The following is a 263124-nucleotide window of genomic DNA, read 5'->3' on the forward strand; positions in this document are numbered from 1 at the left end:
TTGTGGTGTCCCCAAATCATTTTTAGTAACCCTCCCTCCCCCCCAACTGCTAAGTCAGCTGATCCCAATTCTCTATCTATCCTCAATCATCTATCTGCTGACTTTGCCAAACCCATACACACTACACCCATCTCTTTTGTGGTCAGATTTATGGCTGAATTCCCCAAAGCATGTAGTGCAAGGGCCTGCCTGTATACTTTCCAATGGTAGTGTTTAAAGTTTTTGTATTCTATTATTATCTTGATAGGTAATATCATAATGTCCAAATGTCCTCAAATGTGTACAGTGTGTATTTATATCCTTGTATTCTGACACTTCTTACCTGTCCAGTGGTCTGCCAATAGTGTAACTAAGGAGGGGCTGTTCCAAGTAATACCCTGTATTTAGGCATTCATCTCTCAATGAAGTGGAGAGGGTTACCTGTCCAAGATTCCACCCCCCCCCCCTATAATGTTAGAAATGGCCCATGAGAGGGGGGGAGGGGGAATATGATAGGTGTACCTTATACTTTGGTGTTAATTTTCCCTTAATAAATGCTATCTGGAGGTTGGCCAAGAATGTTTGTGCCTAATCTGCTTGCCATGTTTATGTGCAAAAATAGTAATTTATTTTTGTTTTCCTCAACAGTTTCCTTCCACGCCACAGAAATGGCAGACTGTGGCCTCCCACTTTGTCCAGTGGTGGGACTTTCCTAACTGCGGAGGGGCAATTTATGGGAAACACGTCCACATCATCCCACCACCCAACTTGGGGTCGTACTATTTCAACTATAAGGGGTTCAATAGTATTGTGATGTTGGCAGTGGTGTCGGCTAATTACGACTTCTTGTATGTGGACGTGGGGAAGAATGGCCGGATGTCCGATGGTGGAGTCATCGCCCAGACGGAGTTCTACAGGCGTCTCCAGAATGGCAGCTTGGACTTGCCACCTCCAGAGGACAATGTGAAAGGACTCCCATTCGTCTTCGTTGCGGATGAAGCGTTTGCGCTGGGGGACCATCTTATGCGGCCATTCCCGATGAGGACCCTCACCCCGGAACAGAGGGTTTTTAATTACCGGCTGGCCAGAAGAGTGGTTGAGAACACATTTGGAATCATGGCCAGCCGGTTCCGCCTATTTCTGACACCCATCCATATGGCGGAGTATAAACTTAATCATCTAATCCTGGCGTGCTGTGTTCTCCATAACTTTTTACGCCAACATTCTGCCAACTATGCTGGCTCAGTTGGGCCTGAGGCTGGAAATCTACATGATACAACCCTGACGGCGCTTGAAAGTGGCCGTCCTGGCTTGCCCTCCCTGAGTGCCTGTGATGTCCGGTTAAGATACCTTGAGTTCTTTGCGGGTAGGGGGGCCATCAATATGCCAGACAATTTGTGAAGCATTTATCAAATAAAAAAATAAATAATCTTTGGTGACATTTACTGCTTGTGTTTGCTTTAGCTGGCAGTAATGTGTGGAGTCGTGAAAATGGTGTGATTGTGTAACCTTATACAAAGCACTGTTGGCTGTTATTTACTAAAGGCGTAGACACTTTTTATACTACAAGTGCACTTGAAACTGCACTGAAACTGCATTTGTAGTGCAAAGAGGATTTGCCCTTAGTAAATAAACACCATTTTCTCAGAAAACAGCAATTACATCACCACAAAAGTGTTGTAGCGTTGAGACAATAATGCACACATTCTTGATTAACAAACTTTTTAATACCTGCACAATCACATGTGCATTTAGAAACGGTTTTTAAAACAAACCAACATGTTTGTTGTATAACAATTTTTGGGGTGGCATTATCAAAAATAGAAATGTCCATTTACGATAAAACAGGCCTGTGTAAAACCAAAAAGAAACACAAAAAACTTGAACTTACAAAGTTCACATATGGTAAAACTTGAACGCAATATCAGACATGAGTATTTAGGAACTGTGTTTGATATTGCGTTCAGATGGGGTGAAGTCACCCCTTGAAAAGCAAAATTTGGAAGATGCACTCCAATTTACGAATGTCAACATGTGCTAGCTGCCATCAGGGGGGATCAAGGGACGTGTTTTGAGGGAGCAACCCCTTCCTCACAGCTACTTTATTATTGAGGAAGGGGTTGCACCCCCAAAACGCGTCCATTGATCTCCCGTGATGGCAGATAGCACATGTTGGCACACTGTGTGCATCCTCCAAATTTGGCTTTTCGAAACATCGCTCAAAAATTTAAAAGATTGGAGCACACAAAAAAAGATATTGATTTTGTGGGGTTTTAAATTCGCCCCAAAACACCAATGATGTTATTATTTTTTTGAATTACATCATTGATTTTTTTCTTGAGGTTTTCCAATTCTAAATTACACCCCATGATCTCCCCGATCAGGATCTGGGCACTTTCTGATGTGAAAGGATCTCGATCCACAACATCACGATCACCTAAAAAGAGAGAAACCAAACAAAAACAGGTATCAAAAAACTGCCAGCATCCATGTCTTACCTGAGTCTGTGGTCACAGACACTCACCTGTTGTGGTGCCAATTTCCACAACATCTTCTTCCTCCTCCTGCTCAGCTTGGGTTGGGGGTATTTCACCTTCTTCCAGAGGTTGGGGGTCTCTGGTCTCCTCAGATGAGGGGTGTCCTCCGAGTCTTTTCTCCCCTATGTAAAACAAAAATGGTATAATTAGCACACAGATATTTGATGGCAGAACTATAAATAGGAAACATTGCTTGGAAGTGGGGTACAATTGTCAATTTTTGCAGAGTTCCAAGATGTAGGTTTTTTAGTGTCCTTTGTCAACCTGCAATACTTTACCTGTTTTGTACAAGCTTCACAGATGGAGACCCCCCTATAGTATACACTGGAGCACCTGTGTGCCCCCCCTAATAAAAAGGGTGTTCTTGTGTCCCACACTAGTGCTCCAGTGTCCAGATGTGAAAACAGCTGCTGAGTGTCCTCTCCTTACACAGGATCTAGTTTGCATTTCATTCTAGTAACAAACCCATCTACACAACCAAATATTTTGCATCCAAGTAGGCCCTAAAAAATGTAGGAAAATGCATATGGCCTAAACAATGGTGTTTTATAGGCCGAAAGAAAAATGTTTGATACGAACGAATAATGGACTCATGAACATTAAAATTGACATTTTAACCACTTGAGCCCCGAACCATTATGCTGCCTAAGGACCAGAGGTCTTTTTCCAATTTGGCACTGCGTCGCTTTAACTGCTAATTGCGCAGTCATGCAATGCTGTACCCAAACGAAATTTGCGTCCTTTTCTTCCCACAAATAGAGCTTTCTTTTGATGGTATTTGATCACCTCTGCAGTTTTTATTTTTTGCGCTATAAACGGAAAAAGACCGAAAATTTTGAAAAAAAATGATATTTTCTACTTTTTGTTATAAAAAAAATCCAATAAACTAAATTTTAGTCATACATTTAGGCCAAAATGTATTCGGCCACATGTCTTTGGTAAAAAAAATGTCAATAAGCATATATTTATTGGTTTGAGCAAAAGTTATAGCGTCTACAAACTAGGGTACATTTTCTGTAATTTACACAGCTTTTAGTTTATGACTGCCTATGTCATTTCTTGAGGTGCTAAAATGGCAGGGCAGTACAAAACCCCCCCAAATGACCCCATTTTGGAAAGTAGACACCCCAAGGAAATTGCTGAGAGGCATGTTGAACCCATTGAATAGTTATTTTTTTTGTCCCAAGTGATTGAATAATGACAAAAAAAAATAATAATATTTACAAAAAGTTGTCACTAAATGATATATTGCTCACACAGGCCATGGGCACCCCAAAATACATTCAGCTGCTTCTCCTGAGTATGGGGATACCACATGTGTGGGACTTTTTGGGAGCTTAGCCGCGTACGGGGCCCCGAAAACCAAGCACCTCCTTCAGGATTTCTAAGGGTGTAAATTTTTAATTTCACTCTTCACTGCCTATCACAGTTTCGGAGGCCATGGAATGCCCAGGTGGCACAAAACCCCCCCAAATGACCCCATTTTGGAAAGTAGACACCCCAAGCTATTTGCTGAGAGGCATATTGAGTCCATGGAATATTTTATATTTTGACACAAGTTGCGGGAAAGTGACACTTTTTTTTTTTTTTTGCACAAAGTTGTCACTAAATGATATATTGCTCACACAGGCCATGGGCATATGTGGAATTGCACCCCAAAATACATTTAGCTGCTTCTCTGAGTATGGGGATACCACATGTGTGGGACTTTTTGGGAGCCTAGCCGCGTACGGGGCCCCGAAAACCAAGCACCGCCTTCAGGATTTCTAAGGGTGAAAATTTTTGATTTCACTCTTCACTGCCTATCACAGTTTCGGAGGCCATGGAATGCCCAGGTGGCACAAAACCCCCCCAAATGACCCCATTTTGGAAAGTAGACACCCCAAGCTATTTGCTGAGAGGCATGGTGAGTATTTTGCAGCTCTCATTTGTTTTTGAAAATGAAGAAAGACAAGAAAAAACTTTTTTTTTTTCTTTTTTCAATTTTCAAAACTTTGTGACAAAAAGTGAGGTCACAATATAAAATATTCCATGGACTCGACATGCCTCTCAGCAAATAGCTTGGGGTGTCTACTTTCCAAAATGGGGTCATTTGGGGGGGGTTTGAACTGTCCTGGCATTTTATGCACAACATTTAGAAGCTTATGTCACACATCACCAACTCTTCTAACCACTTGAAGACAAAGCCCTTTCTGACACTCATTGTTTACATGAAAAAGTTATTTTTTTTTGCAAAAAAATTACTTTGAACCCCCAAACATTATATATTTTTTTAAAGAAAATGCCCTACAGATTAAAATGGTGGGTGTTTATTTTTTTTTTTTCACACAGTATTTGCGCAGCGATTTTTCAAACGCATTTTTTGGGGAAAAAACACACTTTTTTAAATTTTAATGCACTAAAACACACTATATTGCCCAAATGTTTGATGAAATAAAAAAGATGATCTTAGGCCGAGTACATGGATACCAAACATGACATGCTTTAAAATTGCGCACAAACGTGCAGTGGCAACAAAATAAATACATTTTTAAAAGCCTTTAAAAGCCTTTACAGGTTACCACTTTAGATTTACAGAGGAGGTCTACTGCAAAAATTACTGCCCTCGATCTGACCTTCGCGGCGATACCTCACATGCATGGTGCAATTGCTGTTTACGTTTGACGACAGACCGCCGCTTGCGTTCGCCTTAGCGCGAGAGCAGGGGGCGACAGGGGTGCTTTTTTTTTTTTTTTTTTTCTTTATTATTTTTTTGCTTTTTTATCTTATTTTTAAACTGTTCCTTTCATTTTTTTTTTTTTAATCATTTTTATTGTTATCTCGGGGAATGTAAATATCCCCTATGATAGCAATAGGTAGTGACAGGTACTCTTTTTTGAAAAAATTGGGGTCTATTAGACCCTAGATCTCTCCTCTGCCCTCAAAGCATCTGATGACACCAAGATCGGTGTGATAAAATGCTTCCCCAATTTCCCAATGGCGCTATTTACATCCGGCGAAATCTAAGTCATAAAATGCTCGTAGCTTCCGGTTTCTTAGGCCATAGAGATGTTTGGAGCCACTCTGGTCTCTGATCAGCTCTATGGTCAGCTGGCTGAATCACCGGCTGCATTCTCAGGTTCCCTGTTGAGACAGGAGAGCCAGAGAAAAACACGGAAGATGGTGGGGGGGAGGGCATTCCCTCCCACGGCTTGTAAAAGCAGTCTAGAGGCTAATTAGCCACTAGGATTGCTTTTACATGAAAGCCGACCGCTGGCTGAAAAGAATGATACCAAGATGATACCTAAACCTGCAGGCATCATTCTGGTATAACCATTCAAAGTCGTGAATGGCGTACCTGAAGACAAAAAAATGGTTAACAATAAAGCACAGTAAACGGTAAAGTATAAAAAATTGCATACCTGAAAAGCAAACATGATAAAACATAATAACAATAAAACATTGCAGAATAGAATACAGTAAAAAAGAGCAGAACAAGAGAGAGAGAATAGAGAGAGAGAGAACAATAAAACGACAACTATTTTTTTTAATTTTATATATATATATATATTTTTTTTTACACTTTTTTTGTAACTAACTTTTATAACGGTAACCGGTTCCAGGTTCGGGTCTCTCAAAATGCGATGGCATCTTGGGAGACCCTGTGAAAGTGTGCCTAGTCTGTGCAATGCTGTACCCTACGCTAATACTCAACTAATGAATGGTAGCGTTCAAAACATTCACCAATGCAAAGACCAGGATTGTTAGGACAGGAGGGACAATAAAAGAGGGTGTCACGCCTATATTCGCGCTTGCTGCAGACACGACATCTTTTTTGGGGGTTCGTTGGGTAGGGGTACTCGGGAGGACATAAAAAAAATGCCTCTCATGCAGCCGACTGCATTTGGTTGGGGATGTGAATGGGGGAAGTACGGGCGCTGCAGAAGCGGTGGGTTCCCAATTAGGATTGGCGAATGCAGCAGGAAGGGCACTATGGGCACGACGGGCCTGTGTTTGTCTTCTTGGTGGCAGCGGGACACTACTTGTGCTTGCCACCTCACCAGCTTGAACTGCACTTATGGGACTCGCCACGTCACCAAGTGTTACTGCAGTGCTGGTTTGACTACGACCGGGGTGTACTAGGCCGCTGGCGCTTGCCAGTTCAATAAAAAGCTACCAAAAAAACTGTTAGCGATCGCAGGGATCAGGCCTGACTCTGCGAATGCTGCAGTTATGCGTTAAGTGTTTTGTAAGTGACAGTGATCGATCGATACTGCACTTGGGTGGGCTGGGCCGGGCGGAGGGGCAAAATGCAGGTGCTAGCAGGTATCTGGGCTGATCCCGCTAACACTGCGTTTTTGGGAACCCTAAACTGCTGGGGACGCCAGTATAGATCTGATCGGATCAGATATTGATCCGTTCAGATACTATACCACTAAGGGAGGTGTACGGTGCGTTCGTGGGTGTTAGCGGTACTGGCGCTAATCTGACGCTGCTTGGGGCTGGTGCTTGCCAGTTCACCAAAATACTACCAAAAAAACTGTTAGCGATCGCAGGGATCAGGCCTGACTCTGCGAACGCTGCAGTTATGCATTTAGTGTTTTGTAAGTGTCAGTGATCGATCGATACTGCACTTGGGTGGGCTGGGCTGGGCCGGGCGGAGGGGCAAAACGCAGGTGCTAGCAGGTATCTGGGCTGATCCCGCTAACACTGCGTTTTTGGGAACCCTAAACTGCTGGGGACGCTAGTATAGATCTGATCGGATCAGATATTGATCCGATCAGATACTATACAACTAAGGGAGCTGTACGGTGCGTGCGTGGGTGTTAGCGCTACTGGCGCTAACCTGACGCTGCTTGGGGCTAGTGCTTGCCAGTTCACCAAAATGCTACCAAAAAAACTGTTAGCGATCGCAGGGATCAGGCCTGACTCTGCGAACGCTGCAGTTATGCGTTTAGTGTTTTGTAAGTGACAGTGATCGATCGATACTGCACTTGGGCTGGGCCGGGCGGAGGGGCAAAACGCAGGTGCTAGCAGGTATCTGGGCTGATCCCGCTAACACTGTGTTTTTGGGAACCCTAAACTGCTGGGGACGCTAGTATAGATCTGATCGGATCAGATATTGATCCGATCAGATACTATACCACTAAGGGAGGCGTATGCTGCGTGCGTGGGTGTTAGCGGTACTGGCGCTAATCTGACGCTGCCTGGGGCGACGCATATCACCGCCGGGCGATCAGGGGGCTAAACCTTTATTCGGTAATAAACGGCGGGTGCCCTGACACTATAAAAAATAAACAAACTAACCAGCGTCACCCGTAACAGTTATACGGTGATCAGTGGTGAAAGGGTTAACTAGGGGGCCATCAAGGGGTTAAAACATTTATTCGGTAGTATATGGGGGTCCCTGTCGCTATAAAACGCTGACGGCGAACCTAAATATTTAGGTCCCTAACTAGCGTCACCAGCGACACTAATACAGCGATCAGAAAAATGATCGCTTAGCGACACTGGTGACAGGGGGTGATCAAGGGGTTAAAACTTTATTAGGGGGGGTTAGGGGGGTATCGTAGACCTACAGGGGGGTAATACTAACTGTCCCAACACTGTAACTGTCACAAACTGACACCAATGCAGTAATCAGAAAAAAAAACAAAAAAAAACAAAAAAACTGCTGGTGTCAGTTTGTGACGGGGGGGGGGTGATTGGGGGGGGATCGGGGGGCGATCGGGGGGGGATCGGGGTGTTTTGTGTGCCTGGCATGTTCTACTGTGTGTGTGTAGTGTTGTGCACTCACATACCTGTCTTCTCTCCTCGGGCCGGAACGGAAATTACCGTGCCGAGGAGAGATGACATCATTTCCTTTGCTGCTGTTTAGCATACAGCAGCAAAGGAATGATGTGATTGGCCAGCGGCGATCGCGAGGGGGGGGCCACGAACGGATGGCCTCCCCCTCATCTCCGATCGCTGTGGGACAAAAGACGACCGCCTCGGGCACCGGGGGGGGGTCCGATCGGACCCCCCACCCGCGGAAGGCAAATCACGTATATGTACGTGATTTTGCCTGTTCGTGCCACCTTGCCGACGTAAATCGGCGTGAGGCAGTCGTCAAGTGGTTAAACTGTACAACACTTAAGAAAAGCATATGGAGCAGCACAAACGTAATAAAGACAAAAAGAATAGGAACACAGCACAACTACTTACTTTTTTGCAGCACTCTCCGGATCTTTCTGTACTGCTCGGGCTCTCTTAATTTCAGGTCCGACCATCGCTTCCTGAGCTGATCTTTCGATCGTCGTACCCCGAAATTCCTGTGCAGACTTTTGACCACTTTCGCAATGATCTTGGCCTTTCTGATATTGGGGTTGGGGTAAGGTCCATACTTTCCATCATAGTCGGCCTTCTTCAGGATGTCGACCATCTCCAACATCTCCCCAAAGGACATATTTGTGGCCTTAAATCTTCTCCTTCTGGATCGGGACGTGTCCGGATCCGGGCTTTCCTCTTCCTCCTCCTCCTTGTTCCTGTAATTAGCAGGCACCTGCTGTGTATCCGCCATGTGCTCTTCACCCACTGTGCCGAATGAAAAGGGGCGGGGAATAGACTAGAAAGAATGTCGGGGCGGGCGGAGTTACACGCATGCGCAGTGTGTATAAAGCGTACCACACGTGCATATTATGTACGATCTGTGAGTGGAGGAAGGAGCATTGGAGGCGCCGATCGTAAGAACGAAGGTAAGAGACATACTTGTGCCTATACTGCTTCTACATTGAGGCCTACATTGTAACAAGATTAGTAGAGTTTGGCCTGACATTAGGGTTTGTCTTGTGTTGTGTCTTGCAGTGAAAATGGATATCTTACAAGATAGTGACTTCATGGCAATATTCATTGACATGTTCAGGGAGCTGCCTTGTCTGTGGGAGATAAACCACCCACATTACAGGAACCAAACAAAGAGGAAGGCAGCGCTGGATCAATTGTTGGAAATTGTGAAGCAGGTGATTCCCACGGCAGACATCACATATTTGAAGATCTTAATTGGTGGCCTGAGGAGCACATATGTAAGGGAGCGCCAGAAAGTGCAGGATTCGCAGAGATCCGGAGAAGCAGATGACATCTATGTCCCCAGGATGTGCTACTATGACAGGCTGCATTTTCTGGCAGGCCAGACTGAACCCGGGCCATCACTCTCCAGTCTTCCTTCCACGCTTCCTTCCCCCCAGCTGAGGCTTCTGACGCCCAACCTGGGCCTTCCAGGCAACAACATGTGGAGGAGCCCAGCTTAAGCCAGGTATAACATTCCTCTAAATATTGCTGGTTGTCCAATCAATGATGTTAACTAGATGTTAGTTTGGAGTACTAATTTCTGATTGTGATTGATGATGCAAAAACTAAAACCATGTCCCTTTTTCATACACAGGGAAGTCTCAGCCAGGAGGTGGCCGGGCCGAGCCGGCTGCCTGATCTGCAGGTCCCTCCCCTACACCTGGAAAGAGAAAGTGGCAGGAGGAGGAGTGCCCTAGAGGAGGCTGCCATAGGCCTCTTTTGGAGGGCTACAGAGGCCCTGGGAGCACCACAGACCGTGGAGGATGACTTCGCTGCCATCATTGCCTCTAAAATGCAGAGGATGGAGGAGGGACAACAACTCATGTGTGAGTCGTTAATATTGGAGGCTCTTAATAAAGGTATGAGGGCCCAAATTGCATCTGATACACACCTTTGTGAACTCACACATGGTCCTCCTCCTCCTCCTGCAGGTCCTCCTCCTCCTCCTTCTCCTTCAGGTCCTCCTAGTCCTCCTAGTCCTCCTCCTCCTCCAGGTCCTACTCCTCCTCCTGCCACATCTCCAACAGCAGAGCCACAGCGTGGAAGGAAGCGTGGAAGGAAGACCAGAAAGTGAGGACCCTGGATCCAGTCTGGTCGGCCAAAAGATGCAGCCTCTTGTGGTACCACAGCCTGGGGACACAGATGTCATCTGCTGCTTTCCGGATCTCTGGGACTTCTGGACCAGACTGCCCTCCCGTACATATGGACTCCTCAGGCCAAAATTTTGATGTTCAAGAATTGATGTCTGCCCTGGGGGTCCCAGGCTTTGCTAATTTCTCCTGTTGATCCAGCGTTGCCTCCCTCTTTGTTTGGTTCTGAGCCCTTAATAAAGGATTTTTGGTTTGAATTATACTTGCCTATGTGTGTTTTACTTCAAAAAGGACAGTTTGTTTGTGAGGATTCAGGTACATTTCAAAAATACAATGTGAAATTAACAAGGGACACCAACACCAAACAATCTCCTTGAGATTAAATAATAAAAGATATCAATGGTGTTGTGGTAATTTGACACACAAAACACACACAAAAATAGTCTGGAGTAAAACTAAAAATAACATTAAACAAAGATCAGCCTTTGAAAAACTACAAACATAAAATCGAAAAGAAAAATGGCTATAAATAAAAAAAAAAAAAAAATTTTTGTACGATGTGACAAATAACAATATATTCAGGGAATCCCAAGGAAAAAAAAATAACTTTGTGAGAAGTGTGTGTGAATATGAGCAGCAAAACTACCTAATTCTTGTCACATTATAAAGAAGAAGAGAGTGCGCTGTATTAAACCATTTTTAACATTGCAGCGTGACGAAAGTGCTGTATCCATTGCGAACGCTAAGTTTACCAGACCAAGCTGTTCCATGTCGGAATTTCTTCTGAGCATGCGTGGCACTTTGTGCGTCGGAACAGGCCACACACAGTTGGAATTGACGCGATCGGACTTTGTTGTCGGAAAATTTTATATCCTGCTCTCAAACTTTGTGTGTCGGAAAATCCGATGGAAAATGTCCGACCGTGTGTACGGGGCATAAGTGTTCATTATTCGAATTTTGTGGATTAAATAGCGACTTGTTCCTTAATTTACTATGAAGAATTCTTCCAGGTGTGTCAACTTTATCTTGTTGGATATTCGGACTTTGGTTCATCAAGTATTTTTGAATATTCAATCTTCTCTTAAACTTTTGAATATCCACATACAACTCAAATTTATTCAAATTACATTTAGGTGCGTATTTTAGTCCTTTGTCAAGAGTTAATAATTTAGTCCTTGATAATTCCGTTCCACTGAGATTATAGATACCTTCCCCAATTACTCTCTTTTTCTTTTGTGTTTTACGTCCTCCTCTACATCCCCTCTTGCGTTGGGGCTCCTTGCATTTATTTTTTGCTCGTATCGCGGTGGAGTTCTCGCATCCCTGCGATAATCTAAAAAAGGTCTTGTTTGATCCTGATCCTTGTATAATCCCTTAGAGGTTCGTACCTATTGTAGGTACTCACCGGACTCCTTCTGATATCATATTGATGATAATCAACTATATCATCCCTAGCCTGATACTGATCCTGACGATTATCTCTGTTATACTGCTGGTTTTCACGATAATAAGCATAATAATTATCCCTTTTATTTTGTGGGTATAGGGAGTTATAGTGATACATATCTCCTCTATTCCCATTTGAATGCTGACGTCCATATTGATCATATTCCCTCCTTTCAGAATGATTGTATGTTTGGTAATTGTACTTATTGCCACTTCTATTGTCCCTATTCTTCCAGTAGGGCTGTCTTGGAGATTTATTTTTATTGTTTTTAACTCTCCACCATGGCTTAGGAGTTCTCGGTCCATTTTCTTCATCTCTTGAGGTTTTTCCTTGCATATTATGGCCTCTATCATCTCTACGTGGCTCCGGTGTACTATGTCTATAGTCCAGAGTCCTTCGTCTGACTTCCCTACTAGTTGAGGTATTCCTGGCATCATTCTCATATCTATTTGATCTTCCTTCCCTTGCCGGGGATACAATCCTCACTTCCCTATCCAGGGATGAGGCCATTGATCCCACTCTCCCTTGTTGGAGCTGAATTTGCCATTTGAACGTTTGTTGTGATTGATAATCGTGGGTATCTCTCAAATATTTCCTCTTTTTCCTCTGCTTAATTTCCATATCTTTTTGTTCAAGAACTTTATTGAGTTGTCTAGTTAGAGTAACAAAGGATGCCGATTCTTTAAAAGGTTCCAGCACTCCTTTGCATTCATCTATTTGCTGATTAATTAATGCTAATTTTCTTTGTTTCCTTTTAGTTATAAAATCCATTAAGTCCGCCCCTTTATCATTAAAAAATTTGTACCATTCTTCTATGGACTCCTGGTCTAATAGACCATCATTGATGGGAATATCCCATCTGAGTCTTCTGGGGACTATATTTTCTTTTATGTATTGCTCATGTGAAGCAATGTCCCACCAGAGACTCACTTTTTTTCCATTAAATGACCGAATTTCCGGAATTTTGTGTCCAAATCTCTGGTATCAGGTGACTGCTTATTAGAAAAAACATCTTTAAGATCAATATTCCGATTATCCATAAAATTAAATATATCCATATCTGCTGCTTCAGTGTGAATAAATCAGAAAAAATAGGTGCAAATATATATTACAGTTACTGAAGCGCTGATATGTTAAAAAATCGTTACCCAGTGTTAAAATATACAATACATAGTGCATACAGTGATATATGATAAAATCAAATATAAATGTGAAAAAAAATTAATTCAAATATGTATCAAAAAACCAACATTACAAAGACCGTAGGCAATAACCAAAAAAGCTGCTCTTATGGGTAAGTGCTCTGTTAATCACTCTAAAAACAGTATATAATAAATATATTATAAGTGCACTAATAATCAACTACCTACTGAAAAAATAGCCGTGAAAGTAAATATAAAAGATCCTTATTCAATATAGAAAATATGGAAATAAAATACACTGCCCAAAAAAATTGAATTGTAAATGTCCAATGTGAACAAAATTAATTTTAAACGTGAGAACAAAATATTGTGTTTTTTTATATACCAACATAAAAACACTTATCAGTAAAAACATTTGTTGTCACCTAAAAAATGGAAAAGATTGATATCAATAGTCATAAAAAAGTTGCTGCACAGATCAGCGCAGTATCACGCAGGCTGAACTTTAATATTGAGGAAAAATAAACATAAAAAAACAACTAGGCTCTTCGGTAAAACCACTTGTTTGTCTAATCATCAGATGAATTTGAAAACGATTATCTTCAGTTCATCACAAAGACAAGCGTTTTGCGTTATATCATAATAAGGATCCATCCTCACTTAAATTTTGGGCAATTGACAAATATAAGCCTCACTGGAGAGGAAGCAAAAAAGTGAGAGAACTGAGCAAAAGTGAGTCTCATTGGATATTTGAGATTAACACTTTTGCTCCCAGAGGCCTAAACATTGAATTTGATTTGAATTGTTTTATCTCTCTGTTTTTAATAATGCAAATCTATTCAATACATTTTAAATATTTTTTAAGAAATAAATAATAAACTTTTTAATATTTTTTATTTATTTTAAATATTTGATTATATTACAAAATTCTCCATCCTGTTTTTTATTCATATTTTTCCTTATCCATGTGATAGATATTTTAGGTGACAACAAATGTTTTTACTGATAAGTGTTTTTATGTTGGTATATAAAAAACACAATATTTTGTTCTCACGTTTAAAATTAATTTTGTTCACATTGGACATTTACAATTCAATTTTTTTGGGCAGTGTATTTTATTTCCATATTTTCTATATCGAATATAGATCTTTTATATTTACTTTCACGGCTATTTTTTCAGTAGGTAGTTGATTATTAGCGCACTTATAATATATCTATTATATACTGTTTTTAGAGTGATTAACAGAGCACTTACCCATAAGAGCAGCTTTTTCAATCATTTGGTTATTGCCTACGGTCTTTGTAATGTTGGTTTTTTGATACATATTTGAATTAATTTTTTTTCACGTTTATATTTGATTTTATCATATATCACTGTATGCACTATGTATTGTATATTTTAACACTGGGTACCGATTTTTTAACATATCAGCGCTTCAGTAACTGTAATATATATTTGCACCTACTTTTTCTGATTTATTCACACTGAAGCAGCAGATATGGATATATTTAATTTTATGGATAATCGGAATATTGATCTTAAAGATGTTTTTTCTAATAAGCAGTCACCTGATACCGGAGATTTGGACACAAAATTCCGGAAATTCGGTCATTTAATGGAAAAAAAGTGAGTCTCTGGTGGGACATTGCTTCACATGAGCAATACATAAAAGAAAATATAGTCCCCAGAAGACTCAGATGGGATATTCCCATCAATGATGGTCTATTAAACCAGGAGTCCATAGAAGAATGGTACAAATTTTTTAATGATAAAGGGGCGGACTTAATGGATTTTATAACTAAAAGGAAACAAAGAAAATTAGCATTAATTAATCAGCAAATAGATGAATGCAAAGGAGTGCTGGAACCTTTTAAAGAATCGGCATCCTTTGTTACTCTAACTAAACAACTCAATAAAGTTCTTAAACAAAAAGATATGGAAATTAAGCAGAGGAAAAAGAGGAAATATTTGAGAGATACCCATGATTATCAATCACAACAAACGTTCAAATGGCAAATTCAGCTCCAACAAGGGAGAGTGGGATCAATGGCCTCATCCCCGGATAGGGAAGTGAGGATTGTATCCCCGGCAAGGGAAGGAAGATCAAATAGATATGAGAATGATGCCAGGAATACTTCACCTAGTAGGGAAGTCAGGCGAAGGACTCCGGACTATAGACATAGTACACCGGAGTCACGTAGAGATGATAGAGGCCATAATATGCAAGGAAAAACCTCAAGAGAAGAAGAAAATGGACCGAGAACTCCTAAGCCATAGTGGAGAGTTAAAAACAATAAAAATAAATCTCCAAGACAGCCCTACTGGAAGAATAGGGACAATAGAAGTGGCAATAAGTACAATTACCAAACATACAATCATTCTGAAAGGAGGGAATATGATCAAAATGGACGTCAGCATTCAAATGGGAATAGAGGAGATATGTATCACTATAACTCCCTATACCCACAAAATAAAAGGGATAATTATCATGCTGATTATCGTGAAAACCAGCAGTATAACAGAGATAATCGTCAGGATCAGTATCAGGCTAGGGATGATATAGTTGATTATCATCAATATGATATCAGAAGGAGTCCGGTGAGTACCTACAATAGGTATGAACCTCTAAGGGATTACAGGGATCAGGATCAAACAAGACCTTTTTTAGATTATCGCAGGGATGCGAGAACTCCACCGCGATACGAGCAAAAAATAAATGCAAGGAGCCCCAACGCAAGAGGGGATGTAGAGGAGGACGTAAAACGCAAAAGAAAAAGAGAGTAATTGGGGAAGGTATCTATAATCTCAGTAGAACGGAATTATCAAGGACTGAATTATTAACTCTTGACAAAGGACTGAAATACCCACCTAAACGTAATTTGAATAAATTTGAGGTGTATGTGGATATTCAAAAGTTTAAGAGAAGATTGAATATTCAAAAATACTTGTTGAACCAAAGTCCGAATATCCAACAGGATAAAGTTGACACACCTGGAAGAATTCTTCATAGTAAATTAAGGAACAAGTCGCTATTTAATCCACAAAATTCGAATAATGAACACTTAGAGGTGTTCAACCGGATGGTTATACAGGATCTGGAAAAACTAAACGTCAAAAGGAAAAGTGATCCACAGAGTATAAAAAGAGGGATTAGAGAACTGGAGAAGAATAAAGAAATAATAAATAGACCAGCCGACAAAGGGGGTGCAATTGTTGTTCTGTCAAAGGAGTATTATCAGAAAGAATTACAGGATCAATTAAATGATACGAATACATATATCAGATTAAGGGGGAACCCAACAAAGGAATACAAGAAAGAACTGTCAGAACTAATATTAAGAGGAACCCAAAAAAATATTCTTACTGTAAAAGAGGCAAAATATTTGGTACCTGATACATGCAGGATCCCGATAATATATACCATACCAAAAATTCATAAAAATCAAACACACCCTCCAGGATGTCCCATTATAAATGGTATACAGTCCATTAATTCGAGAATAGGCCAATACGTGGACAATTTTATGCAACCTTTGGTGTTGGAAACAAGATCCTTTTTGAAGGATACTAAGCATTTAATACAAGTTTTGAGTAATGTACATTTGGGATCAGAAGATAATTACCTCCTAGCCACGGCAGATGTAGCATCTTTGTACACCATAATTGACCATGAAGAGGCTATTTCTGCTTCTAAATGGGCGATGGATTGTTTCAGTAAACTTATTTCAAAACAAAAACGTTTCATTCTACGATGTCTGGCTTATGGTATTCAACACAATTATTTTTGGCATAACGGTGAATATTATAGACAACTCAACGGCATAGGAATGGGGGCCAAATTTTCACCGAGTGTTGCCAATATATTTATGGCCAAATGGGAGGAGCAAACGATTTTTGAGGACATACCGGAGGAATTGGTCATTTATAGGAGATTCATAGATGACTGTTTCTTGATATGGAAGGGTGACGAAAAGAGTTTGATAGCTTTCTTTGAAAAATTAAATAATAATCAAAAAAATATACACTTGACCTATGAGATTAATAATAGCCAGATAAATTTTTTGGATTTAACAATAAAACTGGATAAAGGCACTATCAGCACTCAAACCTATTTCAAACCAGTGGAGAGAAATAGTTATATTCCAGTTGATAGTTGTCATTTTGAACCGTGGCTAATAAATATTCCAAAAGGCCAGTTGGTACGCCTCAGAAGAAACTGTACTGATGATAATATTTTTTTGGAACAAGCCAAACAAATTGGAACAAAGTTTATTGGGAAAGGCTATAATCAGGAATTCATTGAACAGAAGATAAAAGAGATGTTTCAGATTCCAAGGCAAGAACTAATTCAGGATAAAAATAGGACATCAAATAAGACTCCGGAAATCCCCATGATAATGAATTACAGCATTCAACACAAGGAGATTGAAAAGATTTTTGTGAGATATTGGCCACTTCTTATGGCAGATAAACAACTACAATCAATTCTACCTGAGAAACCCTGTTTCCTTTACAGGAGGGCCCCCACCCTCAGAGATCTGGTTGCCAAGAACGTGAAAGACCCTCCAATTAAAACAAATCAGATAACCTTTTTTCAGGGGAAGGGGTTCTTCCCCTGTAAGAGGTGTTATGCGTGCACTAACACAAATTATAATGGTCAGAAATGTACTAGTTTGTATCCACCAGTACTAAAAAGGAACATATGATTAGAGAGTTCATTTCCTGTAGGACAGAAGGAGTAGTCTATATCCTTCAATGCTCTTGCCAATTACAGTACATAGGGTGAACAAAACGCCCCCTATGGAAGCGTTTAAGAGAGCACATAAAAAACATAAAAAGTGGGTTCCCCAAACACAGCGTATCTCGACATTTTACATTATATCATAATAAGGATCCATCCTCACTTTTGGGCAATTGACAAATATAAGCCTCACTGGAGAGGAAGCAAACAAAGTGAGAGAACTGAGCAAAAGTGAGTCTCGTTGAATATTCGGGATTGACACTTTTGCTCCCAGAGGCCTAAACATTGAATTTGATTTGAATTGTTTTATCTCTGATTTTTTAATAATGCAAATCTATTCAATAAATTTTAAATATTTTTTAAGAAATAAATAATAAACTTTTTAATATTTTTTATTTATTTTAAATATTTGATTATATTACAAAATTCTCTGTCCTGTTTTTTATTCATATTTTTCCTTATCCATGTGATAGATTATCTATACATAATTGGGATTTTGTTCATGTATACATGACAATTTGTGATGTTGTTTATTATACCCAACGCCATGATTTGGAATGTCATTTAATGTTTATGATGAGCTATACATGTATCCGACCACTGGAGGGAGTCATTCTAGGAAATTAATAGATATATTAGAATCGGATTCCTATTTGTTTTTTAGTGCTATGCAGCTTGTTTTTTTTATGTATTATTTTTATATTATTTTTTGTGAATGATATACCTGTGAAAAAAATCTTTTAATACGTGTAATGAAGTGTATGTAATAAAGTTTGTTAAGGAGCGCTGAATCAATATGATGATACCGCTGATCACCGCAGGTTACCCTGGCAACCGGCACGCTTCAATGAGCATATAAATGGAAACTGGGTGATCACATGGCTACCCTTGATAAAGTCACGTGACATGTGATGCAACGCGTCGGGAGGAGCCAGTGACGTCACCTGACACAGTATGTGAATGGTGATCGGAACCACATACAGCGGTCTGATTGTTTCTAAAGCACCTGTTTTAAACCTGTAATAAGTGAGTATTTGGTGATTCGGATGCGGACTGTGTACAAAATTATGGTCATTGCGCAATGATTTTCTCTTTCCTTTTGTCTTTGCACGACATATTTTGAACTGGGAGTATTTTTGCCTGACTATCGAGCTAGCCTGAGAGACATGTGGCTGATGTGTGCAGCAGCTTGTCTTTGTGATGAACTGAAGATAATCGTTTTCAAATTCATCTGATGATTAGACAAACAAGTGGTTTTACTAAAGAGCCTGGTTGTTTTTTTATGTTTATTTTTCCTCAATATTAAAGTTCAGCCTGGGTGATACTGCGCTGATCTGTGCAGCAACTTTTTTATGACTATTGATATCAATCGTTTCCATTTTTTAGGTGACAACAAATGTTTTTACTGATAAGTGTTTTTATGTTGGTATATAAAAAACACAATATTTTGTTCTCACGTTTAAAATTAATTTTGTTCACATTGGACATTTACAATTCAATTTTTTGGGCAGTGTATTTTATTTCCATATTTTCTATATTGAATAAGGATCTTTTATATTTACTTTCACGGCTATTTTTTCAGTAGGTAGTTGATTATTAGCGCACTTATAATATATTTATTATAACATGAGTCTCCATCTCACCATCCCCTAGAGTAGCCTTACTAAGTGAACCGATAGAGCAGGTTTCACGGGTGACTGAACAATTAATATTTTTTATTTTCTTAGCAGCTAAGCTTACCATCGATAGATGTTGGAAAAAGACTTATGTCCCTGCATCTCAGTTATGGCAAAAGGTCTCATGGATCATGACCCATGAGAAACTTGCTAGCATTGTACAGGACTCTCAGAAGTCTTGAGGCCATAGGCCGACTATATGCACATTGATTTATGATTTTGGTGGCAATTTGGATACTCTAGTCCTTTTCAGGTACCGCCCCTGGATCCTCTCTACCCTTTTCTTTCTTTTTGCTTTCTCGTTCTTCTCTGGACATTTCCCCTTTTCTTTTTCATTTTCTTCTTTTGTCTCTGAACTTACTTTATTGAGGTCGATACTGTGCCTTAGTTTTATGTCGGCCTTTGGGTGATGTTCCTGTCAAACTGTTAGTGGCCTTTAGGCTTAGGAGAACTCCCTGGGCTCTTAGGTGCTCTGTAACCTTCAGTAGTGTAGTTTCTTTACAAATGCCCTGTGTTTCATCTCTGTTGGATTTATGTACAGATCTTTTTGATTCTCTGTATTATCTCTTCTAAAATTCAATAAACATATTGCAATTAAGAATACATACTTGAATAAATATATATTTTTAAACAAGAGTTTAGTGTCCCTTTAGGATAGAAAGTAAATTACATTGTTTCCTTGTTGCAAGAACTAGGTAGCACAACTGCTAGTTCATGTGTAAAACGAGAATTGATTTTAAACTTCTCAAGAGCTGTACAGTTCACTGAAAGAAAGGTTTTTCGAGCAGCATGAAAAACTATGAAAAGCTTCAGCAGCACATACAGAGGAGAAATTACACTGTCATAGAGTGACCTCCTCAGCAGCCAACAATTCACTTATTCCAGTTGTATATTTTAAGTGGAATGAGGGGGCGTGGAGACCCTGGAAATGCCAGCGGGTGGATGGGAGCTAAGCCAGAGCAGGGGTACATTAATAAGTGTGCACCTGTTTTTGTGTGACTCTCACTGCAAAGCAAAGTTATAGTATATGTAAGCCCTCACCTTGCAAAACAACCCTTTCAGTTTAAAATAGAAATGAAAGGCAAAACATTTTGTGCACATATACATATAAAAAAATATTGTTCTCAGCTGTATAAGGAGCTCAGAGAGGTGGGGGAGGAGAAAAAGCAGCCCACTGATCTTCCTAGTGAATGGCTGTGCCAGGGGCCATGTGATTTGCTCTCATGCTTAGTGTGGTTAACCTTTTAATAGGAAAGCAGAGGGATTGGCAAATATGTTTTTTTTCCGCCATTCCTGTCTGAAGTTGGTCCAGTCAAGTATCCTCAGGGCTCAATCTTGGGTCCCTTACTTTTAGTATTAACATGTTTCTACTTCTTCAACTGCTTAGATCTCATGGGCTCAATTAGCACTTCTATGCTGACGGCACATTGACGACACTCATATATACATCCACACTAAACTGGATTCTACTTTGGCTGCTTGCTGTATTTGTGATATAAAAAATTGGATGTCCCATAATTTCCTTCAAATAAACTGTGACAAGACTGCAGTCATGCTTATTGGCACCCCAAATCAATTATGTAAGGTCAGTCCTGATAGCCTATCATAGATGGTGCTATACTTGAGCTTCAGTCTAAATTGAAAAATCTTTTTCTCACTTGAGAAACACTGCTCGGTTGCGTCCTATGCTATCATACACTGTAGCTGAAAATTGTATCCATACATTTGTGTTCTCCCAACTTGACTACTGCAATGCTCTACTCGCGAGTGTAAATCTACTATTAATCTACTACAATATTTACAAAATTCTGCAGCCAGAATCCTGAATAGGTCTAGTACAAGTGATTATATTACCCCTATCCTGGAGTCCTTACACTGGCAACCTGTCAGGTTTCACATAGACTTTAAGATCCTCTTGCTCACCTATAAGGCTCTTCATGGCTTGGCACCCCATTATCTCTCTAAACTTTTATCAACTTACTCCCCCTCCTCCTAACCTCCTCAAACTCTGGTCTTCTGTGTGTCCCTTCTACTCATCTATACTTGATGGGAGACAGAGCCTTCCCCTGCTATGCTTCAAAACTCATTGAAGTTAAATCTAAAAACTTTTTTCTTTAGATGAGCTTTCACATAATTGTCCCCTTATCCTTTGTTTTATCCTATGTATTTCATATGTTTTCTTTGTAAAGTGCTTTGAGAAGCTACTCTTACCCAGTTTTGGACCGCCCCACGTATATTTACTGCAGCAGGACAGCCTCTCTGTGTGAAATCAGGTACCTGTACCTGATTCGTGCCCGCAGGTAGGGGGCATATACACGTCAGATAGCGTCAGATTTCCCGCCACATATTTACTAATAAATTTTAACCCTTTTATTGCCAGTAACACTAACACACATACACACTATACATCTCCATTACTAGTATAGTCTGAACGGATCAATATTTATAATCAGAGCAGTACAATAGTATAGTGTTCCCAAAAACGGAGCGTTAGCAGGATCAGCCCGACACCTGCCAGCACCTGCATTTAACCCCTCCAGCATTTAGCCCCCCCCAACAAGTGCAGTGTCAATAGATCACTGTCACTTCCAAAATGTCAAATGAAAGGTACACTAGTGAAGAGGCCTGCAGGATACTAAGCAATACCGATGAGAGCGATGGGGAGTCCTCACTGTCAGAATCAGGCTCAGTATTCAAACCTGTAGAGAGCAGCGGTACCCTGACAGATAGCTCTGATGACGGAGTAGAGGTCCCTGCTAAGGCCAGGTGTAGGGATGGGCCAAACACCAGAACATGTGAAGGAAAAAATGTTATTTAAACTTGCTCGCAAATTTAACACACCTGCTCGCCATTCACACCTGAGCCCTTGTAACACTAATGAGTCACATGACACCGGGGAGGGAAAATGGCTAATTGGGCCCAATTTATACATTTTCACTTAGGGGTGTACGCACTTTTGTTGCCAGCGGTTTAGACATTAATGGCTGTGTGTTAAGTTATTTTAAGGGGACAGCAAATTTACACTGTTATACAATCTGTACACTCACTACTTTACATTGTAGCAAAGTATAATTTCTTCAGTGTTGTCACATGAAAAGATATAATAAAATATTTACAAAAATGTGAGGGGTGTACTCACTTTTGTGAGATACTGTATATAGGCAAGGGTGGCGCCACCCGCTGACATAACTGGATGACCCTGCTCCCTCTGACGTCACATAACGTCAGAAGGAGCGCAGTCACTCGGTTACATCACCGGTTGGCCCTGCCCTTGCCTATATAGCAGTCAGCGGAAGCCCCCATCGAGGCAGAGCTTTTTTTTTTCTATTTTTTGGGTCCGTCGGGCAGCGTGATTGAAGGTGGATGGACACTTTTTTTTCTTCTTTTTTAATAAAGGAATTGTCAAAAACTGTTTATTGTGGTTTTTACTTTTTGACACTTTTTTTGGTGAATGATCCCAAAGCACCCTCCCCATGTTGAGGGCAAGCGGCCGGGTATGGTTCAGGAGGGGGGCACTCGCTCATCCCCCCCCCCATCCTGGCCTGCCAGGCTGCTTGCTTGGATAAGGGTCTGGTATGGATTTTTGAGGGGGACTCCACGACAATTTTTTTTTACATTTTGCCGTGGAGTTCCCCTTAAAATCTATGCCAGACTGAAGGTTTCCTTGCTCTCAGCTCTGTCTCACCCACTGTCTCAGCTAGTCTCTGCTTGCTCTGCTCACTGCATCTGGTGTTACAGAATGTCCCACGATGACACAGGCAATGTTAGCCAGCACCTGGCTATTAACACATTTTGGTCACACCCACTGTTCACTGTAACGCGCTATGCGCTCCACATTACTCTTCTACTTGATTTGTCCAAAGATTTCCAATGTCTTTTACAGTGCTAGCAATGTCCCTGGCACAATGAAAACCATGCCCACTCTTTACTGTGGCGCACTAAGCATAACAAGATTTTTTATTTAATCAAGCAATGGGGCCCAACTTATGATCTTGCACACAGGCCCACTGATTTCATAAATTGAATCTGCCCTCCAGTACACCCCAGCACCCTTTACCTGTACATACATTCAGTGCCGGAGGTGGCGGAACTGTGTACTGCTGTGTTCCCAGTGAAAAAAAAAATCCAAGTGTTTGTACTTTGATATACACCAAAGCTTCTGTGCATTGGCATAAACATGTGCATGTATGTAAAATGTATTCACCTGAATGTGAAAATTCTGTGTTTGGGGAATCCGTCCTACATGCATGTGTGTGTGTTTACTTTGATGCACAAAAGCATTGGCATATATCCAAGTTTTTTCTACTTCAAACCATTGGTGTGCCTGAGGCCTAAAAGATGTAAACTGACAGAGAAAGCTGGGTATATATAGCAATATGCACAATCATTTGTCAAACAGGAAGTGCAGTGACATGGCTTAAATCTGGAATGTCATTGGAGAAGCAAAATGTTCACCAGAAACAAGGTACAAGGCAAGAATGTCCAAGGGATCAGAGAGTGAGCTGTCCATCATCGCAGGTGGCACAGCAAGAAGAGCTACATCCAGACATTGCAGAGGTCCCAGGTTCAGATCTGGACCCTGACACACAGAAAAGATAACATCAGAGAGGATTTTGGTGCGCCCCCTCAGGGGAGGATCTGGAAAGGACTCCAACACTAGGCTCAGATGGGAAATAGGGAAAGACTAAGCATGTTAGCGAGTACCACAGTGCTCTCCTCTTGGTCAAAATCGTTCAAGATTTACTATTTGAGCTGATCCAGTTGGCCCAGGCCCCCTGTGTTTCATGCACCCCAGGTGGTCAGTTGGGCTTCTAGAGCTTCCATATGGACCAATCCTAGACCAGAAGCCTATGTGTAATTACTCCAGGTAGGAAGGGGTTAATGTGGACAGTGACCAGCAGGATATGGAGGAGAGGTCAAGGACCATAATCCATGCACATGAACACTATGTGAGTTTGAGCAGAACATCAGAATCATGCCCTGCAATCCTGTACGTATAGGTGGAGCCCAGCTGCGCATGTCAGCCATATGGAAATAAGCTGGGCCTCCCCCCTTACACATGCATTATACAAATCATACATTATTACAGCCAGCTTCCACTGAAAATATTTCTTTAAAAAAAAAAAAAAAAATAGAAGGGCATTGCTTTTTTAATTTTGAATTCCAATAGAAAAAAAATATGTTTGATGTTATACTGTATACTGTACATAATGTATCATTTCATTACCATGGTCTCAGCCTGAGATGGCTTATATTCTACTGTAAACATATCTTTTTGAAGGGGTTTTTTTTTCTCCAGGAAGCTGTTTCTTAAATTGCATCTCTTTGAAGGGATTAAGCATCCATGTAATTTATGGGGTTACTTGGTTATTTGATTCTGTATAAGATATCTATGTCCTATTTCATAAAACCTTGGCTTTATACCTTAAATATAACTGCCAGCTAGGGCTTAAATTCAGCCAGCAATAATTCTGTAGGGAATAGAGAAAAAAAGATAAAATGATGCCACTGTCCTGATTTAGTTTCCTATCAAAGCATAGTTTCACAATCTTGGAGATGACTTCAGCATAGTCAGGAAATGACTTCATAAACTCTCTTGTTAGAACTGTATTGTCTACTGTTTAATCCATGATTATCTGCACCATACACTTCTCTCTAAATTTTAAGGCCCTTAACTTGTATGTGATTACAGACATGCATATGTTACTTGTAATTTTTCTGTATTGTTTGATCTGATTTTTTTAAATCTCTCCCGGGGCTATGAAAGGACAGACATGCTCTCATACAGGCTTTTCACTGCTTTGTATGGAAATTGCATGCAAACTGATGCATGCAGAAAGGATTTAGTGGTGCAATGCAAACAGAACCTGAAAGGAGAACTCCAGGCAAACAGCGAAGTACACATATGAAATACATACTGTATATGAGAGCCTTTTTTTACCTTCCAAAGAATCTGTATTTCTGTCCATCCTGTCCGGAGATTTACACAGGTCTGCCACATAGAACAGTCTTGTGTGACAGGGCAGGAGAGCTTTCTTATTCCACTGTAGTTCAACAACACTTACAGCATAGCTCCCAACTGTTCCTCATTTATAGGGACTGTCCCTCTTTTGAGACCAAATCTCTCCCTCCCTTATGCAGCCTCAGTTGTCCCTCTTTATAAACTAATGTGTACATCTTTATACAAAAAGTACTGTTTTACTATCTAAATTGTTATGCTGCCCTAAACTTTATATTCAACCTCTATATTACTGCATTGTTTTTTCTGAAAAGCCAATATAAAGGAAAAATAGAGGTTTAAAAAAAGCAACTGTGTGGTTAGGCAATCATATTCTGCATATCACATCTACAGGTATGTGGTCCATCTAACCGGGGCTATAGCAGGGATGTGTCCTTTGTCTACATGCTGTGTGCTAAAAGGTACCCCTCTTTATCATTGCAGAAAGTTAGGAGGTATGCTTACAGGTCTACTTATCATCTAAGCTTCTGACTGGACACTGAAAGGGGGAGACTAAAGCTGGTCATACATTGATCTTTTTTTTTTTGCCGATCAGCCACTGGGCTGATCAAAATAAACTAAATGGATCCCTCCATCCACACATACAAATTGGACGTGGGAATCCACCCCGCTGAGCTATTGTATTCAGACAGTGGGATTCCTCTGCTGTCAGAATACACTGATCAGCACTGCAGCCAATTGGCTGCATGCACTAATCAAACAAAAATCTACCACCAGGCCAGTTCAAGAGGCGATCATTAAATCGGCCCCCTCTCAGGTGGGTTGAAATTAGTGGCGGCTCGTGGTTTTTTTGTTAGGGGGGGGGCTGGCGGCTAACAACCACCTCCCCTCCCGCAGCACCTCAAAGCCCCCCCCCCGCTCGCTGTCTGCCGGTCGGTCCACTTACCCCATCTAGGCAGTGAGCATCGGGCAGCAGAGGACATCAAGGAGCGGAGGGGATCGGGCATCAGCAGACATCAGGCTGCGACGGGCATCGGGTAGCGGCTCCTGTGTCTTCTCCTCCCTCCTCCTCGCTTCCGTTGTGCGTCTCCTCCACTCCTCCTAGACATCCAATAGGATCGCCTGTCCTTTCAGCCAATTGGGTGATGGGTATCAGACCCGCTTCCTTATTGGCCGGGAGAACGATCAGTGTTGCAACAGCGAATATTCATTCGCTGTTGTAACACCTGGGTGGACTCGTAGCGCAACGCTCTGCACCATGAGCTGACCCTATTTTGAAGCCTATTAGACCCTCTGGATTGAAACCCTATTTTTCATCCATCTAGAGAATCGGATCGAATAGGATCGGGTAAAAACAGACAGGCGGTCCGTTTTCATCCGATCTCCATAGAGGACAATGGGGCTTTGACAGATCCATCTCCGCACAGTGAGTGAAGATGGACCTGTCATCCGCCTGTTCAGCGGGGATCAGCAGATGGATCCCTGCTGAACAAAGCAGAGTCCATACACAGGCAAGCCTGTGTGAAAGGGGCCTAAAGCATTTTATACAGCACATTGCTTGTGCTGTGTCATTTGGCTCCCCGTAACACCCGAAACACCTGGCTGATCCTTCCAGTTTCTGCCCTCCCTCTTGTAAACTGACCAGGGTATATCATGGCTGCTGACAAGGCCGATCCTAGGGTCACAGACGCTTGGGTGCAGAAATATTGTTAGAGAGTCTGTTAGAAAGAGCCCCCACCAGGCCCCATTAGAAACTACAATGGAGTCAAATGGGACCTGCTAGTCTGTTAGAGCCCCCACTAATACTATTAGCTATGTGTTTAAGTTTAAGTAAGAGATTGAAGACATACTACAGGAGATGGTTAGAGACTCTTGTAATGTATGATAAAAGAGATGGTCAGAGACTGCAGACATGATACAAGAGATGGTCAGAGACTGCAGGCATGATACAAGAGATTTCAGAGACTGCGGGCATGATACAGGAGATAGTCAGAGACTTAGGGCATAATACAAGAGATGGTCAGAGACTGCAGGCATGATACAAGAGATGGTCAGAGAATGCAGACATGATACAAGAGATGGTCAGAGAATGCAGACATGATACAAGAGATGGTCAGAGAATGCAGACATGATACAAGAGATGATCAGAGAATGCAGACATGATACAGGAGATGGTCAGAGACTGCAGACATGATACAGGAGATGGTCAGAGACTGCGGACATTATACAAGAGATGGTCATAGACTGTGGACATGATACAAGAGATGGTCAGAGACTGCGGGCATGATACAGGAGATGGTCAGAGACTGCGGGCATGATACAGGAGATGGTCAGAGGCTGCAGCCATGATACAGGAGATGGTCAGAGACTGCAGACATGATATAGGAGATGGTCAGGGACTGCAGACATGATACAAGAGATGGTCAGATACTGCAGACATGATACAAGAGATGGTCAGAGACTGCGGACATGATCAAAGAGATGGTCAGAGATGGCAGACATGATACAAGAGATGGTCAGAGACTGCGGGCATGATACAAGAGATGGTCAGAGACTGCAGGCATGATACAGGAGATGGTCAGAGACTGTGGGCATGACACAAGAGATGGTCAGAGACTGCAGACATGATATAGGAGATGGTCAGGGACTGCAGACATGATACAAGAGATGGTCAGAGACTGCAGACATAATACAAGAGATGGTGAGAGACTGCAGACATGATACAGGAGATGATCAGAGACTGCAGACATAATACAAGAGATGGTGAGAGACTGTAGACATGATACAGGAGATGGTCAGAGACTGCGGGCATGATACAGGAGATGGTCAGAGACTGTGGACACGATACAAGAGATGGTCAGAGACTGCAGACATGATACAGGAGATGGTCAGAGACTGTGAAGGGATGGTCAGAGATTGCAACAAAATGTTTTGTTGAAAATAGAAAAAGACAATTTATTTTATTGCATTCAAGTGTAAATGTGAGATCTGAGGTCTTTTTGACCCCAAATCTCACATTAATGAGGTCCTGTCATAATTCTAGCAAAAGACCTCCTCTTTAACTCAAAACTGGTAACTAACCTGTAGAGGTTTTTAAACTTCGCCTATGGAGATTTTTAATGGTCAAAGTTTGTCACCATTCCACGAGCGGGTGCAATTTTGAATCATGACATGTTGGGTATCAATTTACTCAGCATAACATTATCTTTCACAATATAAAAAAAAAACTTTGGGCTAACTTAACTTTTTTCTTATTTTTTTAATTCCAGAATTGTATTTTTTCCCATAAAATTGCATTTGTTTGTACAGTGTGACATAAAATATTGCAACGATCGCCATTTTATTCTCTAGAGTGTCTAAAAAATATATATAATGTTTGGGTGTTCTAATTAGTTTTCTAGCAAAAAAAAATCTGATTTTAACTTGTAAATACCAAGTGTATAAAAAAGGCCTGGTCCCTAAGTGGTTTTAGATTTATTTGTGTTTTAGATTTATATTTGATTTATATTTGCATGATTTATATTTGCATGAGTATAGATAAAAAAAAATATTAAGGTAATCTTGTCCCATTGGGTATGCATCCAAAAAAATAAATTCAATTAAAAATTTACCTAAATAACAAAATGCATGGTATCAAGCAAACACTGTGAATGAAAAGTAAATGTATCTTTGAATAAAGAATCAACTTTCCTTTCTAAGTAGTAAAAAAAATCTAAAGCAGCTGGAAACTATAAGGGATGAGCCCTGGTTCTCTGAATCACTGTTTCTTTTTTAGCAATGTCATTCAAAGTTAAAATACCAGTTGGTTGCCTGATATTTCTGACAACTGTTAGATAACTAAAAATATGTTTGCATCATTTGGTATTGCCGGAATCCTAGATGTTTGACATTGCCTTTACACTTACTAGGCAGCTGGCAAGTCACACTCAATTTATGCATGTTAGGAAATAGACAAAACTGAATGAAAGTCATTGGTAGATGAATAGGGGTGAAGGGTGGGGTAAGCTGCTTCTAAATCAGAGCTGGATAGGCCCCCTCTAGATGTATTCATCTTGCTTCCTGCTGTCAGAGAGGTATTGGAGACATCAATGGTGTAAATGCTTCTGCATGTAGAACCAAGATGCCATGGCCTATTATTTACTCCATATTTGTTTACAAAAACAATTGTCTTCAAGTCAGTTATGAGTTTTACCAGTATTTCAGCAATCTTCCAGTCACATAAGCAGGAAGTGACATTTCTAGTGTCATTATGTAGACCAGGGATCCTCAAACTATGGCCCTCCAGCTGTTGCGGAACTACGCGTCCCATGAGGCATTGTAAAACTCTGACATTCACAGACATTACTAGGCATGATAGGAATTGTAGTTTCTGAACAACTGGAGGGCCATAGTTTGAAAACCCCTGATGTAGACAAACACTTGCAAATTCATTAAGGGTGCCATAGACCCCCCTTTAGAGTTTTGCTGGTGCACAGCACCAAAATTGACAGTGCTTGAGCCTGATTCATGTATCTCACCTGTTTTGAGTGGAACCTGTCCTGTTAAACTGCTGTATGGGCTTGGCCACCGTGCTGCAGCTCAGTTTCAGGGTCTTGGCAATCTTCTTATAGCCTAGGCCATCTTTATGCAGAGCAGCAATTTTTTTTTTCAGACCCTCAGAGAGAGTTCTTTGCCATGAGGTGCCATGTTGAACTTCCAGTGACCAGTATGAGAGAGTGAGAACGATAACACCAGATTTAACACACTTGCTTCCCATTCGCACCTGGGACCTTCTAAGACTAAGGAGTCACATGACACAGGAGAGGGAAAATGACTAATTGGTCCCAATTTGGACATTTTCACTTAGCAGTGTACTTACTTTTGTTGCCAGCAATTTAGACATTAATGGCTGTGTGTTGAGTTATTTTGAGGGTACAGCAAATGTACACTGTTATACAAGCTGTACACTCACTACTTCACATTGTAGCAAAGTGTCATTTCTTCAGTGTTGTCACATGAAAAGACATAATAAAATATTTACAAAAATGTGAGGGGTGTACTCACTTTTGTGAGATACTGTATTTGTCACCATCAGGTACAAGGACCTGTTGGTACCTGCACTGAGGTCAGAAGGTTCATACCTCCTTTCCCGACCACAAAATGCACCGGATTTGCATCCATTGAGAAAACAGGAAGCAAACTTTGAATGGTGCCCATTCCAAATGGCTGAGCCCCTGTGTTCAGAATGCAGCAGGGCAGCTGCTCAACACGGGACCTGGAAGCTAGTGGAGATCACTGTTGTAGACACTGCTGTTCCAGTGATCTCCACTAGCTTCCAGGTTCCGTTTTGAACAACTTTCAGAGGGATCCCATAGGTATAGTATATACATAGTTACATTGGTCCAAGCTGGACCAATAAAATTATATAAAAATGTCCATACCTGGAATTATTTGTAGCCATTACTGGAATTCTTCTAGTCTCAGACCAAGTATTATCTTTTGGTGTGACAAAATGGCATTTTGCCCTAAAGCTTGTGTCTTAATAATTAGCTCACTGCTTTTCTTTTTTCAGTCCCTGTTTGTCTATAACATAGAAGAGCATAGGGGGATGCAACACTACAAGCCAAATGTCATAGAGGGACACTCACTTTTTGGTAACGCCCCTATATGTCTGGCAGGTGGCTTACAACGCACTTCAATTTAATTTCTTATTTTGTTATGTCTGCTGGTATTATAACATGGGATTCAGGAGCTTCTTAACCTACTCTTTAACACTTAAATGTAACCACTAACCTCACCCTGATCATCAAAGCCTAACTTATAACTTAAAATTCACTCTTAAAGCTAACCTTTAGGCAAATTGCTACATATACTGTTAAAACACATATATGAGAATTTTTTTAAATGCAAAACGAATACTAATTCTGTTCAGTCAGTCTTGTGATCCAGACAGCACAACTAGGTCTTGAACCCCTCTGTAGTAGAGTTGGGCCAAACACCTCCTGGTTCCGTTCGGGCCAGAACTCTCGAAAAGCGTAAACGTTCAGACCCAAACTCCAAACCCTAAGGGACTTCAACTTGAAAAATGAAAAATGCCCATTTTGAAGCCTTATATGCAAGTTATTGGCCATAAAAATGGTATGGGGGCCCGGGTACTGCCCTGGGGAACATGTATCAATGCAAACATTTAAAAAAAAAGAAGATTTTTTACAGTAGCAGTGATTTTAATGATGCTTAAAGTGAAACAATAAAACATTCTTTAAATATAGTGTCTTTGGGAGGTCCCCTTAGTCTGCCTGTAAAGTGGCACATCTGTACCGTGTATAGAACCGGCTGCAGCATAACTGACATTTATAAAGAAAAAAAAAATGACATTTAAATTGCAATACAATACTATTGCCGGCAACAGAGAAATGTTAAAAAATATGGCATGGGATATAAATTTTGAGGGGAACCCCAATGCCAATTTAAAAAAAAAAAAACAGCGTGGGATACCCCCAAAATCCATACAGACCCATATCCGAGCATGCAGCCTGGCAGGCCAGGCCATACCAGGCCACATGCCCTCAACATGGGGGTTTTGAGCTGGGGGGGGCTCGGTCTCCATGTTGATGGGGACAAGGGCCTTTTCCCAACAACCCTGGGCTGTGGTTGTTGGGTTCTGCGGGCAGGGGGCATCAGAATCTGGAAGGTCCCGGACCCCTCCCCTATGTGAATGAGTATGGGGTACATACAGTATCTAACAAAAAGTGAGTACACCCTTCACATTCTTGTAAATATTTTATTATATCTTTTCATGTGACAACACTGAAGAAATTACACTTTGCTACAATGTAAATTAGTGAGTGTACAGCTTGTATAACAGTGTAAATTTGCTGTCCCCTCAAAATAATTCAACACACAGCCATTAATGTCTAAACCGCTGGCAACAAAAGTGAATACACCCCAAAGTAAAAAAATGTCCAAATTGGGTCCAAAGTGTCAATATTTTGTGTGGCCGCCATTATTTTCCAACCCTCTTGGGCATGGAGTTCACCAGAGCTTTATGGGTTGCCACTGGAGTCCTCTTCCACTCCTCCATGACAACATCACAGAGCTGGAGGATGTTAGAGACCTTGCGCTCCTCCACCTTCCGTTTGAGGATGCCCCACAGATGCTCAATAGGGTTTAGGTCTGGAGACATGCTTGGCCAGTCCATCACCTTTACCCTCATTTTCTTTAGCAAGCCAGTGGTCATCTTGGAGGTGTGTTTGGGGTAGTTGTCATGTTGGAATACTGCCCTGCGGCCCAGTCTCCGAAGGGAGGGGATCATGCTCTGCTTCAGTATGTCACTGCACATGTTGGCATTCATGGTTCCCTCAATAAACTGTAGCTCCCCTGTGCTGGCAGCACTCATGCAGCCCCAGACCATGACACTCCCACCACCATGCTTGACTGTAGACAAGACACTTGTGTTTGTACTCCTCACCTGGTTGCTGCCACACACGCTTGACACCATCTGAACCAAATAAGTTTATCTTGGTCTCATCAGACCACAGGACAGGGTTCCAGTAATCCATGTCCTTTGTCTGCTTGTCTTCAGCAAACTGTTTGCCAGCTTTCTTGTGCATCATCTTTAGAAGAGGCTTCCTTCTGGGACAACAGTCATACAGACCAATTTTATGCAGTGTGCGGCGTATGGTCTGAGCACCGAAAGGCTGACCCCCCACCCCTTCAACCTCTGCAGCAATTCTGGCAGCACTCATACATCTATTTCCCAAAGACAACCTCTGGATATGACGCTGATTATGTGCACTCAACTTCTTTGGCTGAAAATGGCGAGGCCTGTTCTGAGTGAAACCTGTCCTGTTAAACTGCTGTATGGTCTTGGCCACCGTGCTGCAGCTCTGTTTCAGGGTCTTGGCAATCTTCTTATAGCCTAGGCCATCTTTATGTAGAGCAACCATTCTTTTTTTCAGATTCTTAGAGAGTTTTTTGCCATGAGGTGCCATGTTGAACTTCCAGTGACTAGTATGAGAGAGTAAGAGCGATAACACCAAACTGAACACACCTGCTCCACATTCACACCTGAGATCTTGTAACTTTAACGAGTCACATGACAACGGGGAGGGAAACTGGCTAATTGGGCCCAATTTTAAAATTTTTACCTAGGGGTGTACTCACCTTTGTTGCTAGCGGTTTAGACATTAATGGCTGTGTGTTGAGTTATTTTGAGGAGACAGCAAATTTACACTGTTATACAAGCTGTACACTCACTACTTTACATTGTATCAAAGTGTCATTTCTTCAGTGTTGTCACATGAAAAGATATAAAAAAAATTTTAAAAAATGTAAAAACTTTTGTGAGATACTGTACTTCTCCTACCGATTCACCAAAAAAGTGTCAAAAAGAAATAAAAACTGACACATCGTTTTTGACAATTTCTTTATTAAAAAAAAAAAATGTCCCCTGATGTAGATCCATCATTAATCATGACGCCCACTGCCACTGCCGGACCCACAAAAAGAAGAAGAAAAAATCTCTGCCCGCAATGGAGGCTAAACCATCTATTGCAGGCTCTGCTGCTTGTCAGTTACTAAATAGGAAAGGGGCGGGGCCACCTGACGATGTCACCTGTTGGCACCACACCCATGTGACATCACAAGGAGGCGACATTTTTTTAAACATTTTTCTATTGCTGGCCATGTTTTTTTTAATTATTATTCAGCTGTCAGCAGGGAGGCCTTTTGACAGCTGATGACTCATCTGTTGTTAAAAACGTCACGACCAGCTTCCCAGCCTGCTCATTAACAACCAGCTTTCACTGTACCCTGATTGGGCAAAGCTTTGCCCAAACAGACATCAGTGGTCTGTTTAAACCCCTGATATTTCACCAAAGCCCCCCAATGGGGCTCCTAAAAAACTGTAAGAAAAAAAAATAACAAAAAAAAAAACTTACACCAGTGGCAGAACTACCAGGGTCACAAAGGTTGCACTTGCGACCGGGCCCTGGTGTTCTGTCACTGTGGGGAGGCCCTTTATGGTTTCTTGCACCGGGGGCCCTAAAGATTTTTGATATGCCTCTGACAATAATTATACTTAGCAAAATTTCAACTTTGCCTTATCTTTCCAGAGAATAGTGTTTCAGCAGCCCTGTAGAACTTTCAATTGGCCTTGTTCAAACTTGGGAGGGACAGTGATGCTTTTTAGAAAGAAGTGGTCTTCTCTGTGCTAATCCCCCATGAACACCACTTTTATTCAGTGATTTACTATTTGTCAATTCATATATGCCTTCAGACACCTAGCAGCCTCCCTACACTTCACAGTCAACCATCTAAGGATTGTAAGGTGTTCCCTTTCACTATAGTTTTTTTTTATAATGTACCTCTGGGAAAAGTAGTAATGTGCTCAATTGATTTATCTGTGGTCTTATGGAGGCCAAGTCTTTAAAAATCTTCTCTAACACTTTCCAGTCTTGTGAGCATCATCAGCTCTTCTTGTAAGGTCATATGAATTCTCTTTTGATTGTGCCATATTGCACTTTTGACAAGCCTGTTGGTGATGGGCAAGTAACTAAAACTGTGACCTGCAGTTTGCTTTCAAGACAACTGAAATGTAGTTCTTGAAAAAGTCAACATTTCTAAAACTTATCTGAACACGTTAACATGGGCAGTCTGGTGTAGACAAGCTCTTAAGTTGCCCCCTGTGATGTCTGGTGTGGACAAGCCCTTAAGGTGCCTCCTGTGGTGTCTGGTGTGGACAAGCCCTTAAGGTGCCTCCTGTGGTGTCTGGTGTGGACAAGCCCTTAAGGTGCCTCCTGTAGTGTCTGGTGTGGACAAGCCCTTAAGGTGTCCCCTGTGGTGTCTGGTGTGTACAAGCCCTTAAAGTGCCCCCTGTGGTGTCTGGTGTGGACAATCCCTTAAGGTGTAACTAAAGGCAAAACTTTTTGTTCGTTTTGGATAGAGTGGAGAGGGATTAGAACACCTGTCAGCTGTCTGTGTCTCCATTAGGGAGATTCACCCCCTCTGTTAGTCCTGTATTACCATTATCAACAAAAACAAAAAGTAAAGGAACATCCCCAATTTTTGGTTGATATCAGAACAGTAATAGGGGGAAATTTTCCAATGGGGACACTAGTTATGGAGACCCTGGTGACACTGCAGGATTCCCTCACTTTGGAGAAATTTCCTCTCACTTCCTGTTTTGGCTATAGGACAGGAAGTGAACAAAGATCTCCTCAGTGGGGACACTGATGGCAAAAAAAAAAAAACAGTCAAGGGTAATAATTCAAGGGTAATTCCTTACTTTTTTCCAACGTGAAAAAAAAGTTTTGCTTTTAGTTACACTTTAAAGTTCCAAATATTTGTGCATAAAGATATGATTAGATAAAATGTGTGTTGTCAGACTGTGTAGTATTCATGCAGAAAACTATACAGTTCCTAAAGCCTTGTACACACGATCAGATTTTCCGCAGACAAAACCTCGGACTTTTGTCTGAAGGCGTGTGCCTGGATTCTGTGTTGCATACAAACGGTACACAATTGTTGGCCAACAAACACGAACGTAGTGATGTACTAGACGTACTACGAGCCGAAAAATAGGAAGTTCAATTGTTAGGCACCACCCTTTGTGCTCCTTCTGCTAAATTTGTGTTAGTAGAAGTTTGGTGAGTGTTGATTTGCGCTTTTAATTTTGCGCTTTTCATTTCGCGCTTTTCAGTTCGTTTCTGAATGGCCGTTCGTCAACCAGCCATGTTGCGGAATTAGAGGAGATAACGTGTTATTTATTATTGGCCTTGGAGTTATTGCTTTGACCCAAGTCCAGTCCAGGAACAGGTGGAGGACGATTTCTTGGACCAGAAATTGGTTGCTTTACTAATGGTGATCAATTATGTCATATGCCTTTGCTGCGGGAGCTCCGAGAGAATAATCCAAATGATTTTCAGAATTATCTCCAGATGACGGACCCCTGCTTTCACCAACTCTTGGCATTGTTGCCCCCTATATTAAGAAGCAGGACATGCATGAAGCTTTTATTTTATTTTTTGGTTGAATAATGATTTTAATGGTATATTTTCCATATTTTTGAATGCATAGAATGCACTTTTTGGTTAAGTTCTTTTGGCAGATAGCATGTCTAATTTTATTTGTTTTCTTTTTTTAATGCACAATAAAAAATGGTGGAGAATAATATTTGGCTATGTGTTTTGCTTCAAATGACAGTTTGGACTTCGGGTAGTGTATTTAATTAGAACATTACGGTCCCTTTTTTTTTTTTTCTTTCTCCATTTACTTTTTTTTTTTTGTGTTGTGTCTATGTGTGTGTGTGATTAGAGCTAATATTACTGTGGGAGTTGAAGAAAGGGAGTAGGAAAATATATATCTTATTTTTCTAAATGGATGAAAGAAAATAAGACAGGGATATCCCTATTAGGGTTTAGGGATATATGGTCTTGGGCGGTGGTGGCGGAACTTGGTGCAGGGGATGTTTTGGGACCATGCCTCCCTTGAGTGTGGGGAGGGTAGGGGAGTGTCTGGGGTCCCGGGGTCCGCCATCACGGGTCTGGAGTATGATCAGGGGTCATCTCTCTCCCTTGTTTGTTTATGATTTTTTTTTTTTTTTTTTTGCTTCTCTTTTCAGACTCCTTCAGTGTGTTGGTATATCTTTGTTTTATGTTTTATATATATTATTGTAATGTGGTATTTATATATATATATATATGTGTGAATGTATTTATGTTTATATATGTGTATATATATGTATATATGTGTATGTGTGTATGTATATATATATATATATATATATGTATTTTTTTGTTTTGGCACTCATTGGATGAGATTAATGCTTGTCTTTTCTTTTTTTCTTCCTTTTTTGTTTTTTTTTTTTTGTTATGTAAATTTAAAATTTTCAATAAAAGATGGAATGATAAAAAAAAAAAAAAAAATGACAGTTTGGGAGTAGGCAGTTACATTTTAAAAAATACAATGTAAAATTAACAAGGGACACCAACAAAGTTGTATCTTTGATCTTAAAAACCACAGAATAATGGTGTTAAAAAATAACAAGCATAATAATATCATTCTTGATATCACTAGAAAAAAAAGCCTTTGAAAATTAGTTTCCAATAACTCCATTAGTATCACCAGCAAAGCAGCTTCATTATTATCCCATTAAAGAAGAAGAGAATGTGCGCTGCATTTCAAGATTTCATAATTTTGCCACGTCACAAATGTTAATTCTGCATTACGGACGCTAGTTTACAAGACCGACCGCTTCTGGCTCGTCCTTGCTTCTTTGCATGCGCGTTTGTACTTTGGACTTTTGACCGACGGACAAAATCCGACAACAGACATTTGTCCCGGAAAATTTTAAAGCCTGCCATCCAACATTTGTCCGCGGAAAATCCGACAACAATTGTCCGATGGAGCGTACAAACGGTCGGATTTTCCGCCAACAGCCTGTCATCACACATTTCCCGTCGGAAATTCCAATCGTGTGTATGCGGCTTAAGGGTCCAAAATTTTTTTTTCACAACCATTTGGCCCCTTTTATACAAGTGCCTCCAATCTATCACAGCAGGGGATCTGTAATCTAACAGGGAAATGAATGGCACATATTCCATTTTTTTCTCTTCATCTTGTGATGGAGGAAAAATGGACCCTATGGGCGACCAGATGTAAACTTGCATTTGTATATATTAGTTTTTATTCTTTCCGGTCCACAAAAGTAGACATGGATGCTAACTTATTGCATTCAGTCCAATGAACCTGAACATACCCAGATGTAAACGGAAGCAGTTCCTTTTTTATTTAGCCACTTACTTGGATGAATTGCAGTCTGTTTTTATCATCTGATCATGGGTCAAAAATGGATTGACAAAACACCTGTATGAAAGGGGCCTATCTGTTTTATTGCTTTGAAAGAAAATGAAAGAAATGTTTGCATTGTTTTAGAATGTGTTTCCCAGAAGCGGTAAGATGGTATACTAATAAGCAAAGAGAGAGAGATAACTCATGAATAAATAGCTCAAAGAGCTGAGTCATGCAGCAATACCACATTGTTTGTGAGACTTTATCAAGCTTTATTAAGACTGACCTTTTATATACTGCTGCTGTCTTTAATTTATGATTAGAAAGGTTTCTGGCTCACAAAATGCAAGTGTCCATTATTTTTCAAACTAAACCTCTGAGAGAGAGCAATTATGCAAATAATACAGCCACGCTGTGCACAGGACAATTAAGATATATAGACCGCTTCATCGCCTGGAAACCATATCAAGTAGACAAAAACAATTTAGAGAAAGGCACACAGATCTAATTTCGCTTTTAAATCAAGCTGTAAAAAAATGTAATAAAATAATATTAAAACAACATTTCTAAGACTTCAGTAAAAGTACAACATGTATGCTCCTCTACTAATCTATATGGCCAATAATTATCTCAGCATCTATGTTTGGTGCACTCAGATTTGTTATGTTTTAATCTACTCTGTGTGTTGTTATTGAAGGGGATAGGGGTAGGGCAGTGCAAAGACCAAAGTGCTAAATCAGCATTTCTCAACCTCTTTCAGTCGCAGCAGCCTTTAAAAGTATGCAAAATCTCGAGGCACTCCAATCTAAAATAAAAACATAAATGGTATGTTTATCCTAAGCCAGGGAAAATGAACCCAACCGCCTGGATAAAATTTTCTTCACATTAGAAGCCCCCCTTTACATCAGAGGTTCTTAATGACATCAGAGGCCCCCCATCACATCAGAGGTCCCCCACCATGTCAGAGTTTCCCCCATCATGTCAGAGGTACCCCATCCTGTCAGAGTTCCCACTTCACGTCAGAGGTCCACTATTGTAGTAGCTCCTATAAATGATTCCCCCATCACATCAGAGTCCCCTCATCACAGCAGAGCCTCTCAATTACATTAAAGTCCCCCAATCACAGAACCCCCATCACAGAACCCCCCCCATTACAGAGTCCTTTTGTCATATAGTCCCTTCATCACAGAGCCTACCAATCACACAGCGTCCTCTTCAATTCAGAGCTTTACCTTTTGGCTCCAGAAGGGAAGTGGAGCCAAAGTGGAGGGTGGGAAGTGGAGGATGTCTGGAGGAGGTAGACCTCTATTTTTTCCTGAATGTTGGGAGGTCCTGCATGCCGCCTTCCCTGTTTCAGAGTTATGCATTGCCATAGTGCGGACGAGTTGGCTGCCATCACCAAAGCAATGGATGACGCCATCTGTTCTGGCCCTAAAGTGTCATTGATTTTCTATGGTGCTGGTGGCCAGCCCACACACACCATTGCAACTTATGAAGCTGAACCAGGGCAAATTGGGTCTGGTGCTTGTGGCCCCCTGGGGGAACCCAGACATTACCCTGGTTAAGAAACACTGCACTAAGTGCAAAGTACTGCTCTTTGACTCTAAGGATAGAGGTTAGCACTTCCACCTAGCAGCACAAGGGTCACGGTTTGAATCCCAACCACGGCACTACCTGCCTGGAGTTTGCATGTTCTCCCAGTGCCTGCATGGGTTTCCCCCAACACTCCAAAGACATGCTGGTAGGTTAACTGGCTCCTGGCTAAATTGGCCCTAGTATGCACTGTATATGTATGAATTTGAGTTAGGGACCTTAGATTGTAAGTTCTTTGAGGGCAGGGACTGATGTGAATATACAGTGGGGACGGAAAGTATTCAGACCCACTTACATTTTTCACTCTTTGTTATATTGTCAGTACCCACGGCTGAGGCTCCTGGAAGTGGGGGCAGCATACCTGTGAAAGACAGGTATCCTGCTCCCCCTCCTCCCTGAAAGGTGCCAAATGTGGCACCGGAGGGGGGAAGGAGTACAATGAGCAGAAGTTCCACTTTTGGGTGGAACTCCGCTTTAAAGAATCTAAAATAATACATAATATAAACAGAGGGCCTTTGTACTAATTTCTGGATTAGCATTACAGCTTCCTGGGCCAGCAACCTGCTTACCGGAGACTGATGACGATGTGGATTGTTTTTCCGAATAGGAGACTTGATTCAGAGAGGTAACATAAGAACCTGAATTATTGAACCAGGAAGTCAAAGTGCTTATTTAGAAACTTTGTGAACTGTGGAAAATATGTGTAAATCACAAGACTCGTTGTGCATAACAACTAGTTTTGGTAGGTAAAACAGTAACCATATACAGTGGGGACAGAAAGTATTCAGACCCCCTTAAATGTTTCACTATTTGTTATATTGCAGCCATTTGCTAAAATAATTTAAGTTAATTTTTTCCTGATTAATGTACACACAGCACCCCATATTGACAGAAAAACACAGAATTGTTGACATTTTTGCAGATTTATTAAAAAAGAAAAACCACATGGTCCTAAGTATTCAGACCCTTTGCTCAGTATTTAGTAGAAGCACCCTTTTGATCTAATACAGCCATGAGTTTTTTGGGAAAGATGCAACAAGCTTTTCTCACCTGGTTTTGGGGATCCTCTGCCATTCCTCCTTGCAGATTCTCTCCAGTTCTGTCAGGTTGGATGGTAAACATTGGTGGACAGCCATTTTTAGGTCTCTCCAGAGATGCTCAATTGGGTTTAAGTCAGGGCTCTGGCTGAGCCATTCAAGAACAGTCACGGAGTTGTTGTGAAGCCACTCCTTCATTATTTTAGCAGCGTGCTTAGGGTCATTATCTTGTTTGAAGGTAAACCTTCAGCCCAGTCTGAGCTCCTGAGCACTCTCGAGAAGGTTTTCCAGGATATCCCTGTACTTGGCCGCATTCATCTTTCCCTCAATTGCAAGCAGTCGTCCTGTCCCTGCAGCTGAAAAACACCCCCCCACAGCATGATTCTGCCACCACCATGCTTCACTGTTGGGACTGTATTGGACAGGTGATGAGCAGTGCCCGGTTTTCTCCACACACACCGCTTAGAATTAAGGCCAAAAAGTTCTATCTTGGTCTCATCAGACCAGAGAATCTTATTTCTCACCATCTTTGAGTCCTTCAGGTGTTTTTTAGCAAACTCCATGCGGGCTCTCATGTGTCTTGCACTGAGGAGAGGCTACCTTCGGGCCACTCTGCCATAAAGCCCCGACTGGTGGAGGGCTGCAGTGATGGTTGACTTTCTACAACTTTCTCCCATCTCCCGACTGAATCTCTGGAGCTCAGCCACAGTGATATTTGGGTTCTTCTTTACCTCTCTCACCAAGGCTCCTCTCCCCCGATAGCTCAGTTTGGCCGGACGGACAGCTCTAGGAAGGGTTCTGGTCATCCCAAACGTCTTCCATTTAAGGATTATGGAGGGCACTGTGCTGTTAGGAACCTTAAATGCAACAGAATTTTTTTGTAACCTTGGCCAGATCTGTGCCTTGCCAAAATTCTGTCTCTGAGCTCTTCAGACAGTTCCTTTGACCTCATGATTCTCATTTGCTCTGACATGCACTGTGAGCTGTAAGGTCTTATATAGACAAGTGTGTGGCTTTCCTAATCAAGTCCAATCAGTATAATAAAACACAGCTGGATTCAAATGAAGGTGTAGAACCATCTCAAGGATGATCAGAAGAAATGGACAGCACCTGAGTTAAATATATGAGTGTCACAGCAAAGGGTCTGAATACTTAGGACCATGTGATATTTCAGTATTTCTTTTTTAATGAATCTGCAAAAATGTCAACAAAGCCAAATAAAGAGGCAGTTACAGAAGCCAATCCAAGGGACCTTAACAAGCTGCAGGAAGCTCTGGATACTCTGGAGTATGAAGTTCCAGCACAGAGCGGCCTCATAGCCTTGTATAGTGACTGAAACTACTAAGACCAGCATTCTCTGTGGGAGGAAAGTAAAAGACTCCATTTTATTTCCTGAAGAGATTCTCAGTCACAATGAGGCAGTAAAAGAGATCTGACTTGAAGGAGAGATGCTGTCTCTCAGATGATCTTCCCCCAACGTGATTCAAGCCTCCACCGCCAGTCGGGACATCCAGCCTGAGAGAGGGGCATTCCAGGTGCATATCGAGGTGCACCTGCATTGATGGCGAAGCATTCCAGTGTGAGGTGACTAGTTGGGTCACCAGGAAAGCCTGCTGTTCCAGGACGTTCGTTTGGGGCTTGACCACAGGATTTGGTGAGAAGGCATTTTGCACGGAAGAAAGACACTGCACCATAGAAGTAGTATGAACACTGTATACAGACATCGTTGCTGGTAGTCATTTTGCTGACACTTGTAGTGCCACAGGGATAAGAGAAAAAGGTTAAGGCTATCCATTTCTGGGACACTGTATACAGACATCATTGTCCTCTCACCTTGCTGAGGAGGATCCTGCCTGTTTCACTTGATAAGCTGAGCCAGTTGTGTTGTTTGGGCCCGCTATAGAGGAGTTTTTTTTAATCAAATAGTTTTTGTTTTTTTTTTGTTATTGCTTATTGCATAGAAAAATTTGAAAAGAATTGGTGATAAGGATATAAGTTATAAACATTTCATTTGGTTTCTATATATACATAGAAAGAGATTAGATCAATCAAGCACAATAATAGATATCTATTTTACAAAGAACATCTAACAAGACAAAACAACAACAGACATACACCTCTATATAGGATTCCATTTCCATTTATATTATACTATTCTCCGCTTCTTAATTTATTATAAGTCAATCTCCTCTCCCCCCCCCCCTCTCCTCCTCCTCCCCTTCCTCCCCACATAGGCCATCATAAAACAAATTACTAGAGTCAAGCCAATAGGACCATATTTTATTGAATTTTTGGGGAACTCCTCTGTGTTTATATGCTAGTAGTTCTCTTTTTAATATATAAGTTATTTTATTACACCATTGTTTATGGGTTGGTGGAGTTGTTGCTATCCACTTTTGTAATATGAGCTTATGGCAAGATAGAGGGATCTAGTCCACATTATATGCATCTCTACGGGTAAGGCTCCATCTGGAATTATTCCCAATATTGCTATTTTTGGGGTACTTATTATTTCTGTCCGACATATTGTGTTTGGGGTCAGAAACACTTTCTCCCAGTATCTGTGGAGCTTAGAACAGCGCCACAGCATATCAATAAGGGAGCCATTAGATATGGAGCATCGCGGACATAAGGGCAATGTATATTTTCCCCAGGCATATAATTTTTGCGGAGTATAGTGGCTTCTGTGTAGTATAAAAAGCTGGGTCAATTGCTGAGATGGTGAAATAGTTACCTCAGGTAGAATATGGATATGGAGCATCGCGGACATAAGGGCGATGTATATTTTCCCCAGGCATATAATTTTTGCGGAGTATAGTGGCTTCTGTGTAGTATAAAAAGCTGGGTCAATTGCTGAGATGGTGAAATAGTTACCTCAGGTAGAATCTCCATAGCCCTATTCCATTCCTCTTGACTAAGATCGGTCAGGTCTTTTTTGCCATTGGATAAGACTATTCACCTGGCCATCTACCTTCTCTGCATTTAGCAGAATCAGGTAGAGGTCCCCTATTATTAGTCCTCGTTTCATAGATCGTACTGAAGTTGCCTTCATCAGAATCTCTGATGGATTGTATTGTAGTTGGAATCTTAAGGTCTGGCTTTGTAAAGCATGTCGTATTTGTAAATACTTATAGAAATTACTATTTGACAACTGGAAGCGGTCTTTCTTTTTTTTTTTTTTTTCAAATATAATTTTTATTGAAATTTTTTAACAAAAAGAAGAAGAAACAAAAACAAATAAGGAAAAACATATCATAATCGATATAATACATCCGTGGTCTTTCTTGTACCGTTCTGACAAGTATAATCATCATATATCCTTTCCATTAAAATACTCCATTCTATCTGCAGAGAAGCTGGCCTATGACATCACTTATCCTCTTTAAATTCGCGAGTCCGTCTTTATAATCCATAGGTATATCAACAACCGTGCAATATTACTATACAACAGGAATAACATCTTCCACATAGTTGCTTACTTCTGCATAATTCTAACATAACTGGTGTGAATGGAAAGTTGTCTGTTACTGAAATATTAGACCACTGATTGCAAAGAAAAAAGAAATATATATATAAAACATATAGACAGAGTGGAATGATGCGTAATAGTACGTATCGTTTCCCATAATCTATGGATTAAGTGAAAGGTTGGAATCTTTCTCTTCTTATAAAATTGGTGTGAGACTATTTGCTGTACCAGTGGTGAGGGTTTAAATTGGGTCATTAGAATATTCTGTATAGGATCTTGCATATCTAACTCCTCCCATCGGCACCAGTGTTGAAGTTGTGCTGCCATGAAATATAATCTTGAATTAGGGACTGCTTTTAGCCCTCTATCTTTTGCTTGTTGCAGAGTTTCTAGTTTAATTCTTGGTTTTCCATATTTCCATATAAGATCTCTGAAGGTCGCGTCCATTGTCCTAAATAGTTTTAATGTCAACCAGACTGGGCAGTTGTGTAATAGATATAACAACTTGGGCAGCCATACCATTTTCACCAGGTTTGCTCTCCCTATCATAGTCAATGGAAATTTGCACTGGGTTTTACCTTATTGCCTAAATGTACCTACAAGGGGAAGTATATTTTTATCTATATATTCATTGACATTTGGTGTGATTATCACCCCTAAATACCTAAATGATGATATATACTTCATCTGGTGGTCCTGGTGTGGGAGTTCCAATTGTATCGGGTCAATAGGGATTTATCCCAGGTAATTTTAAATCCTGAGAATGTACCATAGGTATCGATAAGTGAAATAACTGAAGACACAGATGTATATGTGTCTCCTAGAAACACTAGGGCATCATCTGCGAAGAGAGCTATTTTTTCCTCTCCCCTACATCTCCGAAATCCCACAATATCTGGACACTCAAGAATAGCCTCCGCCAGGGGTTCTACGGCCATTGTGAAAAGGAGCAGAGACAGAGGTCAACCCTGTCTTGTTCCTCTTTTCAACAAAAATGGTAAGGACGTGGCTCCATTAATCTGCACAGTTGTATCCACTTTATAAAATTTGGTCCTATTCCAAATTCTTTTAGGCAGATCCATAGGAAGTCCCACTCTATACTATCAAATTCTTTGGTCGCATCCAAACACACAATAGCTCTATTTCCTGTATTATCTATGGGTAATTGTAGATTTGGAAATATTTGTCTAATATTGTTAGCTGTTGATCTGCTATGGATAAACCCTGACTGATCACGATGTATCCATTTCCCAATGTACTTTGAGAGTCTGGTTGCCATTACCTTTGCCAAAAGTTTAACATCTGCTGTCAAAAACGAGATTGGGCGATATAAATTGGGCCTAGCTGGATCTTTACCTGGATTCAGGATAGAGATAACCACAGTTTCATTCATCGAGGGGGGCAAAGACCCCACTGAAAGCGTGGTTAAAAACTGAAAGAAGACCAGGTAATATGATTTATAAATTTCACCTGGCAAACCATCCGATCCAGGAGAGTTATTATTGGATAGATTGGCTGCTTCATTTTTCAACTCTTCCAGTGTTAATGGTCTCTCTAATATCTCTTTCTCATCATCTAGAAACATTGGCAAATTAACAATCTGAAAAAACGTTTCCATACCCCCCTCCTGATCTCTCTTCCTACTTTTATATAGGTCCTAATAAAAAGCCCGAAACACCTCTAAGATCTCTGGGGTATTGTTAGTCTTTCCGTGTGCCGAAGATTGTATTTCAGTTATAAGGGATGAGGGATTCCCTTGTTAAAAAAAATAAGGGATGAGGGACGCTGCGTCTTTACCACAGAGGCCAATATATGTCCCGTCCCTTCTCCTTCCTCAAAATATGGTTGCTGCAAGAAAAACCTTTTATTTTCTGCTTTCTTAATGGCTACTTGTGCATATTTTTCTTGACTATGTGTCCATTGCATCTGAGTGTCTTTATTGGGGTTGGATACATAAGATGCTTCAGCCATGGGCGTCCGCAGGTAGGGGCAAGTGGGGTCAAGTGCCCCCCCTGGAATCAGGAATCTGATCTTAAATTCAGTACAGTTGCGTCGCTATCGGGGTGCGGCCAGCCCGCACCCGGGTGCCACCTGCCAGTGGGGTGACACCATCAAGGTGCTATCAAGCCCACCCATCAGTGTAATCTGACTTCGGGCTCTTTTCCCTGCTCAGTCCAGCAGAGAACTCGGCGGTGCTGTGACAGGAGAAAGGCGAGCTGCAGGCTATCAGGGGTTTCCCCTGCTTGCCCCCCCTTTCTCCTGTCAGGGAGAAGAGACGGCAGCTCTCACCAGGTTTCCCGCCCAGCTTCCTGCCCGCTCCGTTCCTTCCCTATTGGCCATAACTGAGAGCCAATCAAGGGAGACTAGTAGAGGAGAGCATCGTGGGACATGTAGTCCCAAAGATTGGCGGCCCCATTTTCCACAGGGAGGAGGCTACAGCTCGATCAAAAGAGAGATTGAGAGACTGCAGCCTGGAAAAAAGCTGAGAGAGAGAGTTCTACAGGACAAAGAACGAAGAGTGTGCTGGGCGGAAGCCAGAGATAGAGCCATGCTGCCCAGCACCACCAGAGAGAGAGCCACGCTGCCTAGCACCACCAGAGAGAGAAAGACTGAACCACTACCAGGGTACAGACATGCTACACTACTGACCAGAGTCGCCCCCGGGGAACCCAAAGTGGGCGATCGTCCAGCCGGAGGAATCACTGCTGTCGTTTTGCTGGGTCTGGTAAAAGGGCCTGTTGGCCATTATCCATTACTTATCCTAGGGACTGTACTACATCTGCAGTCTCTGACCATGATAATGTGATAATGACATTGCTGAAAAGGGGCGGTGCATGGGTGACCCTAAAATTATGCCCCCCCCTGAAAAAAGTTCTGCGGACGTCCATGGCTTCAGCTTGCATCATATTGTCAGCCAAGGTTTTTTCCCATTTTCTAAATTGTTTCTTTTTTTTTATATTTGTGAGATTAACAGACCTCTAAGGTAGGCTTTCTGTGTGTCTCAATAAATTAAGGGCGAGACTGTAAATTTATTTATTTGCTGAAAAGTGGTAATCTCTAATTTAATGTCCTAAAAGAAAAGATAAGAACAGGGTAGAGTGATCTGATATGCCTCTTGCCTCATATTTAGTCTCACAAAGATATGGCAATACAGAGTGGGATCCTAACGCCAGATTAATTCTGGATAAGGTTTTATGTGTGCCCGAGTAGCATGAGAATTGCCTACTTAATGGATTTTGCAGTCTCCACAAATCAAGCAGCCCCATCTCTGTTATATATTTAGCAAAGGCCATAGTCCCCTCTGAATGTTGCTTATCAGATGGATAAAATGTATCCATTGATGGAACCATACAATTATTAAAGTCACCTGTTATTAACCATAAGCTATCTGATTTATCAGATGCAAACACAATACATTCTTTCAGTATTTCCGGAGTATAGGGCGGAGGAATATAAATGTTGGCCAATCTTTGTCCAGCCAGTAAACAGTCTAAAAAAATATACCTTCCCCTACTATCCTTCTTAACCTGCCTACATTGGAAATCAATTGTATTAGCTATGAGTATAGATACTCCTCTGGAGTATGATGTATATGTCGAATGAAAACGAGTTTTAAAGTTTTTTTCCTTAAATAATGTAAAGTATGGGGAAGTAAATGAGTTTCCTGGAGGCAGATTATAGAAGGTGAGAATCCTGTCAATGACGTAAAGATAGCTTGTCGCTTGGGCGGAGTGCCCAGACCTCTAACATAAAATGAAACTATTACATCCTTTTGAGGGATCATAAGACAATATCCTCATACATTTTAACTTCAGTTATAATTAAGTCACAAGATATATCCATAGCACAAGTAGGGAGGTAAAGAGAGGAGAAGAGAGGGAGAAGAAAAAAGTGTACAGCTTGGAGACCGGACCAGAGGAAAAGGATTAATGAACCAACAGCTAATAGAAGGTGTATACTAACTAGCATGTAAGACATAGACATACACACATACTTCTGATCATAAAAATAATCATAGCCAAACAATGACAAACAAAACATCCACGAGATACAAAGGCACAAAAACCAATGCATATAAACCTTCAAAACAGACACACATAGAGACACACACACATAAAGACATTCACACAGAAACAAAGACAATAACATACACTCCAAAACATAGAAACAATCATAGGGGTTATATGATCAAAAAGGCCCCAAAAAATGGAGCTCACCCTGACCCCTTTATTTCTATACTTATACCTTTCCTCTTACCTACCTCCCCCCCTTTCCCTACTCATCAAAAAAGAGGAGAAAAAGAAGAAATTTCAATTCCTAAACGTCCCACCACAAAAAAGAGAGAAAAAAGGAGAAAATAAATAAATAAATAAATAAATAAATAAAAATAAATAAATAAATAAATAAATAAATAAAAGGAAATTGTCAGGTCATAGACAGAAAAACAAGTATCTTAAAAAAATTTATGTAACCGTTGATGGCTATCCAACCATTGAGATACTGAATCCGGTGATGTAAAAAATAAAGTCTTGTCCTGAGTCATTACTTTTAACTTAGCTGGAAATAACATAGCATAAGAGAAGTCCATCTGTCTCAGGCGTCGCTTTACATCCATAAATCCCGCCCTTTGGCGCTGTACATTTGCTGAAAAGTCAGGAAAAAAACGTATTTTTAAGCCATTCATCCTTATATCTGCGAGTTGTCTAGCTCTTTGCAATATCGTATTTCTGTCTTTGTAATTCAGCACCTTAAAAATAAAGGTTCTTGATCTTAGGTGCTCTCCTAGAGACGGGGAGCGTGCCGCTACTCTGTGTGCCTGTTCTACAGAAAAGAGAGGGGAAAAATATTCTGTTCCCATTGTATCCTTAAGCCATCTTTCAATGAATTCAACTGGCTTATTGCCTTCTGCCCGTTTGGGTAGACCCACCCCCCTAATATTATTTCTTCTGAGATGATTCTCCAAGTCCTCCAAACGAGAATCATAGAGGGACAGTTGTTGTGTGTTTTTTTTCTCAGACTTCATAATTGTTTGCATATCTTGTCTAAACGGATTTATATCTTCTCTCATACCCTCTAGGTTATGTGCTAGAATGTTCACAGAACTATTACATGTATTGATGGCCTTCGTAATGTTGGTTAGTGTAATTGTACGCTCTGTATTTGGGCTATTCGGGCTATTTGAGGTATTTAGTTTCTTAGCTGGTTTAACTCGTACATCATGCGAATCACTCTCTGAAGCGGCATGCTTTGCTATATCATCCGACTCTATTTCCATTACCCCTCCTCCAGTGCCCTGCGCTTCTTTAGCTGGGTCCAATGGACTTTGTGTTGAGTTAGAGATAGCAACTTGTATTTTATCCTTGGCCGTAGTAGTGGCCATAGTAGGAGTGTGGGCGAATTTTTCAGACCGGGCTGTTATCTCTTCTTGTTTATTTTGAGACTTATTTTGGTGCTTTTTATCAGCGCTGCTCTGTAAAGAGCATTTGCTAGTAACTTGCTCTTCACCCCCCCAGATCCTTCTTAGTTCTACGTGTCATTCTAAGAATCTAATAAGCTCACAGTTGGCTCTCAATAATCTCTCGCTGGCTGAATACCTCACAAGTCACGTCAATAAGCTTCAGCGTCTTTATTTGTCTAAATAACACATACCATATAATATATATAAAATGGAAATTAAATAAAGAACTAGCAGATGTCCCAGAGGTAGTGGTTCTAATATTACCTTCTGTTATTACCTCTAATTCATAGAGATATTGCACTGTCCCAAATAATAAAAAAAACACATATGGAAAAAAAGGCAAAGGTATATTGATATTTATAGTCAGGTAAAGTCAAAATGTAACAAGGCTCAGGGGTACTTAGCTGAATTATTACCAGTATAGTCAGAGCAAGGAAGTAAAGGTTTCAAAGTCCGGTGTCAATTTCAAAACTTACAGATTACGTCCAGATATATTTCGAGTCTATCCCACTTATTATTTTAGTGCTCTTCACCACCACCTCCTCCTCCTCCACATTATTCAGTAATATCCAGCATTGTATAATATAAAATGTTTTTATATATGATTTTCTAGCCACAAGTATTGTATATCAAATCAAAAAATATACCTGATATCGGAACAGTTTTGTCATCAGGACTGTATGTTTTAAGTCACAAATTACAAGCTGGAGGCTGAAAACCAGGAGCTGGAAGATGGGAAGCCATGAGCAGAGAGCGGGGTCGGTTACAGATCCACAGAACAGAGGAGAGCCATAGAGCGTGTGCTGAAGACTGAGTGGCGGGATCTGGGATCCATAGACTGGGAGCTGTGTGCTGTATGCACTATGTACCATGCACTATGTACCATGAGCTTCGTTTTTAACAGCCGGGAGCCATAAGCTAAGCAAGAAGCTGAGGGCCGTAGGTCGAAGGACTGAAGCCAAAAGCTTAGGACCGGATTCTGTGGACTATAAGCTACGAACCGTACACCATAAGCTGGGGCTTGGGAGCGTATAGCTGGAGTTGATCGTTGAGAGCCGGGAGCTGTAGATCGAGGGCTGGGAGCTGTTTGTCAGCTGGAAGCTAGTTGTAGTCAGATCCGTATCAGCCGTTTCAGCTGTATCTGTCGGAATTCTATGTCTGTCAGATGTTAGATGTCGGATGTGATATAAAAAAAAAAAAAAAATACCATCCGAACACCAGATAACTGCTGATACTACCAGCAAACAGTACCAGGAATGCGCATAAGTGTGCCAAGGGCATCGGCCGTACAAAGGGAAGGAATCCCGTCAAAGATAAGGGTAAAGAGACGGTCAGTGGTGGAGCTCCATCTCCTGTGTCTTCTCTCATCTCACGTTCTCTCACACAGACGTGCAGGGCCCGACTTACCATTGGGCTTGACTGGGCTCAAGCCCATGGACCCCATCCGATAGGGGGCCCCGCAGGCCCCAGCCGTGTGTACTCAGATATACTCGGCTAGTTCCGCTCACAGTCACACGCCTAGTCCCGCCCTATGATGGACATAACACAGGGACTGGGTGTGACTATGAGCGGAGCTAGCCGAGTACACTTGGCTATGTATGTATATCGGCGGCGCTCGGCCCTGCTCACAGTCAAGCCAAGTCCCACCATTGGACCTGTGTTATGTCCATCATAGGGCGGGACTGGGCGGGACTGCGAGAGGAGCAGAGAAAAGCCGACATGACCGAGATACACTGGACCGGCTCTGTGTATCTTGGCGGCGCCATATTTAAACTGTAGTCACACTGACAAGTCACTGCAGTTTAAATGCAGCCTGGGCAAGGCTGCAAATGACATGGACAAGGCTGCAGATGGACACTGATAAGGCTGCAGATGGAGGCTGCAAGGCTGCAAATGACACTGGCAAGGCTGCAAATGATACTGATAAGGCTGCAAGGCTGCAAATGACACTGATAAGGCTGCAATGTCACTGGGCAAGGCTACAAATGACACTGACAAGGCTGCAAATGACACTGGACAAGCATGCAGATGGATGCTGTGCAAGGCTGCATTGATGAGCATTTAAATGTAAGTTTTTTTCCTTAACCACTTCAATACCGGGCACTTAGACACCTTCCCGCCCAGGCCAATTTTCAGCTTTCAGCGCTGTCGCAATTAGAATGACAATTGCACGGTCATACTACACTGTACCTAAACAAATTTTTTATCATTTTGTTCCTACAAATAGAGCTTTCTTTTGGTGGTATTTGATCACCTCTGCAGTGTTTATTTTTTGCGCAACAAATAAAAAAAGACAGAAAACTTCGAAAAAAAAAACAAGTTTTTCTTTGTTTCTGTTAAAATATTTTGTAAATAAGTACGTTTTCTCCTTCAACGACGGGCACTGATATGGCTGCACTGACGGGCACTGATACGGCGGCACTGATGGGCACCAATGAAGTAGCACCAATGAGGTGGCACTGATGAGGTGGCACTGACGGGCACTGATGATGGCACTGATAGGTGGCACTGGTATGCGGCACTCATAGGTGGCACCGATGGGCACTCATAGGCGGCACTGATGGGCACTCGTAGGTGGCATTGATTGGTACATATGGGTGGCACTGATGGGTACTTATGGGTGGCACTGATGTGTGGCACTGATGGGCACTGATAGGTGGGCACTGATGGGCACTGACAGGTGGCACCGATGGGCAATGACAGGTGGCATCAATGGGCAATGACAGGTGGCACTGATCAAACATATTGGGGGCATTGCGGGGCAGATCTGGACCATTTGTGGGCACTGATTGGCACAGATTGGGCACATGTGGATGGCCATGGGGTACATACCTGGCCATCCACATGTTGCCCCTTCCCTGGTGGTCCTAGTGGCGATCCCTGGTGGTCCAGTGTGATGATCTGAGGGGGGGCTGCGCTGATAAACAATCAGCGCAGACCCCCCCCTGTCAGGAGAACCGCCGATCGGCTCTCCTCTACTCGCGTCTGTCAGACGCAAGTGAGGAAAAGCCGATCAACGGCTCTTCCCATTGACAGCGTGATCAGCCGTGATTGGACATGGCTGATCACATGGTAAAGAGCTCTTTACCAAGATCGGTGGCTGACAGGCCACACACCGCTGACACACCGCTTCAGCGATCGCCGCGATGCGTGCCCCCGGGGGCGCGCGGCAGCATGTTATCCTGCTGGACATCATATGACGCCCAGTCAGGATAACAGAACCACTTCCCGGACGTCAATCCGCTATAGGGCGGGCGGGAAGTGGTTAAATAGTTTTTTTCCTTAAAATTCCTTAAACTCTTATCTAGAGGTTTGCTGATTGGTTATTGGCAGTTAGTGTCTCTTTTACTGCCGTTGAGAAAACCTGTCTGCATTTGACAGTGATGTAATGGCGGACAAATGGTATCAGAGTGGCGCGCTTAAAAGAAAACTAAAGGTTTAAAGTAATGTATAGAAGGTAGGGCCCGAAAGTGACTCAAGCCCTGGGGCCCTCACCACCCTAAGTCCTGCCCTGCAAACGTGTCTCACCCCTGTATTTTCACCAATCCATGAATGTGTTTATACAGGAGTTTGTATACAGGAGTTTAAGTGCGCCAAGGAAAGTGACTAGCTGAAGACACCAAATCGTATCTTTTCTTCAAAAGGACTGAAGCTACTAGAGCCATACAGATCCACACACTCATATTCAGGGCTCTGTATATTCAGTGGGTGTGTGCGGGACAGTTTATCTAGAAAGTTAAGCCATTAATTGTTGACTTGAATAAGTGTTTAAAGTTGTGTCTGTGATGTCAGGGGACAGAAGAGAGAGGTCTGACACAAAGTCAGAGAGTAATTCCTCTGTTCTCCTCCTGCCAGGACTCATAGAGCCAACCTGAGTAAAGGTAACCAGTCCAATTTAAAGTGTCATATTGTGATTTATTTACCATATAAGTGTGCCTCTGCTCTTGGGGACATTCTATTGTTTGGAATCCCCTGAAAGCAGCTTGAACATAGGATTAAGAGCCATATTGCTTTTAAATCTCAGTTATGTTCTCTAGTTGATTACTTGAATATATATTTTTATTGTCCAAATATTGCAGTAAAGACAATTTCTGTGTTTTATCATAACGTGAGTGTTTCTCATTGGTCATTGCACTTGCACTATTGCCAAGTGTGCCAGAGGGGGCTGAGGCTGTTATTAGGGTTAAGAGGCAGAGTAACGGACTGAACATACAGAAGCAGCTCCTTCAGGGGTATCGCTACAAATACAAAAGCCAAAAGCACACTGGATTCTTAGGAAGTATCTAACCAAAACGTAAAGTGTTACTAAACCCACAACAGTAAAATCAGTCTGTATATGCAGTAAAGCATGCTGGTTATATTCATTGTGAAACCTAACGGGTTAATCCTCTGTGATTTTGTAAAAAGACTGATCCTGTTTTGTCTGATCCTCCCCTTCTTCCACAGTCCCCAATCCATCTCCCGATAGTACAGAGCTATGGGGGGCACTTTGCACATGCTCAGTTTGGTGTGTATTACTAGAGAGTTTTTTTTTTTTTTCTTGGGAGGGGGCATATGATCAGCACAGGGCCAATTAGCACTGTCCAGACAGAGACATCCAATCTAGTATTAGATCACAAAATCCAGCCTGTAAGTTTAGTTGAAAAAACTTAAAGAGGTCTCCTCTTGAAAACCAGAGAAACAATAAAAAGCACAAAAATGTTACTGTTGCCAATAGCAGCAAGTTTTCATCAGATGAAAAAAATAAACAAACATTATGAATGGCTGCAATTGGCTCCACTTTTGTACTCATTCTCTTTCCTCAGATTTTTATAAATCACTTTCAAGAGAGTAGCCAATGCTTGGTCTTGTAACCATACAATGCTCTCTGTTTAAACGCCACCCTTTTGCACCTACTTTATTACTGAAAAAAATCACGGTATCGACTCAAAGCTATTTACCAACCGTATCCTCCTGAAAGATAAACATTGTTTTGCAAACAGGGCCATAAAACTCTGCTAGGTATGTCAAGCTGTAGCAATACAACTATGACATTCAGTCATAAATTCCAGCCCAGCACATCTAAAGTCCACAGAATATAACTTAGAAGAGGGATAGACTTTTCACACTGTTTTGTAGCTCCCTGGTGTCATACACGTGGGCCACTGGGTCCTGTACGGCCTGCTCAGTGTCAGGCACCAGATAAACAAACACCTCAATTGGTCCTAGCAACAGGGAAGTTTTTTTTTAAAAATCAAGATAGGTTTTATTGATAGAAAAAAGGAATCCGACAGTCCAAAGCAGTTCAAACTACACAATCCACTTCCATTTCCGACAGTTAATTTATACAACAAACAAAGCATACATGTACCCTACAGTCTCAATAGAATGGCATCACTTCTCCAAATATGCTCTAAAACATTCTTATCCCCTGGGGCACTGCAACAGCCACATTGGATCTAGCTCTACTGGACTGAGACCTGGTGTATCTAACAACAGAGCCCATTACTTTTCATATTTATTACCAAAACCCCTAAGCTGAGAGTTGTATCTTCCAGGCGGAGGGTATCTTCCACTGAGTGAGTCCACTCCCTCAGAAAAGGGGGATTTGGGGATTTCAAATGTACTACAGTTTGTGAGCTAAAAATAAGGCTCAGGAGATGGCTTTTACGGGCAAATTCTCTAGACTCTTCCTTTCCCAGAATTCCCAACAGGCAGCCCTTAGGGTAGGTATAGTAGCCTGGAATACCTTGTTGAGCAAATCCACTACACCCTTCCAATTTTGATGTAGTTTGGGGCAACGCCAGAGTAAGTGGATAAGGTCATCATGATCCCATGTACATTTTATGCATAAAGAGTCTGGCTGGACACCCATTTTATATAATCTTAGAGGTGAATAATTAGCTCTGAGAAGAATATACAGTCGGGATACTTTTTGTGAAACATTAGGAGAACAGGAAACGCCGGGGCAGTTTATCTGTAAGTACTAGCAGTTGCCAGTATGCAGGCTTGCCGATCATTCCTGCACACTGGCTTCCTAAGTTCCGACTAGACATGTGCATTCTTTTTCGTCCGAATGCATTTTCATCCGAATTTCAGGTATTTTCGTTATCGTTTTAATAAACGATAACGAAAGTGCAGAATCCGAAAAACGAAAGATCCGACATAAACAAATGCTTTTCGTTTTCGTTGCTACAACGGTTCGATATAGATAAAAGATTCGAAATGATGACAATAACAATCTGTGTCCATCAAACCTGTGGTCGAATGTGCCTAACCTTAACTCTATTAGTCCAAGATTATTCTACATAGAGAGAAAAGATTCAACAGAGAGAAAAGATTTGACAGAGAGAAAAGATTCGATGTAGGGGAGAAAAGATTCGACGTAGGGGAGAAAAGATTCGACGTAGGGGAGAAAAGATTCGACGTAGGGGAGAAAAGATAAATAAAAATAATGATAATGATGAATGTTATTGGCTGATTGTAACCAAAGAGGAGGAGCAGTAAAATAGCTAGAACTAAGTACACACGTACTTTGGTCTATGGTGTCTGTTGAAAGTTCTAAGAAGATTCGACGGAGCAGGTAAACTATACGGCATTGTACAGTTTAGCTGCTCCGTCGAATCTTCTTTGAACATTCAACAGACACCATAAGCCTTCAATGACAGATTCAACCTTAATTTGGATTTTCGGACGAATGCAATTTTTAACGGAAAACAAAATAAAAGCGAATTTCGGGAGTAACTAAATAAATTTATTTTTAGGATGAAAACGAAATTCCGAAACGCAATATTTCAGTGTGCACATGTCTAGTTCCGACCACATCCCAGCAGTGGTGTCCACTTGTACTCGCCAATCAAATGTGCTGGAATAGTTCTGGAAAAGGTGAACTGCACCTGTAAAATTTATGTGGCTCATTGTCACCAATTGTGTCGGGCAACGTGCCTCAAAGCAAGAACAAGGCAATTTGCCATAATAAAATAAAAATAAATAAACAAGGCATGTTCCAATTTTGTTCAGCACGTTCTGACACGACGTAACGCATTGCAATATGCTGTAGCACATACGAATTACATACAAGATGTAAAATAAAGGAAAAAAAAGCCAGCAATGCAGTGAGTTTTAACAACGCATAAAACAGAAGAGCGCCCACATTAACATGTGTGTGCTCGTGTGATTTAGTACAAATTCCACTGTGCAGCACTTTGGACATGTCAGAGGCCACACTTGACATCCTCTATATTTATTAGGCTGACCGGCACAGATGTAGCTGCTTATTAACTAAACAAACTAACCAAATTAAAGTTTTACTAAACCAAGGACCCTGCATTCACTATATCTAGTCACCCACAGTACACAAAACATGGAAATGCAATCATTTTAGTAAATATAAACTGCTAAATACCTTTGCTCATCAGCAGTATATAGCAGCCTTGTGCCTTATATCAGTGCCTGGTTAAAGCTTGTAGGACGAGTTTTCATACTGCACTTGCTGTTCTATCAGGATGCCGGACCGCTGACCCTCTGTCTGGACAGTGATGATTGGCCCTGTGCTGATCACATGCACTCTCCCAAGAAAAAAAAAAACTCTCTCACAATACACACCAAACTAAGCATGTGTAGCCTGACTCCATTTACTCTGTCTTATCTGGACATGTTTTGGGGGCAATGCAAGAAGGGGAGGATCTGTGCATATAGGATCAAACAGTCTTTTTACACAATGCAGAGGATTAACCCCTTAGGTTCCACAGTGAGTAAAACAAGCATGCTTTACAGCATATACAGACTGATTTTACTGTTGTGGGTTTATGTAACACTTTAACTAACTAAAGGAGTTCAGAATGACAGAAACACATATAGAAATGCTGCCCCTAGGTGGAGCTGTCATCCATATTGTTAAATGTGAAAGATGAAAAAAGCATTCCCGCACTTACCATAATAAATCTTCTATTTTATTGATCCATCAGATCGTAAATATACTCCAACCATCAAATGGTTTCTCAGTGCTGCTGACCATTTCATGTCCCAGCTACTTTGTGCTGCAGATTATTCCTTTACTACTTGGCTATTCACAGACCCAGAACAAATACATATACTTTATTCACGTTTTAGCTCTTCTAACACACTTCTGTATGAATGTTTGTGACTCTTCAGGGATTTCCCAAGTATTAAAGCAAGGATGAGGATAACAACCCAAAACGTCACCTTTAAAAACAAGCCAGCAATGTCAACTTCCCTATTTTTTAACCCTGATATTCTCTATTTGAAGGAAGTGGATAGTATTTATATTTTTAGATAGATGATTGGACTATTGAGGAAGTGCTTAAAAATAAATAAATAAATAAAATAAATAGGCAATAGTGTAATATTAACCTTTGTAAAACATTTGCAATATCTTTGCTCTATTAAACAGCTATGTTTAGTTAGTATTACAATTTGAAGTTTTCATATGCTGTTTCAGTTTAATTTATTGTTTACTTATGGGAAGTGTAAATATTCAATCAGACTAAGTAGAGATAATTTGACAAAGAAATTGGAGGTATGACTGCACGTTCTGTATAATATACTGTACAATGCAAGTCTACAGGACTGCCTTTTCTTGCATTGCAACAAGACTAGTAATTCTGGTTCAACAGCCAGCAAGTCGTTGATGCCCTTATTTTTTTACCTACCACATACTTTCTAATCTTATTGTCAGTTTATGTTTTAATGGTATGACATTTGCTACATAATCTTAATTTGCTAATGAGAGTTTCCTTCTAATACAATTAAAGTGGACCCTCAGGCAAACAGCTAAATACACAGTTGTATATATGTCTGTCTGTATTTCAAGTCAACTCTTGTGTCTTGTGTAGGATTTGTAATCTTGGCCAACCACTTTTGCATACCTCCCAACATCTAAACTTGGAACAGAGGGACAATCTTAATATAGCAAAAATATGGGACACACATATTGAAAAATGGGTGCGGTCACATTCTGCTGCATATTGGACATGGCTTGAAAAAGCAGTGATTAGTAGCTAAAGCTGGCCATACACTATTTAAAATTCTGCCGGTTCTGCACAGGCCTGCTAAATTTTGAGCAGTGTATGGCGGTTCCGGCTCGATAAAAGTTGATCGCTTGATTGACCTCTATCGAATGGACATACAGCCGCTGATCAATGTATTCTGACAGTGGTGGGTCCCGCTGTCAGAGTACAAAGTCCTCGCCAGGAGATTTAGCATCCACCTCATATATGTGGATGAAGGAAATGGCCCACTGGCTGAATGAAACACCTATGGCCAGTTTCAGACCCCTTTCACATGGGGAGGGACTCCGCCACTGAGCAGGCAGATGACAGGTCTGTGTCCAGTAGATGGTAGATGTTCACAATTTGATTGGTTGGATACTCATATTATCATGTGACATTGTTCACATTTGATCATTTCCACCTACTTGTTATGTGAGATTGGATTATTTTTATTGTGTGCACTTTGCACTTTATATTTACACATCATTGTTGCACCTTGGTTTTGTTGGTCCTATTTTAGATTATTTTGACATTATATTTAGGTTTTGGATCATCCTTTGTATTTCTTTTATTTTATTTTTCACATTGAGACTGAGGTACGTCAGCGCTACATATTTTATTACATTTATCTACTAAGGTCTGTGTCCAGCCTACTTATGCAGAGTGCACACAGATACATCCCGCTCTCTATGGGTGATTGGATGTAAATGGACCGCCTGTCCGTTTACACCTGACTGCCATCTGACTCAGTCCGCTAGACGAAAGGTGAATGGATCCCCATCTGCCTGTTTTGGGTGGATTGGATTGGATGTAGGCAGGTGTAAACAGACACATGTCCATTTACACCCGCTACTCCATAGAGGAGAATGGAGGTTCTGATCAGGTCCGCCTGAAAATCGCCAGCTGAACCCGATCAGATCGTTCTTGTGAAAGGGGCATAAGACAACTTAAAGTACAGGCTGCATGCAGTCCTTGTAATTGAGTGAGAGTCTAATAAACACATAATTTAAAGCGGAGGTCCGGACACCGCTGCAAAAATTAAAAGCCAGCAGCTGCACATACTGCAGCTTCTGACTTTTAATAATCGGAGACATACCTGTCCTGGAGTCCATCAGCTGTCGGTTGCTGCCGCCTCCATTGCGAGTAAGGGAATCCGGCAGTGTAGCCTTACGGCTTCATGCCGGGAACTGCGCATGCGCGAGGTCACCGCGGTGGCGTCAGTACCCATGGCTGAGGCTCCTGGAAGTGGGGACAGCATACCTGTGAAAGAAAGGTATCCTGCTTCCCCCCCCCCCAAAAGGTGCCAAATGTGGCACCGGAAGGGGGGAAGGAGTACAATGAGCAGAAGTTCCACTTTTGGGTGGAACTCCGCTTTAAAGAATCAAAAATAATACAGAATATACACAGGGGGCCTTTGTACTAATTTCTGGATTAGCATTACAGCTTCCTGGGTCAGCAACCTGCTTACCAGAGAGTGATGACGATGCAGATTGTCTTTCCGAATAGGAGACTTGATTCAGAGAGGTAACATAAGAAGCTGAATTATTGAACCAGGAAGTCAAAGTGCTTATTTAGAAACTTTGTGAACTGTAGAAAATATGTGTAAATCACAAGACTGGCTGTGCATAACAACTAGTTTTGGTAGGTAAAACAGTAACCATATACAGTGGGGACGGAAAGTATTCAGACCCCCTTAAATTTTTCTCTCTTTGTTATATTGCTGCCATTTGCTAAAATCATTTAAGTTCATTTTTTTTCCTCATTAATGTACACACAACACCCCATATTGATAGAAAAACACAGAATTGTTGACATTTTTGCAGATTTATTAAAAAAGAAAAACTGAAATATCACATGGTCCTAAGTATTCAGACCCTTTGCTCAGTATTTAGTAGAAGCACCCTTTTGATCTAATACAGCCATAAGTCTTTTTGGGAAAGATGCAACAAGGATTTGGGGTTCCTCTGCCATTCCTCCTTGCAGATCCTCTCCAGTTCTGTCAGGTTGGATGGTAAACGTTGGTGAGCAGCCATTTTTAGGTCTCTCCAGAGATGCTCAATTGGGTTTAAGTCAGGGCTCTGGCTGGGCCATTCAAGAACAGTCACGGAGTTGTTGTGAAGCCACTCCTTCGTTATTTTAGCTGTGTGCTTAGGGTCATTCTCTTGTTGGAAGGTAAACCTTCGACCCAGCCTGAGGTCCTGAGCACTCCTGAGCACTCTTTTTCTCCAGGATATCCCTGTACTTGGCCGCATTCATCTTTCCCTCGATTGCAACCAGTCATCCTGTTCCTGCAGCTGAAAAACACCCCCACAGCATGATGCTGCCACCACCATGCTTCACTGTTGGGACTGTATTGGACAGGTGATGAGCAGTGCCTGGTTTTCTCCGCACATGCCGCTTAGAATTAAGGCCAAAAAGTTCTATCTTGGTCTCATCAGACCAGAGAATCTTATTTCTCACCATCTTGGAGTCCTTCAGGTGTTTTTTTTAGCAAACTCCATGCGGGCTTTCATGTGTCTTGCACTGAGGAGAGGCTTCCATCGGGCCACTCTGCCATAAAGCCCCGACTGTTGGAGGGCTGCAGTGATGGTTGACTTTCTACAACTTTCTCCCATCTCCCGACTGCATCTCTGGAGCTCAGCCACAGTGATCTTTGGGTTCTTCTTTACCTCTCTCACCAAGGCTCTTCTTCCTCTATAGCTCAGTTTGGTCGGACGGCCAGCTCTAGGAAGGGGTTCTGGTCCTCCCAAACGTCTTCCATTTAAGGATTATGGAGGCCACTGTGCTCTTAGGAACCTTAAGTGCAGCAGAATTTTTTTGTAACCTTGGCCAGATCTGTGCCTTGCCACAATTCTTTTTCTGAGCTCTTCAGGCAGTTCCTTTGACCTCATGATTCTCATTTGCTCTGACATGCACTGTGAGCTGTAAGGTCTTATATAGACAGGTGTGTGGCTTTCCTAATCAAGTCCAATCAGTATAATTGAACACAGCTGGACTCAAATGAAGGTGTAGAACCATCACAAGGATGATCAAAAGAAATGGACAGCACCTGAGTTAAATATATGAGTGTCAGAGCAAAGGGTCAGAATACTTAGGATTAAGGATGGGGTCGGGCGTGTTCGCACACACTCCACATGCAGAGCCAGCCAGGAATTCGGCACGGCGCTGCGCTAATCACAGGCAGTGAGACATTTTCAAAGGGTCTGAATACTTAGGACCATGTGATATTTCAGTTTTTCTTTTTTAATAAATCTGCAAAAATGTCAACAATTCTGTGTTTTTCTGTCAATATGGGGTGCTGTGTGTACATTAATGAGAAAAAAAAATGAACTTAAATGATTTTAGCAAATGGCTGCAATATAACAAAGAGTGAAAAATTTAAGGGGGTCTGAATACTTTCCGTCCCCAATGTATGTATTTAAACTTTATATTAACAGTTTGCCTTGAGTTTCACTTCATGGGCATTTTCTGGGTATTCAAAGCCCATTGATTCGAATAGAAGCATACAAGTCGGATCATGATGATCCAACTTGTGGTGCGACTTGTGCTCTAAGGCTCATGAAGGGGAAACCCACACCAAGATAAAAAAAAAAAGTGTGGGGTCCCCCCCTAAGATTCATACCAGGCCCTTATAATATATATTATAATATGCAGCTCAGCAGGAGAAGAACCAGAGGGAGAAGACACGTTGGATCTACTTAAATCGCTTTAGCTCCGGAAGGTTTTACTCCCTTCCTTACCAGGCCATTTTTTGTGATACGGACTTGCGTTACTTTAACTGACAATTGCGTGGTCGAGCGATACTGTACCCAAAGAAAATTGTCCTTTCTTTCCCACAAATAGAGCTTTCTTTAGGTGGTATTTGATCACCTCTGCGGTTTTTATTTTTTGCACTATAAACAAAAAAGACTGATAATTTTGAAAAAAAACAATATTTTTTACTTTCTGCTAAAAAACACATCCATAAAAGATATTTGATCTATATTATATAATATATATATATTTTATGTATATATTTTTTAAAGGGGCAGCTCTATATATAGGAGAATATATGAGATTATTCACTTAATCACAGTTATATATTTTTTACACATTGTTTGGTGGCGCAGTGGAGGTATTTTTTGATTGAGGGGAGGTGTAACTTTCAGGATACCTATACATTTTTAAAAAACACATCCAATAAAAAAATGTAAAAAACCTAATTCCTTCATCAGTTTAGGCCAATTTGTATTTTGCTACATATTTTTTCCAATAAGCGTATATTGATTGGCTTGCGCAAAAGATATAACATCTACAAACTATGGGATAGATTTATGGACTTTTTATTTTTTTATTGTTTTTTTCTAGTAATGGTGACATTGAGGCGGACAAATCTGACACTAAGTGACACTTATTGGAGACCAGTAACACCAATACAGTGATCAGTGCTAAAAAATTCACTGACACTGTATAGATGACACTGGCAGGTAAGGGGTTAACATCAGGGGCAATCAAAGGGTTAACGGTGTGCCCTGGGTGTGTTTTCTTACTGTTTTGGGGATGGACTGACTGGAGATAGAGACACATCTGTGTTCCTGATTAGCAGGAATCACAGATCTCTCTCTCCCTCGCTGACAGGACGGTCTGCCTTGTTTACCGCCATTTTGACATTCTCCCGAACGATCGCGGGTGGCCAGCGGCAATCGAGGCCCTGGCCCCGCTGATTGGCTCCCGCTGTGTCCAATGACAGCGAGAGCGGGGCTCCGGCAGCATGAGAGCTGGTCACGAGAATCACGTACAGGTAGGTGATTTTGCACTAAAGGGCCGCCCTGCCACAGTATATGCATGTGGGGCGGTCCTTAAGTGGTTAATAAAGGAATTGTCAAAAACCTGTGTACTATTTTTTAAAATTTTTGATACTTTTTTGGGTGAATGAGTATGGGTACAATGTACCCCATACTCCTTCACATAGGGTGGGGGGCTTCCAGATTCTGATAAGCCCCCTGCTTGCAGACCCCCATATCCACCACCCAGGGTTGTGAGAAAGAGGCCCTTGTCCCCATCAAAATAGGGACAAGGTGCATTTGGGTGGGGAAACTCCCCTGCCCCAAAGAACCCGCCCCCTTATATTGAGGGCTTGTGGCCTGGTATGGTCCAGGAGGGGTGTGGGCGCTCGCTCGCCCCCCTTTCCTGACTTGCAGAGATGCTTGCTCGGATAAGGGTCTGGTATGGATTTTGGGGGGGGACCCCACACCGTTTTTTTTATGGCGTGGGGGTTTACCTCAAAATACATACCAGACCAAAGGGACTGGTATGGATCTTGGGGGGGACCCCACGACGGTTTTTTTTTTTCATTTTGGCGTGGGGGTTCCCCTTCAAGATCCTCAGAGCACAAGTCGAACCACAAGTCGGATCATCATGATCCGAATTGGATGCGACTTCTTTTCAATCAATTCTATTCTAATTAATGGGCTGAAAGTCGGATCAGTTAAGATGGCTCACATAGGGAACCATTGATTTTGAATAGAGGCAGAGAAACGCTGCTAAAAGCTAACATGGCTAAACGCGCGTTTACGGCAATGCTAAAAGCTACTACAGCCGCTTTTTCTTGGCCTTGGTAGTGGCTTTGCAGCTCATTTTTTTCGAATGCCCCGTGTGCATGAGGTCTTAAAGCGGCTATTGACAAATTTGTTGACAAAACTACTGTCACAGTAGCCTATTGCTGAACCTTGCCAGATTCCTTCTCCATTTTACAGTTCTAAATATATTAAAGCTCTTCTTGCTTTTAAACTAATACTGAAACAATCACAAAACAATCACAAAATCCACATATAGATGCTCCCATATGGCCCCTAAACATCAGAGTTTTGCAGGTCTATCTGTCTGACCTGGCAAAGAGAACAGTATATTCATATAGGCCTCAGGCTTGGTTCTAAAAAATGATGACCCTTTTTAAATGTTTTAGCATCAATAATTTATTTGCTGAAGTTACCGAACAAATAATATACAGAAAGCATAATAGATATACATGTCCAGGGTAATGACTTTGCATTCCCTTAAATCCAGTGACTGAAAAGGTTACTTGCCAGTTGCCATCACTATTTAAAATAAGATATCGTTTTTGGAAAGTCACAATCAATCTGCATTAAAAAAAAATAGACAAGCTAAAATATAAATAATTCCTACACGTTTGAACTGTTTTTCAAATTAGTGAAAGATACTGTAACATGTGTTGTCAAGCACATTTTTATAATTAGCATTCACACTTTAATATGTGAAAATGCCAGGTATTATTTAGGATATTTTCATTAGTATAAAAAAGTGGATATTTGGCAAGCAAGAACATACAAGACACAAAGCTTTGGACCTAATTACGAACAGCCCTTTTATGGATCCTTCAGTTTATGTTTCTTGAAAACTAGTTCTAATAAAATCACAGTTGAATAATTAAAGGCAGACAGAATCTGATTTGAAATGCAGAAGAAAAATTAAATCATTTTAATATCAGGCCATGATCTACACTGCCACCACATCACAATAGTCCATTTTTAATTGCAGATCCCAAAATACGATTTTGTGGTCTTCATGTTCATTTATTATCTGTATGGGGTTCTGGTGAGAGCCGTACTCTTTGGGCCCCAAGCACTGCTTGGGGCCCAACCATAAAAGTTGAATATAACTAAACTAACACACATTATTTCTGTCTAGTGGAAATTAGTAATGTTGTGAAACAGATGCTTAGAATAGCTAACTATGGCAGTCTCTAAATCTGTCCCTGATTTAAAAGGCACATCGATGTAATACTTCTTAGTACAATACTTCCACAGTTCCACTTCTATAAACTATCAGTTTATAAAGGTGATTAATTGAATGAGAAAAATAATTCTTCAAAATGACAAAAGAGATAACAAAATTTACGCTAAACCATGATAACACAGAAACATCAAGAACTAAATGATAACTGCACCTTGGGCTAAAAAAGCAACAGTAAGCACATGTGGGTTATCTTGCAGGTAATAGTTGAGTTCCTCCCTTCCTCCAAAATTGTAAGGTGTCTAGCATTGTCATCTTTGCACTAGCGTTGAAATGTGCCAGCAGCCTAAAGAATAGTTGGGCTCAGCTTCTATGTCCCCGGCTTGCAAGCACAGCAAGGCGCAGTTACATGGGTCTAGCAGCACTGGAGGTTATGCGTAAGCCATGCACGGCACCCGTGAAGATGAAGGGTAAAAAGGTTACTTTATATCTCAAACAAAACCTTGCTCAACCATGAGGTGCCAATTTGTGAACCCCCCCAAAAAAAGGCAGATAAAAGAAGAGGAAGGGATGCAAAACAATGAGAAATGGTCATGGCCAACTATTATGTTGGATAGCAGAAAAGGAAATTCCATGATGAAGAGATGACTGGTGGAAGAACAGAGAAAAACCTTCACCTCTATGCCTTTGCTCCATTTGCTATATTTCCTAGGATAAACACCTTAAAAAGCTCTTTTGGCCCTACTTCTCCACTGTCAGTTGAAATCACTCAGTCGGTTCAGGCTCTGGAGCGATCCCGATTTTAATGTCGGGATCCACCCAAATGCCTGGACTGGCAACTGGCTCTGCCTCTCAGAGTCAGCCGCTTGCAAAGTGCCGTTGAGAGGCTGAGCCAGTCGCTTGCCCCCCCCCCCCCCCCAGCCTGGAACTCCAGTGAGTACTGGAGGGGCAGAGCTGTCGGTCAAGGCTGAGAACTGAGCGATTAGCAGGCATTGATAGCTCGGTTCTCAGTCTTAAAGTCGGCAGGGAAGAGATGCAGTGCAGCACTGGACTTATGCTGCATCCACCCAGGTGAGTTTGTATGTTTGTTTTTTTAAAGCCTGCACTTCTCTTTAAAGCAAATGCGTTCCTGTTTCAAGAATTACATAGCAAATGTGTTATAAACAACATATAACATTTACCCATCTATATTCAAACTTACAGTTTTGGCTGCTTTTTAAATGCTGATGCTTACATAAATAACTAAATAAATCAATATTTTTTTTGTGCAAAATTACACTTTAATAATAAAATATAGAATCATTACTTTCCTTCTTTATATCAGGCCTTTGTTTTTATCTTAACAGTGTGTACAATCATACTGTAGGTGAATGGGCACAGTTCAGGGGTTTAATGAAGAGTGGTGATTGATGATTAGGCTCAATGCATGCTTCTTATTTTGTTCAATGCACAGCAGACATACAATTCAGCAGGCCTGAGAGTTCAAAAGTAAAGCGTATTTGTTGGTGTGACCCAGCACAACAGTAAAACAGACAGCACATTTTTGTTCTTCTTCAGAATCAAATTCCTCCTTCAAGAGTCATCATACAATGGATTGTTATAATTTCCTAAAGAGCCATAGTCTGGTTCTTCCCGTAGTCTTCCATAGGATCCATGTCTAGAGAAAAGAACATTTACAAAATTAGATATGTTTACAAAGGAAAGGAAAGTAAAACATGCCAAACAATAAATTCAATGTCATTTCTCAGCACTTTCTAAGTTTTGCCAAAGCTTCCAAAATGTTCATCAATGCCTTGTTTTAATATTTATAATGTAAGCATTCATATCTGTATAAACAAAAACTTACAAGCATCACTTTGCGTTGATGAATAAGTTGGCACAAAGTTTTTTTTAAGCTCTTTGCTTGTATTGCCACTTCTAATACAAGTCAATAAGAAAGCTGAATGACCTGTTCATAAAATGCCTGCCAGGCAATTGTAAAGTGCTTATTCTGAATTAAGCTAATTATTTATTTTGCATGATATCCCAGTATGCTCCTGGGAAAACCAAAGAGCAGCTAGCTAGCCATATTATATGGTCAAAGCCAGTTGTAATGGCAAAATCATTGTGCCAGCATTGAGGCCAACGGTGGTGGAGAAGCCTTAAAATCTACAACGTACTTCTAAATTGGAGCAGAGCGTGCTGAAAATAGGTAAATGTATACATCTTTTTTACACAGGTTAGTCGGCATAGGTGTTAGGAGGGGGGAAGGAGCATTTTTAAGACTCGATAGGATTAGCCTGGGATTCTACTTTAATGCTATCCTAATGTCTGTATGAGCTATATAGGCATTGACAAAATCTGTAAGTATGAATTCTAAGAAATAACATAATTGACCTCCAATGTAATAAAATATGTATATGTAGATTGCTTTAAGGCTAGAACAAGAGCATGGCCACTCCATCTTCGATATGTCTTAGGTGAGCTATTCTGAACCTTGATGAACTCACTTCACTGAACATGAGACACTTTCAGCCAAAAGAGAAGTCCAGCCTGAGCTTTTTAGGCTGGGCTTCTCCTAAGGGTCACAGGAGTGCAATTTTTTTTGCACTCCTGTGACCCGTTTTCAGCAGAGAGCGGCCTGAAGTCTGCTCACCGCTGACGTCACTGCCATCAGTTGAGGCAGCACATCATCCTGAATTCCCAAGTCTGGATCTGCCAGCTGCCTTGACTGATGGCAGTCTCAGCGAGCCGCTGAGACGGCCCATCCCCACCCCTCCAAAGCTCAGCGCTCCAATGCGTGTGGAGAAGCAGGGAGGAGAGACGCTGCTGACAGTCTTGGGAGGTGAGAGAACCAAGCCACTGGCGATGTTTGGTGGCTCGGTTCTCAGTGAAGAGGCGGCGGGGGACAGATACAGCATCTGTCTGATGCTACATCCACCTAAGCATGAATCCAAAATAAAAAAACAAAACATACTTCTCTTTTAAATATCAGCTTTGGATTGTCTAGGCCATTTCTCGTGTGTGCATTCTTTTTTTTCTATAATGCGGCCTATCTACAGTAATTATTTCACTGATTATGTTCAGAAACCTTGTGTCCAAAACACAGAGTCAAGTCAGTCAATACATCTTCACACACTAAAGCCCATTCAGATAACTGGTAATATCTTTATTGTCTCTAACGCTCAGACAGCATAACAAGAAAGCTAAATGTTAGGTGTGCCAAGAGGAAAAAAGCATTGTACCAAAGTATTCTAGAGTAGAACAAAATCACCTTTTCCCTTTAACAGTACAGTATTAGATTTCAGTATGTTATCACACAAAAATCACACATCTATTACCCAGAATTCACATATTTTCAAACTGGACTTAATTAGAAACATGCGAATCCTGGGTGAAAGTTGTGTGAATTTTGTGTGATAACATATATATAGACCCTTTAGGGTAGGGGCTGCTCTGTTACCTTTTACAAACTCAATCTCTTGTCTTCTTTATAGCAGTATAAAGAAGCAGTATAGGTGTTAGCTGTTATTACTTTTTGAACAATGGGCTTTCTGAGAGATGAAGGAAATTCTGCGTACTCTGTAGTACAGATTTTCTACTTTTATATTTTCTGTCTCACAAAAACTATATCGTTTTTTATACCTAACATATAATAAAGAGACAGCGGTAAATGGAAAGTCTTAGAAGAGGGAAGGAAAAGTTTTACCAGTTCCTTTAAGTAGAAGATCTGAAATATTTTTGGTTTTTCTAAAAATGAACATCCTCCCTCCCCTTGAGTAACTGCATCAAACGTTGTCAGGGTATTACAAACTGTAGAAATGTTAGCTTAAAGGATTTATGAAGGTTCTTAAACCAGAAAAGTAAACCCGGTTGCATGCTTTCAGCTTGAAGACCTTGGACTACTCCACGTATGCACTAAGCATGTAGTGAAGTTGGCCTGGGAGAATCTCAGAGTTTTCCGGGCAGACATTAGTATTGCATGGGAAATGTGAAGCACTTCTATGATACTTAGGAATAAACAACTACAATATGTATGATGTATTTATAAGTCAAGAGTCTTACATGTAAAAAAAAAAGACTTTTTGCAGCTCCCAAAAAAATACTATAGATGCATTACTTTTGAACAAATGCACATTGTAATTATCATATTCCGATCAGGTCCGCCTGTCAGTTTTTTAGGCTGACCTGACTGGACGTCCATGCACCTCTACGGAGCGGAGGATGTCAGCGGTGACATGCCCACTGAAATCCACCGCTATCCGATCCTGTCCGTGAAATCCAGATGGATGGAAACCCTATTTTCCATCCGTCTGAAGAATCGGATCGGATGAAAACGGACAGACGGTCCATTTTCATCCGATCTCCATAGAGGACAGCGGGGCTTTGACAGGTCCGTCTCCGCACAGTGAGCGGAGACAGACCTATCATCTGCCTGCTTAGCGGGGATCAGCGGATTGATCCCTGCTGAGCAAAGCGGAGTCTGTCTGAAAGTGGCCTTAATGTTAAAAATAAACTCTTCTGCATGTATTGCTTTTCTCCTGATGTTCAAATGACTTTGAACTGTGGCAAAATGCAAAAACCTCTAGCTGCACCCACTCATGTGGACTTTGACAGCTACACTGTCTGCAAAGGTAGATGCTCCTAGTGATGACATAGTTCTCAACAAGGAAAGGTTTTAAAAATGAGCAGGGTTGGGAAGACATAGAGAAGACCTAAAACAGGTTAGAAAGGCAACATAAAGCAAATTTGTTACAGACAGAAAATGTTATAACAGCGAGCTTGTACAGAAAATGTTATAACAGCGAGTTTGTGGACCCCTGCTCAAATTTAATTTTAAACATCAAATTTAATTTTGAATATCAAATTTAATTTTGACTATCAAATTTAATTTAAGCTATGTTATGAAATGGATACATAAAGAGCAGCTGGGAGACCAAATGCTTAGCTTTCCTGGAAAAAAATGCTGTTGCGTTAAATGAAGCATGGAGCAGCATTTTCTTAGGGAAAGATAAGTGTTTTTTTTTCTGTGTTCATTTTATAAGAAATACAGTCATGTGAAACACCCCATGGAAATCATTTATTTTTTTAAACATATTTGAACAGGCCAACATTTAATCCTGCTTCAAATAGCACCTATAGATAAAGGTGGTATACTTGAACAATTGACACCTACAGCTGATATGGTAAAATCATTTTCATTATCTAAATTTAAGAAAATGTAGCTCTGTCATATGGAAAAAGAAAGTACAACTCAACATTTATGACCTCTTCAAATTAATGAAATTAAAATTGGGTGTTCCAGATTATGTGCCAATGATTATAACTTAATTAGGGAGTATGTAGGTGGAAACTGTACATTTTAATCCCTAGGGTTTGGTGTTCTCTCCACTATGGATATGTGCGGTGTCATCATGGTAAGTTCCATAGAGTTCTCTGAGACCCTCAAAAAGTAAGCTTTAAATGCGTATGAGTCTGGCAGGGGATTTAAAAAGATCACCAAATGATGTGGTGAATGAAGTGGAGTAGATTTGAAATGACTGCTAATATATTCCAGCTAAGTGAATTCATCCCAAAAGCTGTCTGATGCTAAAAAAAAAGTCTCCAAAGAACCAAAAATATCCCTGTGTGATGTTGAGGTAACTCTTGCAACAGTTGAAGTAAAAGTGCATGCATCCATGATCGAAATATTGCTCCATATCCCTACCTACGCATTTCGTCAGAATCAATTCGATTCCCGAGACTGACATTTACTGCATATATGCTTGTTTCAACTAACTTAATGTGAGAAGTTGGTGTTTTTTATCTACAATACATTTTACATACAGTATTCCACTATGGGGATGTTTTTATTTTTTACCCATGATATGCTGAATTAACTGTACACCATCCCATATAAGAGCATTTTCCACCCAAAGAGAAGCAAGGAATTAAGGACTTTCTCATTGTGGTATGTCTTTTCAGACTTCTTTCATGACTCCTATAACTTAGAGTGCACTCTCTCTGGTAAGGAGCCATTTTTTGTATATGGTGGTGGAGCACTGTGGTGATTCACTTGTTGATTTGATATTTATATCCACACTCACAACGCAAGTTGGATCCATATTTGGGCATGGAAATTTCTATAATGCTTCATCACTTTGAACTTTCACTGGAGGCGCCATCATTGGACTGTGATTATTTATGAGACTTTCCACATAATTCAAATTAAATTGTGTACTCTTTTATCACATCTTTTTTCACAGTGCGGCACATTTTTATTGCTGTCTGAATCCCTATTAGGGTGACCATGGTCATTGGAACAGAAATTGATGAAAAATGTAATCTTTAACTATTGTTACCAGAACAAGAAGAGACAGAATTTTTTTTCCAATGGGGACACCTGTTTCGGTGACAACTGTCTATGTGGGGATTTCCCATTACTTTGGAAATGTTTCCTACCACTTCCACGAAGAAAAGTGAAATCATCCCAAAGGGACACAGACAAAATTCTTTACTCTGCCGAAAACAAAAAACTTTGACCTTAGATATACTTAATTTTTTTTTAATGAGTTCATCAATGAGCTAAAGTATGTGTTTTTTTTTTTTTTAAATTTATATTTGCCTAGCGTTCCACTTCAAAAAGTGAATTTCTTAACATCCGCAGATAACAGTGTTGGCTTTCTTACAAAAAGTCAATTAATCCTTCTTTGTTTGACTGTGGATTCTGTCTATGTACTCTATGGCCTTTTGCTCATTTTGTAAATGTAATTACAAATGCAATATGCCTCATTCACATTTTCAGATCATCAGGCTGTCTGTTGAGATGCCATACTGATTATATGATACAGTTGAAATGCTTACTATAAGTAATCAGACCAGGCAAGCTGAGGTCTTGTTATAGATAACATACAGCTGTTCATAAACCATTTCACAGTGTAATATGTTCTGCCGGTCTGTGAGGATGAAAAGATTGACAGATGCATTTTGTAGAAAACATATCATCCAGCACTGTGAAAGGTAAAAGATGGGCTTCTTGCATACCTCATCATCAGAGGGAGCACAGGGGAACATGATTCATCCAATGATTAAATGTCATTTTTTTCAGATTTCAAAATAAAAAACAACTTTTAAAGGAACGTTATAGTTTTTCCAGTTAACTTTTTAAATGGTTGTATTCCTGTTGAGTAAAATTACCAGTCTGGGGTTATGAAGATATGTATCTTTATAAAACGTTTGACCTAAATAATGAACGGCAGGTGGTGTAATCTTATTGTAACTTTGTCCATAGGTAAAAGAGGGTCCAACATGCAGGCACAATTTGTGGTATTTTATCATCAAAAATTCTTGGTGTTCTAAAACTGTCTACACATTATACAATCTTTGTTTCTCAAAGTTTTTTTATTATAGGGAAAAAGAGCAAACGTAACAAACAGTGCATGTTCCAGATAAAGCACATTCAAAACCATATTGACAAGCGATCACATTCCACCATTGTAACTGTACATAATATACATGCAGAAGGCTACCTGCTGTTCAACAAATTAGGGCCAACATATCAATATACAATTAAGCATTTATACTTTCCCAAGCATATTAACCACTACATTGGAGAAGCAGCCTGTCCAGGACCAAATCCACTGGGGAAAGCCCAGGGGTATCTAGCCATGGGGACCACAATTTAGTAAATATTCCGGGGGTTCCTCTGTGTTGGTAAATATAATTTACCAAACGCAGATTATCTCCCATTTGGGTACTCCGTTCTTTCAACTTAGGGGGCTCAGCCGCCTTCCAGTGTCGGAGGATAAGCTTACGAGCCTGGAAGAGAGCTCTGGCAATGGCCTGTTTATGATCATCCTCAATTGGAAGGTCATCATGGTTTAGGCTCCACCTGGACAGGGAGCTGAAATACTTTATTAATGGTATTGAGGACACCCATCCAATAGAGATGTAGCTTGGGACACGGCCATAGAAAGTGGATAATGTCTTTGAGATCCCTAGAGCATCTAGTGCACTCAGAGCCCTCCTTTATTCCCATTTTATACAATCTGGCGGGTGTAAGATGCACCTGTAGGACAATATACAGTTGAGACAAACTTGTGTTGCATTGAGGAATCTGTACTGCCTGTAGAGCCTCCTCCCACTGTTCATCCTCAAATGTGCCGACATCACTCTCCCACCTGCTCACGACCCTGGATGGGAACCCTTTTAGAAAATTGGATAGCAGCATTGAATAACACCTGGATATGAATCCTTTGTTGTGGGATACCTCTGCCATATAATGGAAAATGGGGGTTGGGGATTGCAACCATAAAGCGCTTCCAGATTGTGCCTAACTGCGTGGTGTAGCTGCAGGTAGTCAAAATAAATCGACTGTGGAATTCTAAACTTAGTTTGCAACTCCTTAATGGAGTACAATTTACCATTGGAGAAAATATGCAGCAGATGCGTGATTCCATATCGTTTCTACCTAGCCCCACACTGCAGGGATGGTTTAAACAATCTTCTTGTACAATTTTCTTTAGATTTACCAACACCATATAATATGAGGTCAAACCTAAACACTTTGAAATTATATGAAATCAGGCAGGCCCTTGCACTACATCTACACCACAATCTAAATGAATTTGAACACAAAAAAATTGTATAATGCGTAGCCAGTTTAAAGTGGATGTAAACCGGGGGAGGAGGGAGGAGCCGGATGTGGGTGGCTAATTGGACCAGCTGCTGATCCCGGGATGCCGGACGTCTCCTCCCCTAGCTCCGGCGTGCGGCTGAGAACAACGAGGTCAACGCGGTCCCCTCGATAGATCCAACCACCTCCCCAGCGCTGGAACCAGGGAGATCCGGAGCTCGATGACCCTCGCCGTGCCGCCGCTATCCCCCCGCTAAACCCCCCCGCAGGATATCGGGCACGAACCCCCCAGACACACAAACCCTTTGGGCTAACGCTGTCACGCTGGGAGGAAAGGAAGCAGACAGCAGCGAAGCGGGGAGAGAATCGAACCGAAGGGCTGCACCGCTAGTAGAAGTTGCTGACACAAGGGAAAAAAAAAAAAAGCCTGGTAAGATCGTTTAAAGCTGACTGATCTGACTGAGGGGGTAAGTGCCTTCCTTTTTTCTCTTCTCCTCTGGAAAACAACTTGTGAGATCCCTCTACTCTGCAGGGGACATGGAACCACAGACTAAAACCATGAAAAAGAATATTTTAACTTGGTGAATATGCTAATGTATATTATTTCCTCTGCTGAAGGCTAGGATTTTTTATTTCTCTCCATGACTCTTAATTGATCTTTCTCAGCTAAAAAATATATGTACTCAATATCACAGTCACGTATATCTCTGATAGAAAGGGCCCTCACAAGCCGCAACTAAAAGCTAACCTGCCTTGGGCAGTTTAAAAGTGGACACATATTGCAATCTTTTGTGTATGTTAGTGCGGTCAGCCCATACATAAAACGCACTTTTCGATGATAATTGATGAACGGGACGTGCTGGGATTCTGTTGACCGGCAGGACTGGTAGACTCGCAGAAACTGCCTATTGGAGGGCCATCTAGTTGGAGGGCCTACCCCCCCTTCCCCCCCTGGTCGCTCCCCCCCCCCCATTCACCCATTCAGGGGACTACCATTCACTCCCAGGGGACTTAAAATTACAGCAAGGGGGTCGCCCCACCACAGGAAGTCAGAGCCACCCCCAGAAAGACAAAGACCAGGGCCACACGGGAAATATACCCGACCTAAAGGGGGAGGGACGACAGAAGAAAAAAACCCTTCGGTGACTGCACTGGAGAGGGGTGTAATAAAGACTGTATCACTACACAGGGACCACTCCGAAAGGACACGGATGTTTACCCCACAGGAGCCGTAGGGCTAGTAACATAATGAAGGGAAGGGGTGGGAAAGCGGCAACGACCAATACGGCTAGTAGTAACAGTAGTAACAGAACAAGTGCGAGCCCGGGTACTATAAGGAAATATATGGTCCAAGATGGGAGTAAAGGGAGCCCAGGGAAGGCTGGCGGCGCCAAATGTAAAACCCCTGAACCCTTACCCAAAGTCAGTACACGAAGACAGTTAGCAGAGATGGATGCCAATACTCTAAGTATGGAGACAAGGGCAGAGACTATAGAGGCCCCCCAGGAAGAGAACCAAGTGGCAACAAAAAGGGAGATGGCAGAAATGTTTGCAAGGCTAGAAGCAGTTATCAAAAGTGAGAACGGAGCAATCCGACAGGATATGGGCCATACACTAAAAAGAGTGGAAGAGCTGGAAACAACAACAGATACTCAGGGAACGGAGATAAAAGCCCTCAAACAGCAAATAGAAGAAATTCAAAGAGAACAAAGGAACCTCCGGTACAGATTGGAAGACCAGGAGAATCGTAATAGGAGGAAGAACTTAAGGATAAGAGGCCTGCCTGAAAAGGAAGGGGGGAAAGAAAACCTCCAAGAAATAATAGATCAAATTTTTGGAGATCGCCTGGATCCAACCGAAAATAGATCTAAGATTAAGCTAGATCGGGCTCATAGGATAAGGAAGCCAGCAGAGATCAGGGGAGATGCTCCGTGAGATGTAATCGTCCGATTTCATAATTTCCAAGACAAAGAAAAGATCAAAGCAAGTATAAGAGCAAACCAACAAGTGAAATACGGAGAGGAAAGCCTACAGATCTTCCCGGACTTATCCGCAGAGACACTAGCCAGGAGAAGAACCCTTAAGCCACTCCTAGCCCATCTCAAAGCAAACGACGTTCAATACTCATGGGGCTTCCCGGCATGTCTGACTGGACATAAGGAGGGCCGTTCGGCGACACTTAGGTTCCCAGAAGAGACACAAAAATTTTGCCAACGCTTGGAAGTGCCACTGGTGGAAATTCCTGGGTGGTGGGAAAAATCTGAATCACAGGAAAGTAGGGAAGGGATATCTGCCTGGAAACCAGTTATTAATGTGAGGCGATCGCAGCTGGGAGACACAGGATTGTAATATGTTCTTTTTCAAATAAAAAGGAAAAAGACAGAACAGAGAGAAAGATGGGACGAATAAAGAAAAGAGGGGGGAGGAAGGGAGGAAGAAGAAAGAAGAGGAAAAGGGGAGAAGAAAAGAAGAAGAAAAAGAAAAAGAAGAAGAAAAAGGAAAAGGAAAAGAGGGGGGGGGGGGAAAGGAAAAAAAAAAAAAAAAAAAAAAAAGAAAGAAAAAAGGGGGGAGCGAGAATGGCGGGAGGAGGGTTGTCGGGTGGGGGTTCCAGGGAAGGTAACGAGGGGGAGGGGGGAGGAGGGCGGGAGTCCGGTACTCAGGGGAAGGCAGGTAGATCCAAGGATGGCACCCCCGAGCTCAGCCTCTAGGGGGAGAACCGGGGGGCCAGGAGGAGTGAGTGGGGCCACGGTTAAAAGGGCCAGGCGAAGGTCCGTTACCCCAGGGGGGGGATGACGGGGGGAGGGGGGGGGAGGGATGGGGGGGTGGGAGGTGAGGGCAAGACCGGTGGGCATAGCACTGCTCCCCGCCCTCTAGACCCAAAAGGGAAGTCCAGTCAACGGGGGGGGGTGCCCCAATAGGATGGCCGGGATAAATTTAATTTCATATAACGTGAGGGGCATCAACTCTCCCGTGAAGTGTGGAAACATAGTAGGGGAGTTGGGGTTCCTCAAAGCGGAGGTAGTCTTCTTGCAGGAGACGCACTTCCTCGTGGGTAGGAATCAAAGAATATGCTCGAGGGACTTCCCAAATTGGGAATACGGGGACACCCCAGTCAAGGGCTCAAAGGGTATAGCGATAGGCTTTGCCAAAAATATTAGGTTTGGTGTAGATGAAAGAATGATTGACCCTGAGGGACGGTTTCTATTCCTCAGGGGCAAGCTGAATGAGGTGGAATGTACGCTGGCAAACATCTACTGTCCAAACACCAATCCTGGGGGGTACCTATTGGGCATCCTGTCAAAACTAGAAGGATTTAAAAGGGGGAGGACCATCATTGCAGGAGATTTTAATATATGCCTAGACCCAGGGAAAGATAGTACGTCGTGTGTCCGTGGGACAGGAGGGATATGGATGAACAAACTTAAAAGGAAGCTGTATCAGTATCAACTGGTAGATATCTGGAGGTTACAGCACCCAAATAAAAGAGATTACTCTTACTATTCCCACGTACACTCGACGTACTCTAGGCTAGACTTTTTTTTGGTGGAACATAGGCATGTGGATGAGGTAGAAGCAACAAGAATAGGGTCAATTACATTTTCCGACCATGCGCCAGTGAGCCTTCTGTGGAAAGCAACTAAAGGCGGCCAGCCCCCCAGCAGCTGGAGATTAAACGAGGATTTATTACATGATAGAGACATAGACCAGCGTATTAAAGAAGGATTAGAACTTTACTTCAAAACAAATTCGGTTGAGGAAACTTCAGAAGCCGTAGTTTGGGAGGCCCATAAAGCCTATATCAGAGGCATTTTAATAAAGGCGGGCTCAGAAAAGAAGAAAAAGGAGGCCAAGGAAAGACTAATCATACAGAAAAGTATACATGAGTTGGAACAACGACATAAGCAAAGGGGAGAAGTGGAGATACTGGTAGAATTACATAAAAAAAGAGAGGCTATGCGAGAGCTCATAGAAATAGATAACCGAAAGATATATAACCGGGTAAAGAAAGAAAGATATATAGGAGGCAATAGACCTGGGAGGCTCCTGGCGAGGGTCCTAAGTAAAAAGAGGAATAAGAACTATATCGATAAAATAAGAACTAAATCAGGCGAGACGGCTTATAAAGACAAAGACATTGCTAGGACCTTTCAGGAGTTCTATGGGGGATTGTACGCTATAAATAAAAAAATTAGCATGGAAGAGAGGGTAGAAAAGCAAGGGAAAATTAAAAAATACCTAGAAGATAGTGGCCTGGCTAAACTTTCAGAAAATGAACAAACCAACTTGGAAGCCCCATACACGGAACTTGAAGTGAAGAAAGCGCTCAAAGGGTTACAAACGGGAAAAAGCCCAGGTCCGGATGGACTGACGGTGCTCTACTATAAAAAATACCAGGATCTCCTAATACCAAGAATGTGCTCCTATATGAACGACGCCGGGGAAAAAGGGGAACTGAGAAAGGAAGCCTTAGAAGCTATAATAGCAGTTATCCCAAAGGAAGGCAAAGACAACACAGTATGCTCAAGCTACAGGCCGATTTCTCTCCTAAACGTCGATACGAAAATTTACGCTAAGGTAATCGCGGACCGATTAAAACCCGTAATAGAAAAGATAGTGCACCCAGATCAGGCTGGGTTCGTGTCAGGCCGACAAGGCAGAGATAATAGCATCAAGACCCTCCTAGCGGTGCAGCAGATGAAGAAAAATGGAGTCCCAAGTCTACTCTTGTCAATAGACGCTGAAAAAGCGTTTGATAGGGTAGACTGGGACTTCATGATGGGCACACTAGAGGAGATGGGCTTCGGGATCAAGATACGGAGAAGAATAGGGGCACTGTACTCGGGACCCACGGCTAGAGTAAGAACAAACGGAGTCCTCTCAGAGCCGTTTGAAATGTATAATGGGACAAGACAGGGGTGTCCGCTTTCCCCCGTCTTGTTCGTATTAGCCTTAGAGCCCCTACTAGAGACGATCAGGCGGTGTCCGGACATTAGCGGGGTAACAATAGGTAAAGAACAATATAAACTAGCCGCATTCGCGGATGATATCCTCTTATATATATCACGTCCAAGGATATCCCTTCCGAATATAATGTCAATCCTGTTAGAATATGGTAAGCTTTCCAATTTTAAAATAAATCCAAATAAATCGGAAACACTAACCTTTAACACCAGTAAACCCGGTGATCGTTCATATCAGAAGCACTTCCCCTTCTTATGGGGGCAAAAGGAGTTAAACTATTTAGGGATTAAGATCACAACCTCATATGAGACGCTTTTTCACGCCAACTTCATACCACTCCTTAATAAGATCAAGCAAGAACTTAGTAGAATCCACATAGGACAATTATCCTGGGGTGGGAGAATAAATATATATAAAATGGTTGTGTTACCAAAAATTACCTATGTAATGCAAATGCTGCCAGTGGCACTTCCGCCGACATATTTAAGAAAACTGCAATCAATTTTTTTAAGGTTTATCTGGAGAGGGAAAGCACCACGTTTAAAATTTACACAATTGACAAAAGTGAAGGGCCATGGGGGATGGGGAGCACCAGATGTGTGTAAGTACTATGAAGCTATAGCCTTAGCCAGAGTAATAGATTGGGTAAAAAATAAAGCAGATAAACACTGGGTGAAAATGGAGAGGGAGATTAGTAATGCAAGGTTGAATAAATTAATTTGGATACCCCCACATTTAAGAGAATTTAGTTCCGACACGCACGAGATCACTAAACATGCACTAAAGATATGGGACAAGGTTCACAAGAAGGAGCACTGGGGATACAACTCCCCTTTAATGTCACTTAAGGATTCAGCATACTTCGCACCAGGGAGGGGGGAGTGGTTTGGGAGTTGGTTACTAGACGAAAACATACAGTTAAAAGATGTTATGCAACAAAATAAAATATGCACATACCAAGAATTAAAGGAAAAAAGAGGCTTGCTGGTAATAAATTCCTGGCGGTACAACCAACTGAATCAGTTTATCAGATCCCTCCCAAAACCAATTAGATCAATGGGAAACCTACGCCCACTAGAGAAAATGTGCCTGGATAAGGACAGGAAGGGGGGGTTTTCCCAGACATATAGACTACTGATAGGGCTAGGGAACACGGAAACCCCCTCTTTTATAAAGAAGTGGGAGAAGGAGTTGGGGAGGGAGCTTACTACCCCAGAGGGGTCACTGATCCTAAAGAGAGCAACAGCTACGTCAGTTAATAGTAAAATTTTGGAGTTGAACTATAGATGCCTTACCAGGATGTGCCTGACCCCAGAACGTCTAAACAAATTCCACAACGGACCCCCACAACATTGTTGGAGGGGATGTGGAGAGGTGGGAACAATGACCCACATCTGGTGGCAATGCCCGACAATAAAAATATTTTGGAAAGAGGTGAGGGGATTTATTAAAGACATAACAGGGATTAACATTCTAGACGACCCTTGGGTTTGCCTATTTCACCTAAGCGAAATGCCCAATAAAGCCTACTTGAGAACCTTAATGCCGCATCTTCTGGATGCGGCCAAAAGTTTGATACCTAAATACTGGAGAAGAACAGAGAGACCAGCTATGAAGGAGTGGTTAGAGAAAGTCAATGAAATACACAACCTAGAATACTTAAGATACAGTGAGGGGATGAAAATGGGTGCCTTTGTGGAAAAATGGAAAAGGTGGGAAGAGTTTAAAGTCTCCCTGAGAGCGGCAGAAATATGGACAGCCGAGATAGGAGGATAAAGAGATAAAGAGACCCAGTGAGCAATAATTCAATGACCTCGGAAGCTGAAACAGAGGGAATGGATTAGGATGGGGAAAGAGGGGGGGAGCAGGAGGGGATCCACGGTCTTGGGGGGGGTAAGGGGGGGTAGGGGGGGGAAGGGGAGAAATATATAAAGATAAAACGTTTAAATACAATGTAAACAAACTTTGTAAGATCAATTTAAAAAAAAAAAAAAAAAAGTACAATCAGTATTACCACGATGATGAGAAGCAGGAATGGGATGAAGTTGGAAGTACTGATAACTGAAAAACGAGTCCCAGACAAATAATCTTGCTGAGTGGAAAAAAAAAAAAAAAAAAAAAAAAGTGGATGTAAACCCTCACATATACCCAGTGAAGTAAACAACCTCAGATGATACACAGAGATTAAATAAATCTCCCTATATAAGTTTTACATGCATATCTGCTGTCTTCACACGCCCCTTCTCCATATAGGCAGAGGAAGAAAGAAATGTGCATAGCTATGCTGTAAACAGACCAGCTTTCTGCTAATCTATTTCTATGCACCATCCCCGACACAAATTTCAGGCTGGTTTCATCTCGGTTGTCAGAGAGCTTGTCAGAAATTATCATGATGATAACAGAAGAACCGAGCAGCAGAAAGACATGGAACTTAGGGTTTTGGAAAGAGATAAGTAAACACTATAGATATATGTGCCCAGGTCAAATTTCATGAATGGGGTTTACATCCACTTTAAGGCCCAAGGTTCAGTTCTGAAAAAGAACACCAATGCATTGAGTTCACCCTGTCTATGTGTAAAATACAGGTAAAGTTTTAGGCATCCCCTGCAATAGGAATTTCATTTTTAGTGGTATAATGCCTAAGACTTATCTGCTAAAGAGATACCAACTGCAGCTTTCATTGTTTAAAAGTATACAAACATCCAAAGGTTGACCTTCTGTGAGTGTAGAGTTGTAGGTAGTGGTAGGAGTTTTAGGCAACTCACTTAGGAACAAAGATGGATGTAATTGGTTCAAAAAGTGTTATATAAAAAAATATATATACTGAATATTAGCAAATAATAATAGCATGCATGCTTGGAAATACAGCCAAGATGGGGGCAAGTCCATGCAGTACCTTCTTATCTCATCTCTATAACAATTAATTTTTCTCCTGAGATTGGTCAACCAGAGCTATTTAATACGTTCTAAAGGAATTTATAGAAATGAGGATTGTTGTACAATAATGCATTATGCATACTTATATTTTGGTAGCTCTATGGGTGAAAAGTGAATTCAACTGTATAATTAGTTAAAGTGGTTATAAAGGCTCAAGTTTTTTTACCTTCATGCATTCTATGCATGAAGGTAAAAGACCTGCTATGTTCAACAGCCCCCCTAATACTTACCTGAGCCCCATCTCAATTCAGCAATGTGCATGAGAGCAGCAGCTGTCCCGGGTTCTCTTCCACTTCATTGGCTGAGACAGCAGCAGGAGCCATTACTGTCAATCACAACCAATGAGGGGAGAGTGAGGGCGGGGCTGAGTTGCGCTCTGTGTGTGAATTGACACACAGAGCAGCAGCTCAGGAGTGAGCCTGCTCGATGCATCCATAGCAAGCTGCTTGGTATGGGGGCACTCGGCAGGAGGAAGGGGCCAGGAGCACTGGCAGGGGACCCAAGAAGAGGAAGATCAGGGGTGCTCAGTGCAAAACTACTGTAAGTATGACATGTTTGTTATTAAAAAAAAAAAAATAAATAAAAAAAATCTGCATTTAATATCACTTTAAATTTTTTTTCTTTTGGATAGTGAATGAAAGGCTTGGAATCTGTGCAACCCCCTTACTGCTGCCACTATTGAGAAACTTCTTGCTCTCTTGACCATTGGCGTTGTGAATTTTACCAACAGTGGCAAAATAATCCATAACAAGTCCAAACTTTTTCTTGCTCTATTAAAAAAAAGGGTATTTTTATTGCTTTGTCCCCATATTTTGCTGCCGAGATTACTCCAATAAGTTGGACATGAGGGGAAATCTTCCCTATGGGGACTTCAGTGTCACTGACAGAGGTGCTAACTTCTTTTAAGTCTAGCCAAAGCTAAGAAATGGTGTTTGGGATAGATCCCCACTTTAATTACAATGTAATTGTGCGGCAAAGCAGCAGCTACAAATGACAAGGTTTTCAAACGGAATGTCTGCCGACCGCAGGTTCAAGCCATATATTCAGTAACAGTTTCATTTCCTTGGTGAGAGCTGACTCATTTCTATTGTTCACATAATAAACAAAAAAATTCCTTTCTAATCTCTAGAGCAGCAGTGATATACACAGGGCCAGTGAGAGAGGAGTAGCCAGGAAGAATAAGAACATTTTTATCTAGTCCTCATCCTAATGATTATTGTTCCACAGAAGTTTTCTCATCTGCTTGAAAAAAAACGTATGCTTTGAAATTACAAAAGGAACTGCAGCCTGCTCACATAATTTGTAATAAAAACATCTTTGCCATTCTGAAGCTTCCCTCCAACCACTTTTTATATTATTTATTATATACTGTGATTCTGTACTTGCCAAAAATGCTGCAAAAATCTCCCTCCATTAAGTCTGGCTGCAACCATTTTAACTGTGGGCAGCTGAAGCTGCTGCCTGTTCACTTCCTGGATTTACACAGACACACAGAGGCACACACACACATACACATATATACAGACACACGTCCAAACACATTTATACAAAAGCACACACACACAAATGCCATAGACAGACAGACAGACACACTAACACCACTGCTTGCCTGCACGTTTCTCCTCTCTCTATGAATACACATGGATCTCTGCAGTCTCCTTCCATTTCCACCCTCACCCAGCCCCCTCCAGCTCTGCAGCTCTCCTTGGCTCTCCTATGACTCGTCCCTCCTCCACTCTCCTGCCCCCCCCCCCCCCGCCCTCCCTTGCTGGCAAACTCTCAGGAGAGTGAGAGAGAGCTGTGCATGATGTCATAAGCCTAGGCTAATGACCAGACAAGAAACAGGAAGTGGGCTGTATAAGGTATTTACTGGCAAAAAAAAATGTTTTACTATCAAAAGTTAAAACAACAAGGGCAGAAGATTTAATCGTTGGAAAGATGGAAAAATAATTGAAGGTGTCCATTGATAGCAATCCCATTAGGGAGAATACAATATTTTAACACCAAATCAGGTTACCCAAATTTGACTAGTCAGATGCCTCAATCATGCAGAGCAATCGCAGACAGCAAGGGAAGTCTTGTGACCATACAATTGTACCAGCAAACATTGTGCTAAAATGTAAAAAGCCCCTAAACACTCATGTTCCTGCACTATTTTTCACAATGCAGTGCACAGAGCATTTTCATGTGTGCATTGTGGTGTGCTATAGTGTGCTGTATATGCATGTTGAGTAGGGATGAGCCGAACATGCCCCAGTTTGGTTCGCAGCAGAAGAAGCGAACAGGCAAAAAATTTGTGCGAACACCGTTACAGTGTAAGGGACACAAATGTGAAAAATCATAAGTGCTAATTTTAAAGGCTTATATGCAAGTTATTGCCATAAAAAGTGTTTGGGGAGCCGAGTCCTGCCCCAGGGGACATGTATCAATGCAAAAAAAAGTTTTAAAAACAGCCGTTATTTCAGGAGCAGTGATTTTAATAATACTTAAAGTGAAACAGTAAAACTGAAATATCCTTTAAATATCGTGCCTGGGGGTCTCCTTAGTCTGCCTGTAAAGTAGCGCATCTTTCCCATGTTTATAACAGTACCACAGCAAAATGACATTTCTAAAGGAAAAAATTTAATTTAAAACTGCTCGCGGCTGTAATGTATTGTCGGATCCTGGCAATATAGATAATAATCAATGAAAAAAATGGCGTGAGTTCCCCCTCCCCCAGTCCATTACCAGGCCCTTTGGGGTTGGTATGAATATTAAGGGGAACTCCACTCCAAAAAAAAAAATAAATAATGGCGTGGGGGTCCCCCCCAAAATCCATAACAGGTCCTTCAGGTCTGGCGTGGGGGTCCTGAGCACGCAACCTGCCAGGCCGCAGGAAAAGGGGAGGAACGAGAGAGCGCCCTCCTCCTGAACCGTACCAGGCCACATGTCCTCAACATGGGGAGGGTGCTTTGGAGTCCCCCTCAAAACACCTTGTCCTCATGTTGATGGGGACAAGGGCCCCTTCCCCACATCTCTTGTGGGGGTCTGCGGGTGGGGGGCTTATCAGAATGTGGAAGCCCCCTTTAACAAGGGGGCCCCCAGATACCGCCCCCCCATGTGAATTGTACCCCTACTCTTTCAAGAAAAAAAGTGGTAAAAATGACAGGAGACAGTTTTGGACAAGTCCTTTATTAAAAAAAAAAAAAAAAAAGTGTCCCGCGATGTCCATCCATCTTCAATCACAGCGTCTGACGTTCCTGAGAAAAAAAAAAAAAAAATTGGAAAAACTCTGCATCAGTGTTAGATCTTCTCGCGTCTGCCGTCTTTTTGCTTTGACAGCTGTTATAAAGGCAAGGGCGGGGCCACCTGGTGACGTAACTGGGTGACTCCGTCCCTTCTGATGTCATGTGATGTCACCTGACGTTAGAGGGGGCGGGGTCACCCATCTACGTCACTGGGTGGCCCCGCCCTCAGCTATATAACAGCTGTCATCGTGAAAAGGCTGCAGTCACGGGGACGCCTCCCATGGAGGCGGAGTTTTTCCTTTTTTTTCTCTCTGGAACATCAGACGCTGTGATCGAAGATGAATGGACATCACAGAACACAAGTAAAGGACTTTCTTTCATCCATTGTTATACGATATTATATGTTTATATGTTCACTTTTTTATAAAGTCTTTTCTCATTTTAGTGAAACCCTCTTGTGTATTAACTGAAACCTGAATGTGTCCTGAAGAAGTTCTATAAGAAACACGTAGACACATCGGGGCTTGTATCATGTATATTTTTATATAGATGATTTTTTATTATCTTTTGTCAATGTCTTTGTACTGTATGTATTTATATATTTAATAAAATTGATTATATTGTTACTTTGATTATGCTTTCTCAGGTTTGTTGTGCCTCTAAAGTTAGCTCAGGGGGTCCTTGTTGAACCCCTTTTTTTTCTTTTCTATGACATACAATTTATACGGATGTGGCCATAGGAGTGTCCTTTTTTTCTATTTTTTTGTCCAAGGGTCTGGTATGGATTTTGGGGGGCCCCCACACCATTTTTTTTATTTTGGTGCGGGGTTTCCCTTAAAATCCATACCAGACCTGAAGGGCCTAGTATAGATTTTGGGGGGGACCCCCACGCTATTTTTTTATTTTGGCGCAGGATTCCCCTTAATATCCATATCAGACCTGAAGGGCCTGGATTATGTATAGATTTTTGGGGGGGGGGGGACCCCCACGCCATTTTAATTTTTAACTTTGGCATAGGGTCTGGTAATGGACTGGGGATGGGAACCCAAGCCATTTTTTCAATGATTTTTATGTATATTGCCGGAGTCCGGCAATACATTACAGCCACAAGCAGTTTTAAATAACATTTTTTCCTTTAGAAATATAATTTTGCTGCTCTCATTCATTACACTATGTACGGCTGCCTTGTAAGCAGCCTTACATAGTGTGGGGCATGGACTTAGCTCCCTGAGCCATGATTGGCCAAAGGCACCGTGCCTTTGGCCAATCATGGCTCTCATAGCAGCGTGCTGTGATTGGCCAAAGCAGGCAGGTCAGGTGCATGCTTTGGCCAATCAGCAGTCGTCAATGCACTGCGAGATCACGCGGTTCTTTATGGGGCGTTCCGTGGGCGCTCGAGTTTCCCGCGAACGCCCCATAATGTTCTAAATTTGGTGAACGGACGAACACCCGATGTTTGACTCGAACATCGGGCTCATCCCTAACGTTGAGGTACAAATTATTACTAATTGCTAGGCACTGCAATGCACATATACAGTGGTGTTTATTAACTAAAGCTGAAGAGTCCAAAATCAGGCTCACTTTTGCATCATAACCAATCAGCTTCCAGGTTTTATTGCTAAAGCTTAATTGAGCAAGCTGAGGTTAGAAGCTGATTGGTTTCTATGCAGAAGTTACAAAGTTACATAGTAGGTGAGGTTGAAAAAGGACACAAGTCCATCAAGTCCAACCTATGTGTGTGATTATATGTCAGTATTACATTGTATATCCCTGTATGTTGTTCCGCGTTTGCGCACCCCCTCTGACGGCGGACGTCTCACAGACGCCCATGCGTCACTGCCCCTACATGACGCTGGGGGTGTAGCCTTCGGGCCCTTGTGGGTATATCTGGATGTTCAGCATGGCTGGGATTCTGATTCACAACTCGACGGTTGGATGGAGCGGTCATATCTCTAAGAACAAACTGACAACCATTGGATATTTTTCACTCCATTGAGATATTTTCTAGACATGATTTTAAGGGGCTAAGTGAGAAATACCCCTATCCAGACCGTGCTGATCCTCCTGATGTTCCCCTATTGTGGTCTTTGTTTGCTCCGCCTCCTCAGCTCCCGAGCTGGATGCACTACACAGCCGCCATCTTGATATCCAGTGTTTGGCGATTTAACTCAGCCCTTCGATACAACATTCATGCATCCACCCCTGAAGAAGCGAAATGCGTAGGGATTTATTGATGCTTGTTTTATGCCAGTACATGCTGGGTATTATTGATGTCTGCATTATGTTTACATACTTTCCTATCCATATGTATGTACATTTTTATTTTTATTTTCTCATTGTGTATGTGTATTTACTGACCCAGCAACTTTCAAGTTTTATTGTTGCTCATTGATGTATAACATTTGTAATAAATCTTTATATATTAATTTTCATTTGTGTTGTGTACATTGGCTATTATGCCGGGTAACTCACAATGATTGTTGCTGCCCCTCCGTTACATAACATTTTGAAATGAATACATTGATTTTGTCTCATTGTTCGCTGTGAACATTGGCTAAACCTCTCTCACCTCATCTAAAGTCCCAGGGCTACTTCTTTTGCTTTTTTTTTGTATATCCCTGTATGTTGTGGTCGTTCAGGTGCTTATCTAATAGTTTCTTGAAACTATCGATGCCCCCCGCTGAGACCACCGCCTGTGGAAGGGAATTTCCACATCCTTGCCGCTCTTACAGTAAAGAACCCTCTACGTAGTTTAAGGTAAAACCTCTTTTCTTCTAATTTTAAGGAGTGGCCATGAGTCTTGTTAAACTCCCTTCTGCGAAAAAGTTTTATCCCTATTGTGGGGTCACCAGTATGGTATTTGTATATTGAAATCATATCCCCTCTCAAGTGTCTCTTTTCCAGAGAGAATAAGTTCAGTGCTCGCAACCTTTCCTCATAACTAATATCCTCCAGACCCTTTATTAGCTTTGTTGCCCTTCTTTGTACTCGCTCCATTTCCAGTACATCCTTCCTGAGGACTGGTGCCCAGAACTGTACAGCATACTCTAGGTGCGGCCGGACCAGAGTCTTGTAGAGGGGGAGGATTATTGTTTTATCTCTGGAATTAATCCCCTTTTTAATGCATGCCAATATTCTGTTTGCTTTGTTAGCAGCAGCCTGGTATTGCATGCCATTGCTGAGCCTATCATCTACTAGGACCCCCAGGTCCTTTTCCATCCTAGATTCCCCCAGAGGTTCCCCCAGTGTATAGATTGCATTCATATTTTTGCCACCCAAATGCATTATTTTACATTTTTCTACATTAAACCTCATTTGCCATGTAGTTGCCCACCCCATTCATTTGTTCAGATCTTTTTGCAAGGTTTCCACATCCTGCGGAGAAGTTATTGCCCTTCTAGGCTTAGTATTGTCCGCAAATACAGAGATTGAACTGTTTACCCCATCCTCCAGGTCGTTTATGAACAAAATAACATTGGATTTGTCCCAGCACAGAACCCTGGGGGACCCCACTACCCACCCCTGACCATTCTGAGTACTCCCAATTTATCACCACCCTCTGAACTCGCCCTTGTAGCCAGTTTTCAATCCATGTACTCACCCTATGGTCCATGCCAACGGACCTTATTTTGTACAGTAAACGTTTATGGGGAACTATGTCAAATTCTTTTGCAAAATCCAGATACACCACGTCTACGGGCCTTCCTTTATCTAGATGGCAACTCACCTCTTCATAGAAGGTTAATAGATTGGTTTGGCAAGAACGATTCTTCATGAATCCATGCTGATTACTGCTAATGATACCGTTCTCATTACTAAAATCTTGTATATAGTCCCTTATCATCCCCTCCAAGAGCTTGCATACTATTGATGTTAGGCTAACTGCTCTGTAATTCCAGGGATGTATTTTGGGCCCTTTTTAAATATTGGTGCTACATTGGCTTTTCTCCAATAGGCTGGTACCATTCCAGTCAGTAGACTGTCAGTAAAAATTAGGAACAATGGTCTGGCAAGTGAGACTGATTTTTCATTCTCATGCTCTAGTGAATAAACCCCAATGTGATACTGTGCAGTGTAACAGAGGCAGCCTGTAGTGGGTGGATCCTATCAGAGTTCTGATCTCAGACTATGTACAACACAGTGATGGTGAGACTGCTTCTTTTACAAAGTAATATCAGGGTTTGCAAAGGCATTTGGTGCACATTAAGTGTATCTATATCCTTTTGGCTATTAAAGTGGTTGTAAACCTCAGACATGAAATATGAACAAAGCATATCCCTCTCAAGAGCATTAAGTGTCATTTCTGTCTGCTGCTTTGTTCCTCTGCTATCAGCAGCAATCACTTCGGACAAGTTCCTCATTCTGCCTCTCCTCACCGCGATCGCGGGTCAGTGGCGAACATAGAGTTCGCCCAACCCACGGGCGCGCTCCCGCAGCGGGAGCAAGAGCATGCCACCGGCGGAGCGCGCCTGCCCGCAACTGCGCCTGCTGTCGTACAGGTACAGTGATTCGCGCAGCGCTGCCGACTTGCCACAGTATATCTGCGTGAGCTGCTCAGCAAGCAGTTAGATTAAAGTTTTTAGTCAGTTCAGCTTTAAGGAAACTACTGACCTCCAAGAAAAAAGAGAAGAAAAAACATGGAGCTGAGAGACAAATAGGGTTAAAGCAAAAGAAAGATAAACAGCCCTCATGGAGAGTTTTTTATGTGTATTTTGTCCCATATAACATTACTACTGCCTAATAATGTATATATGTACAGGAAAGGAGTGTGAATGATATGACAGTGAGCGGTATGTGCAGGAGAGGAGTGCGGCAGGCAGTATTAGCAGGAGAGGAGTGTGGCAGGTAGTATTAGCAGGAGAGGAGTGTGGCAGGTAGTATTAGCAGGAGAAGAGTGTGGCAGGTAGTTTGTGCAGGAGAGGAGTGTGGTAGGTGGTATGTGCAAGAGAGGAGTGCGGCAGGTGGTATGTGCAGGAGAGGAGTGTGGCAGGTGGTATGTGCAGGAGAGGAGTGTGGCAGGTGGTATGTGCAGGAGAGGAGTGTGGCAGGTGGTATGTGCAAGAGAGGAGTGTTGCAGGTAGTATGTGCAGGAGAGGAGTTTGGCAGGTGGTATGTGCAAGAGAGGAGTGTGGCAGGTGGTATGCGCACGAAAGGAGTGTGGCAGGTGGTATGCGCAGGAGAGGAGTGTGGCAGGTGATATGTGCAGGAGAGGAGTGTGGCAGGTGGTATGTGAAGGAGAGGAGTGTGGCAGGTGGTATGTGCAGGAGAGGAGTGTGGCAGGTGTTATGTGCAGGAGAAGAGTGTGGCAGATGGTATGTGCAGGAGAGGAGTGTGGCAGGTGGTATGTGCAGGAGAGGATTGTGGCAGGTGGTATGTGCAGGAGAGGAGTGTGGCAGGTGGTATGTGCAGGAGAGGAGTGTGGCAGGTGGTATGTGCAGGAGAGTGTGGCAGGTGGTATGTGCAGGAGAGGAGTGTGGCAGGTGGTATGTGCAGGAGAGGATTGTGGCAGGTGGTATGTGCAGGAGAGGAGTGTGGCAGGTGGTATGTGCAGGAGAAGAGTGTGGCAGGTGGTATGTGCAGGAGAGGAGTGTGGCAGGTGGTATGTGCAGGAGAGGAGTGTGGCAGGTGGTATGTGCAGGAGAAGAGTGTGGCAGGTGGTATGTGCGGGAGAGGAGTGTGGCAGGTGGTATGTTCAGGAGAAGAGTGTGGCAGGTGGTATGTGCAGGAGAGGAGTGTGGCAGGTGGTATGTGCAGGAGAGGAGTGTGGCAGGTGGTATGTGCAGGAGAGGAGTGCGGCAGGTAGTGTGTGCAGGAGAGGAGTGCGGCAGGCAGTATTAGCAGGAGAGGCGTGTGGCAGATAGTATGTGCAGGAGAGGAGTGTGGCAGGTGGTATGTGCAGGAGAGGAGTGTGGCAGGTGGTATGTGCAGGAGAGGAGTGTGGCAGGTGGTATGTGCAGGAGAGGATTGCAGAGTGTATGAAAGTGGGCAGTATGTACAGGAGTGAAGTGTGAAGGGTATGACAGTAAGTAGTATGAACAGAAGAGGAGTGGTAGGATGGCTTGTACTATGTACAGTAGAGGAGCATTGAGAGTATGATAGTGAGCAGTATATGAAAGAAATAAGTGTGGAGGGTAGCAGTGTGTGTACGAAAACGGCAGTATGTGCAGGACAGGGTTGATGCTGGTAACAATTACCTTTCAATTTTAGTCTGCATCCAGTCATAATTCTAATTTATTTTCTTTGCAACCATAGCAAGGGCAATTCAGCATGTAGACATGTTTTCCCAGAATCTCATCTCTCTGCTCCTATAATCCACTTACTGACTCCCCCAGATGTCTGCACATATCTCAAGACTAAATTACAGACAGCCCACTGCTTGGTATACGGCATCCCTGTAAGTTGCTTAAAGTTTACTACATTGAAAATGTCATCATTGATGAGTAAATGACAGAAAGCTGCATGTCTAATAAGATCTTGGGGCTGTGGGACTTACTATTTTGATCTTACTATCTCTAATAAAAAATAAAGACAGAAGATCCTACATACATACGCTCTTTTAACCGTTTTGTGTCAGAGCATGTATTTTTTTTTTCATTTTTGGCACACAAATTAAAATGTGCCTAAAAACTACTTTGGCCTAAAAAACAGAGAACCTGTAGAATACAAAGATGGTGGTTGCAGTTTTTTTATGTCACACAATATCTTTTGGACAGCTGTTTTTCAAACCTGTAATTTCAGAAATGGATACACTAAAATTAATTTTAGCACACACAAACCCAATAAAATTCCAATTGAAAAAAATGGAAAAATCAGATCATGTCCGATAAATATATACCAAATATGTCAAGCCTTAAAACTGTGTGTGCCCATGAAACGGAGAGAAAGTAGGATATTCAAATTTGTCCATAGGCGATGATTTAAAAACTTTACATCCTATCCAATTAGAGTTAACCATGAATTATGGAACTATTCCCCTCACTTGGGCGTGCGTGGCGATACCTCATATGTGTTACGCAATCACATCAAATTCTTTAGGAACAGGAATAGAAGAGAACAGGAAAAGAAGGGTAATGTGAATACTTGTTCTGGTGACAACTAATTTAGTGGGCATTTCCATCACAGTGGGGAGATTTCTTATTTCCTGTTGTGTCTACAGTGTGGAAAGTGAAAGGACATGGGACACATACAGTGGGGACGGAAAGTATTCAGACCCCCTTAAATTTTTGACTCTTTGTTGTATTGCAGCCATTTGCTAAAATCATTTAAGTTCATTTTTTTCCTCATTAATGTACACACAGCACCCCATGTTGACAGAAAAACACAGTATTGTTAACATTTTTGCAGATTTATTAAAAAGGAAAAACTGAAATATCACATGGTCCTAAGTAAGGATGAGCTCCGGCGTGTTCGCACACTCCACATGCAGAGCCCGCCAGGAAGTCGGCACTGCGCTGCGCTAATCACAGGCAGTGAGACATTTCCTGATCTCTGCAGCCGCATATTGGGAAAATGTCTCGCTGCCTGTGATTAGCGCAGCGCCGTGCCGAATTCCTGGCTGGCTCTGCATGTGGAGTGTGTGCGAACACGCCCGACCCCATCCTTAATCCTAAGTATTCTGACCCTTTGCTGTGACACTCATATATTTAACTCAGGTGCTGTCCATTTCTTCTGATCATCCTTAAGATGGTTCTACACCTTCATTTAAGTCCAGCTGTGTTTGATTATACTGATTGGACTTGATTAGGAAAGCCACACACCTGTCTATATAAGACCTTACAGCTCACAGTGCATGTCAGAGCAAATGAGAATCATGAGGTCAAAAGGAACTGCCTGAAGAGCTCAGAGACAGAATTGTGGCAAGGAACAGATCTGGCCAAGGTTACAAAAAAATTTTGCTGCACTTAAGGTTCCTAAGAGCACAGTGGCCTCCATAATCCTTAAATGGAAGACGTTTGGGATGACCAGAACCATTGAAATTGATGACCAGAACCCTTCCTAGAGCTGGCCGTCCGGCCAAACTGAGCTATCAGGGGAGAAGAGCCTTGGTGAGAGAGGTAAAAAAGAACCCAAAGATCACTGTGGCTGAGCTCCAGAGATGCAATCGGGAGATGGGAGAAAGTCAACCATCACTGCAGCCCTCCACCAGTCGGGGCTTTATGGCAGAGTGGCTCGACGGAAGCCTCTCCTTAGTGCAAGACACATGAAAGCCCGCATGGAGTTTGCTAAAAAAACACCTTAAGGACTCCAAGATGGTGAGAAATAAGATTCTCTGGTCTGATGAGACCAAGATAGAACTTTTTGGCCTTAATTCTAAGCAGTATGTGTGGAGAAAAACAGGCACTGCTTATCACCTGTCCAATACAGTCCCAACAGTGAAGCATGGTGGTGGCAGCATCATGATGTGGGAGTGTTTTTCAGCTGCAGGGACAGGACGACTGGTTGCAATTGAGAGAAAGATGAATGCGGCCAAGTACAGGGATATCCTGGACGAAAACCTTCTCCAGAGTGCTCAGGACCTCAGACTGAGCCGAAGGTTTACCTTCCAACAAGACAATGACCCTAAGCACCCTAAAATAACGAAGGAGTGGCTTCACAACAACTCCGTGACTGTTCTTGAATGGCCCAGCCAGAGCCCTGACTTAAACCCAATTGAGCATCTCTGGAGAGACCTAAAAATGGCTGTCCACCAACGTTACCATCCAATCTGACAGAACTGGAGAGGATCTGCAAGGAGGAATGGCAGAGGATCCTCAAATCCAGGTGTGAAAACTTGTTGCATCTTTCCCAAAAAGACTCATGGCTGTATTAGATCAAAAGGGTGCTTCTACTAAATACAGAGCAAAGGGTCTGAATACTTAGGACCATGTGATATTTCAGTTTTTCTTTTTTAATAAATCTTCAAAAATGTCAACAATTCTGTGTTTGTCTGTCAATATGGGGTGCTGTGTGTACATTAATGAGGAAAAAAAATGAACTTAAATGATTTTAGCAAATGGCTGCAATATAACAAAGAGTGAAAAATGTAAGGGGGTCTGAATACTTTCCGTCCCCACTGTATATGTGGGTCTAGGGAGGGAAGTGGCGGCAGACACACAGCATTCCGCTACACGGGTATATGAATTATGGTTTTTATATATACTTATTTGAGGGTGTTTTCACATATTCATTTGATTTTTGAGGATTTGAGGGACAGCGCAGCACTTGAGTTATTCATTTATTTTCTTTAGTCTGAGTACACTGGAAAAGGTACCATTGATGTTAGCTCATCGTTTAAAGTACTGTATTTAGAAAGCAAAAACTTTATTTTACAGAATGATAGTAACTCACACTGTGGAACACTACCGATTTCCACTTTCATTGGCTTCAAGCAGACAAGGCTTAGGAATACCTGTGTTTTTAACAGAACATTTTAAAAACATCCCCCAAAACACTACATGTACTTACCTAATTTTCCAGAAAGCTGCTCCTCCAAATATTATTAATACAATGGCAATGACAACTATCGTAATTGCTGCCACACTTCCTGTAGGAAAAAGAAAGAATTGAAAACTTTAAATATAATAGTTACTGTAAATAATGTTGAGAAAATCTTATAAAATATAGGCAAAATATCCAAAAAACACCAGGATTGACTAAAATAGCAGCCTATTCCCTGAGACAAAAGGGGTTATTTACAAAAGGCAAATCCACTTTGCACTACAAGTGCACTTGGAAGTGCAGTCGCTGTAGATCTGAGGGGGACATGCAAGGAAAATAAAAAACAGCATTTTAGCTTGCACATGATTGGATGACAAAATCAGTAGAGCTTCCCCTCATTTCAGATCTACCCCTCAGATTTAAAGCGACTGCAATTCCAAGTGCACTTGCAGTGCACTTGTAGTGCAAAGAGGATTTGCCTTTCGGAAATAACCCCCAAAGTGCTAAATGCAGTAATTCATAGAAGTCAATCAGAAACCATCTCAGGACTACTCCAAAGATGGTTTCTGATTGGCTTCTATGAATTACTGCATTAACACTTTTAATCAACAGGAAAAACAGATCTTTACACTTAAGATATTGTATAAGATGATGGTATAAGTACAAATTAAGTCACATGGTTAGCAGCTAGAAACAAAGAGGGGTCTTTATTATTATTATTAATATTATTATTATACAGGATTTATATACTGCCAACATTTGGCACAAGACTTTACATTATGAGGGCAGACAGTTACAATACAATTCAATACAGAAGGAATTAGAGGGCCCTGCTCATAGAGCTTACAATCTAAATTCCACTGCAATATACTCTACTCTGCTAAACTATATAATACAGCCAGCAAGCATGGATTTAAGGAAAGCACTTAGAGGGTTATTTACAAAAGGCAAATCCTTGTTGCACTACAAGTGCAAACTACAAGTGCAAAGTGCACTTGAAATTGCACTGAAAGTGCACTTGGAAGTGCAGTCGCTGTAAATCTGAGGGGTAGATCTGAAATGAGGGGAAGCTCTGCTGATTTTATTATCCAATCATGTGCAAGCTAAAATGCTGTTTTTTATTTTCCTTGCATGTACCCCTCGGATCTACAGCAACTGCACTTCCAAGTACACTTTCAGTAAATAACCCCCAATGTCTCCTGAGAACAAATGTCTTCTGTGCTCCTGATAGTTATGTGTCACTAACGCTATATTAAACTGTATCTACCCATCTGCAACTTTATGCTTCTCTAAAACTGGTAAGAAAGAAGGTGAATTATGCTACAAAACACTGATCTTTGAAGAGAACCTGTTCCAAAACTGGTCAATTCAAACTCACCATGTGATAAAAAACTTAAAGTGACACTAACCTCTGCTTTAAAAAAATTACATTCTTTTCAAGTATGTATTCCTAACTCAAACTTACCTTCTACTGCTCTCTGCCTCCTCCAAATATCCAAATTCTTTTTTTTTGCTGCTGTGATCTGACTTCTTGTTAGAGGGTGGCTGCCTTAGAGCCCTTTCACACTGGGGCGGTTTGCAGGCGCTATTGCGCTAATAATAGCGCCTGCAAACCGACCCGAAAGTGCAGCTACTTTCATTCCAGTGTGAAAGCCCCGAGGGCTTTCACACTTGAGCGATGTGCTGGCAGGACGGTAAAAAAAGTCCTGCCAGCAGCATCTTCGGAGCGCTGAAGGAACAGAGTATATACCGCACCTTCACCGCTCCTGCCCATTGAAATCAATGGGACGGCGTGGCTATACCGCCGGCAAAGAGCCTCTGCAGAGGCGCTTTACGGTGGTATTTAAACCCTTTCTCTGCCGCTAGCGGGGGTAAAACCGCCCTGCTAGCGGCCGCATACCGACGGTAAAACGCAGCTAATAATAGCGGAGTTTTACCGCCGACGCCGCCCCCGCCCCAGTGTGAAAGGGCTCTTACTATCCTATGGTCCCCCTGTATACACAAAAGTAATCACTCTCTTTTGCTTGCTACTGAGATGGACTGTGGACTATGATATTTGCAGTGTGCATAGAGCATTGCACGTGACCACAACTAATGCCAAACAAACAGAAGTGAGGGGGAAGAGGAGAGATTCAGGAGATCACAGAGGATGTTACAGGGAGGCAGAAAAACAGTAACCCATTCATGAAAAACAGATTACAGGATCTTTTTGTAGTGAGTGTATATCACATATTTTTGTAGAATTTAGTGTCACTTTAATGACAAAACAATCAGTAGATCCAGAAATACAAGCATTTAAATTCTGCTCCCGATGACGTCAGTTAAGACGAAACATGCTGGGCAGGGCCAATGAACATGACGTCTCCTCGTCTTGCTGCATTGTTTGTACTATCTGGAAGTCTTTTCTACATTGCTTGTATTATATTATGTATACAGCACTGTTTTTAACATTCATATGTGAGTAGTTTTAACCATATACTTTCAATAAAAGTTCCTTACGGATTCACACTATGTGGGCTTTTTCATGTTGATTTTATGGCAATCTTGCATCGGCGCCATTGTCATGTATACCTAATATGCTACTGGAGAATTTGATGCACCATGAGGATCTGATCAAACCATATGGGTCCAACATATTGTGACAGGATAATTGTTTCAGGCTAATTTGACTAATACAGTCAGTTGATTCTTGTCCATCTTGTATATAGGTGATGGTCCACGTGCTGAATCTGGAATCTCTTTGAAAACCTATATCCCCCCTGTGGTGCATGCATTACTGGATTGGGACTACTATTGCTATCGCATGCACTGTAATTGGACTTGTGTTTGTATACTTTTTTTATACTTTTATTATACTTTTTTGCAAATAAGGAATGAGCATTATTATCGCTGCAAAAATGTGTTTTTATACATTTAAATCCTGACCTTTGCTTTTGTAGATGTGCTGTACCAAGCTTACAGTATCTCACAAAAGTGAATACACCTGTCACAATTATGTAAATATTTTATTATATCTTTTCATATGACAACACTGAAGAAATGACACTTTGCTACAATGTAAAGTAGTGAGTGTACAGCTTGTATAACAGGGTAAATTTGCTGTCCCCTCAAAATAACACAACACACAGCCATTAATGTCGCTGGAAACTAAAGTGAGTACACCCCTAAGTGAAAATGTTCAAACTGGGCCCAAAGTTTCAATATTTTGTTTGGCCACCATTATTTTCCAGCACTGTCTTAACCCTCTTGGGCATGGAGTTGACCAGAGCTTCACAGGTTGCCACTGGACTCCTCTTCCACTCCTCCATGATGACATCATGGAGCTGGTGGATGTTAGAGACCTTGTGCTCCTCCACCTTTCATTTGAAGATGCCCCACAGCTGCTCAATACAGTTTAGGTCTGGAGACATGCTTGGCCAGTCCATCACCTTTACCCTCAGCTTCTTTGGCAAGGAAGTGGTCGTCTTGGAGGTGTGTTTGAGGTCGTTATCATGTTGGAATACTGCTCTGGGGCTCAGTCTCCGAAGGGAGGGGATCATGCTCTGCTTCAGTATGTCACAGTACATTATCTTTAGAAGAGGCTTCTTCCTGGGAGGACAACCGTACAGACCAATTTGATGCAGTATGCGACGTATGGTCTGAGCACTGACAGGCTGACCCCCTACTCCTTCAATATCTGCAGCAATGCTGGCAGCACTCATATGTCTATTTCCCAAAGACAACTTCAGGATATGACGCTGAGCATGTGCACTCAACTTCTTTGGTCGACCATGGCGAGGCCTGTTCTAAGTGGAACCTGTCCTGTTAAACCACTGCATGGTCTTGGCCACCATGCTGCAGCTCAGTTTCAGGGTCTTGGCAATCTTCTTATAGTCTAGGCCATCTTTAGGTAGAGCAGAAATTCTTTTTTTCAGATCCTCAGAGAGTTCTTTGCCATTAGGTGCCATGTTGAACTTAGTATGAGAGAGCGAGAGCTATAACACCAAATAACACACCTGCTCCCCATTTACACCTGAGACCTTGTAGCACTAATGAGTCACATGACACCGGGGAGGGAAAATGGCTAATTGGGCCCAATTTGGACATTTTCACTTAGGGGTGTACTCACTTTTGTTACCAGCAGTTTAGACCTTAATGGCTATGTGTTGAGTTACTTTGAGGGGACAGCAAATTTACACTGTTATACAAGCTGTACACTCACTACTTTACATTGTAGCAAAGTGTCATTTCTTCAGTGTTGTCACACGAAAAAGATATAATAAAATATTTACAAAAATGTGAGGGGTGTACTCACTTTTGTGAGATACTGCACCTATAGGCTTTTTAATGTGATAGGTATCGTCCTTGACCACCAGGGGAGCTCAGAGGCCAAACTTGTACAGGATTTACATATTATATCATTCCAGCTATTTGAATCTAGGTTTCTGACAGCTGTTTTCTTCCTAAACCACATACTCTTCCAAATTTCATCACTTGCGCAAGCCCTGAAAGCATTGTTAAAATAAGCTATTATTAAAGTGTTACTAAACCTAGGACCCAGCATTCACTATATCTGGTCTCCCACAGTACACAGAACATGGAAATGCAATTATTTTAGTAAATATAAACTGCTAGATACCTTTTCTCATCAGCAGTATATAGCAGTCTTGTGACTTCTATCATTGTCTGGTTAAAACTTGTAGGAGGAATGTTTATTCTACTTTGATGCCCCGTACACACAGTCGGACTTTGTTCGGACATTCCAACAACGAAATCCTAGGATTTTTTCCAACGGATGTTGGCTCAAACTTGTCTTGCATACACACGGTCACACAAAGTTGTTGGAAAATCCGATCGTTCTAAACGTGGTGACGTAAAACACGTACGTCAGGACTATAAACGGGGCAGTGGCCAATAGCTTTCATCTCTTTATTTATTCTGAGCATGCGTGGCACTTTGTCCGTCGGATTTGTGTACACACGATCGGAATTTCCGACAACGGATTTTGCATATACAGACTGATTTTACTGTTGTGGGTTAAGTAACACTTTAAAGGGGTTGTAAAGGCAGAAGGTTTTCATCTTAATGCATTCTATGCATTAAGATAAAAAGCCTTCTGTGTGCAGCAGCAACCCTCATACTTACCTGAGGTCCCTCTCTGTCCTGCGTTGTCCACGAGTGTCTCAGCTGTCAGAGATTCTCCCTTCCTGATTGGCTGAGGCACAGCAGCAGCGCCATTGCTGTCAATCAAAGTCAGCTACCAATCAGGAGAAAGATGGGATGAAGCTGGGTCGGGGCTCGGTGTCTGAATGGACACACGGAGCTGTGACTCGGCTCGGGTGCCCCCATAGCAAGCTGCTTGCTGTGGGGGCACTAAACAGGAGGGAGGGGTCAGGAGTACTGAAGAGGGACCCAAGGAGAGGAGGATCCGGGCTGCTCTGTGCAAATCCAGTGCAACAGAGCAGGTAAGTATAACATGTTTGTTATTTTTATAGGGAAAAAAAGGAGACTTTACAATCACTTTAAGTAAACTGAAAGCATAGTATAAAATGTACCTGAATGCATACTCAATATATCATACATTAGTAAACCTTCTCCAGGTTTTTCCTATACTTGCACTACTTTAGTATGCCCAAAGACCTACAATAGGCTATATGTATCTTTTAAAGCTGAACTCCAGCCTTACCTTCAGCCTTGACCATGTTTATAGGCTCTTCTCCTGTATTGAAATGGGTTATTCTGATTTCACTGCACACTGTGAGCTTCTTATAGTGTGCATTAGAAGCGGTAGTAAGTCAGATAAAGACAAGGAAACACCAGAGGGCATCCGACTAAGTGTAGCATAAAATTTTAATGTCCAGGCTGAAGGACGGCTTAGCATAATCTCATCTGTCTTTTTCCTCCCCAGCCTAACTGTCCCTGGCCCACCTCATTCATTTCACCCATAGTTTTTAAGATTATGGAGGCTCAGCATTTCATGTGAGTATTACATAGGGTGGTCTGCATGCAAATGCATCCTGCCTAGGAATGTCCACTCCTCCAGCCTGACATCCACCCATCAAGGAATTTTTATATATCTATAAGTCCTCACAGGAGCCATCCTACTGCTTGTATGAGGACTGAGGGTTCTTGAAAGGAGTACTGAGGCAGGATGTTATGATGTTTGCAGGAAGCCATGTACAGCACCAGTGGCGGCTGGTGCTCCATCGATTGGGGAGGGCGGCAGATGGACCTGAAACTCCCCCCCCCTCCAATATTGCTCCAGCCCGCACCACAACCTCACACCCCCACCCTGTCGCTAGCTCACTCGCCCTGTGCTAACAGACGGTGGCTTCTCCCCTCAGTCTCTCCGTGTCCCAGGATAAGTCTCCTCCGTGTCCCGGGATGCGTCTCCTCGGCCATACGTCTCCTCCTTGATGTCCTATTAGAGCCTCTGGCTCTAATCACGTGCTTAAAATAAAACATGAAACAACCATGGTCCAGCTTCCTGTATGCAGCTCAGGAGGACGGACAGATGGATGGGGAGGCGGTGCCTGTGCACTACTAATGGACGGGCCACCACTGTACAGCACCCTGTTTGCCCTGTCCACCAGCCATGATCTGCCTGTATTGAAGAGAGAAGCACAAAGACCCAAATGATGGTGTAATTGGGTCAAAAATAAGGTGTGTATTAAAAATGGAAGGGGTGGGGGGAGGAACCAGGAAAGGCAAATCTAAGCAGATTAAACGTCAGCTTTAAGCTCAATACTTCTGCTGACCTTATTTACCTGCTAATTCATACTTGTCATATGTTTGAATTGGGTGGCTTTAAAATTGTGGTCAGCCCCAGTACACTTATCAGCGATACATGACACATCTTAGTAACTACCATATTTACTTAATGACACATTTTCCTGAAAGATTAAATTGGCAGCCACTTCCTGAATTTTTTCCCCCACCGATATACTGTATACTGTATGGTTACTGTGTCATATATAACAGGCTGTGAACACACGTTCCCACGCAGCCAGAACAGTACTAAGTACAGCATGGTTCTTAAAACATACAGTTGTGCTCATAAGTTTACATACCCTGGCTGAATTTATGATTTCTTGGCCATTTTTAAGAGAATAACACAAAAACTTTTCTTTCACTCATGGTTAGTGTTTGGCTGAAGCCATTTATTATCAGTCAACGGTGTTTACTCTTTTTAAATCATAACGACAACAGAAACTACCCAAATGACCCTGATCAAAAGTTTACATACCCCAGTCCTTAATACCGTGCATTGCCCCCTTTAACATAAATGACAGCTTGAAGTCTTTTGTGGTATTTGTGGATGAGGCTCTTTATCTTCTTAGATGGTAAAGCTGCCCATTCCTCTTAGCAAAAAGCCTCCAGTTCCTGTAAATTCTTGGGCTGTCTTGCATGAACTGCACATTTGAGATCTCCCCAGAGTCGCTCAATGATATTGATACTGAGATGGCCACTCCAGAACCTTTACTTTATTCTGCTGTAGCCAATGACAGGTCGACTTGGCCTTGTGTTTTGGATCATTGTCATGTTGGAATGTCTAAGTACGTCCCATGCGCACCTACCCGGCTGATGAATGCAAATGTTCCTCCAGTATTTTTTGATAACATACTGCATTCATCTTGCCATCAATTTCAACCACATTTCCTGTGCCTTTTGTAGTTCACACATCCCCAAAACATCAGCGATCCACCTCCGTGTTTCACAGTAGGAATGGTGTACCTTTCATCATAGGCCTTGTTGACTCCTTTCCAAATGTAGCGTTTATGGCTGTGGCCAAAAAGCTAAATTTTGGCCTCATCACTCCAAATTACTTTGTGCCAGAAGGTTTGAGGCTTGTCTCTGTGCTGTTTGGCGTATTGTAAGCGGGATACTTTGTGGCATTTGCGTAGTAATGGCTTTCTTCTGGCGACTGTACCATGCAGCCCATCTTTCTTCAAATGCCTCCTTATTGTGCATCTTGGAACAGCCACACCTCATGTTTTCAGAGAGTCCTGTATTTCATTTGAAGGCATTTGTGGGTTTTTCTTTGTATCCCGAACAGTTTTTCTGGCAGTTGTGGCTGAAATTTTAGTTGGTCTACCTGACCCAGAACCCCTCATTCTCCACTTCTTCATTAGAGTTTGAACACTGCTGATTGGCATTCTCAATTCCTTGGATATCTTTTTATATTCCTTTCCTGTTTTATAAAGTTCAGCTACCTTTTCCAGCAGATCCTTAGACAATTCTTTTGCTTTCCCCATGACTCAGAATCCAGAAGCATCAGTGCAGCACTGGATGAAAGATGCAAGGGTCTGTCAGGAGTCCAGAAACTCATTGACCTTTTATACACACACACTAATTACAAGCAAACAGATCACAGGTGAGGATGGTTACATTCAATAGCCATTAAAACCCCTTTGTGTCAACTTGTGTGCATGTTATCAGGTCAAAATCATCAGGGTATGTAAACTTTTGATCAGGGTCATTTGGGTAGTTTCTGTTATTATGATTTAAAAACAGTTGATTGATAATAAATGGCTTTAGCCAAACACTAACCATGAGTGAAAGAAAAGTTTTTGTGTTATCATTCTCTGAAAAATGGCCAAGAAATCATAAATTCTGCCAGGGTATGTAAACTTATGAGCATGTCAGAAGCCATGATTCAGACCAAGACAGAAGTACAGTTAAATCACACTTGTTTAATAATAAAAGTAAATAGAACAAACATAGTCAAAACATAGCCAAAGTTCGGTAACCGTAACGGATAGTCAGACAAGCCAGAAAGTCAGGGATTAGAGTAGTGGAACACCAAGCAGGATCTGGAGCCAGAAGAAATGTCAGCCAAGCAAGTCTTTAACAGGAACGCAGGAGATAGTCTCTGTGATGTTGACCAAGGGGAAGGCAGAGATTGTCTGTGCTGGACGGCTTAAGTAGGCAGGACTGACAAGCAGGATATCATCAACAGGTGAGTCACTGTTGACTGGAGCTGGCAATTAGCCGACAACTGAGCGGCCAGCTCAGAGAAGGAAGGGCTGAGCCCAGCCCTAAACAGAGCACAACTGTTTCCCTTCCAGTGCAAAGTTAGTGGGCAGAGCCATGCAAAGCAATCTGGTATACCCTGTGGATAATGATACATCTATAATTGTTTGTCTATGTCACAGATATAGTCACTGTGGAAAGATAGGAGCTGGCAAATAGCCAACAGCTGAGCGACCAGCTCAGAGAAGAAAGAGCTGAGCCCAGCCCTGACAGTACCCCCTCCTCAACGACCCCTCCCTCTCAGAGGGCCACCAGACTTGAGGGAAAATGTCTATGGAAATCACAGAGGAGGACAGGGGCATGTACGTCCGAGGATGAGACCCAAGAGCGTTCGTCCGGACCGTACCCTTTCCAATGCACCAGGTACTGTATGCGCCCACGGAACCTGGACTGTACTTCATACTCCTCATGGTTCTCAACCTGTACAGGGTGAGGATGTGGCACCGAGGTGGTAAAGCGGCTGCAGACCAAAGGTTTTAATAAGGAGACATGAAATACATTTGAGATACGCATATCAGAAGGAAGGTCTAACGCGTAAGCTATTGGGTAAATCCCGTGAAGAATACGGAGAGGCCCAATAAACCGAGGTGCGAACTTCAGAGAGGGAAGACGAAGTCGGAGGTTGCGGGCTGACAGCCAGACCCTGTCCTCAACTTGGTAGGAAGGTGCAGGCAGGAGTCTGCCGTCAGCATGGAGTCTGTACCTATCATTAGCATGTCGCAAATCCTCCTGGACTTGCGCCCAAGTGGAGCAAAGACCACGGAGATGCTCCTCTAGCGCAGGAATACTCTGCGGAACAAATAAGTCAGGCAACATGGAAGGTTGGAAACCATAGTTCGCCATAAATGGGGACAAATCGGGAAGCAAAATTCAAGGCACTATTGTGAGCAAACTCTGCCTGCTCTAAGAGGTCTAACCAGTTGTTATGATGGTCAGAAATATAGCAATGTAGGAATTGCTCCAAGGACTGATTGGCTTGTTCTGCGACCCCATTAGACTGTGGGTGATACACAGAGGAGAAAGCAAGCTGAATTCCCAACTGTGCACAAAAGGCTCACCAGAACCGGGACACAAACTGACTACCCCTGTCCGAGACAATCATCTTGGGTAGCCCATGTAAGCGAAAGATCTCCCGAGCAAAAATGGAAGCCAGTTCCTTAGAAGTGGACAACGTCTTAAGTGGAATACAATGAGACATTTTTGAGAACAGGTCAACCACCATAAGGATAACTGTGTTGCCCTGGGAGTTGGGTAACTCCACAATGAAATCCATAGATGGGTGGGTCCAGGGCCTCTCTTCATTGGATATGGGTTGTAGAAGGCCCACTGGAAGGTGTCGTGGAGTCTGACTCTGAGCACACATGGAACAGGCAGCTACGAAGGCGGTTACATCAGCATGAAGACTAGGCCACCAGAATTGTTAGGAAATGGCCCAAAAAAGTTGATTCTTCCCAGGGTGGCCAGCAGCTTTGGGAAAATGGTAAGGCTGGAGCACGGCAATACGGAGACTCTCTGGGACAAAGCAGCAGTCACAAGGTTTCTCAGGAGGAGCATGGACCTGAGCAGCAACAATTTTGTCACCCAATGGAGAAGTGAGACTGGTGCAAACCATAGCCAGAAACGATCAGGAGGAATCACAGGAACCGGAACCGACTCCATCATGGAAGTGGAGGAAAATTGTTGTGACAAAGCGTCAGCCCTTATATTCTTAGTACCGGGTAAGAATAAGACAATGTGTTGAAACTTGACAAGAAAAGAGTCCATCACGCCGTTCTAGGAGAGAGGAGTTTAGCCTCAAACAAGAATGTGAGATTCTTATGGTCAGTAAGAATGAGAACCGGCACAGTGGTAGCTTCGAGGAGATGTCTCCATTCTTTCAGGGCTAAAATGATCGCTAACAGCTCTCTGTCACCAATCTCGTAATTGCACTCCGCAGGTGACAATTTCTTAGAAAAGTAGCCACAAGGATGCATAGCGCTCTCAGAGGTAGGATGATGAGACAGAAGGGCGCCAACTCCAGTCTCAGAAGCATCAACCTCAAGGATAAAAGGTAATGTAGGATCGGGATGTGCCAACACAGGAGCAGAAACAAAGGCAGTCTTGAGACTCTCAAAGGCCTTAATGGACTCCGGAGACCAACTCCGTGGTTTACCATCCTTTCTGGTCATATCAGTCAGAGGCTTGACCAGAGACGAGAAGTTACGAATAAACTTCCGATAATAGTTGGCGGAGCCAAGAAAACCCTGCAGAGGATGTAAACCCACAGGTCAGGGCCACTGTAGGACTGCTGAAAGTTTCTCTGGGTCCATCTAAAAACCAGCAGTGGAAATTACATAACCCAGGAATTTTACCTGTTCATGATGGAATTCGCACTTCTCCAATTTACAATAGAGATTGTTCTCTCTTGGTTTCTGAAGCACACGACAGACATCTGTGTGGTGGCTCTCCAGGGACTTGGAAAATACGAGGATATCGTCGAAATAAACCACCACACATAACTGCAACAAATCTCGGAGGACATCATTAATAAATTCCTGGAAAACTGCCGGAGCATTACAAAGGCCAAAAGGCATTACGAGGTACTCATAATAGCCTGTTCTGGTATTAAACGCAGTTTTCCACTCGTCGCCCTCCTTAATCTTCACAAGATTGTAGGCCCCTCTCAAATCAAGCTTTGTGAAAACCGTTGCTCCCTTGAGGCGGTCAAATAACTCCGTAATCAACGGAATCGGATAGCCATTCTTAATCGTGAAATGATTGAGACCCCTATAATCAATACAAGGTCTCAGTTCACTACTTTTTTTCTTCACAAAGAAGAAACCAGCACCAGCAGGAGACGAGGATTTGTGGATGAAAACTTGAGAAAGTGCATCTGCAACATACTCCTCCATGGCCTTATCCTCCAAGACCGACAAAGGGTAAACCCGGCCACGAGGGGGTATGGCACCAGATTGAAGGTCAATTGCGCAATCATACGACTGGTGTGGAGGCAAACTACTGGCTTGACCTTTGTCAAAGACATCGCTTAAATCACAGTACTCCTCTGGCAGGGAGAATGAAGAGGTGCACAGGACCTTGGCTACTTTCTGGATGCATGTCTTACTGCATTGTGGCGACCAGGAGAGAACCTTAGTACAGAGCCAATCAAAAGAGGGGGTTTTGCCTCTGTAACCAAGGATACCCAATAACCAGCGGAAACTTAGGTGAGGAAATAATTTGGAATTGGATTATCTCATGGTGAAGAGCCCCTACCGCCATAGACAATGGAACAGTCTCATGAATCACATGAGCAGGCTGTAGTGGTCTCCCTTTAAGAGCCTCAATGGCAAGTGGAGTGTCACGCTCTGTAGCGAGTGCTTCGATACAAAGGCAGCATCAATGAACAGGTCTGCAGCCCCAGAGTCGATTAGAGCCTGTATCTCGATGGACGACTCAGCTCAAGAAAGGGTAACCAAAACCAAGGGTTTATCCTTCTGGATAACTGGTTACGAAACAACGTCACCTAAGGTCTGTCCGTGACAGGACCTCAAGGTTCGGGTGTTCCCTGGATGGGTAGGACAAGACTTAAAAAAGTGACCTGCCTTGCCACAATAAAGGCACAATCTCTTCCTCCTCCTAAGGGCTCTCTCGTCCGCAGAGAGATGCATGAAGCCCAAGTGCATGGATTCACCTTCACTGACCGACTTGGTACCAAGAGGCATGGGAGGTGAGGGAGGCAAGGGTGGGACTGCAAAGCTCAAAAACAAATGTACAGGAGGCTTCTGCAAGCACTCCCTAAAAGAGAGTCTTTCTCGAAGTCTGGAGTCAATGAGGATGGCAAACGTGATCAACTTCTCCAGTTTAGTGGGTATATTTCGGGGCTGCAATTTCATCCTTGATGGTATCCGAGAGACCATGAGAAAAAGCAGCCACGAGGGCATCATTGTTCCAAGCAAGTATTCAGACCATTTGCTCAGTATTTAGTAGAAGCACCCTTTTGATCTAATACAGCCATGAGTCTTTTTGGGAAAGATGCAACAAGTTTTTAACACCTGGATTTGGGGATCCTCTGCCATTCCTCCTTGCAGATCCTCTCCAGTTCTGTCAGGTTGGATGGTAAACGTTGGTGGACAGCCATTTTTAGGTCTCTCCAGAGATGCTCAATTGGGTTTAAGTCAGAGCTCTGGCTGAGCCATTCAAGAACAGTCACAGAGTTTTAGTGAAGCCACTCCTTTTGTTATTTTAGCTGGGTGCTTAGGGTCATTGTCTTGTTGGAAGGTAAAACTTCAGCCCAGTCGTCCTGTCCCTGCAGCTGAAAAACACCCCCACAGCATGATTCTGTCACCACCATGCTTTACTGTTGGGACTGTATTGGACAGGTGATGAGCAGTGCCTGGTTTTCTCCACACATACCGCTTAGAATTAAGGCAAAAAGTTCTATCTTGGTCTCACCAGACCAGAGAATCTTATTTCTCACCATCTTGGAGTCCTTCAGGTGTTTTTTTAGCAAACTCCATTCGGGCTTTCATTTGTCTTGCACTGAGGAGAGGCTTCCTTGGGCCACTCTGCCATAAAGCCCTGACTGGTGGAGGGCTGCAGTGATGGTTGACTTTCCACAACTTTCTCCCATCTCCCGACTGCATCTATAGAGCTCAACCACAGTGATCTTTGGGTTCTTCTTTACCTCTCTCACCAAGGCTCAGTTTGGAAGGGTTCTGGTCGTCCCAAACATCTTCCATTTAAGGATTATGGAGGCCACTGTGCTCTTAGGAACCTTAAGTGCAGCAGAAATTTTTTTGTAACCTTGGCCAGATCTGTGCCTTGCCGCAATTCTGTCTCAGAGCTCCTCAGGCAGTTCCTTTGACCTCATGATTCTCATTTGCTCTGACATGCACTGTGAGCTGTAAGGTCTTATATAGACAGGTGTGTGGCTTTCCTAATCAAGTCCAATCAGTATAATCAAACACAGCTGGACTCAAATGAAGGTGTAGAACCATCTCAAGGATGATGAGAAGAAATGGACAGCACCTGAGTTAAATATATGAGTGTCACAGCAAAGGGTCTGAATACTTAGGACCATGTGATATTTCAGTTTTACTTTTTTTAATAAATCTGCAAAAATGTCAACAATTCTGTGTTTTTCTGTTAATATGGGGTGCTGTGTGTACATTAATGAGGAAAAAAATGAACTTAAATGATTTTAGCAAATGGCTGCAATATAACAAAGAGTAAAAAAATGTAAGGGGGTCTGAATACAGTATATAGATATACATATATACAGCATCTCACAAAAGTGAGTACACCCCTCACATTTTGTAAATATTTTATTAGGGTTTAGGTCTGGAAACATGCATGGCCAGTCCATCACCTTTACCCTCAGCTTCTTTAGCAAGGCAGTGGTTGTCTTGGAGGTGTGTTTGGGGTCATTATCATGTTGGAATACTGCCCTGCGGCCGAGTCTCCGAAGCGAGGGGATCATGCTCTGCTTCAGTATGTCACAGTACATCACCATTAGAAGAGGCTTCCTTCTGAGATGCCAGCCATGCAGATCAATTTGATGCAGTGTGCGGCGTATGGTCTGAGCACTGACAGCAATGCTGGCAACACTTATACATATATTTCCCAAAGACAACCCCTAGATATGATGCTGAGCATGTGCACGCAACTTCTTTGGTAGACCTTGGCCAGGCCTGTTCTGAGTGGAACCTGTCCTGTTAAACCGCTGCATGGTCTTGGCCACCATGCTGCAGCTCAATTTCAGGGTCTTGGCAATCTTCTTATAGCCTAGGCCATCTTTATGTAGAGCAACATTTTTTTTTCAGATCCCCATAGAGTTCTATGAGAGAGTGAGAATTTAACACACCTTCAGATTAATGGCTGTGTGTTGAGTTATTTTGAAGGGACGGAAAATTACACTGTTATACAATCTGTACCCTCACTACTTTACATTGTAGCAAAGTGTCATTTCTTCAGTGTTGTCACATGAAAAGATATAATAAAATATTTACAAAAATGTGAGGGGTGTACTCACTTTTGAGAGATACTGTATATGCCTTTACAACACAGAGCTCCCTTCCCTGAGCGACGGAGCCGAGCAGCGGGTCATGGCCATCAATCATTGGCCAGCACCCGCTGATCCGCTTGTGCTGTAACAAATCACAGCAGCGGGCACAAGGGCCCCCCACTCGGGAGCACTGATCACATACCAGATAAGTGATCCAGCAGAGAGTGGCCACCCTGCAGCAGTATATCTGCGTGGGGCAGTCGGAAAGTGGTTAATAATGTTATCTCCGGCCTGGGCGGCTGCAAGGTAATCTGTCTTAGCAGCTTTTCTGTAATTAGCCTGGAGCAGGAGGCGGGAGGGGAGGCATGTGTCTGCTCCCAGCTGTGTCCGGGATTCTTTATGATATCACATGCTGATATCAGTTGGTCTGCACAGTTCCTCCCATCTTGGCTTGTGTATTCATTTTTTGCGGGAGGTAAGGAAATGGATTAGAGCTGCACGATTCTGGCTAAAATGAGAATCACAATTTTTTTGCCTAGAATAAAGATCACGATTCTCGTGGTGTAACATCATCTTTTACATTGTACAAAAAAATTGGGCTAACCTACTGTTTCGGTTTTTGTTAATTCATTAAAGTGTATTTTTCCCAAAAAATTGCGTTTGAAAGACCGCTGCGCAAACGCAGTGTGACAAAATATTGCAACAACCGCCATTTTATTCTCTAGGGTCTCTGCTAAAAATATATATATAATGTTTGGACGTTCTGAGTAATTTTCTAGCAAAAAATAGTGATTTTAACTTGTAAGCAACAAATGTCAGAAAAAGGCTTAGACTTTAAGTGGTTAAACTGACCTCATTTACAGACCGAAGTTCATACCTTTGATCTGAAAGAACTAAATGACAATTTGTTTATAGATATCTCCCAGGGCTGACGATGTTGTGCTGTCAGCAGTCATTTTGTGACATTACTGTACTGAACTGGATTGTGACTGGAGAGCCTTCTGCAGGCAGCCACCTCAAAATGCAGCCTGTAACATGACATTTCACATGAGCATGTTGGTGAGAACCTGTGCAGAGAGGGGGGGGTGCTGGAGAGGTAACATGCTCCATCTGATTCCACAGACTCCTCTCCATGCTGCAAATGTGTAGTGCCTTCTGCAGATGTACCGGTGCTACCACCTACCACTAGAGATGAGGGGAAGGACCTTGCCAGGTGTGGTGAGTTCAATTTACGGAGCAGGGAATCTGTGCTGAAGGTGGTTTTGTCATGGACGGGGTGGGGGTTTGTATTGGAAGGAAGGAGGAATTTTTGTTTGGGAGGGACTCAGTGCTTGGCTTACTTTTGGCCTCTACACTCTGCGTGTTAGGTACTCTTGACCCAGAGAAGTAGGTGTTATTAACCCCTTGGCGCCAACACAAATATGTGGCCCCGCTGGACTGGGCTTTTTTCCGTGGGGCCACATATTTGCGTATCTCCCTTTGTGCTGGGAGCGCACCACATGGTGCACTCCCAACACAGAGTCCGGGGTCTCACCGAGAGCCCCGGGCCCCGTTTTAATGATCGGAACCCGGAACGTCAAATTTCAGGTCACCTGATCGCTGTGATAGCCTCTGATCAGTCACTGTGAAGCCCCCCCCACCCCCACCCCGTATTTTCTGGCTCTGTGAATGGATGCGAGAGATACATTGGGGGTTATTTACGAAAGTCAAATCCACTTTGCACTACAAGTGCAAACTACAAGTGCAAAGTGCACTTGAAATTGCACTAAAAGTGCCCTTGGAAGTGCAGTCGCTGTAAATCTGAGGGGTGGATCTGAAATGAGGGGAAGCTCTGCTGATTTTATTATCCAATCATGTGCAAGCTAAAATGCTGTTTTTTATTTTCCTTGTATGTCCCCCTCGGATCTACAGAGACTGCACATTCAAGTGCACTTTTAGTGCAATTTCAAGTGCACTTTGCACTTGTAGTTTGCACTTGTAGTGCAAATTGGATTTACCTTTTGTAAATGACCCCCTTTGCATCTTTTTCTGTCCTTGCAGAGACAGAAAAAAAAGTGTAGAAAAAATAAAATATAAATTCTAAGTAAAAAAAACACCTAGATCAAGTTTTGCTCTAGGTTAATGCCTCGTGTTTAGGTCAAGGTCAGGGTCAGTATTTTTTGGACAGGAGTTTTATTTTTATCAGTTAGAGCCCTTTCACACTGAGGCCGCCCGTGCGTTAGCGGTAAAGTCCTGCTCGTTTTAGCGCCGCTTTACAGCTGTTTAAGCGGCGCTTTACGCCCGCTAGCAGGGTTCTTTTAACCCCAGCTAGCGTATACACAGCTCCCAAACCGCCCAAAGATGCTGCTTGCAAGACTTTTTGCAACATCCCGCAAGCGCACCGCCCCAGTGTGAAAGCAATCAGACTATATTTTTTACTATTTTGGGCCAGTTTTCCTTTGATAAAAAAAAAAAAAAATAAAAATCAGGAGATATCCATTACCATTTACCACTAAGTGAAAGCCCAATTTCTCCTGAAAAAAACAAGGTGTAATCCACCTGGATGCACAAAGAAGTTGTAATGATATGTACAGTTTTACTAATACATGTTAAAGTTGCAAAATTGTGCTTAGGCATTACGATTTGCTTTACCCTTAGGCACAAAGGGGTTAAACCATACCCCCTTAAGCCCTCCCACTAATAGCACAACTTGGCCACACCAAACATGCAATGTAGCGTGCTTCATGTGCCGCTATTATCCCTGTCCCCCACTCCACCCCCAATAAACGTGGGCATGGTCAGAAGGGTGTCCCCATATTTAATCTTAAAAACCTGGTCTTTGCCCCTATTCGATTGTTTATTCTCACATTGATCAGTGTATACGGGAAGGGCTGGGCTCCAGACAGTACAACCAGCTGCTCTTGTTCTACCAGCAGTGTGAGCGCACTTATTGAAGTCTGTGAAGTCTGTGTGACTGGCTGACTGATATCATCTGTTAGTACAGCTGACCTTGTTTGCTTCTCATTTGTCATGTTTGCCTTTGTAGCGGCACACTACATCAGTCACTTCATGTTTCTTCATAAAGAATTTTAATAACCACAACACTTATCTGGAGACACAGCCAGGATTGAGAACAGTTCAATAAAATGGATTCTAGAATTCTATAGTGGGTCTAGGAAAAATCCGCAAATAAAGGAATATAGTATAGTGTCTGCACTTAGATTATTTAACTCTTTCGCTTCCAGAGCCATTTTTGCTTTTTTTTTTTTTTTGCACACGTTTAAAAATCAATTTAGGTCTGAAGATTAAAAAACAAAACAAAAAAAAAACACATCATATATTTTCAGAAAGCAGCAACCTTAGAGAATAAAATAGTGGTAGCTACTTTTTTTATGTCACTTGATATTTATTACCTCAAAGGTCTAGGACTCACAAAATTTCAGTAAAAAACACACTAAAGTTAATTTTAGGGCCAACAAACACAATAAACTACCCAAACTTTTGGTAAAATATAAAAGACAAGGTTGTACCGAGTAAATAGATACCTAAGATGTCAAGCTTTAAATTTGCATGTGCCCATAAAATAGCAACAAATTTTAGAACCCTATATTTTGTATAGGTGGCACTTTAAAAGCCCTTATAGCAGTGGTTCGTCAACTCCTGTCCTCGGGACCCACTAACAGGCCAGGTTTGCAAGATAACTGAAATACATCACAGGTGATATCATTTGCTGCTCAGTGATTGCAGTATTCTAGTCTGCATCTCCCCAAGGTAATACATAAATTCTGGCCTGTTAGTGGGCCCTGAGGACCGGAGCTGAGAACCTCTGACCTATAGATCAGTTTAGTATTATGGAAGATGTCTTGTGCTAGAATAATTACTCTCACTGAGGCGTGTGCAGTGATATGTAACATGTGTATCGCAGTCAAAGTTTTCACGCATAGGCACCCCCAACGCGTGCGTTTACCTTCGTATGTTTCTATATTTGGGGGGCCTCAAAATTTTTTTTTGGGGGGGGGGGTTTATGTACTTGGGTGTAACTTTGTTTTTCTTTGCTTAACTTTTTTTTTCTCATCACAAGTCCCCTATGTGATGATTTTTAGGTGACAGGTTCTCTTTACATCCCTTCCCGGCTGAGCTAGCTGGGGACACTGAGAGGCTGACCCGAAAGTGACATCATACATTTCACAGCAAGAAGGGAAGGAAAGCGTCCGCTCTTCTGCCTCCCCTCTACCCACCGCCACCTACCATGTTGGTCCCGGGCTCGCAGATGGGCAAGCGGAGCCCAGAATGCATGGCAGACGCATGTTGGCGGGCGCCAGTAACAAGGGGTGAATGGAGGCAATCAAAAGGCAACGCAGCTTTTGACTTCTGTCACTGACTTTGAAAATGAAAAAATAAAAAACATATTAGACAACTGACACCTCAGGGGGCCATTTAGGCATAGAGTTGAACTGTTTGATTGTAAAGGTAGAAGGTTTTTTTTATCCTAATGCATTCAATGCATTAAGATAAAAAGCCCTCCGTGTGGAGCAGCCTCCCTCAGCCCCCCCTAATACTTACATGAGCCCTATCTCTTTTCAGCGATGTTGCATGAGTGCCTCAGCCATCTGGGACTCTCCCTCCCGATTGGCTGAGACAGCAGCGGCACCATTGGTTCCTGCTGCTGTCAATCAAAGTCAATTAGCCAAGAGGAGCGAGAGGGGGCGGGGATGAACTGCGGCTCAGTGTCTGTATGCACAAACCGAGCTGACGCTCGGCTCGGGTGCCCCCATAGCAAGCTGCTTGTGGTGGGGTTACTCAACAGGAGGGAGGAGCCAGGAGTGCCGAAGAGGGACCCAAAAAGAGGAGGATCTGGGCTGTGCTGTGCAAAACCATTACACAGAGCAGGTAATTATATCATGTTTGTTATTTTTAAAGAAAAATACTAGACTTTATTATCACTTTAAAGAGGTTCTAAAAGGTAAAACATGTTCACCTTAATGCATTCCCCACCGCTGTTTCTCAGGTCCTGTTAGCAGAGAGCAGGCCAAGCTGTGTGTGTCAATGGATGCACACAACCCAGCTTGGGATCAGCTCCCCCCCCCCATAGAAAGCGCTTGCTATGGGGGCAGACACAGAACAGGAGGAGTCAAGATCGCTGGTGGGGGACCCCAAAAGAGGAGGTTCAGCGCTGCTCAGTGCAAAACCATTGCACAGAGCAGGTATTTATAACGTTTGTTATTTTATTAATAATAATAAAACAATAACAGCCTTTGCCATCACAAATGCAGCTTTGTAATCATTATTACAATTTGCATTAACTGTGGCCATTCTGTTGCTAAGAAAAATTAAATACTCTTGCACATTCATAAAGCACAGCGCTATCTTTTACTAATGTGCTTGCCACAATGAAAATGAATGAGAGATAAAGTGCTTGGGGGAGAAGGAAAGCTTTGACAGGTCATATGACAGTGTTCTCCTATCCTGGAGCAGCGCTATGCAGAGAACACACTAAGGACTGTGCAGGCCACACTCCGCACTTCCTAAATACACCATACAATGCAGGTACTATGTAGAGTAACTGCTGTGTTATAAATGGACCCAGAGGAACCCTGTTATAAAACAGTGTTATGGCTGCAGTAAAGTTATATAGAAAAAAAATACAAACAATACATAAACAAAGCACAGCGGTATATTTAAAAAATTGCACTGTACTTGCTTTGGCACAACAAAGACCATTCTTTTAAGGAAGGAAAAAAGGAAAATAAAAAATAGGTGCAGGAGAGTTCAATGACGTAACCTGTCAAATTCATGTGACCAACCTACGCCCATGAGACATCACCGGCTCCACACCCATGGCCTACATTTTATAAATAACTCACTTCTATAAATAGGCCTTTAGGCCGGTCATACACGGAACAAATTCCTTTGCTGCAACCGCAGGTTGAAGGAAAGAAATTCCCTTGGTCCCCCCATCAACACAGATAGAGCTGATGCGGGAATCCCTCCTGCCAGGCTACTGTCTTCTCCCGGCGGTGGGAAGGCGGGGGTAGCCGTCCCCACAGGGAGAAGACAGTGATTATTGCTAGCATCTATAGCAGCCACTAGCTATAATCGCAGGTAAAAACTGGCATGCTGGTTGTACCCAAGTTGATCGATCAACTTGGTACAGTCTGCCCATACACGGTTTGAATCTTGGCCAGTTCCTCCTGAACCAGCCAAGATTCGAACCGTGTATGGCCTGCCTTATTCAGCAAAGCATTACAAAAAACCAACAATATTGAGCTAAGTGTGGTAAACTGTCAGCTCAATAATCAGGTTTATTCTGATTGGCTGTCATGATTTTCTTGATTTTTTATGTTATAATGGCACTTTGCACTGCTTAAAGAGGAGTTCCAGCCTGGGGGGAAAAAAAAAAAAAAAGTCAGCAGCTACAAATGCTGTAGCTGATGACTTTTAATATAAGGACACTTACCTGTCCAGGCACCTGCGATGTTGGCACCCCTAGCCGCTCCGTCTATCAGCTCCGGGTGCAGGCCCCGGTATCTTCACTAAGGGAATGAGAAGTGAAGCCTTGCGGCTTCACAGCCTGCTTCCTACTGCGCATGCGCAAGTCATGCTACGCTTTATGAATGGTCCCGCTGTCTTCTGGGACCTTTGTGTCTCCCAGAAGGCAGCGAGTGGGAAGGAGGAGGGGCCAGACGTTTACAAGAAAGTGGGAGCGGATACCTGGTTTTGACAGGTATTTGCGCCCCTCCTCCCCGCCAAAAGGTGCCAAATGTGGCAGCGGAGGGGGGGAGGAAGCAAACAAGCAGAGCTTCCACTTTTGAATGGAGCTCCGCTTTAATTTCTGAATTAGTATGGAAAGAGAAGGCCTGTTCAATTGATTCACATGTAAAGTAGAAAATAATTGGGGCTAAAGCAGTTTAAAAAAGTACACAGACACTGTCGTTGTAGCATATGACCCTCTAGCTGGTAACTGACTTCCTTTATCAGCGTTTCGTCTACTCAGATCAGATTAACGTGATCTCGGTATCTAAAACTGCACCAAGGTTATTTCTGTAGTTAAGAATTTCACACACTGTGTGATGTCCTGGCAATAAAGGCATGTTTCTTAGGAAGGAAGATATTCTTTGGTACAGCTCACAGGAAGTGACAAGGACATGGCATTTCGCCAGAAATCAACATTTATTTTCTATAGCTTGCTAAAAATGGTCTCAGCTTGGAAAAAAAAAAAAAAGAAAACTAATGCAGCCACCATATTGAAGGACTGTAAGCTTCAATACAATATATTTTTGTTTGTCTGGGTTTTCGTTATCCTTTAAAATAGAAGCATCTTTTTCCCTCACCGCAGTCTTGGCAATGTTATAGCACGCATTACGAGGGAATATTTCTTAGTTATTTGCTAGTGTGTGCTCTCGGGGATTGTGTGCTCCTGTGTCTCACCATACTGATTCTCTTTTAATTTGCAGGTTGGTCATCACCGGAGCTGAACAGAAGCAGAGTAATAAAAGCCTTGGTGTTTGTTCTATGCGACAATAGAGGAAAGATTCAGTGAAAGTTGCACACTACGCAGTCACACTTTTATTGACTTTGGCACCAGTCCTAATCTACAATATCTACTCAGGAAGATGACAGTTATTAAAAATTAAATATGTCTTGTTTGCAGGTGAAGGGTGAAACTATTGTGCCATAAGTAAATATTCAACAGGGATTCAGAATCACGAATTCTATCTAATGTTATGAATTGTGGGCGCAAAGTTGTTTTTTTATGACTACTAAAGAAATGCCTAAAACTCAACAGGCAAAACATTTTTTTTATTTTAACCACTTGAAGACCAGGCCTTTCTTGTTTCAGTATTTTTTGTTAGAAAATTACCCCCAAACATGATATCTTTTTTTAGCAGAGGCCCTAGAGCAGTGATGGTGAACCTTGGCACCCCAGATGTTTGGGAACTGTATTCGCCATGATGCTCATGCACTCTGCAGTGTAGTTGAGCATCATGGGAAGTGTAGTTCCAAAACATCTGGGGTGACAAGGTTCACCATCACTACACTAATTGAAGAAAATGGTGGGTTTTGCAATTTTTTTCTTGCACACGGTATTTGATCAGAGGTTTTGGGAAGCAATTTTTAGGGAAGAAATACACTTTAATGAATTTTAATGCATACAAACACAATATAATACCCATTTTGATAAAATATAAAAGTTGGTGTTATGCTGAGTAAATAGCTAACGCTCTAAAAACAGGCATGGTATTTAAAAAAAAAATTAAAAAATCTCCATAGGCAACGTTTTAAAAGCCTTTACAGGTTATCCATTTAGGGTTACAGAGGAGGTCTGGTGCTAGAAGGATTGCTCTCGCTCTGATGCTTGTGGCAATATCTCACATGTGTGGTACAATTGCCACTTACGCATGCATGTGGCACCAACGCGTGCATTTGCCTTTGCGCGCAAGCATGAAAGAGGGGGCGCTTTACAACCTTTTTAATTTTTTTTTCTACACTGTTTCTTTAATTTTTGTAATTCCCTGTAAATAGGTGCTCTTTATGTGGAGATCTTTGGTCTATTGGACCCCGGATGTCTCCTGTGCCCTTAAAAACATCTGTTCACACCAACATCGGTGTGATCAGATACTTTCTTAATTAAAAAATGGCGCTGTTTGCATCTGGGGAAACCTGAAGTGACGAAAATACTTGTCACCTCTGGTTTCCTATACCATACAACTCATTGGGGACCTTGCGGTCCTTGATGAGCTGCATGGTAAGATGCCGGCTTTCGTCCCAGGCTCTCCAATGGGATGGTAGAGCCTAGAGAGTCACGGTTGACCCCTGCCACCTGCAAAAGCCATCCAGCTGCTAATTAGCTGCTAGGATGACTTTTACATAAAAGCCCATCGCCTGCAGAAAAAAATCAATACGGGGATGATTCCTGTAGCTGCAGACATCATTCCGGTATAACCACTTGAAGTCAATCATCTACATGTACGTGATTTGGCAGCAAGTGTAGGTAGACCTTGTTATGGTCCTAGTCTTGTTATTCTCTGATTGCAACAAAAGTAGAGTTCAGCACATAATAAACGTTTGGTGGATATTGAGGAGTGCCTAGTACAAAGGTTCATACTACTTTTTGAAATGTTTATTGGTTAAGAGCAGGTCATAGTGGCATTCAGATTTGACAATATTTATCAAGCCCTAACACAGGTCTCCTATTACATCTCAATGTGGTTCTAATAATATCCACTGCTTAAGCCCTGAGGAAGGGGTAGGGCTTTCCTCCAAAACACATTAGCTGTATTTGATGCTGTATTTGATGCTCCTAAACAATAAACATTTCAAATAGACCTCTGACAGATATGAACTTTTGTACTGGGCACTCTCCAATACACACCCCAGAGTTTACTGTCCTAACCAAGAAGAATTCCACTTACCTCAAGTCATCGTGACACCAAAAGAAGAAATAAGAACAGTTGTCACAGGGAAAAGAAGATGAAGATGGCATTAAGGTCCAAACTAGGTTCTAAACCCACTTGAGAGGCAGCCCCCCACTTTTTGTGCTTTTGACCCCCTGTCACTAGGATGGAAAATGAGGGGCATTTCCCCAACAGGGACACATCAATTAATAAAACATGACAGATGTACTTTCCCACTCTTTCCAAAACTATAAACAATAAGCATTCTCTGAATGGCACCTGTGCCAAGTGGCCAACCTTTTGTGTTCACAATGTCTACTTCAGTGATTTCAAGTTTCAGGGGCATGGGCCAGGTATAGTATCTACATAGGTAGATTGGTCCAAGCTGGACGAGTGTAACTATGCAAAAGTATATCATGCATAGAATTATTTAGTAGGGACAGCACAGTCTTCAGCAGCTATCAATCCGTTAGGGAGGCAGATGGAAAAGAAGGGAAGAAAAGAGAGGAGGGGAGTGGTTTGGCGTCTAGGATTCTGGGCCGTTTGTCTGTACTTATGCTTACAGTGCACTTGGCTCTAGTTCCATCTGGAAGTGCGCATGGAAGGATGGCTGCACAAGACCATGTATAGGCATTTAAATAGAAGTATGGATTTTTTTTTTTCATAATCATACTTACCTATGTGGATGCAACATTGATCCGATGCTGCATCTGTCCCCTGTCGGCTCTAAGAGCTCCCTGAGCAGAGAACTGGTGACTATCGGTCAGGCTCCGGCTCTCAGCAGCTCGCTGAGAGACTGAGACGGGTGGCGGTCCAGGCATGTGGGTGGATCCCATTGTTGCGATCTGGCCTGAGCCTGGTCCAGGGTTTAACCCCATCAGTACTGGCATGTTTCTTAATTTCTAAAATATTGTGACAAAAAATGACATCACCTTGAGGTGTCTACTTTCCAAGAAAAGGGACACTGTGGGGTTTTTTGTACTATTTTGGCATTTTCACAGAAAGTAAGGGGAAACTGTTTTTTTTTTTTTTCACAATGTGAAAGTCCGCTTTCTGCTAATGTCACAGAAGTCGGTCCAGGGTCTGTGTCATCATGACAATGGAAGTTGGGAAACCCCAGGTCAATGGACTGACACCCGGCTCAGCCTCTCAACGAGCCGCTGAGAGCCTAAGCCAGGCGCTCCACTCCCTCCACACCCCAGCATTCCAGTGAGGGAGGAGGGGGTAGAGAGCTGCTGACTGACAGACAACAGCTCTCTGCTCACGGAGCTGTCAGAACTGAGTGATCGACGGTGTTCAATTGCTCGGTTCTCAGTGTAGAGACACCGTACAATGCATAGTAAGCCAGTAATTGAAAAATCAGCAGGAGGGAGGGGGCAGGCAATACTAGTGACAAGTCTTTTGCCCTATGCTGACCTTTTTTTGGACACAGCTTTCAGAGTTCAGTTTCTCTTTATCACAACACTCACCTGAACTAAGTGCCTTGGCTTGTTCAGCGTTACTCTGGGTGGATGTTGGGTTTTCAGGAGCTTCTTTGTCACTCTTGGTGTTCGGAGAATCAGGTGTTTCATTTTTGACTGTTGCTGCAGAAGTTGTGCTACTTTTTGCAGTGGTGATAGCAGATTTGTCAGGTTCTTTTGTTGTTACTTTTGTTGATGCTGTAGATGCCATTGTCTGAGATTTGGTAACTGTATCCGTAGTTGTATTACCTGTTGTTATGGTAGACACTATTTTGGATGGTTTTGGAGTTGGCGTAATTGGCTTGGTTGTTGTTCCTGTATTAACTGTAGTAGTTACAGATTCTGTACCGATCTCTGTAGTTATTGTTGATGTCTCATTGGTAGTTTCTACAGATCCATCTGTATGATTAACTGACGTTGATGTTTCGGGTGTACTGGATGAAACAGTTGTTTCTGGTGTTTTCGACACAAGGAGTGATGTTGTGCTGGATGGGATATCTGTAGTCGTTTGGTCCTCTGAGGCACTTATACTTGTGTTTGTAGGTATTACTTGGTGTGTAGTTACAATACTGATATTGCTACTTGCTGTTGTAGTTTGCCCTGAAAGGTCTGACGTATTTCCTGCCAGTGTGGATGCTTCTGTCATATTTGTCTCTTCCACAGGTAAACTGACAGGTATCGAAACTGATGCAACAGTTGGTCCTGTTGGTCCTGTTGTTTGCAATTGAGACGTGGTTGAGACCAGCTCTGTGGTCTGTGTTGGTGTTGAAGTTGTTGTTTCTGTTCCATGGACAAGACCTGGTAAATAAGAATATTGCCAATTAACAACACAAAACAAATGTGGAGAAATACAATGACTAAGACAGCTTACTTACAGGAGGAAGTAAAGAGTATTTCTATTAATTAAAGGGGCTGCAAACCCTCGTGTTTTTTCACCTTAATGCATCCTATGCATTAAGGTGAAAAAACACCTGGCAGTGACCGCCCCCCTCCCCCCTGTTTTACTTACCTGAGCCCTGGAACTTTACCCGGCTGGGACGCGCTGTCTCTCTGCCCGGGTTTCTCGGCTCTTGATTGGATAGATTGATAGCAGCGCAGCCATTGGCTCCCGCTGCTGTCAATCAAATCCAATGACACGGGCGCCGGGGGGGCAGGGCCAAGTCCTACATTCGGCATCTATTGATGCCGAATGATAGACTCGGGAGTGCACCCGCAAGGTAAACCCCTGGGAGAGGTTCAATCAGCTTATATTTTGCCTTCACTGAACCCCCACGTCATGAACATGCTAATGACATTTTCAAATAAATAATTTTTAATTTCATATCTTAATTTAGACACAGTGACATAATCGTTCGGTCCCTATGCAGCACAGGGAGATCATGGTGGGTGGCCATACAGGGTGCTGTACATGGCTTCCTGAGAACATCACAGCATTCTTCCATGTTACTTCTCTCAAAAGCTCTCAACACTGATGTAGGCAGAGGGCTGGCTCTTGGGAGGAGTTATACAAATGAAATAAAATGCTATGCTGGGTGGAGGTCATTATGAATGTACAATGTACATATTTGCCAGCACACCAAGAATCTTCAGTTATCGTCCAAAGGTTTTTTAGTACAAAAAGATCACATGACAAAGACAAGTGCAACATTTCGGAGCCATGCAGGACCCCTTCGTCAGGCATGTGATGATAGATCACATGCCTGACGAAGGGGTCCTGCATGGCTCTGAAATGTTGCACTTGTCTTTGTGATGTGTTCTTTTTGCACTAAAAAACCTTTGGACGATAACTGAAGATTCTTGGTGTGCTGGCGAATATGTACATTGACTTTGTGTTTCCGGTATCCAGCTGGTTATCGCTGCAACACCCATTACTGATGAGCCTTGTTTCCAGAAATGTGTGCAATAAGAATATAGACAAGATTATGAATTTGCTGCCATTCCTAGGTATACTGCTAAAGAACTGAAACCCAGTGAATGAAAGGAGTGGACCAGGGCCAATAAGGCTAAAGAAGAAAGAGATAGATGATGCTGGATGTCATCCAGCCAGGACATGAGGCAGGCTATATCTGACCAGCGGCAGCTTCTAATGTATACTGTGAGAAACTCACAATGTGCAGCAAAATTGGAGTAAGCAATTTAACTTAAAAGAGAGGAGTCTGTACAGCTGTGCAAGACTATAGGTAAGGCTTTAAAGCAGAACTTCGGACATTATTTTTATAGTTTTAGAGAATTTGGGGGCAGAGTCACAAGACACAACTAAAAGTACAAAGAAATCTCTCCAAAGTAAGGGAAAAGCTCAGCTTTGACCGTTGTCACTATCATAAGCATCACAAATAGGGGACTTCCCTTCAGTGTCTGTATCAGTGACCACTGTAGAACTTTACATTCTCCCTTCCTATTCTGTATTGGTGACAAGGTATGATAACCATTCATCGCTGTTTCCTGGGGACAGTCCCCATTTTGAGAGGTTTGTCTCTGGGAAACAAACGTTTCGGTAAGGTCCATGGCAGTAATGAATGCAAGCCAAAAAAATAGGGACAGTCACTTCTCTGTTGTGTTTCTTTCTCTGCAGCTGCACCAGGGACATCACTGGGACCTCTATACTCTATGTTACATACTAATGACTTCTGCACTCTGCATTGTATACTACTGACCCTTGAACTCTATGTTACACACTCCTGTCCTTTATACTCTGCATTACTTACTCCTGACCCCGGAACTCTGCCTCACATACTGCTGACTCCTGCACTGCGCAACCCTTCTCTATGTCTCATTTTTTTTTTTAGTTAAAAATAACAAACATGTTATACTTACCTTCTATGTGCAGTGGATTTACACAGAGCATCCCAGATCCTTCTCTTCTCGGGTCCCTCTGCTGTGCTGCTGACCCCTTCCTGCTGTTAAGTGCCCCCACACCAAGCAGCTTGCTATGGGGGCACCCGAGCCGAGCTACAGCTCCCTGTGTCCATTCAGACATGGAGCCGCAGCCCGCCCCATCCCTTTCTCTCCTCATTGGCTCACTGACTTTGATTGACAGCAGCAGGAGCCAATGGCGCCGCTGTCTCAGCCAATGAGGAGGGGAGTCTCGGGCAGCTGAGTCTCTCGTGAAACATCACTGGATCTAGATGGCCCTCAGGTAAGTATTAGGGGGGCTGAGGGGGGCTGCTGCACACAGAAAGCTTTTTATCTTAATGCATAGAATGCATTAGGATAAAAAACCTTCTGCCTTTACAACCACTTTAAATACACTGTAATAAACTGACTCCACAATGATGGTTTACAACCCTTAAAGTGGTTGTAAACCTCAGAAATAAAATATGAACAAAGCATACTTGTGCTTGTCTCTCTCCAAAGCACTGAATGTTATTTCTCACTGCTGTCTCATTTCTCTGTTATCTGCATGAGTCACATCTGTGACTCCCAGAGATAACTGGTGACGGGGAAGAGAGCTCTAGCACATAGCCTGTGATTTACAGCCACAGCTGTGCGTGTTCGCATGTACTGTGAGGAGGGGCGTGTACTCTGCTCTGTGAGACATTGTATTCTCACCTCCTGCTTTTCAGAGCTGAGAGATTCTGTGTAAAATGTGTATTTTAGAACAGTGGTCATCAACCCTGTCCTCAGGGCCCACTAACAGGCCAGGTTTGCAAGATAACTGAAATACATTACAGGTGATATCATTTGCTGCTCAGTGATTGCAGCATTCTAGTCTGCATCTCCCCAAGGTAATACATAAAACCTGGCCTGTTGGTGGGCCCTGAGGACAGGGTTGATGACCACTGTTTTAGAAGACTGGTGAGAAAAGGTCTGTGAAAAATCCTTTTCATCTCTGAGTTTTACAAGGATGTAGAGGAAAAATGGCAGCAGATAAATAGGCACAACTTATGTATGATTCAGCTGAGGATAGTCACTTCACTGGGTATATGTAAGGGTTTACAAATACTTTAAAATATAAATATCCTGTACCCCTCCAAAATAGAAACAATAGTAAAACAATAGTAAACAATAGTAAAAACAAATACAGTGAAAAAGTTGTTCACATAACATATGAAAACAAATTAGTAAGCAGTAAAATGTAGTGCGAATTTCAAATGGCAGGGGACAGGACCTAAGACCTTATCTCATTTAAGAATTGGAAAGTATTTCAAGTAATTCTTAAAATAGATTTATATTGAGTATGCAATAAAAAAATCGGAATGTTCTCATTGTACAATAATCCTATCCTGCAGTATGTAATCTTTATTTAGCTATAGTGTTCCCTCAATACCCCTAACTCTATTCCTTATTATAATCCTTCTAAATAAGTTGAAAATGAGATAAGATAAGGAGAGGATACTGTTTCCTTTCGAAAGGATCAAGAAACCATTTATATGCTGACAAGAAGAGATGTTCAAAGTAGTCTTAAAAGTGAAGTTTGGGGTAAATAAAAATCAAACCCCCGCCTTCTCCAAGACTGAGAACTGAGCGATCACATGACTGCTGATTGCTCATTTCTCAATCTGCTCAGAGCGGACAGCAGAGACTGTCAGTCACCGCTCTCAGTACTGCTGCTCTAGCGCTTCACTTGCCGACCAGCTCACATACATTTACGTTTGCAAAGTGGCTCGTTCCCACGAATCGCCGTATCTGTACATTGCCTCCTTTAAGAGCCATAGCAGGCATGCACGTGCGCCCGCTGACCCGATGCGCATGGCCGGCGGCCACGAGAGCCAGAACGGGGATTTGTGCGTGTAAACACACAAATCCCCGTTCTGACAGGAGAGGAGAGACAGATCTGCTGTTCGTAGTAATTATGAACAGCGATATGTCTCCTCCTCCAGTCAGTCCCATCCCCCACAGTTAGAAACACTCACGAGGGAACACATTTAACCCCTTGATCACCCCCTAGTGTTAACCCCTTCCCTGCCAGTGACATTTAAACAGTAATCAGTGCATTTTTATAGCACTGATCGCTGTGTAAATGTCAATGGTCTCAAAAAAGTGTCAAAACTGTCCGAACTGTCTGCTGCAATATTGCAGTCCTGCCCAAAATCGCAGATCAATGCCATTACTAATAAAAATAAATAAATAATAAAAATGTCATAAAAATTCCATAAATCTATCCCCTATTTTGTAGACGCTATAACTTTTGCAGCAACCAATCAATATACGCTTATTGTGATTTTTTTAACCAAAAATATGTAGAAGAATACATATTGGCCTAAACTGATAAAGAAATTTGTTTTTTTTTTTTTTTTTGTTTTTTTTTTTGGATATTTATTATAGCAAAAAGTAAAAAAAAAATATTTTTTTTTTTTTTTAAATTGTCGATCTTTTTTTTGTTTATAGCGCAAAAGATAAAAACCACAGAGTGGATCAAATGCCACCAAAATAAAGCTCTATTTGTGGGGAAAAAAGGACGTCAATTTTGTTTGGGTACAATGTCGCACGACCACGCAATTGTCAGTTAAAGCGATGCAGTACCGTATCGCAAAAAATGGCCTGGTCATTAAGGGGTGAAATCTCCCAGGGCTGAAGTGGTTAAAAAGATAACTTCTTCTACCCATTTAAAGATAAAGGTCTCAGCTACACGGCATATTCATTCTCACAGCAGCTCCTATACATTGAATATAATTTGGCTGATTTACTCTAATATGTATATTTAGTTTAATTATCCAATCATGTGAAAAGCATTTACTTTTAAGAACCCATCAAGTGCAGAAATTTTGTTTTCACATGATTGGATAATTGAAGGGAATATTCGCAACTGTGTGAAGATGTTCAACTTTCTTAATAATTCAGCCTCAAACTGTATTGCATCATCAAACCAAAAATAACTTGCGCAAATCAAAGTTTAAATATTGTAAATTAAAACCTTTCTGATCCTATTTAAGTTCAGTGCATGGAGGCAGGTAAATAGAAAGACCCCTTTCACACTGGGGCGGGGGTCCGTTAGCGCTAAAGTGCCGCTAGTTTTAGCGGCGCTTTACCGCTGTTATAGCAGCGTTTTGCTGCTATTATAGCTGCGCTTTTCGGCCACTAGTGGGGCGCTTTTAACCCCCACTGGCTGCCAAGGAAAGGGTTAATAGCACCTGTTTTGCGGCGCTACCGAAGCGCTTCGCAGGTGCTTCCCATTCATTTCAATGGGCAGGGGCAGTGGAGGAGCAGTGTGTACTGGCTCCTGCACCGCCCCAAAGATGCTGCTTGCAGGACTTTTTTTCGGCTCTGCAAGCGCACCACTCCAGTATGAAAGCACTCGGGCTTTCACATTGGGGTGGCTTGAGATGCACTTTTCAGGTGCTTTACAGGCGCTATTTTTAGCGCTAAAATGCCTGAAAAGTGACTCGGTGTGAAAGGAGTCTAAGACTAGGATGGGAGGATGGTTTACATTTCATCGAGGAGTCTACAGCAATATTAGTAACAATGATAATATTATTTTTACTCATCAATTAATAAAAATCAAGCGACACATCATGTAAATTTAAAGCAAGGATTATATCCCTGACAAGTCTTTTATTCTAAAAGCACAAATGGCTCAAGGGGATACATCTTAGAGGTGCTGGGACTTCAATACGTATTGATACAGAGTGGTATCCTGTGGTGGTTCCTTATCTAGGAATTTGCGTTCGTATGTCGCAGCATTAGTGGGCTGCAGTAACAGCTGATTTTCGTGCGGCCATCGAATTCGCGTAATCGGACATGTTGGAAATTTTTTTTAAAACGAACAATTTTCTAATCAATGATGGGAGAATCGTGCGAGAACTGTAATTGAAAAATAAATGCGCCTGTGCAAGAAAAGAAAATTCCTAGCCACGAAAATTCTTTTCTGTAGCAACAGGAGGTGAAATTGATGGCTTAGTAGGCCGAATTTCGAAATTAATGGTGGCACCATCGGATCACAAAATGCACAAATTTTCTGATTTTCAAAAGAAAATTCTTTCAAAATTCGACCATGTATGGCCAGCCTAAGGGTAGAAGAAGATGCTAGAAAAATTGCTTGCCAAGGAATCAGCTACAGCAAACCAATATCTGCAAACATTACTGAGCCCTAAAGAAGGGGGTGTGTGTTTTGCCTCCCAAAATGTGTTGACTGTCTTAAAACTTTGGACTCCTTTATGAAAGGTCTAGCATTCCTTCTTTTAGTTTAAGTTCTAGTTTATTTTATTTTACTCAGTCAATGTCTCCGCTAGGTAGATTTACCGGTGACTATTGTCATAGAGACAAAGTTGTGGGAAATCAAAAATATTACATTTGTAACCAGAACAGGAGAAGAGATAAAATGTTCCAGTAGGGGAAACTAATTTTGTAGAGATTTCCTATCTCATCCTGTTGCATTGCAAGGGCAAGACATTACATAAAATCTCCTGTAAAGCTTCTGTCAGCCTTCCTCTCTATCCAAACCAAGACTTACAATCAAGGCTGGAAATGTATATACGGTACATTAATTGAAAAAAGTTATATATCGTTTTTGAAACCAAGGAGAGAGGGAGAGTTTTCCAATAAGGAAGTGACTGCTCTGGGCTTCAACAAAATGGCAGCCTCCAGCAAAAAGAAACAGGAGCAATGCTGGAGGCAATTTACAGCACACACTCATTTTGTGAATGTAGAGTTTTTCTATTCATGTGATGCCAAGACAGTTTGGCTTTTATACAGCATGTACTCATCTATGTATATGTATAATTATGTATCATCATTGTATACAGTGTATGTGTTCATGGTATATTTTTACCAATATGTCAGCCTTTGTATATGGTTATGTTTATGTTTTGAAAACATTATCATGCATTTCTAGACTATGGAATTGATAAAATAAAGGTTTTATCATATATTTATTCCATACACTAATCTTTGCAGCAATAAGCCTCATTTAAAGTCCCATTCTTTTCTTTTCTTTCTATAGCCAGGGATGGCGTCCTTTTACTGTGGACAGTATTTATATCAAGGCAGGCATGTTTCACACAGTATCATGTGTTTAATCCCTGCCGGCAATGATTGGAGGACAATCATTGGACAGTGGCCTGGTCCAATTAATCACTTTTGCCTTAACATCATGCGGATGGCCATGTGGGTGTGATGGCACCAGAATGCAGTATAGGATGAATGCAAGCCAGTGGAGGCAGCGTGATGCTTTGGGCAATGTTTGGCTGGGGCACCTTGGGTTCTGCCAATAATGTGCATGTTACTTTGACAGGTGCTACCTACTTAAACATTGTTGCTTACAAAGGTTTATGGAAACGATATTCCCTGAGGGTAGTGGCCTCTTTCAGCAGGATAATGCCCCCATACCTTCAGTGGTCTAGTGGCATCCATGCCTTGACGGGTCAGGGCTGTTTTGGCAGCAGAAGAGAGACTGCTATTGCTTGGCCTCCTTCTGATGCCAGGCTGTCCCTGCCTTCAATACATGTTACTGACCTGGAACAAGCATGCAGGTTAGAAAGTCAGAGTGGACTTCTAATCTGTAAACTTGTTCTGGATCGGTAACTCAGAAAGTAATGAAGATTTCGGATCAACATGACAACCAGCCATCTAGAATTTTCAGAATTGGCAGCTTTTATACCTCTCAAAGTACAGTTGATTAGTACATTGAAACCATACAGCCATTGCCACCATTAGTGTTAATAATTACTCTGAAGTAGCTACTTATGTAAGCAAATGCTATGACTGGAATGTCAGCCTAAAAAATAGAAAGAATTTGATGACTCAAAACCCGTCATAAGTACATTTGTTTATGCCACTATTACTAGAATTTAACAGTAAATTGTCAGATGGCCTTGTTCTGGGATCACTTGTAAGAATATTGAATTGTTTCTACCAGTACTAGTAACGGTACAGAAGTGATGCTGTATATTATTGAATATTCTTCTGCATATATATGTACATATACTGTACACACATATAAAACCTATGCAGCTTTAAATGACATAAACAATATAAGCCATAGAAGTGCAGAAATATTTACCAGATCAATGCAGAGAACATGGAGTTCTCTGCATGAATATCTTACTGACAGCACACTTTTCAAATTGCATTAATCAAAAGTCATGAAATTCTGCCAGCTTTCCTTTATCTTCCTGCCCATTGTAAAGATCCTGGGAATGGAGTGCTTTGCATCCATAGTCTCAGAAGAACACTGCATTCACTTCAGATAGCTATGAGAAAAATTGAAAGCAAGAATACGACCCTGTACATAATTCACATTCCATTAAGCACCATGTAGATGATGGTATTTAACGGAGTCAATGTTTAATATCATAAACAAATATGTTTATGTTGATTATCAAAAGGTTTCCTGTCTAAAGAGGTCATATGGTGTGTGGTGGTAGACAACATGATACCTAATCCACTGGATTCCTATAGATCAGGTATATGCAATTAGCAGACCTCCAGCTGTTGCAAAACTACAAGTCCCATCATGCCTCTGCCTCCGGGTGTCATGCTTGTGGCTGTCAGAGTCTTGCTATGCCTCATGGGACTTGTAGTTCTGCAACAGCTGGAGGTCCGCTAATTGCATATCCCTGCTATAGATGATAGATGCTCCCATCATGAATAAAATATTACTTAAAGGATATGTTCACTTAAAGCCCAACTCTAGGAAACATGATTTGTCCTTGCAGTGGGGCTGTGCCCACACAACAAAGATAAACTGCTTGTTTAGATTTAGAGGGCATAGAAAAAAAGATTAAATAAAATAATAAATGGGGCACTAACTCAAATCATTGAATAAATACTAGTCAATGAAGAAAAACAAATACATAAATGTTCAAAAATTTATATGGAATTACTGAACTATGGAGAGCTCCTTATTCTTGTATGACCCTTATATGGAGGAGAGTGGAGGAGTTTAAGGAGGAAGTAATTAACATATAACACAGTGGGAGAACACTGTATATTTCTATCCACCACCTCTGTCGTATACTTCTTCCTGGTTTGATGTTCTAATGCCCCGTACACACGGTCGGACATTGATCGGACATTCCGACAACAAAATTCATGGATTTTTTCCGACGGATGTTGGCTCAAACTTGTCTTGCATACACACGGTCACAAAAAGTTGTCGAAAAATCCGATCATTCTGAACACGGTGACGTAAAACACGTACGTCGGGACTATAAACGGGGCAGTAGCCATTAGCTTTTGTCTCTTTATTTATTCTGAGCATGCGTGGCACTTTGTGCGTCGGATTTGTGTACACACAATCAGAAATTCCGACAACGGATTTTGTTGTCGGAAAGTTTTATAGCCTGCTCTCAAACTTTGTGTGTCGGAAAATCCGATGGAAAATGTGTGATGGAGCCCACACACGGTCGGAATTTCCGACAACAAGATCCTATCACACATTTTCCGTCGGAAAATTTGACCGTGTGTACAGGGCATAAGGAGAAGAGTAAGTGGAGAGAGCCATCAAGGGTAACAATTACCAGAAGTGTCATTAGACCTTCATTTGAGGTGTGAGACTGGGGCACACCTTTGGTGGATTGCGGATGGTGGAAGCAAGTGTGACTACAGAATTAGATTTGATGTCCTTTCTACACTTGATTGCTGCACTTCTATCAATTATACATTTGTTGGCATATGCACGTTTTTTGTGAGACTTGGAGTTTTATTTATTCGCACATGCACTTTTTTTCACATATATGAATATTGAACTTTTTTATTGATCAATCTTAATTTTGAAATTAAAGTTTATTTGATTAAAATTGTAATTTGGAGACTTTTATGTATTTGCACTTGCACTTTTTGCACATTTGTGTATCAGGTTTTCTTAGTTGACTAGTATTTATTCATTGATTTGAGTTAGCACCACATTTATTATTTTATATAATTTGTTTCGTGGGGACACACTTTTCAATGTTGGCTTTTACTCCCTGAATTTTGGCATCTACCCTGGTTTGCATATTAGTTTTTTACTTTTATAGAAAAAAACATGTATTTACCCAGTCCTCTGTTTCTGGACTGATCCCCACAGCATCTTCTCCACCATACTCCAGCAGTCTAAGGTCCAGACTTCATCAAGGCCAACGCAGGGACCATAGCCCTACACAGGACATGATGACTTTGAAGGACAGTCGGCCGTTGAAGCATGGGAGAGTTGAGCACCAGGTAAGTAAGAGTTCATTTAAAGTGGTTGTAAACCCTTTACAACCACTTTATACTACAGGCAAGCCTATAATTAGGCTTACCTGTAGCTACACTGGATATCTCCTAAACCTGCACGGTTTAGGAGATATCCCTGTATTTGCATGTGCCGACGTCATTGGCACATGCGCACTTAAACAATCTAAAGCAATGGCACGTACGGCACTGCTTCAGTTATACTGTGCCGTAACCGGCGGCTCCTGTGCGCATGCGCCGGAGTGACCTCATCGCGGCTCCGGCCAATCACATCGCCGGAGCGGCGACACCCGGAATTAACCCCCGGGAGGGATGTCGGTCGCCAGAGCGGTGACCGAGGACTGCTGCAGGGGCTTCGATCTAAGGGAAGTAATTCATTCAAAATTATTAACCTTTTCCTGACCGTCCCACGCAGATATACTGCAGCAGTGATTTGGCACTTCCAGGTCTGGGGCCCGCAGTTCATTCAGGAGACAGGTAGATCAGCGCTATGCCGGTATGTAAACAAGGCAGACCGCCGTTCTGTGACAAGGGAAGGCAGTGATCTTCCGTTTCTTCTAAGCAGAAAGATGGATCTCTGCCATCCCACAGTACAACCACCCCCCACACAGTTAGAAAGCACTCCCAGGGAATACAGTTTACCCTTTGATCGCCCCTGATGTTAACCCCTTCCCAGCCAGTGTCATTAGTATAGTGACAGTGCATATTTTTCAGCACTGAGGGCTGTATTAGTGTCACTGGTCCCCAAAAAGTGTCAAAAATGTCAGTTGGGTGTCCGATTTGTCCGTCGCAATATCGCAGTTACGCTATTAATCGCTGAACGCTGCCATTACTACCAAAAAAATGAATAAAAATATCTCACAGTTTGTAGACGCTATAACTTTTGCGCAAACCAATCAATATACGCTTATTGAGATTTTTAATTACCAAAAATATGTAGCAGAATATATCTTGGCCTAAATTGATGAAGAAATTCAATTTTTTTATTTTTTTTTATTGGGTATGTTTTATAGCAGAAAGTAAAAAATATTGTTTTCTTTTTCAAAACTGTTGGTCTTTTTTTCTTTATAGTGCAAAAAATAAAAACACGCTTTTGTCAGTTAAAGTAACGCAGTGCCCTCTTCTGGCTTTGCCCGCACATCCGGCAGTTCTGCATGGGGGTCCTGGACTGTGTTAGGTCGGTCACTAAGATCACCATTACACCGTCTATAGAGGTCTGTCTGTTGGGCTTGGTGGACACATTAGCACACAAAAATGTGATCCGTACTTTGCTCACCTTGCTCCTGTACTATGCCCGCAAAGTGATTGTCTTATCGTGGAAGAAACCGTAGGCCCCTACCATTATGGCCTGGAAGGCATTGATTAATAAGGCTCTACCGATGTATGAAGCCATGTATCTCAATAGAGGGGTACCTAATAAGTTCAAAAAGGTGTGGGGTGGTTGGATAGAAAATAGCTCAACAGCATCAGATTAACTGCTTCCTGGTTGATGGTTATCATATGTGGCAAGCAGTGAGGTTTGTGTAAGCCTGGATGGGGGCACCTAATATAATTTCTCCTAGTACGGCAGGGAGGATATTGTACTGCATATTATGAATATGTATTGTGTGTACCCTTTTCTTTCCTTGCTATGATTTATCTCTGGAAGGATCTCTGACGTTTTCTTTTATCTGGTCTGGGAGCTGCATTGTACACTGGTGCTGTTAAATTGTAGTGCTGAATGTTTACTATGTTCCAAGTTTGTATTCTTTTTTCTCTATGTGAAAAACCTTTAATAAAAGGAATTAAAAAAAAGTAATGCAGTGCCATATCGCAAAAAATGGCCTGGTCATGAAGGGGGGTAAACCTTCCAGATCTGAAGTGGTTAATATGTATCTTGCAATCCAATGGAACCAAATATTTTTTCTCTTTTCTTGTCCAGAACACCAGAGGAATTACCTTTCCTGAGCAACTGAGCTGACTGTTTTTTGCATTCAAGTGTAGGACCCTTCCTGAGTATCTCACACGTATTTCTATCTGTGAGGAGGCAATTCATTTCCTTGAGGAGGAGGTTTGGAAAAAAAAATATTTTTTCAAATTCAACTTCCGAGTGTATCATTGTATGTCAAGATAAACTTATTTAAAGATTTCCTTGGGGCACATTTCAAGCCTTTATCTAATATATTAATCTTGTCTGGAGATAAGGGAGTCTTACTAAGGTTATAACTACCTTCCCCTTTTACACTCAATTCATTTTTGTTCTTCTTCCTCCCTCCCCCTTTGCAACCTCTCTTCCTCTTACAGTGCCTTGCAAAAGTATTCACCCCCTTTGGCTTTTTACCTATTTTGTTACATTACAGCCTTTAGGTACCTTTTGAGCACAGTGTGCAAAAAATATTTTCAAAGAAATTGAGAGTGCCGATTTAAAAAAAAAAAAAAATTATAAAGTAAATGCTGTAAACTACTACTATGAAAAATTTGATTAAAAAAAATTCTCACTAGTAAGTGAGAATTTTTTTTTCCTTTTATTATCAAATTTTATTTTTATTTAAAGTTCAACATATCAATTCATACAACTTTATATTCAATAGTTCAAAAAAGACTACACGAATACCAAACAATCCTATATATTCTATTATATTCCCCTATATTCCCGTGAAAAAAAAAAAGAAGAAAACCCCCCAGAAACAAAATGCCTTCCACTCTTATGCATGCCATACACGGTCCAATTTTCGAACTGATTTTCTTTTCAAAATTAGAAAGTTCGTTTTTTTTGTGATCTGATGATGCCACCGTTGATTTTCGAAATTCGGCCAACCAAGCCTTAAATCTCACCGCATGTTGCTACAGAAAAGAATTTTCGTGGCCCGGAATCTTCTTTTCTCTCCGTAAATTTTATTTTCTTATTACATTTCTCGCACGATTCTCCCATCATTGATTAGGAAATCGTTAATTTTTCTAAAAATTTCCAACATGTCCGATTCCTCAAATTTGATTGCCGCACGAAAATCAGCTGTTGTTGCAGCCCACTAATGGTGCGAAATTCATACGAAAATTCTTTCATACGATTTTCGAAAGAAAAAAATTCTTACGAAATTCGAACCGTGTATGGCCGGCATATTTCTTTATTCAGACTTAGTGGCCACATCATACATATCTTGTTGCATTATATATAAAAAATATATATTAACCCCGCTGACCCAAAACGTGTAGGAGGCCATTAGTGACCATACTATCACCCACCTCTTGTTGTATATAGAGAAAACAAAAACCCTCCCTAATCCCGCGTAAAAGAACACATAAGAGGCCCATAAACGGCCACGTTCTCACCCAAATCCTTTAAAAAAAAAAAAAAAAAAGGAACCCGACAATCCTAACCTTAAGTTACCGTGTCTTCCCTCCTATGTTCTTCTTCCTTCTAACTAAACCTTATCTTCTAACCCCCTCTCCTGTCCCCCTTCATTTAACCCTCCATCGGCACAGGTCCTGCCCCCACACGTGTGGGTAGGCTTCTACGCTCTAGGAGGGTGGGAATAGAGGGAGACCAAAATAGGAGGGGGAGAAGAAAAAAAAAGGATTAATATTCAAATTTTAACTTCTCTGACCGTTTCCAAGGCTACTTATGCAGGGGGCCCTGGGGAATGCAACACACTTCATACCCGCCTGCTTCATGGCACCTCCTTCTTAACCTATCTCTGAGGTGCATTGTACCCAACCTGTCCATATCTTTTCAAATTTGCCCTGTTGGCCCTTCACTGCATAAACCCATCTTTCGGCTTCCATTATCAAGTTAACTTCCTTTTTCCAATCCAGTACAGTTGGGCAGAGGGTCTGTTTCCAGAACCTTGGAACCAATAATTTAGCCGCATTCAACAAATGCGGTATAATACTCTTCTGATAAGCTTTCATGGATCCGGGCGTACCATGAAATAGAAAATGCAGAGATGTGAATTCCATGGGTCTGGGAGTCAACCTCCCAATCCATGGGGCAATTGCCTCCCAGAATGGTTCGATCACGGGGCACGTCCACCACAAGTGGAGGAATGTGCCCTTCTGCCCACAACCCCTCCAGCATGGGCATCCACAACTGGGTACATCTGTGATCATTTAACTGGGGTCCTGTACCATCTTGTCATAAATTTGTATGCCATTTCCTACACATACGAGCTTATAGATGTAGAATAAGTTGATTTAATCATTTTTTTAATTTGTGCGGCTGTCAACACCTGATTTAATTCTCTTTCCCACCTTCTAATAAAATAAGGGACTGTGGTGTTCTGGCCACTAAAAATCAGTCTGTACATCTGTGACAGCACATGTCTGGCATCCGTCAAATGCACACATTGACCATCAAATGCAGTAAGTGAGTTTAGAGGTCTTAATAAGGGTTTCGTTTTATTAAAGAAGCCCGCCATTTGTTGATGTCTCCAATCCGCTATAGGTATATTCCATAAGACTGACTCCAACTCCGAGAGTATTGACAGGACTTCACGTGGGGCAAATTTGCCACGTCCTGCCCCCATGCCCCCAGAAATCCCATCTCCTCCCCCGGAGGGAACCACAAGAATCCCTCCAGTGGAGCCAGAGGGGACATCTGAGGGGAATATTCTCCTGCTTTATTCAGTTTGTCCCATACTAGCAAGGAGTTCTGAATTAGGGGTGATGTCCACTTCGAAAGTCCTCTTGATATACTCAGAATCCAGGGGGCCCCCGCTAAATTCCATCCAGCCATTGTCTTTTCTAGTGTAACCCATATTTTATTCTAAGAGTTATGACACCAATTCAAGATTTGGACTAGAGACACGGCCCTATAATACAATGATATATCTGGTAGCCCCATTCCCCCTTCTGCTTTACTTCTACGCAAAATATCATAGGCCAACCCTGGCCATCTGTCATTCCAGATGAATGCTACAAAGGCCTTCTGTACTTGTCTAAAGAAAGTCTCTGGTAACATAATCGGTACTGTGTGCAGTATGTAAATTATTCTGGGTAATATGCTCACCTTGATGGCACTCACTCTCCCAAACCATGTTAAATATTGGCCCTTCCATTTCTTCATGTCCCCTATTATTCCTGTCAGTAGGAAGCCATAATGAAGATCGTATAGCAATTTTTGATCTGTGGTAATGTGCACACCAAAGTAGAACAAAGAATCCTTATTCTAAATCAAAGGGTACGCACACTGCAGTGTCCTTGCCAGGGTTAGAGTAGTAGTGAGAAATTAACATCCTGCACTCACGCCTCAGATCAGCCCCAATTCCTGCAACTTCACACTTCAGATTAGCCCAAATTCATGCACCTTCACACCTCAGATCACTGTCCCCCCTGCAAATCTGTTTCACCACTCTACCCCCCTGCACATCTGCCCCACCACTGTAACCCCCTGCTCATCTGCCCCACCACTGTAACCCCCTGCACATCTGCCCCACCACTGTACCACCCTGCACATCTGCCCTACCTCTGTACCCCCTGCTTCTGTCCCACCACTGTAACCCCCTGCTATTCTGTCCCTCCACTGTAACCCCCTGCTCATCTGCCCCACCACTGTACGACCCTGCTCTTCTGTCCCACCACTGTAACCCCCTGCTCATCTGCCCCACCAATGTCCCCCCTTTCTCATCTGCCCCACCACTGTACCTCCCTGCACATCTGCTCCACCGCTGTACCCCCATGCTCTTCTGTCTCACCACTGAACCATCTTCTGTCCTAAAACTGAACTTATCTGCTCATCTATGCCACCACTGTAACCCCCTTTCTCATCTTCCCCACCAATGTACCTCCTGCACATCTGCCCCACCACTGTACCTCCTGCATATCTGCCCCACCTCCGTTCCCCCTGCTCATCTGTCCCACCAATGTACCTCCTTTCTCCTCTGCCCCGCCACTGTACCCCCATGTACATCTGCCCCACCTCTGTACCCCCTGATCTTCTGCCCCAGAACTGTAACCCCTTGCTCATTTGTCCCACCAATGCACCTCCTTTCACATCTGCCCCACTGTTATACCCCCTTTCTTTTCTGTTCCACCACTGAACCCCCTTCTCATGTGCCCCAACACTGAACCCCTCTGCTTATCTTTCCCACCGCTGTAACCCCCTTCTAATTTTGCCTAACACTGAACCCCCCTGCTCATCTGCCCCATCACTGTACCCCCCTGCTCTTCTGTCCCACTGCTGAAGCCCCTTCTCATCTCTTCCATCACTGTACCTCGATGCACATCTACCCCATCGCTTTACCTCCTACTCTTCTGTCCCACCTCTGAACCCTTTCTGCTCATTTTCCCCACCGTTGTACCCTCCTGCTCATCTGCTCCACCGCTGTACCCTCTTCTCATCTATGATATGTGAGATATGCAGAGTGGTGAAAGGAAGCAGAGATGAGGCACATCTACCTGTCCTGGCACACTCATCCTGCTGATCCACCTCTCGTATCCAGCCCACGTGCTTGTATGGGATGTATGGGATGTGATTTCACATACAAGCTTCTGGAGTGGATGCGCAATAATGTGCTCAGGTCAGGAGTATTTTCTGAAAGCAGTGGGCCCCTGTGTGCAGGATCATAACTTGGGCCCCCCGCAGCTGAGAAAAAGTGCGCCGCAGCAAAAGTTGGGTGTGATATTTATTGCGCTGAATACTGGCTGTGGCTTAAAGGGACACAGAGTGCAGGGGTTCAGTAGTAAGTGATGCAAAGTTCAGGAATAATTTCAACAAAGTACCCAGAAGCTCAACTGTAATTTCACAAACTGTCACCTGATTGTGGTTTTCTCAATCACAGTGAAATCCCTTCTTTCTGAGATTAGTAGTGGCAACCAAGCAAGTTATCTTCCTCCAGATGGTGGGCGGGGCTAGCAGGACTGTGATTGGCTTTAGCAGTGGCCAATGACAGTCCTCCTCCTCCTGGAAACAGGGACCGTCCCCCCTAGCAGAACAGCGCCCAAGCTCTTCCCCATCACAAAAGCTGACGATCGCAGCTACAGCAAAGTTAAAGAACCAAACAATGTTTCCCATCTTTTCCAATGTGTGGGGACACAGTGCCTCCCCCTCAGTGCAGGTGCAGTGTGGGGAATTCTGAAATAGGAATGCATTATTGTCTCACTGACACTTCCCTACACTGCTCTGTTGATGGGGAGGGAGTCGAGTGCTGGCAAAAGAGGCTTTGAGTGCCGTTTGCGGCACCAGTGCCAGGGGTTGCCTACCCCTGCTTTAGGTCAATGTTTTTTTAATCTGAATTATATGGGATGGATCAGAACACAATAGTCTAAGTTGGTGAAGTAAAATTAGAAAAATATATACATAAAACTATTTTTTCAGAAATAAAAAAATTATAATTGGCATGTGCGTATGTATTCACTCCCTTTGATATGAAGCACATAAAAAGCTCTGGTGCAATCAATTACCTTCAGAAGTCACATCATTAGTGAAATAATGTTCACCTGTGTGCAATCTAAGTGTCACATGATCTGTCATTACATATACACACCTTTTTGAAAGGCCCCAGAGGCTGCAACACCTAAGCAAGAGGCACCACTAACCAAACACTGCCATGAAGACCAAGGAACTCTCCAAACAAGTAAGGGACAATGTTGTTGAGAAGTAAAAGTCAGGGTTAGGTTATAAAATAATATCCAAATCTTTGATGATCCCTCAAATCACCATCAAATCTACCATAACCAAATGGAAAGAACATGGCACAACACCACCAAAACTCACGGTCTGGGCAAGGGGGGCATTAATCAGAGAGGCAGCACAAGGACCTTAGGTAACACAGGAGGAGCTGCAGAGTTCCACAGCAGAGACTGGAGTATCTGTACATAGGACGACAATAAGCCATAGAGTTGGGCTTTATGGCAGAGTGGCCAGAAGAAAGCCAATAATTTCAGCAAAAAACAAAATGGCATGTTTTGAGTTTGCAAAAAGGCATGTGGGAGACTCCCAAAATGTATGGAGGGAGGTGCTATTAAATCTGGACTTTTTCTGTGACCCATTCATTACAACCTTTTGTAGATGGGAAACAAAAGTGCTTTAGTACTCTATGTTTTATTCTCTATATAGGGCGGGGGGGGAATTCGACTCATTTTTCCTACTCTTTTTCACTGATGTGGATTCTACTGATACAGGGTCCCCATCAGACGAGTGAGTTTCAACACTATTCACTTTCACTTGCCACTTGAAGACCAAATACACTCTATAGTCATTTATGTCCCTTATGTATTTCTTGGACTTGCAAATCAGTTATAGAAGTGCACAGCCACTTGAAGCTCTGTACTGTGACATTGCATTCGTGGAAATTCCCTATATGTAGTGATCAAGTGGCCAACAAATAATATTAATACTTTATTAATAGTCAATAGCAATAAAACATCTGCAGTCAAGCAAAGCTTACATTATGCTCCATCCTCTTTTATATCCCATGACATTGCAGGAAAGGCAGTTGATGTACGCAGCTACCGGTCCACAAGTTGTAGGAGTGATGGACACTGGTGTCCCCCCAGTGAGATCAAACCAGGCTCAATGGAACCTCCAGACCTGAAAAAGGCACATGTGCCAAAACGCGTTGTATGGGCAAATGCTCCTCCTCCATGACGTTCGGAGGGGCTTCCATTGCTGTGGAGACCTCAAGTGGCGGTTCTCCACTAGTATTGGAGCTTCAGCCTCATCGGTTCTGGGTACTGTACCACATCACTTCCGGTGACTCAGCAGACACCGGAACTTCCATTGAGACTGGTTTTGCATGGTTCTTATCCCAACCAGTTCAGATGGGTTTTGGAGCAGCCACCACTATGACTCCTAGTTTAACATCAATGGGGTCAATTCACTAAGAGTTAAATGACGGCAAATAAAATGGGGTTAAACAACAAATGCGAAAATTAGTTGTGAAAGTGCAATTCATTAAGAATTTAGCGTTAAATAAGGAATTATTTTATTTTATCAATGGTTAGGTAACTACCGCATTTTCTCATGCGGTAATTTATCGCACGTTTTAGTGGTTAAAGTGGGGGTCCACCTATCTATCGTTTTTTTTTTTTTGAGTTCATTCACAAACTTTTCTTCTCAGCATTACATACTCACATATTGTGTGTAATATGTCCACCTGTGTCAGATTTCGTCGGAAAGAATAACTTATATTATTCACTGCAGGCGGTTTCCATCTTCATTGTGGGCATTTGAAGCCCACAAGCATTTATTTCCTGGATGCGGTGAATGCTGTGCTCCCAGCATTCACCGCTCGTTCCCGCACATGCTCAGTGGCATCCTGGGAAGCCTGAGACTAGCTCCCAGGAGACTGTGCGGAGTCTGGGAGAGGCTAGAAACGCGCCTACTCCCACGGGAGGAGAACCAGGAAGTGCAAAGGAAAATAGAAAAATAAAAGGTAATTACTGCGATTTCAATTTTTTTAAATGGCATGTCAGCATCTAGGCAAGGAAGAGAATACATACAGATATTGTTCAAAATTTGGGTGGAACCCCACTTTAAGGGTTGTTTAAGGGAATTTCCTTATAACATTTTACGTTATAACATGTTGGTTATTTTTCTTTTGCAAAAAAATATTTTTTAATCTAACATTTTTTTACAGTAATCTGTATTTGGAGGCATTGAAATTTGAACTACCTTCTAAAATGTATGTCTACTGATGCCTAGTAATCCAAGCTGCGTCCTTTTTCATGTGGATCTGTTTCCTGAAAATAGCTGTTAAGCTGTGTTGCGCTCCTTTACTAAATCCATCGGCATGATACATTCATTAAAATTAGTTTTTTTGTACATGTATGTCCTACTAGAGCTTTTGAAAGTGCTCTTTACTAGAGTGTTCTGTTTTTGGCCCAATTCTGTGCTGCTGCCTATGTTTATATTGTGGAAACTAAAGAAAACTTGACTATATATTTTTTTAAACATTTGTATTTATTTTTCATGTTCCAATCCAAGTTTAACTTGTTGTAATGGTGTATATAACCAAAAGTATTACAGTGGCCATTTCAAGAGGTCACTTCTAGCTGGAGTAATTGTCATGGTTAATATACTCCATTGTTGCACTATTGTAAACAATGTTTTTTTTTTGTTAAAGTTCTTGATGTTAAATTTCAGCAGATGTTTGCATTTGATTTGAACTGCATGTCATGTCTTTTTGATCTGATAATAATAAAAAAAAAATACTTGATGTATAATGCCACATTTGGGTGTCCACTGCTGGTGGAATAGTGTCAACTTTCTGTGGGTCCTCTGTGGGTGGAATTAGGTTCTCGGTGGGTGGAATGCCCCTTTCTGAGAGTTTGAATAGGCCCTTCTTTCTGGTACCGCACTGGTTACTGTCACCAAAAGGGTATTTTAAATATCGCACCTTATTTTGGTTCCTGTTTCGTTTGTGAATTGGACTTAGCAGACTATCTCACAGTTTTTTGCAATATTTACTGCCATTTTTGTTTTGTTTTTTGCCGTTTACCGCAATCTCTTTTAAAAAAATAAATAAACTGGACTTTATTTACTGCATGCAATCATTTATGCAAATGGAGAACATTATACCCTTACCGCATGCAGTAAAGCTGAATTGACCCCTATGGCTTGTGTAATGAAGAACCACCTTAGCGCTGGATCTTTATTTGTAATATAATTTCTTGGCCTTGGTTTGTTTATTATCTCTATTTTTTTTCAAACAGCCCTGGATTTCTTGTGTACATCTTTCATATTCAGTAAAAAAATTAAACCACTCGCTAGACTACTCTTGATCTAGTAAACCATCACTGGGGGAGATATTTCATCTAAGTCTACGTGGGATCATACTCTCATTAACATATTTCTTTAAAGTTACTATGTACCACCATAAACAGTTTCTTTTGCATTTTATGCTTCAATTTTTTAAAATTCCCTTCTAAAGTATCATCCTTTCTCCCATACGCTATACCAGGAAAAAAAACAATTAAATTAACCTCCCGTTCCACAAAATCAAGCAACTTCATACTGTGCTTCAAATCCCTAAGGAAATACCAATCAGTGAATACTTGTAAACTATGTAGATTGTGCTACAGTAAAAATACAAATAACTGCTAGAACAAATGGTGCAAAATTGAAATGAAAGAAAAGGTGCTGCCATTTTGTAACAAAACCAGGTTTCATTAACACTCACGATCCAATGAACCAAAACATTAGTAAAATAAATGAATATAAATAACTCCATAACACACTGACAATAATATTAACGAACTCAGGATGCAGTGATATGTTCAAAGTCCACAACCAACAAAGTGTCAATGTTGACAAATAACATAAACCAAAGTGTCAACATTACAAACTGAACATGAATAGCACCATTAGCAATCATAGAAATAATAATAATAGATAAAATAGATAATAATAATATAAAAAATGTGCTCAAAGTCCACAAATATCAAAAAATGTGAACCAGTGTTAAAAAGGAAATACAAGAACGCACTGTAGCGAGGCCAATGCTACACCAGGTCCCCAAAAAGATGGCTCTCACCTGGTCGTTTGACCCCCACTAGGTCAAAATTACACTCCATACACAGATCAACCAGATGGATCCAATCAATGGAGGAAAGGCTGGTTAGGATATAACTCCCCAATGATTTTCCAGATCTTGAGCTCAATAAAATAAAGCACAATCAAAGTGTTATTATAAAAAAAAAGCATATGTGCTCACATAAATACAGTGAGGGAAAAAAGTATTTGATATTTGGTCCCCTGCTGATTCTGTACGTTTGCCCAGTGACAAAGAAATAATCAGTCTATAATTTTAATGGTAGGTTTATTTTAACAGTGAGAAACAGAATAACAACAAAAATATCCAGGAAAACGCATTTCAAAAAAGTTATAAATTGATTTGAATTTTAATGGGTGAAATAAGTATTTGATCCTCTATCAATCAGCAAGATTTCTGGCTCCCAGGTGTCTTCTATACAGGTAAAGAGCTGAGATTAGGAGCTCTCTCTTAAAGGGAGTGCTCCTAATGTCAGCTTGTTACTTGTGTAAAAGATACCTGTCCACAGAAGCAATCAATCAATCAGATTCCAATCTTTCCACCATGGCCAAGACCAAAGAGCTGTCCAAGGATGTCAGGGACAAGATTGTAGATCTATACAAGGCTGGAATGGGCTACAAGACCATGGTGAGAGGGTGACTACAGTTGGTGCGATTATTCGCAAATGGAATAAACACAAAATAACTGTCAATCTCCCTCGGTCTGGAGCTCCATGCAAGATCTCACCTCATGAAGTTTCAATGATCATAAAGACAGTAAGGAATCAGCCAAAAAATACACAGCAGAATCTTGTCAATGATCTCAAGGCAGCTGGGACCATAGTCACCAAGAAAACAATTGGTAACACACTATGCCATGAAGGACTGAAACTCTGCAGTGCCCACAAGTTCCTCCTGCTTGAGAGAGCACATGTACATGACCGTCTGAAGTTTGCTAATGAACATCTGAATGATTCAGAGGAGAACTGGGTGAAAGTGTTGTGATCTGATAAGACCAAAATCAAGCTCTTTGATATCAACTAAACTCGCCGTGTTTGGAGGAGGAGGAATGCTGCCTATGACCCCAAGAACACCATCCCCACTGTCAAACATGGGGTGGAAACATTATGCTTTGGGGGTGTTTTTCTACTAACGGGACAGGACAACGTCACCGCATCAAAGGGACGATGGATGGGGCCATGTACCGTCAAATCTTGTGTGAGAACCTCCTCAGGACTTTGAAAATGGGTCATGGATGGGTATTCCAGCATGACAATGACCCAAAACACACGACCAAGGCAACAAAGGAGTGGCTCATAAAGAAGCACATTAGGGTCCTGGAGTGGCCTAACTAGTCTCCAGGCCTTAATCCCATAGAAAATATGTGGAGGGAGCTGAAGGTTCGAGCTAACAAACGTCAGCCTCGAAACCTTAAAGTGGATGTAAACCCTCACATTTACCCAGTGAAGTGAACAGCCTTAGATGATATACAGAAATTAAACAAATCCTCCTACATAAGTGTTACATGTATATCTGCTGTCTTCACCTTTATATACGGTTTACAAAGTGCAAGTCCTGTTAGAATTGTCTCTTTCTGTTCCAGCAGGGGAAGGAGAGTCTTGCTATACACTGTGAGACAGCTGATTGGAGGAAAGGCACACACCCCCTCTCCTCATAGGCAGAAACTTGCAGAGCTGCTCTGTGAATAGTTTAGCTCTTTGCTAAACTATTTATAACACCCACTGTGACACAAATTTTAGGCTGGTTTTATCACAGTTGACAGAGAACTTGTCAGAAGTTATCATGCTGATAACAGAAGAACAGAGCAGGCGAAAGCCATGGTGCTTTGAAGAGAGATAAGAAAACACTACAGATCAGATATATGTACCCAGCTCAAATTTCATGAATTGGATTTACATCCACTTTAATGACTTGGAGAGGTTCTTCAAAGAGGAGTGGGACAGAATCCTTCCTGAGATGTGTGCCAACCTGGTGGCCAACTACAAGAAACGTCTGACCTCTGTGATTGCCAACAAGGGTTTTGCCACCAAGTACTAAGTCATGTTTTGCGAAGGGGTCAAATACTTATTTCACTCATTAAAATGCAAATCAATTTATAACTTTTTTGAAATGCGTTTTTCTGGATTTTTTTTGTTCTTATTCTGCCACTCACTGTTAAAATAAACCTGCCATTAAAATGATAGACTTATTATTTCTTTGTCAGTGGGCAAGCATATAAAATCAGCAGGGGATCAAATACTTTTCCCCTCACTGTAGCTAGAAACAAGCACCTCAAAAATGTTGTGGATCAACTGCTGCTCTTACTCACAGTCTAACCTCCCCACTGCATTCGCTGGGTATCAGAATACTGCTCAGGGATGGATCGTGAAGAATGCAGGATCTCTTACACACTCTCCTGACTCAATAGACTCCGCCCTACGTGTTATGTCGGAATTACGTTATTACGGGCATGAATAACAGGGAGAGAAATTTAAATTTGATGCTCAGACACACTTCTTCCGCAAAGATAAATAGGTGGACCGGCTTGCACCATTGAATCCCATTGGTTTACATAGATAGAAACAGGGAAGCCCACAAAAATACCAGAGCTGTCAAAATTTTACAGAGGATTTGAAAGGTAATGTAAGTAATAGTACAGCAAGTGGAGCCGATGATGCTGCTCGTCTGAAGTGCTCATCCCCAGAGGGAGACACTTATTAATGTATGGGCTTCTTTTTTAGCACTGGCCAATGGCCATATATGCAGCTAGGATTTTAAAACGCCTGGGGAAACCCAAGGCATTTTAAAGGAAAATAAAATGCGGTAATAGACACACATACACCTTAACAGTACATTAAAAAAAAACTAAAACTCCCTTGCATTACATATGCTAACTGGCTTCTTACTTTGGTGGTTCAGTGGGTTTTTAAAAGTTTAAGGTCCTCCCTCAATGACCAGATGACCTCAGAAAAGTGTCTTCACTCTGACAAGCCCTGCAAAGTAATGAAAGCAGATGGCACAACTCCAGAAGCAGGCCCAGGGCACAGATGCCCCTCCCCCAGCTGCCAGTGGGGAACCTCTAGACCAGGGGTAGGCAGCTTCGCACTCCAGCTGTGGTGAAACTACAAATCCCATCATGCCTCTGCCTCTAGGGACTTGCAGTTTCACCACAGCTGGAGGGCTGAGGTTTCCTACCCCTGCTCTAGACAGTAGGGGCCCAGAGGCAATTGCCCATTTTGCTCCTCCTGTAATATAGCCCTTTTATGAAGGCCGGTCAACTCTAAAGAGGATATGCTGCTGTTATGGAAGGTACCTTTAACCTGCAGATTTGTTTTTGGCAATAGTAACAAAAGTATAATCTTTTTACTTTACAGTTAGCCTTTTGAACTAACAAGCACTGATAATCTGTGCTACAGATGTGATAAGCATTGTATAAACCAGTTGAAGTAGGATCATATAATGTGGAATGGAGAACACTTTTCAATTTATTACAGGTATTTATACAGCACCGGCAACTGTCCACCTGAGACTATATTAATGCCTCTCAACAATCCTGATCAGGTCTTGAATGCAGTAGAACTGGTTAAAGTGGGTGTGAAACACAAATATGTTCAAACTGAAAAGGGTGTTGTATAACCGCTGGGGTTTTTTTTTTCCTACACTTGCAAGGGAAAAGGCATAATGAGCTAGTATGCACCGCATACTAGCTCATTATGAGATACTTACCTTAGAACGAGGCGCCGGCATCTCATCCTGTCCACGCCGAGGGAGCTGACATTTCCCCTCGGCGTGTCTTCCGGGTATCACGGCTCCGGCGCTGTGAGTGGCCGGAGCCGCAATGTCGTCACTCCCGTGCATGCGCGGGAAACTTCTGTCCGGCAAGCTCCTGAGTTTGCCGGGCTGTCAGCCGAGAATCCCCTGTGCGCATGCGCCGCTGCAGTCAGCGGCTCATCGTGAGGGGAATATCTCCTAAACCGTAAAGGTTTAGGAGATATTTTTTTTACCAACAGGTAAGCCTTATTATAGGCTTACCTGTAGGTAAAAGTTAAAAAAAAAGGGTATACAACCACTTTAAGTGGATCTGGGCATGGCCTAATGCCTTATATTTTAACATTCTGAGAGGTGAATATATGGAGCATGATTAACTAATATCCCTTGAGGTTAATTCTAATTAAAGGAGAAGAGAATGTGCTTTTTGTAGAGATAAAGTGGTAGTAAAGGCAGTATTTTGTATTTTTTACCTACAGGTAAGCTTATAATAAAGCTTACCTATAGGTTAAATAAATATCCCCTAAATGTGCACCATTTAGGAGATATTCTAGGGAGCAGCAGCCAAAGATGTCACCAGCACATGTTCTCTGAAGGAATAGCACAGCCATGACATTTCTTTAAAGCCCTGTGCCGCAGCTGTGACTCCTGTGCACCATGTTTCCCCAAAAATAAGACCTACCCTGAAATCTCGATTTTGTAGGATGGGTGCAATATAAGCCCTACCCCGAAAATAAGCCCTAGTTAAAGTCCTTGTGAATGTATTTTCTACAATGTTACACAAAGACACACACTGGACCTTATATAATCCATTTACAGAGTGGATTAAATTTGATTTTACAAGGACTTTAACTAGGGTTTATTTTGGGGATTACAGAGATGCTGACTCTGAGCTGACAGGGAGGGAGAGGGGGAGAGAAGACAGGAGACAAATAAGACATCCCTTGAAAATAAGCCTTAATGCATTTTTTGTAGCCAAAATTAATATAAGACCCAGCCTTATTTTCGGGGGGAAACACAGTAGAATACGACGAATACTAGCACATTATGCCTTTACCTTACAGGGTTTTTTTTTGTTTTTAAAGCCTTTACTCTTGCTTTAATGTTAATTTAGTTAATTAGGTGAAGCTTTATCCACTTTTTATTGTCCAATCATCATATCCTTTTTTTATAGCACATGACTGGGTATTTAAACAAACAAAGCTTCATCTTATTCGAGAACATTAACTTTGCACTGTAAATTTTGTAAATCAACCCATATTACATCTATTAAATTCAGTAGCAATCTATTTTAAGGAACAAGAATGACTATAATATCATATCACAACATATTGCCTGAGCGTTTCTTAGTTCAGTAAGTTAAGTTGAACCAGCAGACATCACATTTATAGGAATGTATCATTATACCGGCTTGGAAGATTGCTGTAGGCAATTAGGGAAGCACAAAGGCAGAAAGCTGCCTGGGTCATACAAGAGCCATCGCAAAGAAGAAAGAAAAGCATACAGCAAATGATAAAATATGGATAGAAACAAAAGTGGCAGAGGAGCAAAAGACAAAGCACTTGCGTTGCAAAGTTTTCAACTCTTTACAAAGTAGATGAAGTATGCCAACATATTGACCCTGTTCTTGATGCTACACGTATTATTGTGTCCTTTCGACTAGCTTTTTACAAGAAAAAATGTATTTTTTGGGAAGTGGTACAAGAATATTTTCTTTCTAGAAAATTACTGTACGTTGATCACAAAGAGACAATTAAATGAAGATGAAGGTGAAAAAGTCCATCGGAATTCATTAAATCGGTAAATAGAAAACAGCTTTTCCAAAAAATTGTCTACATCTATCATGTAAATTGCTCATTATATGATATTCATTTAGAGATTAGGACTATTTTGAAAAAATACAAGTTACTACTTGCGCTTGGTTAGTTTAAAAAAAATATTTTCTTAGATTTGTGATAAGCAGATTCTGTAGCCCCATGAAGACATAAAAAGTTAAATTGTTAACGACACAAAATAAAGTATAGTATATGAGAGAGGAGCAGGGTCCAAGCAGGAGTTATTCTATCTAGCAGTGAGGATTATATATTTAACAGTGTTACTTACAAGGATGGCTATGGTGGCTCCAATGTGCGATGAACCTTCTACAGAGTTTTCCTATAGCTCTCTATGGCCAGTAGGGGCTGACAGCTCAAGCAGACTGCAGTTCATTCTCTCCAAACCTGTCTTCCTGGACTTGGCTTTGTGCACAGAGGGGGCACAGCCATGGTGAAATGGTGGTAAATGGTGAATGGTTTCCCCAAACTGTGGCCACAATGTTGGAAGAAGACAATTTTATTATAATTTTATCTAACCGGCTTAGATCTCCTAATATCAATCATGCTTACTTTCCCAAATGTGCTTAGCTGTTTTCTGTTTAGTGTATTATAGTTGTAGAGCTTGCACCCTAGATATTCATCATGGGATGTTTATGGTAAGTAGTGGAGATTCCCAGTTCTTTTAATTTATCTCTATCCACTTGAGGATTTTGAATGTAACAGATACATTCTAAAAAAACTTCAATAAAGAATTAGAACTCATCTCTTAGATCCTGCTCCTCTACCACGGCCGCAACTATTATCAGCATGTATGGCTGTCAAATCAGTCACTCCTGTCTAAAATGACATTTGCAAATAGTTTGAAAGTATTGGGTAAATACAGTATAAGAAAGTACTGTTTAATTATATTTACCATTTCATTCATATGTAGATTAAATGTGTGACCTTCTATATATGACATCAGTGAAATAAACCTTACAGCTCAGTGCAGCAGTCCTGGAGTTTGAAAACTGCTGTGTTCTTCCTCTTCTTTCCTTAGGGACGCTAGGACAGATCAGAGCAGTTCTGATTGGTCATCACCGACACGTGACTATGCTGACCAATCAGAATTGCCCTGATCGCTAGGTAAAGAAGAGGAAATCAGCCCTGTTTTCAAACCCCAAGACAGCTGCAATGGTCTGCGTGGACAGTGATTCTGAATCACCCACAAAGGTAAGTGCAGCAGGAACAGTGGGGTTGGGAAGGGTGTTAGTTCACCTTTTCATTTTTTCTGAAAAGGTGAACTAACACTTTGCCCCTTATTAACCTTTAGTTAACTCTAGTCAGCCCTAATTAATTCCTTCCTCCCCTTTTTCTCTTAGGTATTATTTTTGTTTTTACATTTTTAATTTTTAATTTATACCATTGTTTTTTGTTTTTTTTGTTTATGTTTGCTATGTGTTCATTTGTTATATCTTTGTGTATAAAGATTACAGTTTTTCCATTTTTACATTTAAGGCCCCTTTCACACGATCGGACCGTTCAGGTCCGCCTGTCAGTTTTGACGGCGGACCTGAACGGGCGATCCATGTTAGCCTATGGAGCGTCGGATGTCAGCGGAGACATGTCCGCTGACATCCGACCCCGTCCGATCCGCTAAAAGCAGACGGATGGCTCTACGTCCAGATCCGTCGCTGGCGGATCGGATCGAGTGAGATCTGTCCGTTTTCGTCCGATCCCTCCATAGGCGGCAGCGGCGCCTGACAAGCCCCTCCCCGCTCAGTGAGCAGAGAGGGACCTGTCATCCGCCGGCTCAGCGGAGATCAACGGACAGATCTCCCGCTGAGCCGGCGGACCGAGGCGGGCTCCGTAGAAACAGAGTCCGCCTCATGTGAAAGGGGCCTTACATTACATTTTGACATCTAAAAAATGGGCAATATTGTCAAAAAGCCTAGTTTGTCTCAAAAAAACAATGTGTATATTACTTTGTTAACTTAAGCAATAACAAATTTATCGCCAAATATACAAGCTTATAGTGGAAATGTAAAAATTGCTCTCATCCATTAGGGGTACACAGGTAGAAGAGTTGAAAAGGTTAAAAATGGAAGCACACATTGCCGAAAATATATTTTTCTGCTAATGTTTTTTCAATGAAGATTGCATGGTTATGTGTGATTTTATAAATGTGATAGCCAACCAGTTTATATAGTTGGGTTAGTTGGGTGTCCACAAACTTTTGGCCATATAGTGTAGAACACAAAGAAGGTGCTTCTAAGTTCAATAAAACAAGACTTTAATTGCCCAAAGGACGGTTAAAAACACTTACAAGAAGTGAAGTATATACAGGCTCATCAGATAGCGGGAGGTTCGCTTTAAGGTGTTGCGGCAGCAGGGTGTTTCCTAGCCGGCCAGCGGTGAGGAGCTGCCTGTTAGATATCCAGGAAGAGCCACCATGCTGCTGGAACCAGCATGGAACACAGGTACCCCGATGTGACGTCAAAGGGGGCAGTGACATGTTTCGGAACATGAGCAATAGCTCCTTCTTCATGACAGTCATGTTTTATTGCACTTAGAAGCACCTTCTTTGTGTTCGGCCTTTGAGTCTGCTTATCTCTAATGAAATGCTGCTGAGATGTACCTCAATACATCTGCCTGCTTTGTCTCGTTTTCACCTTGGGTCAAATTGTGAATTTATGATCCCAGGAGGGATCGTTTTAACTAGAGCGCCCTATATCCCTTCTTTTCTGGCCATATAGTGTAAGCTACAAGTATCCTAAACACTTTTCTAATTATACCTTATCAGAAATACAAGGCACGTTCTAAGTGGCTTTTTCACTAATGTTCTTGTAGCCCTATTTTGATCGTACTGTCTGGCATTCAGGCAAGTGTACCCTTTAGAGCAGTGATTCTCAATCAGGGTTCCGTGGAACACGAGGGTTCCTCCAGAGGTTGCTAGGGGTTCCTTCAGCATTGGGCAATTTCTGCCTCTCAGATTAGTTCCCACTGATACCATTGATCTTTTTAACTGTAAGGAGGTAATTCTTCCCAATGACCACAAGTGTAAGGACCATTCTTCCCACTGACCATCACACTAATGTATCATGAGTTGTAGATTTCTATAGATTTCTAGATTTCTTTTTTGGCAGGGGTTCCCTGAGACCGGAGAACTATTTCAAGAGTTCCTCTGTGTTGAAAAAGGCTGCTTTAGAGTCTACAAACCTGGATATACAATATCCAAAAACATTACTCAACACAGCATGAGAAAATTACAGAAAACAAGTAAAAAGCCTAGATATATGCAATAGCCTGACTTCTACAGCAAGCCTCCTGTGATACGCAGGCTAGCAAATACAGGTTTGTTAATATTTTACCATTAGCAACTCCACATCTGCTGACAAGTTGTTCTGTATATGAAGATTTCTTTTAAGAAATAGTAATAATACGTTGTATACACAGTTATTTAGCTTGATCTTCTGACATAACAAGCTTGTGCAAAACTTTCCATCACAGCGTGGTCTCTGTGCTCATTATAGCTGTTTTTTATTGTCAAGAAGCAGAAGGTTTTACAGGCACAGTGTTTTCCTCTCATTAGGAATGTTTTTAAGAAATGTGCTCTTATAAATACTTTTGAGGAATAATCTTTCTCCAGCAAAAACAGAGCAGAGGTCAGGGCAGGTGACACAGTGTGGTGCAGCACATAATGCTTCAAACTGGCAGACCTCCATGTTGCAGGCAAACCTCTGTATTTTATATGCCGGTAAAAATAAGTACCTTCCTATCTGAGACTTTATTATTCACTGATACAAGGAAAATATACATGGGTATACAGTCTGCAATACACTGAGATCAGTCTAACCTCTCTGCTGGCTTGTATAATGGTCTATGCAGTAAGTGACTAGATGGCCTCCTGCCGAGCAATGTCTCTCTGCCACCAGAATGCAGCGCTTTGCCATTCTGCATGGGAGGCATAATTCTGCAGGGGCAGTCATTTAGAGAAGGTGCAAAGTGGGTGTTGAAACATTCGAGCATTAATGGACTCTTGCTTATTACCCCTTGGAAGTATTCCCAAATTTCTACCTTTTTTTTTGCTGTTATGTGGATGATGTTAAATCTTATCACAGCTCAGAACTTCTTTTGTAGGTTTAACTCTTTTGCATTGGGGTCTGCGCCTGCACTGCAAAGTTTAACTGCTCGTTTAGTCTAGGGAAGAGCAAATGCGCTTTACTTACTTGATCCTCTGCTTACCTGGCAGACGGCGCTCCCCCATGCTCTGACCGCGAACTGTCCCTGTGCATCACCATTATGGACGCTGCATTAGTCTTGATGACATCCAGATCTTAGACTGCTGGAGCATAAGGGAGAAGATGCTGCTTGGACTGTTCTGGTGGCATGGAGTGGAAAAACAAATCTACTTTAACGGATAAGTTCACTTTTTGGAAAAAAAATAAATGCACATTTGTTTGCAAGTAAAATAATGTGAATTTATTATTTTTTTTATTTTGGAGCCTGTAAAGCAGTGCACCAGCAATCAGCAGATCGCTGGTGCCATGCAAGTCTCCTGCAGATCTGCCAGTGTATCTGCTTCCTCATACATCCCGTACACCCTCGTAAATCCCGTATGGGTAAGCAGATACAATCTGACAGGAAGCATGAATGAACTACCACGGCGCTCCACCGTGCTATAGTAGTTAATTGAAAACTACAAGCCGACAGCCGCAAAGGCTGCCGAACCTTGTAGATTTCAATGCACATAGCCCTGTCAATCAGTGACGGTGGCGGGCCGAGCCCCGCTCAGCTACGTTTTTCTTTTAAATTTTGACAGCTAGCGGAGAGGGAGAAGAAACCTGCTAGCTGTCACAGCGAGGATCGGGGAGGTGCGGGGTGCTGGTCTGTTCGTAACACGTTATATGTTACACCCTGAATATGGGTGTAACATGTAACATGTTATAAAGGTGGACTTATCCTTTAACAAGTCCCCTAGACCTAAGTGAGTAATGAACCCTTGCAGTGCAGGCGCAGCCCTACCAGAACTGTTAGTAGACTGTGAACCTGTAAGACCGCTACCCTAGCACTTATGATCCACAGTACTATTGTATGCATAGTGAGGAAATTAGAAAGTGAGAACATTTCCACAAAAAGTACTCTCAATCCACTGCTGAAGCAGGAAGGGTTAATGCTGTCTGTCCCAGTCACTGAAAAGCAGCAACAAGTAGGAGATATCCTGGACCTTGCCAGGAGCCTGCTGGATCTTATAGGTGGATCTCAGAGATGCAGAAGAGACACACAGGGCTACTGCCCATAGAGTGTGTTATAGTCCATACAAGGCAAGCGCAACAATTTGTTGCGGCACCAATATAGAGTGTCTGTGACATACTGAACAGCACTCAATGTTAACCTTCAAAAGGAATAAAGGAATAAATATAGAAGGGGTGTCAGCTAAAAATGGCTGGTATAAGCCCTGTTACTCACCAGAGGTGGTCTAGATGGGTGAAAATAGCCTATGCAAAGTGGCTGTAAAGTCAAAAGTTTTTTTTATCTTAATGCATTCTATGCATTAAGATAAAAAGCCTTCTGTATGCAGCAGCCCTCCTCAGCCCCCCTAATACGTACCTGAGCCCCATTTCTGTCCATCCATGTCCACGATTGTCTCGGACGTCTGGGACTCTCCCTGCTGGTTGGCTCCCACTGCTGTCAAAGTCAGTTAGCCAACCAGGAGAGAGAGGGGGTGGGGCCGAATTGCAGCACAGTGTCTGAATGGACACACGGATCTGTGGCTTGGCTTGGGTGCCCCCATAACAAGCTGCTTGCTGTGGGGGCACTCGACAGGAGGGAGAGGCCAGCAGCACAGTAGAGAGACCCGAGAAGAGGAGGACCCGGGCTGCTCTGTGCAAATCCACTGCAACAGAGCAGGTAAGTATAACATGTTTGTTATCTTTATAGAAAAAAAAAACGAGACTTTACAATCACTTTAAGCATATACCAGGCAGACTTTGTCTCTCTGGAAGACATACTCCCGAAAGAGTCTTCAGGAACAGGATTCCACATCATGGCCCTGGACCTATAAAGCTCTTGTAAAGCAGCTAACATACTTTGTAGAAAAGTGTCTGGACAGTGACTCAACAGAGCCCAGTGACATAGGTGACAATTCCTCTCAACTGGGGCAAGGTACAGCCTCCATCACTATGCCGAGAATCAGCCAATCCGGAAAGCTGCAAAGTGAGCTTTTAGCTCTGCAGTCATTGGAGAAACAAGCTTGAAGTAAAAGAGTTCTAATAAAATGTAAAACAAGATAAAGAATACTTTTTGCTTCTCTCTAAAGACGGGTTCACAGTAAAGCAGTCAGGCATCATTCAGAACTTGCTGTCAATAAACCTAGCGAGCAGAGAGTATGATAAAGAGACCCTGTCACCAACTTTAAAAAACTGCAGGAAAAATTACAAAAAATAATTCACATGCACACTTGCAATATTTCTCCTTTCCAAAAATAGTTTTTTATTTATTAGCCTGCAATGCTGATCAATGTATTCTGACGGCAGGGGGGGTCTCCCCACTGTCACAATACAATAGCTTAGGCTGACCATACATGGTCGGATTGCAAAAGAATTTTCTTTCAAAAATCAGAAATTTTTTGTGCTTTGTGATCCGATGGTGCCACCAATGATTTCGAAATTCGACCAACCAAGCCTTCAATTTCACCTCCTGTTGCTACAGAAAATTTCCATGGCTGGGAATCTTCCTTTCTTTCCAGGAATTTTCTTTTCTTGTGCTCATGCACATTTCTTTTTCGATTATATTTCTCACACGATTCTCTCATTGATTATAAAATCGTTGGACTTTCAAAAAATTTCCAACATGCCTGATCACTCAAATTCGATGGCCGCACAAAAATCGCCCATTGCTGCAGCCCACTAATGGTGTGAAATTCGAACGCAAATTCTTAGATAAGATTTTTGAAAGAAAATTCTTTCGAAATTTCGACCCATGTATGCTCAGCCTTAGCAAGGAGAAATCCCCATCCATCCTGAATGTGAGGATGTGGGAATTGAGTCATTTTTTCATTCATATATGGGCTGCTTAAGTGAAAAATGAAGGTCACAGATCTGTAGATCATAAAATGACAGGCAGATAATTTGACTTTAGGGTGAGTCTGACCTACTGGCCCTTTAACATTATGGACAGCCTCAATGACCAATAAAGAAGCTTGAAAGGCATGAGGGACAAGCCTGAATTTTAAAGAAAAAAGTTGAAATTATCTAATTTTAGCAGCCTATATCTCTGTATCTACTGATCATATTAAAGTGCATTGTTCACTGAAGGTAATGCCAAACTCCAATGTATGAATTTTTTCACTGCATGCCTACTTTAATTTTGTCCAGCTTTGTGACAGGTGTACTTTAAGATTTTGGTATGTATTTTGTATATGTGTGTGTGTGTTTTTTGTAAATGTGTTAATAAGATTATATGGATTTTATAGCATTTAAAGCTTAAAACACCAGCAACTGGCCAGAACCACAAATCTCTGTCACCGCCAGCTGAGATACAAAAAAAAATCAGACCGGCATTTATCCTTCATAAATGAAATACTAGATGGTGGTAACTCCCCGTAGCAATATTCAGCATAATAGTTTACAGTACCGACGGATATTAACAGTAAAGGGTTTTAGGACTCAGGCTATTCAAGTCTAAGGGGATGACAGCTGTTGCTGTGATGTAGAAAAAGAAAACATAAAATATATAGAAACATGATAGCCAAGACAAATTACTCACATTTGCTAAGTGTATAGACTTGCAAGCACAGACACCGCAGTACAATAAATCTAGAAATGAGAGACTGTGTGATTTGTCACCATAGCCTTGGAATTCCAATGGCTAGGTTTAACTTGGTGCAAAATGCAATGTATTATACCGGGTTGGCATGCAGATCACAAACTACTTGTCTTCCTTACATTATTGTTAGTAATAGCAGGGCTCTCACTTCACTGACTCAGTTTTCCTTATTGTCCTTCTTACTTATTTTTTTTTCTTGATGAGTACTGTTTTAATTGGCTGTTTTACACACTTTCAACATTGTTCCATGCACTAGTAAACCCAACTATCGCATCATTAACTACACCAGATAACACACAAGGTAGCTTACTAAAAAGGCTGTGCAATTTTTATATAATTTTGCAATGTGCTAATGAAGGGCAGTACAATGGCACAGTGTTTAGCCATGGTGGCTTTCAACCATAAGGTCCTAGTTTCAAACTTTTTACAGAGACTTTCTATGTTTCCATGCTTGTGTGTTCTTCCCCCAATTCGAAATGCTGGTAGGTTCATTGGTTTCTATTAAAACTGGCAAGAAAGTGTGTGTATCCGCCAAGGACTAAAGTGGGCCATAAAGGGATTGAAATTCAGCCAGTTCAGCAGCAACTGGTTGAAGTTCGATCAATGTGTGGCCATCCTTACTCAACAGAATTCAATTGTTTGATCGACTTCTGTCGAAGGGACACGATGGAAGATTTTCCTCAATTGAATTGGCTGCAACCACTGATCACTGCTGCTGTGAGAATACAATGTGGGGAGAAGATACAGAAAGCAATAAAATTATATTTTAGGAGGATGGTTAGAAAATATGTCAGGTTTTTATTGCTGCTATTGTTGACTTGGTGACCCTCGTTCCCCTAATTTCTTGAAGTGTCCTCATGTTTACAGGGATAAAAAGTGGGAAGAACTCTCACCAATGGAGTCAAAGACAGTAACAACAACCAGATGTTCTATAATCTACTTTATCCAAAAGTAATACGTTGGGCCTTAAAGTGGAACTCTAGGAATACAATTAAATACATAACTGAAACATATACTGTATGTTTACTGTTTTCTGCTTAGGAAATAGGGTTTCTGTTCTATCTTGTGAATATATTATTGCATATATAGAAAAGCATGGACCGCATAGCATCACACATTCCATAAGGTGAGGATGGGTGCAGGGCAATCGAGGCACCACAGACACAATGGATGATAAATGCCAGCACACTAGAGCAGGGGTCTCCAAACTTTCCAAGGAAAGGGCCAGTTTACTGTCCTTCAGACTTTAGGGGGGGGCGGACTGTGCTCACTGGGAGTAAACATAGCCCAATCTTTGTTAATAGAGGGAGAAATAGTAGGTGTCAGTGGGAGGAATAGTGCCCCATCATTGGTGTCAGTGAAAGGAATAGGGTCCCATGGGTGTCAGTGGCAGAAATTGGGCCCCATCGTTGGTCTCAGTGGCAGGAATTGGGGCCCCATCGCTGGTGTCAGTTTCAGGAATTGGACCCCATCATTATTGTCAGTGGCAGGAATTGGGCCCCATTGTTGGTGTCAGTGGCAGAAATTGGGCCTCATTGTTGGTGTCAGTGGCAGAAATTGGGCCCTATCGTTGGTGTCTGTAGCAGAAATTGAGCCCTATTGTTGGTGTCAGTGGCAGAAATTGGGCCCATTGTTGGTGTCAGTGGCAGAAATTGGGCCCCATCGTTGGTGTCAGTAGCAGGAATTGGGCCCCATGGTTGGTGTCAGTGACAGCAATTGGGCCCCATTGTTGGTGTCAGTGGCAGGAATTGGGCCCCATGGTTGGTGTCAGTGACAGCAATTGGGCCCCATTGTTGGTGTCAGTGGTAGGAATTATGCCTTAAGGGCCAGATAAAGGCAAGCAAGGGGTTGCATCTGCACTAGAGCATCACGACAACAGCATTTAAGGGCCTTGCATGATCAGGGAGGTGGTTCAGGAAGCAGTAAAACTAATCCAGGAAACAGAAAAACAGTGTGTAATGCTGGCCATACACTATACAGAAAATCGGCCGTACCCATTTTCGAAAAACGAACGTTCGACCGTGACCGCAAACGATCGTGCCATCATATAATGTCCGATAATCTGTTCAGTGGACATGAATAAATAATTTTGTGTTCGTTTTTTTACATATACCTAGTGCAGGCAGTTCGGACGGGAAACACATTAACCTTGCAATTTATCGTACGTTCGGCAGAAATTTTCCAAACATGCCGTTCGTTTTTTTTCCACAAAAACGTCACAAACGATTATCGATTTGTACTCACTAACTTGCCGAAAAACGAACGAAGTGTCCATACGAACGATTTTTCGGCCGATTTTTCGTATAGTGTATGGCCAGCATTAGAGATGTGGCCTACTTTTAAAATTTATTGTGAATCAGATGTGAAAAGAAATGAAAAAACAAAAAGGGGAATAAATGGAATGGTGTTCATGCAAATTAACTTTAAATTTGGACTGAAATCTGTAACGGAAGTTGGATCACTGCAGGAAAAAATAAATAAAAAAATAAAGGAGATTTGGAGGAGGCTGAGAACAATAGAAGGCTGACTTTAAAAATGCTTTTAAACCAGAGTTTAGTGTCACTTTAATCGGCCATCTGATTTATTCCAATGTGAATAAAAGATGGATCCAACATGTTTAGGGCGCCTTAAGATCACCCCTTTTATTTGGGCTTAAAAATTTTATATGCTTGACAGAATGGAGAGGTTGAAATCTCACAATAATTACAGTACTGTACATTGGATGAGTGCAGAGTTCATCAGCAACTGGTTGGGGCAGCCTTCTTCCCTACGACCCATTTTTCTAGTCTGTCTTCCAAAGAAGGTTCGGAATTCATAACAGGGTCACTTGGAATGTATGACTGAAAATAGTACAGTTTGGCAATGATGTTTATGCAGGTATCTACACATTCCAGACAGTTATACATGTCCGCTCTGATACTGTTCTGTGGCCTTTTTAAAGGACCAATGCTGTCTTATCAGTAAACAACACTTATACTTAATTTTAATGATAGTATATTTAAAATGAATGAAATGCCAGTGCTAAATGAGACAGGCTGCAATGTCCTTAGAGGAACATGTCTTGCTTATTAGTGGGGAGAATAAATATTCTAAAAAAATGTTGTACTTGCTAGAATTCTTATTTTTTTTATATCAGATGCTACCTATATAAATCCCTCTCTCCTTTCTTCAAACATTTAATAAGATCTCCAGACAATTAATTTGGAATTCAAAACACCCTAGAATTTCCTATGCAATCTTAATTGCATAAAAGAGAGATGAGGGTCTGGCTATTCCTGATTTGAAATATTTTATATTGCTACTTTGTTGATAAGACTCATAGATTGGACTCTAGCTGATCAAATGTGATTCGCTATGAAGAAATCCCTAAGTGGAATAGACCTCTCAAAACAACATCCTTCTTACAGAGAGCTAGCCCCTAATGCAGTGGTCATCAACCTTGTCCTCAGGACCCACTAACAGTCCAGATTTTATGTATTACCTTGGGGAGATGCAGACTAGAATACTGCAATCACTGAGCAGCAAATGATATCATCTGTGATGTATTTCAGTTATCTTGCAAACCTGGCCTGTAGGTGGGCCCTGAGAACAGGGCTGATGACCACTGCCCTATTAACTTCCCAACTACACCTTTGGTGTGACTCAAATGGAATTATAATTCACCATTAATGCCCATCACTGGGCATAGAATGTTTCTTGCAGGTTTGAAAGACAGTTGTTTCAGGTGGACATAACATAATTTTTTTGATGGTCCGGTACTGTTATTGTTGGGAGCACTAACGGAAAGGTGATGTCTTTTTTGCAGAAGACTTATGGAAGTACGGTCAGGTAACACATTTCATACACTCTCTTTCTGAGGCTATCAGGGATACAGCGGATCTAAATCTGGCAGAGGCTCTTTAGACAGGCTCTTTTAGCCCCGTATAGGCTCTTTTAGTAGATTCTTTTAGTAGGCCCTGATCATGATTTCTCTTGATCATATCGGGCTTTTTTTAAATAAAAGGCCCCTATATTTCCTGATTATTTGGATGAATGAGGAAAGGACCTTACTCTACCTAATGACAAAAAAAATCAAGATTATAAGGTTATGCCACAGTTATTCTGTAAGTGCAAAATATTAGGAATTGAATTTAATGTTGGCTGCATGTTAGTACCTGTGCCTGGCATTCATTTTTACAGCCTGTTCAAAGTGTTGGACAGGATGTGATACAGAAAGAACTACTACAGATATGTGGTGATTTTATTCAAACATATTGGCCCAAAGTAGCAAGTGAAATATCTAACTTCATGGCACTAAGTTCTCATGTAAAGATTATCAGAATAATTCAATTCCTCGTCTATTACATTTTGCAAATAATAATTTGTCTTTACACTGGAAGTCATTGTTAGCCCTCAGATGGATCATACAATGTACATGGAGGAAACTAGACAGCGTAGCCAACAATATTTGAATCTTAACATGTGGAATCTTTGGAGAGATTTTCAGAAATTTTTTGACTATTTACAGGCTTGCAGTCCCTTAAGCACTTCAGCCCTGGAAGATTTACCCCCATTCATAACCAGGCCATATTTTGCTATATGGCTCTACACTAAGTTTAACTGACAATTGTGTGGTCATGCAAAGTTGTACCCAAACAAAATTGATATCATTTTTTTTTTAAACAGATAAAGCTTCCTTTCGGTGGTATTTGATTACCACTGGGTTTTTGATGTATTGTGCTATAAAGAAAAAAAATACGAAAAATTTTGAAAAAAAAACAAAACAATATTTTTTACTTTTTGCTATAAAACATATCCAATTAAAAAAAAATAAAGAATTTCATTTCTTATTAAATTTTGCCCAAAATGTATTCTGCTACATGTTTTTGGTAAAAAAAATCCCAATAAGTGTATATTAATTGGTTTGCGTAAAAATGATAGTGTCTACAAATGACAGTATAAAGTATGTCAGTATATAGTATGTCACAAAAGTGAGCACACCCCTCACATTTTAGTAGTAAGTGTACAGCTTGTATGACAGTGTAAATTTGCTGCCCCCTTAACCACTTCAGCCCCGGAAGGATTTACCCCCTTCCTGACCAGAGCACATTTTGCGATTCGGCACTGCGTCGCTTTAACTGACATTTTTGACACATTTTTGGGACCATTGTCATTTATACAGCAATCAGTGCTATAAAAATGCACTGATTCCTGTGTAAATGACACTGGCAGTGTAGGGGTTAACCACTAGGGGGCGGGGAGGGGTTAAGTCAGTACTAGGGATGTGTTCTAACTGTAGGGGGGATGGGCTGTGTGTGACACATCACTATCTCTGCTCCCGATGACAGGGAGCAGAGATCAGTGACACTGTCACTAGGCAGAACGGGGAGATGCTGTTTACATCAGCATCTCCCCGTTCGTCCTCTCCGTGAGGCGATCGAGTCTGTGGGAACTGCGACCTGACTCACGGATCTCGCGGCAGGAGCGTGCGCCGCCGCGGGCGCATGCACACGGCGGCTAATTCAAAGTAACGTACGGGTACGTTACTTTGCGCAGCCATGCCATTCTGCCGAAGTATATCTACAGGAACCGGTCGTGAAGTGGTTAAAATAAATCAACACACAGCCATTAATGTCTAAACTGCTGGCAACAAAAGTGAAGTACACCCCTAAGTGAAAATCTCCAAATTGGGCCCAAGGTGTCAATATTTTGTGTGGCCACCATTATTTTACAGCACTGCCTTAACCCTCTTGGGCATGGAGTTGACCAGAGCTTCACACTCCTCCATGAGGACATCACAGAGCTGGTGGATGTTAGAGACCTTGCGATCCTCCACCGTCCGTTTGAGGATGCCCCACAGATGCTCAATAGGGTTTAGGTTTGGAGACATGCTTGGTCTGGAGACACCTTTACCCTCAGCTTCTTTAGAAAGTGGTCGTCTTGGAGGTGTGTTTGGGGTTATCATGTTGGAATACTACCCTGCGGCCCAGTCTCCGAAGGGAGGGGATCATGCTCTGCTTCAGTATGTCACAGTACATGTTGGCATTCATGGTTCCCTCAATGAACTGTAGCTCCCCAGTGCTGGCAGCACTCATGCAGCCTCAGACCATGACACTCCCACCACCATGCTTGAATGTAGGCAAGACACACTTGTCTTTGTACTCCTCACCTGGTCGCCACCACACACACTTGACACCATCTGAACCAAATAAGTTTATCTTGGTCTCATCAGACCACAGGACATGGTTCCAGTAATCCATGTCCTTAGTCTGCTTGTCTTCAGCAAACAGTTTGCGGGCTTTCTTGTGCATCATCTTTAGAAGAGGCTTTCTTCTGGGATGACAGCCATGCAGACCAATTTGATGCAGTGTGTGGCATATGGGCTGAACACTGACAGGCTGACCCCCCCACCCCTTCAACCTCTGCAGCAATGCTGGCAGCACTCATATGTCTATTTCCCAAAGACAACCTCTAGATATGACGCTGAGCACGTGCATTCAACTTCTTAGGTCGACTATGGCAAGGCCTGTTCTGAGTGGAACCTGTCCTGTTAAACTGCTGTATGGCCTTGGCCACCGTGCTGCAGTTCAGTTTCAGGGTCTTGACAATCTTCTTATAGCCTAGGCCATCTTTATGTAGAGCAACAATTCTTTTTTTCAGATCCTCAGAGAGTTCTTTGCCATGAGGTGCCATGTTGAACTTCCAGTGACCAGTATGAGAGAGTGAGAGCGATAACACCAAATTTAACACACCTGCTCCCCATTCACACCCGAGACCTTGTAACACTAATGAGTCACATGACACCGGGGAGGGAAAATGGCTAATTGGGCCCAATTTGGACATTTTCACTTAGGGGTGTACTCACTTTTGTTGCCAGTGGTTTAGACATTAATGGCTGTGAGTTGAGTTATTTTGAGGGGACAGAAAATTTACACTGTTATACAAGCTGTACACTCACTACTTTACATTGTAGCAAAGTGCCATTTCTTCAGTGTTGTCACATGAAAAGATATAATAAAATATTTACAAAAATGTGAGGGGTGTACTCACTTTTGTGAGATATTGTATATACTGGAACTCTTTTTTAAATATATACCAGTAATGTTGGCAATCAGTGACTTATAGCAGGAGGGTGCGATGTGAAAACTGACACTGGCCAATAACACACTTTGGGGTTGATTTACTAAAGGCAAATAGATATGCACTTTGCAAAGTTGCTCCAGAGCTTAGTAAATGAGCAGAAGCTCTGCTGACTTCCATCATCCAATCATATGCAAGTAAAAATGCGCTTTTTTATTTTCCTTGCATGTGATTGGGTATTCTTGGCAAAGTGAAGCTTTACCTGATTTACTAAGCTCTGGAGCAACTGCAAAATAATTTTTTTTATTTCAATCTGATTTTTTTATTTCAATCTGATTTTTTTTTTTTTTTTTTTTTAATTGATTTTTTTGATTTTTATCAAATTTATTTTAATAAAATGTTTTTGGAGCAGATAGTTTTCTATTCAAGATACATTAATAATTTAGTTTATTCAGCATGAAATGGAGCTTAGTTATGCAGCATGAGGCTGTATATTCTGCAATATTTACATTTTTGGTAAACTTATTCAATGAATCCAAGCTTTGCAAGCTGAGATGACATGCACTGCATTGATGCATTCACACAATTTCACAGTAACCATGAGATAAAACAAAGTTCAGGAATATTCCTTTATTTCATTGTTTTGCAAATCTATGTGCACTACAAACTGTATGATTGAATCGGTTCTAATAGCGCTGTTTTACTAACCTGACAGCTTATTATTCTGAATAGGAAACCTTCATTTTGTTTGCAAATATTAAAGATTCTAACTACCAGCAAGAATAAGTCCTTACATTTAAAGACCACCTGTCATTTCAGATCCATCATGGCAGCGCCTGTTAGCGGGCATCCACTCACCTGCTGCCACCGAGTCCCTCACCTTGTTGTGTCACTGCTGCATCACCAGCTGTTCCATTAAAGTGAATGGGACTGTCGGTGAGTCAACAGCGGGTCAGAGGAGGAGCCACTGCAGGACAGAGATGACAGTTGCTCTTTAAAAATATGATTAAAATCGAGTTGATTTAAATCAAGCCTTTTTACTAGTGATTTAAACCATGATTTAAATCGACTTGATTTAAATCAAATGCACCCTGCTGGCAAGTGTTTATGTGTTTACTGTATGGTGCTTTTACTTAGGGATGTGAGGGTTTTTACTCCCTTCTTTGCTTTGGCTCATTTACTAAGCTCTGGTGCAACTTTAGTAAATCAACCCCAATGCATCATAGTCACATGTCACTTCAACAAAAAGTATCTGTTAACACTTAACAGCAATTCAAATCTGTTCTCTGATAAGGACCCTCAGTGCAGGTTATCAGTGCTGCTTATCAATGCCGCTTATCAGTGCCACCTATCAGTGCCGCTTATCAGTGCCACCTATCAGTGCCGCTTCATCAGTGCAGCCTTATCAGTGCCTCCTCATCAGTGCAGCCTCATCATTGCCCATTAGTGCCCATCAGTGCAGTCTCACCACTGCCCATCAGTGCAGCCCCATAAGTGCACATCAGTGAAGAAGAAAATGTACTTATTTGCAAAATTTTATAACAGAAACTAAGAAACTTTTTTCCCCCAAAATTTTCAATTTTTTTGTTTGTTTAGCAAAAACAAAAACAGTGCTGATTAACCACTTGTCTACTGGGCACTTAAACCCCCTCCTGCCCAGACCAATTTTCAGCTTTCAGCGCCGTCACACTTTGAATGACAATTACTCAGTCATATAACACTGTACCCAAATGAATTTTTTGTCCTTTTTTTCATACAAATTCTTTTGGTGGTATTTGATCACCTCTGGGTTTTTTATTTTTTGCACTATAAATGAAAAAAGACCAAAAATTTTGAAAAAAAAACGCATTTTTCTTAGTTTCTGTGATAAAATTTTGCAAATTATTAATTTTTCTTCATAAATTTTGGCCACAATTTATACTGCTACATATCTTTGGTAAAAATAACCCAGATTAGTGGATATTATTTGGTCTGTGTGAAAGTTAGAGAGTCTACAAGCTATGGTGCAAATCATAAAAAAAATTGATCACATGTACTGGTGGCCTATCTCATTTCTTGCGACCCAAACAAGTCAGGAAAGTACAAATACCCCCCAAATGACCCCTTTTTTGAAAGTAGATATTCCAAGGTATTTAGTAAGATGCATGGTCAGCTTTTTGATGTTGTCATTTTTTCCCACAATTCTTTGCAAAATGAAGATTTTTTTATTTTTTTTCCCCACAAAATTGTCATTGTAATAGGTTATTTCTCTCACATGGCATGTATATACCACAAATAACACACCAAAATACATTCTGCTACTCCTCCTGAGTATTACGATACCACATGTGTGGGACTTTTTCACAGCCTGGCCACATAGAGAGGCCCAACACGCAGGGAGCACCATCACGTGTTCTAGGAGCATAAATTACATATCTAACTTGTTGACTACCTATTACACTTTTGAAGGCCCTAGAGCACCAGGACAATGACACGTGACACTGATGTGGCACTGATGACAGATAGCACTGATACGTGGCACTGATGACACTGATGTGGCACTGATGACAGATAGAACTGATACGTGGCACTGATGACACTGACGTGGCACTGATGACAGATGGCACTGATACGTGGCAATGATGTTACTGATGTGGCACTGATGACAGATGGCACTAATACGTGGCATTGATGACAGATGGCACTAATACATGGCACTGATGACAGATGACACTAATATGTGGCACTAACAGATGGCACTAATACGTGGCACTGATGACAAGTGACACTGATGACAGATGGCACTAATATGTGGCACTGATGACACGTGGCACTGATGACAGATGGCACACATACGTGGCACTGATGACACATGGCACTGACGACAGATGGCACTAATACGTGGCACTGATGACAGATGGCACTAATACGTGGCACTGATGACACGTGACACTGATGACAGATGCACTGATACGTGGCACTGATGACACGTGACACTGATAACAGATGGCACGTAACACTGACAGGTGGCACTGATGACAGATGGCACTAATATGTGGCACTGATGACAGATGGCACTGATAACAGATGGCACTAATATGTGGCACTGATGACAGATGGCACTGATGACAGATGGCACTAATATGTGGCACTAATGACAGATGGCACTGATGACAGATGGCACTTATACGTGGCACTGGGGACAGATGGCAGTGGGGATAGATGACAGTGGGGACAGATGGCAGTGGGGACAGATGGCACTGTCTCTGTGTGAGGAGGGAGAGCCGGCGATGAGAGATGATCTAATATGTTTACATATGAGGTCATCTCTCATTGGCACCGCCGATCGCGCTGAAAACGGTTGCTATGATTGGCCGTTTACAGCGATCTGTGGCTGGCTGTGTCCAAGGGACATGGCCAGCACAGAACTTCCCCGATGCGTGCCCGCGGGAGCACGCATTGCGGAAGTAAACAGGACGTCCAGGGATGGCCTCCCGGCAATTAGCGCCCGCGCTGCAGCCGTCTTTCGGCTATAGCGCGGGCGCGAAGTGGTTAAATACCACCAAAAGAAAGCTCTATTTGTCTCAAAAAAGTGATAACAATTTCATTTGGATACAGTGTTGCATGACTGCACAATTGTCATTCAAAGTGTGACAGTGCTCAAAGCTGAAAATTGGCCTGGGCAGGAAGGGGTTAAAAGTAACCAGTACTGAAGTGGTTAAATTGGTGTTCAGTGGAAGGAATGTCCTCTATATAAATAGCTAAAAAGAACATTGGTGTTAATAGTTACATATCTCTAGCAACCTTTGGAGGAACCTTTGGAGGAACCCCAGGGTTCCATGAAACCCTGGTTGGGAAAAGCTGACTTAGCAAGTGACATACCATGCTCCTAGTTGATGTTTAACCACCCATGGATATGACCTCCATAAATTGTAGGTAGAGGGTTCAAGTTCAGATTGTCACTATGTGGCTGAAACTATCATCCAAAGCAGGTGACCTACAATGTCCAGGAAGTCTTCTGGTCAAAAAAAGGCGGAAAAGGGCCCAAAAGTACCCACGGTGTACAGTCCTGCTTATATTATCATCAGATCTGTATGTGGATGAAGCATATCGCACTGTACGAATGTCCATGACTCTCAATGTCCACTGCTTCAGTGTTCCCCCACATCTTCTACCTCCCAAGCCTCAGTTGCTTGCTATGTGGGCACTAATGCCATTCTTCCATTGACACACACAGTGTGACTCTACCCCGCCCCCTGCTCCCTCCATACTGACTGTGATTGACAGCTGCTACTGCCTCTGAGCCAGTGAGGAGAGAGAGCAGTGCACTTTAATTTTCCACGTACATGTTAAAATCTCTATGCACCCCTTTGGTATAAGATGTGTGGCCCTTGGGCCTCAGCAGCCTGTAGTGGGAGCATTGATTAGGGCAGTGATGGCGAACCTTGGCACCCCAGATGTTTTGGAACTACATTTCCCATAATGCTCAACTATACTGCAGAGTGCATGAGCATCATGGGAAATGTAGTTCAAAAACATCTGGGGTGCCAAGGTTCACCATCATTGGATTAGGGTAATAGTATTGACCTCTACTAGCCTCATGTAACATGTTTCCAGATTCATATTGTCTTCTGCAACAAATCCCCAGCCAAAAATCCCCGCCCACACTGACTACCATTTCCTCTATTAGGTCTGCAGATTCTGACAGTCCTCTCAAGCATTACACATATTGAACATTATGTGTGGCCCTTTGGTGATGTCATGGGCCTAATTTGAGGCCCTCTTCAGCTGACAACCACTGATTTCACCAATCAATTTTTGCATCTTCTTTCCAATTCTTAGCCCTTTGGCTGCCTACTTTGTACTATAAGTTGTCCCTCATTCTCATGTCAGGAGCTTGAGAACTATGGTGTTTGCATTGTGCTTTACCTGGCCTTCTGCATATATAAAGCACCTCCAGCTGCCTACTGTGTGCATTCATGTTGTGGGAATATCTGAGGATGAATCTGCCTGTGTTTGTACAAAAAACATGGGATTGTCCTCCAGTCATAGTTAGACATGAATGAGGAATATGGAATAAGGTGGTCATGCATGATATTGTTAAAATATTTGCTCACTGCTAAATGCCAAGCAGAGGGATTAAAAAGTCAAATATGTTATTCGGCAGGGATTAGCTGATCACACATCAACAAACAACGGTTTTACGAAAATACAACTGAAGTATCCATATTTAATGAGTGATATATGTAGAGAAATTATTGTAAACATTTGTGTTCCGAGAGATTCTATGGGTAAATGTTTATACCAAAATTATTGTAAAGAGGCCGTAGGTCACTCATCATAATGGTACCCACCAGCCTCCCCAGAGAGCTTGGAGGAAACCCTGCCCTATGCATTTGAAGGATGCACTTAAAGTGATTGTAAAGCTTTGTTTTTGTTTTGTTTTTAAATAACAAACATGTCTTACTTACCTCCTCTGTGGCCCCGATCCTCCTTTTCTGGCGTCCCCCCCCGCGGTGCTCCTGACTCCTCCATTTCCCGAGTGCCCCCACGAAGAGCCGTATTCCATGGGGGCACTCATGCGTGTGCAAAGGAAGGATTGGAGGTCTTTTAGACCCCCGATCCCTCCATAAAGAGTACCTGTCATCACCTATTACTGTCACAAGGGATGTTTACATTCCTTGTGACAGCAATAAAAGTGATCAAAAATTTTTTATTTTTAAACACAATTAATAAATATAAAATTAAATAAAATAAATAAGGAAAAAAAAATTTTTTTTAAAGAGCCCCCGTGAGCTCGCACAGCAAAGAAAATGCATACGGAAGTCGCACCCGCATATGTAAACGGTGTTCAAATCACACATGTGAGGTATCGCCGCGATTGTCAGAGCGAGACCAATAGTTATAGTGCTAGACCTCCTCTGTAACTCTAACCTGGTAACCATAAAAAAAATTAAAGCGTCGCCTATGGAGATTTTTAGGTACCGTAGTTTGTCGCCATTCCACGAGTGCGTGCAATTATAAAGTGTGATATGTTTGGTATCTATTTACTTGGCGTAACATCAACTTTACTGTTTGTTTTTTTTTTTATTTCATGAAAGTGTCCCTTTTCCCAAAAAGTTGCGTTTAAAACACTGCTGCACAAATACCGTGTGACAAAAAATATTGCAACAATCGCCATTTTATTCTCTAGATTCTCTGCTAAAAAAATATATATATATAATGTCTGGGGGCTCTAAGTAATTTTCTAGCAAAAAATACGTATTTTAACTTGTAAACACCAAATTTCAAAAATAGGCTTAGTCATGAAAGGGTTAATGGAAGTTAAGGGGACAAAATCGTACTAAAGAAAGGATGGCTTTATCAACCCCCGGATGGCAAGCAATGGAAAGAAGAACAATTCATTAAGAGCATGAGTGCTCCCTTACAATGATGCAATACTGCCCAGGGTTCTTCTTTAAATCTGAAGTTCAAGATAAACAAATGGCATACAAGAGACATGTGTAGTCTTCCTTGAATTCTGGTGTGCTTTGTGTTTTTCCCTCAGATCTGTGCAGTAATCCAGTGTGAGACTTTACCTCTGTGCAGGAGCTTCCTGTAATGAAGACCGCTCTCTGCTGCTCTCTCTCCTTGTGCACAGGGACTGGTCTTGTCTCCACCCCTTCCTGTAGCTTTCTGCAGGAAGCCTGTAGTGGGTGGGGCCTGTTGGGCCCCTCCCACATCTTTGCTGTTTGCACTGGCTATGTACAACACTGTGATGATGTAAAGGCATTTGGTGCACACAAAGTTTATTTTTATAATTTGCGGTTATTGAGGAATAAACTTAAATAAATTATTTTTTGTCTGGAGTTCAGCTTTAATGTTTTGCCTTTTTTTTTTTCTTCCCACCACAGTTTTTTCTTTACAGTAATTAAAATAGCCTTTTGTTCAAAATTTATGGAGCTGCTAGCTATTCCAAGGACAATCACGGTCTTTAAAGTTTTGTTCTTGAAAATGTTCCTAGTTTTTAAATGTCGCTGGATGCGTTGTGTAACTCTGCTTACTAAATATATATACAATATCTCACAAAAGTGAGTACACCCCTCACATTTTTATAAATATTAATTATTTTCTTGTGACAACACTGAAGAAACAACACTTTGCTACAATGTAAAGTAGTGAGTGTACAGCTTGTATAACAGTGTAAATTTGCTGTCCCCAACACACAGTCATTAATGTCTAAACCGCTGGCAACAAAAGTGAGTAAACCCCTAAGTGAAAATGTCCAAATTAGGCCCAAAGTGTCAATATTTTGTGTGGCCACCATTATTCTCCAGCACTGCTTTAACCCTCCTGTGCATGGAGTTCACCAGAGCTTCAGGTTGCCACTGGAGTCCGCTTCCATGACGTCATCACAGAGCTGGTGGATGTTAGAGACCTTGCGCTCCTCCACCTGCCATTTGAGGATGCCCCACAGATGCTCAATAGGGTTTAGGTCTGGAGACATACTTGGCCAGTCCATCACCTTTACCCTCAGCTTCTTTACAAGGCAGTGGTCGTCTTGGAGGTGTGTTTGGGGTCGTTATACTGTTGGAATACTGCCCTGCGGCCCAGTCTCCGAAGGGAGGGGATCATGCTGTGCTTCAGTATGTCACAGTACATGTTGGCATTCATGGTTCCCTCAATGAACTGTAACTCCCCAGTGTCTGCAGCACTGATGCAGCCCCAAACCATGACACTCCCACCACCATGCATGACTGTAGGCAAGACACACTTTTCTTTGTGCTCCTCACCTGGTTGCCGCCACACACACTTAACACCATCTGAACCAAATAAGTTTATCTTGGTCTCATCAGACCACAGGACATGGTTCCAGTAATCCATGTCCTTAGTCTGCTTGTCCTCAGCAAACTGTTTACGGGCTTTCTTGTGCATCATCTTTAGAAGAGGCTTCCTTCTTTGATGACAGCCATGCAGACCAATTTGATGCAGTGTGCAGCTTATGGTCTGAGTACTGACAAGCTGACCCCCCCACCCCTTCAACCTCTGCAGCAATGCTGGCAGCACTCATCGTCTATTTCCCAAAGACAACCTCTGGATATGATGCTGAGCATGTGCACTCAACTTCTTTGGTCGACAACGGCAAGGCCTGTTCTGAGTGGAACCTGTCCTGTTAAACTGCTGTATGGTCTTGGACACCGTGCTGCAGCTCAGTTTCAGGGTTTTGACAATCTTCTTATAGCCTAGGCCATCTTTATGTAGAGCAACAATTCTTTTTTTCAGATCCCCAGAGAGTTCTTTGTCATGAGGTGCCATGTTGAACTTCTAGTGACCAGTATGAGAGAGTGAGAGCGATAACACCAAATTTAACACACCTGCTTCCCATTCACATCTGATACCTTGTAACACTAACGAGTCACATGACACTGGGGAGAGAAAATGGTTAATTGGGCCCAATTTGGACATTTTCACTTAGGGGTGTACTCACTTTTGTTGCCAGCGGTTTAGACATTAATGGCTGTTGAGTTATTTTGAGGGGACAGCAAATTTACACTGTTATACAAGCTGTACACTCACTACTTTATATTGTAGCAAAGTGTCATTTCTTCAGTGTTGTTACATGTAAAGGTATAATAAAATATTTACAAAAATGAGAGGGGTGTACTCACTTTTGTGAGATACTGTATACTCTGTTTGCTTGGTGATATTTTATCTTCATATTTAGTAAAAAACAGTGTTTATTTCCAAAAGAGTGTTCATCTTCTGGAAATATTACCATCTCTAGTTTCTAGCTATAGGGTTGGAGAGTGCATGTCAGCAATTGTATTAATTAGTGTGGCCCACTTTCTGCAGAGGTTGGCAAGTATTTGTTGTGGTCTATATTTACAAGGTGCTGGATGCTGCATGCACATTGTGCGGTGACACAAACATCCTGCCTGCTGTACTACAGTGAACACTATCAGGTCTTGACATCTCAGTGAAGTGCTGACATCAGTATAAAATCACATACAGGTTTGCAAATAGGTAACTTTCATCTGTTTCCTGCTAAACATGTGGGTAGAGACCACTTTTTACCTTCTCTTTTTCTAAAAAAAAAAAAAATGCAATGTTATCTCTAAACGTTAATACATTGTAAAATGATGAATAATTTTATATTGTGTTGGTATTCTGTTGTTTGAGACTAATGCTATTCATGTTAGTGGGCTTTCTCCAGCTGCCATGTCATGTGTTTATACTGCATTTAATGCCATCGGATTAAACCCGGCCGTTGTGCAATTGGGTTCAATATAATTTCAAGAAAATCAGTGCCTCGAGATACAGGGAAGTTCTTGCCATAAAACAGGATAAAACTAGCTTCTAGCTGGCAGCCTCTATATAGAAGGAGCTCTGAAGACAACTCAAGTCTTAAAGCAAAATGAAATCTCCACAAAAAAAAAAAAGATCAAAAGTGGGACCCCCCCCCCCAGCTTTTGGCCATAGCGGAAGAGTAAACAAAGAGTGATGCAAGCACCATGCTTCCATCACTCTTGTAAATATTACAAATGGAGCAAACAATGCTCTTAAAGCAGTATAAACACGCTTAAAAAAAATAATAATAATAAAATAAAATACCGGTAGGCACAGGCAGTTTAACCACTTCAATACCGGGCACTTTCCCCCCTTCCTGCCCAAGCCAATTTTCAGCTTTCAGCGCTGTCACATTTTGAATGACAATTGTGCGGTTATACAATGCTGTATCCAAACAAAATTTTTGTTATTTACTTCCCACAAATAGAGCTTTCTTTTGGTGGTATTCGATCACCACTGGGGTTTTTATTTTTTGCTAAACAAACTAAAAAAGATCAAATTTTTTTTTAAAAAATTTGTTTTTCTTCGTTTCTGTTACAAAATTTTGTTTTCTCCTTCACTGAAGGGCACTGACGAGGCTGCACTAACAGGCAGTGATGAGGCGGCACTGATGAGCACTGATGAGGTGGCACTGATAAGGTGGCACTGATGGGCACTGACGAGGAGGCACTTATATGCAGAACTGATAGGCGGCACTGATGGACACTAATAGGCAGCCCTAATGGGCACAGATAGGCGGCACGAATGGGCATTGATGGGTGGCGCTGATGGGCACTAATAGATGGCACTGATAGGCAGCACTGATAAGGAGGTACTGACAGTCATTACTGATGGGCACTGATAGTCATTACTTATGGGCGCTGATTGGCATCTGTGAAGGGCACTGACGGGCGTTACTGATGAGCACAGATTGGCACTTTGATGGGTACTGCTTGGCACTTTAATGGGCACCAATTGGCATTTTGGTGGGCACCTCTGATGGGGACTGTGCTGATAATCAATGCGCTGATATTATCAGCACAGACCCCCCTCTGTCAGGAGAGCCGTCGATCGGCTCTCCCTGTCAGTGCGAACCAATGAAAGCCATTTACCGGCACTTCATGGTTACCGCTGTGATCAAGTGTGATTGGTCACAGCTTATCATGTGGTTAAGCACCTATGTCAAAGGCTCTTTACCACGATCAGGAATGCGGTGTGTTAGAGTGACACACAGCACCACCACTAATCGCCGCGGGGCGCGCACGAGTGGTTTTTCCTGCTTGACGTCATATGACACATAGTCAGGATAATGGAGTCACATGGCCGGCGTCAATCCACAATAGGGCGGGCAGCAAGTGGTTAAGTCATAATGTGCTAGTATGCATGCAGTCAGAGGAATGGCAGTTTATACACAAGTCTAAATTTAGCCTTTTCCTTCCTAACTGAGCAAAATCCTCCTTCATATACTTTCCTTCCCAGACAGTGCAGCTCAAAGTGGGTAGGTTTCAGCAATGGAGGTCAGACAAGAAAAGAAGTTGGCATGCCTAGGTGTGGCCATTAACTGAATGGCAAGTTACAGGCTTGTGAATCAGCAGTGACAATGCTGATAACCATGCCCAGTCCAACATCTTCTCATCCCACTGCAGTGCAAGCAGACACAGCCTATATGAAAGGGGAAACACCATTGTGAATTTGGGAGCAGTGTGGCATTGTTGCCACCCCATCACAGGAAGCTGCATTATGTAGATTTTATTGGCAGGCTAAATGGGTATTTGTAGGACTTTGCCAAGCACCTCCCATATCATCTAACATTTAAAAAGACCAACCACTTTTAGAGTGGCTAGTGATGCATTATCCTACTTTTGTCTGCTTAATTTATGTCTGCTTATTTATAAAGTTGCTTATAATATTTGGTTGAAGGGGGTGAGATAAAACAAACATTTCTCTGGAGCATCTTTCAGCAAAAGACCAGATGACAGCAATTTTACAGTCGGGATCCACCCAGATGCCTGGACTGGCAGCTGGCTCAGCGTCTCATCGAGCTTCTGGGAGACTGAACCAGCTGCTTCAATACCTCCCTAGTCCAGCACTCCAGTGAGGAGGAGCAGAGCAGAGAGCCGGTGACTGTCAGTCACCGGCTCTCTGCTCACTGAAGACTGAGAACTGAGCAATCTGAGTAACTGAGCAACTGAGTATCATTTCTTTTTAAGAACCCCATATTTCTCTTTCTTAGCATTAAATATTTTAACATTTGCACAAAAAGTTAAAATATTTTTTCATGTATTATTTTGAAGATCATATGATAGAGATGATCAAGCAAGTTAGGACATAGTGGTTTGCACATGAGTAGAAAACCGTTGAATTGTAAAAGAAGTGATTTTTATTTATTTACTCATTTTAATGCACATGACTATAGTATTAACCCGTTCACTGCAATATATATTTTCTGAAAGCAGATAGAGATTAAAATAGTAGCAGTTCCAATTTTTTATGTCACACAATATTACCGCAAAGGTTTAGGAAATGCAACATTTTAGTAAAAAATACACTAGTATTAGTTAATTTTAGGACACACAAACACAATAAATTACCCAATTTTTTGTAAAATATAAAAGATGAGGCTGCAAGTAAACTATCTAGATATCTAACTTGTCAAACCTTAAATTTGCGTCCGTGAAATGGCGACAACCTTCAGTACCCTATATTTTCCATAGGCGACTCTGTAAAAGCCCCCTATAGGTCATCAGTTTAGCATTACAGAAGAGGTCTGGTATTAGAAATGTTTCTCTCACTCCAGTGTGCAAAGTGATACATAACATGTTTATCTCCATAGACATTTTCATGCTTAGGCGCCTCTGAAGTTTTTCATATGTGGGGGAGGGGGGCTTCACAAAATGTTGGAGGGATTTTAGGTGCTTGGGTGTAACTTTAATTTTTTACAAATAAAAACATTTTTTTTACTTAACATAGTTCCCTATGTGTTGAGGGAAACTTACAGGGGGACCCGGAAGTGATGTTTTACACATCGCTTCCAGGTCAGCAACAAAAAGGGGAGAAGAGCAGACACACGTCTGCTGAGCTACCTTCCCTCTACCCGGTGGTAGTCCTGGGCACGCAGATGGGCAAACGAAGCCTTGGATAAATAGCAGGGGGGCCTGCACAAGGGGAGGAGGGGGGCACTGGAGGGGTGTGGAAGCAATCTAGTGCCAGGTACGACAAACGCTGCCCACTGTCAGAATACAATAGCACAGTGGGAGGGAATCAAGCGTTTTTCTTTGCTTCACCTTCTATGGTAGAAGGAAAGAAAATTGCATAATATATGTCCAGCCCTAATTAGCTTAGTATTTGTACGTATGTGAGTTAGGGACCTTGGATTATAAGCTCCTTGAGGGCAGGGACTGATGTGAATGTACAGTATGTAAAGTGATGTGTAAGCTGTTGTTAAATAAAGAGCTATAATGACTTATTTTTTTTACTTTTGTGAAGGATTTAGGGCCCTTCCACACGGGCATTCCAATCAGGTCCCCCTGTCAGTTTTTCAGGCGGACCTGATCAGACCCTCCATTCTCCCCTATGGAGCGGTGACATGTCTGCTGACTTCTGCCGCTATCTGATCCTGTCCGCAAAATCCAGACGGATGGTGGTCCTATTTTCCATCCGTCTGGTGGATCGGATCAGATATGATCGGATGAAAACGGACAGGCGGTCAGTTTTCCCCATAGAGGAGAGCGGGATTCTGACAGGTTCGTCTCTGCACAGGAAGCGGAGATGGACCTGTCATCCGCCTGTTCAGTAGGGATCAGCGGAGTGATCCCCCAATGAGCAAATGGAATCCATCCAACGGAGGCGCCCATGTGAAAGGGGCCTAAGGCTAAGTATAGTTCTGGGTAATGCTTATGGGGACATTTTGGGTATTAATTAAGGTTAAAGCGAGGGTCCACCTATCTATCTTTTTTTTTTTTTTTTTTTGAGTTCATTCACAAACTTTTCTTCTCAGCATTACATACTCACATATTGTGTGTAATATGTCCGCCTGTGTCAGATTTCGTCGGAAAGAATAACTTATATTATTCCCTTCAGGCGGTTTCCATCTTCATTGTGGGCATTTGAAGCCCACAAGCATTTATTTCCTGGATGTGGTGAATGCTGTGCTCCCAGCATTCACCGCTCCTTCCCGCACATGCTCAGTGGCATCCTGGGAAGCCTGAGACTAGCTCCCGGGAGTCTGGGAGAGGCTAGAAACACGCCTACTCCCACGGGAGGAGAACCAGGAAGTGCAAAGAAGAATAGAAAAATAAAAGGTAATTACGGCGATTTAAATTTTTTTAAACGGCAGGTCAGCATCTAGGCAAGGAAGAGAATACATACAGATATTGTTCAAAATTTGGGTGGAACCCCGCTTTAATTAAGGTATTTTTTTCTTTATTTGAATATAGCATTGTTAAACATTTGCTAAAGTATTGGAGTACTGGGTTTTATTTCTTTAGTCACATGATAAGAGGCAAAAATGTAACAAACTTACAGCAATGAAAGGGATGAACAAGTTCCACAAGTTTAGAATAAAATGTTTGAAAGATTGCATGTATTTAGTAATAGTCGCTTCTCCGTGTCTCTACATCCATGTGACCACTATATGACAAACACGTCAACATTGTTTTTGATTTACTAGATTTTGATCTATGAAATTCAAGTTTGACGTATGAATCTAAAATTAAGCAATTTAAGACTTCATTTAGTTAATGTTTAAATACAGTCATAGTGTGTAAATTATGGGAAACTTGGGTGTGTCATTTGCAAAACACCAAGGTTTATATTAGATAAAAGAAATGGGTCAGTGACAGTTACTTCTGTACTTTAGCACTTTGACAGTAAAAGCATTCACAAAAGCCCAGCAATATAAATGAGTTCAAATGTAGGACAAGTTGAAGAACCAGTTAGCTTCTTCAGAATAATGGGTTATTTTCTGATGGTATTACTAATTACAGCGGCTTCAGAGTGCACTCAGTATCTTTAAGGCCTCTACAGCTGCTGAACTGACATTTAGGAGCAGTTGGGTGTTTTTTTCAGCAGCCCCTGAGCCCTCCTCTATGTTATCTTATGTGTACATGTACACTCAGTCCGTTTATAGGAGTTTAGAGGCAGTTGAGGTTACAGACATTTTTTTGAAAGCAGAAAAATCACATTCAGGTCTGTAGTTTACTGGCACTTCAAACGCCAAATGCTTGTAACCGCAGTTATGCGCGTTTTTAAAGGGGAAAACATTTCTGATAATTTTTGAACATTATAAAAAAAAAATTTCACCACATGCTGTTGCCTGCATCAATGGATGAGTTCAGTAGCAAAAAAACTCTGGTCCTCTCACACAATTTTCTGCGTCTTCGGAACCTCAGCAACATCAGGAGCATTTCCTCACACATGCTTATGATGGGATCCATAGTAAAAACACAAAAAATAAGGCAGCTATCTACAAGCACACTACTTTCCCTGCTGTTGCTCTCTCTTCTCTCACAGAATGGCTGACATAGGGTTCAAAATGTTTTTATTTGGAACAAAATTGAAAATACAAAATAGTGAAAGAGGTAGCAAGTCTGCTCAATGGCTACCGCCTACAGCTAGACCCGTGTCAATCAGCAACATCATATAAACATAAAAGTCTGATGGTAAGAGTCATCAGAGGATACCATATAAAAGGGAATTCCGTTCCGAAGTTCTTATAAGAAGAGTAATATACAAAACAAAAAGGTAAATAAAACCAGGAGAGAAGTGCGAAGCAAGAGAAGGAAACAGATTAAGGGAAAGAGGGTTGGGGAGGAGAATTCTGCTGGGGAATCGGTCCACCGAAAAGATGGTAGGAAGCAGGACAATACCATGTTTCGGAGCCCTAAATCAAGGCAGATGTGAGGGTGGTCCTGTTAGAGCCGAGAGCATAGTTGTGAGGGCATCTGAGGAGGAGAAGCGAAGCCAAACAAACCACAATACCTTATATTTGTCAAAGGTGTTATTATCTAAAGCCAACATCTCTTCCATTCTCATGATGTCATTCACAGTAGAAACCCACCGAGACAGAGGCGGCGTAGTGGTAGTTTTCCAATTTAAAGGAATGAGCTGCCGTGCTGAGGATAGGAAAAAACGTAGAAGGCACCTTTTTTGTGATGCAATAGATCCGAGGAGCATTGAGAGGAGAGCAACCACCAGAGTTGATGTTAGGGATTCAGTATACATAGCATTATAAACATTAAATACCTGTGTCCAGAAGGGGCGTATCCTCTTGCATTCACATCAAATATGTACACAGGTGCCTGTGGCTGTGCCACAGCGCCAGCACAAGGCAGGGGTGGAAGGGAAGATCCGGTGTAATGTATAAGGATCCCTGTACCATCGTGAGAGGATCATGTATTTGGGAAGAGAGGAACAATTTGTTAGTGAATAATGAGAGGTGTAGTGTAGTAAGCCAGTCATGTGTACTCTCAGGAACAAATGGGGTTCCTACTCGGGCATGGATAAATGAGGGTGCCTGTGGCCACTCGGAGCATAGGAATGATCCCAATGTAGAAACTCCTATACCCTGTGGAAGGCTGGGTGGTCAAATAAGGGAGTCAAAGGGGAAGGATCTGAGGATAGAACTGAACACAGTCCCTTTCTATACCATAGCCTGAGAGCGCCGAGTGTCAGCGGCGAAGAGGAGGTTAAATGGGAAAGTGCATCATTATAATCCCAAAGAATTGCATGTAGATCAAACAGAGCCAAGTCCTGCTCACTCATGACAGAGGCCTTTATCGAGGGATGGAGGGACCACTCTAATATGCGTGCCATAACGGCAGCCTTATAATAAAGCTCATAATCGGGTAGCCCCGCACCCCCCTGAAGTTTTGGGAGGGAGAGAAAGTTATATTTGACTCTGGATAGGCCAAGATTCCAAAAGAATATGATAGAGAGGGAACGTAGGGAAGTGAAAAAGGATTTGGGGACTTAGATGGGTAGGGTTTGAAATAAGTACAGCAATTTGGGTAAAGTATCCATTTTGAGAGTATTAATGCGTCCAAACCACTGTAGAGAGGAGCCCCCCCCCCAAGGACTTTAATTCCTTCCGAATCCAGGAAAGAAGTGAAAGATAGTATAGGGAAAATAGGTTGGACAGGTTGGCAGGGATCGTAACCCCCTGGTAGGAGATGCCCTTCGTTTGACAGTGAAAGGAATAGTTTGAGGGTAACGAGGACATCATACAGGTGGGTAAGGACACATTAAAGTGGTTGTAAACCCACTTTTTGGACTTCTACTTATAGGTAAGCCTAGAATAAGGCTTACCTATAGGTAGTGGAAATATCTCCTAAACATGCGCCGTTTAGGAGATATTTCACTTGTAGTCTGCCGAAAATTACAATGGCGCATGAAACTAAGCGCTGTTTCTTCCCTAGCCTGTGCCGTTATTTGCAGCTCCCGTGCGCATGCGCGGGAGTGACGTCACGCGGCTCCGGCAAATCACAGAGCCGGAGTCCACAGCGGGAAGGAAGAGGGGCCAGAAGATGGACGCTGCCTACACAGGGGACATCGCTGGATTCTTTTGCAGGTAAGTGGCACATACTGGGCTAGTATGCGATGCACACTAGCCCATTATGCTTTTCATTTGCTGGCTTTGCAGCAAGCAAAAGAGGAAGTAAAACCCATCAGGGCTTAATTCCTCTTTAAGGGCCTCCGTTTTGGAAATGTTTAGTTTAAATTGCTAAGTGAGCCAAAGCGTCTGAATTCAGTGAAGAGCGAGGGTAGGGACGTGTGGGGTTGTTGGACGTAAACCAAAAGACTGTCTGCATAAAGAGATAGCTTATGGTGTGAGGAGCGGGTTTAGATACTTTGAATTGAAGCATTTTGGTGAATGGCGTTCGCCAGATGTTCAATGACCAAAACAAATAAAAGAGGGGAGAGTGGGCATTCGTTGAAATCTTCAGTTGACCCTATTGAACGCCTTTTCAGCGTCAAAAGAGAAAAGGCAGGCTTTTAGGTTATGGTGTTGGATATAAGAGATAACGTAAATTGTTATAGTTGTGTTGTCCCTCACCTCACTGCCCAGGACAAAACCAACCTGGTCTTGGTGAATAACGTCAGGCAAGAGAGGAGATAAACGATTGGCAAGGACCTTCACAAAGAGTTTGAGATCTATGTTTAGTAAGGAAATGGGGTGATAACTACTGCATTGCGAAGGATCCTTGCTAGGTTTCAGCTGTAAGCTGTATAATAAAGCTTACCTGTAGGTAAAATTAATATCTTCTAAACGTCCACTGTTTAGGTGATATTCCAGTGGGCAGCAGCCGGTAACTTCACCGATGCAGGCGCTCTGAAGGAACAGCATACCTATGCCGTTCCTCCAGCATTGTGTGCCGCGGCTGATATTCCCGTGCACACGCGATTCAAGAGGATGCAGCCCAGAAGGAAGGGAGGGTGAAGGTGGAAACCTCTGCAGCGGTGACAGTGGGCCGCTGGAGGGCTTTGTTTGAAGGCAAGTCTTTCATAATGTGCTAGTATGCTTTACTTTGCAGAGAGAGATTTTTTTTTCCGTACGTTAACTACCGCTTTAACAGAGATAACTTATTTTAAAGTACAATTATGTCTTGGCTCAGAAAGAAGAGGCATTCAAATTGCATGACGCAACTAATCAGAATGTGTCCTTATCTTCTCTATTCTCATAACATCTGAAATCTGACACATATTGCGGCCTTTGTATTATATCATGAATTAAAAGACCTACATCATAAGTCGAAGCCAATCACTGTCCTTAGGAGAAAAAAAAAAAAAAGGTTATTTGAAAAACCCAGCCTTGTGCTTGTCAATATGGGGAGTGATGGCAAACAGAAGAGGATAATGTATTGAATGTCACTGATAAATAGTGATCATTCCTCATTTTTCGGCCTGGAAAGCACCGGCTGACAGTTCAGTTTAGTAACAACTCGTTATAAAGGGATGACTCTGACTCCAATCTATATTTAGATGTTTTCTGTAAAGTGGCTGTGGGATTCTTCAAGTAAGCATGACGTGGAGCCGCCTATTTCTCAGTGATAATAGTCAGCTCACCCCCAGGTCTGCCTAGAAGGACAATATGAAGCTATCTATGAAACACCTCATTTTATCTGTCCTCTTCCCTGTCTATCTGCCACAACTGATACTGTAATGTAGGGCAGAGAAATAATAAACCGCTAATTCCACTTTGTTCTGTTATGCTTGTCCATATTTGTAAGAGAATGCACAATATGGGGTTGATTTACTAAAGGCAAGTAGACTGTGCACTCTGCAAGTGCAGTTGCTCCAGAGCTTAGTAAATGAGCAGAAGTTCTGCTGACTTCCATCATCCAATCATGTGCAAGCCAAAATGCTGTTTTTTTTATTTTTTTTATTTTCCTTGCATGTCCCCCTCAGATCTACAGTGACTGCACTTCAAAGTGCACGTGCAGTGCACTTGTAGTGCAAAGTGGATTTGCCTTTAGTAAATAACCCCCCCAATCACATGCAAGGAAAATAAAAAAAAATGTATTTTTGTTTGCACATGATTGGATGAAAGAAGTCAACTGAGCTTTTGCTCATTTACAAGCTCTGGAGCAAATGCATTTGCTGAGGGCAACTGCACTTTGCAAAGTGCACAGTCTATTTACCTTTAGTAAATCAACCCCAAAGTGTCTACAAACTATGGAATATATATTTGAAAATTGATCAGTCCTCATGTACTGATGGGCTGTCTTGTTTCTTGAGGCCCTAAAATGCCAGGACAGGTCTGAGTTAATTAGCAAGAGGCATGGCGAGTTTTTTGAATTTGTAATTTTTTAACCCGATTTTATTGAAAATGAAGGAATTGAATAAAATGTGTTTTATTTTCATTAAAAAAAAAAACTGTCACCAGTATGTAATACAGCGTCATCATATAACTGGTATGGTGATTATCAGGGACACTAAATGGTGACAGTATGTAGAAAAGTAAATAACTTTTATTATTCAATTCTTTCAACATTTTTTCTTCTTTTTTAACATTTTCTTTTTCAATTTTTCACTTTTTTTTTTACTACTCTTGTGGTGGTGGGGTGATCAGGGCTTTTTTTTTTTACACACACTTTGATTGATTTTACAATGATGATTACAAGTTTTGAAAGGATGGGCGCACCACACCAGTTTGTACAGACTTTTTAAAAGATTTTTTTTTCCAACACGTTTCGGGGGCTCAGCACTCCCATCATCCTGTTTTTAGGCCTGATGAAGGGGCGGTGCAGAGCCTCCAAAACGCGTTGGCTGTTCCAAAAAAAAAAAAAGGGCCTTTCCAATCCAAGCGCCTGCATCATCCTGTTTTTAAGTCTGATGAAGGGGGAGTGCTGAGCCTCCAAAACGCGTTGGCTGTTCCAAAAAAAAAAAGGCCTTTCCAATCCAAGCGCCTGCATCATCCTGTTTTTAAGTCTGATGAAGGGGGAGTGCTGAGCCTCCAAAACGCGTTGGCTGTTCCAAAAAAAAAAAAAGGCCTTTCCAATCCAAGCGCCTGCATCATCCTGTTTTTAGGTCTGATGAAGGGGGAGTGCTGAGCCCCCAAAATGCGTTGGCTGTTCCAAAAAAAAAAAAAAAGGCCTTTCCAATCCAAGCACCTGCATTATCCCGTTTTTAAGTCTGATGAAGGGAGAGTGCTGAGCACCCACAACGTGTTGGCTGTTCCAAAATAAAAGTCTGTACAAGCTGGTGTGGTGCTCCCATCCTTTCAAAACTTCAACTGACCCCTCTGGGAGTCCAGCAAGACCCCACAGTTTCTGGTGAGCAGCCTCTAGGACCACAAACCACCTATCCCGTCAAAACACATCCGCATAAAGTTTAGCGCTTCTACATCACAAAGATTACAATGATGATCACAGTAACAGCAACGTTTTCATCTGTCATGAATGGGTTACATTCATGACAGCTGTGATTACTAGTGATCTGTGATTGGCTACAGCTAATCACATGGTGCAGGGTGCTATGATTGGCCCAGGCACCATGTGATAGCTGAGTCCCAATCACAGCATAGAAAACACAGCTGTTATGAATAAATTTGCTCAGTGATCTCATGCACATAGATAAATTTTAAACATATTTTTTCTTCTCTAGGCAGATGTCAAATACAAATAAATGCTGCTAGATATTCATTACCCATTTATGTTAGACACCAGTGCTTTAAAAAGGCCATGACCCCCGATTCCAGCAAAAGGTGTCCCTAGTCATGCAGAATTCTGATTACCTGCACTGTGCTGGCCTCATCGGGAGCCGGTCCTACCAGCTCCTGATCATCAGTAGTTCACTGTCTGTGACGGCTTACGGTAGGACGGACCCCTGATGACGTCAGTGCAGTGCACACATCACTGGGAGCTCCTGCTGCTGGCCTCAAGCATCACGGCCTATTTAAAGAACTGACATCCTCTGGTATAAAGGAGTTAATGAATACCTAGCTGTGTTTAGTTCTGTTTTACATTTGCCTGAAGTTTAGCTTAAAAAAAAGAAAAAATATGTTTACTCCCTTATATGTTATCCATATATGTATTTGCATTCTGCTTTATGTCAGGTAAATATTAGACATTGCATATTAATATCATGCAGAATTGTATTCAGCCAAGTCCTTTTCATATGTTTTATATTGCCTCATTACCTCATTTGTTGTGAAAAAAAAAAAAAAAACACTATTTTCTCAATCGCCTCAACTCAGACTGTACATTGGAACTATGTAGCAATTTTCTGAGCAACACTGAGCTCAGCCACTGGGCTGGGATAGGGGGAGAGAGATGTGCACTGTGCTTGCGTGGCTTTTGAATCAGGACGCATGGTCGCTCCTGAGATGTTGTGAGCGAGCACCAATGCCTGCAGGAACCATGGCACTACCTACCTGGAGTTTGCATGTTCTCCCTGTGCCTGTATGGGTGTCCTCCGGGTACTCTGGTTTCCTCCTACACTCCAAAGACATGCTGGTAGGATAATTGGCTCCTGTCTAAATTGTCCCTAGTATGTGTACATATGAATATGAGTACAGCTGGCCATACATTATACAAGTTTCTTGTTTAATTTCCTCTAGATTTACCTTCAACTATGCAGTGCAAGGGCCTGCCTGATAGCATACAAATTAAAAGTGTTTAGGACTGACCTCATATTATATGGTTTTGGTAAATCTAAAGGATAATTGTACAAGAAAATTGTATAATGTATGTCCAGCCTTAGGGACCATAGATTATAAGCTGCTTGAGGGCAGGGACTGATGTGAATGTACTATACTATGTAAAGCGCTACATAAATCGATGACTCTATATAAGTACCTGTAATAGATAAATAAACATTGGGAGTGTTTCAGGCAGGTCACGGGTGACAGAAAATGCCTACAGGTATGGCAATTACATTAAAGCAGAACTAAACTCCCTCAATCCACAAGTTTAAGGCATCATCCACATAGGATGTTTTTCTAACTCTCCTAGACTCTTCGCAGCAGCGTTTTGGCAGAAAAAAATGCTTGACGCTTGTAAACGTGTGTAATGTGTTTAGGCGCATCAAGCGTTATTTCTTTTCATTGGCCATTGAAATGACTGAATGCTCAAGTGCTAAACACGCCTAGCGTTAACACACGTTTACATGTGTCAAGCGTGTTTCTGCCAATACACTGCTGTGCTCCTGGATGCACTGGCAGTGTTTTTTTTTTTTTGCCTCCAAAACCCCTTTCACACTGAGGCACTTTTCAGACACTTTCACGCTAAAAAAGCGCCTGAAAAGCTCATGAAAACCTATTTTTGTTAAAATCAATGAATGCTTCCCACTTCCCACTTTAGTGTGCTGGCAGGGTGGTGAAAAAAACGCCCCTCTCCATTGAAATGAATGGAAAGTGCTTCAAAAGCACCTGAAAAGCTCTTCAAAAGAACCTGAAAAGCTCTTCAAAAGTGCTCAGTGTTTAACTGGCAGTTTACAAGCACCTCAGTGTGAAAGGGGCCTAAACACCTATGTGTGCATGGACACATAGGCTAAAATGCGTGGACAAATGCCCCTAACAGCCACCCATAAAAATGTCCAGTATGCATGAGGCCTAATGTTTATGCTTATTTCTTCAGTTACTTCCTGGTTTCTGGCCTAAACCAAAATGATATCAGACCTCCCAGGAGTCTTAATAGGCAATTTTTTGTGTTCCTGCCACAAAACACTTCCTGTCCCAGGGTGACAACTGTATTGAGCAGCATTGTCACCTAAGGATAGGTAGTGTGTTCAGGCTACATAACACTGGGGTAGATTTACTAAAACTGGAGCACTCAGAATCTGGGGCAGCTGTGCATGGTAGCCAGCTTCTAACCCTTAATTTGCTCAATTAAACTTTGGCAATAAAACCTGGTTTCTATTCAAAATTGCACCAGATTTTGCACGCTCTAGCTTTAGTAAATAACCCTCACTGTGTTGGAACTACATAACATCTCCCTCTCTTCTCTATTACAGAGGGAAGTGGTTTATAGTCCACAGAGATAGTAGTGAGCAATGAAGACTAATGCCGCGTACACACGGTCGGACTTTTCGTCTACAAAAGTCCGACAGCCTGTCCGACAGACTTCCGGCGGACTTTCGGCGGACTTGCAGCAGACTTTCTAACGAACGGACTTGCCTACACACGACCACACAAAAGTCCAACGGATTCGTACGTGATGACGTACACCGGACTAAAATAAGGAAGTTCATAGCCAGTAGCCAATAGCTGCCCTAGCATGGGTTTTTGTCCGTCGGACTAGCACACAGACGAGCGGATTTCGGGGTCTGTCGTAGTTACGACGTAAATGTTTGAAGCATGTTTCAAATCTAAAGTCCGTCAAATTTGAGGCTGAAAAAGTCTGCTGAAAGTCCGGAGAAGCCCACACACGATCGGATTACCAGCCAGCTTTAGTCCGTCGGCGTCCGTTGGACTTTTGTAGACGAAAAGTCCGACCGTGTGTACGCGGCATAAGAGCAGTCCAGAGGCAGAAAAAAAAACAGGAAGATTTCTGCCTGGACAAACAGCTAGGTTGTATTTTTTTTATTACTCTTAACACTGTTTTAGTAAAACTCTTTCAATTTTATATTTAACAGACCAAAGGGGAGCAAATAAGAGAAATGAACTGTTATGCCCCGTACACACGATCGGATTTTCCGACAACAAATGTTGGATGTGAGCTTGTTGACGGAAAAGTCTGATCGTGTGTATGCTCCATCGAACATTTGTTGTCGGACTTTCCTCCAACAGATGTTGGCTAGCAGGTTTTCAAATTTTCCGCCAACAAAACTTTGTTGTCGGAATTTCCGATCGTGTGTACACAAGTCCGACGCACAAAAGTTCACACATGCTCGGAATCAAGCAGAAGGAGCTGCACTGGCTATTGAACTTCCTTTTTCTCGGCTCGTCGTACGTCACCACGTTCGTAATTGCTGGCCAACATTTGTGTGACCGTGTGTATGCAAGACAAGTTGGAGCCAACAACTTTCGAACAAAAATCCACGGTTTTGTTGTCGGAAAGTTCGATCGTGTGTACGGGGCTGTAGAGTTTACACACTTTACATTAAGAGCCCTTTCACACTGCCAGCACTGGGGCAATGGCGGCAAAGCGCCGCTAGTTTTAGCGGCGTTTTACTGTTGTTTTTTGCGGCACTTTTCGGGCGCTAGCGGGGCGCTTTTAACCCCCGCTAGCGGCCAAATAAAGGGTTAAAAGCTTTGGAGGCGCTGCCTATTGATTTCAATATACAATATACACTGCTCCTAAAGCGCTGCAAAGAAGCATCTCTGGGAGCGATGTCGGCCGCCGGAGCAGTGTACGGGGACGGCTGCAGGGGCTTCGATCTAAGGTAAGTAATTCATAATGAGCTAGTATGCTATGTCTTACAGTTTTTTTTTTTTTTTGTCCTAGGGTTTACAACCACTTTAAGGGTTAATTTGGATAGGCGCTGACATGCGTCCTGTGTGCAGGCTCCCTTTGTTATTGCACCTGCATCCGCCCTAGGCTGCATGCGGGCAGACAAAGTGCATTCGGGGCCCTGCGCCCGCCCAGCTGTCAAATTGGGAGCAGCTGTCTGTGCAGCTCCTGAGCCCCAATGGATATGAATGGGACTACCTGCACAGGGATGCAAGGAACACCTACAGGCAAACACAGCCTTTGTACAGATTTGCACTGTATTATGCCCATGTGAAAGAAACCCTAAGTGCCGGTTCACACTAGACGCGGCACGACTTGCAGGTCGCCTCACCGAGGCGACCTGCACACGACTGCCGGGGCGACTTGCAAGACGACTTCTGTATAGAAGTCTATGCAAGTCGCCCCCACAGTAGTACAGGAACCTTTCTTCTAAGTCGGAGCGACTTGCGTCGCTCCGATTAGAACGGTTCCATTGTACAGAACGGGAGGCGACTTGTCAGGCGGCTAGGTCACCTGACAAGTCGCCCCTGTGTGAACCGGCAGTAAGGCTACTTTCACACTGAGGCATTTTTTGGCTAAAAATAGCGCCTGTAAAGCGCCTGAAAAATGCCCCCCCTGCAGTCCCAGTGTGAAAGACAGAGTGCTTTCACACTGGGGAGCTGCGCTGGCAGGATGATAAAAAAGCCCTGCAGACAACATGCAGTGCACTTGTAGTGCAAAGTGGATTTGCCTTTAGTAAATAGACCCCCCCCTGTGTCTGTGTGTTTAACCACTTGCTGACCGCCCCATAGAACATTTACTGCTACAGGGCGGCCGCGCTGCGCAGGACCATGTATATATACGTGATCCTGGACTTCCGGGTTTCGGGCACAAGGGCGTGCTGCCGGCGGCTCCCTCCCGCTATGATTTTACAAAGCGGGTCCCACGGACCCAATGTCTGCCAGCACCCGCTGATCTTTCGTTACACTGACAGAATGGCAGTCTGCCTACAGTATGTAAACAAGGCAGGTTGTCATTCTGTCAGTGTAGAAGGCATGGGTCCTGTAAAGCAGGGACAACAATTCATGCCTTCCACTAGTAAAAGCACCTCCACCACTACACTGAAACATCAGCTAGGCACACAGTTAACCCTTTGATCACCCCCTGATGTTAACCCCTCTCTGCCAGTTTCATTTGTACAGTGACAGTGCATATTTTTAGCACTGATCACTGTATTAGTGTCTCTGGTCCCCAAAAGAGTGACAAAAGTGTCAGTTAGTTGATTTACTAAAGGAAACAAGACTGCACTTTGCAATAGCAGTTGCTCCAGAGCTTAGTAAATGAGCAGAAGCTCTGCTGACTTCCATCATCCGATCAGTTTTTATATTTTCCTTGCACGTGATTGGGTATTCTTTGCCAAATTAAGCTTTACCTCATTTACTAAGCAGGAGCAACTGCAAAGTGTACAGCCTATTTGCCTTTGATAAATCAACCCCTAAGTGTGCGATTTGTCCACCGCAATATCGCAGTCCCGCTAAAAGTCACTGATCGCCACAATTAATAGTAAAAAAATAAAAATGAATACAAATTCTATAAATATATCCCATTTTTGTTTGTAGACGCTATAACTTTTCCACAAACCAATCAATATATGCGTATTGGGATTTTGTTTTACCAAAAAGATGTAGCAGAATATATATTGGCCTAAATTGATGAAGAAATTTGATTTTTTTACATTTTTTTATTGGATGTATTTTAGAGCAGAAAGTAAAAAAATATTGAGTTTTTTTAAAAAATTGGCAGTTGTTTATAATGTTAAAAATAAAAAAAAAATGCAGAGATGATCAAATACTACCAAAAGAAAGCTCAATTTATGGGGAAAAAGAGGACATCATTTTTGTTTTGGTACAGTGTTGCACCAGTAAAAAAAAAAAAATTACATAAATATATCCCATAGTTTGTAGACGCTATAACTTTTGCGCAAACCAATCAATATACGCTTATTGGGATTTTTTTCCCCCAAAATATGTAGCAGAATACACATTGGCCTAAACTGATGAAGAAATTAATTTTTTTTTTTACATTTTTATCATTACATTTTTTTATTTTTATTGGATGTGTTTTAGATTGTAAGCATACATATTCCCTAAGGAACTTCCTGAATAAGTTTGATGTTATCTGGTCTAGATGGCTTCAATCAATGACGTAGGTATTATGTCAACCAATGGGTACTGTGTACTTTGTAATACTGGATATTGTTATTCTTTTTTTTTTTATGTATCATATATACTTCGAGTGAGCGCAGGGGGGTGGGTCTCGGGATGGTGGGGTTTGTTGAAAGGGGGTGGATTTTTTTTTGTTTGTTTGTTTTGGGGGGTTTTGGTTTGGTGTGATTTCTATTGTTGTGGTTTTGTCTGTATTGTGTCCATGTTGTTTTCATATAAAATAATAAACAGGATTTGATTTAAAAAAAGCTCTAACGAGCGGGGTCCCCTGATCCCTCCTGTATTGATTTGTATTGTAACTGAACTGTCTTTCCCCCATGTTGTAAAGCGCTGCGCAAACTGTTGGCGCTATATAAATCCTGTATAATAATAATAGAGCAGAAAGTAAAAAATATTGTTGTTTTTTTTTTCAAAATTGACACTCCTTTTTTGTTTATAGCACAAAAAATAAAAACCGCAGAGGTGATCAAATACCACCAAAAGAAAGCTCTATTTGTTGGAGGGGACGTCAATTTTATTTGGGTACAATGTCGCACGACCACGCAATTGTCAGTTAAAGTGACGTAGTGCCGTATCGCAAAAAATAGTGTGGTCAGGAAGGGTGGGTAAATCGTCCGGAGGTGGAGTGGTTAAAAAAGAAGATTAAAAGACAATTAAAAAGAAGAAAAGTTTTTCTATTTTTTTTTCTGGAGGTAGGGTATGGTGTGCAGCAGATCCCTAATGAAAACTTAAAGATCCTGCCTCCCAGTGTGTGAATTCTAATAATAAGTAGTGCTGCTTGTCCATGTGATCATGTCACCCCATCAGTGATCGCCCACCACCTGCTCTCTTCTCTCCACACTAACAAGTTGTGAGTCTGCAGGAAGTCCCCACAGCACACTACATTACCTGTCACCAGCAACAAGCAGCCGATCATCGCCGTCATACACGTCCGATGACTCAGATCCATCCTATGGGGAATTGGCACACTCCGCTAATGATCTGATCAGCGATCTAGGCGATCCTTCCACAAGGCGAGCACAATGGCAGCAGCAGAAGTCCTGTAGAAGAGACCTGGGCAGCATGAGGAGCAGGTGTCACTGAGGAAGGGGATGAGATGACACCGTCTATTGTACAGCCTGCTTGCTACTGCGATCATTTACTTTCCATGCTTCCTCCTTCCCACGCCTCCTTGTCAGCTGTGTGACCACAGGGCGACCCCTCCTGGCCGATACGCTGCAATGTCATGCGCTTGTACAGTCAGACCTGTCACACTACACCTGTCACATTAGATTGTGATGTCATCAGCCATTCCCATGTGCTGCTTATCAGCTCCAGGGCAAGTGATACCTGAACTAACCTAGAAATCCAGGAATGCTAGCTTAATTACTTCAGCCCCCGGAAGGATTTACCCCCTTTCCTGACCGGGCCATTTATGTTGCGATACGGCACTGCGTCGATTTAACTGACAATTGCGCAGCCTTGCGAAATTGACGTCCTTTTTTTCCCCACAGCTTTTGGTGGTATTTGATCACCTCTGCAGTTTTTATTTTTTTTGCGCTATAAACAAAAAAAAAAAACAACAAATTTGAAAAAAAAAAAAAAACTTTTTTACTTTCTGCTATTAAAAAATCCCCCCCCCCCCCAAAAAAAGAAAAAACGTAAAGAAAAAACAAATGTATTCATTAGTTTAGGCTGATATATATATTTTGCTACATATTTTTGGTATATAAAATCGCAATAAGCGTATCGCGTCTACAAAGATTTATGGCATTTTTATTTTTTTTTATTTTTTTTTAAACTAGTAATGGCAGCGATCAGTGATTTTTAGCGGGACTGCGACATTGCGGCGGACAGATCGGACACCTAACTGACATTTTTGACACTTTTTTGGGAACCAGTGACATTATTACAGTGATCAGTGCTAAAAATATGCACTGTTATTGTACTAATGACACTGGCAGGGAAGGGGTTAACATCAGGGGCGATCAAGGGGTTAAATGTGTTCCCTGCAGGTGTTTTCTAACTGTATGGGGGAACTGTGTGACTGGGGAAACACACAGATCCATCTTCCTGCTTAGTAGAAAGACAGGATCTGTGTGATCTCCCCTGTCAGAACGGAGATCTGCCTTGTTTACACAAGCAGATCCCTGTTTTGTTACTGCGGGGAAGGATCATGGGTGGCCGGCGGAAAGCGAGTCCGCTGGACCCCCTAATTGGCTCCTCTGCTGGCCAATAGGAGCTACTATTGTACTAATGAAACCGGCAGGGAAGGGGTTATCATCAGGGAGCGATCGAGGAGTTAAGTGCTGGGGTTCCTGCTTAGCAGAAAGACAGGATCTGTGTGATCTCCCCTGTCAGAATGGAGATCTCCCTTGTTAGCCGCTGATTGGCTCCCATGCTGGCCAATGGGAGCGCCCACAAAAGCGAGTTCCCGAGCCGATGTACAGGTACCCTGTTTCCCCGAAAATAAGACCTAGTGTGATTGTCGGTGATGGCTGCAATATAAGCCCTACCCCCCAAATAAGCCCTACCCTGTTTCCCCGAAAATAAGCCCTACCCTGAAAATAAGACCTACAAGGACTTTAACTAGGGCTTATTTGGGGGGTAGGGCTTATATTGCAGCCATCACTGACAATCACACTAGGTCTTATTTTTGGGGAAACAGGGTATGGTGATTTACGGGATTTGTGCCACCTTACTGCAGTATAATGACAGCAGCTGGTTGGCAAGCAGTTAAGCAAGCCATAGAGGATACAATTTTCTTTCCTTCAACCACAGCTTCATGTGATGCAGTTTGCCATGATTGCCATGCGATTTATTGAGGCAAAACTGCATCATAATTAGATGCCATTCAGAATGAATGGCACCCAGACACGTGTGGTGCATTTTGCCACTATTGCAGTGTGATTTGGGATCGCGGACAAAATTACAGCGATTCTGCCCGAGATCCCATAACACATTTCCCATAGACTTCTATTCTGCCTGGCATTTTTGGTGCATTATCTGAAAGCATGCCAAAAGCCCTGCATGCTTCATCTTTGGTGCGCTTTCAGAAAACGCACCAAAAAATGCGGGACATAATAGATGTCTATGGGAAACCGCGGATAGCACTCATGAAAACCACGAGTACATTGCGTTGCACCCACGCTGTGGCCAAACTGTAAACCGCAGCAGGGCAGTGTGCAAGAGACAATATACTTTTAGACTGGGTTCACACTATTGCGAATTGGATGCAGATTTTCCACATCCAATTTGCAGGACAGGAGATTGTGATCGGCTCTCTATGGTTCTGGTTCACACATCTTTGGTGTGAATTGCACAGGAGTCCTGTCCGTCTTTTAGTCCGTTTCAGGTCCAAATTCAGCCCAAAATTTGGGTTGAAAGTATAACTAAAGGCAAAACTTTAGTCTTAAATTTTAATATAGTGGAGCGGGATTAGAATGATTGTGAGATTTTATTGCTGTCTGCTGTCTGCCCGTTAAGGAGCTTCACCTTCTCTATTTGTCCTGCTTATCATTGTAGCGCTACCCCCATAGGAGCCGTTGGTGAATATTATCCCCCAGTATAGTGAATAGTATCCCCCACTCTGCACAGCCAGGCACACACATTTTCCACACACTCTGTAGACAGGGATCAGTCCTTGCAGCTTTGTTTTTGTATTTTATTTGGGGGATTGAACTTGGATGGGGATATTGTTATATGGGATGCCCATTTAAAGTGGATGTAAACCCAATGTCATCCTTTCTAAACTACTGCCATGGGGTTATCTATAAGGATATACATGCCTCCTGCATGTATCTTTACCTGTCAAATGTCTCACCTCTGTCTGTTATGAGACCCGAAAAACTGCAGATTCTGCGGGTGGGTCTGTTGTCTGGAGCTCGGTAGGTGGAGTCGTGATGTCAGTAGACTCCCCGCCCACCTCTACACTCCCCTTGTCAATATGCATTTTCTCCTGTGTATTTCTTACACTGAACTTCTACTATGATCTCTAACATCCAGTGAAAAGACAGGAAAGTCACCACATGACTTCAGCATGCCCAATTATGGTGAGGTGTGGAACAGCCAATCCTGGCAGAGCAGCAGAAGAAAGGAGTGGGAGGGAATTAAAAAATAATTTATGTCTTAGGCTAGTGCACGAGATGTAAATCACCTGTCACTCACAGCAAGGGGGAGGATTTGACAAAGTTCTTCTTTGTTTGTCAAGATTTTTCTCACTGAACAATATAAGAGGATTGCTCAGAGATGGATTAACTCTGTGTGGCAAGACTGGGCTCAAATGATAGGAAATCTTATACTCTACATTATGATATTAAAAAAAAAAAAAATCGGGTTTACATCCACTTTAATCAACAAAGGAATTCTTCAGGAACACAAACTATATACATCCAGTATATATACACTTCTCCTCTGCTACCTCCAGGACAATCTTGCTTGTAGAACTACATCTCCTAGGACCGGCTAGCACTGACAAATTGATCCAGCACAGACTTGGTCACATCCAGAGCAACTGCCCTCAACTCTGAACCAGAAAAACACACCAAGCCTGACAATTTACCTACTCTAACACAAAAAAAACTAACTCTAGCAATGCTAGGGGGTGTCACATCATTAAGGATGAGCTCCGGTGTGCTCGCCCAGCCCACGTGCAGAGCCCGTAAGGAAGTCGGCGCTGCGCTAATCACAGGCAGTGCGACATTTCCCAATCTCTGCAGCCGCGCATCAGGGAATGTCTCACTGCCTGTGATTAACGCAGCACAGTGCCGACTTCCTGGCTAGCTCTGCACGTGGGGTTTGCGAACACGCCGGAGCTCATCCTTACTCACCATTATCATTGAAAGTGAAAGTAAAAGAAAATCCCACATTTTGGGCTGACACCAGATAAGTAATAAAGGGCAAATCTTCCAATGGGCACACTAGTTCTGGTGACCTGGGGGTCCAAGGGATTCCCTTAATTTGCAGGGATTTTCTCCAAGTTCCTATTTGGCTATGGAACAGGAAGTGAAGAGAAATCTCTGCAATGGGAAATAGATGGCGAAAAAAACCTGCCAGGGGTTATAACCCTTACTTACTATATCCAAAATGAAAAAAAAAAGGTTTTGCCTAAAGTTCAACTTTAATTGCAAGATGGACATATAGTTTTTGTTTTTGTTTTTGCTCCTGTAGAAGTCTCAGGCTTTGGTCCTATGATACAATTAGACAATTTCATACTCTATTTACAGATAAGCTGCACTATTATCAGTATAAATTAATAGAAAAAAAAAATAGTAGCGCTCATTAAAAATAAAGTTCATCGGTAATAGGCTGTTAAAAAGCGATCTAATCAAAGTCCACCAGTTATGAATCAAGGAATAATGAATAGAACAGCCACTACCAGCACCCAATATTACCGACTCTGACCTTAAATAAAAGGGATATAAGCGATGAATAAGATAACACCAATGATCCTCCTGCACAAAATAGATCCACTTCACTAAGATTGCACTGATCCACTTCCCAGGACTGGATATCAGGGCTCAAGAGACCACATTCACTCAACTAGGAAATCAATCGACGAACTCCAGCATCAACATTGGCAATCACAGGGATGAAAAGAAGAGAGCGCTAGCTGCGCGGGCATCCAAATAAACATTTTATTGGATAAAAAAGGTTAATACACTCACATGATAAGAGCTGTAAATAAGCAAGCAGGCATACGGAAACGACCAGCGTTTCCAACCAGTAAGATGGCCGCCGTGTCCCACTCGTCATCCTACGTCACACATCTTTTGCTCCACCCAACATTTCGTCATAAGGATGCGTCATCAGGGGCCACTATTCTCAGTATAATTTGACTGCATAATTCATTTCTTTATGGACTAATATCATCATGTAATGCTTAATTAAGCAATTACCTACAATGTGTGCTAAGAATGCAGTATCACACGTCCAATCTGGCAGTTCCCTAAACATGTATGCTTAGCTGGCAAGGAGACAACACCAGGCAAGAGAGTTATTGGTTGGGGAGAATGATAATAATTGGCCAAAACTTTCAAACCTGTAAGATCGGTCTTTTTCTCCAAGGTTTGGCACGTCCAACTTGCTGCTGGCAGCCACATAAGACCATCATTCAGTCCATCCAAAAACAGTCACATCAAGCAAATGTCATTTGACGTCTATGGTCGGCTTACTCAGATAGTTAATGAAAGATTCATTGTGCATGGTGTCTGTAAAAGGATGCAGGTCAGTGCTCCACATTTTAAGTGCTTTTTAATAATTAAAGAGCTCTGTTCTAGGTTATAATTACTGTATCTTTCTAATTATATGTTATTTTGATCACTGGACAGAGACAGCTGTGACAGATCTCATTGTTTACCTGACAAGAGGCTAAAAGTTATGTTGTTAATACAATGCTCATTAGATTCTAGGTATTGGGAGAAAATTGCATGTATATTATGGGTTTTGCACGTTATATGTAGTTTTCATAAATATATATATTTATAATCATTCTGTCAAACTGGCCACATACTATGCATATTATACAGTGTTTTGCCAGATGCGATTAAGAACCCAATATTGTTAATCAACAACAAGCACTTTGGAGTGACAAACTTTCCCAGGAAATGATATGTAGCACCCTCTACCAGAAGGTAGGTGCTAGTAAGGGTTATTTTACTAGGTTGTTTAGCACAGGCAAATTTAGGCAGGCCTATGCTACAAGCTAGGCCTGTCTGTTTTGATCTGGGGGCTGGGAGTGGTTAGAGTAGCAGTGGGTGTGACCACCTGTGCTCCAGTCTGAGGCACCTCCCCTGCTTCAAGGGAGAATGTTCTGGAAGAGGATGCTGGGCCTAGAGCTGGAGTGGCAGGCAGCACATGTGGGAGCCCTGACCAATCCCTAACTGGTATTGGCAGGGGGCGGCCTCCTATATATGCTGAGGAGACATGCTGCTGGGGAGGAGTAGTCGACTGGGTGACGTGAGGAATGGAGTGCTAGACAGCAGCAGGAGGGGGCCCAGGTGGGGGTGGGTGTAGCGATCGCAGGAGGAGGACCGGGAGAACTGTGAGGGAACATTGCCTCTACACGGTCATTGGCAATGTCTCTGTCACTACACGGTCGGTGGCAGGGAACTCCTGGAGCAGAGGGGCAGGAGAAGCTGTCGGAACGCACGGTCCGGTGCAAATTCCTCATCAAGGACTCAGGGCTGCCAAGGGTTCTGGAAGGGAGCTCTGCTTCTACACGGTCACTAGCAGAGTCTTTATCATGCACACGGTGGATGGTGAAGAGTCCTGGATCAGAGAAGAGACTGTGGGGATGTGTGCCAAATCAGTGTGGCCGGCTGGAACATGGTTTGCAAGTTGGACTGGCTGGGAGCAGTAGTCCATTTCCTAGAAGATAGACTTTAACCTACTAGGCCTCCGGGGAGAGGTTCTGCAGGCTTCAGGCCTAGTAGCAGCGAGTCACCAGAGCCAGTAGAGGGTCTTATTCAGAGTGAGTTCTTCATACCCATTAGAAGAGGATGTGTTATATTTCAAAAGTAATTACAAGTTGTGCAGGTGGAAACCAGTTGTGCAAGAGGAAGCAAGTTTGGGCAGGAGGTGAAGAGATCTAAGACCATTGCTTTTACAAGGTCAAAAGTGATGTTTCTGTGCCTCACACGGTGATGGATAGAGAATTCTTAGGAACAGCAGTCTGCATGGAGATGCAGAGGGAGTAACCGTCTGCAGGGAGTTTCAGGAGATGTATACCTAGATAAATATGCACATTCAATCTTCAGGCTCTAACTTTGTTCAAAGTATATTGAATTCTGTAAATATGATGGCAATGATTAATTCCATGGGCATCCCATACCCCAATCCCTAACCAAGTTGTACCCCCCAATAAAACAACAAAAACAAAGCTCGCAATAGACTGTTCATTGTCTCTGGAAAGGATGCATGAAGTCTGGCAGTGGGGTGATTTGGCGGATTGTTTTTCAGTAATACTAACACCATGGCTACATATGGAGGTCCCACCGAGATCTGCCTTCAGGGTTAACCTGCTGGCCGTCGACCTTAGCAACCGCAAAAGCCAAGGGAGACTTTGCCTGTTTTGCCAAGTTTTGGGGTACAACTAGGGAAAAGATTATGTGTGCTCTAAAATTGATTTTTGCCACATGTCATTGCCCATAGCAACCAAATGTAGAATTGTTGCTAAGTGTCGCTGTCCAGAATTAGCGCTGCCATCACGCCCCTGCACTAAGTTGTTTCAATGGACACTCACTACTAAGAAAAAGCCCTGCAACCAGTGACTGTACCCTTCTGCTATCACCCGTGGCAAACACGGCGAGCGATCGCGCTCCGGATTACAAATATGTCCAGCACTCTGCATGGCGCGGGCATTGCTCACTGCATTGCAGAGAACTAAAAAATGTTGTGACTTTATTAATCCTGCTTAACACAGTAAAGGGAATTGTGTATGTCTGCTGTTGCCCCTAGTAACGGTATGCAACGAGGGGGTGTCTTTGACGGGATGCTGCACGGTCAGTCCCACACAGTAAGATATCATGGAGGAGAGACTTTACTTTGTTAATGGTGGTTGCTGCATAGTTTGCCTGCTTTCAGCCCAGCTCTGTGACGCAGTTTTTAAACTAAACTTGGACAGTGCCTGCAATTCAACAGCGCCTGCCACCAGGTGTCACTATGGCGCACACTGCAAATGTCTGCTTATAGTTCCTCACATGCTGAACCAATGAGCGTGTAGGCGGAGTCACGACCCAGTGGAGAACTAAAAAGACATGAGGTACAGGAAGATGGCGGAGGGTGACCGGAGAGTGCCTGCTATGCAGCGACTATCTGATGTGCAGGAGCGGGTGCTGATTGATACAGGAATCTGCTTAGAACTTTGTGGGAGACTCGCTCTGGGAGTGATCAGAGGAGTGGAGCGGCTTTGTATGCTATGTTCCAGGTGCCATTTACCGACCATCGGAGTCAGCGCCTGGGCCTGGTGCGGTCACTGTGGGGATCCACTAACCCGCCTAGGGCCAGTGCAGCGGGAATCAAGGTATTACACTATTCATCCACTCACAGGACTTTGCACGCTGCAGCCGCAGGACACTCGGAGAGCTGGAGAGGGCCAAGGATCGCTTGCCAGTGATGGAGAGGAGCGCCTGACAGGTGTGTCCACCCCATAGTTCAGCGACATAAGAGAATCAGAGTCTGCTGTGAAGACCTGTGGTTTGGCCAGGGGCCCGGAGGTGGCAGGAGTCAGTGTGCTGCCTCCGGTTGATATCCCTGAGGAGCCGGCCTCCAGTAAGACCCTTGCTGTGCCCATCCGGAAGGAGCACATGCTGCAGGGAGGAGAAACTACAGGTGAGCTGGATGAGGTGAGCGAGGGCCGGGTCATAGATTGGGGTTCACCCAGAGTGTTGGAGTTCGGGTCAGTGGAGAAGTTGTTCTTCTGGTCTTCCCCTGAGGAGGGCTCCAGTGAGGAAGAACGGGAGACCAGAGATTCCCCACCTGTTGATGCCCCATCTGATACACTGGAGGAACCACAGGCCCCAGCATAGACCCCGATACGTTCCAGAAGAACTTTTTATAATCAGCCTTCCACAACCCAGACCAGGGCACCCACCTACAGACAATGGGCTATTAAGGTCCCAGATACCTGTGTCCTGCCAGGAAAAGTTAAAGAGCTACCCGGCTCTCCAGATTCCAGCGGGAAGTTCCAAGAAGGGTTGCCTTGGAGTGGGTCTTTGATTATCCTTATGTCACAACCCAGACCATGAACATCATTGATAGCTCACGGGGATGGTTGGAGGATGACATGGTTTGGGATTTTCTGCATGTCCCCAAGCCACTCCGGGTGCCAGAGAGTGAAGTTTGAGCCCTGTTTAAGGACATTAAGCAAGAGTGGAGCTTGGGACGTGCAATCCACAGAGACTGGGTTCTGATTGTGAAAGTGGGTCGGCCTACCAAGAGCCATTCGGTCTCAGTAAGAGGGGAGGGGGATGTTCGGAGGAGGTTGCCCCGGTGTGTGAGGAAGGACTGCTGTGTTGTGCAGCCCACATGGAGCCAGCCACCAGGACTGCAAGGACAGTGCAGGGTTTGGGTGGTTTTTCCCAATGACACCTATAAATTTTTACAGGGACAGCTTTTGCCCGCCACCCAGGGTGCCTGATGGAAGGAGATATATCATGGACACTAGGGTGGACTGTCCCTGTCAAACCTTCATGCTACCTGACATTTGGGAGGGGCTCCTCCAACTAGGAGCAACCAGAAGGTTTTCATTTCCTTTGTTTTACTATTGGCATGTCTGTTTAGGCTGCACTCTGCAGGAGGTCTCTAAGACTCATTTTGAGGGAGTGACAGTACTAACAGGGAATTACATGCCACCTCTGATGTTTTGAAAAAAATGTGTGTTTTATTCACCAAGTGGAGGATTATAACCCCCTCTATCTAGTGAATACTGTATAGTTAGTGTATAGTTAGACTGTGTGTGTGTTTTGTCTTCTCTTAGGTTCGTAAGAGATGGGACGGTCGTCCATCTCCATCATGAGATAACTGATGAAGACCTCTGGTAGGCAGAGTAATCCTCCCTTGGGAGCAGTGCTCTGTCTCCACTTGTATGGAAATAGCTGCAGGGACCTGTAGGCTAGGTTATGTGTATAACATGTACAGTGTAAATGTATGATTAGAGTGTATATACTATATTTTTGTACTTTTATACAAAATTTCCCATCCAAGTTTTTACCCTTTTCCCCATCCAACCAAATTTTATGGGATGCCCTTTACTCCTGGGCCCAAGAGGTATTTTTGTAAATTGTTTTCCACAGCTGAGGACAGCTATGATTTTGGTGGGAGGTGAATGTAGCACCCTCTACCAGAACGTAGGTGCTAGTAAGGGTTATTTTAATAGGTTGTTCAGCACAGGCAAATTTAGGCAGGCCTATGTGTAAGCGGGTGTAGGGTGTAGCGGCTTCACAGAGGGAATCACACATACTGACTTTATAACCAGGCAATGTTTATTACCGGAGAGATGGTGGTAGAAAGAGTATTTACAGCAGTAATGCAAGTAGTTTCACTCCAGACATGGAGGCATAGATACACAGCACAGTCCCTTCTGATGTAAGCAGTAGTTGTATTCATCAGCACTATAGTCACTTCTCACTGACTAACACAGTATAAACCCAAGCACACAATGCGTATCTGTAGAGGCTGAAATTCACACACGTTACCCGGTAACAGTGGTATTCCTTCAGCAGATGGATATAGGCATCTGATACACTTGTCCCTCCCTCACAGCTAGGACACCGGATTTATTATCCGCAATGGGGAGTCTTTCATCCGACCAGGATTGTTGATACAGGACACCGGAGGAACCCTGAGCTATCCCTCACAGGCCGGAATACTCTCCCTAACTTCTCCTAACTCTCCCTGACAAGCAGGTTCACACACCCTGTCTGTATACACACGTGAACTGAACTACACGTGGCTGAGCTTTCCTATATAAGATATCTACCCAAAAATGCCCGACCAAATCTCTCGAGATTTGCTTGTCCTATCAGAACACCAGGCTTCTCTAAAATGGTGCTGGAGACAATATAGAGGCCAAACAGCTCTGAACCTAGGTACACATAATAAACATATGAAAGAGGCCTGAAGTGAGAATATACACTTGTTAACCCACTACCTCCTGCAGCCAGCTAGGTTGCCCTGCACACAGCTGCTTACCCCCCCCTTTAAGAATTGCAATCCCTTGCATGCACCTAGGGAGAAGTAATTAACACAGTGCAATAGTATAACAAGCAAGAAAACAAGCTATACATAACAGTTTAAGTCACATAGTCAGAATACTTGACAGGTTTCAGTCCCCTTGTAATACGCTTGGGCAAGTGAGGCTCCGGGTCTTCCAAATGTCTATCTCCATCTGAGGCAACAGGATCGGTAGGTGCTATTTCTTCCACAAGAGGCTCATCCTCCTCCAGAGTGGGGGCACCGTGCACATCTGGCTCCTTCACAGATAAGTCCCGTTCAGTAGCAGCAGCCTGGTTCTCTGTATCTCCCCCAGCAAGGGATAAAGTCAATACCGCCGGCAGAGGGGGCAGGTACCAGGTTGCACAGTCACTGTTGAGGACATCCTCGCTGTTGTCCCATCTAGCAGATGGGGGAAAGACAGGAATAGGATTATCCATTTGGGAATCAGCACTGAACACACAGGGACGAAGAAGATTACGATGCAGTCTCTTGTGAGGTCCATCCAGCTTCTCTGAAACCAGATCATACACAGGCCACCCAGGGAAAGGTTGTTGCTAGACTTGATATGGACAGGGCTCTCACTTGGGCTCCAGCTTGCTGCCCCTCAGGTATTTAGGATTCATCACCAAGACTCTGTCTCCCGGTGTAAGTGGCAGCAATTGAACAGTACTTTCCTCGGCTAAATCCTGGTGCTTTCTCAGTACTATCTGTTTGGCATGAGCCAGGCGGTGCCAGTGATCTTGGACCCATTCCTCTGGGGTCCTTGACGTAATAGGCTCTGGAGTTTCCAGGAATAAATCCACCGGTAAACGGCCACAACACCCAAACATCAGAAAATGGGGAGTATAACCAGTGGCTTGATGCACAGTCTGATTGTAAGCCCAAACAACATCTCCTACATACTGCAGCCAACGTTCTCGATGCTCTTGCTCTAATGTGCGAATCAATCCCAACAATGTGTGATTAAAGCGTTCACAGGCCCCATTTCCCTGGGGGTGGTAAGGAGTAGTATGAGACTTCCGAATACCACTAAGACGGCACAGTTCTGAAAACACCCTAGGCTCAAAGTTCGGCCCTTGGTTGGACAGAATCCGTTTTGGGCACCCATAGGGCTGAACTACATGGGACCAGAACAGTTTAGCCGTGGTGGTGGCAGTCTGATCTTTAGTTGGCACCATGATGGCGAACTTAGAGAAGTGGTCCACAAACACCAAGGTGTAGCGATACCCTGCAGAGGTGGCAGCCACTGTTAGAAAGTCCATGGTCAGTAATTCAAAGGGTTCTCCTGTGCTCACCATCAAAGGGGTAGTTTTCCCTGTTCTCCCTTTGTGGATGGCACAACTCTTACACCCCTGACATGCCTTCTGCACCCACTTGGATAACCCTGGACAAAAGACGTACTTACGAATTAAGGCCTCCGTCCGTTCTGCACAGAAATGTCCTCCAATACGGTGAAAAACTTGACAAACCTCTAAGGCCTCTGATTGGGGGATAATCAGTTGATGAATAACTCGCGGCTCCCCTGGAATCCGTGCCTTTCGGTATAAGAGTCCATTATAGCTTTCCAGCCTATCCCACTGTTTTAAAAGCTGACACAACGTCAGCGAGAGCCTCCTTTGCTCCTGCGAGTCTGGTTTCCGATTCCTGTCCCAATATCTCATGAGCTGATCAATGTCAGGGTCTTGCTGCTGGAGTTGCAGCCACTCTCGAGGAGTATTAATCTCTGGTCCTCTTGGCGTAACTCGGTTGCTCTGCAGAGCCGTTGAAGCCTGTTGCTCTTGCTGGTGAGGGAACAACCTCATCCTCTTCGAGTTGTTGATCTAGATCATCCTGAGGCCCATCGAGAGGAAATCGGGAGAGAGCATCAGCATTACCATTGGAGCATCCTGGCTTGTAGTGAATGATATAGTTGAACCGGGACAGTCGGGCCACCCAACGTTGCTCCAAGGCCCCCGGTTTAGCAGTCTTTAGATAGGCAAGAGGATTGTTGTCAGTATATATGTCCATGTGACCACTTACTAAGTACTAAGCAAACTTTTCGGTGATGGCCCAGACTACCGCTAACAACTCGAGTTTAAAGGAACTGTAGTTGGTTGGATTACGTTCAGTAGGGCGTAAACTCCGACTCCGATCACACTCCGATCACACGCTCCGTCCCATCTTGTTCTTGAGCCAGCACAGCCCCAATCATGGGACACTGGCGTCGGTGTACACCCGGAGGGGTTTACGGTAGTCAGCGTAAGCCAATATGGGAGCGGAAGTCAGCTCCACCTTGAGGGCCTCCAATGCCTCACTTTGTGCTGCCCCCCAACTATCAGCAATGCTGGGGGAAGATTTTCCTTTCCGATGGGCTGGTTGCCCGCACAACAACTGGGTCAAAGGGGCTGCGATAGTTGCAAAGTTTGGAATGAATCTGCGGTAGTAACCCACAAGCCCCAAGAAAGAGCGAAGCTCTGTTACCGTTTTAGGTATTGTCCATGTCTATACAGCCTGAATTTTGTCGGGATCGGGGGATACCCCTTTTGCCTCGACCACATGCCCCAAATACTGGATTTTTGTTTTCGTGAGATTACATTTTTCCGGTTTGAGCCAGAGGCCATACTGGGCTAACCGCTGGAGGACTTGAACAAGATGTAGCAAATGGTCCTCGAATGTTCTGGAAAAGATGATGATGTCATCTAAGTAAATCAGGACAGATTCAAAGTTTAAGTCTCCCAAGCAACGTTCCATTAGCCTTTGGGACGTACTAGGGGCATTAGTCAGGCCAAAGGGTATCCGATTAAACTTGTATATTCCCAGAGGGGTGATAAAGGCTGTTTTTTCACGATCTTCCTCTTTTACCGGGACCTGCCAATATCCGCTGGCCAAATCTACGGTGGAGAAGTACTGGGCCTGTCCCAAGGCCATTAGGGATTCTTCGACCCGGGGCAAAGGGTAAGCATCCAGATGGGTACAGGCATTCATTCTGCAATAGTCCACACAAAAACGTAAGTTGCTATCCTTTTTCCGCACAAGAACTATGGGCGCAGCCCAGGGACTATGACTCTCTCGAATCACCCCCCCTTGCAGCATGCCGTGTAATAAGTCTTTGACCTCTTGGCAAAGAGCCGGGGGTATATTGCGATACCTTTCCCGAATAGGAGCCGTGTCTCCAGTGTGGATAGCATTAGTAGCCGTAGTCTTCAGGGCCTTGAGAGAATGCCATCAAATGTCTGTGAACTAGTTGTTGGAGCTTATTGTTTTTTTTTCATCTCCTGCACTGGAAGTGCCAGTTGTGTCAACAATTTCGGGAGCTGGGTCTCTGTTGAATCAGGTAGAGCCGTCTGCAAAGCAGCACAGGCGGCCTCCACCCCAGGGCAAGGATGAGTAATACAGCTTTTGGGTACTGTATACAAATCTGCAATGGCCACATCCGTGGGCATTTGTATCGGGGTGGACCCCAAGTTAACCAGTTGCACCAACACTTGTCCCTGCAGGACAACAGAGAGAGTTCTGGCTACCAACCATTCACCTTTGGTTTCCAGGTTGCGTTGTGGTTCGACCATCACAGTGGCCCCTCTTACGTGTCTTCTAGCTGGCAAATATCTTATGAAGAGGTTATTCCTGTCACATATAGTGGTTGATTTGCTATCATCTACAGGCATCATCTACACATGGGACTTCATTTTACTGAAGAATCTCCTATTTTTTTTTGGTTTATCACAGACAGTTTTAGTTGCAGTTTTTTTTTTTTTGCTGTCTTACATGGACATTTTCACCTATCTGTGACAAACTTTCCTGATTTGTTTGTCCTTTTGTTGTATATTGTTAACGTTGATATCTGACCTACAAGTGACTATCAGTTTTATATTTGCATGTGAGGTGATACTTCTCTTTTGCACTTTGTCACACACTACCCTGTTTCCCCCGAAAATAAGACCTAGCATGATTGTCGGTTATGGCTGCAAAATAAGCCCTACCCCCCAAATAAGCCCTACCCTGTTTCCCCGAAAATAAGCCCTACCCGGAAAATAAGACCTACAAGGACTTTAACCAGGGCTTATTTGGAGGGGAGGGCTTACATTGCAGCCATCACCGACAATCACACTAGGTCTTATTTTCTGGGAAACAGGGTAGCACTGCATTTTTTATCTTTTCACTTGTTTGTGCAGTTTACTATACTGTTTATGCTAGCTGCTTTACTATTTTTTACCTACTTTTAAGTTTTATCACTAGTAGCGCGATATTGTTTCATACATATTGTCCACACTGCCAGCGTTTTCGTTCAATATCGGGGTCCCTCCAGAGGGGGTTGATCGCCACCCGGGATTGTACGGACCTGCTCCGCAGAGCTGCCACCTCTTGCCTGAGGGAGGCGACCATATCAACTAGGTCTCATACGACCTTTTCCATGAAGGGCATCCCCGCATTCGAGGCAGTGGCAGGGCATGGGGCAGTCGCTTCCTCCCGCTCCACTGGCCACCTGGCACCATGAGTGAGGGTAACCTGGCTTCTGGCACCAACCCGTTCATGGTCCAGCTCTTCCTGTTCCCTCTCAATTGTAGGATAGCAGCGAATTTCACTGTACCATCAGCCCTCACTCGATCCCTTAAGGCTCTCTTTAATTAACCGGCACCAGATTTCCTGTAAGGCCACTGCAAATTGAGGGATAGTCTCTTGGTCGTGCTGCTCCCGACAATAGAAACTCTTCCGGAGTTCGGCTATGGAGGTATTATCACCATACAGGCTTTCTAGACGGCCCACAAAAGCTGCTCTGCTATCCCTTTTCTTCTTGGGCAGAACCATCACAGCCTGGCGTGCTTCTCCTTCTAGCGCATTAACCGCCAAATCTGCAACGTGTGCTGTGGGTATGTCAAACAAGCGAACCGAATTGTCCAATCTCTCCACCCAGTCTGTCAGGGGCATATTTGTGCCATTAAATTTTGGAATCAGGGCCAAAGCTGCTCCGTATGATGCCATGATTGACCCTCTAGCCACTCCCCCGCTTGAGGATGGTGGTTCAGACATCCTGCTGACTACGCCAAAAATGTAAGCGGGTGTAGGGTGTAGCGGCTTCACAGAGGGAATCACACGTACTGACTTTATAACCAGGCAACATTTATTACTGGAGAGATGGTGATAGAAAGAGTATTTACAGCAGTAATGCAAGTAGTTTCACTCCAGACATGGAGGCATAGATACACAGCACAGTCCCTTCTGATGTAAGCAGTAGTTATATTCGTCAGCACTATAGTCACTTCTCACTGACTGACACAGTATAAACCCAAGCACACAATGCATACCTGTAGAGGCTGATATTCACACACGTTACCCAGTAACAGCGGTATTCCTTCAGCAGATGGATATAGGCATCTGATACACTTGTCCCTCCCTCACAGCTAGGACACCGGATTTATTATCCGCAATGGGGAGTCTTTCATCCAACCAGGATTGTTAATACAGGACTCCGGAGGAACCCTGAGCTATCCCTCACAGGCCGGAACACTCTCCCTAACTTGTCCTAACCCTCCCTGACAAGCAAGTTCACTCACCCTGTCTGTATACACACGTGAACTGAACTACACGTGGCTGAGCTTTCCTATATAAGATATCCACCCAAAAATGGCCGACCAAATCTTTTGAGATTTGCTTGTCCTATCAGAACACCAGGCTTCTCCAAAATGGTGCTGGAGACAATATAGAGGCCAAACAGCTCTGAACCTAGGTACACATAATAAACATATCAAAGAGGCTGGAAGTGAGAATATACACTTGTTAACCCACTACCTCCTGCAGCCAGCTAGGCTGCCCTGCACACAGCTCCTTACATATGCTGCAAGCTAGGCCTGTCTGATTTGATCTGGGGGCCGGGAGAGGTTAGAGTAGCAGTGGGTGTGACCACCTGTGCTCCAGTCTGAGGCGCCTCCCCTGCTTCCAGGGAGAATGTTCTAGAAGAGGAGGCTGGGCCTAGAGCTGGAGTGGCAGGAAGTACATGTGGGAGCCCTGACCAATCCCTAACTGGCATTAGCAGGGGGCGGCCTCCTATATATATGCTGAGGTGACATGCTGCTGGGGAGGAGTAGTTGACTGGGTGATGTGAGGAATGGAGTGCTAGACAGCCGCAGGAGCACACCCCCATCTGGGGGGAGGGGTGTATCGATCGTAGAAGGAGGCCCGGGGAGAAATGTGAGGGAACATTGCCTCTACACCGTCATTGGCAATGTCTCTGTCACTACACGGTCGATGACAGGGAGCTCCTGGAGCAGAGGGGCAGGAGAAACTGTCGGAACACACGGTCCGGGCAAGTTCCTCATCAAGGACTAAGGGCTTGAAGGTTGGTGAGTGTTACCACAGTGCATAGCTGGAGGTGCCAGGGATTCTAGAAGGGAACTCTGCTTCTACATGGTCACTAGGAGAGTCTTTATCATGCACACGCTGGATGGTGAAGAGTCTTGGATCAGAGAAGAGACTGTGGGGATGTGTGCCAAATCAGTGTGGCTGGCTGGCACTTGGTTTGCAAGTTGGACTGGCTGGGTGCAGTAGTCCATTTCCTAGAAGATAGACTTTAACCTACCAGGCCTCCAGGGAGAGGTTCTGCAGGCCTCAGGCCTAGTAGCAGCGAGTCACCAGAGCCAGTAGAGGGGCTTATTCAGAGTGAGTTCTTCATACCCATTAGAAAAGGATGTGTTATATTTCAAAAGTAATTACAAGTTGTGCAGGTGGAAACCAGTTGAGCAAGAGGAAGCAAATTTGGGCAGGAGGTGAAGAGATCTAAGACCATTACTTTTACAAGGTCAAAAGTGATGTTTCTGTCCTTCACACGGTGACAGATAAAGAACTCTTAGGAACAGCAGTCTGCATGGAGATGCAGAGGGAGCAACAGTCTGTATGGAGATGCAGAGGGAGTAACAGTCTGTATGGAGATGCAGAGGGAGTAACAGTCTGCAGGGAGTTTCAGGAGATTTATACCTAGATAAATATGCACTTTCGATCTTCAGGCTCTAACTTTGTTTAAAGTATATTGAATTCTGTAAATATGATGGAAATGATTAATTCCATGGGTATCCCATACCCCAATCCCTATCCAAGTTGTACCCCCCCATAAAAACAACAAAAACAAAGCTTGCAAAAGACTGTTCATGGTCTCTGAAAAGGATGCATGAAGTCTGGCAGTGGGGTGCTTTGGCAGATTGTTTGTCAGTAGTGCTAACACCATGGCTACAGATAGATTAGAAAAATAATTGGAATGAAATAAGGAGGATACAATACAAAAATGTCTATTTATTAAAAAAAAAAAAACTTTGCAAATGTCTCTGTGCTGACGTCACTGCGTACGCTGGAGCCGGTACCAGCGGTTCTGTTACTGTTATAATATGCGCATTGCATTGTTGTAAGTAGAACTTACAGTTTGCTCAGCAAATAAACTTAGCGGTTTTACACTATTAGAGTCTGTCATCTGTTTCTCTTGCTGGCAGGGTCAGATTTAGATCTTAAGGAGCCCGGGCACTTCAGGTTCAGGCACTCCTTATACACAGAGTTGGTTTACATTCTCAATGACAGTCACACATTTTTACATTTGCACGACAGAACGCCATTCTGAGGTCACACATGCACACACACACAGTCATAGTGTGGTTTGCTTGAGCCACCAAAATTCATTTTTGAAAAATGGTACAATATACAAGTTTTACAGATGATGGCTGGCAAAATGTTATCTCCCAAGATACATTTAATAAAAGAAAGTATGTTTTTTATTATTCATTTTATACTATTTTATTATTTATTTCTTTTTATTATTTTATACAATATATAATATGTTATATTGTTTATATAATTTTTTTGTATAGAGGGGGGGACCCTTCTTTTTGGGGGCCCGAGGCAATTTCCCCTTTTGCCCCTTTACAAATCCAGCCCTGCTTGCCGGGTGCCATTTTTCGGAACGAAAAAGAGATACTTATTAGAGCAGAGGCGTAACTAGAACCTTCAGGTCCCCGGTGCAAGAAACCATGATGGGCCCCCCTTCCATCCGAGCCCCGGGCTTCCAATTTTGGGAGAGTGTCCATGGACATCCTCCCAAAACCGTGCTTCCTGCATGACCCCTGGGACATGCATCCAGCGCAATCTCATCGGCCCTTTACCATGTGATCAGCTGATCACATGTAAACAGACTTGCCGCTTATCCACAGCCCTTTCCTCACACGCTGTGTCTGTGTGAGGAAAGGACTGCCGTTAACTGTCAAGAATGTCAGTAAATTGTTTACACTGATTATCAGTGCCCCAATCATCAGTTCCATCTATCGGTGCCCATCAGTGCTGCCTATCAGTGCCAATCAGTGCTCATCAGTGCCTTCTATCAGTGCTCATCAGTGCCTTCTATCAGTGCTCATCAGTGCCCATCAGTGCCTTCTATCAGTGCCCATCAGTGCTTTCTATCAGTGCTCATCAGTGCCCATCAGTGCCTTCTATCAGTGCTCATCAGTGCCCATCAGTGCCTTCTATCAGTGCTCATCAGTGCCTTCTATCAGTGCCTTCTATCAGTGCTCATCAGTGCCCATCAGTGCCTTCTATCAGTGCCTTCTCATAGTGCCCATCAGTGCCTTCTATCAGTGCTCATCAGTACCTTCTATCAGTGCTCATCAGTGCCTTCTATCAGTGCTCATCAGTGCCCATCAGTGCCTTCTATCAGTGCTCATCAGTGCCCATCAGTGCCTTCTATCAGTGCCCATCAGTGCCTTCTATCAGTGCCTTCTATCAGTGCTCATTAGTGCCCATCAGTGCCCATCAGTGCCTTCTATCAGTGCCCATCAGTGCCTTCTATCAGTGCTCATCAGTGCCCATCAGTGCCTTCTATCAGTGCTCATCAGTGCCTTCTATCAGTGCCTTCTATCAGTGCCCATCAGTGAATGCTATCAGTGCCCATCACAGTGAATGCTATTAGATCCCATCAGTGCCGGACAGCGCGGCTCTGAGCGGAGATCGTGTGTCATATAACAATAGCACAGAGAGACACCGGCGGCGGCATTAACATTCTATTTGTCAGTCCTCTCTGGCACGGATGAGAGAGGACACACAGCTGATCTCACGGCTCCCCCTTCTCCCCCCTCCTCTCTCCTGTGTGTTCCGCGGGCAGTCAAGTGTGAAGCTAAAGAGCTCACATTTCCCGCGGATTGAACTTTCTCATGCTACCGTGACTTGTATAATTTTGCATTCCAATTTAAGATAGAGAGACATATTTCCTTCTCTGTCTCATCTGTGAACCTTGGCCGTGTCCTGAGGAAGCCTAACGGTGAAACGCGTAGACATACAAGGGCACACTGCACAATAATCATAGATGCTATATGTTACAATTGTCATTGTTTTTTAGATATTGTATTTTTCAATAAATTTATATTTTTTATACTGCAATATCTTCTCCACTGGTTCTTAACCACCTCAATACCTGGCTATTGTAATATGACATCCACAGATGGGATCTCCCATCCTGGGTGGACGCCATATGACGGCCTCGGGTTCCCGGCCGCCTAGGGGGCGCGCGCGCACACCCGCCCGCCGCGTTGCTCGGGACCCGGTGCGCGTGCCCGGCGCGCGTTAATTGCCCGTTAACCGGGCCGGACCGTGGATCTGTGTGTGTAAACACACAGATCCACAGCCTGTCAGGTGAGAGGAGAGCGATCTGTGTTCCCAGAACACTGATTGGTCTCCTCCCCTTGTACGTCCCTGCCCCCTACAGTTAGAATCATTCCCTAGGTAACATAATTAACCCCTCCCCGCCCCCTAGTGGTTAACCCCTTCACTGCCTGTCACATTTACACAGTAATCAATGCAATTTTATAGCATTGATCGCTGTATAAATGTGAATGGTCCCAAAAATTTGTCAAAAGTGTCCGATGTGTCCGCCATAATGTCGCAGTCATGAAAAAAAATCGCAATCGCCGCTATTACTAGTAAAAAAAAATAAATAAATTTTTTTTTTAAATGCCATAAATCTATCCCGTATTTTGTAGACGCTATAACTTTTGCGCAAACCAATCAATATACGCTTATTGCGATTTTTTTTACCAAAAATATGTAGAAGAATACGTATCGGCCGAAACTGAGGAAAAAATTTGTTTTTTAAAAAAAAATTGGGATATTTATTATAGCAAAAAGTAAAAAATATTGTGTTTTTTTCTAAATTGTCGCTCTTCTTTTGTTTATAGCGCAAAAAATAAAAACCGCAGAGGTGATCAAATACCACCAAAAGAAAGCTCTATTTATGGGGAAAAAAAGGACGTCAATTTTTTTTGGGTACAACGTCGCACGACCGCACAATTGTCGTTTAAATTGCGACAGCGATGAAAACTAAAAATTGGCCTGGGAAGGAAGGGGGTGAAAATGCCCTGTATTGAACCAGTTAACCTAAAAAGTCCGCCTCCCTGGTAATACTCAGTACTACCTGTTAGGCAGTTTTCTCTATTGGTGAATTCTACCTCTCATGGTCAAATGTTCCTAGGGCTATTTTTCTCTTAAAAATAAATATTCTCACAGGGCTGTCCTTAATAAATGTGTTCAGGGCTGAGTTTTGGAGGAAGCCCTGGACGGGACAAAATGCATAGAATGCAACTTCTGGTTTCGGTGACGCCACAACCAGCCCATGTAGTGCACTCTGTGGCAGAGCTTCCGGGTTTGATTAGCAGCATTGGAAACCAATAATATCCAAGTGAGTACAATGTATATATTTATTAATGTAGCGCTGCCCTTGTGAGGGTCGCAGGTTAAATCAGTACTCTTCTGGTTGCCCTGACCCTGTAAGTCCTCTGCCACCTCTGACACCCTGGGTTCATACATTTTCCCTCTTTAGTGACAATAATAAGGAAGTAGGTACCCCAGAATTGATTAAACCAAGTAACTTGTTTACTTAAGCCTCGTACACACGATCGGACTTCAAACAAACTTTTCCGTGGATTTCTGTCCAAAGGGCGTTGGCTGTGAACTTGGTATGCATACACACGGCAGGACTTTTTCAGCCAACTTTCACCAAATCACGTGGTTTTTCAGCTCATTACCGCCACCCTTTGGACAACTTCTGTATTGTTGTCTGATCCTTTGCATTGGTTCTGAGCATGCGTGTTTGTAATTTGGACTAAAGTCCGATGGATATGTGTACACACGATCAGACTAGCCGACGTAGGACTTTTGTTGCAGGAAAGTTTGTCTGTTCGCACAGCCAACATTTGTCCGATGAAAATCGAAAAAGTTTGTCCAATGAAGTGTACACACGGTCGGATGTTGCCTTAAAACAGGTAATTTGCATGTTGGTTGTCAAAATGTCCAATCGTGAGTATGGGCCTTTAGTGAAATACTAAGGAATTGGAAAGACAACTCAAATTTACAATTTGAAATGGTATTTCCTGTCCTGATAGTCCATCAGTTTCTCAGGATCTCCTTCTCTAGCTGCAAGTGTGCCTATCAATATCTGGCACTTGCGTTTCCAATGTTCCTCAATACTCTCTGTTCCACTCTCAGTGGGGCCAGGACTGGAGATATGAGAGAGGCCAACCTTGTCATATCAGTCTCCTATCAGGTTTGTGACAGAGGCAGGGCAAATAGTCAATGACAGGCAGTCACTGTCAGGTCTCTCACTTACCAGACCGGTGAGTCCGCTTGGGCAGAGGGTAGGCTCCCTTACGTATCCGACTCGCGGCCCCTGGTAGAGCAGACAGGAAGCACACGAGTGCGGAGTGGTATGAGAGCCTGTGTAGGGGTCCGGATTCCGGAAGCAGGAAGGCTCCAAACAGCAGATGGTAATCAAAGGCACAGGCAACGGATGCTGAGCAGGAGCTATAGACTGGTCACACACAGGCAGGGTTCGGCAACAGGCGGGCAGCGGAGGTACAGGAGGAGCAGGCAGAAGCGGGGTCAAACAAGCCGGGGTCGGATGCAGGCGGAAGTCAGGAGAGTCCAAAAGGCAAGCCGGGTCATCAACAGATCAGAACACAGGAACTCAGGAACAAGGAACAGGCAACGGGAATCAGGCACGGGAGCTGTTGATCAGGCAGCACTGATCAGAGGGAGAGGAAAGCCTAAATAGGCTGATTGGCGCCAAACGCCGCACACGTGTGCGCACCGTTACGCACAGGCACCCGCGCACCCACACGCGTCCCCGTACCGCGGTGCGCACACCAGCACCATCAGGCAGACGCATAACAGCGCCCATAGGCAGACACGCGCTAACGCGAACGCACGCGCGCGCCCGGGCACCACCGCATCCACCATGGCCAGCCGGAACGCCAACACCAGTGCCCATGGAAGCAGGTGCCCGAGCACCCACAGGAACGCACGCACCAACGCGGCCCGGCGCGCAACGACGCCCAACCAGGTAACCTCTCTGACAGTGCCCCCTCCTCAAGTGCAGACACCGGATGCCCAATTGGGCTAACTTGGAGGCATGCGAGTCTTTGAAAGCTTGCAAGAGTTGTCTGGCATGCAAATTGTCTTCTGGTTCCCATGAGTTGGGCCGTATCCTTTCCACTTTATGAGGTATTGGGTTTGATTACGCCTCCTTCTGCAGTCTAGGATTGCTTCCACTTCGAACTCCTCCTCGTTGTCCACAAGGATGGGTTTGGGTGGACCGACACTACGGCCAACAAAAGAATTGGGGGTAACTGGCTTCAAGAGAGACACGTGGAAGACCGGGTGCACCTTCAGAGAATTAGGCAGGTCAAGCTCGTAAGCAACATTGTTAATTTTCCTCCTTACCAGGAAGGGACCCAGGGACTTAGGGCCTACTTTCTTAGATGGGCACGCCAACTTCAGATTGGCGGTAGATAACCATACTGGGTTGCCGGGTTCCAACACAAGTTCTCCACGCCTCTTTTTATCAAACATTTTCTTGTAACCTTTTTGAGCCTTGGCCATGGTATCCTGTAATAGACTGTTGTTTACTGAGAAGAAATTCAGGGTTTCAGCTACTGCAGGAACAGAGCAGTCAGGTATTGACCCAGGCAAAAAGGACTGGTGAAAGCCATAGTTGGCATAGAATGGAGTCTGGTTGGTAGCTGAGTGCAAGGAATTGTTGTAGGAAAACTCAGCGATAGGGAGTAGGGAGGCCCAATCATCCTGGGAGAAGGCAGAAAAACAGCAGAGATATTGCTCCAGAGTTTGATTCGTCCTCTCAGTTTGCCCATTTGATTGGGGATGGTAGGCTGAGGAGAACGCCAATTCAATTTCCAAGGAGCCACAGAGGGCCTTCCAGAATCTGGAGGTGAACTGGACACCATGGTCAGAAACTATATTCTTTGGAACTCCATGTAACCTGACAATCTCCTTAATGAAAATATTGGCTGTCTCCATGGCCGATGGAGTACCCTTCATTGGAAGGAAATGAGCCATTTTAGACAATCTGTCTACCACGACAAAGATGGAGGAAAAGCCTTCTGATGGGGGGAGTGCAACGACAAAGTCCATTGAGGTCATACTCCATGGTCTCTCTGGGATTGGGAGAGGTTTCAATAGTCCCCAGGCCCTAGCCCGGCTGTTCTTGCTTCTGGCACAAGTATTGCAGGAATCAACAAACTCTTTACAATCCCTAATAAGGTGAGGCCACCAGAAGGTACACTGTACCAGATCACTTGTTTTTCGTGTGCCGAAATGTCCAGCCAGTTTATGATCATGACAAAGTTCCAATACCTGTACCCTTAGTTCTTCAGGGACCACAATCTTGTTTTCATGCCAAAACAGGCCATCCTTGGCACAGGCCCCAGCGGGTAGCGTCATCCCCATAGAAGCCCGTCTGATTTGAGAGACTAGATCTTCTTGTAGAAGCAAGAAATTCCCAGGGGGAAGGATGGTATCTGGAGGTAAGGTTTCTTCCAAATCATGGAACATACGTGAAAGTGCGTCAGAATTAACATTTTTGGATCCGGGTCTGAAGGTGATATGGAACTGAAATCGAGAAAAAAAAGTGCCCATCTGGGCTGCCGGGGTTTTAGCCTCTTAGCCGTTCTCAGGTATTCTAGGTTTTTATGGTCCGTGTAGACCAGGATGGGATAAGCAGCACCCTCCAGAAGGTAACGCCATTCCTCTAAAGCTGCTTTAATAGCCAGAAGTTCTCGATCTCCCACATCGTAGCTTCTCTCAGAGGATTAATGTTTACGTGAGAAAAACACCACAGGGTACAGAAGAGCTTTGGTGCCTTGTCGTTGTGAGAGCACAGCTCCTACTGCAATTTTGGATGCGTCAACTTCTAACACGAACGGTAGAGCTGGGTTGGGATGCTTCAGAATGGTGGCTGAGGTAAATAGGGCTTTGAGTTCCTCGAAGGCCGACTGTGCCATAGGAGTCCAGCAAAACCGGCTTCCTTGTCCGGTGAGTTCAGTAATGGAAGCGATTATCAAGGAGAATCCATTTATGAATTTCCTATAGAAATTGGCAAAACCAATAAAGCGTTGTACCCCTTTCTTATCTACGGGTGCAGGCCAGTCCAGGATAGCAGATACCTTTTGGGGATCCATCTTGATACCCTCAGGCGTGATGATTAGGCCCAGGAACTGAATGGATTGAAGCTCAAATTCGCATTTTCGATTTTGGCGTAGAGCCCATGTTGCCTAAGTCGGGAGAGAACATTTCGTACATGCCTGCGGTGGTCGGCCAGAGAAGCGGAAAAAATCAGGATATCGTCCAGATAGACTATGACATAGAGGTCCAGGAAGTCACGGAAGACGTCATTGACGAAGTGTTGGAAGGTTGCTGGCGAGTTACACAGGCCAAAGGGCATGACAAGGTACTCGAAGTGCCCAAATCGAGTACGAAAAGCCGTCTTCCACTCATCCCCTTCTCTTATGCGAATTAAGTTATACGCCCCGCGGAGATCCAACTTGGTGAAAACTTTTGTGGTTCCCAGTCTTTGAAATAATTCAGGTACTAAGGGTAACGGGTATCTGTTCTTGATAGTGATTTAGTTTAATTCCCGGTAGTTGATACAGGGGCGAAGGGAGTGATCCTTCTTCTCCACGAAGAAGATGCCTGCACCAGCTGGAGACGTGGAGGGGCGAATTAACCCTTTCTTTAAGTTCTCATCGATATCATTTTTCAAGGTGCCCAGCTCCTTCTCAGTTAGTGGGAAAATCCTCCCGAAGGGAACTTCGGTACCAGGTAAGAGTTCTATTGGGCAATCATAAGGCCTGTGCACTGGAAGGGTCTCTGCCCCCTTCTTGCTGAAGACATCCTGGAAATCCCGGTAGGCCTCAGGAAGGGGTTGACAAAGCTTGATATCGGAATCCAAGCAAAGACACCGAGTCGGAGTCACGGGTGTCCCATGTAAGCAGTGATGCCTGCAGTAGTCAGATAGAAATTGGATCTTTCCCGTAGACCAATCAATGCTGGGGTTGTGTGCCTGTAGCCAGGGCATTCCTAGGATGACTGGGAAGAGAGGAGAGGAGATGACATCCAAGCATAAGAGTTCCTGGTGTTCTGGGCCTATGGTGGCCAGTAGTGGGACGGTCTCACAGGTGACTGGACCGGAACTGAGTGAAGAGCCATCTGCTAAGAATACTGCAAGTCCCTGGGTTTTAGGTTGAAGAGGAATGCCATGATTATTAACGAAGGTCTGGTCGATGAAGCCGCTGCATGCTCCAGAGTCAATAATGACCAACACCGGGATGTTCTTTCCGGGAAGCTGTAATATAACAGAGAGTGTCAAATGGTTACCAAATTTGGGCAAAACAGGTGCACAAAAGGAAGAAGACGTCAGACACTTACGTATCTTGTTGAGGCAGGCCCTCACAAAATGTTCTTGTTCCCCGCAGTACAGGCATAAGTTGTGAGTACGTCTGCGCATCTTCTTATCCGAGGTAGGGGATGGCCGGAGCAGACCAAGTTGCATGGGTTCGGGTGCTTCTGTGACCGGAGTAGAGGAGACAGGAGGCAATTGGTTGGGGGAACTGGAAACCTTAGGGAGCATTCAAATGGGACGAGGATGACTAGAGGACCTCTCAGAACGTCTCTCTCGCAGACAACGGTCAATCTGAATGGACAGGTTTATGAGTTCATCCAGAGTCTGAGGTATCCCAACACGTGCCAGCTCATCTTTAAGGGGATCAGATAACCCCATCCGAAATTGATGACGCAAGGCAGCATCGTTCCACTCTGTATCAGAGCTCCAACGTCGGAACTCAACTGCGTAATCTTCGGCCGCTCTGCGACCTTGCTGCAGGGAGTGCAAGGCTGCCTCAGCAGTAGCAGTTAGTTGGGGGTCCTCGTATAACTGTGACATTGCTAGGAAAAAAGCATCCAGGGTATCCAAGGACCTAGATTTCTGCTCCAGTAGATGATGAGCCCAAGTCTGAGGCTCGCCGGACAGTAGTGCAATGACAAATCCCACCTTTGTGGCATCCAGAGAGAACGTGCGAGGCTGTAAAGCAAAATAGAGCTCACAGGCATTACGGAAGGCCCGGTATTTGCAACGATCTCCAGTAAATTTTTCGGGTGTGGGTACCCTGGGCTCCGGAGGAAGCATTACTACGGAGGGTGCTGGGGATAGTCCAGCAGATGATGCCCCTTGAGAGGGAGGAGCTGCTGAGAGGGCTTGGACCTGACCCACTAATCTGGTGTAGCCTTCTTGTAGGCTTTTAACTGCTTGGGTAAGGCCCGCTAGGTGCCTACAAAGTTCATCCATGGGGGAGGCCCCCTGCCCGGACTCGGTCATGGCTGCCTGATACTGTCAGGTCTCTCACTTACCAGACTGGTAAGTCCGCTTGGGCAGAGGGTAGGCTCCCTTACGTATCCGACTCGCGGCCCCTGGTAGAGCAGACAGGAAGCACACGAGTGCGGAGTGGTATGAGAGCCTGTGTAGGGGTCCGGATTCCGGAAGCAGGAAGGCTCCAAACAGCAGATGGTAATCAAAGGCACAGGCAACGGATGCTGAGCAGGAGCTATAGACTGGTCACACACAGGCAGGGTTCAGCAACAGGCGGGCAGCGGAGGTACAGGAGGAGCAGGCAGAAGCGGGGTCAAACAAGCCGGGGTCGGATGCAGGCGGAAGTCAGGAGAGTCCAAAAGGCAAGCCGGGTCATCAACAGATCAGAACACAGGAACTCAGGAACAAGGAACAGGCAACGGGAATCAGGCACGGGAGCTGTTGATCAGGCAGCACTGATCAGAGGGAGAGGAAAACCTAAATAGGCTGATTGGCGCCAAATGCCGCGCACGTGTGCGCGCCGTTACGCACAGGTGCCTGCGCACCCGCACGCGCTCGAGCACGCCCCCGGACCGTGGCGCGCACACCGGCACCATCAGGCAGACGCATAACAGCGCCCATAGGCAGACGCGCACTAACGCGCGCGCGCCCGGACACAACCGCGTCCACCATGGCCAGCCGGAACGCCAACACCAGTGCCCATGGAAGCAGGCGCCCGAGCACCCACAGGAACGACGCGCAACGACGCCCAACCAGGTAACCTCTCTGACAGTCACCGATCTCTGCTTACTGAAGACCAAGAACTGGGCAATCAGCGGTTTTTGATCACTCAGCTCTCAGCCTTATGCCGCGTACACACGGGCGGACTTTTCAACGGACTTTTTGATGGACTTTCGAATGAACTGACTTGCCTACACACGATCAACCAAAGATTCATACGTGATGACGTACGACCGGACTAAAATAAGGAAGTTGATAGCCAGTAGCCAATAGCTGCCCTAGCGTTGGTTTTTGTCTGTCGGACTAGCATACAGACGAGCAGACTTTGACCGGACTCGAGTCCGTCGGAAAGATTTGAAACATGTTTTATTTCTAGGTCCGTCTGACTTTTGGGAAAAAAAGTCAGCTGGAGCCTACACACAGTCGAATTGTCCGACCTAGTCCGTCGAAAAGTCAGCTCGTGTGTACGCGGCATTAGAGGTTTGCGAGGGACAGATGCTGCTTTACCTTGGTGTGTATGATGGTTTGTTTTTTATTAATTCCATACAATTCCATCCTGCTCCAAGGTAGCTTTGTGACAGAATGAAACTAGCCCTGAGCACTTCTTAATTTTACATGTGTTTAAAGTAGAAATCTTTCTAATCTTCAATAAAAAAAAAACTGTCTTAGAACTTTGAAAAACTGTTGCACTTAGCTGCACAGGAATACAGACAGCCAGGTCGGCAAACCTGTTACAGAGACTTTGCTGAAGAACATGCAGTCTGATTTTTGAATAATTGTGTTGCCAATTTGCTTGATAAATGTCCCCATTATGTCACATTTTAGTGTTGAAGCTGACTTTCAAATAATTGCTGAATGTTCATAACAAATCATTATCTGATGGTTGATGGCTACCTTTCCACAATGAGACCTTGAGTATGACTCTATTGTCTACATTATGGTTGTATGTACCCCTTTGTTATTGTGTGTATATTTTCCTACACAATATGCTTGAGGTGATTGTAGCCATATTAGTGCATTATTGCAACAAAATCAATTGAGTACTGTCCATGATACTTTTTTTATTTACATTCAGATGTTAGTGCAAATTAAAGTATCAGGGACAGTACTCAATTATTTTACTCCAAAACAAAAATTACCTTCTTAAATTCAAACTGCCCCTAGCAAGTTTATGGCTGTAGAACTATAAAAGCACCACAAGATGTCACCTTTTTCATGTGTAAACTATCTTAGTTCTCTGCTGTTCCAGCCCTTTTCTTGTCAAATCTACTTTACTGAAGTCACAAATGTTTAATGCATAAAATACATATGTTGGCTTTAGGAGATTCCAGGTAGGCAAGAAGCCCTATTTAAACTTAAAGTGGCACTAAACTCTTGTTTTTTTAAAAAAAATGATATTCCTAACTCAGAAAAGTACCTTTTATTGCTCTCAATCTTCTCCAGATCTATATTTCTTTAGTTTACTGCTCCCATCCATCTTCTTGTTGGAGGGTGGCTACATTCATTCTCCATGGTCCTACTGTATGTAAAAACGTAGCCACCCTCTCACTCACTCCCAATATGGAGTAGGAACTATAAACTGACTTCCAGTAACACGCATTCCAAACAAATGGCAGTGAAGTAGAAAAAGAGAGGTTTAGGAGCTCACAAAGAATTTTACAGGGAGGCAGGAAACACAGTAAGAAACCATTCTTTGAAAAATAAATGACTGAGTTCAACTCTACGTACGTCCAAAGAGTGAACCTTTAAAGAGGAAGTAAAGCCTCTGAAAAAATAAAAAAACACCCTGCAAGACAAAGGCATAATGAGCTAGTATGCATATCATACTAGCTCATTATGAATTACTTACCTGAGATCGAAGCCCCCGAAGCGACCCTCGTTCGCCCCCTCCGCCATCTATCTTCTGGGTATCTTCCGGGTATCGCAGCTCCGGCGCTGTGACTGGTCGGAGCTGCGATGACGTCACTCCCGCGCATGCGCACTGGTGCCGCAACTAACGGCATGATCGCCGTTAGAAACAGCACGCTCAGTGCACCTGCGCCTGAAGTCTACGGCACATGCGCCGTAGACATCGGTGCCGTTATTTCTGCAAATATCTCCTAAACCTTTTAGGTTTGGGAGATATTTCTTGCACCTACAGGTAAGCCTTAATCTAGGCTTACCTGTAGAAAAAAGTGGTTTTATTGGGTTTACAACCACTTTAATCACAAGCTGATGGCTGTAGCAGCCATCAGCTTGCGTGGGTTTTGTTTAGCCGGCTCCAGGCTTCAAAGTGAAGGTGATGCAGCAGCTCCATCGTGCCGATCACTTTCACAGAGCTGGCAGTGCGGTGCTCCCTCCCCCTCCTCCCGCAGTTCCCAGGCTCTCCTGCGCCTACCAGAGCCCGAGAACACAAACGCAGACTAGGGGAGGGACAGCACTGTGTGACCGAGGCAAATCCATGCCTCGATCTCACATGCAAACAATGAAACCAGCAGTGATGTCACTTTCCGTTTCAGATGCACCATTTCCTGCCCAGTACATCCAGGGGACACATCTAAACAAGCTGATCTGTGCTTGGTTAGATGGTGTGAAGGGCAGGGGAGACACTGAGGTCTATTAGACCCCTAATATCTCCATAAAGAATACCTGTTACTTGCCCAATGCTATCACATAGGGGTTTATTAATCCCTTGTGATAGCAATTAGGTAAACATAAATAACAAAAATAAAAGATAAAAGTAAAAAAAAAATAAAATAAAATATATTAAAATTGAAAAAACAAATTGCCATAACCCCCATTGCCCCGCACAGTTTTGCAAATGCAATCCCAGGGTGTGCATGTGCATGTAAGCCATGGTTGCACCACACACATGAATATTGCCGTGAACGTCAGAGCAAGAACAATAATTCTAGCACAAGAGCTCCTAGTTAACTCTAAACTGATGAGCTGTAAAGGTTTTTAGAGCGTCACCTGTGGGGATTTTTGGGCACCACAGTTTTTGGCGATATCGTGGGTGCAGGCAATTTTAAGACATGGAATGTTTGCTATCTATTTACTTGATGCAACCTCATCTTTTATATTTTATCCAAAAATGGGTATTATATTGTGTGTTTTTTCACTAAAATGCATTATATTATATTTTTTCTAGAAAATTTGCAAATATTCTGCAGGGCCTCTGATTTCAGAAAATATATAATGGTCTGGGGGTTTAAGTAATTTTATGCCAAAAATTCAGATTTTTACATGTATGCGAAAAATAAAAAACAATTGCTCTGGAGCCGAACTGGTTACAGGGGTAAGTAGTGGATGTTTATGGCTTATTTTTGGAGAATAAGGATATTATTGAAAGCTATTTTTACTCTAGATTCTTACTTTATTTTGTAAAGCACTGCAGAAACTGTCGGCACTATATAAATCCTGTATAATAATATTAATAATGTGCATCCCTTAAAATAAAATCAATTTGTATAGTTCACTGAACTTAAGGCAAACATCTAGATACATAATATGAGACCTATGTAGCCTTACAGATGATTTTTATTTCTGTGCGTCCTGGAATGTGTGGATGTGGAAATCAGTTTATTTTTTTTGTTCAGCCCAATGGCTGAACAAAAAAAACAGATCCATGTATGGCTACTTAACACCTATCACCACGACCATCACATTCTCAATACACCATATTATCAAAAGTATTAAGACTCCTGCCTTTACACGCACATGAACTTTAATGGCATCCCAGTCTTAGTCCGTGGGGTTTCATTTTAAGTTGGCTCACCCTTTGCAGCTATAACAGCTTCAACTCTTCTGGGAAGGCTGTCCACAAGATTTAGTAGTGTGTCCAGGGCCGGGACAAGGGGAGGACCAGAGGGACGGTTGCCCTGGGCGCAATGGTTTATGGCAGAGATTTGGGTGCCCTGACCCTAACCCTAAGGGAAGGGGGGGCGCAGTTTGGTATTTTTGCCCTGGGCACTGGATGGCCTTGTCCCGGCACTGAGTGTGTCTATGAGAATGTTTGACCATTCATCCAGAAGCGCATTTGTGAGGTCAGGCACTGAAGTGGACGAGAAGGCCTGGCTTGCAGTCTCCACTTAAACTCATCCCAAAGGTGTTCTATCAGGTTGAGGTCAGGGCTGTCAAAGTTCCTCCACCCCAAACTCACTCATCCATGTCTTTATGGACCTTACTTTGTGCACTGGTGTGCAGTCATGTTGGAAAAGGAAGGGGCCATCGCCAAACAGTTCCCACAAAGTTGGGAGCATGAAATTGTCCAAAATGTCTTGGTATGCTAATGCCTTAAGAGTTCCCTACAATGGAACTAAGGGGCCAAGCCCAACCCCTGAAAAATAACCCCACACCATAATCCCCCCTCCACCAAATGATTTGGACGAGTGCACAAAGCAAGATCCATAAAGACATGGATGAGAGAGTTTGGGGTGGAGGAAGTTGACTGGCCTGCACAGAGTTCAGACCCCAACCCGATAGAACACCTTTGGGATGAATTTGAGCAGAGACTGCGAGCCAGGCCTTCTCATCTACATCAGTGACTGACCTCACAAATGCACTTCTGGAAGAATGGTCAAACATTCTCATAGACACACCCCTAAACCTTCCCAGAAGAGTTGAAGCTGTTATAGCTGCAAAGGGTAGACCAACTCAATATTGAACCCTACGGACTAAGACTGGGATGCCATTAAAGTTCATGTACGTGTAAAGGCAGGTGTCCCAATACTTTTGGTAATATAGTGTATGTGAGGTCTGAGCTTTGAAAAATGGACAAGATCTACTTTGAAAAAAACTATAATTCCATATTCTAATGCTGAACACCTAAAATAAAAACCTCCAACTATAGCCATAAACACTCACATACTTGTATTAATTAAAAAACAAACGATTCACACAGATCAAATGTACACGCAGATCTAATAGATGAATAGCTAAGCGATAATTTTTTTTTAACAAGCAGACCGATAATATTCCAAGTGTGTATGAGGGAGATGCATATACTGTAAGTAAAATGGGATCTGACAGATGTAAGTAACAATAAATAAAAGGCGGATAAAAGCGAGATCCTCATCAGAGAGGTGGAGTAAGGCACCTTTCAGGGGGGAGGGGGGTGGTTTTTGACAGGTCTCCTTCCCCACTTTCTGAGACGGCACCACAGCTCCGTCTCTCGGTAGTTCGACCCCTCTCCTCCTTCCTCCGCTGCCGGGTTAATTAGAAAGCATAGCGCGCTTCACTGCTGGGTTCCCTTATCAGGAATGGCGGCAGCTGCACCTGACAGCTGATCCAAAGGACGGCTGGGATGCCGACATTGCGGGTTCCCTGGACAGGTAAGTGTCCATATATTACAAGTCAGCAGCTACAGTATTTATAGCTGCTAACTTTTAATTTTTCCTGGGTGGGGGAGCAGACCTCCGCTTTAAGGGGACACTAAACTGGCTTATATTAAAAAATGGTATTCAAGTATGTATTCTTAGCTCAGAAAAGTACATTCTATTGCTCTTACTTACCCGCAAAATCTTCAAGTTAAAGCACAAATCCACTTTTGTTGAGAAAAAAAACATTCCTCTCTGGGTGATCTATGTACATTACAAATAATGTTAACAAACTTTGTTGCAGATTCCTACCTCTTGTTATTCTAAAGAAATCAATGTGTTTGTCTGTGTCCATGTAGAAAGTGAATCTAATAGGATGGGTTTCATATTTATCAATCAGCTGCTGCGCTTGTAGGGCTCTCTATGAGGAAAGTGGCAGGGTCTGCATCCCTTTAGACGTTATTTCCTATTGGGAGTATCTTAACAAAAATGACATTTTTGTTGCAGGGGATGCCTGAAATCTGATTTGTATCTTAGCGTAGACTTCTGGGAAAATCAGTAAGCCAATCACACAAGCAGGAAATGATGTTTCTGGAGGGCATTCGGTACACATTCTGTGTACAGAACACCTCCAAGTAGCCATATTACATTGCATTTTACAAAAAGTTACAGAGCTGCAGATTGAAAAGGAAAGGTAATTTTTAATAACATTCAACTACAATATGACTTGAGTCGCAATTGTATATGCTATATATTTTTTTTCCCACTAAAGTGGAGTTACCCTTTGATTTTTTTTTGTTGTTTTTTTGGTGCTGTGATCCAACTCTTCCTTTTAGAGGGTGGCTACCATCATTCTCCATGGTCCCACTGTATGTAGGAACATAGCCAGCCTCTCTTGCTTGCTCCTGAGTTAGACTAGGGACTATGGGATGTGTAGTGTGCATAGAGAAATGCACATGACCACAACTAATGTGCAATGCTTGTATCAAACAAATAGAAGCAAGGAAAAGGGCAGAAAAACACAATAAGACACAACTTCATGAAAAATAAATGACAGGGCAATAAAGTAGTGGATGTGTATGCATATGTTTTGAGAATAAGGGTTTCATTTAGTATCATTTTAAAGCTGAGTTGCAGAAATTCAGCAACTTTGTAAAAAGTGCAGGTACACAATGAGTTCAACCAGTTGACTGCCACCTCCTGGACTTATCTCTATTATTTACAATATATCTTGACAGGTTTATGGCTTTGACAATGGATATACTCATATATACTCATATACTGTGAGAGAGGAGAGAAGCACACGCAGAAGTTATGTCCACCCCTCCCCTCTGCTGCCCATTCACAGATGCCTTGGTATTTTGTGAATGAGTTCAAACAATACAAATGCTTCTGTGATTAGGCAGTAGGAGGTGGGGGTGGGCATAGCAACTAACCACTTTGACAATTCTTAACAGCCCTGCAAATTAAAGTTAATTTTCTAACTCCAAGGAATTGTCTGTAGACCTCCAAGACAGGATTGTATCCAGGCACAGATCTGGGGAAGGGTACAGAAAAAAAAAAAATTCTGCAGCATTGAAGGTCCCAATGAGAACAGTGGCCTCCATCATCTGTAAATGGAAGAAGTTTGGAACCACCAGACTCTTCCTAGACCAGGCTGCCCAGCCAAACTGAGTAATTGGGAGAGAAGGGCCTTAGTCAGGGAGGTGACTAAGAACTCGATGGTCACTCTAACAGAGCTCCAACGTTTCTCTGTGGAGAGATGAGATACTTCCAGAAAAACAACCATCTTTGCAGCATTTCACCAATAGGGCCTATATGATAGAGTGGCCAGACAGAAGCCGCTCCTCAGTAAAAGCCCACCTGGAGTTTGCCAAAAGGCACCTGAAGGAGAGATCTGAAAATTGCTGTGCACCGACGCTCCCCATCCAACCTGATGGAGCTTGAGAGTTCCTGCAAAGAAGAATGGGAGAACCTGCCCAAAAATTGGTGTGCCAAGCTTGTAGCATCATACTCAAAACGACTTGAGGCTGTAATTGATGCCAAAGATGCTTCAACAAAGTATTGAGCAAAGTCTGTGAATATATTTTTAATAAATTTGCAAAGATTTCAAACAAACTTTTTTCACATTGTCATTATAGGGGTATTGTTTGTAGAATTTTGAGGAAAATTATGAATTTAATCATTTTTTAAATAAGGCTGTAACATAACAAAATGTGGAAAAACTGAAGCGCTGTGAATACTTTCTGGATGCACTGTAAATCAAGAAACTTCAGACTTTTATTGTACCCCTATAAAACGCCTCAGGATGTATCCAGAGCGGGATCCTACCTGTCCTCACTGCCGGCTACACTTGGGAATATATTTGCATATGTTCTGGAATTGTCCCAAGATCACTCGCTTTTTTGTTTCTGAATTGATTATCCTTCGATTACAAATGTCCCTGCCTGTTTCACCTGTACTGGCCTTCCTTGGACTCCATGAGGACAAGGAACGCTCTTATCATCTGAAGCTATTGATATTTTACCTGTTATATTGTACAAAGAAAGAAATACTGTTGAAGTGGAGCTCGTCGGACTCTCTTGCTGTTTCGTCCTGGGAGGCAGCAATTGATGCTGCTCTGCCTATGTACAAGCTTACTTATATAAGTTGCAACTGCTCATGGAAGTATGATAAGGTGTGTCTCCCCTGGATGTCGCAGTAGTGTGTTTTATAATGAATCTCACTTAAATTTTAGGGCTCCACACTTATGGAAGATATATCATTAGACTTTCTGCTCCTGCTCCCCACCTCCCCGTCTGCCCCCCCCCAACCATATTTTATCCTGTGGATTCAATGAGCCCTGTTTTTTCTTCCCTGTGAATGTGACACAGTAATGCTCATTGTTCATTGTAATGCTCATTGTTCGGATTGTTTACTTGGATACTTTTATCTGCTGTACCAGTGGCAGCAGGTGAAGTTTTCGGATGGGGGAGCGCCAGACCCTGCCCTTCCTTTTTGACCACCCCCACTTCTCATAAGCCCCACCCCTTATAGAATCCACCCACTTCATTCCCTGTTTTCCACCCTTGGGTCAGGAGTATATAGCCCAGCATCACAGGACAGGGTATACAGCCCAGCATCACAGATATAGTATACAGCCCAGCATCACAGATAGGGTAAACAGCCCAGCATCACAGATAGGGTAAACAGCCCAGAATCACAGATAGGGTATATAGGTCAGCATCACAGATAGGGTATATAGGTTAGCATCACGGATAGGGTATATAGGTCAGCGTCACAAATAGGGTATTTTGGTCAGTATCACAGATAGAGTATATATATGTGTCAGCATTACAGATAGTATATAGATCAGGATCTTAGATAGGGTATATAAATCAGCATCACAGATAGGGTATACAGCCCAGCATCATATATATATATATATATATATATAGATATAAATATATATATATCTATATATATATATATATATATATATATATCTATATATCTATATAGATATAGATATATCTATATAGATATATCTATATCTATATCTATATATATATATCTATATCTATATAGGTCAGCATCACAGATAGGATATACAGCCCAGAATCACAGATATATGTAGGTATATAGAGCACCCTTGCGGCACTGAAAGCATAACCCACCGCCCCCCCCCCCCCAGGGTGGGGGTCGCGGCAATTACACCCCCCTACCACTGGCACGGGAATCGTGGCACTTACCCCCTCCGTGGGAGGCCCAGCACTTAGTGGCAGCGGCGGTGCTCTTCCTCCTCCCTGTTTCTCTGGGTTGCTGACTGTGGTGTGGTGTCAGCGGCGGCTCCAGCGTGTCTCCTCTTCCAGAGTGCTAGGCATCTGATAGGATCACCTTAAAACTTTGGCTGACCTGCCTCCTGATTGGCGGGGAGGCACTGTGGTGTAAAAATAGTGAAAATTCATTCGCTATGGTCACACAATTGGGTGGGATCAGGGCGCACTCTCTGCGCCCCTAGCCCTCCCTTTTTTGAAGCCTATTAGAGCCTCTGGCTCTAATGAGATGATTATAAAAAAACACCCCCTTCCAACCCCCGCCATAGGAGTTCATGCATCCGGCATGCTGAAAGGGGCCCGGCCAGTGGAGGATTAAGGTGGTCATGGGCCTCTAGGCTACTTTTTGTGTGGCCCCCTCCTAAGCATGCTTTACCAGAAAATAAATTATTTGGTGCCATGTGTAAAAGGGTAGACCTATATTACACGCCTCAAGTGCAACTCTGAGGTCTACAGCCCAAACACATTCAGACATGAGCCTACTATAAACAGCAATGCCACAGAAAAAAAGCATTCAAAATACACCTGCAAGCTGGTAACACATTTTACCTTTCTAAACCAACAGTTAGGCCAAAAATGTCTGCAGCAGCTCCTGTTTAACTGAGGCAAAATCACAACATCCTGACAGAGACCAATCGCAATGCTGTGTAATATTCCAATAAAATAAAAGCCATACAAATACCATAAACAGCAGCAACAGGACACAAAAGCAAGCAATAATCAACAGCAGAACAATCATACGTTCCAACGGCAGGAAGTGCCAGCATCCATCGGCGCAGCCTGTCCATCGGACACCACTGCAATCCAGGAAACGGACCAGACTCACTCCCAGCAGCTTTTGTCAACATGCTTGTTCACTATGTACCTTTGTGAGTACCTTTTAAAAGTTTTATTAAACTCCATGTTTTTTACTGCACTTAGAGTGGCGCCTTTGTTTCATTTTCAGAGTGCATATAACACGCACCCTAAAATTAAGAGTGAAGTTTCAGGAAAAAAAACTTCCCACAGCCCCCTGCACAGTACACAGCTCCCCTGCACAGTACACAGACCCCTTTCCCTTCACAGTACACAAACCCCCTGCACAGTACACAGACCCCCTGCACAGTACACAGACCCCTTTCCCTGCAAAGTACACAGCCCTCTGCACAGTACACAGACCCCCTGTACATAACACAGCCCCCTTTCCCTGCACATAACACAGACCCCTTTCCCTGCACAGTACACAGACATCTGCACAGTACACAGACCCCCTGCACAGTACACAGCCCCCCTGCACAGTACACAGACCCCTTTCCCTGTTCAGTACACAACCCTCTGCACAGTACACAGACCCCCTGCACATAACACAGCCCCCTATCCCTGCACAGTACACAGACCCCCTGCACATAACACAGGCCACTTTCCCTGCACAGTACACAGACCCCCTGCACAGTACACAGCCCCCCTGCACAGTACACAGACCCCTTTCCCTGTTCAGTACACAACCCTCTGCACAGTACACAGACCCCCTGCACATAACACAGCCCCCTATCCCTGCACAGTACACAGACCCCCTGCACATAACACAGGCCACTTTCCCTGCACAGTACACAGAGCCCCTGCACATAACACAGCCCCTATCCCTGCACAGTGCACAGACCCCCTGCACATAACACAGCCCCCTTTCCCTGCACAGTACACAGACATCTGCATAGTACACAGACCCCTTTGCCTGCATATCACACAGGCCTCTTTCATTATAAAGCCCCCCTGCACTCCGAGGAGACCCCCAGTCTCCTGGGAAAGAATACTCTAAAGTTGAGAAAACATCACTGCCAGCCCTTTCTCATACACTGCTCCTCCTGTGTCACTCATTGTAAATCAAAGCTTCTAAATACCTCAATTAACGCCGTTCTTCGTGACCCGGTCATGTGACTGCTCTCCTCTGCTGTTTCATTGATGGTCACATGACCGCTCTCCTCCTGCAATCAAAGGCTACACTCGGGAAGGAGGTGGAGCGGGAGGAGGAGAGCGACCAGACAGAGCGGCTTTAATTGAGGTATTAAGAGACTTCCATTTACATTGAGAGTGACACACAAGGAGCTGTGCGTGAGAAAGGGCTGGCAGTAATGTTTTCTCAACTTTAAAGTATGCTGGCAGCGCTGTCCCAGGGCCAGGAGAGGCGGTACAGCTGGCCTGACACCCCCCAATGGGTGGCACCCGGGGTGGACCGCCCGATTCCCGCCCCCTGTTGGTAAAAAAACATTTATCGGCATATTCGTATAACACGCGGGCATGTTTTTTATTCTACAAATACATAAATATATATAAATTAATGAAAATATCATGGCCAATCGGGGGCCCTTGCACACGTGGGGCCCTAGGCTGCAGCCTAGACCAGCCTGTGCATTAATCCGCCCCTGGGCCCGGCGCATGGATAGGGAGGCGGCATCAGGAATAGGGGGAGTGGCGCCCCTGCGCCTACAGTACACGGGCCGCCACTGTGCTGTACTATTTTTTTTTCCTCATCTGTAATTTCTTCATTCCTTTTTATTTTATGCTCACTATGTCAATGCTCTTTGATTGTATTCCATTGTACTGTTTTGTACTGTTCCAATAAAGCACTCATACTTTGTAAAGAAAAAAAACAAACAAAAAACTTTAGACCTTTATAGGACCCTACATGGGCAGCTTCCAAAACTGTGGCAACATCACCATCATTGCCCATTAGTCATCTACAAGAGAAACCCATTTGGCCAACCAAATATTATTTGCAGAAGTCAGAGCAGTGCAAATCCCCCCGCCCCATAAGTTCCTGATTCCAATACAGGGATCAATGAGACAAAACAAAAAAAAAATTGCTTTTATTTATACTTTCAGATGTTTTATAAATTATATAATTTATAAAAAACTCAATACAATGGAACATGTAAAGTAAATGTACATTAAAAAAAATGTTAAAATGTACATCAATAAAAAATAAAAAAAACACATGCCGTACATCTCAATACATGCAGATTTCCCCATGTTTCATCTATTTAAAGACCCTGCAAAGTACTGAAAAATACCTGTTCATCTGCCAGAAATCAGCTCTTAAGCCCTGTTGTGGGCTGACAACACACAACATTTTTGTGGACTGATGGTTGTCAGACATGTTCAGTTGTTTCTTGATAAACTATTTATTCACTCCTACTCTCACATCTCTACAACAGCAACGATAATTTTGTAGTCTAATAAGAACTGGGAGGGTTTAATAGATTCTTTATGATAACGTGAAGTGGGCAGAGGACACAGGACAGAATTTCTGATGAGGTTGACATGTATTTTTTGCAGTAAAGAGAAAAAAGTCCTGGACAGTCGCACTCAAAATAATGAATTACCTTTATTGAATGATGATCATAAAAGATACATGCCACAGCAGAAAATAGCAGGAAAGCTGACGCGTTTCACACTGTAGTCAGTGCTTAATCATAGCTAGATATCACAAGAATGAATCTCTCATATATAGCAATGTTCATTGAACATGTGTTCAGGAAATTGATTGATGGTGTTCAATCAACAAATTCAAAAGAGCTGTGACTGAAAAGAAAATGAATACTCAAGACTGTGAAAAAGTGGTGCCTATAGGAGGTGAAATAGTGAAAATGAATAAAAAGAATAAAAAAGTGCAAAAAATGCAAAAACGGATATGTAAAAAAATGTGTAAAGTATATATATATATATATATATATATATATATATATATATATATATATATATATATATATATATATATATATATATATATATATATATATATCTGCATACATATTTATTTCGTAAAAGGAAATATGTGCATGTGTTTTTATAGAATTCCTATGTTTTGTTTTAAAATGTTTCTAATATAAGGTATACCAGCTTAAAAGAATGAAATATGTGCTAAATAAAACAAGAAGTACAAACAGATGTGTGTATGTGTTTATGTCTATATCAATAAATATCTTAAATAGATATAGAGGATATAGTATATGTATGTATATAATACCTACTAAACTCCACCAGATGAAAAAATATGCAGAGAAAAGTATGTAATGTGAAAAAATATGTGAAACAAAAGTATACGTGTTGGATAATTACCCAAAGGCACATAAATAATGCATGTCAGTGTAAGAATCACTTATACATCTATGTACATGAATCTAAGATAAAAGTGAATCAATTTCACGAACACATATACAACGTGGTAGACATCGTGACATAAACAATGTAATATGTATTACAATGAGGGTATGCCCAATGGCTAAGTTGCAAATACTTAACACAATAACATGAATGAAAATAAAGAATATATGAATCAATGAATACTAAGATACAATGCAATAATAGAGTATTAGGGTTGAAATCTAAGTACACGGCCAGACACGACAACAACTAAAATGAAGAGAAACAGCTGAATTGAAAAAGTACTTTACAATCATTTACACTTTATGAGGCAGAAAAAGTTGGAATTGTTCATGCTGTCTCCTGTTTCATCCAGCTCGACAGCAGAAGCCAGTGTTACCGTGTCTGGCTGAAAAATGGATAGCCAAGGGTTACCCCACATTGTTAGCTAATGTCAATTTTACCAAGATTTGTTAAAAAGTATTATTTATAATTATATATTTAGTTAAAATCTGTATAGAAACAGATCTATGAAACAATTTAAAAAGCACAAAAATTCTAGAGTGCACCAATGGACACTTACTCCCTGTGTCTCAATCCAAAAATATGGACAATAAATAGCGAAACCATATAGGTAAATCTAATACGTATCAACGGACCAAGGGGTGAAAAATGTACATGTTAAATGAAAGCAGAACCCTCACTACACAGAACAGCAATGTAAAACCCCATCTAAAGACCAGATGTGTGTATACTCCATAGTGGACAAAAAGGCAAGTGTGAAGAAAGCGAGTGTAAACCAGACCTAGAAAGGATCTCATGCACATAAAGCGCGGATGTGTAAAAAAAATAAATAAAAAAAAAAGATAAATAAACATCCCCGCATATGTACATGGGTGTCTAAACCCACAATGAAAGTCCAACAATGATGACTACACTATGTAAGAATTGCCACCATGGACTGAACGACGTGGGAAAACACACATTTATCCATATCTGTAAATTTCTATCTCATCCAATCATGTATGGGTGTGTGTATATCACAAAGTCAGTGACCATAAATCAAGGCATGTGTGTATATCACAAAGTCAAATTTCTATCTCATCCAATCATGTATGGGTGTGTGTATATCACAAAGTCAGTGACCATAAATCAAGGCATGTGTGTATATCACAAAGTCAGCGATCATGGGCCTGGGCATAAATGAACAATGTCAATTCACAAATATCAAACTGTCTCACCTGTGGATAAACATTTAGTCAAAGTAATCTATGAGTACCAAACAGAATAGGCGTGGATGAAGAGTTTTATCATGATAGTAATCGATAAAAGAGTCAATCATAGTAGTGGGAAACATCCCACTCAAATTTTAGCCCCAATGGGATTCTAGTATTTAAAGAGAATATCCAGAACACTTCGCGCCTGCAAAGTGTTCTGAATAAGTCTCCCCCTCTTTTCGGGGTCACTATCTTCTCAACCCCTTGGATCACCAGGCTACTGACATCTTTATGATGAATATCATTCCAATATTTGGCCACATCGGTGGATTTATTTTTGTCGATGTCGTATAGATGGTCATACAATCGATCTTTTAACCTCCGTGTAGTGCGACCTACATACTGGATGTGGCACATTTCACAAGTAATAACGTATACTAAAAATTTAGTATTCCAGTTCATAAAGGTTAGGATGTCAAAACTTCTGCCATTATTGCTGGAACATACGTTATTGCCCTTTTTAATAAAATGGCAATAGTCGCATCCTTTCATGCCACACTTAAAGTTACCTTTAAGGCGTAGCCAATTAGTCCCTGCAGAATGACTGAGGAATAAACTGGGTGAAAGGGAGCTACCCAAAGTGGGTGCTCTTCGAGATACAGATTTAATACCCTTTGAAAGGATATCGTTGTAAACTGGATCATTAAGTAAAATGGGAAGATACTCGGTGACTACATTTTTAATTTTGCTATATTCTGAGCTAAAAGTTTCCTGTCTCTACTTCTAGGGTTGTCTATCAACAGAGTGTCTCTGGGAATGTTCTCCACTGCTCATAAAGCCTTATTCAAAAGTTTTTTTGGACATCCCCTGTCTGTGAACCTATGGGTCATGTTAATGGCTTCTATTTCGAAACAGTCAGATGTACTTCATATATGTTTCAATCTCAGAAACTGTCCATAGAGCACACCTTTAATAGTGTGTCCTGGATGGGCAGAATCTGCTCTCAGCAGGACATTGCCTGCTGTGGATTTTCTGTGTAAACTCGTAATCACTGTGTCATTTGAACCTGTCAATTTCACATCCAAAAAAGTGATTGAGGTCTCACCGAGTTCACCGGTGATTTTCAAATTGAGAGAGTTGTCATTTAGGTATAGAAGCCACTGATCCAAATCAACCTGATTGTCCGATGTGACAAACAGGAGATCGTCTATATATCAACAGAAGAAGATCGTGTCTAAATGACGGGGCTATCACATCCAAAGATACGGGACCTCTCCCACCAGCCCATATATAGGTTGGCAAGTGAGGGCGAAAACTTCGCTCCCATAGAGGTCCCGCATCTCTGGAGGTAATAGCCACCATCGAACATATGAAAATTGTGTGTTAGTAGATAATCTAGAGATTGTAAAATAAACTCTTGAAGTAGTAGAGAAAATCTACCTGATTCTTTAAGAAAAAAAGCTAACTGCCTGTATACCTAAATGATGCAGTATGCAGGAGTATAGACTAGATACATCACAGCTGATCCATCTGTAGTTGGACCTCCATTTAAAATTCTGTAATTTAATGAGTAGTTGTTTTGTATCTCTCAAATATCCCGGGAGATTACAGACCATAGGTTGAAGCTGGCTGTCTAACCACTCATAAAGAAGTTCATTCAAAGAACCGATTCCTGCAACGATTGGTCTGCCCACCAAAGGATTTAACCCTTTGTGGAATTTTGGTAAGTGGTGAAACACCGGCATGATCGGGCAATCAGGGATTAACATATCTGCCTTCTTCTGTGTAAAAATACCAGCATGTACAGCTCTGCTTAGGAGGAGGGATAGTTCAGCTATAAAAGGGAAAAGTAGGATCTGCTCTGAGTTTCTGATAGTAGCCAGTGTCAGATAGTTGACGTAATGCTTCATTTTTATACATATCAGAGTTAAGCACCACTACAGTACCTCCCTTGTCTGCATTCCTGATTACGATACTATTGTCAGGCGCTAAGGATTTAAGTGCTTTTCTTTCGTTAACAGATAAGTTATCAGATGAAAAACAATTTTTTGACAATCTCGGGCTAGGTGAGTCAGGTCCTTCTCAACCATCTCTTGGAACATGTCCATGTCCTTGCCCCTCGATGCCACCGGATAGAAGTCCAATCTGAATTTAAATGATATTTTAATATGGGCATCGGTAGGGTTCACAGGACATGGACTAGATTTTGAAGCTAGATCAGTTAGATCTTGTAAGGCACAGATTTCTACAAAAGAAAGAGGAGAGGAAGGTGACTCACCTACATCCACGCTGACCTGAGGACTTCTTCTTCTCTTATAGATGCACAGTCAAAATAATGTTTTTTAAGTGTGAGGCTACGACAAAATTTGTTGACATCTAATAATGTCCCAAAGAGATCAAAATGTCTAGTGGGACAAAAATTGAGCCCCCTTGAAAGTAAACTTGTTTTATCTTCATTTAAAATCCTATCAGAACTGTTCAAGACATTGGAGATTAACGTTTTGTCTTGCCTCATAGTGAATAATGGGTGTTTTTTGTGGCTTTTGTGCCTTCTTCCTCCTCTCCTTGTCTTCTTGTGACTGATTTCTTCCTTGTCTTTTTGATGGACCCGTGAGGGTATCTGACTTCTGGTTCTCACTGGACCGAGCTGCCCCTGTTGCTATAGGCGAGCGTTCGGGTGATGAATCGGAGACAGTGGTGACTAATGTGTCATTGGCCATATCACTCTCTTCATCAGAGAAGCTTACCCATTTCCTTTGGTGTCTGTTAGAACGGCCAGAGAAAAATTGAGGTCTCTTCCAGGTGTAAACATTACCATTTTCATAATCAATCCAGTCGCATGTCATTTTGCCTCTTTAGAACCTATAACCGATTTCAAACTGTCCAATTTCTTATTTAATCGTCCGTACAATTCCACAAAACCAGCATGAGATTGTAGAGTAGTAAGTTCCTTTTGTATCGATGTCATTTCGGTCTGTAGAGTTTCAAGTTCTTTCTTTTTGGAAGTAATGAGAATTTCTATAAGTTTAAATGAACAACTGTTCAAAGTTTCAGTCCATTCTTTTTTCAAATCCTCATTACATAATTCTGAGGTGGGGAATTTCTTGACCCTTAAACCTCGTGGGATCTGTGCCAACGATATGTACTCTTTTAGGAAGTTAATGTCCCAATAAGACTTGATTTCTTTAGTCATAAGATGTTCTAGTTTCCTGAATAGACAAATTAAAACGACCTCATTGTCATCACTATGTTGGAGCGTGTAAGGACATGGATATGTTCCAAAAGATGGTTGAGAAGGACCTGACTCACCTAGCCTGAGATTGTCATAAAAGTTTTTCATCCGATAACTTATCTGTTAACGAAAGAAAAGCACTTAAATCCTTAGCGTCTGACAATAGTATCGTAATCAGGAATGCAGACAAGGGAGGTACTGTAGTGATACTTAACTCTGATATGTATAAAAATGAAGCATTACGTCAACTATCTGACACTAACACCTATCAGAAACTCAGAGCAGATCCTACTTCTCCCTTTAAAGCCAAACTATCCCTCCTCCTAAGCAGAGCTGTACATGCTGGTATTTTTACACAGAAGGAGGCAGATATGTTCATCCCTGATTGCCCGATCATGCCGGTGTTTCACCACTTACCAAAAGTCCACAAAAGGTTAAATCCTTTGGTGGGCAGACCGATCGTTGCAGGAATCGGTTCTTTGAATGAACGTCTTGGTGAGTGGTTAGACAGCCAGCTTCAACCTATGGTCTGTAATCTCCCGGGATATTTGAGAGATACAAAACAACTACTCATTAAATTACAGAATTTTAAATGGAGGTCTACAGATGTCTACAGATGGATCAGCTGTGATGTATCTAGTCTATACTCCTGCATACCGCATCATTTAGGTATGCAGGTAGTTAGCTTTTTTCTTAAAGAATCAGGTAGATTTTCTCTACTACTTCAAGAGTTTATTTTACAATCTCTAGATTATCTACTAACACACAATTTTTTTATGTTTGACGGTGGCTATTACCTCCAGAGATGCGGGGCCTCTATGGGAGCAAAGTTTTCGCCCTCACTCGCCAACCTATATATGGGCTGGTGGGAGAGGTCCTGTATCTTTGGATGTGATAGCCCCCGTCGTTTAGACACGGTCTTCTTCTGTCGATATATAGACGATCTCCTGTTTGTCACATCGGACGATCAGGTTGATTTGGATCAGTGGTTTCTATACCTAAATGACAACTCTCTCAAGTTGAAATTCACCGGTGAACTCGGTGAGACCTCAATCACTTTTTTGGTTGTGAAATTGACAGGTTCAAATGACACAGTGATTACGAGTTTACACAGAAAATCCACAGCAGGCAATGTCCTGCTGAGAGCAGATTCTGCCCATCCAGGACACACTATTAAAGGTGTGCCCTATGCAGGGCCGGATTAGCCACAAGGCCACCGAGGCCAGGCCTCGGGGCCGCAGTGGTGTAGGGGCGGCGCCGCTCCTGCAGCGACTTCGTGGCCGCCCCCCCTTTTGTGCTGCCCATTAAAGTCTATTATGGGCACCAGTGCCCATAGAAAAGATGGCCGAGAGCCGACCACGCAACTGCGCATGCGCCGTTCCAAAGCCGGCCGGGCTCGGGAAAACTCGTAAGCGCTCAGCCGGGCGGCGCATGCGCAGTAGTGTGATTGCGCCGCTCGGCGCCATTTTAAAAAAAATTGAGAGTAGCTTGTAGTGTCAGCGGTGCGGCGGCGTGGGAGAAAGATGACATCTCTCATTGCCCGCACCGCTGTTCCGCCCTCCTCCTTCTGATGGCAGGCAGCATGGCAACATTGGCAAGGGACATCCCCATCTGGTGGCAAGTGACATCCCCATCTGGTGGCAAGGGACATCCCCATCTGGTGGCAAAGGACATCCCCATGTGGTGGCAGGCATGGTGGCAAGTGACATCCCCATGTGGTGGCAGGCATGGTGGCAAGTGACATCCCCATCTGGTGGCAGGCAGCGTGGCAAGGGACATCCCCATCTGGTGGCAGGCAGTGTAGCAAGTGACATCTCCATCTGGTGGCAGGCAGCGTGGCAAGTGACATCCCCATCTGGTGGCAGGCAGCGTGGCAAGTGACATCCCCATCTGGTGGCAGGCATGGTGGCAAGTGACATCCCCATCTGGTGGCAGGCATGGTGGCAAGTGACATCCCCATCTGGTGGCAGGCAGCGTGGCAAGTGACATCCCCATCTGGTGGCAGGCAGCGTGGCAAGTGACATCCCCATCTGGTGGCAGGCATGGTGGCAAGTGACATCCCCATCTGGTGGCAGGCATGGTGGCAAGTGACATCCCCATCTGGTGGCAGGCAGCGTGGCAAGTGACATCCCCATCTGTTGGCAGGCAGCGTGGCAAGTGACATTCCCATCTGGTGGCAGGCAGCGTGGCAAGTGACATCCCCATCTGGTGGCAGGCATGGTGGCAAGTGACATCCCCATCTGGTGGCAGGCATGGTGGCAAGTGACATCCCCATCTGGTGGCAGGCAGCGTGGCAAGTGACATCCCCATCTGGTGGCAGGCAGCGTGGCAAGTGACATCCCCATCTGGTGGCAGGCATGGTGGCAAGTGACATCCCCATCTGGTGGCAGGCATGGTGGCAAGTGACATCCCCATCTGGTGGCAGGCATAGTGGCAAGTGACATCCCCATCTGGTGGCAGGCATAGTGGCAAGTGACATCCCCATCTGGTGGCAGGCATAGTGGCAAGTGACAAGAGATGGTGGCAAGTGACACGCTCAGGGCTCCCAATGATTCTGCATTATGGTGAGTTGAACTATTTCAGTTTATATTACAATGTAATGATAGAAGTAATGTTTTTCAATCATCCTGACACCATAACAACCATGGTGCCGGGGATGATTGAAGCACTAACACCAGCCATTGCCTTGAAAAATTGCCTGCGAAAAATCCTTACCCCTCACACGCTTACCCTGAAGTATTTTTAGTCTGTACAATTAAAGCCAGTTATTTTCAGTGTTCTCGTGTATGGAGATATGTTTTTAATTGATCTATTGTAGAAGTCATCGATAAAGGACGTGGTGTGTGTATATGTGTGTGTGTGTGTGTGGGGGGGGGGCGGCATTGAAGGACCCAGCCTTGGGGCGGCAAAAGGAGTAAATCCAGGCCTGGCCCTATGGACAGTTTCTGAGATTGAAACATATATGAAGTACATCTGACTATTTCGAAAAAGAAGCCATTAACATGACCCATAGGTTCACAGACAGGGGATATCCAAAAAAACTTTTGAATAAGGCTTTATGTGCAGTGGAGAACATTCCCAGAGACACTCTGTTGATAGACAACCCTAGAAATAGAGACAGGAAACATTCTCGTCCATGCAGTAACATTCCAGTTTTTTCCACACCTTTTAGTTCAGAATATAGCAAAATTAAAAATGTAATCTCCAAGTATCTTCCCATTTTACGTAATGATTCTGTTTACAACGATATCCTTTCAAGGGGTATTAAATCTGTATCTCGAAGAGCACCCACTTTGGGTAGCTCGCTTTCATCCAGTTTATTCCTCAGTCATTCTCCAGGGACTAATTGGCTACGCCTTAAAGGTAACTTTAAGTGTGGCATGAAAGGATGCGACTATTGCCATTTTAATTAAAAAGGGCAATAACGTATGTTCCAGCAATAATGGAAGAAGTTTTGACATCCTAACCTTTATTAACTGCAATACAAAATTTTTAGTATAAGTTATTACTTGTCAAATGTGCCACATCCAGTATGTAGGTCGCACTACACGGAGGTTAAAAGATGGATTGTATGGCCATCTATACGACATCGAGAAAAAGAAATCCACCGATGTGGCCAAACATTGGAACGATATTCATCATAAAGATGTCAGTAGCCTGGTGATCCAAGGGGTTGAGAAGATAGTGACCCCGAAAAGAGGGGGAGACTTATTCAGAACACTTTGTCACGATGTCTACCACGTTGTATATGTGTTCATGAAATTGTTTCACTTTTATCTTAGATTCATGTACATAGATGTATAAGTGATTCTTACACTGACATGCATTATTTATGTGTCTTTGGGTAATTATCCAACATGTATACTTTTGTTTCACATATTTTTTCACATTACATACTTTTGTCTGCATATTTTTTCACCTGGTGGAGTTTAGTAGGCATTATATACACACATATACTATATCCTCTATATCTATTTAAGATATTTATTGGTATAGACATAAACACATACACAAATCTGTTTGTACTTCTTGTTTTATTTAGCACATATTTCATTCTTTTAAGCTGGTATACCTTATATTAGAAACATATTAAAACAAAACATAGGAGTTCTATAAAAACACATGCACATATTTTCTTTTACGAAATAAATATGTATGCAGATAGATATATATATACACTTTACACATTTTTTCACATATCCATTTTTGCATTTTTTGCACTTTTTTATTCTTTTTATTCATTTTCACTATTCCACCTCCTATAGGCACCACTTTTTCACAGTCTTGAGTCTTCATTTTCGTTTCAGTCACAGCTCTTTTGAATTTGTTGCTTGAACACCATCAATCAATTTCCTGAACACATGTTCAATGAACATTGGTATATATGAGAGATTCATTCTTGAGATATCTAGCTACGATTAAGCACTGACTACAGTGTGAAATGTGTCCGCTTTCCTGCTAATTTCTGCTGTGGCTTGTATCTTTTATGATCATCATTCAATAAGGGTAATTCATTATTTTGAGTGCGGCTGTCCAGGACTTTTTCTCTCTACTTCATTATAAGCCTCCTTCCTCCTTTTTCCCCCTCCCCCCCTTCCTTTTGTCCCTCCTTTTCTGTGTTTCCCAGCTCCCCCCCCTTTCCCATTTACCCATTGTCATGCCCACTCTCCCCCCTCCCCCCCCCATATCTTTTCCCTCACTTCAACTTGTCATCCATTCGTTTTTTTACATTATATATATTTATAATTTTTCATTTTCACTTTTTTTACATTTTTCCACACTTTTTTCATTTTTTTCACCATTTCCACCATTTTTCCTTCCTCCCATTGTGCACACAATTCTATCACCATTTCACACTTGTCACCATTTTATTCTCAGGATCTATTTTACTATCTGACACCCCACTGGTCCACTTGTCTCTAGTGTGGCTATTCCAGTATACCCAATTTGTTTATTGTATTTACCCTGATCATTTTTCATCATCCTTGCAGCTCCCTCGGGTCGCCGCGGGGGGGGATCATTTTTGGTGGTAGAGCCCTGAGCTTGGGGTCTGCTGGGACATGGGTAAGCAACCTCGCTCCTTCCCCTTTTAGTTTCATTAATACTTTGTCTACTCATGATGCTGTATTATAAAGTCTTTTAGCAACCTCATTATATACATTTTTTGTTATTTGTTAGGTTTAGACTGTTTGGTCAGAAATATAATCTACAGATTCCCTCCTGATGAAGCGGCCAGTATCCACAAAACTAGTCGAGGAACATGATATCTGGAATTAATCTTCCCACTGTATATTTCTCCCCCTTTGGAGTTAATGACTCTACTGCTGTTACCATGTTTTACGGTGTAACTGATGATTTGTTTTCTGCATCAATAAATCAATTGTTTAATTTTTAATTTTTACATTTTTGTTATATTATTTACATTGTAACAATTTTTATTGTACCACAATAGTCCAAATGCCCTCATTTCCTCCTGGTAGTCTGGTTGGGGATCAGGCTCCCAACATTCCTAAAACTCTAGATTCCTGGATGATGGTACAAGTCCCAATGTGAGGTACCTGGTAGTTGAGCCTGACTGGTAGAAGGAGACCTCTCTTAAGCGCTGGATCAGGAGCCACTGGAAGTGGGAACAGTGGTCTCTTGAGCACAGTGGGTAGGAGGGCCTGATGCAGGTTCCAGCAGAAGCAGATGATGGTCTGGAAGGATGTCCCTCAGGGATGGCTGGGCTGCGGATGCAGGTAGGCAGATGCAGGCCGGAAGGCAGGCAGGTAGCTGAGAAGGCAGCGGCAGGATGCTTGGCAAGCAGGCTGGAAGCAGCGTCACAGGACACAGGCAAAGCAAAGTCAGACAGTCCGTTCAGCAAGAGATCAGGCAGGTATAAGCAAAAGGGATGATCCAAGAATAGTCAGGCAGGCAGGAGTTCGGCAACAGGTAATCAAGATAAACAAGGTCAGACAAGCCGGGTCGGATTGGAGACTGGAGAATGGTCAGACGTAGCCGGGTCACTAGCAAATACAACAAGCAGGCGGAATACAGGAACTCAGGTACAGAGCTGCAGACGAACAGCACCTGACAGAAGCACCTGTCATTCTTTTAAAGGGCCCTTGGCGCCAAAACAGCGCTAGCGCGAACGGGCGCACGCGCGCACTCGCGAACGGGCGCGCGCGCACTCGCGAACGCGCGTACGGGCACACGCGGGAGCGCTCCGGCGCCCCCTGGTGGGGAATTAAGCGGAATTGTCCTGGAAAGGCTCCTTGTGCACCTGCGTGCACGCATATTTGCCCGACGGCCACTGATATGCCCCTGACATTGCCCCCTCCCAACGGGCAGCCTCCGGATGCCCAGAATACCCTTCTTTTCAGGATGAGCAGAGAAATAGGCATGAATCAAACGTTTGGCATGAATATTACAGTCAGGTTCCCATGAATTATTTTCCGGACCATACCCCTTCCACTTAATCAAAAACTGTACTTGCCCAGATCTCTTTCTGCAATCAAGGATGGCTTCCACTTCATATTCCTCGTTGCCGTCCACCAGAACCGGTTCAGGGACCCTGGTGCCCCTGTCAGGAAAAGGATCATCTACAGCAGGTTTCAAGAGTGACACGTGAAACACAGGGTGGATCTTGAGTGAGTCAGGTAAACACAATTCATAGGACACCTCATTAATCTTCCTTTTCACAGGGAAAGGCCCAATGAACTTAGGAGCAAGCTTCTTAGCAGGACAGGTTAATCTAATATTATCGGTAGACAGCCATACCTTGTCACCAAGCTGAAGGTTTAGGTCACCTCTTCTTTTCTGATCAAAGAACCTCTTGTTGTCCGCTTGTGCCTTGGATATCGCTTCCCGTAAGATTCGGTTATTATGACTAAGGAACTGCACTGTGTCCTGGACCGCTGGAACTGAGGATTCTGAAAGAAAATCTGGTAAAAAAGATACATGAAAACCATAGTTGGCAAAGAAAGGGGATTGACCGGTAGCAGAGTGGCTGGCATTGTTATAGGCGAATTCCGCTAGGGGCAGCAGAGATACCCAATCATCCTGCACAAAAGATGTAAAACACCTTATGTATTGCTCCAATGTCTGATTTGTCCTTTCCGTTTGCCCATTTGTTTGGGGATGGTATGCTGAGGACAGGGCTAGTTCAATTTTCAGAATTTCACAAAGGGCTCTCCAAAAACGTGAGGTAAACTGCACCCCCCTATCGGACACTATATTTGCGGGGATTCCGTGTAGCCTGACAATCTCCTTAATGAACACACGGGCCGTCTCCACAGCAGAGGGTGTTCCTTTTAGGGGCACAAAGTGGGCCATTTTGGACAGCCGGTCGACGACCACAAAGATCGCCGAACATCCTTCAGAGCAAGGCAGTTCAACTATAAAGTCCATTGCTATCATCCTCCAGGGCCTATCTGGTATAGGCAATGGTCTCAGTAGTCCCCAAGCTCTGTTCCTGGGAGTCTTATTCTGGATGCAGACAGAACATGAGTTGACATATTTCCTGCAGAATTCCTTTAGGTTAGGCCACCAAAAGGTGCGCTGCACCAGCTCAAGGGTCTTACGGACCCCAAAATGTCCTGCAAGTGGGTGGTCATGCAAAAGTGTCAGTACCTTGACTCGGGCGCTCTCAGGTACAAAAATTTGACTTCCTCTCCACAATAGTCCATCACGAGGTGTTAAAGAGGATCCCTGAAGACTTGAAGGTTCTGGAGATGCTTCTCTGATCATGGACAGAAGATCTGTTTGAAGAAGAAGGAAGCTATTTGCCGGCAAAATAGTGTCAGGTACAGAAAAGTCTTTAGGGTTATCAAACATGCGCGACAGCGCGTCTGGTTTTACGTTTTTGGATCCAGGCCGGTAGGTAATGTGGAAACAGAACCGTGTGAAAAATAGAGCCCAACGGGCCTGTCTGGGTTTTAACCTCTTGGCAGATCTTAAATATTCGAGATTCTTGTGGTCTGTATAAATCAGTACTGGATGGACTGCGCCTTCTAGCAAGTACCTCCATTCCTCCAAAGCTGTCTTGATAGCGAGTAGCTCTCGATCCCCCACATCATAGTTCCGCTCAGCTGGTGAAAGTTTCCTAGAAAAGAAACCTACGGGGGGGGGGGTGCATCAGGTCCTTGTTGCCTTGTCGTTGGGAAATAACAGCACCCACGGCTACTTCGGACGCATCAACCTCCAGGATAAAAGGTAAGGATGGATCCGGATGGCTAAGGATCGGAGCTGACGTAAAACGTCTTTTTAATTCTTCAAAGGCCCCCTGGGCTTCCGGGTTCCAATGGAAGCGAGAGTTCTGCTTGGTTAGCTGCGTGATGGGGGAGATGATAGCAGAAAACCCCCTAATGAACTTCCTATAAAAGTTTGCAAACCCAATGAAGCGTTGTACTCCCTTTTTGTCCATGGGAGCTGGCCACTCTAACACAGCAGACACCTTCTGAGGGTCCATTTTGATGCCGGTTGGGGAGATCACTAGCCCCAGGAACTGAATCTCCTTCTGTTCAAATTCGCACTTCTCCGCCTTAGCATACAGTCTGTGCAAACGGAGTCGGGTCAAGACTTTACGGACATGTTCCCTATGTTGCTCAAGTGAACTGGAGAAGATTAGAATGTCATCCAGATAGACAATTAAAAAGATGTCCAGGAAATCTCTAAACACATCATTGACCAGATGCTGGAACGTGGCAGGAGCATTGTATAGACCAAAGGGCATGACGAGATATTCATAGTGTCCGAAACGGGTCCGGAAAGCCGTCTTCCACTCGTCCCCGGCCCGAATGCGGACCAGATTGTAGGCCCCTCTCAGATCCAGCTTGGTAAAGATAATAGCAGACCTCAGCTTCTGGAACAGTTCAGGTATCAGTGGCAGCGGGTAGCGGTTTTTGACCGTAACTTTGTTTAACTCCCGATAGTCCACACAGGGGCGAAGAGACTGATCCTTCTTAGAGACTATAAAGAATATTCCGGCACCAGCTGGTGAAGTGGAAGGTCGGATGAAGCCTTTTTCGAGGTTTTCATTTATGTAAACCTTAAGTGCCTCTTGTTCCTTTTCGGACAGCAGAAAAATGCGCCCAAAAGGAATCTCAGCCCCAGGGAGCAGCTCAATTGGGCAATCATAGGGACGATGAGGAGGCAGGGCATCTGCCCCCTTCTTGCTGAACACATCCGCAAATTCCCGATAGACTTCTGGTACATCTTGGAGCAGGTCTGGATCAATGTCCATACAAAGTAAAATAGCAGCAGGTTTAGAGGGTTCTGGTAGGCAATGTCTTTGGCAATAGGGTGACTGGAACTTGATCTCGCCCGTGACCCAGTTAACAAGAGGGTTGTGGGCCTGGAGCCAGGGCATGCCCGAAATGATTGGAAATAGCGGAGATGAAATAACATCCAGGGTTAGGATCTCTTGGTGCTGAGATGAACAGGTGGCAGACAGAGGAAGGGTTTCTTGAGAGACCTGTCCAGATCTTATGTGGGACCCATCGGCCAAGAAAACTGAGAGTCTGTGTGTCTTGTTCTTTAAAGTCAGATTCTGTTGGGTGGCAAAAACAGAGTCCACAAAGCAGCTACATGCCCCAGAATCAACAATGGCGTTGACCTGGATTGTTCTTCCCTGGAGCTGTAATGAGAGAGGGAGAACAAGTTGAGTTGTATTGGCGGTTAAAGCGGATAAACTGGTCGGAGTAGAAGAAAAGCACTTACGAGTCTTTACTGGACAGTTGTTCACATAGTGGCCCGTCCCACCACAGTAGAGACAGAGGTTTAACTGGCGTCTGCGCGCCCGTTCCTCTGGGGTCAGGGTAGCACGCATAAGTCCCAGTTGCATAGGTTCGGGGGCATCGGATGTTTGGGTGACTGGACTCGGGTAGGCAGAAGGTAGGTATCGGGAGGCAGGAACCGGAGCTCTTGCAGTTATCCACATAGGGCGTGTTTGTTGGGAAGAGCGTTCAGACCGGCTCTCACGAAGGCGTCGGTCAATCTGGATGGTAATGGTGATGAGCTCCTCAAGGGTATCAGGCATCCCTACCCGGGCAAGCTCATCCTTAAGACCTTCAGATAGCCCCATGCGGAACTGGTGACGTAAGGCTGCGTTGTTCCATTGAGTGTCCGCGCTCCAGCGACGAAAGTCCGTAACATAGTCCTCGGCCGGCCTACGGCCTTGCTGGAGCGCGAACAAAGCTGCCTCAGTGGTAGCAGTCCGTTGAGGGTCCTCATAAAGCTGGGCCATGGCTTCAAAGAAGGCGGGCAAGGACTGGACCTGTGTAGCGTTGGTTTCAAGCAGGCGGTGGGCCCAGGTCTGGGGTTCCCCCTGAAGAAGGGATATAACAAATCTCACCTAGGTAGCCTCCAAGGAAAAAGTCCGTGGCTGTAGGGCAAAGTAGAGTTGGCAAGCGCTGCAGAAGGCCAAAAATTTTGTTCGGTCACCAGAAAACTTTTCGGGAGTAGGAACTCATGGCTCAGGTGGAAGCATGACCACAGAGGGTGGTGCAGCAGCCTGTATTGGAGCGGCTGCAGAAGCGGGGGCCACACTACCGGGCCCACTGAGGTTTAATACTTGACCCTCCAGTCTGTTGTAACTGTCTTGTAAGGTCTGCACTGCCTGGGTGAGTGCTGCTAGGTGCGTACAGATCTCCTTGATGGGGGAGGTCTCTCCTGCAGGCTCAGTCATGGCTGTTCGTACTGTGAGGTACCTGGTAGTTGAGCCTGACTGGTAGAAGGAGACCTCTCTTAAGCGCTGGTTCAGGAGCCACTGGAAGTGGGAACAGTGGTCTCTTGAGCACAGTGGGTAGGAGGGCCTGATGCAGGTTCCAGCAGAAGCAGATGATGGTCTGGAAGGATGTCCCTCAGGGATGGCTGGGCTGTGGATGCAGGTAGGCAGATGCAGGCCGGAAGGCAGGCAGGTAGCTGAGAAGGCAGCGGCAGGATGCTTGGCAAGCAGGCTGGAAGCAGCGTCACAGGACACAGGCAAAGCAAAGTCAGCAGGAGATCAGGCAGGTATAAGCAAAAGGGATGATCCAAGAATAGTCAGGCAGGCAGGAGTTCGGCAACAGGTAATCAAGATAAACAAGGTCAGACAAGCCGGGTCGGATTGGAGACTGGAGAATGGTCAGACGTAGCCGGGTCACTAGCAAATACAACAAGCAGGCGGAATACAGGAACTCAGGTACAGAGCTGCAGACGAACAGCACCTGACAGAAGCACCTGTCATTCTTTTAAAGGGCCCTTGGCGCCAAAACAGGGCTAGCGCGAACGGGCGCACGCGCACTCGCGAACGCGCATACGGGCACATGCGGGAGCGCTCCGGCGCCCCCTGGTGGGGAATTAAGCGGAATTGTCCTGGAAAGGCTCCTTGTGCACCTGCGTGCACGCATATTTGCCTGACAGCCACTGATATGCCCCTGACACCCAAATTATGTCTACTTTAGTAACTCACCATAGAGGCCACTCATTTGTTCATTCATGGAGGAGATGTCTGTTCCTGATTTACCTTCCTAGAGCGGTGATATCTTTCTTTCTCATGTATTTTTTGCACTTATCAAACAGGTATAACAAAATACTTTCAAACAACAACAGCCCAACAGGGAGCAAGTAAGAGAAGTAAATTGTTAGGGTTTACATATACTGGAAAACTGGAAATGTCCTCTTCATTGGAGACCCTTTCTGGAGTAATACATAGGGATCCCCACATCCCGCAGTATCCTTGTCGGACAAAACTGTCCCTTCATCCAACTTTACTGCCATTACTTGGCAGCCTCTCAGAAGAAGTCCAGGTTGAGACTGCATGACAAATCTAGTAAAACAAACTCTTACAAAAAATCCAGCAGAGTTCATGTGAACAGCCATTGTATTATATGTGCTGCACACATAAGTGACATGGGACTCGCGCTTTGCCCATGTGTTTAGAGCTGGAAACAGTTGCGTGTAAGGTTGTAGTTCTAAACGGAAACATACACAAGGTGGTGATTCCAGCGAGACTCTATAGGTCCTGGCAGACACAGAGGGCACCCACATATCTGGAGTTGGCCAGTGAGGTCAGGGCACAGCTTGAGGAGCAAGTACAGAGGAAAAAATTTGCAAAAAAAAAAAAATCACATTTTTAGAAAAAAAAATGGCTTAAATATCACTTTAAAGTTAAATGTCATTTTCATGGTTACTTTATCGTTTTAGATTTTGCAGCCAATGTACATAATGTTAATAAATATACAAGTTATAGCAAAAACACATTTTTTTTAAATACACATAAGGCTGTAAAATTAGTTTTTACTCTGTTTCAGTTGTTAATTCCAGGGCAATTAAATTCTTATTAAAGTTTGTGTTAATTATAAACTCACACCCAGTAACTGAAACATAATTATGTTGAAACTGCCGGTCTCTAAAAACAGAGTTAATAAAATGTACATCTGCACCAGCAGCCCAAATATGACACTTTCTTAGGTTAGGAGCTGCTCCATCTTCTATTATCTTCATTAAGGTAGCAGATGCTCTCTCATGCCAAGAAAAGGTTAGTTCTTGGTTCTCTGTATTGGCAAGATTCCCAGAATGCAAGCTGATAGCAACCCACTATCCAGCTTTAATGAGCAGTTTAATAACAGCAAGGAATGTAGATGTGGTTCCAGCCCTAAACCTGTTCTGCAACATAAACCCTTGCATGGTTAAAGAAGAACAAATAAAAAGAAACAGTGTCGTTTCTTTTTAATACCTGCACTGCATTTATTTATTTACAAATATGCAGTTGGTAAGCATGGCTGGGAACATTATGTATAAATTATTTAAAGTGGAATTGAATTTATAACATAAGCACCCTTTCTGCCACCCCCTTAGAACTCTGATAAAAACTGTAAATGAAAACTAAACTAAACAGCCAAAAAAATCTTCACAATGTTCTGCTGGTACAGGGAATGCTTGTTTCTCCATTCAGTGAAGGTCATATATAAAAGCTACTGATGCATAACAACTGCAGCAACTCTGTAACTAAAATAAAAACAATGAAAGCAATGCTACCTGTGAAGAAGAAATGTAATACTCTCTTCTCCTGCTGCCCCCTGAGTACCCTTCAGAAACAGACACTTCCAAGAGTGTTGATCTCCTAGTCATTCACTGCACTCTGTGGTTCCCCTTGTTGACTACCAGATCACTACAGGACCCAGCAGTTATATTGGGGTTAAAGTGGGGGGTCCCCTTGTTAAAGGGGCTTCAGATTCTGATAAGTCTCCCCTGCACCCCCACAACCACTAGGCCAGGGTTGAAAGGAAGAGGCCCTTGTCCTCATCAACATTGCAAAGTACCCCCCTATGTTGAAAGCATGTGATCTGGTATGGTTCAGGAGAAAGAATCTGCACACTCGTCCCCCCTTTCCTGGCCTGCAGGGCAGCATACTCGGAAAAGGGTCTGGTATGGATGTTTTTTTATGGGTGGGGCGCTCACACCATCTTTTTTTTTTCTTGACATATGATTCTCCTTAAAATCTATACCAGACCCAACGGGAGGACAGGCTATTCTGGACAATCTCTTGTAAGTCAAGGCAGCATTACCATTTTCCTGGCAAAGAGATCAATGTATGTGTGTGTGTAGTAGGACAGGACCCCCTCCAGGAGGATAGGAGAACTTCTGTAGTCCAGTAGACAGGGCTGACAACACTAGTTTAGATTTCATTGTAGTGCAGAAAGTCCACTGTGTTGTCAGTCCAAGCAGATAGATTAATATTGCTGGATTTCTGTCAGATCAACACAAAATCTAAATTTAGTGTTGTATTTAGGCTGTAGTTAGCCTGAGCTCTATATTGTTATCAGTGGCGGCTGGTGTTTTTTTGTTGGGGGGGCAGCAAACAAACACCCCCCCGGTCAGTCGGCGGCACCCCCCCACGGTAGGGCAGTCGGACGGACTTACCCCATCTAGGGGTAAGTGCCGGGCGGGCTGGCAAGCAGCGTGTCCTACGGGTGGCGACAGCGTGTCCTACGGGCGGCGGCAGTGTGTCCTAGCATGACCCTCCTCCGTCCTCCTAGGAGGAGGATCAGTGTGGTGATAGGGAATATTCATTACCTATGTCACACACCCTTTTTTGAAGCCTATTAGAGCCTCTGGCTGTAATCACGTGCTTCAAAAAAATACACCCCTGCCATTAGAATCAATGGTCCGACACCCCTGCATGTAGATCAGGGGACTGGACACATGAATTGGAGGGGCGGCGCCCGTGCGCCCCTAATGGATAGGCCGCCATTGATTGTTATGGTTCTGCTTTTGCTGGATTTTCCCCTAAATTTTAGACAATTGTTTTCTTCTGCCTGACTGTAGGCAGGTAGAGGTTACTGCAGCCCCGGTGGTAAGTTAGGGGTTAACTGCATTTCTGTTTTTTTGTTGGGTCTGACCCTCCAATCCTGTGTGCTATAAAGGGGATAAGGGCCGGGATCCAGAGGATCCAAGGAACCCAGAGGAACTCAGGATTTTAGCTCATATACAGAGAGAAATCACATACTCAGTCTGTATGGAAAGAAAGACACAGACAGCCAACAAGATGTAGGAGGATTGCTGGGACCTGCAGTCCTCTTTGAAGCCACCAAAGTATTGGAGCATAGCCTTAATGGATTTTCCTGATCATGAACTATGCCATTATTGGACTCTATCTTGAACAGCTATGTTAAGGCAGATACAAGCCTGAGTTAGGGCCTAGGGATGCAAGGGAAATGTATGCACCTTATTCCGAACTATTACCTATGATTGTCATTGTAACGAAACGTCCCACACTCTGCTTGAGTGCTTTGGTCATATACTGCTTCCTTCCAGTCTGACTATAGATATCAGATATTCCAAACTGCTGACAACCAAGAACTAGACAGTACTCGTTTTGGCAGCTGAACCTCAAACTGTTTATTAGAACACATAATACAGGCTTTTAAACATTTGAGTAGGAGATTCCTGCCTCCTGCTCATATTACTCTAACAATACACCTGTAACCAGAAACCTAAATTAACATGAGCTAATTAACTAATCATTTCCAGACTAGGTGACTCAGAGATATGACCTTTTAGGGCAGCCTTTTCATCTCCGAGCTCCCCTACTACAATACACATTATATCAGACAAGACAGGTGACTGGCTGATGACATCAGCATCTGCTATGAGTCCCAACAGTGTGAAGCAGTCACTATTCCCAATATGGCATATAGGCCCTATACAGGGTTCCCAGAGTCTGTGTGTCTTGTGAGGGAGGGGGGGGTAGACATGGATTTGAATCCAAAGTAACATCACTTCAAGGGTCCCCAGGCATACACCTCACAAAGAGTATTGTTCCCTTACAAAACCCAGGGCCCATAATCAGTGGGTAAGAGGCTTTCTCCTAGTCCTCTCCAGAAGCCCCTATCTTGGTTAGGTCTGTCCCAGTCATCATGTTAACTTATTGTTCAAGTAAAGCTTTTGAAACTTTGCCTGGTCTGAAGTTACTAAAGGGGTGCAATGTAAGTAACCAGCACATATAGTTTACAGCTCGGGTCACTAAACACTTCGGAATATGAATACATCAGTACAAGGAGTTAATACAGTGTGAAGACACAGTGGTTACCAAAGGTAATGAAGGGTTCTCTAGCAGCCTGTCATTAAGCGTGTACATGTGGCAGGTGAGATATCGATGGAGGGAGATGTTGTCAGCACACCTTCAGCAGTGATCTGCCTCTCATAGCTACGGGAGCAGATCTGCACTGCTGGGGCCCTCATCCTGTGCATAGGTATGAAAGAGTAATGCCCCGTACACACGATCGGACATTCCGACAACAAAATCCATGGATTTTTTCCGACGGATGTTGGCTCAAACTTGTCTTCCATACACATGGTCACACAAATCTTGTCGGAAATTCCGAACGTCAAGAATGCGATGACGCACAACACATATGACGAGCCGAGAAAAATGAAGTTCAATAGCCAGTGCGGCTCTTCTCCTTGATTCCGAGCATGCGTGGAACTTTGTGCGTTGGAATTCTGTACACACGATCGGAATTTACGACAATAGATTTTGTTGTCGGAAAATTTGAGATCCAGATCAGTCTCCAGAAAATGTCCGATGGAGCTTACACACGGTCGGAATTTCTGACAACAAGCTCCTATCGAACATTTTCTGTCAGAAAATCTGACCGTGTGTACGGGGCATAAGAGTAAAAGGAAGTGCATGCATGGAGTCCACGCTAGGTGCACAGCGGGACCCCATACCGTTACTGGGAGTTAGGTAGCGGTGATACTCTGGACAGGTGGAAAGGGCATTGACTCTGCGTGTCCCTCCAAAATGCACGAGTGACCGTGTTGGTGTACAGTATATGATATTGAGAGAGTTTACCAGAGTTTGTTCATATTTGTCATCTACCAGGTCGTGAGCATGGCTCAGGTAAAGGTACCCCATGTGTAGTGCAGTGACCCTGTACAAAGTGCCTAGCGTAGCCCAAAAAATCATGTGACCCTTGCTTGGTGCCCAACGAAGAGGGAAACATGGAGGACGTGATGACCACTGCACTTGCCCTACCTTTACATGTTCTTGGAGAGTGTCCCTGGCAAAAGAGGAAAAAGATACAATAGTTCTGTGTTATGAATATTTATGTATCCCTGGAAACTTCCAGGAGGTTTATTGCCAGTAGTGCATGATGGGAGAGGATATAAATCAGTAGGGTAACCTTCCAGAAGTGTCCTTTGTCCTTGCCTCCTTGACTGGAGAGTGTCCCTGGCAAAAGAGGAAAAAGATACAATAGTTCTGCATTATTAATATTTATGTATCCCTGGAAACTTCCAGGAGGTTTATTGCCAGTAGTGCATGATGGGAGAGGATATAAATCAGTGGGGTATCCTTCCAGAATTGTCTTTTGTCCTTGCCTGTTAGACTGTTTCTGAGGGGAGACTGTATTGGAAGCCTCTATTTCACAGGACGGCTGCCTGGGGAGGGTGAAGCCAAGAGTGGGCCTGAGTCTGGTGCCTGAAGGACTTGCACTGCTTTACTGGAGAGTACATCCAGAAGCAGTTAAACTGGAGCCTTTTTGGAGCATCAGAAGAAAAAACTTCACTGCTGATATGTGTCCTGGAAAGTGTGATGCTGATGACAGAGGACATTGCAGGAAGTCCTTCTTTTCCCCTGCCACTACACAGTGGTATACCTGTTGATGGCTGGCATTGGGGTCCAAAACTGCATTGGATCGCACTTAAACAAAGTTTTTGCAATTCCATCAGAAAGAGGAGTAATCATGAAATCAAATCCCTAGGGGGTCCCAGATTGGGATGGTGCTGTCTCTTTAAGTGGGGGTATAGCAAATATGGTGTCCAATGGCCTCTCACCACTCTGCAATTTGCCATGGAGTTGCCTCCTTCTTGTGGGCATCCAGAACACTGAGCGCATGATCAAGCTGTCTCCTGTGGTCTCTGAGGACACAAATGGCAGATCTGAAAACTGTAGCAAAGCAATAGATCTCGGGGCGCTGATGTACTTTCCCACAGCTCGCTAGGTCCCTGCAGGTCACACCAGCACTTGGCAGAGTCAGAAACTGGCTCCACACAGAACACTTTTCTCCTTGCTCTCCACATGAAACAGTCTCCCCCACCTCTGCAACAGCTCTTCTTCTTGGGCCTTGTAGTCCCACACAGTTCTACATCATTAAGCTCTGTGGGTACTAGATCCTGCACGAGTTCTTGCTCTTCCCAGCAGTCCTCAGACTAGGGAAAGAGCTGGTCGTTCCTCTCTAGGCGGATTCCTGCAGCCATTCTTCTCTTTAGGTAGCCCAGTGGTGGGCGAAGCCTCAACCATAGCTGTTCCTCATAGCTTTAGACTTTTGCTGCTAACAGGCACCTAGAGCCTGTTCTCTTGTCTCCCTCTCTTCCCCAGGCACAGCAGCCTGGGGAGGAGAGTACCACAGTACCTGTGGGCCAGGGAGAGGGGGAGCGCAGTCTCCATGGGTGGTCCAGTCACAGCCATGTGGCCACCATGACGCGGGTGCTACGTAGAATTCCTTTAGCAGTATGTTTTTGGAACATGAGAGAAAACTAGAGCACCTAGAGGAAAAACACACAAACCCCAAGAAGACAAACTCCAGTACTATTTCTAACACATAATTATTAATTCTAGTCAGGACATCTGCTTGTTTATTTTACCACACGTAAGAGGTAAACTGATAATATATTGGTTATATTTGATCTACGTTTGGCAAAGAACACGGTTTTCTTGGACAAGCTTAATTGCTGGTGCAAAGATCACGTCCAACAAAAACAGACACACTAAATACATCCCATGGGCCAAGTAAGAAAGGTCAAAGACTCAGAGAATGGTATACAGTTACCATGGTAAACCCAACCAAGTATGTCAGCCCAGGAAAATTGTGTTGCACACCCATTTTATTGCTTGAAGGACCATTACAGTTATGACTAAACATGCTAATGGCAAGGGGTAGTATGCAAACTAAGTTATCATAACTCTTGCTTTGCATTTTGTGGTTTTACTTTTAAAATATTGAAATACTCACTATTAAAAACTGTACCACCAGTTCCTCTACCTTTTCTAGCCTGTTTCCTCCCAGGCCTACGATCAGTATTGGCTATGTATTGCCAGCTCTAACCTAAAGACTAGTACACACGAAAAAAAAAACAAAAAAAAAAAACAGGCAGACGCCCCCCCCCCCCCACCTCCGCCAGAACACACCTATCAGCAATCTCTGCCATTGGCTAAGAGCCCTGATCAGGAGTTGGTTGGCTGCTGGTTTTCCAGCATGCACGTTCAACAGACCAACATACACACGGGCAGAATGTGGGTCGGTATTTTTTGTATCAGCAAATGTCTCCCGACATTCTGCTCAAATGTACGGGGCTTGAGGCTGGGTTCACACCATCGCCACATGCGGCTCCCAGCAGGGGTCCGGTGCGTCCTGGTTCACCATTTCCGGTCCAATTTCAGCCCAAATTTTTGGCTGAGTTTGGACCTACAATGGACCAAAAGACGCACAGGGCTCCCGTGCAAATTTGCATCGAAGCTGCAGCGGAGAAATGTGAACCGGCTCCATAGAGAGCCGGTCAAAACCTCCTGCTATTGCAAATTGGATGTGGGGAACCCACATCCAATTCACAATGGTGTGAACCCAGCATGTAGAGTTCTAAGACTTCTTATCACTAAACCTGGCCAAACACTATACAATCTGATCATACAATCTATGTTGCCACATTTGTTTATTTTTAACTTTCTTCCCCTTTATTTTCACCTGGTGATCTGGCCAGTAAGCATGTTATTTTACAACTTCTTTTAACAGACCAAGCTGCCCAATAAACGTGTCAGTTAGAGGGATGAGACAAGCCATTGACCACTAAAAGTGGTCAGCTCCTATTCATTTATTCATTTTTCTTTTCATCCCAGAAGGAAGAAAAAAAAAATCTGTTGCTGTAACTGCTTAGAATGTGAGCTAAAGTTCCTCTAACCACTTCAGCCCCAGAAGATTTGGCTGCCTAGGCCATTCGGCACTGCGTCGCTTTAACTGACAATTGTGCGGTCGTGTGATTCTGCACCCAAACAAAATTGACGTCTTTTTTTCCCACAAATAGAGCTTTCTTTTGGTGGTATTTGATCGCCTCTGCGTTTTTTTTTTTTCACTATAAACAAAAGAAGAGAGACAATTTTGAAAAAAACACAATGGGGTTGATTTACTAAAGGCAACTCCACTTTTACTATAAGTGCACTGCAAGTGTACTTGGAAGTGCAGTCATAGTAGATCTACGGGGAAGATCGAAATGAGGGGAAGCTCTACTGATTTCTATCATCCAATCATGTGCAAGCAAAAATGTTGTTTTTTATTATCCTTGCATGTCCCCCTCAGATCTACAGCGACTGTACTTCTAAGTGCACTTGCAGTGCACTTGTAGATCAAAAGTGGATTTGCTGGATTTGCCTTTAGTAAATAAACCCAATTATCTTTACTTTTTGCTATAATAAATATCCCACATCTTTTAAAAAAAAAAAAAAAAAAATTTTTCTTCAGTTTAGGCCGATATGTATTCTTCTACATATTTTTTTGTAAATTTGTGCAAAAGTTATAGCGTCTATAAAATAGGGGATAGATTTATGGCATTTTTATTATTATTTTTTTTTTTACTAGTTATGGTGGCGATCTGTGATTTTTATTGGGACTGCGACATTATGGCGGACACATCGGATCATTTTGACACATTTTTGAAACCATTGACAATTATACGGTGTTCAGTGCTATAAAAATGCACTGATTACTGTGTAAATGTCACTGGCAGGGAAGGGGTTAACACTAGGGGGCGATCAAGGGGTTAACTGTGTTCCCTAGGTGTGTTTCTAACTGTGGAGGGATGGGACTGTTTAGGAGGAGAGAGAGATCGGTGTTCATACAAAGTATGAACACACGATCTATCTCCTCTCCCCTGAAAGAATCACTCGTGACAGGGCAAGAACCGGGATCTGTGTGACACACAGATCCCGGTTCTAGAAAAAGATAGACTCTCAGGAGTTGATGTAAGAAGTTGCCACCATGCCTAAACAGTGCAAGAAGAACCTCAAACAAATGGGATTTTAAGGGCAAAAATACTTAGAAAAAATTATATTGATTAAAAAAATACACATTTTATTATACAAAAAAGTTATTTTTAAAAACAAATTGTACAAAAAGCACACATTAAGACAACACAATTATGGTGTATTACAGTAATGACAAAAAATCAAATCCAACGCGTTTCAAAATGGTTAATTACGCAATCTTCCTCAGGGACAATTTTTGCCATTTAAAAATAGTAATAGACATAAGAATTTCCAATGGTTCATTGGACATCCACCCGATCTGTGTACACCTTTTATCATTGCAAAAAACCCCCCAGATATGGAGATCCAAAAGAGGTGCCAAGTTGAAGAGGCAAAAAACCGCCTTATCGAAAATGCAAATGGCAGTAATGTGGAAATATGCAATTTTACAATTTGTGACGTCACAACCAAGAGGTATATGGCAGAATTTTCTTCAAGAGAGGGGCAAAATTCAAACCACTCGGGATCGAACAAAAAACAATTCCTAGCCCTGGAGGATGATGGAAAGGAGGAATAGGGGATCATCAAAAATTTGCCATGTGTTACCTCCACAGATGGACCTGAAGCAGTCCAGAATCCACAGAAGCAGCCAAAGAGAAGAGGGGATTACCCCTTTAATATTGAAAACAGGAACAAGAAAGTATTTTATTCCTCAGACCAAGTGTCGTCAGATGAAGATAGCAGCCAGATCGCGGTTCTCGCCCTGTCACGAGCGATCGTGGGAGCCTGGCAGTCATCGCATCTGTATGGCACTCGCATCGGCTCCATGTGCACGCCGCGGGTGCGTGCGCGCCCCTAGTAGGCAAAAGGCTAAGCGACGTAACATAACGTTGTTTCGTCCAGACGTGCCATTCTTGCTGGTCAGCAAGAGGTTAATTTCGTAGTCAATTCCATCTGAATCTGCTAATCCATGTAACACTATCATTTCCCCAAATTTGACAATGCTGCTGAACAAATGTGTCTCCATTGCTCCTCCATCCAAAATAGGGAAACCCAAAAACAGAAAGGGGTTGATTTACTAAAGGCAAATAGACTGTGCACTTGCCCTCTGCAAGTGCAATTGCTCCAAATCTTAATAAAAGGTTCACTTTGCAAAGAATACAAAATCACATACAAGTAAATAAAAAAAATAAAAAAACCCCAAAAAACAGCATTTCTGCTTGCACATGATTAGATGATGGAAGTCAGCAGAACTTCTGCTCATTTAGCTCTGGAGCAACTGCACTTCCAGAGGGCAACTATACTTAGCAAAGTGCACAGTCTATTTGCCTTTAGTAAATCAACCCCAAAGTATGTTACTTTGGCTCAATCACCAGGTGAAAATAAAGGAAAAAAAAGACCCCCCCAAAAAATCAATGCGGTCACCACATTAAGGCTGGGTTCACACTTATGCAAATTGGATGCTGGTTTCCCCGCATACTAGTCACATAGCAGGGAATTATGACTGGCTCTCTATGGAGCTGATTCACATATCTCTGCAGTGGCTCCGGTGCGAATTGCACAGTGCCCCCTCTTGGCTATTTATATTTTTATTGGCACTATAAACACCCTTAATACTGCATTACCTATAAAGCTGTAAAAAAAAGAAGACAGGAACAAAAGCAGAGCTGCAGTTTCTAGTGACCAGTTTCTTTTTCCCAACGAATAATAAAAAAATGAAACCTAGTGGCTCCCTCTGGGTAGCAACTCCTTTTTTTTCTCCAGCTTTTAGTAGCACTGGCAGTATAATTGGCGTCTTACCAAACCTGACATGGTTCGCTGTGTAGGCAAATATAAAAATTCTTCTATCGCAGGGATGTTTCTTTTTAACTTTGATTTTCAACTTGATGGTAATTTTTAACAGTTTTTTTTCCCAGTTGACAACTGGGGTAAGAATCAATCATTAACGCTATTTATTTACCTCCTGCCGAGTGTTTCATCAAATATCCTTTCATATGACATTAACCACTTTATATCTGGAAGGTTTTACCCCCCTTCATGACCAGGCCGTTTTTTGCGATACGGCACTGCGTTGCTTTAACTGACAATTGCGCGGTTGTGTGACGCTGTACTCAAATAAAATTGATGACCTTTTTTTCCCACAAATAGAGATTTCTTTTGGTGGTATTTGATTTGATTTATTTTTTGCGCCATGGACAAAAAAAGACAGACAACTTTGAAAAAAAAACCTCAATATTTTTTACTTTCTGCTATAAAACATATCCAATAAAAAATGTAAAAAATCTAATTTCTTCATCAATTTAGGCCAATTTGTATTCTGCTAAATATCTTTGGTTAAAAAAAAAAATCCCAAAAAGCGTATATATTGATTGATTTGCGCAAAAGCTATAGCGTCTGCACCATGGGATGGATTTATGGACTTTTTGTTTGTTTTTTACTAGTAATGACGGCGATCAGTGATTTTCAGCAGGAATGCGACATTGCAGCGGACATATCTGACACTAGGTGACACTTTTTGGGGACCAGTGACACCAATACAGTGATCAGTGCTAAAACAAATACACTGTCACTGTATAAATGACACTGGCAGGGAAGGGGTTAATATCAGGGGGCGATCAAAGGGTTAAGTGTGCTCCTTGGGATTGCTGTCTAACTATGTGGGAATGAACTGACAGACATCTGATTAGCAGGAACACAAGATCTCTCTCTTTCTGTCTGACAGAACGACGGTCTGCTTTGTTTACAGCTGACATTTAGTCCACGATACCCGCTGTGTATAGTCACAGTGGGAGCGGGCCGCCGGCGATGCGCATGTGCGCCCCAGACCCTTATGTGTCGGATTACATACTAAGTACATGATCTGGCGGAGCCGCGCCATTTTGCCGCCGTATATCCAAGTTATACTGTGGGCAAGTGGTTAAAAAATAATACATTTCCCAAAACTCTTTTGTAAACATTGTATAAGATTAAAAAAACAGGAATAACCTGCTGTTAAATAGGGGTTAAATAGAATTTTTTTTTACCCTAACATTTTTTTTAAAGTCGAATTCCAGGTATGGATTTTATTTCATAGTTACATTGGTCCATTTTGGATGAATATTAACAGTTCTGACTTTACTGCGACTTCCTAATTTTCATGTGTGTTCAGGGTCAGTCACTCAGAAAGCACTGAAACCGCAGATAGACAGGCAACAAGTTTTTTTCATTAAGAGTTGGGCAAAAAAGAGGAGTCACCTAAAAGTTTGGCAGATGAGAGGAGGTGCTGGAACAAGCAAAGGTTGTGGGGGCACCCAATACTCCCTGGTCAAATTATGGTCAATTTAAGTCTAGGGGAGAGGAAAAAGCTACAATACTTACCTTATTCCTTGCTCTGACAGGCATTTATTGCTCTCCTCCTCTTTCTGATGCTTCAGGTTGTGAGCAGGCCATAATGGCTGTAAAAGCCAATCATTTCTCACTTTCTCCAGCTGCATTCCTGCAGCCACTGAGAAATACTGTGATAGCTGTGATTGGCCACAGCTAACACATAGTACAAGGCTGCTGTATATGGCCCTGTACTATGTGATCTCTGTGACCAATCACAGAGATCACACAGTAATAAACAATGACGGTGGGAAATTACATATGGTTTACTACTGTTCTGGTCACCTGATCGCTGTGATAGCCCCATAGACTTGCATTGGCCACGTTCGGTGGCAGTAATGTTCTTTAGTTTATGCCATAGCTGCAGCATGTGTACAGGAGGGTCAGTGTTCAGGAGGGATAGTCAGAGAGGTGATAAAACTGCAGCTCAACCACCTGGTTTTACCACCCCCTGACCACTTAAGTGAATGAAGCTTGAAGGTGTCTTCTCTATCTGTGTGTGGAGGAGCAGCGGAGACATCCTTGGACAGCAGCACTGTCCGGAGAAAATTGTGTTAGATGGACTAGTAGATTTAAGTGACTTTATTTAAATGACTAACAAATTAAAGTGGTTCTAAATTCTCATTTTTTTTACCCTCATGAATTCTTTGCTTGAAGGTAAAAAAACCTTCTCTGTACAAGAGTCCCACCCCCACCCTCCAATACTTACCCGAGTGCCATCGCGGTCCAGCTATGTGGACGAGAGCCTCGGCTCTCAGAGGGCTCTCACTCCTCATTGGCTGAGAGCCATTGGCTCCCACTGCTGTCAATCACAGCCGGTGAGCCAATGAGGAGAGAGAGAGAGGGCGGAACATGCAGAGCCAAGACTTGGGAGCGAGCCTGGGCATTGCAAGCTGCCCAGGGGTGCCACCGACGGACTCAAAAAAGGAGGAGCGGGGCCGTTCTGTGCAAAACGACTGCACAAAGCAGGTAAATATAACATGTTTGTTATTTTAAAAAAAAATTAAAAAGTGTTACTAAACCCACAACAGTAAAATCAGTCTGTATATGCAGTAAAGCATGCTTGTTATACTCACTGTGGAACCTAAGGGGTTAATCCTTCGCATTGTGTAAAAAGGTTGTTTTATCCTGTCTTCTCTGATCCTCCCCCTCTTCCACAGTCCCCAATCTATCTGCTGATAGAACAGAGACTTTGGGGCAAGTTGCTCATGCTCATTTTGGTATGTATTGCTAGAAAGTATTTTTTTCCTGGGAGAGTGCATGTGATCAGCACAGGGACAATCAGCACTGTCCAGACAGAGGGTCAGGGGTCCTGCAGCCTCATAGGACAGTCAGAGTAAAATAAAAACTCCTCCTACAAGCTTTAACCAGACACTGATATAAGTCACAAGACTGCTCTAACTGCTGATGAGTAAAGGTATTTAGCAGTTTATATTTACTGTACTGGGTTTAGTAACACTTTAATACAGTATCACTTTAAAGCCGAGTTTCAGCTAACAGTTTTTAAAGTGATGCTAAAGTCTCGTTTTGTTTTTCTTTAAAAATAACAAACATGTTAGACTTACCTCCTCTGTTCAGTGGTTTTGCACCCCGATCCTCCTCTTCTCGGGTCCCTCTTCAGTGCTCCTGGCTCCTCCCTCCTGCTGAGTGCCCCCACCGGGAGCAGCTTGCTATGGGGACACCTGAGCCGAGCCGCAGCTCTGTGTGTCCATATGCCCGCCCCCGCTCTCTCCTTATTGGCTAACTTACTTTGGGAGCCAATGGTGCCTCTGCTGTGTCTCAGCCAAACAGGAGGGAGAGTGCTGGATGACTGAGGCACTCGTGCACATCGCTGGACCTAGATGGGGATCAGATAAGTATTAGGGGGGCTGCTGCACACTGAAGGTTTTATATCTTAATGCGTATGCATTCACACCTGAGCATTTTGTAGCTTGAAGCTCAAAAATGCTGGAGGAAAAAAAAAATCAGTGATTCTCTATGGGGATGATTCACATCTCCCCTCCATGTCGCCTGAAGCCAAACACCTGCAACTCAAACAAGTTCTGGAGCTTTTTTTGTCGCTCAAATCGGGCAGATTTGGGTGTTTTTGGCATGTTTCTATTCTCATAGAAATAATGGATTTGTGCGTTTTTGCGCGCTTTGCCACTCATTTTTGCGCGATTTTCTTTTTAAATGAAAAATTAAAAAAATAAAATAGTAATAATATATGAATAAATAAATGTAAAATAAATACACAAATAACTAAAAATCATCATAAATAAGTAAAATAAATTTAATAATATGTAATAATACATTCATAAATAATAATTAACCTCTAACCTTAAGGCTCCATGCACACTGGACTTTAAAATAATGTTTTAAAAAACTTTGCAGTGAGTCTTTTAACCTTTTTTTAACGTTTTTTGCAATAGCATTTATTAGCGTTTTTTTTTTTTTTTTTTCAATCGATCAAAAACTTTAAAAACGCTGGTGAGCCACGTTCTTGAGCATTTATCGGCATTCATGAGCGTTTATGAGCGTTTGGCGTTTTTTGTGGTCAGAAAAACGACTCCTGAATTTGATTTTATGGCATTCAGAAAACAACCCATAAACTCCACTGCTGATAAACGTCCAAAAACGTCCATGTGTTCATGGACACATAGGATAACAGAGTGGAGTTTATGGGCTGTTAAAAAAATGCCCAAACTCCCAAAATTGGCCGTTTATGACCTCCAGTGTGCATGGAGCCTCAAAAATATTAAGGCTGAATGCACACTGGAGCTCAAATAAGCTTTTTTC

The 263124-nt window shown here is 42.8% G+C and overlaps 1 protein-coding gene across 1 annotated transcript; it reads right to left on the reverse strand.

Moving 5' to 3' along the window:
- Positions 1 to 64628: 64628 nt before the first annotated feature.
- Positions 64629 to 190980, reverse strand: PARM1 (prostate androgen-regulated mucin-like protein 1). The gene is given in 8 exon segments (XM_073601022.1): positions 64629 to 67081; positions 94588 to 94666; positions 120399 to 121187; positions 190642 to 190783; positions 190786 to 190845; positions 190847 to 190877; positions 190879 to 190925; positions 190927 to 190980. Coding segments are annotated over 8 exon segments (1287 nt in total). The 3' UTR covers positions 64629 to 66996.
- Between the last annotated feature and the right edge of the window lie 72144 nt (positions 190981 to 263124).

Source organism: Aquarana catesbeiana, linkage group LG01 (assembly GCF_042186555.1).
Source record: "Aquarana catesbeiana isolate 2022-GZ linkage group LG01, ASM4218655v1, whole genome shotgun sequence".
In the NCBI taxonomy this organism is placed as follows: domain Eukaryota; kingdom Metazoa; phylum Chordata; class Amphibia; order Anura; family Ranidae; genus Aquarana; species Aquarana catesbeiana.